At 43.1% G+C, this 279,539-nt stretch overlaps 4 protein-coding genes and 1 pseudogene across 9 annotated transcripts; all 5 read left to right on the top strand.

Annotated features, from left to right (window-relative positions):
* Positions 1–20,005: 20,005 nt before the first annotated feature.
* Positions 20,006–57,961, top strand: LOC141117097 (Fc receptor-like protein 5). The gene is made up of 11 exons (XM_073609712.1): positions 20,006–20,072; positions 22,111–22,131; positions 28,258–28,515; positions 32,643–32,903; positions 39,720–39,995; positions 42,577–42,858; positions 43,008–43,283; positions 45,837–45,971; positions 50,145–50,231; positions 51,954–51,988; positions 53,845–57,961. Exons 1-11 carry the CDS (start codon positions 20,042–20,044, stop codon positions 53,923–53,925), a joined length of 1,743 nt encoding a protein of 580 aa, XP_073465813.1. The 5' UTR covers positions 20,006–20,041; the 3' UTR covers positions 53,926–57,961.
* Positions 57,962–82,422: 24,461 nt separating this feature from the next.
* On the top strand, positions 82,423–152,971 carry LOC141116636 (Fc receptor-like protein 5). Its single transcript, XM_073609028.1, has 12 exons — positions 82,423–82,462; positions 85,534–85,785; positions 88,652–88,927; positions 89,924–90,015; positions 90,160–90,406; positions 121,266–121,286; positions 125,575–125,832; positions 128,356–128,604; positions 131,484–131,759; positions 143,343–143,624; positions 143,774–144,049; positions 151,691–152,971. Exons 1-12 carry the CDS (start codon positions 82,423–82,425, stop codon positions 151,837–151,839), a joined length of 2,418 nt encoding a protein of 805 aa, XP_073465129.1. The 3' UTR covers positions 151,840–152,971.
* Positions 152,972–162,120: 9,149 nt separating this feature from the next.
* LOC141117096 (high affinity immunoglobulin gamma Fc receptor I-like) lies at positions 162,121–202,403 on the top strand. 4 transcript variants are annotated; one of them, XM_073609709.1, is made up of 11 exons: positions 162,121–162,249; positions 164,494–164,514; positions 169,770–170,027; positions 173,282–173,530; positions 176,398–176,673; positions 180,448–180,729; positions 180,879–181,154; positions 188,469–188,600; positions 189,918–189,995; positions 191,019–191,053; positions 197,971–202,403. In XM_073609709.1, exons 1-11 carry the CDS (start codon positions 162,219–162,221, stop codon positions 198,049–198,051), a joined length of 1,719 nt encoding a protein of 572 aa, XP_073465810.1. In that variant the 5' UTR covers positions 162,121–162,218; the 3' UTR covers positions 198,052–202,403. The 4 variants fall into 4 exon arrangements, with proteins under 4 accessions (XP_073465810.1, XP_073465812.1, XP_073465811.1 ...); XM_073609708.1 differs by having other exon boundaries at positions 162,130–162,249; positions 189,915–189,995; positions 197,971–202,402; XM_073609711.1 differs by lacking the exon at positions 176,398–176,673 and having other exon boundaries at positions 162,125–162,249; positions 189,915–189,995.
* A 12,765-nt stretch (positions 202,404–215,168) lies between these two features.
* On the top strand, positions 215,169–215,273 carry LOC141120769 (U2 spliceosomal RNA; annotated as a pseudogene).
* Positions 215,274–231,033: 15,760 nt separating this feature from the next.
* Positions 231,034–261,650, top strand: LOC141117095 (high affinity immunoglobulin gamma Fc receptor I-like). 3 transcript variants are annotated; one of them, XM_073609705.1, is made up of 8 exons: positions 231,034–231,135; positions 243,878–243,898; positions 246,615–246,872; positions 251,925–252,185; positions 255,182–255,466; positions 256,301–256,582; positions 256,732–257,007; positions 259,819–261,650. In XM_073609705.1, the coding sequence occupies exons 1-8, from the start codon at positions 231,105–231,107 to the stop codon at positions 259,968–259,970; spliced, it is 1,566 nt and encodes a 521-aa protein (XP_073465806.1). In that variant the 5' UTR covers positions 231,034–231,104; the 3' UTR covers positions 259,971–261,650. The 3 variants fall into 3 exon arrangements, with proteins under 3 accessions (XP_073465806.1, XP_073465807.1, XP_073465808.1); XM_073609706.1 differs by lacking the exon at positions 259,819–261,650 and adding an exon at positions 257,997–258,234; XM_073609707.1 differs by lacking the exon at positions 243,878–243,898 and having other exon boundaries at positions 231,062–231,135.
* Positions 261,651–279,539: the final 17,889 nt, after the last annotated feature.

Genomic DNA, 279,539 nt, shown 5'->3' with positions numbered 1-279,539 from the left:
AAGGAATCCCCCTTACGGCTTGGCATGATGATTCCAACCAAGCATGCATGAAGCAGCCCTGGGACAGGACTAGTTTATTCCAACTTTGGCTGTGGTTTATGCAGGACTAGTGGGTAAGTAATAACTAATTATAATTCTTGGAAAAGTAGTATTACCTTTTAAGGAAGATAGCACACATTCCTGAAGGGGCATGATCATTACATTCCTATAGTATGTTAAGGGGAGCACAACTCTTTGGGCACACCTCCATGGAAAAGTGGCTGCTATCCCCCTCTATTAATTTGCAGTGAGTGCATGGTCCTTTAAGAATTTTAGTGGTATCCCAGGTGGGCTATAAAAGCCAATGGGAACACCTGGGATTATTATGGGATGCTGGCCCAAAAGTATTTAAGGCAGCTGGATCCAGTTATGGTCCTCTTTGGACCTTCAAGCAAAAGGAGTACTTTTACATTATCTTATATTGCAATGAGGGATTTTTCTAGAACCAAGGATTGATGGCACAGTAAACACAACAATACATAATTGCTAAAAAAATATATCCCTTCTTTGTGTGAAAGTGAACCTGTATAATGCAAATCTAAAGTTAAAATGTAAAATATGATTAATTTCCACATTATATTTCAATAATTTCTAGTCTAGTTCTGTTATTCTGAATGATCCTGAAGCTTGCAGACCTACTTTGTGAAGTTCCCACACATTTACTTCTTTGAATTCTGTGGCATGCATTTACTATCCTTTCAGTAGGGACTGCTGTGTCACACATTTCACAGAGCCTGCCTTCTGAACTAGGTGCTGAGAGGAGGAGTTACAGGAGGCCGAGTCAGTACATGAATCACTGCTTGCAGGCAGCAATGTACCATGGGATCAGTGGTGGCCCGTGCATTGTGGGCGCACAGGTGCTGCCCCCCTATCCCTGCTGCCGCCCCCATTCATGCGCCCGGCCCCTTTCAGGACCCTGTGTGCATGGATTCCTATGGCGGGGGTATTTTTTTTTTAAGCAGCTGATTAGAGCCAGATGCCCTAATAGGCTTCAAAAAAGGGAGGGCTTGGGGCGCAGAAAGTGCGCCCTGATCCCACCCAATCGTGTGACCATAGCGAATTAATTTTCACTATTTTCACACTACAATGCCTCCCCCTCAATCAGGAAGGCAGGTCGTAAGACCTGTTTCCCAATTGGCCAAAGTGCCAGGTGATTCTATTGGATGCCTAGCGCTTTGGCAGAAGAGGAGACACAGAGCGGAAGAAGCATGAGGAGCGGACACCGGAGCCGCCGCTGCTGTCCACACTGTGGAGGAGAGTGGAGACACAGTAGTATCCTCTCCACAGCCCGGTAAGTGCCGGACCTCCCGCGGGGGGGTAGGTGCTGTCAGTGCTGTGAGCCCCAAGACAGGGGAGTGCTCTATATACCCTATCTGTAATGCTCACCTATATACCCTATCTGTAATGCTCACCTATACACCCTATCTGTAATGCTCATCTATATTATTATTATTATTATATTATACAGGATTTATATATAGACATTACAGTTACATTACAATTTGGTACAAGAGGAATCAGAGGGCCCTGCTCACTAGAGCTTACAATCTAGGAGTTAACCTATCTGTAATGCTAAGCTATATACCCTATCTGTAATGCTCACCTATATACTGTACCCTAGCTGTAATGCAGAGTTATATACCCTATCTGTAATGCTGACCTATATACCCTATCTGTAATGCTGACCTATATACCCTATCTGTAATGCTCACCTATATACCCTATCTGTAATGCTCACACATATACCCTATCTGTAATGCTGAGTTATATACCCTATCTGTAATGCTTACACATATACCCTATCTGTAATGCTGAGTTATATACCCTATCTGTAATGCTTACCTATATACCCTGTCTGTAATGCTGAGTCATATATCCTATATGTAATGCTCACTTATATACCCTATCTGTAATGCTCACCTATATACCCTGATCTGTAGTGATCACCTATATACCCTGATCTGTGAGGCTGAGCTGTATACTCTGTCCTGTGATGCTGAGCTGTATTCTCCTGATACTATGGGTGGAAGCAAGTGGAATACAGGGGACAAAGTAGGTGGATTAAGGGGTGGGGCTTATGAGAAGAGGGAGGGGTTAAAAAGGAAGGGCGGGGTCTGGCGACCCCCATCCTAAAACTTCACCAGCTGCCACTGCATGGGATATGTAGTCTTTAGGAATTGAGGAGACGCAGCAAAGCATGCAGGAAATCCAGAAAGTTCTGGAAAGAGACAGCCAGCAAACAGGCAGCGCTCACAACATGAAAGGAGATTTTTCAAGTAACTCAAGTATTGGATTGTCAAATATAACTCTTGTTTGTATTGTGATTACAATTCTGATATTATAAAGTGAAAGTGTATATATGCTGTGATCATAGATCTCCTTTAACCTCCCAAGTGGCACACTCCTTCGTTTTGCACTCCTGATGCTTCTTTAGTTTGCCGGAAGCAAAGACTTGACCACGGGAGGACCCTTTGAATGTTGCACTTATTTCTTCTGGGAACCTTAAATGTGCTTTTATGCCCGTGAATGTCTATTATAGTGCTCATTTTGTACTGATTAAAGAAATAAATATATTTTAAAACACACAAAGTGGTCAGTTAGTGCAAATTTAATTTCTGTTTTGCCTTCTGCAGCCTTGAAGTCGTCCCAGCTCACCAATGCACACCTGTTCTAGGCACAAAGTAATCAGTTTGTATGACCAGACACAATCCCTAATAAATGTATGTCTGTGTGCACACTGGGCTGAACACATCACGGTGCTTCTTGGAGCCTTTCAACAGTTTATTTTCTTGCTACTTTTTCGTAATCCTCATCATCAGTATTGCATAGAGCTCTCATGGTGGTTTATCGTTTTCATATTTCCTCATTGTTATCCTCAGTACATCTGCAGTGTATTGCAACATTGCTGCTCTGAATCACACAGTGTCATAGTTCCCACTCATTATCCATAGTATTGCAATGTATCACTGCAGCAGACTTTTTAAAAACTTTTTAGCACTCTCCAAGTTAGGTTGCTACAGATAAAGTAAATTTAGTTTTTGGGTATCCATGTAGCAGGGGAGCAGTGTTCAACTACTTTGGTTGTGCTAGAACATAGTGGATGGGGGGAGGCAGACTCTGACCTGAATATTCATACAGTCTCAGCCAATTCCCATTTGGGAGAGTGACCAGCAGGGGGTTGAGTGGCGTATAAATGGTCTGGGGTCTAGAGCGGCAGGGTCCTTGTTCTTCTGGAAGAAGGGCAAGCCTGAGGGCTGAGGCCCTCTGTGCTGCTAGCTACAAAACAGAAGAAATCCTCTTTGAGGTCCCAGCTACAGCTAGAGCTCTGGGACCTTTGTCCAGAGCCCCCTGAAGCAGTGCAGGAAGTGTTGCAGAAGATCCAGGTTGGAGGCATCCAGTACAGAGGCTGGCTGCTGAGCTGTATACTCCTGACACTATGGGTGGAAGCAAGTGGAATACAGGGGACAAAGTAGGTGGATTAAGGGGTGGGGCTTATGAGAAGAGGGAGGGGTCAAAAAGGAAGGGCGGGGTTAAGGGGTGGGGTTGAGCATAGCTCCCAACTGTCTCCGATCTCGAGGAACTGTTCCTGATTTAGAACAAAGTCCCTCTTTCCCTCTTTCCTCCTCATTTGTCCCTCATTTTGATCTGATCACTATAGTTGTATATACAATGCACTTTTTAACCTTCAAAAAAGTGTTTTCCAGTGCTAAATCTTTCGACCAATGTCTACATTGCTGCATCTGTAAATTTCAAAAGATATTATAAAGTAATTTTACTGGTAAAAAAAAAAAGTTGACATGTGCAGAATGAAAAAAAATTAGTTTAGTTTTGATTTGTTTATTTACATACATTTGTTTAGTTAAATTTGGTAAATTCATTTAATTCATTTTGTGGAATTCATTTCATTTATTTGGATTTGAATTTGATTCAAGTTTTCCGAATCAGGTCGAATTAAACTCAATTCGACCAAATTTGGAAAACTCTAATTTGAATTGGATTTCATTTGAATTCCAATCGATTTTGAATGTACTCTATTCGAAATGTAAATTTTGTAAGATACTTATATTCATTCCATTCTATTCTATTCTATCGTTTTACTGTTCTGCTCTATTCTTTTCTGTTCTATTCTATTATTTTCTATTTAAATGCAATTTTATTCTATTCGTAATTCAAATTTCCACAGATGGTTATATTCTTTTTATTTTATTATATTATATTGTTTTTGCTTTTTTGTTTTTCTATTCTATTCTAATCTATTCTTTTCTATTTAATTTCCTTTTTATTCTATTCAAATTATGGGAAATGATTATGTATTTTATTTTATTCTATTCTATTCCATTGTTTTTTCTACTCTTTTCTTTTTTTTTCTATTCTATTCTTTTCTATTCTATTCCAATTCGAATTTATTCCATTTGAATTTGAATTTATTCTATTTGAAATTCAAATTTTGGAAAATGGTAATATTCTTTCTATTTTTGTTCTATTCAAGTATATTGTTTTTTTCTATTCCAATTTGAATTTATTCTGTTTGAAATTCAAATTTTAGAAGATGGTTATATTCTTTCTATTTTATTCTATCCTGTTGTTTTTTTTTCTATTCTATTCTTTTCTTTTCTATTCTATTTTTTTACTTTCTATTCTATTCCTTTAATTTATATTCTTTTCTGTGCTATTACTGTATATTATTTTCTATTCCTTTATTTTATATTCTATCTTATTCTATTCGAAAATTTGAATTTATATCGAATTTGAAAACATTTAGCAGTTGATTTAAATTTGATTCTATTTTGAATTTCGTTTGAAATTTCCTTTCATTATTTTATATTCGTTTTAATGTGTTACTATTGTAATTCAGAAATTCAGATACACTGAAAAATTTGTCAGAATTTTGATTCGGAACTAAACGAACTGCACATGTCTAAAAAAAAGCACTTGTGGGTTTAACTAATTATTAAAATATTATTAAAAATTATTAATATATTATTAAAATTAATAAAAATATTTTTTTTAATAATTCTCCTGTAAGGCGGCCAAGGCAGGGGGTGTGTCCTATGCCTACATACTTTTTCTAATAGGTGTCTCCTGGTCCAATATCATAAAGTTGGGAGGTATGTTACAGTACCCAGGGCACAATGAGGACTAGCCCTAAGGATTCTAGAGTCTGTCCTTGTCACCTTTGGGAGAGCTCATTACAGTTGTTGACTCACATTTTACCTCTGCCAAGTTCTGAGTTCAAGAGGGTGGTTGCACGCTTAAGAAGCAGAGTAGTTACAAGTGTCCTCCTTTGTATGTTTGCTAGCTCTGGAGTATCCCAAAGCTCACCCACACCCCACCCAAGGTAAACCACCAAATAAACTGCAGAAAAACATGCATGTTTTCTGACTTGGGTGACTGTGGTCTACTGTGTAACATAAAAATAAAAAACACACAAAGCTAGTGTGAAACTCCAGGCTAAAAATAACCTAAAAGTTGCAAAAGTGGTGAAAAAATACACGCTCTTGAGTCTGGTTAGCGATATAAAAAATACATCAAAATGATGTGAATGAAAGCTATCAATGAAAGAAAGTTCATCTTTATAGAATGTTCTGGGGAATGAACCCCCTTAAGTGAGTCTGCAGTGTAAATGCTACAGATAGTAACGAGGCTGCTTCAGGCGCCAGCTAGGATCCCGAAGACTATGAGATAAAAGAGCAGGAAAAAGAAAGCGTCAGGCCAATCCCAGTGCAGCACTATTTTGTTTTATTATATAAAAGTTATAACAGTATAAAATGCACTCACATAGTGCTCAGTAGGTGGGGGCTTTCCACGTCCAGCATGGGAACAGAACTGCCGGTAAATCCCTTGGATGTAGAGCCAAGAGCGTCGTGTATCAGCAGGGAGCTGAAGCCTCGAGGGACCTCGGGAGGACGCCGGCTGGGTTACTCAGCGTGGATGTGATGCGGAGCTGTCAAACTGGGGAGCCACCTACCGCTACTCTGTGCCAATCAGAACGTGTTTCGGAGGCAAGGCCACACCTCCTTCATGAAGGCGAGGCCTTGCCTCCGAAGCGCGTTCTGATTGGCCTAACACAGTGGTAGGCGGCTCCCCAGTTTGACAGCTCCGGATCACCTCCACACCGAGTAACCCAGCCGGCATCCTCCCAAGGTCCCTCAAGGCTTCAGCTCGCCGCTGATACACGGCACTCTTGGCTTTACATCCAAGAGATTTACTGGCGGTTCTGTTCCCATGCTTGACGTGGCAAGCCCCTACCCACTGAGCACTATGTGAGTGCATTTTATACTGTTATAACTTTGCCTTTTTATAATAAAACAAAAATATGCTGCACTAGGATTGGCCTGGCGCTTCTCTTTCTTTTTCCTGCTCTTTTATCTGTGATCTGCTGTGTGCCTGGCTGTCATGTGCTATACAGGGGATGAACCCTGGGATCAAACAGCCAGACCGGTCTGGGGTCTGTGCTCTGTGCTACACCTTTTTTTACTACACAGCTAGTAATGTACCATTTTTAGAATAATTGGCAATGCTGTGGTTTGCAAGTAATCAATTCAATATTTTGTAACTTGGTGAGCACTTATAATAATGATATTGTAATATATATATATATATATATATATATATATATATATATATGCACGCATGTTAAAAATTAAATTATACTAATGTTATTTCTTTTTTTTTTTGTTTTCAACAAAGTTTATTCAAACTTATATCATTACAGTTGTACAAACATGGCAAAAGTCCAATAAAGTAGACAGTACAAAATGTATAACACTGATACAACAATGAGACTAAACCATGTGAGAGGTTGATGCTAAAGCATAAAGAGAACCAATAAGCTTAAAAATAAAAACAAAAAAAAATTCGGACTGTATGTAGAGGGGTTGATTGAAGGTGAGAGTAAGTAGGGAATAGGGATGAGCTTCGAGTTTGAGTCGAACTCATGTTCGACTCGAACATCGGCTGTTCGCCAGTTCTCCGAACAGCAAACAATTTGGGGTGTTTGCGGCAAATTCGAAAGCCGTGAAACACCCTTTAAAAGTCTATGGGAGAAATCAAAAGTGCTAATTTTAAAGGCTTATATGCATGGTATTGTCATAAAAAGTGTTTGGGGACCTGGGTCCTGCCCCAGGGGACATGGATCAATGCAAAAAAAGTTTTAAAAACGGACGTTTTTTTAGGAGCAGTGATTTTAATAATGCTTAAAGTGAAACAATAAAAGTGTAATATCCCTTTAAATTTCGTACCTGGGGGGTGTCTATAGTATGCCTGTAAAGTGGCGCATGTTTCCCATGCATGTTTAGAACAGTCTGACAGCAAAATGACATTTCAAAGGAAAAAAAGTCATTTAAAACTACTCGACAATACACATAAAAGTTCATTGAGAAAAAGGGCATGGGAATTCCCCACAGGGGAACCCCAAACCAAAATTTAAAAAAAAAAAATGACGTGGGGGGTCCCCCTAAATTACATACCAGGCCCTTCAGGTCTGGTATGGATATTAAGGGGAACCCCAGACAAATTTTTTTAAAAAAATGGTGTGGGGCCCCCCTCAAAATCTATACCAGACCCTTCAGGTCTGGTATGGATTTTAAGGGGAACCCCGCGCCAAAATGTAAAAAATATTGCGCCCCCTCTGACGCACGGGGACTTGACGGGGTCTTCCCTGTGGCATTCCCCGTGACGTCAGAGGGGGCAGGGTCACCGGGTGGCCCTACCCTCCATTATTTAAGAACCGTCAGAAGAGGAGAAGCGTCACACAGTGGGAGCCTCCCATCATGCTGGATGCGGAGCGACCCAGAAGACGAAGGGAAGAAGATGCCGGCGCCGTGGAGGAAGATGCCGGACGAGAACACCGGAGGAAGAACCAGAAGAACCAGAAGAAGAAGAAGATGGAGGAAGAAACTGAAGGAAGATAGAAGATAGAAGATAGAAGAAGCATTTAAATAAAGGAGTTATCAAAAACTGTCTCTTGTCATTTTTAACATCTTTGACACTTTTTTTGTGAAATGGTAGGGGTACTTTTGTACCCCCTTACCATTTCACACAGGGGGGAGGGCCAGGATCTGGGGGTCCCCTTGTTAAAGGGGGCTTCCAGATTCCGATAAGCCCCCCGCCCGCAGACCCCCACAACCACCGGACAAGGGTTGTGGGGATGAGGCCCTTGTCCCCATCAAAATGGGGACAAGGTGCACCCTCCCAATGTTGAGGGCATGTGGCCTGGTACGGTTCAGGAGGGGGGGGCGCTCTCTCGTCCCCCCTCTTTTCCTGCGGCCTGCCAGGTTGCGTGCTCAGATAAGTGTCTGGTATGGATTTTTGAGGGGACCCCATGCCATTTTTTAAAAAAATTTTGGCGCGGGGTTCCCCTTAAAATTCATACCAGACGTGAAGGGTCTGGTATAGATTTTGAGGGGGACCCCACGCCATTTTTTTTATTTTGGCCGGGGTTCCCCTTAATATCCATACCAGTGACATTATTACAGTGATCAGTTATGTGTTCTTTACATTCATTGAGCTGTGTTTGGGGAAGCTCAGAACCAATCACTGAGGCGCCAGCGGTCAATCATTGACCAGGACCCGGCAATCGGCATGTGCCGTGAGGAATCACAGCACGGCCGGGCCGTCGGGCGTGTGCCCGCTTGCCCTCTGCGCAAGCATGCAGATCATACTAGGTACGTGATCCAGTGCAGGGAGTCCGTTTTGTCGGCGTACATCCTCATGATGCGGTTGGCACGTGGTTAAAGCATTCTATTCCACCACAATATTTTGCTCTGATAAAAAAAGTGCAGTCAGCCAACACATACAGTATCTCACAAAAGTGAGTACACCCCTAAGTGAAAATGTCCAAATTGGGCACAATTAGCCATTTTCCCTACCCGTTGTCATGTAACTCATTAGTGTTACAAGGTCTCAGGTGTGAATGGGGAGCAGGTGTGTTAAATTTGGTGTTATCGCTCTCACTCTCTCATACTGGTCACTGGAAGTTTAACGTGGCACCTCATGGCCAAGAACTCTCTGAGGATCTCAAAAAAAAAAGGTTGCTCTACATAAAGATGGCCTAGGCTATAAGAAGATTGCCAAGACCCTGAATCTGAGCTGCAGCATGAGGACCAAGACCATACAGTGGTTTAACAGGACAGGTTCCACCTCGCCATGGTCGACCAAAGAAGTTGAGTGCACGTGCTCAGCCTCATATCCAGAGGTTGTCTTTGGGTAATAGACTTATGAGTGCTGCCAGCATTGCTGTAGAGGTTGAAGGGCTGGGGGGTCAGCCTGTCAGTGCTCAGACCATACGCCGCACACTGCATCAAATTGGTCTGCATGGCTGTCGTCCCAGAAGGAAGCCTCTTCTAAAGATGATGCATAAGAAAGCCTGCAAACAGTTTGCTGAAGACAAGCAGACTAAGGACATGGATTACTGGAATCATGTCCTGTAGTCTGATGAGACCAAGATAAACTTATTTGGTTCAGATGGTTCCAAGTGTGTATGGCGGCAACCAAGTGAGGAGTGCTAAGACAAGAGTGTCTTGCCTACAGTCAAGCATGGTGGTGGGAGTGTCATGGTCTGGGGCTGCATGAGTGCTGCCGTCACTGGGGAGCTACAGTTCATTGAGGGAACCATGAATGCCAACATGTACTGTGACATACTGAAGCAGAGCATGATCCCCTCCCTTCGTGGGCTGGGCCGCAGTTCAGTATTCCAACATAACGACCCCAAACACGCCTCCAAGGCAACCACACTCTTGTCTTAGGAGTGCTAAGACAAGAGTGTCTTGCCTACAGTCAAGCATGGTGGTGGGAGTGTCATGGTCTGGGGCTGCATGAGTGCTGCCGTCACTGGGGAGCTACAGTTCATTGAGGAGTGCTAAGACAAGAGTGTCTTGCCTACAGTCAAGCATGGTGGTGGGAGTGTCATGGTCTGGGGCTGCATGAGTGCTGCCGTCACTGGGGAGCTACAGTTCATTGAGGGAACCATGAATGCCAACATGTACTGTGACATACTGAAGCAGAGCATGATCCCCTCCCTTCGTGGGCTGGGCCGCAGTTCAGTATTCCAACATAACGACCCCAAACACGCCTCCAAGGCAACCACTACCTTGCTAAAGAAGCTGAGGGTAAAGGTGATGGACTGGCCAAGCATGTCTCCAGACCTAAACCCTATTGAGCATCTATCCTCAAATGGAAGGTGGAGGAGCGCAAGGTCTCTAACATCCACCAGCTCCGTGATGTCTTCATGGAGGAGTGGAAGAGGACTCCAGTGGCAACCTGTGAAGCTCTGATGAACTCCATGCCCAAGAGGGTTAAGGCAGTGCTGGAAAATAATGGTGGCCACACAAAATATTGACACTTTGGGCCAAATGTGGACACTTATACTTAGGGGTGTACTCACTTTTGTTGCCAGCGGTTTAGACATTAATGGCTGTGTGTTGAGTTATTTTGAGGGGACAGCAAATTTACACTGTTATACAAGCTGTACACTCACTACTTTACATTGTAGAAAAGTATTATTTCTTCAGTGTTGTCACATGAAAAGATAGAATAAAATATTTACAAAAATGTGAGGGGTGCACTCAGTTTTGTGAGATACTGTATTTCTATACTGCTCTGCAGGGCTGGCATATCCAACTTACTGCTCATCTAAGACCATGGGTTCTCCATGCTCCCTGCTGGTCTGCTCACTGGTATCCTCTTGTCCATACTAGGCATGCAGGAGTCCTCTTTGCTTTATACAATATTTATCTTCTTGCAAGTCTACTTCAGCTACACTAAAAGCTTTATCAGTACCAGAACAAAAGTTCCTTTAAGGTTCTTGTCAGCTTCTGGGAGCAAGTATTGTGCTCAGTCATCATTACTGACCCCAGCTTGTCCCTAGATATCCTTGTTATATGTCTACTACCTCCTCTGACCTCCCCCCCTGTTCTTGACTAAATTTGCATGCCTCCTACCCTACTTCTTCCTGGTTCCTTCCTCTACTTATCTACTTCAAGTACTAACTTTCATTTGTATATTCACTTTAAGTATGTGTTGCAGGCCCTAACCTTCTTTTTGGTTTGAACCAAACCTTACAAAATGGTGTTTCATTTGCTTTCTTACCTGTCAGCTGTCACAAATGAGGCAACCCCGAGGGCTCTAACCTAGAAACTGACAAGCAACAATGAGGGGCATGCATTTCTTGGTGAAAGCCTCTGTCTATTTAGAACTATAGGCAAAATTTTTTTTTCAAATCTTGGATAGAGCAAGGGAGTGTTAAAACCCCTGATACATTTTTTCCACCATCTGTGTTCCATTGCAGAGGTTTCCCTTCACTTCCTGTTCCATAGCCAAACAGGTAGTGAGAGGAAGTCCCTGCAAATTAGGGGAGTTCCTTGGGGACCCCAGGTCACCAGAAATATTGTCCCCTTTGGAAGATTCCCCATCTATTAAGGGAATTCCTTGGGAACCCCCAGGTCACCAGAAATATTGTCCCCTTCGGAAGATTCCCCATCTATTAAGGGAATTCCTTGGGGATCCCCAGGTCACCAGAAATGTTATCCCCATTGGAAGATTGCCCCTCTACTAAGGGAATTCCTTGGGGACCCCCAGGTCACCAGAAATGTTATCCCCATTGGAAGATTGCCCCTCTACTAAAGGAATTCATTGGGGACCCCCAGGTCACCAGAAATATTATCCCCATTGGAAGTTTGTCCCTCTATTAAGGGAATTCCTTGGGGACCCCCAGGTCACCAGAAATATTGCCCCATTAGAAGATTTTTCCTCTGTTAAGGGAATTCCTTGGGGACCCCCAGGTCACCAGAAATATTATCGCCATTGGAAGATTGCCCCTCTATTAAGGGAATTCCTTGGGAACCCCCAGGTCACCAGAAATATTGCCCCATTGGAAGATTTTACCTCTGTTAAGGGAATTCCATGGAAAAACCCAGGTCACCAGAACTAGTGTCTCCATTGGAAGATTCCCCCTCTATTATTTTTCTGGGGCAACCCAAAATGTGTGATTTTTCTTTACTTTCACTTTCATTGATAATGGTAAACAGCACAAATAGGGTGGGTGACTCTCCTTAACGGGGCATAGACCACAATAAAAACTGACAGGAGTTCTAAACCCTCTCCACTCTATCCAAAACTGAAAAAAAAATGTGCCAATAGTTATACTTTGACAAAAGGCGATACACCAAAACCCATGACAACCACCACTAAGGAATAGAAAACATGGGATAATGAAGAATAATTACTCTTCTTTTATTGCTGTTCCATGAACACCCAGAAAACAACTCTACGGTAGTGAGGAGATTTATGTGGTCAAATAATATAGAGAGCTTTACCAGCAGGAATATAGCTATCAGCAGAGCCACCAAAGGTCTGAAATGATGATTAGAACTAAAATGGGTACCCTGGTTCCTCAGGATGGTGGTTGAACACTGGGGGGCTAACAATCCCATCCTGATATAAAATATTAAAAATTGTTAAATAAAGAGACCAAATCCTTTTATGGGCCGTAGCATTATGTTAGAATTGCACGTATGTGCACAACACAGTGAGAATACTAAGGTTCAAACAGTGTCATAGTCAAATTACAAGGTGGCATGATATGCCATATATTAGTCCGCATTGACTAAAATATTATTCTTACAAAGTTTCAAGCATTGACAATTTTCAAACATATCCTTGTCTTTTATAGTAAAAAAAAAAAATTGTTGTTGTGGGGTTCCTCGTTGACAGCTGCATGTAAAGAAAGAAAATTTTAAAAAATAGCGTGGGATTCCCCCCAATCTATACCAGGCCCTTTGGATCTTGTATTGATTTTGAGGGAAACCCCCACACCAAAATTTGAAAACATATGGTGTGGGGTCCCCCCAAAATCCATTCCAGACCCATATTCAAGCATGCACCCTGGCAGGTTAGGAGAGCGCCCCCCCCCGAACCATATCAGGCCACATGCCCTCAACATGGGGGCGTGCTTTGGTGCATTGGGCTACCACCAAAGCACCTGAAGGGCCTGGTATGGATTGGGGGGGCAACCCACGCTGTTTTTTTTCTTAATTCATCATTGCCGGCAATACTTTTGTTACATTCAGCTGTCGGTGGGGAACCCCGCTGACAAATGATGACTCGTCAGTTGGTAAGGATGCATCGGCTGTCTGCTCCTTAACAACCATTACAGCTACTGGTTGTTAATCCCTTCATGACTAAGGGTAAAACAAATTTTAATGCCCAAGCACAATTTTGCAACTTTGACAAGTATTAGTAAACCTATACATATCATCACAACTACTTTGTGCATCCAGGTGTATTATACCTTGTATTTTACAGAAAAAAAAGGACTTTCTTTTGGTGGTAAATGTTAATGGGTATCACCTGATTTTTTTATCAAAGGAAAACTGGCCCAAAATAGTGAAAAAAAAAATTAAATTAAGCTGCATATTTCTTGTTATTATCATAATTTACCACCAAAAAATAACCCAAGATGAATTCTCCTGCTCCTGACGATTGCAGCAACCCCTCATATATACCCGTAGTACAGCCCAGAAACAATGGTGCGAATTTTGCATTTTTTGCCCGCGCGCTCCCAGCACAAAGGGAAATTTGCATATATGAGGCCCCCACAGAAAAAAAAGCCCACTTCCGTGAGGCCGCTTATATGTGTGCGGTTGATAGGAATTGGTTAAAGTGGTGTTCTGGCTGCAAAAAAAAAAAAATTAAAGTCAAAAGCTACAAACACTGTAGCTGCTGACTTTTAACAAGGACACTTACCTGTCCAGGGAGCCCGCGATCTAGGCCCCCCCGAGGCCGATCCGTCCATCGGCTCAGGTGCAGGCGCCTCCATTCTAACTAAGGGAAACTGGCAGTGGAACCTTCAGCCTTCAGTGCCGGTTTCCACCTGCGTATGCGCAAGTCACGCGGTGCTTTCTGAATGGCCCCATCGTCTTCTGGGACACACACAGGTCCCAGAAGGCAGCAGGGGAGAAGAGGAAATGATGCCCTGGGCCGTGGCCGAGCTAGGACAGAGCTAGGACAGAGCTAGGACAGACAGTACTTCAGAAAAGGTAAGTAAGAAAACATAATAATAGTTATCCAAAATCGAGTGGTGGAGGGTTGGTCTTTCCTTTAAGACAAAGTAGTAAAAGTGGGTCGAACTCCGCTTTAAGGATGCCGGCGGCCGCCTGTTTCTTCACAGCCAGCTATTTACATTCTGTGTTACGGATGCCGGCTACTTCCACCGGTAAATTTCCGCAGCTTTTCAATACTAAAATGCAGCATAACTTCATAAAATAACTCATGCAGTATTTTAAAAGCATTTTTTTTGTGAATGCCAAAAAACTTTTTGAAAAACGCTATGTGGATGCGGTAAAATACCACTTTGTGAGTGCAGCCCATAGTTCTGTGGACATTTTATTAAATCATTTGGAAATTCCCCAGAACTCCATCCAGCCAGTGAGCAGCAGATATGCTTATTAAATAGTTTCAACATTGTGGTTAGAGGATTTGTTTAATACATTTGCCAATACATATGAAGCCACACTGCTGTGTTACGGCACCTCTGCAAAGTGCGTTTACCTAACTGTCAACTTTCCGAGCTTCCTAGCTGGAAAGTAGTGCCAATCCTGCCTAAAAGTACCAAAACACACCAAAAACCCAAATTGACAGAAGGTAGCTAAAGAACCCCCATGTGTGTTTACAAGATATCCAACAGTGCTTACAGAATTGCCATACCCAGGTAAGCCTGTCCTTTGATGATTATAAATTGAGAACCTGACATTTTTGCAATACTAAAGTAGATGTAATGCCTTAGTTTTCTAAAGAACTGTGCATCATTTTACAATAAAATATTTACAGTATTTTCACCTTTTTTCATTCTCTGTTGCATCTTAGTATATTCATTTCCTGCAGCCATTTCTTGTCTTCATACTCTCCAGCAATGGCTGCTTGGCATTTCCTAGGATGGGTTTCATGACCTTGACAACAGCAGACCATGCCAGTGTAACGATGCTGACATAAGCACTTGTAGTCTCCATCAGAAGCCTATGTTAAAGAGTGACAGCACAGAAGAGCAATTGCAAAACAATAGCAGAGCGTTGTCACACTATTACAAGAAGTGCTTGAACAAGGATCTTCATGGCAGGGACACAAGGTATTATTTTAATAAAAATTGCAGATACAGTGCCATGCAAAAGTATTCACCCCCTTGAGATTTTTCGTGTTTTGTTGCCTCACAACCTGGAATTAACATGGATTGTTGGAGGATTTGCATCATTTAATTTACAGAACATGCCTACAACTTTGAAGATTTTTTTTTTATTGTGAAGCAAACAACAAATAGGTAAAAATAACAGAAAAAGTAAATGTGCATAACTATTCACCCCCCTAAAGTCAATACTTTGCAGAGCCATCTTTTGCGGCTATCACAGCTCCAAGTCGCTTTGGATAAGTCTCTATGAGCTTGCCACATCTTACCACTGGAGTTTGTGCCCATTCCTCCTTGCAAAACTGCTCCAGCTCCTTCAAGTTGGATGGTTTGCTCTTGCGAACAGCAAATTTTAAGTCTGAAACAGATTTTCTATTGGATTGAGGTCTGGGCTTTGACTAGGCCATTCCAACCCATTTACATGTTTCCCCTTAAACCACTCAAGTGTTGCTTTAGCAGTGTGTTTGGGGTCATTGTCCTGCTGGAAGGTGAACCTCCGTCCTAGACTCAAATCACACACAGAGTGTTGCAGGTTTTGCTCAAGAATATCCCTGTATTTAGCACCATCCATCTTTCCCTCAACTCTGACCAGTTTCCCAGTCCCGACTGCTGAAAGACATCCCCACAGCATGATGCTGCCACCACCATGTTTCACTGTGGGGATGGTGTTCTTTGGGTGATGTGATGTGTTGGGTTTGCGACAGACATAGTGTTTTCTTTGATGGCCAAAAAGTTGAATTTTAGTCTCATCAGACCAGAGCACCTTCTTCCATACATTTTGGGAGTCTCCCACATGCCTTTTTGTAAACTCAAAACGTGCCATTTTGTTCTTTGCTGAAAGTAATGGCTTTCTTCTGGTCACTCTGCCATAAAGCTCAACTCTATGGAGCGTACGGCATATTGTCGTCCTATGTACAGATACTCCAGTCTCTGCTGTGGAACTCTGCAGCTCCTCCAGGGTTACCTTAGGTCTCTGTGCTGCCTCTCTGATTAATGCCCTCCTTGCCCGGTCCGTGAGTTTTGGTGTGCGGCCGTCTTTTGACAGGTTTGCTGTTGTGCCATGTTCTTTCCATTTGGTTATGAAAGGTTTGATGGTGCTCCTAGGGATCATCAAAGATTTGGGTTTTTTTTTATAACCTAACCCTGACTTGTACTTCTCAACAACATTGTCCCTCACATGTTTGGAGAGTTCCTTGGTCTTCATGGCAGTGTTTGGTTAGTGGTGCCTCTTGCTTAGGTGTTGCAGCCTCTGGGGCCTTTCAAAAAGGTGTGTATATGTAATAACAGATCATGTGACACTTAGATTGCACACAGGTGGACATCATTTCACTAAGACCTCTTTCACACTGGGGCGGTTTGCAGGCGCTATTGCGCTAAAAATAGCGCCTGCAAACCGACCCAAAACAGCCGCTGCTGTGTCTCCAGTGTGAAAGCCCGGGGGCTTTCACACTGGAGCAATGCACTAGCAGGACAGGAAAAAAGTCCTGCTAGCAGTATCTTCGGAGAGGTGTATACACCGCTCCTTCACCGCTCCTGCCCATTGAAATCAATGGGGCGGCGCGGCTATACTGCCGGCAAAGCGCCTCTGCAGAGGCTCTCTGCGGTGGTTTTTAACCCTTTCTCGGCCATTAGCGGGGAGTGAATACCGCCGCTAAAATGCAGACGCACCTCCCACCCCAGTGTGAAAGGGGCCTAAGTAGGTGACTTCTGAAGGTAATTGGTTGCACCAGAGCTTTTTATGGGCTTCATAACAAAGGGGGTGAATACATTCGCACATGCCAATTATCAGTTTTTTATTTCTGAAAAATAGTTTAATATACTTTAAACAAACAAAAAAAAATGCCATTCACATATTTTAGTAAAACAAAATATAATTTTTGATATTTTTGCTGGGCAACAAACTGTTCTTAAACCCTTTGAGCCTAATTATAAAACAAATCTTAATGCCTAAGAACAATTTTGCAACTTTGACATTAGTTAAACTGTACATGTCATCACAACTACTTTGTGCAGCCAGGTGGATTATGCCTTTTTTTTTTTTAGGGCAAATTGGGCTTTCATTTTTTGGTAAATGATTATGGATATCTCTTGATTTTTTTCATTATCCAAAGAAAACTGGCCCAAAATAGTAAAAGAAAAATATTTTTTAAATGTAGCTGTATATTTCTTGTTACTACCATAACCTACCACCAAAGAACAACCCAAAAGATACAAGTCTATCCACTTCAACCGATAGAAAAAGTTAATAAATAAATATAATAAATAAAATTAGTTGTAGTGATTAATAATAATAGAAAACCTTCTTATACAGAATCCTATACCCACGGCTGTTCCAGAAGAAGACAACAAAACTCTATAAAGCATGATCCAATTTGTTCCAGCGGGGAAAATAAAAATCCCTCCTAATTCCCCAAAGGCAATTCTACTGAACCCTCATCTTCCACTTATGCTAACTACTAAAAAATATGATGAAGTCAACCCCGGGCAGAGTTCTGCATGCTGGAGCATGATCTGTCTGCTTTCTCCTCTCCGTCCTCCGGAACATGGACTACTAATCTCCACCGCCTGCCCTTCCGAGCAGGTGCCAATATCTACCTATGACCATCATGATTGGGGCAGATTTTCATTGGACCCTTCTATGAATTGTCATAGGCAACGTCCAAGCCTGAATGACCCCTGGACTGAAAAGCTAGGGGTCCATTCCTTTTGGTGAGTGGGGACACAGGAAGGGTGTGTGATGCACCTTGAAGTTTGAAGCACAACTGCACTTTATTGATTGGAGCACATTTGCACAATATATATGGACGGTTTTTTTTTTCAGATTTTTTTGATTTGTTGTGATGTTTACATTATTGTGAGCACTGTAATCATTTATCATTTTTTCATTTTGTCAAGTGTATAGCACTTTGTGTACAGCAGATGCAATCACTTGTTTATTAACCACTTGCCGACCGCCGCACACAGGTGTACCTCGGCAGAATGGCACAGGTAGGCAAATAGGCTTACCTGTACGTCCCTTTAAATTTGCAGCGTACCGGGCCCGCGCGCGCGGCATGCCGCAGTTCCTGAGAACTTGATGTTCGCCAGGGGCCGGCGATTGCAGTGTGGAGAGGTAGAACGGAGAGAATTTCCCCGTTCTGCCTTGTGATATGACAGATCACTGCTTCCTGTCATCGGGAGCAGTGATCGCTGTCATGCCAGTGGAAGCCCATCCCCCCCACAGTTAGAATCACTCCCTAGGACACACTTAACCCCTTGATCGCCCCCTGGTGTTTAACCCCTTCCCTGCCAGTGTCATTAATGCCGCGTACACACACGCGGACTTTTCGACCGGACTGGTCCGACGGACCAAGTCCGGGGGACAATTCGACCGTGTGTGGGCTTCAGCGGACCTGCAGCTGACTTTTTCAGTCGAAAATCTGACGGACTTTAGATTTGGAACATGTTTCAAATCTTTACACCGGAACTCCGCCGGACCCAGTTCCCAGGTCCGACGGACCAAAACCGACGCTAGGGCAGCTATTGGCTTACAACTTCCTTATTTTAGTACGGTCGTATGTCATCGCATACGAATCCGTTGGACTTTGGCGTGATCATGTCTAGGCAAGTCCGTTTGTTTGGAAAGTCCGTGAGAAGTCCGCCCAAAGTTTGTCGGATAGACCGTCGGACCAGTCCGGTCGAAAAGTCCGCTCGTATGTACGTGGCATTACACGGTAATCAGTGCATTTTTATAGCACTGATCGCTGTGTAAATGACAACGGTCCCAAAATGGTGTCTAAAGTGTCCGATATGTCCGCCATAATGTCGCAGTCACGACAAAAATCCCAGATCGCCACCATTACTAATAAGAAAAAAAATTATAATAAAAATGCTATAAATCTATTTCCGATTTTGTAGACGCTATAACGTTTGCGCAAACCAATCAATATGTGCTTATTGCGATTTTTTTTTACCAAAAATATGTAAAAGAATACGTATCGGCCTAAACTGAGAAAAAAATTCATTTTTTATATATTTTTGGGGGATATTTATTATAGCAAAAAGTAAAAAATATTGCTTTTTTTTTCAAAATTGTCGTTTTTTTTGTTTTGTTTATAGCACAAAAAATAAAAACCGCAGAGGTGATCAAATACCACCAAAAGAAAGCTCTATTTGTGGGGGAAAAAAAAAGGACGTCAATTTTGTTTGGGTGCAACGTCACACGACCGCGCAATTGTCAGTTAAAGCGATGCAGTGCCGAATCACAAAAAGTGCTCTGGTCAGGAAGGGGGGAAATCTTCCGGGGCTGAATTTCACTTCTAGCACGGGTCTAATATATATATATATATATATATATATATATATATACACATATACATATATATATATATACCTATATATATATATACACACATACATACATATACATACATACATACATACATACATATATATATATATATATATATATATATATATATATATACACACATATATATATATATATATATATATACATATATATATACATATATATATATATATACATATATACACACATATATATATATATATATATATATATATATTTTTTTTTTTTTTTTTTTTTTTTTTTTCACTACTAAAAAATATATTTCTCTATGTGACCTAACATTAGAGAGCAGCTAACCAGTTTTGCCATTTGTAAATATTCTTTTTTGATAATCAATCTACAGATTGCAATCGTTTCTAAAAAAGAAGTTTCCACATATCTGCTTCCTTCTTGTTAAATACAGGAAGAAAGAAGGACTTTTTTTCTTCTCCTTTTAAATAGTTCAGCATTACTTGTATCCACGTTTCCTAGTCAACATGAGTCCAAAATTCTCCGTTCTGTTGGTTTGTAAGTAAATCAATCTTTAATTATTTTCTTATTACATCTTATATATCATCTTTTAGTAGCAATAGTTTAATTATTAAGGAAAAAGACAAAGGGCAATGTATCCTAACCTATAGTCCTATACCAATCAACATTCATCATTGTGAAAGGTATCAATCTAATAGGGTGTTATGGGTTATTATGTATCATCGCTTTTTTTTTATATTGCATGATGGAATCGGGTTTAGTTAAAAGATATTTAACAAAATCAGTTTGAATGGGATTTTTAAAGCACATATATCTGTATACAGATTATAAAAATTATACAAATTTTATTTAACAAATCTCATTAAAATCATACAAAACCAAGAGAACAGGTATAATACTGACCATGATGCAATTTGGGTGCAAATTCCCATTCTAAACCGATTTTGTTAAATGCTTCCAATTGGGGAAATGGCATGGTTTATCTTGTGGGGTCAAAATACTGAACGCAATTGTACATTAGTTTAAAGACGCAAAAGGAACTACCTTAAAGTTTATCTAAAGCCCAAACTTTTTTTTTTTTTTTTGGATAGACATGGACAGGATTTAAATGACAGTCATGTTTTTATTGTTATCTGTGTCCCCACAGAATCACCTTCTTTTTTTTTTTTATCTTGCCACTATTATTACCAAGGCAGATAGGCATTTCAAATCCATTGGGGCCACCTCTTCAGATTATTATTATTATACAGGATTTATATAGCGCTAACAGTTTGTGCAGCACTTTACACTGTGAGGGCAGACAATACAATACAGGAGGAATCAGAGGGCCCTGCTTGTTAGAAGTTACAATCAAGGAGGGAGGGTCAAGTGATACAAAAGTTAATGGAGAACCGATGGTGGGGGCCGGATAGGTTTCTCTGAAGAGAAGTGTTTTCAGGGAACGTCTAAAAGTGAGCAGAGTAGGAGATAGTCAGACAGATTGGGGTAGGGAGTTCCATAGGATAGGAGAGGCTCGGGAAAAGTCCGGAAGGTGAGCATTGGAGGAGGTGACAAGGGACCTAGAGAGCAGGAGGTCTTGGGAGGAATGAGGGGAACGAGTAGGTTGGTATTTTGAGACTAGATGGCTTTGTAAGTTGTAGTTAGAATTTTGAATTTAATTTGTTGGGTGAGTGGAAGCCAGTGGAGGGATTGACAGAGAGGTGTAGCAGATACAGAGCGGTTGGTAAGGTGGATGGCAGCAGCATGATGGACTGAAGGGGGGATAGACTCTGTAAAGGTAATCCTTTACCATGAGAAGGGAGTTGCAGTAGTCAAGGCGGAAGATGACCAGGGAGTGAACTAGGAACTTTGTGGTGTCATTGGTTAGGAAGGGACGTATTTTGGAGATGTTGCGGAGGTTGAGAAGGCAAGATTTGGAAAGCGTTTGGACAATTGACAATTTTCTAAAGGAGGATCTCTTTATTTTACTCGCTGTTGTGTCTTACAGGAGAAGTACAACCAGAGCTCGTTAGGCTGTACTTCTCCTGTGGATCACAAGAGTGCAGTTTGTTCTGAACCTCCTGTGACCCAGAGCCAATCCAGGCTCGGGCAAGATCGGGCAAGATCACGACATTGATAATATAATATCTCCTCCCCAAAATAAATTTTACATTCAGGACCATAAAGACAACTACATTCACTGCTTAGTGTGTGGTTGATGGTCCAATACATTTAGTGCTATATTAGTTAATTTGTGTCATCCGGATAGACAACCATAAAAATCAGACAAAATTTCCAACACTAAAATAAAGTTTGGTCTAGAACTGGACTTTAAATAGGCATGATACTGTAATAACATACTATAGTTATGATTTCATTTACCTTTATAGGGTTTACTTTATGCTTTTTTTTTTGTATCCATGAATATAACAGGTAAAATGCAAAATCCTGAATGAATGAAGTAACAGTCTAGGGCTTTTTGATCCTTGGGTCATTTAGACAGAAGATGAGCAGAAAAAAAAAATGCACGTAAAAATTTGTAATATAAAAAGAAAATTTTATATTAACTTTCTCTTTTATTTTTTAATTTTTTTAGTGATTATTTTGAAAAGAGCAGGTAAGTGATCCTTCTTGATAATGAAAGCTGTAATGACATAAACAACTTTAATAATGACAAAACGATCGTTTTCAGTTTGTGGTTTGCAGATGCATTTAGGTTCCACCAGTGGCGGCTGGTGGTTTTTTCTTGGGGGGGCGGCGCCAAACAATGTACCCACAGAAGCACCACTAACCCCCCCTCCCCGGTCGGTTGGTCAAGTTACCAGCCCCGCACTAACCCCATTGATGGCATGGACAGCGCTTCATGCGTCTCTTCCCTCCTCCTCGGCCAATAGGATCGCTTCTCCTTTCGGCCAATCAGGAAATGGGTCTCAAGACCCGCTCCCTGATTGGCCGCGAGGAGAATGAGTGTGACAATAGCAGATAGTCACAACTGGGTGGTCTCGGGGTGCTTTAATTTTTTTTTTTTTTTTAATGAATATGATTTGTGTTATTAAAAAAAATGTACACTGTCCCCTAATTTTTATTTTTTTTATCAACTTTATTGCTATCACAAAGGATGAACAACATTCCTTGTGATAGCATGGACAGTGGCAAGATCCTCTTTACTGAAACATCTAGGGTCTATTAGACCCCAGGCCTCTCCAATGCCCTTTAAAGGATCTGATCAAACCGAGATTGGTTTGATCACATGCTTTCACAGGCTGGTAACAGCCTGTAGATATAAGACCGAAACCGGAAGTCGCTTCCGGTTTCTTAGACCATAGAGATGATCGGGGAAGTTTTGGTCCCTGGTCATCGCTATGGTAAGCCGGCAGAACTGCAGGCTTCAATCCCGGGCTTCGCTAGGATTGCTTTTACATTATTCTAAATTGAAAACAAAGATACCTGGGTCATGAATGCAGCTGCAGTCATGGCCCCAGTATAACCCCTTCAACCCAAGAACATACTGGTATGTCCTATGGGCGGGAAGCAGTTACATTTGGTGAAGTCTAATTAGAAAAATAGAGTTTAGTTGGATAGTTACAAAATTACTGGCCAAAGGACAACTTATCCTAAAGTTTTTTTTCTACAAAGGTAAGGGGTGAAAGCAAAGGATGAAAATAGTGAGAAAGTGGCCAAACCTTCATCCCATTCTCATGTTCGAACAGGGCTGCTGTTAGAAACCAAGGGGCCCCATACAGCCAACCTAAAAATAAACACAGTTTACTATGCTTCAGGTATGAATGAACACAGTGAGTGATTGGTACCGATCATTCATTGTGTTCATTCAGGAAAGGAATAGGCTGGTAATTTCTCCTACTGAAGGATCCTATTGTGAGCTTGCTTCTTCCGGCAGGAAGGAGAGGAGGAAATCCGGAGGCACAAAGGGGGTATGGGGGGCACACAGGGGGACCTGGGCAGCAGGGGAAACTTATGGTGCAGAGTGAGGGTGATTGGTGCGGCGGGGGGTGGGGACAATTACTAGAACCGATCCTCTGTATGGCTCTCTCTGCAGTAGCTGGAAGCTGGCATGAGGGAGAGGAGAAGAAGCCAGATTCCAGCTGCCGATCCCCCTCTCTGCCCACATATGATTTACCCTGCTGGCATGAGCCCCATACAGGAGGACTGGTGGTACCCCCTTATCCACGGCCCTGTGTCTGAATCACAAGCTGTTGTGACAGGCAGTGATTCAGCTCTTGCTAAAGTTTTCACATTCTGTATTGCCTCCAGCATGTTCCTATTGGCCAGTGAGGCTGCCTATCACATTGATGAGCCAATACCATTATTTGGATGTATCTGAATTTCCAAATTACAATAGTAACGAATTTAAATGAATCGGAAATAACTAAACAAAATTTCAGACACAATTTGAATTCAAATAGTTTTCAAATTCGAATCGTTTTTGAATTCAAATCATTTTCAAATAGAATTTAAATTAGAATTTCTAAAGAAAAAAAAATAGAATAAAAAATAAAGGAATAGAATTGAAAAGAATAGAATAAAATAGAATAGAATAGAATAGAATAGAAAAGATTAGAATAGAAAAGAATAAACTAAAATGGAACAAAATACAAAATAAAAGAATAGAAAAAAATAGAATAGAAAAAAAGGCATGGAATAGAAAATAAAAGATTAGAATAGAAAAGAATAGAGTAAAACAGAACAAAATAGAATAGAAAATAAAAGAACAAAATAAAATAGAATAGAAAATAAAGGAATGGAATAGAATAGATGAGAATAAATAATAGAATAAATATATAAAGAATATAAACATCTGGTGAAATTCAAATTTCAAATAGAATAAATTCAAATTTTAATAGAATAGAAAAGAATAGAATAGAATAGAAAATAAAAGAATGGAATATAAGAGAGCAAAATGGAACACAATACAAATTAATAGAATAGAAAAAAATAGAATAGAAAATAAAGGTGTAGAATAGAAAATAAACAAATATAATAGAAAAGAATAGAGTAAAACAAAACAAAATAGAATAGAATATAAAAGAACAAAATAAAATAGAATAGAAAATAAAGGAATAGAATAGATGAGATTAAATAATAGAATAAAATATAAAGAATATAAACATCTTGTGAAATTCAAATTTCAAATAGAATGAATTTAAATTGTAATAGAATAGAAAAGAATACAATAGAAAAAAAAGAATAGAATCGAATAGACGCAATTCAATTTCAAATAGTTTTCAAATTCGAATAGTTTTTTAATTTAAATAGTTTTCAAATAGAATTTAAATTAGAATTTCCGAAGAGAAAAAAAGGAATAGAAAATAAAGGAATACAATTGAAAAGAAAAGAATAGAAAATAAAAGAATAGAATATAAAGGCAAAGAATATAAAATAAAAGATTAAAGAGTAAAAGAGTAAAACGGAACAAAATACAAAATAAAAGAATAGAAAAAAATAGAAAATAAAGGCATAGAATAGAAATTAATAGAGTAAAACAGAACAAAATAGAATAGAAAATAAAAGAACAAAATAAATAGAATAAAAAAATAAAGGAATAGACTAGAATAGAATAGATGAGAATAAATAATTGAATAAATATATAAAGAATATAAACATCTGGTGAAATTCAAATTTCAAATAGAATAAATTCAGATTTTAATAGAATAGAAAAGAATAGAATAGCAAAAAATGAATAGAATTGAATAGAAAAGAATAGAATAGAAAAAAAGAATAGAATCGAATAAAATAGAAAGACTATAACCTGCTTTTGAAATTTGAATTTCAAATAGAATAAATTCAAATTTGAATAGAATATAAAATAATCAAATAGAAAAGAAAAGAATACAATATAAAGTAGAATAGAATGAATATAACTGTTTTCTGAAATTTTAATTTTGAATAGAATACATTCGAATTTGAATAGAATAGAAAAGAATAGAACAGAAAATAAAAGAATATAATTGATAAGAAAAAAACAATAGAATATAATGAAATAGAAAGAATATAACCATCTTGCAACAAAAAAAGAGAACGGTAATCCTGGGAACTCTGCTCCATCAAACAAGAAAAGGAAAGAGGTACTCCCCTATAAAGTATGTTAGGAAGGTGTAATCAAAAATCATATTGCAGAAAAAAAGAAAAAAAAAAGGAAAGAAAGGATAAATACACCGTATTGAGTTACCTCAATGCAAATTTATTGACATGTGTAATGCAAAAAAATGATCAGCATCGGAACCCAAAAAACCCAAAGATCCCCCTGAGAGCCCCCCACACACCCACACACAACCCTCCACATGTATATGCCACCCAAGGATATGATTGATCCTATAGTGGGATCTGATGTAACTCTCCCCTGCTATGAGCTCTCTGTCCATCTGCCTGCACAGCACAAAAATAAAAAAAACAAAAAACGTGACCTGCCTGTACCCTGGAGAACCAGCACCCCACCTTAGATCCACAATGGGTGAATGAGGTGCAAATCTCTACAGGGTAAAGCTAGAATCACGGGTCTAGCTAAATAGCCAGATATGTCTATTGCCCAGTAGAAACCATGGGCATCAATATCAGTGGTTGGTACCAAAGCAAAAGAAAAAAATGTCTTAAGCTGGTATTGCCATATGCAACCACATGGAGCAGTGAAGATGGTCCAAAAAGAAAAGAAAAAATGAATGTTCATATCCTGGGGTAAGATAGCATCTCCATCGGCTATAATATAGCTATGTAAGAGTCTGTGGCCACATGGTATGGAAGTCCACTATGAGTATCGCTGGTTACCATGATCAGAACTGTGGGAACCAAAATAGGCCGTAATATAGATAGCAAGAGCAAAAGTAATCCCTCCAATCCAGCTGAGTATTAAAGATAGTATAGACTCAATGAGTTGTATGAGGTCCAGCCTGCGGGGCTCAGGTGGTTCCATGTAGTGGGTGACCAATCCACATATGCCAGTGGGCAGCCGATAAGACCGTTTACAGAAACACCTAGGGTCTATGAGGTCTATTGTACTCACGGACCTTGGAAATGTCCGATTGGCCACTCACTCAGCTGTGGTATTTCTCTCTTGCTCTCCTAGGGATGCATGTCCTCTGATGTTTGTTCCCGCTGCAGTCTTTCGCTGTGTAGCCATCTAGTAGAATGACGATGACACTCACGATGTAGCAGCTCTCAGTATGCACTAATCGGCCTCGGATGATCCAGGCTGGTTCACATAAACCAAACAAAACTCCAAAGAAACAACACGTGCAGCAGTGCAGGGGGCCCGTCCCTCTTTCTACATGTTTCGTTCCCCCACCGGAACTTCGTCAGGACGTACAAGACCGTGATCTGGCTCCAGGTTAAATCAGGGCTTGGTCCCACTGCTTGTGATCTTAAAGTGACCCAGGATTCAGGTCCATGTCAGCTCACAAAGGGTATTACTATACACACTAACTGAGTTATACCAAGTGAATCTATTAGGTGTATGAAATAATACAAAAAAAAAAATCACCCCATATATTGAACAGAGCATTGAAACAAAAAAGGTTTAAAAACTAGATGCACCGAACAGTAACCGCACCATCTACATAAATATATATCCACAGACGCTACCAACCCATGTTGGTTCAATATAGACAGCTAGAGGGATGGAGGCACCATTCAAAACATACCATTAGTACCAGGAGATCACCAGGAGTATGAGGAACAGAGAAATCCATCTAATAGTAGTCCGAGGGACACAGAAGGCGGAAATATGACCAATTTGTATGAAAAGTCCTACGGATTATGAAGAGACTGATGGGAATCAAGGCAAGGCCATACTGTCATTGATCACAGACAGCAATGAAGTGAAAAATCGCTATTCAACCCCTTCAGTGACAATGAATCTAACAAAAAGATCCATTTGGCTTCCCTTTGTAGTAAAACCTTGTCCTAATCTCCTCTTCTTTCAGATAATCCTAACTTGTTGATTACCATACATTTAAAGCCTTTAGTTGATGCACCAAGTACATCCCTAAAGCATATTGCCACCGGTGGCTCATCATCTTTGGTGGTTATACTTGTCAGGTGCTCCCCTATCCTTTCACGGAATTTGCGTCTAGTTTTTCCTACATATAACTTGCCACATGGGCAAATTAGTTGGAGGAAGAGCAATTGGCAAAAAGATTGGATCTTATATGTCCGTTTTCCTTCAGGGCCTCTGAATGTTTTTACCTTCATCACATACTTACAAATGCTACAATGTCCACAGGGGTACATGCCCAAAGTGGGGGAGCAAATGAAAAAATTGGATTAAGTTCACTAGATTGAGTGTATTCGCTGTGGACCATATATAACCGTCTTCCAAAATTCGAATTTCGAATAGAATAAATTTGATTTTAAATGGAATTCGATTCAAATTCAAATAAACAAAACAAATTCCAAAATCTAATTAAACAAATTAAACCAAATTTAACTACCGGTAAACAAATTTATGCAAATACTGAATGGAAACTAAACAAAACTGTTTTTTTTTTTTTCGATTTGCACATATCTAATTGGGATGGTGCTGCAGAAACGTGCACCTCTAGGTGTCTGCTGTTTTCTTCTTTTTTTCGAGTCCCTGTAAAGAAGGGATGTAGCATGGAAGAAACGAATGGAACCAAGGATTACCCATGCAGAAAATTAAACAATTAATAGCCGAAAAGATTTAATTTATCTGCTGAAAAATAATTCTTAAGGTCTGACTAATAATTGTCATGTACAATGTTCTATCTTGTAGGATCTTCAGTAAGACCTGTGGTGACCTTCAACCCAAACTGGGACAAGATCTTCACAAAAGAGTCTCTAACAATGACCTGTAATGTGAGGTCACCTATTCCAGCAGATATTAGCTACACCTGGTACAAGGATAATATATGGATACACACAGGACAAAGCTTTGTAATAGAAGGTGCAACAACATACAACAGTGGGAATTACCAGTGTAAAGGCACCAATACTGACATAAGTGGCCCTGTCAGACTGGATATCAGTAATGGTAAGTAAATACAGAGCTTTATCCTCCTTAGGATTATCCATAGGAACATAAAATATTAATAAAAGTCCTTCCATTTAGTTCTTTAGTGGTTCACTTAACTTCTTTCTACTACACACAGAATCAGGCCCAGAGCGTTACAACCCTGGCAGATATATAATACCAGAAGCCTCAAAAAACAGAGCCACACTCTTGGGTGTCTGTGGCATAAGACTAGTGCCGCGTACACACACTTTCCGACAGAAAAGGCCTGTCGGAACTAGTCTGTCGGACGTTCCGATCACGTGTGGGCTTCATCCGACCTTTTTTTTTAAAAAATCTGATGGACCTAGAAATAGAACAAATTTCAAATCTTACCTGCTGACTCAGTTCCTATCGGGAAAACCACTCCTCTGTATGCTAGTCCGATGTACCAAGAACGACGCAAGGGCAGCTATTGGCTACTGGCTATTGAACTTCCTTTTTCTAGTCCCGTCGTACGTCATCACGTTCTAAACAAACTGACTTTGGTGTGATCCTGTGTAGGCAAGTCCGTTTCAGCGTATGTCCATCGGAACTCCATCGGAAAGACCGACAGACTTTGGTCCGACGGAAAGTCCGTTCGTGTGTGCGCTGCATAAGTCAAAGCAATATTTTAGCCAATATAAACCTTCCCTCCAAAAATACCATTCCTGCCCCAACACTGCCAAACAGACTTACTTTATTACTCTCATTAACACCCTCTCACGCAGTCCCGGTCAACTCTTTTCTACCTTTAACACTCTACTTAGTCCTCCATTACCTCCACCCACTAACTTACTCACTGCCCAGGAGATTGCTAATCACTTCAAAAATAAGATTCATACAATTTGTCTCGAGATCTCCGCTCTACAGGTATCTCCCTCACTTTACACTCTTTGACCTCTTGCACAATCAATACTCTCGTTTAACCCAGCTACTATAGAGGAAGTCACTAAACTTTTTTCTAACTCCCACCTAACCTCCTACCCCATGGACCCGGTTCCTTCTCAAATATTACGGTCAGCCTCTGACTCTATCCTACACTCTTTAAGTCATATCTTCAACCTCTCCCTCTCTACTGGCATCTTCCCGAACACTCTAAAACATGCACTAGTCCCTCCCATACCAAACAAGGCCTCACTGGACCCCACCAATCTTAACAACCTAAGACCCATCTCCTTACTCCCTTTTGCCTCCAAACTCCTTGAACGTTTAGTCTACAACCCACTGAGTGACCACCTCATTAAGAATAACCTTCTTGATCCCCTTCAGTCTGTATTTCGTCCACAGCACTCCACAGAAACTGCTCTCCTAAAACTCAAAAACGACAAACTAACAGCTAAAACCAAAGGTCATACTCTTACTCTTGGACCTCTCCGCTGCCTTTGATATAGTTGACCACCCCCTCCTCCTCAAAAAACTCAATTTGCTTGGTCTCCATGGCTGCGCTCTCCGTTGGCTCGAATTTCACCGCACCTTCAGTGTCACTTACAACTCCACTTTCTCCTCTCCAATTCCTCTTAGGCCTCATGTACATGAGACGCTGGTGCAAACTCTGCTGAACACAGGTTTTTAAAAGCTGAAACCGGCGTTTAGAAACGCCCGTTTTGCCGAGTTTGCATGCCGCGTTTAGCCGCATTTAGCCGCGTTTGCGTCTAGAAGCATCTGCAGAGCAGAGAATTACATTTTGCGACCCGAATTTGGGGCCCCATATCTCTGGGCCACTTGGTGCTAGGAACCCCAAATTTGGTACGCAAACAAAGTGGAACTATAACATATACAAATATGGGGTTCCTAGCATTAAGTGGCCCCGAGATATGGGGCCCCAAAGTCGGGTCGCAAAATGTTAAGCACTTCTGCAGCAGAGAATGACATTTTGTGGCCCGAATTTGGGGCCCGATATCTTGGGGCCACTTGGTGCTAGGAACAAATTTGAATATGTTGTAGTGCTAGTTCCACTGTATTTGCATACCAAATTTGGGGTTCCTAGCACCAAGGGCCCCAAAGTCAGGTTGTAAAAAACACTTATAAACGCAAACACAGCTAAACGGGGTACCGGCGTTTAGCCGCGTTTAGCCGCATTTGGCGTCTGAAACGTGGAAAACTTTTGCGTCTGAACCCATTTTTTGCTTCTGGAAAAACGAGGTTAAACGCAACTGCCTAAAAACGCCAAAAAATTAGATTGTGTACATGGACACATAGGATAACATTGAATGGGTTCAGGGGCAGTTGAAAAAAGTGTCCAACTGCCTCTGAACACGAGTTTAACAGCGTCTCGTGTGCATGAGGCCTTACCGTTGGGGTCCCCCAAGGTTCTGTCCTTGGACCTCTACTATTCTCGATCTACACGTCCTACCTGGGTCAGATGATAGCCTCCCATGGCTTCCACTACCATTTATATGCCGATGGCACCCAAATTTATCTCTCTACCCTCTCAGCTCACCCCATCAGTCTCCTCACACTGATTTACTAACTGACATATCAGCCTGGATGTCACACCACTTCTTCAAACTGAATCTATCTAAAACCGAGCTCATGATATTTCCTCCCCCACGTGCCCCATCCCCTGACTCCTCTGTCAAGATCAATGGCACAACGATCAGTCCGTACCATGTGCCAGGGTGCTAGGGGTAACCCTAGACTCTGAACTGTCCTTTCAGGCCCACATCCAATCCCTGTCCAAATCATGCCGCCTTAGCCTCCGCAACATCTCTAGAATATGCACCTTTTTAACCAATGACACCACCAAGCTTCTAATTCGCTACCTGGTTATCTCTCACCTCGACTACTGCAACTCCCTCCTCATTGGATTACCTTTACACACATTATCCCCCCTTCGGTCCATAATGAATGCTGCTGCAAAACTCATTCACCTTACCAACCATTCAGTGTCCTCCAACCCTTTCTGCCAATCCCTCCACTGGCTGCCACTCAAATTCAAAGTACTAACAATAATTTACAAAGCCATCCACAACTTAGCCCCCAGCTACATCACTGACCTAGTCTCAAAATACTAACCAAGACGCTCTCTTCGATCCTCCCAAGACCTCCTGCTCTCTAGCTCCCTTGTCACCTCCTCCCATGCTCACCTCCAGGATTTCTCCAGAGCTTCTCCCATCCTTTGGAACTCCCTACCCCAATCTGTGCCACTGCCCCCTAATCTAACCATCTTTAGACAATCCATGAAAACCCTTCTCTTTAAAGAAGCCTATCCTGCTTCTAACTAATACACAGTTTTACTTCCTCCATCAGCTTATCCCCCCACAGCTATTACCTTTTGTATCAACTGACCCTCAGTCTTAGATTGTAAGCTCTAACGAGCAGGGCCCTCTGATCCCTCTTGTACCAAATTTTAATGTAACTGCACTGTAACTGCAAAAATTCATTTTGTTAAGCACTGCGCAATCCTGTATAATAATAATAATAATAATAATAATAATAATAATAAATAATATGTATGCCTTTGGATATACACTATATTACCAAAAGTATTGTGACACCTGCCTTTACACACACATGAACTTTAATGGCATCCCAGTCTTAGTCCATAGGGTTCAGTATAGAGTTGGCCCACCCTTTGCAGCTATAACAGCTTCAACTCTTCTAGACAGGTTGTCCACAAGGTTTAGGAGTGTGTCTATGGGAATATTTGACCATTCTTCCAGAAGCGCATTTGTGAGGTCAGGCACTGATGTTGGACGAGAAGGCCTGGCTCGAAGTCTCTGCTCTAATTTATCCCAGAGGTGTTCTATTGGGTTGAGGTCAGGACTCTGTGCAGGCAAGTCAAGTTCCTCCACCGCAGACTAGCTCATCCATGTCTTTATGGACCTTGCCATTGACGTTTATGTGAGTGTAAAGACAGGCATCTCAATACTCACGGCAATATAGTGTATGTGGAGCTTCCACTCCCTCCATGTTACATCTGAAGATTTTACCCTTGGTCTAGCAATGCCTATGCATAGCAATATACCAAGTCATGGACAAGACTGGTACAATGTGCCGGTCTGAGGGTGTGACACAATAATAAAAATGGGAGGTGGTGATTTATATAAAGGATGGGAGCTGCATGAAGAGGTAGAACACTGTTTAGTTATCTTTGTTCTAATGTTCCCTATGGTTCTGTTTTTCAGGCTGGGTGATCCTGCAGGCTCCTCTCTATATTCACGAAGGTGACGATGTGACTCTGAGATGTCACCATTATCCCGGTTATGATGGAGGACAGAGTATATTTTACAAGGATAATGATATCAAAAGAAAATGGGAATCTGTTTCTACGTGGCTTATTAATAAGATAAATGTGAGAGAATCTGGTGGATATAAATGTCAAAAACAGGTTTATCACCATGCCTGGAATTATAGGGAAAATGGAGGAACTTCTATATCTATAAAAGGTAAGTTTCTGGAAATTAATTGGGGTGGAGTGGTGTAGGTTTGACTTCCTAAAGTGTTAGTTATTCCCAGAGATATCTTCTACTCCTTCAGCTTTGAATCCAGTTAGTGCCTGACTTTGATTCTCCACGTAGTGCTCAGGAAAAGTCAGAAAATAATTACCTAGGGGGTGCATGCATTAAGCCAACCAGGTAAGACATGCCTGACTGAGGCTTACTCGCCACTTCATAACATTCAGGCAAAAGATGGTTATTGTGAAAAAAAAAACAAATAGAGAGAGATGGTGTACAGCAACGCCCGGCAGAATCCCAAGCCAAAATCTATCCGCAAGGTATTCGCTCTGGCCTCCTCCAAGATGGTGGCTACCCCATCTTCACAGCCACACTCTCCACTGTCCTCCAAACAGACACAGCTGTTGCAGATGGTTAGTCAGACACAGATCTGGAAATTATTCCCCCCCTTTTCACCCAGACTCACAACCTGATCTGCTGAAACAAATTGAGCAGATGCTCATTAAGGCCCTAAAGCAAACCTCTGATCATATAACTGACAGACTGACAGACTGTCCAGTGGAATCAGTGAATTAGGCCAACGCATGGCGGAACTTGAACAATGGATCTTGATACTCATACCCAAAACCATTCCGATGAGCTGGGAACTCTCAGCAAAGAGAACCTTCACATTTCACCAGTCACATTTCAAGGATTTTGACAACAGTGCCCGAAGCTTGAATCTTTGCATACGCAGGATCTCGGAAACCATTATAGATCTGCATTCAATCATGACTGTTATTTTGTAAGAACTGACGCCCCCCATCCCAATAGAATGCCTGGAAATGGATAGATTCCATAGGTCCTAGACCCTATGTCAAACTGATGGCCCCAAAGATATTATTGCAAAGTTTAATTTTTTTTGCAACCAGGGAACAGCTTCTATACGTAGCATGTGGGTAAGGAATCACTCTTTCCACACTTATCAGCACTTTCCAAATCTCCTACTCACTGTAGCAAAGAGACAAACCCTGAAACCCCATCTGCAAGTTCTGCAGCAACACCATATTACCTTATTAGTGTTTGGTGAGTGGTGCGGACCGAGCTTTAGTTTGGGAAACACCTGAATTTGGGGGACATCCCGAATTTGGCGAACATCTTCAGTGCATTCTAAGCCCTGCATAGTGAATAGCTGGTTGTTAAGGAGCGGGCCGGGAAGCCAGCCACCGCGTACTTGACAAAGGATGAGTCACCAGCTGTCAACGGGCTTCCCCACTGACAGCTGAATGAAAAAAAAAAAAACATTGCTGGCAATAGAAAAAAGGCCCTTTGGGTCTGGTATGGATTTTAAGGGTAATCCCATGCCAATTTAAAAAAAAAAAAAAAAAAAAATGGCGCAGGGTCTGCCCAAAATCCACACCAGACCCATACCAGACCCTTATCCGAGCATGCAGGAGGGGGGGGGGTGAGTGAGCACCACCCCCTCCTGAACCATACCAGGCCACATGCCCTCAACATGTCCCCCCCACCCCAAAGCTCCTTGTCCCCATGTTGATGGAGACAAGGGCCTCTTCCCCACAACCCTGGGCTGTGCTCGTGGGTGTCTGGGGGCGGGTGGCTTTTTGGAATCTGGAAGCTCCCGTTAATAAATCCCCCCCCCTATGAGAATGAAAACAATGCACCCCTACCCATTCACCAAAAAAGTGTAAAAAAGAAATAAAAACACACACACAGTTTTTGACAACTCCTTTATTAAAAAATAAAAAAACAATGTCACCTGAAGTAGATCAATCGTCAATCACGACGCCCACCGCCACTGCTGGACCCGAAGAAAAAAAAAGCTCTGCCCACAACAAAGGCTAACCGCCATCTGCCTGCTCCACTGTTTGACAGTTCTTATATAGTTAAGGGGCGGGGGCCACCTGGTGACACCGCCCCGAATAACATCAGCAATCAGTGCATGCTGGGTCGGTGATGTCACATGGGGGTGGTGCCATGAATTTTAGGGGCTCCACCTCTTGTTCTACTTCCCATTTTGGACTCCCACTTTGAGGGTACCTTTTTGCTGTTTTTCCTCCCCCTTCCTCTTTGGTTTATTATACTATGTATGAGACAGCATATGACAAGTATGACACTATGTATGTTTGCCATTTTTTTTTTTAAGAACATCGACCCTGCTCCCTAACAACCAGCTTACACTGAGCCCTGATTGGGAAAAGCTTTGCCCAGTCAGGGAACAGAATGCACAGTGCAGCGCTCAGTGCATTGCAGGGTGTTCGTCAGGGCGAACACTCGGCGAACACCCTGCAAATTTGGGTGTTCAGGCGAACGTCCGAACAGGCAAATGTTCGGCCCAAACTCATGCTCAGGCAGAACCGTTCGCCCATCCCTATGTTTAGCTAACTGGCTCCTGTATTGAGTGCCCTATTCTGGATTACTTCCATTTGTCTGACCTCCACTGACTGGATAACAGTTTACACTACTGATTGCCACCTACCTTGACCCTTACCTGGATAACAGAGTATGTTACTGGCTGCTGCCTGCCCTGGTCCCTGCCTGGATAAAATATTATGCTACTAATTGCTGCCTGCCCTGACCCTTACCTGGATATTGGATTACACTATTGTCTGCTGTCAGCTCAGACCACTGCTAGCTCGAGATCCAGCCAGCCACTAGCTCTGATAATTACTACACAGTGAACACAGCACCTGCCTTGAACTTTTACCCTTTGAAGCCATCTGACATGATACATGTGTAGCACACCCCACGTAGGAGCTGCTGAGTTGGGATTCCCCACTGATACACGGCCAGGCACACAGCATTCCTTCCTGAATCCCAACACAGAAAACAGTCTTTGGTTTGTTTTTGTTGTTGTTTTATTAGGGGTTGATAACTTGGATGGGGTAGGAAATTATGGGAAGCCCAACTTGAAAAATGTCCAAAACTATGAACAAAGGGGTCAACTCCCTCTTTATTTACACAAAGTCCTCTTTTTCCTTCCTGCTGCACAAACTTGGTTCATATGTACAGCTCCTGCTGATCACTCCAGGGGAACTAACAGTCTTTAGTGTTAATTTAAGAACTGCCCATTACAGGCTAGGAACATCCTGTCCTTTTGTGGAAAAAAAGGTAGCACAATACGGAGTGAACAGCATCTCCTTCTGCCTTCTTGTAGACCCTGAGCCCAGATCTACTGCTGCAAAAGATCCCAGCCCACCTGGCTGCCTGTTTCCCCAGTCCTCCTAACTGGCATATTTCCCAGTCTTTTCTGACTGGCAAACTTCCATGGAGATTCCCCAGTTCAAGGATGAAGACTTAAGCACAATGCTGTCTTCAGTGAGCACTGTTACAGTCTCTCCCCTTGTGTTGTCCCTGCACCGTGCCGATCTACTGTCTCGCACTTGCTCTTTCCCGCTGCCTCTTCCGGCATGATTCCCGCCAATTGTTTCCTATGGTGGGATCCTTCCAGGCCAGCTATCCCGAGCTCCAGCCCAAAGTAAAACCACTCCCCACCAGGGGTCCCTCAAGGGCCACTGAAAGTCTCTCCTCAGCACTCCATCTCCATCTTCCACCCGGCTCACCTGCTGGCATGGCCTATGCCTATATATGGGATTTTCTCAGCCCCCTGCCAGCCCACCTCTAGGGATTGGCTGAGGTCTAATAAATCATCATGGCAGCTCTTCCTCACCTTCACCCTCTAGTTCTAGAACATTCTCCAATATTCCAGACACCAGGGGGAGGCACCAGAGAGCTGCCAGGATGAGTCATCCAGTTCTGGCCTCTAGTAACCCTGACCCAGATTCAGTGGTTTTAATCCTAGAGTCAGCCAAATGCTTTTACCTACACTACTCTTCTAGAAGCACACTAGAGGGTGCTACACATGAACTCTCTCTGTCTTCTAGGGTTGGTGGTGATTGTCCTGGATTTGTAAATAAATCACTGTGCCTTAAGTCCTGTGGCATCCAAGTACCGATAGTTCTACTTGCCTTAGGACAAGGGTGTCCATTCTTTTGCCCTTCCTGGGCCACACTGGAAAAAGAGGAATTATCTTGGGCCACACAAAAGTACACTAACACTAAAGCTTGGTACACATGATCCAAATATTTGGTACATGATTACAGCTGCCTGTCTGACAGAAGCTGGTCTCACAACCTGCTTCTGTCGAACGGGGATGCTGGAAAACCAGCATCCAATCTGCATCCGAGCAGCGCTGGCAAGCAATGGAGCTAGAGAGGAGGCTGTGGGCAGGAGGCTCTGGGGAACCACAACTGAATCCAGATCCTAGATCCAGCGGCATTTACTTGCCTAGCTAGCCAGAAGTCCCCGCATTCATTGCTGCCAGTGCTATTGCAAACAGAGTAACCCTGGCATCTCTACAGAGAGTGTCTGGCTTGTTGTCAGTGCCTGCCTCCACCGTGGCTATTGCAAACAAGCACCCTAGGCATCCTTCCAGACATGAATGGACCTGGCTTGTCTGTTCTGGACACCGCGGCTGTTATACTTGCATGGCACGTTGGCACCCCTCCAGGCGTTCCCTGGGACGCACTCTTGGGTCACATGCGGCCCGCGGCTTGGACACCCCTGCTTTAAGGGCAGATGCTATAGGTGAAACCATGCTAAAGTCTTGCCTTACATCATGAACTCATGTGATTGGAGCAAAGACCACTTAAAAAAAAGGTATGTATATAGCAATTTAAAATAAAAGCTAGGGGGTTGGGGTTGTCCAGGACAGTAGGCATAACTGGGGGGGCACCGTTATTTGAAATCGGGCTTTAAGAACTGATATTACTTATTACTGATTATTACCCCTTGGCAAATAATGAATCTGAAGACTGTGGGAAATAAGCGCTGTTCTTACTAAGAACATATTAGCACTCCAGGCCAGCTGTTGTAAAGAAATACTTAATGCCCTTGATAAGCACCATGGCTGTGAGCAAAAATGTGTTCACCACCTATAAAGTAAAATCCAATTTAAAAAATGCAGAGAAAGTTAAATTAACTTGTTGCCATCCAGAGCACGACGATATATGTCGGCAGAATGACGCGGCTGCGCAAAAGGGCGTACCCATATGTCCCCCTTCTAAATCGCGTGCGCCGTGGGAGTGTGCCCACGGGTCCCACGGACTCGATGTCCGCTGGTGGCCTGCGATCGTGACACGAAAAGGCAGAACGGGGAGATGCCTATGTAAACAATACATTTCCCTGTTCTGCCTAGCAACATTACAGGGATCTACTGCTTCCAGTGATCGAGAGCAGTGATCTCTGTCATGTTCTAGTGAGCCCATCCCCCCTACAGTTAGAACACACTTGAGGGAACACACTTTGATCGCCCCCTAGCGTTTAACCCCTTCCCTGCCAGTGACATTTACACAGTAATCAGTGCATTTTTAAAGCACTGATCGCTGTATAAATGTCAATGGTCCCAAAATAGTGTCAAAAGTGTCCGATCTGTCCGCCGTAATGTCGCAGTCACGATAAAAATCGCTGGTCGCCGCCATTACTAACAAAAAAAAAAAAATAATAAAAATGCCATAAATCTATCCCCTATTTTGTAGACACCATAACTTTTGCGCAAACCAATCAATATACGCTTATTGCGATTTTTTTTTTTACCAAAAATATGTAGAAGAATACTTATGGACCTAAACTGAGGAAAAAAATATTTTTTTTTTATATTTTTTTGAGGATATTTATTATAGCAAAACGTAAAATATATTGAGGGTTATTTACGAAAGGCAAATCCACTTTGCACTACAAGTGCAAACTGAAAGTGCACTTGGAAGTGCAGTCGCTGTAGATCCAAGGGGGACATGCAAGCAGAATAAAAAACAGCATTTTAGCTTGCGCACAATTGGATGATAAAATCAGCAGAGCTTCCCCTCATTTCATATCTACCCCTCAGATTTACAGCGCCTGCACTTCCAATTGCACTTACAGTGCAATTTCAAGTGCACTTTGCACTTGTAGCTTGCACTTGTAGTGCATAGTGAATTTGCCTTTCGTAAATAACCCCCCCTGTTTTTCTTTTTCAAAATTGTCGCTCTTTTTTTTGTTTATAGCGCAAAAAATAAAAACTGCAGAGGTGATCAAATACCATCAAAAGAAAGCTCTATTTGTGGGGAAAAAAGGACGTCAATTTTGTTTGGGTGCAACGTCGCACGACCGCACAATTGTCAGTTAAAGCGATGCAGTGCCGAATCGCAAAAAATGCTCTGGTCAGGAAGGGGGTAAATCCTTCCGGGGCTCAAGTGGCTAAACAACTATGCAACTTTTGGAAACTCTTAAAACTAAGTCTAATGCCCCGTACACACGGTCGGACTTTGATCGGACATTCCAACAACAAAATCCTAGGATTTTTTCCGACGGATGTTGGCTCAAACTTGTCTTGCATACACACGGTCACACAAAGTCTTCGGAAAATCTGATCATTCTGAACGCGGTGACGTAAAACACGTACGTCGGGACTATAAACGGGGCAGTAGCCAATAGCTTTCATCTCTTTATTTATTCTGAGCATGCGTGGCACTTTGTGCGTCGGATTTGTGTACACACGATCGGAATTTCCGACAACGGATTTTGTTGTCGGAAAATTTTATATCCTGCTCTCAAACTTTGTGTGTCGGAAAATCCGATGGAAAATGTGTGATGGAGCCTACCCACGGTCGGAATTTCCCACAACAAGGTCCTATCACACATTTTCCGACGGAAAATCCGACCGTGCGTACGGGGCATAAGTCTAATTCACAGATGAACATTGTAGAACCCAAAAGTTCCTTCCTGTGCTGGTAAAATAATGGAGGTTTACTGTTTGATGTTTGTATTTTATAGAACTCTTCACAACTCCAAAAATAAAAGTCACACCATTTCCGGTAAAAGAAGGAGATAATATAACGGCAACATGCTACACAAATGTGTCTCTATACAGACCAGAGACAGAACTGCAGTTTGCTTTCTACAAAGATGGACGGAATGTTCAGAAATTTGGTTCCTTTGACCAATATGGATTCCATTCCGCCAAGCCTGAGAATTCTGGGGAATATTACTGTGAAGTTTCTGACAAATCGATTAGGAAGAAAAGTAAAGAGTTGAACATTGAAATAAATGGTAAGTATACAATTGACAGATATGGAAGAATATCAGACGCTTTGTATGGTGGACTAGGGAGAAATACTTTCTGAGAGCGGCATATAAACAGTATGGACATATAAGGTAAATATCTAAGGAACTGACCACTGGACACAAGTTATGAAATTAAATAAAATGTAAAAAAATCTAAAAGGAAATACTGTATGTGGGCTTCTGTTGTTGACCTCCTTCTTAAAATGTTAGTCACCTGGTATCATACCAAGTATGCACCAAGTGAAGCCAGAACTCCCATCCTCTATGATTGCTTTGGGTCAGTGACCTTGAGCTGATTAAATAAAAAGGATTAACGTGAAAACAAGCCAATATTTCCAAAAGAAGGTTACAGTGGCAGATACATCTTTGGTTTCCTTGAAACTAGAGATGGACTGATCTGCCCTGGGTTCAGTTCAAGCAGGGTTTGGCAAACTTCCAGTGACAGCAGAAAGTTGTCATATACAGTATACAAGTGGCAAAAATACAGCCAAAGTTTGGATCAAACTGTCGGCTCATCCCTACTTGAAACTAAACTGGATATACAGTAGGCATATGATGACAGATCTGGATATTTTTTCATGTCCACGGTTACAGAAGAGGCCAGTTTTTGTCCACTTTCAAAAAACGGTCAATTCACTAAAAAAAAAACTTTGCCCACTCACCATTGGTCCTATAGCTCCATGAGCATCTGATCACTCTTCCTCATCCCTCTCTACTAATGTAAACGTGTGCTTGGCCAGATTGAGCACACATAATTCTGAAGAACTTTCATCAGACTTTCACCAGGAAGTCAGACTATCATCTGAAGTCCAATATGCACTATGCCATTTAAAAAAAAAAAAGTATCTATTTTTTTCCCAGTGGAAAAGTAGACTTTATTTTATGTCCGCCACAAAACAATATGAAACCAAGTATTTCTTCCAAATGTATAGCAGTTATTTTTATTATCTACACATTAGAAACATATTCAAGAGAATAGTTTAGATTTTGAGAAAGGGCCGCGCTGTGTTGCTATAACTCACAATTGCGCGGTCTTGCAACGCTGTACCCAAAACAATGTTTATGTCCTTTTTTTCCCAAAAATTGAGCTTTCTTTTGGTGGTATTTGATCACCTCTGCATTTTTTATTTTTTGCGCTATATACAAAAAAAGACTGACAATTTTGTAAAAAAACAAACAATATTTTTTACTTTCTGCTATAAAACATATCCAGTAAAAAAATGTAAAAAATCTAATTTCTTCATCAATTTAAGCCAATATGTATTCTGCTACATCGCAAAAGTTGAAATAACACTCCTAAAGCCACATCCGTATAAACTTGATCTGTTTGATATGACTTATTGTTAATAAAATATATTTTTGCACTATATCATTGTCCATCTTGCCTGTAAAGTCCGAATTAGGGCCCTGTGGCCCTTTAACCCTTCTCTCCTCCAATCAAGTATTCTGCTACATGTTTTTGTTAAAAAAAATCCCAATAAGTGTATATTGATTGGTTTGCGCAAAAGTTATAGCTTCTACAAACTATGGGAAATTTTTATGGCATTTTCATTTTTCATTTTTACTAGTAATGGCGGCGATCAGTGATCACTGCTAAAAAAATGACTCTCACTGTACTAATGACACTGGCAGGGAAGGGGTTAACATCAGGGGCGATCAACGGGTTAAGTGTGCTCCTAGGGAGTGCTTACTAACTGTGTGGGGGATGGCTTAACTGGAGGAAGACAGAGATCCGTGTTTCTGCTTAGCAGATACACAATATTTCCATCTTCCTCTCTGACAGAACGGTGGTCTGCCTTGTTTACATGGGCAGACCGCCATTCTGCCCCTCCTGTCAATGATTGGAGGGGTCCTGGCGGACATCACGTCCGCCGGACCTGCCGTTTGGCTCCTGCAGTGCCTAATCACAGCTGAAACGGGTAGCCAGCGACGCGTGAGCACGCCCGAGACCCTGAAGAAGCCACCAGATACAAGTACGTTGTTTCAGCCGGGCCACCCTGCCACAGTAAATGTGCAGTGGGTGGTCGGGAACTGGTGAAAGGATCCTTTATGTATGGATTGACAATAGTTACATAGTTACATAGTAGGTGAGGTCGAAAAAAGACACAAGTCTATCAAGTCCAACCTATGTGTCTAATTAGCACAAGAGCTAAAATACCAATGCCTGCAGGGACAGTCAACACAGATTCTTTGTGCCAGCCATTTTTTTTAAGAACGTTCCAATTTTGAAATATTCTAGACACAGACAGCAATAAAGAAAAAAAAATTATATTCTAACCACTCACCACTCCAAAAAAAAAAGGAAGCAAAAGTTTTGGCTCAGATATATTTTAATGCAACATATGTGTTTTAAAATAGGAGTCAAGCAACATCATGATGTTGATTTTCTCTGGCAAGAAGCAAAGCATGCCCAAGTAATAAGTATACTGTATTGGGGTGTCCATGTACATAAGATATTTGCAATAAAAACATTTTTTTAAAGCCTTAAAACGTATGTAGGAGAGGTTATCACATTAATTTAAGTCGCATTTTACCACTGATGCCTTTTTTTTACTATTATTTTCAGCATTCTTCACTCATCCAAAAATCATAATGACTTCAAATCAAATGACAGAAGGAGACAATATGACCCTGACCTGTTACACAGAACGTAGTGAACTAATTCCTGATACAGGTCTGGAATTTGCTTTTTACAGAGATGGAAAAAATGTTCAGAAATTCAGTTTATCTAATCAATATGAAGTCCAGTCCGCTGAGCCAAATCATTCTGGGATCTATTCCTGTGAAGTGAGAAGTTCAACCAATGATTTAACAAAGAGCAGTGAGGAGTTATACATCCAGATTCAAGGTGAACAGAACAGGTGCCATGGTCTTCTCATATAAGAGGAAAAATAGGTTTACTATTTACTATACTGTCCATTTGTGAATTGTACTATATATAATTCTGTATATTGATTTTGTCTGATATGCTTACAGATATATTACTTTCCTATACAGAGCTCTTCTCACATCCAGGAATTGAGATGATCCCAGATGTGGTCAAAGAAGGCAACCAAATGATCCTAACATGTAATACAAGTATAATGAGAAATGACGTTGAATTGCAGTTTGCTTTCTACAAGAATGGACAGAATATTCAGGAATTCAGTTCTTTTCATCAGTATGAAGTCCCATCAGCTCAGCTGGGGGATTCTGGGAATTATTACTGTGAAGTAACAACTTCAATCAACAATGTAAACAAGAAGAGTAAGGAATTAAATGTGGACATACAAGGTGATCATAACGTATTTTCAAATTGAGGCCTCAATATTGCCCCGTACACACGATCGGACTTTCCGACAACAAAACCGTGGATTTTTGTTCGAAGGATGTTGGCTCCAACTTGTCTTGCATACACACGGCCACACAAATGTTGGCCAACAATTATGAACGTAGTGACGTACAAGACGTACGTGATATCTCCATTACGAACACTAGTTGTACAAGCTAGTACTTGATTCCCAGCATGCGTGGACTTTTATCCAACGGACTTGGGTACACACGATCGGAAAGTCCGACAACAACGTTTTGTTAGCGGAAAATTTGAGAACCTGCTAGCCAATATTTTTTGGCGGAAAGTCCGACAACAAATGTTCGATGGAGCATACACACCACGGTCGGACTTACAGCCAACAAGCTCACATCCAACATTTCCCGTCGGAAAATCCAACCGTGTGTACGTGGCATAACAGTTGACTATGTACATGTTGTGCTTACCATTCAGAAAGCAAATCAGGATTGGAGGTCCTAACTCTAATTAATTATCTGTTGAGGGGAGAAGGAGGTATGAGCCTGTCTCTAAAGCAGCTCAGAAAGCTGCATTTATGACAAGGCTCTTTATCTGATGCAGTACATTAAAGAAAAATTAAAAATACACATCTCCTGGGGTGTAATAATATCCCCCAAACACAAGTCTCCTCCATGGAAAAAAGTGTAGATCTTAATATCCTAACAGATAAGCAGTAATCTGTTAAGACACAGGAGGAGACAGAGTCTTGTTGGAAGGTGCAAATCTTGCTCTAGAATACCTGTTTTCTTGAGAAGTCTTATGTGAGTGGGTAATTGGTTCAATTGGACAACTGTTGTAGGTAGGACTTTCTAGTTCCACAGAACTAGAGATGAGAGCATGAAGGATTAATACAAATAAACATAATACCATTGGTGATACTGAGCGGAAGACCTTCCACTGTCAGCGAGTACTTGATCCATTGTGGTAAATGTAGCTCCTTGAGACCACTAAGGGTGGCTCATAGTAGATACATTTTTGGATCCCATTTTTTGGTGTCATTTTCCATGTGTCTTCATTCAGATTGGCTGAATGGTGCACAGAAATGGAGAGTGAAGAAGAGTAACCTACAGGAGGAAAACAGCTTGTGGAGGAGCCCCATAAAACTGCAACAAGGGCCATTGAATTGTTAAGGAGCTGAGTCTACCAGGCCTTGAACTTGGGTTTCCCATGGACTTGAGCATAACTTATTTTTTCTGCCACTACAGCCTTTGCTTTGACAATTGGAATTGTCAAAATTTTGTAGAACTGCATAGCAGTTGCAGTGACTCTCACCTTCACCTGATCATGTGGCCATTCTAGGTGATTGGCCAGCTATTTAAGTCTTCCCTGTTTCATGTGTCCGTGCCAGATTACTGTGCTCTACACAGAATCCTGCCTGCTGTCCTATGATACTGCTATTGCTACTTGTTACTAACTTTGGCTTGTTACCTTGATGCTTATTCTCTGGCGTGGAACTGACTCTGGCTCATAACCCAATGCTGATTCTGTGCCTTGTAACCTGGACTACATGATTTCCCTTTCACTAAGTCTCCATGCTTTACAGTAGGAGTTTCCAAACTCTCTAAAAAAAGGGCCAGTTTACTGTTCTTCAAACTTTAGGGGGGCTGGACTGTGACCAGAGGGAGTAGTAAATGCCACTGCATCAGAGGAACTAAACAATGTGTCAGGCTTGGCGGTCAGTGGGAGTAAATAAATTACATAGTGCCTGTGGTCAGTAGGAAGAATAGTGCCCCATCATTGGTTTCAGCAGAATATAGTGTCCCACAATTGGTGTCAGTGGGAGGAATAGTGCACCATTGCATTGGTGTCAGTAAAAGGAACAGTGCCCCATCATTGGTATCAGTGTAAAGAATAGTGCCCCATCATTGGTATCAGTGGAAGGAATAGTGCCCCATCATTGGTATCTGTGAATAGTGCCTCATTGTTGGTGTCAGTGAGAAGAATAGTGCCCAATCGTTTACATCTCTGGGAGGAATTATGCCCCATCGTTGGTGTCAGTGGGAGAAATGCAGCCCCGCTGATGGTGTCAGTGGAAACAATGGTGCCTTTTTATTGATGTCAGTGGGAGGAATAGTGCCCCGCATTAGTGGGAGGAATAGTACCCCAAGAGATGGATAAAAGCAAACAAGGGGCCTCATCTGGTCCATTGGTCACAGTTTGGAGACCACCGCCCTATGGGTACATTGTTGACAGTGTCTTTCAAGTTTTCTATTCAAAGAGTATACATATCTCAAGGAAGACATTCAGAAATGTTTTGAAATTGTCCAAACTGCCAGTTGATACCACTACCTGGGAAAGGAAATTCCATGATTTTGCTGCTCTGATCTTAAAAATCTCCCTCCACAATCTCAAACGAAACCTCCTTACTTCCAAATATGTGTCTATGTGTCCTCTTCTATGACCTAAGAGTAAACAAGTTGTTACCACCTTTAATATTGGTTGGTTGAATAGCTACTGCTACCCTAAATTTACCAGTGATAAGTATTTTCTCCCTACAGGCAACAGTAGCACAGAGCTCCTCACAATTCTTCTTCCGCTGGCTCTAGGAATGTTACTCATTCTTGCTGCTATCCTGGTGACCCTCTTTATTTGCAGCAAACGTTCTTTTGTTAAAACCCAAGAACCAACAACAGGTAACTCTACTTTTTTCTGCCTAATTCTTGTGTAATTAATGAAACTTAAGGATGACATTGTGACCTTCTTCTGAAAAAAGTTGTTGCCTGGTTGTCTTTATACTGTACAGGACACTGGGAATGTGTCCTGAACGGTAGGTATATTTCCTCGATATTTGAGTTGTGGTCCTTTTAAGAGGGGCAGTTGGAAGACTTGGTTAAGCACAAAGGATTTCTCACACATGCAGGGTGAGGGGTTTCCAGGGTAGTCTGGTTGGAAAGAGAGGACTGGTTGTCAGCACTCTCTGACTTGGTAAGTTCTTATCAGGGACTGGAACTCTAGAGGTTTCGAAGGGTTTTGGGAGGGCAGAGCCTTCAAACCCTGACTACAAGGACTGTGGTCCTGAAGGGGTTAAGCCTCAGCAAAGGGAGCCTTAAAAGGCATCAGGATGGGATCAGCGCCTTTGTCAATGAGGCAGAGGGAAGTGGTACACAGGTTGTGAGCAACATGAACCCTCTGGAAACTGAGACGCTAGTTACTGAATCCCCATAGCCTGCCTAACACCCTGAAATGAGGAGGAACCCTAACCCCAGTGTGGGAGCCAAGAGATTGGCGGTGAGCCTGTGGGGTGAACCCCTTATTACCTGAACTACAAATTGTCATTGCTTTATTTTTGGCTAAAGAACGTTCTTTGTGTTTACTTGTTCTGAAGATACCAATAAAGGGACTTTTGCTTTTACCAAACTCGGCTGGCTGATGTTCCCAGGCTATCTCCGGTCACAATATTCAAGACTTATAGGGCGTACACACGGTCGGACTTTGTTCGGACATTCCGACAACAAAATCCTAGGATTTTTTCCGACGGATGTTGGCTCAAACTTGTCTTGCATACACACGGTCACACAAAGTTGTCGGAAAATCCAATCGTTCTAAACGCGGTGACGTAAAACACATACGTTGGGACTATAAACGGGGCAGTGGCCAATAGCTTTCATCTCTTTATTTATTCTGAGCATGCGTGGCACTTTGTCCGTCAGATTTGTGTACACACGATCGGAATTTCCGACAACGGATTTTGTTGTCGGAAAATTTTATCTCCTGCTCTCCAACTTTGTGTGTCAGAAAATCCGATGGAAAATGTCCGATAGAGCCCACACACGGTCGGAATTTCCGACAACACGCTCCGATCGGACATTTTCCATCGGAAAATCCGACCGTGTGTACGGGGCATTAATGTGACACTGATCTGAAACAAGTCGGCAGCCAGTGAACACAAAGTGAAGACAGAGCCAGGGGTGTTTGTGAATTGATTCTCAGTTTATCATATCCAGTTTAACACCAGGATTTACAAAACGAGTGGTGAGGAGGGATCAGCAAACTGGGCCAGGTTTGGTTTGAAGGTGGTTCAGCAAACCCAGTGGGAATTCTACAAACCTCAAACTTAGAGGCCCAATAGTGACTATTGAGAATGAACCCAGATATCTTATGGCCTTTTTCAAGGCTAATAGGCAAGCTATTGCAAAAAAAAAAAAAGTGTACAGTGTCTGGGCACTGCCTTTTGGGAATGTACACATGTGCAAAAACTTTTTTTTTAAAATACCATGCAGCTTAAAGGGCAACATAAAAATACAAAAATCTTTAACATAATATGCTTGGGGATTCCCTAAAGCTGTATGTGGTCAAACAGAACAGCACAATATAGTACTTTAACCACTTCAGCCCCAGAAGATTTGGCTTCTCAATGGCCAGGCCATTTTCTGCAATACAGCACTGCGTCGTTTAACTGACAATTGCGCGGTCGTGCGACGCTGTACCCAAACAAAATTGACATCCTTTTTTACCACAAATAGAGTTTTCTTTTGGTGTTATTTGATCACCTCTGCGGTTTTTATTTTTTGCGCTATAAATAAAAGAAGGGCGACTATTTTGAAAAAAAAACACATCTTTTACTTTTTGCTATAATGAATATCCCCATTTTTTTAAAAAAAGCTCATTTTTTTCTCAGTTTAGGCCAATATGTATTCTTCTACATATTTTTGGTAAAAAAAAATCGCAATAAGCCTATATTGATTGGTTTGCACAAAAGTTATAGCGTCTAAAAAATAGGGGATAGATTCATGGCATTTTCATTATTATTTTATTTTTTACTAGTAATGGCAGCGATCAGCGATTTTTATCGGGACTGCGATATTGCGGCGGACAAATCGGACACTTTTGACACATTTTTGGGACCGGTGACATTTATTCAGCGATCAGTGCTATAAAAATGCACTGATTACTGTATGAATGACACTGGCAGGGAAGGGGTTAGCACTAGGGGGCACTCAAGGGGTTAACTGTGTTCCCTGTTGTGTGTTCTAACTGTAGGGGGGATGAGACTGACTAGGGAAAGAGAGAGATCGGTGTTCATATTTCGTATGAACACATGATCTGTCTCCTCTCCCCTGAGAGAACCAGAATTTGTGTGTTAACACACACACATCCCTGTTCTCGTTCTGCAACGAGCAATCGTGGGTGCCCGGAGGTCATCACGCCTACCGGGCACTCGCATGGGCTCCGGTGACACGCTTCGGGCATGTGCGTGCGCCGTCGGAGGCGTCTTAAAGAGCCGACGTACAGCTATGACGGCTCGCGCAGGGGGGCCAACCTGCCACAATATAACTGCGGCGGCTGGTCCGGAAGCAGTTAAAATAGTGTTGGGTTCCCTTAATATGCTAATCAGACCCTTATTCAGGCATGCAGCCTGGGTGACCAAGAAAGGGAGAACAGATCTTGCCGTCCCCCTTTTCCTCTGCCATACAAGGCCATATGCATATCAACATCGTCAGCAGAGTACTGTGACCTCTGTCAGAGGTAGTAATACACTTGCACTTAACTTAGCATGCATACACTCAAGTGAATGTAATCCCAAACTGATTGATATTTAACTTGTAAAAGCAGTGTTTCTCATAAATAATTGCCAGTTTTAAAAATAAATTATTTGTTTTCACATTTTCTAATTCTTTGTTACATCTCAATGGTGCTGATCTTGTGCCGACATTTTGCCACTGCTTACTGTCTGCATGTACTTCAGTGATGGCTGCGTGGTATTTTTCTGGGTGGGTTTGCTGATGGTGACACCAGTCAAGTAATATGTGTTGAAACAGGCATTGTAGTCTCCATTGGGAGCTCATGTGATAGGGGGACAACACAGAAAATCATCTGGGACACAGGGACAGAAGGTTGGCACCCTATTACATGAAATACCTGAAATGAAAGCTGCAGATTTTAATATTGACTTTTGAAAAGAAAATTAGCCATGAAATGCTAAGGTTTAACTGACATTTTAGTAATTGGGTTTATATATGCTTTACATCAAAAATATATCTTATACTAGACCTGCTGTAAGCAGTGGTCAACAATTTCTGTTGTTTCCTGTTAGAAGACACCCTAAAGCAGGGCTTCTCATCCAGGGTTCCATGGAATCCTACGATTCCTCCAAAGGTTGCTTGGGGTTCCTTGAACATTTTTTTGGCCTTTTTAGATAAGTTCCCACTGACACCAATTATATTTTTACCTATCTAAAAGGGGGTAATTCTTCCCAATGACCACAACAGTAAGGAGCCCTCTTCCCAATGACCATCACACTAATGTATCATGAGTTGTAGATATATTGATTTTTAGTGGTGTTCCCTGATACTGGAAAGTTATTTCAAGGGTTCCTCCTTGTTGAAAAGGTTGAGAAAGTCTGCCTTAAAGGTTTATTTACAGCATATGTTTTTGTAACATTTGTTGATAGGACCTTCCCATTTTAACTTGCTGTTCCATATCTTGATCAGGGTATTTCAAAATACAGAGCTGTAAATGGACAGTGTGGTGGGGTAATCGCTTTGAATGTTCTTTTTTTACAAACAAGTTTGCATTATAGTGATTGTAAAGGTTCAGATTTTTTTATTTTAAAATAACAAACATGTCATACTTACCTGCTCTGCAGAGCAGACCCAATCCTCCTCTTCTCGGGTCCCTGGCCAGCGCTCCTGGCTCCTCCATTCTGCTCCATTCTGCACCCATGCGTCCTCGCTCCCCACCCACTGCTCCCTCCTCACTGGCTGTGATTGACAGCAGCGGAAGTCAATGGCATAGAATGCATGAAGGTCTAAAGCCTTCAGCCCTCTTAACCACTTTAAGTGATACCTTCTCATTTTGTATCATAGAAGAACCTACTTCATCTAGTAACTTTAATGGTGATGTACAACCCGAAGTTGCATACTCCGTTCTCGCCAGGTTCCCTATGTCACAAAGTAAGTAATTTATATTTGTACAGTACATGTTTTCATATTTCCATCATTTTATTAAAACTGTCAGTTTTATGTCACAGCTTTAATTTGTCATTGAAAGGAAAAAGTTGCAGGCAGTGGATCTGTTGCTAATAACTTGGCTAATATGTTCACTCTACCCTGCTCTTATGGATTCACTTTTCTTGAACTGAATGGCCCCAGGCACACTGGATGTTAAGCCCTGGTGCTTGGGGCTCTGGTGTTCAGCTGTGGACTAATTGCACAAATGGCCCATTAAGTTCTGAAGCCGGCAGGCTATCAAACTCTGAGAGTCTTGACAGCTGCTCCAGCTAGATGGAGCACCCAGCGGTATGTACCTTTAGTGCAATATGCGCCCAGGGACAAATGTCCAGAGTGCAAGAAGCCTGCATTCTGGACATTCATCCCTGGGCACACACTGCCCGAAATGGAAGTACTGCTAGGTACACTGTTCAGCCCCTCCCAGCCACAGCAGCTGTGAGAGTCTTATAGGTTTGCCAGCAATGGGGCTGGATGAGACATCTGTGCCCTCCACCTACAGCTAAACCCCGGAGCCCCATGTACCTGGGCTAAACGTCCAGTGTGTATGGGGCCCAGGGAGTCTATTACCCTCCAGTTCATTTGCTACATAGTGGATAGTTGCATTGTTGGACATGATTATTCACCAGCTGATGGAAGAGGCAAATTAAAGCCCAATCTCTATGGTGCTTTTCATCTATTTCGTTCTAATCACTTGTTAGCAAGCATCACATAGTCTAATCCAGCCACAATCGCCTATTACTTACTTTTTTTAAACTTTGAAACATGTTGTCTTTCAGGATAAGGTGGCGCCAACTTCAGTACTGTTTTCTGAGTCCGCTTAGCATATCATTTCGCCCTTTTATGTTTCCCTTCGCTGTAATCTCACACATGCATCGTGTAATAGCCAAGCCTCATCCTCGATCCGACATTACTATGGCAACTGAGTGCCACCGCTCATAGCCAACCTGTTTGCTGAATTACATAATCGTGCTTTATATTTACTTAGCCGTTCTGGGTATGTGTGCCTTTAAGTCCTACTGCAGCTGATTGCTGCTCTAGGATGCAGTACAATTACTCCCCATGTGATGTCACACAGTCACATGAGGAGTAACGGTAAGCTAGGGAACTCTCTGCAGTCTCTCATTCCCATTCCCAATGGATCCCATTCACGGCATCCAGGCTGCCAATGGATGGACAACACACAGAGCATGCCGTGAATCAAGGGACGGGAAGCGTATGCGCCGGTGATGTAATTAAACAAAACAGGACCGATTACAACAAAATAAGTAAGGAGTTACAAGCAGCGATTATTAGTGTTTTTATGAGGATTACAATACGATATACGATAGTTGTGTGTGGGATTTTACTACCACTTTAAGGACGGAAAAAAACGTTAAGGTCTCCATATGACCCTAGGCACTGGTCCTTGATTTCCAATATCAAGTACAGCACAGTTCTGTCCAATGTCAGTCCTGAGATTCAGAGCATTATAACGTGGGTGCCTGTAGACTGTACTGAATCGATACAATCTAAAACAGCCCAATAATGACCTTACACAAACCAGCCTTTGAAGCCAACACTAAAATTACAAATTTCCCAATCTAGGCACCAGTCCCCACCTGTATCTGTCAGTCTTCTGTATATATTACAATCTTTATACATTGCGTAATAATTTCAATCTTTCAGATGCTCCAGAGACAACAAAGGAAAACCATGAAAATGTGAGTATTGGAAAAGGTGGTTGCTATCTTAGATGGTGGACATAGCAGACTTGAATCTTAAAACAAAAAAGTGCTTGAGCCATAACAAAACATTTTGTCTCAACCTTCTAAGAATCAAAAATAAGTCTGATTGCAGGTTGGGGGAGGGGAAATAGAAACCGGGGTAACTAGCATAATACGTTATCTGATGTCTCCAAATTAAAACACTAGTAGTGTTCTTATAAGCATTGGTGTTGGATGAGGCAGAAGAGTAGACAGCAAAAATGGTTAGACAGAATGTAGACATGTCTCCAGGGAGTCTCAGTTTTTGATTCATCTATACTGTATAGGGCCACTGAGGGCCTGGCAGAAGCTGATATCTCTAAGCTGTAGGTTTCCTGCTTATGTTTCTGGCAATGAGAGATATGTTAGGGAGAGAGTGATGTTCTACCCAAAGGTCCTGTTTACTGTAACCCTCATACTAACCCTTCCTATATACTGAAGCTATGCTTTGCTGATGAAACGCAAATAAACAGGTCCCCATAAGTGGTGGCCCCACCAGCTGTGCATACCTGCCTTTCCTTTGTTCCCGGTTCTCTCCATTAGGCGATCAATGGTGAGTAGAAAAGCCCTTTGAAAGAAGCAAGCTATGACCTGAAGCTTACACACGGCTGAGGATCAACCTCCTACCCTAAAGGGAGAGCCTGCAAGAGCTTGGCCAAGCACAAATAACATGTGTGGAAGGGTGTGAGTCACCTTTCTACCTCATACCCCAAAGTATTTGGTGGTTTTCTTCTTCTGGGCAGCTAAACAGAGTGGCAGAAGAGTGATGGTAAGTATGTGCAACTAGTGGGGCCGTCAAATAAAGAATTTAAAGGGTTAGTTCACATTTAATGACCTTTAATGGCCATTTTTAATTCCCTTTGCATTTCAGAATCCCCACCACATTACATAACACTTTTCTGCTGTTCAAATAGTCGCTCCTGTACCCTTCAATACATGTAGGCCATGCACAGACTGTCAGATAAAACTAACTACTAAGTAGCTGACTCATCTTATAGCTGGGCTGGATGTTAGAAGTGTACCCCCATTGTCTGGCCCACACTACCTTTAAGGTAGGATGAGTTCCCAAGGAGATTTATTTTGAACAGGCTGCACACAGCATACATGTATGGAGGGGGCAGGAGCAACCACTTGAACAGCAGAGGAGTGGTGTGTACTGTGCTGGGGATGCTGGAATGCATGGGGGATTTTTTGAAAAATGGCCATTAAAGATGAACTAACCCTTAAAGGAGAAGTTTGGGGTTCTAAAAAAAATCAAACATACTCCCATTAAACTGATGCTGCAGCTGTCCCCCATCATCTCTAAGCCCAAGAACTGAACTGGACTGTTTATCCCTCAGTTCTTGGTCAGCTTTGAGTGTAGAGCAGTGACTGACAGCGCTCACTGGAGCACGGGACAGGCACAGTTGGCTTCAGTTCTCAGCCACGTCGGAGCCAGCTGTCAATGAGGCAGCTGGGTGGATCCCGACAATATGGATAATATCCAGTCAGACCCTGGAGCAGCTCTGTGACATTAGCTCACAGTGGGCTAAAGCTCAATTCTGGGTGACAGGAGAGCAAAAGTAAGGGCACTCCTAAGACCTAGAAGAGAAGCATGACCAAAAAGCTTTGGCCATACTTCTCTTTTAAAAGTGAACCAGCTGCTTTGCTTTGCATGGGTTGACTTTGAGAAAACCTTACCATTTGTTTTCATCATCTGTGCCAGGATCCTATCTAGTAGAAACAAACTTTTTTATTTTTATTTTTCATGTCTTTAGCGGATGTCTAATCCTTGTTTGATTTTTCTATTAATTGGTGTTTTTTTATTTTGTCAGAATGTCGTCTACGCTGCGGTGAAGCACAGATCAAGAAGGCAACCTGCTACTGACCTTGATAGCATTTATCAGAACATCTAATACTGCAGAACTCTCCTCTGGGGTCCCATATATTAAAGCTGAACCCCAGGTATTGCATATTTATCTTATTATACAGTATGTAGGGATGCATATTCAATACCTGTCCTATCACTGTGGAAGTGGAGAATGGCTGTAGTAGCTATCTCTGCAGTGTCCCGAGTGGCTTCCCTGCTGCACAATAATCACAGGAGGATGCTTGCACACTATAACTGCTTCACAAGTAATTTAATGCATTCACTAATTGGTCCAGGTGGAGATCATGAAAACACGGCCTTGCCTCTCCACCGCATCCAATCAGAGAACATTTTCCATTTATTGAGAACAATGCAAGGTGTTCTGTGAATGGTGCCCATGCTGAGCAAGCAAATCTGTCAATGCGGCAGGGCAGTCACACTGCATCTGAGTCAGAAGACTTTGGCAATCACTGTAGTAGTGGTGACTACTACAGTGATTCTGAGCTTCTACAGCATTCCCACAGGTATGGAATATGTATACTTACATTAGTCCACGCTTGTTCAATGCAGCCATGCAACATAAACCATACCTGGGGTTCAGCTTTAGACTATTCCATTGAGTTGATGGATCAATGTCCTTTGTTCCAATTACCGGATACTGTGCAATACTGAGCAGCTGTCTTCACAATTCTGGGGCGGCTCTGGATCACATAACCTCTAAATGTTACATTGTTGCGAGTTGCTAGAGACCGTTTTACTTTCTGTCTTCTGCTCCTGTTGTAGAGACAGTTGTGTCCCTGTTGAAAAGTTTCTAAAGCGTTTCTCTTTAAACCAAAAGCGGCCATACAGTAGTAGACTTTCGATGGAACATACATATGAAGAATTCTCAGTACATTCGATAGCTTAAATCAATGGTGTGAACCTCTGTGCTTGTAAATGGGATAAAGTGATGTGAAATAGAATTACGAACGTGTAAGCTATAAATCGGTCTGTGAAATGTAGATGTTCAGTGTATTGGTTGCTGCAACCCCTGGTTTGTTCCCACAATATAAGTGATAATGAATTGTGATGTGGGGTTGCACAGTGAAAAATCCCAAAAAATTGTGCAAATGCTAATAAAAAAATTCAGTGAGTTCATGAAAATAAGCTGAAAAAAGTCCAAGCTTCAAACATGATAAATGTCAACTACCTTCTTCTACTTGGGTAGAATCTATGTGTGTTCTCAGATATTCAAAACAGTGCACTTTCACCTCTGTGCAAACATTCCACGCTCGCAGAACTCTCACCTCATTTAGAACAAATGTAAGACTTTTTATAATAAGCTTAATGGGCTTCCAAGGCACTCCAGTATTCTCCACTTCCAGTAGGTGAATGCCTAGGGTAATCTGGCACTGGTCCCTTTAAGATGCCTATGGTCCCTTTAAACGTCCAATGCATCCGCTCAGCAACATGTTAGAATAAGACTCTTGCTTCATATAAAGTCCCAAAAAGTCCCAAACAGTCCCAAAAAACCCTTTTCTTTCGCTACAATGTTAGAACAAAGCCCAGCATGCCACCCATAGTGTAAAATCGTAAATAACAACACTTTATTGCATTAAGAAAGACTCTTACATTTAAAACACAATCAAACAGCGCATATATAGGTCTGTATACTCATATAGGTCTGTATAGGTCTGCATACTCAGCATTGTATGGTATCTCGCATCACTTCCGGTCACGGGGGCCCTACGCATTGGGTCACGTCACGTCACTTCATCAGGGAAACCGGATTGTTTATATTGATCTATATTTATACATCATGGACAGGAAATTTGTCGGCGGCCAATTTGTTTAAGCCGTGATGATGTAGTCTATCAGCCATTTTTTATGTGACCACTGGCTATGATTTGTTCACTAGAGGACTGAAATGATAGTTTTGGTGGCCATTTTATTGCAGATTGCATTATATCAATGTATTTAGAAATCGATTCGGAAAAAGATGTTGTCCAAATAATATAGATCACTAATAAATGGGAGAATCAATGCATCAGCCTACCATTGCGGGAGTGATGCTCTACATTTTCATGAACTCCCTAAATTTATTATTAGTATTTGGACAATTCATTCTTTTTTTTTTTTCATTCTTTTTATTAATTTCAAAGTTAAGAGATATGAAATTGTACAAAGAGTACAAAAGTAAATACAACATGTATACAGAAAGTGAAAAAAGAAAGTACAAAAAGGTCAGGTCTAAAGTGTAAGGCTGTCATGTATCCTGAAGTCAGAGAAAGGGGAGCATTACATCTCTTTAGCTCACTGAGACTCTATCAGATAAGAACAGTACAACACTTTCATTTGCTGTAAATCTATCAGTCCATAATTGCCAATGTGAGTCAAAACTCTTTCCAGTACCTTGCTTGGTAGCAAGCATAGCTTCATACTTGTAGTGCAGACAGATAATCTCAATGCCCCTGAGAGGTTTGGAGCTTTGTCTGATTTCCACCTCCTTGCTCTAAGTAATCTAGCAGCCAAAAGGACATGTGTAACTATGGAGCGGCACAAGGGGGGAAAATCTGTCTATACTTAAATTGAGTATCGCCAGACTTGGTTTTGGTGATGTAAGGATACCGGTGATGTCAGAAATGAAGCGGAAGATATTCTTCCAGAAGCCGGTGAGATTTTTGCAGGTTCAGAACATATACAAGAGTTGTCCAACATCTCCACATCTCCTCCAGAAAAGAGGCGAGGAGGATGGGAGAAACTTGGATGTACGCAGGGGGGGTAAGATATGATCTCAATGCATATTTTTGGGACAATTCCCAATGATTAATGCAATGTGAGGCCTTATATATGGATTTGAAAGCAGATTGTCATTGTTCCTAAGTATATGATATACATAGGTCTGTTTCCCATTTTAAATATGGTGCGGATTTAATGTAAGTGAGTTTGTCCTGGAATAAGTTGTAAAATATAGAAATTCCCTTAGGGATAGGTGAGGGAGTACCGGGGAACCTCCAAGCCATAGTAGGGAGAGAGAATTCATGGGATTGTTGATATCTCAAGAGGTGGGAAATTTAGAGGTTTACATAGTGATCTAGGGGTGAGAGGTCAAACTCTGTAGAGAGTTCCTCAAATGTTTTAATTCTCTTGGCTGAAAGGAGATCTGTGATTGAGTTAATACATTTCCATTGCCAGTGAGTAAGGTTTAAGATTGGAATTAGGCTTTCTAAGATTGTGAGAGGCAGGGATATAGTAGTTCAGGAAGTTGGAGAAGGTTGGATGTTCCTCAACGCTCTCCAGGCCATCGGGGAAGCTTGGGTCGTGGGAGGGAATTGTTGTAAAGGATATGGTTTACACATATGAGTCAATATGAAGGAGCGAAGCTTCCCTTCAGGGCTGAGGGTCATTTATATTTAAGGCCAAAGAATATCAGAGGAAGGGGAAAACCAATGTCTGAGTTGGGTAAGAAGAGATGAATGGTAAAAATTAATTAGATTTTTCATATGTGGAAGTTATGGAATTATTTTTACACCACTGAATTGTTATAATACCTTTTATTCACTTTAATCGTTTAAACTTGTTTTTGTCCTAATACTGTGAGGCTGTGCAACCCCACATCACATTTCATTATCACATTTGATGGCATGACAAATGTCGTTTGAAAGTATTTCAAAGTTTTGTTACCTTTTAACATTCAATTCTGAAATAAATGGACTTTCCCAAACCAAACCAAATATGCACTAGTAGAAATTAGTTAGAGAAAAATTTACCATCCTGCGCCTTTGAATTCTCTCATCACTGTGGTCAAAAATGAAGGCTAATTTGGCCACGCCAACGATTAGAAAATGAAACAAACATTCTTAAAGTGAAAAATTTCCAATAAAATTCTACAAGTTTATACCCAGCTCTAGTTCCATCCTCATATTGCATTGATAACCAAATTTCCAGAGATTTTGACTTATCTGTTAAGAGGTACTTGAAATGGTCTACAACTGTTTAAAGTAGAACAAATAGTCTCTTTGAGATAACATGAGCAAAAAGCGCATGGCAGCTCTGAATTTCTAATAGTAATGAAATATTTAACAGACCAAAATTAAGTAAATAAGAAAATAAGAAAGGTTCTTTGTTAGTGTTCACATATACTTTAAGTAGTATGTGTATATGTGTATAAGTGTTTATATATATATATATATATATATATATATATATATATATATATATTGTATTTATAATGAGTTCTTGCATACTGCTATTGCCTTGTATTTTATTTAAAAAAAATGTTTTTAAATTAAAAAAATCAGTTTTTGTAAAATGTCTGCCTACATTCTCATTCTGGTCCAGAATTTTTGGATTACTTCAAAACATTATATCATCTTAGAGACCCCAAGTATGCAAAATTAGCTCTCTTACATCAACCTATCCCAGGCCTCTTCTCACATCAGCAGGGACTGGCCAGGCACCTGTTTATAGCTGCTAAGCAGATGTAGCAAACTCCTAGTATAGTGAAGTCTGCTAGGCAAGTTTAGTTAGCTCCACTGTAATGAGAAGAGCAGGGGTTGACTATTTAGGACTGCTCAGTGTTTCACAGGCTGCTGCTCTGTTACTTCACCTGTCTTCTAAATGATTCTAAAATCATAGTAGGAGGAATGGCAGGGTATTCGGACTGAATATTTATTGGACTCCAGCAGGGCTGGACTGGGATAAAAATTTGGCCCTGGACTTCATCCAGACCGGCCCACTTTATTTGTGCAAACAAGCACAAAAACAGTATATAAACTATACGCAATTGTGCAAAAAAACATAAGTAGCATAACATAAGGAGTCCTCACTAACCTCTTTTACTATTTCACTTATTCTCCTCTGTATTTTTCTCATCTTTCTCACATCACTGTGTGAAGTTGAGGGCGAACCAAGAAAGCCATTACTTTGACAGTCTGTCACTGAAACCAGCCCACTGAGCCATCGGCCCACCGGGAAACTCCCTGTAGTCCTGATGGCCAGTACAGGCCTGGACTCCAGCCAATCCCTATGCAGGTGTACCCAGAAGGTGATGAAAGAGCGCATAAATAACCTGAGGCCTGAGCAGAAGGAGCAGAGTTATTGGGTCCAGTCCAGTTGGAGGAGACTCCTGTGCATGGGCTTTGCTCCTGGAGCAGATTTCTAGAAGAATCCATCAGTAAGACACAGAGGTCCTACCTAGGCTTATCTGGGGGGACCAATTCACAAGCTGGAGTCCAGGGATTAAGTTGGGTCTGGAGAAGCTCACTGGAGAGAATCAGGAAGAAGTTGATGGGAAGCAGTCCAGCTGTCCTATGGTGGTGTGAGTCTACATCTCCCTCACTATGAAGAGCCTGGCGAATATTGGCATGAGGCAACCGGTGATCCTATGGCTAAGTAAGTAAATGACCCCAGCGCTGAAGAGTAGTGACTGTGTATAGCTTTAACTCTGAAAGGAGTGCAGGTCACCTTCAGCATAGAGATCCTGTGCGACATTATTTTTTTTTGTACAGTGCATCCAGAAGTGAAGGGTCCTAAAGTTGTTTAGCTCTACAGCTTACCGGGGTATCCCATGCCCCCTATACCCATCCAAGTTTATTGTTCCCAATAAAAACCTAAAAAGAGTCCCCTAGACTCTTCTTTGGAGCCAGTGGAAGAATGCAGGAAATACTGTGTGCCTGGCTGTGTGTGCTCTAAGGACCCTAATTCACCAGCAACAATAGCTAAAGCCTGAAAGAAACCTTCTGTCTTCTTCCAAGCAGTCAAAGACCACATGAACATGTTGTTAATCAATGAAAAAATGACCAGTATCCTTAAGGACATCCAACCTAATTTTCTTAAAATGTGGGAGCCTTGGTTTCATTACGCCTTACCAACTTAAACCTGACATAGCTCTACTCCCTCTCTCTGATTTGAGCCTGTGGGGATTACATCCCATGTTTATTTATTTTCCCTTCCTTCTTTTGTTTTTCCCTGTCTTCTCTTTCACAAAGATTTCTGTTTTTCCCAGCTCCTCCTTTCATCCCACCTGACTTGTGAAAAGAGTGCCTAGAAATATTATGTAGATGTGAGAAAGAGGGTACCTTCGTCCTGTCAATTTAGGTATGAGGTTTAGAGTGAGGCTATAATGGACCGTAATGGTACCATACAGACGTTTGAGATACAAAATTAGTACAATTAAAAATAAGCTCTGTATGTTCAAAAACAGTAAGGGTGTGGTTAAAAAAACTGGTGTTATCAATTCACCCTATAGCAACTGTACATTAGCATGTTCGACATGTTTCGTGGAAATGTTCACCGCTTCTTCAGGAGCTTTTTGCAAACATATGGTGTTTCTTGAACAGAAATTATATATCATACTATAGAAAAAGAAAAGCATTAGTCATGATAACACAAAGACATAAAGAATAAATGATAACAACAATATAACAATATAGTTACATGTATGATGTCACCACCCAAGGAGCCACCCTCACCCAGAGCCAAATCGTGCGCAGCAGTCCAAAAGAGGAATAGGTCTGCCCCGGCAGATATGGGAACCCACACAGACAGCAGGGAAGATTGTGTATCTTGTAATCTGGCAAGAGGATTTAATGGATAGATAATATTCCCCGCATCTATTACCTTTTGTACCACCACCCCCTCCCTTTAGAATGTAAGCTCTATGAGCAGGGCCCTCCTGTCCCTTCTGTATTGAACTGTACTGTAATTGTGCTGTCCCCCCTCTACACTGTAAAGCGATGTGTAAACTGTTGGCGCTATATAAATCGTGTATAATAATAATATAATAATGCAATTATAGCGGATTATATTTGAAAAACACAAACCACCAAAATACATATACAGTATCTCACAAAAGTGAGTACACCCCTCAAATTTTTGTAAATATTTTATTATATCTTTTCATGTGACAACACTGAAGAAATGACACTTTGCTACAATGTAAAGTAGTGAGTGTACAGCTTGTATAACAGTAAATTTGTTGACCCCTCAAAATAACTAAACACACAGCCATTAATGTCTAAACCGCTGGCAACAAAAGTCAGTACACCCCTATGTGAAAATGTCCAAATTGGGCCCAATTAGCCATTTTCCCTCCCTGGTGTCATGTGACTCGTTAGTGTTACAAGGTCTCAGGTGTGAATGGGGAGCAGGTGTGTTAAATTTGGTGTTATCGCTCTCACTCTCTCATACTGGTCATTAAAAGTTCAACATGGCACCTCATGGCAAAGAACTCTCTGAGGATCTGAAAAAAAGAATTGTTGCTCTACATAAAGATGGCCTAGGCTATATGAAGATTGCCAAGACCCTGAAACTGAGCTGCAGCACAGTGACCAAGACCATACAGCAATTTAACAGGACAGGTTCCACTCAGAACAGGCCTCGCCATGGTCGACCAAAGAAGTTGAGTGTACGTGCTCAGCGTCATATCCAGAGGTTGTCTTTGGGAAATAGACATATGAGTGCTGCCAGCATTGCTGCAGAGGTTGAAGGGGTGGGGGGTCAGCCTGTCAGTGCTCAGACTATACACCGCACACTGAATTAAATTGATCTGCATGGCTGTCGTCCCAGAAGGAAGCCTCTTCTAAAGATGATGCATAAGAAAGCCCGCAAACAGTTTGCTGAAGACAAGCAGACTAAGGACATGGATTACTGGAACCATGTCCTGTGGTCTGATGAGACCAAGATAAACTTATTTGGTTCAGATGGTGTCAAGTGTGTGTGGCGGTAACCAGGTGAGGAGTACAAAGACAAGTGTGTCTTGCCTACAGTCAAGCATGGTAGTGGGAGTGCCATGGTCTGGGGCTGCATGAGTGCTGCCGGCACTGGGGAGCTACAGTTCATTGAGAGAACCATGAAAGCCAACATGTACTGTGACATACTGAAGCAGAGCATGATACCCTCCCTTCCGAAACTGGGCCACAGGGCAGTATTGCAACAATATAATGACCCCAAACACACCTCCAAGATGACCACTGCCTTGCTAAAGAGGCTGAGGGTAAAAGTGATGGACTGGCCAAGCATGTCTCCAGACCTAAACCCTATTAAGCATATAGGGGGGCATCCTCAAACGGAAGGTGGAGGAGCGCAAGGTCTCTAACATCCACCAGCTCCGTTTTATCATCATGGAGGAGTGGAAGAGGACACAGTGGCAACCTGTGAAGCTCTGGTGAACTCCATGCCAAGAGGGCAAATTGACACTGTTAAACAAGCTGTACACTCACTACTTTACATTGTAGCAAAGTGTAATTTCTTTAGTGTTGTCACATGAAAAGATATAATAAAATATTTACAAAAATGTGAGGGGTGTACTTACTTTTGTGAGATACTGTATAAGGCGGTATGATTTTCCATACATTAGTCTGCATTGACAAAAAAATATTATTCTTACAATGTTTTAAACAATACACATTTTCAAGTTCTCAGATACAGCTACATCAAATGAAGACTTTAATATACAGGCGACTTAATTAGTTCCCCTCCTCAATTGTGTAGATGGAACATGGAATATTTATGTAGTTTGCTTCCTCAGGGGCCAAACTGTGAAGCTCCTAATCCAATACCCCAATATTAGCACAATTTGGAATCCACTTATGTAACATCCTCTGCTACTGAATGGGACTTATATAAACTGCCTTGCTTTGAGATCTTCATGTCTAACTGGTGAAGAGAACCCCCTAATATCTCCTGAAATTTGGCCTCCAGGCTTCTCAATGATACTGCCTTGCACATTGCATAAAGTCTTGTCCGATAAATATGTTTAGGACTGGAGCACGACAGTTTTTTTGGATATCACCAGTAAGTGTAATCTTGATCTACACAATCTTGGCATTTATTTAAAAAATTTAATAAAAAAAAAAAAAATAAGAAAAAATTGTTGTTACTCGATAAAACATAATACCTAACGTAGGACGTAAGGACGTAGTATTAAATTATTTGAAAATCCCCCAGCAATCCATCCAGACAACCTAAAGAAAAAAATTTAAAATTCAGGTTAGGGGATTTGTTTCATACATTTCCCAATATACATGAAGCCACATTACGGTGTCATGGCACCTCTGCAAAGTGTGTTCCTGGACTGTAAACTATGTGAGCTCCCAAGCTGAAGTGTAGCGCCCTCCTTCCTAAAGGTAAAGCAACTCAACAGAACCCGAGACTGATTGAAGACAGCCGAAGAACCCCTATGTGTGTCTACAAGATAACAACACAAAACAAACAGTGTCTAGGGCAGGAATATGCCATTTAGCGGACCTTCAGCTGTTGCAGAACTACAAGTCCCATGAGGTATAGCAAGACTCTGACAGCCACAAGCATGACACCCAGAGGCAGAGGCATGATGGGACTTGTAGTTTTGCAACAGCTAGAGGTTCCCCATTGCATATCCCTGGTCTAGGGTATTCCCATACCTATGTAAGCCTGTCCTTTAGAGGTTAGAAATTGAAAACCTGACATTTTTTCCTTGTAATACTAAAGTAGATGTCATGACTTATAGTTTTCTAAAGCATTATGCATCATTTTGAAATACAATACTTGTTTTCACCTCTTTTCATCCTTTGTCTCCTCTCATTTTCTGCAGCCTCTACTCGCTGGTGTTTCTAAATCCACTATTAATCAATTTCAATATGTTCAAAATTCTGCAGTCAGAATCCTGACTAGGTCTGGTACAAGTGATCTTGTTACCCCTATCCTGGAGTCCTTACACTGGCTTCCTGTCAGGTTTCACATAGACTATAAGATCCTTTTGCTCACCTATAGGCTCTTCATGGCTTGGCACCCCATTATCTCTCTGAACTTTTATCAACTTACTCCTCCCCTCGTAACCTCCACTCTTCAAATTATGGTCTTCTGTGTGTTCCCTCTACTCACCTACACTCGATGGGAGACAGAGCCTTCTGCTGCTATGCGCTCCAAAATCCTGGAATTCACTTCCAAAGAACATCGGAGAGTCATCTTCTCTAAACTCATTCAAATAATATCAGAAAACTTTTTTTTTAGACAAGCTTTCACTTAAAGTGGAAGTAAACCCTGTTTTTGAGCTTGTACCTATAGGTCAGCCTATAATAAGGCTTATAGAAAAATTGATCTGCACTCCGGTTGTTGCTCTTAAAATTTCTTCATTTTATTGAATAGCCACAGTGAACAAACGCTAATTAATCAGTTGACGCGTTTCAGCCTATAAGGCCTTAGTCATATAATAAGGATTACTTGTAGGTACAGTGAATATCTCCAAAACCTGCACCTTTTAGGAGATATTCACACTGCATGCAGCCGTTGCCCTCACAGACACATGCTCTCTGAAGGGACTGCATACCGTGTCGTTCAGGAGTGACGTTATCACGGTGCAGCCAATCAGAAGGCCGGAGGACGCAAACCCGGAAGAAAGACCAGGTGAAGATGGAAGCCCCAACAGCAGTGACAGTGCAGCGCTGGAGAGCTTCATTTTAAGGTAAGCATTTCATAATGTGCTAGTATGTGATGCATACTAGCACATTATGCCTTTACCTTGCAGGTTAAAAAAAAAAATTGTCCCTTTTTTCCTTTATGTTATCCTGTGTATTTCTTGTGTTTTCCTTGTTAAGTTCTTTGAGAAGCTACCTTTAAAGGCGCTATATAAAATAAAGTTTATTATTATTATTATTACTTGTCTTCATAATCTCCAGCTATGGCTGCTTGGCATTTCTCAGGGCGGGTTTTTTGATGTTGACAACAGTAGACAATGTCTGTGTAATGTATGTTGAAATAAGCACTTGTAGTCTCCATCCCAAGCCCATGTCAATGCAGGAGAACATATACAAAACAGTAGCAGAGCATTGTCACACTATTACAGGAAGTGCCAGAACAAGAATCTTCATGGCAGGGACACAAAGTATTATTTTTATAAAAGCTGAAGATTCAAAAATTTCAAAAATGAGGATTGAAATTGCATTAACATGTTAAAGCTTGTAAGAGATTTTAGTGATTGGCTTTTTATAAAAGTTTAAACACAAAATTTGCCTTTTCACACACTTTGGTAAAACATAATATAATGATTGTTAGTTTTGCTGGGCAACAAACTTTTTTTAATGCCATTTTAACTGAGATAAGTTGTATCGTGAATGTATTTAGACCATTATGGAAAATACGTTTTTTCATTCAGTCAATCAGAATTATTATTTTAGTTACATAATTAGGTTGAAAAAAAATGCAAATCCATTCAGTTCAACCAATAGAATAAATAAATAGAAAACCTCCATATACATAACCCTATACTATACTGTTGGTCTGTAAGTAAATTACATTTATTATTTTCTTATTACAAAGTAAATCTATGATCTTATAGTAGTGATGTTTTCATTTTAAAGGCATAAGCCATAGGGCAATGTATCATAACCCATAACCAATCATTAATCATCATTATTAATGCACTAAATGTATCAAAGGAAAATCGAATTGGGTGTTATGGGTAATTACGTACCTTTGCTAGTTTTTGAACTGCATGATGGAAGCAGGCTTAGCTAAAAGACACCAACATGATAAATTATCTTAAAGTTTATCTAAAGCCAAAATGTTTTTTTTCTAGTTTTGGATAGACATGGGAAGGGTTAGAAGCCATCTGGCTGTGTTGTTACTGGAGAGATTTAGATGAAGTCAAATCTTTTTTTTTTTTTTTATTATTATTAATAGACATGGGAAGGGTTACAACCCTTCTGTATGTGTCCCTGTTAGAGAGATTCACCTTCTCTATTTAATCTGTTGGCTATTGTCACAAACGCAGAAAGGGATTTAAAATACAAAATATTAAAGTTTCACCAGAACAGTGAACAACCTGTAAGGGGACCTCTGCGCTACTATAGTGTGATAAGTACCGTGTAATAAAATCCCAGGTGTAATGCTGCAAAATCTATAGTGTACATATAACCACCACAAATTAATCAATAAATAAAGAAATGATTTCGCGCAGAACTCTGGAATGAAAAAATTATGAATATAAATAGAGTTTGTTCACAAATGTGTCATGTGTGATACACTAAATCACTTCTGTGAAAATGATACCATATGATGCATGCATACCAGGTGAAGTACGGTATATCCAATATTAAAATACCAAAAAAGTGCATGTGCAAATCAAAGCATAATAATGCTGATGGTGAAGGACATAAATTCATAGACGGAAATAAAGCATCAGTAGTGGTGATAATGTTCATAGGTGTTCATCCATGCTTGTAATGGAACAAGTGAACATGCGTGGTCTTTGTGCCCGTGTGCTCACAGTGCCCTTACCTTATGGGGCTTTGTTAAAAGCCTTAATTGTAGAACGTGCTGTATGGTGGTGAAGATGGCTGTCCTAGATGCTGTTGGGTGATGATGGCTGACATCAGGTGGATGGGAGTCCGTGGTTAATCCCCATCAGGCTTGCTTCTAAATTCCCCACATAGTGCCAAAAAGACAGAAGAAAAAAATAGGGGGGCCTCCAATAGTGTAGTATAAAAAGCAGAAATTTATTGGGATAAAAAACGCACTGTACAACAAGTGCATATGGTGACACACTGCAAGGCGGCGTGCCGCCGTCACCTAGTGCGAGACTTTCAGTCCGCTGTGTCAACAACCGGGTCAGCGAGTGCTGTCTCCCGGGGTCGTCGGCTAGCTACAGTTCCTACACGTTACGTCACGTGACCTCGTGACTTCCTCGCGATTTCAGCCAATCAGATTCCCTGAGGAAGTCATGAAGTCACGTGACGTAACGCGTAGGAACTGTAGCTAGCCGACGAACCCGGGAGCCAGCACTCGCTGACCCGGTTGTTGACACAGCGGACCGGAAGTCTCGCACTAGGTGACGGCGGCTCGCCGCCTTGCAGTGTGTCACCATATGCACTTGTTGTACAGTGCGTTTTTTATCCCAATAAATTTCTACTTTTTATACTACACTATTGGAGGCCCCCCTATTTTTTCTTCTGTCTTTTTGGCACTATGTCAAGAATTTTGAAGCAAGCCTGATGGGGATTAACCACGGACTCCCATCCACCTGATGTCAGCCATCATCACCCAACAGAATCTAGGACAGCCATCTTCACCACCATACAGCACGTTCTACAATTAAGGCTTTTAACAAAGCCCCTTAAGGTAAGGGCACTGTGAGCACACGGGCACAAAGACCACACATGTTCACTTGTTCCATTACAAACATGGATGAACACCTATGAACACTACTGATGCTTTATTTCCGTCTATGAACTTATGTCCTTCACCATCAGCATTATTATGCTTTGATTTGCACATGTCACTTTTTTGGTATTTTAATATTGGATATACCGTACTTCACCTGGTATGCATGCATCATATGGTATCATTTTCACAGAAGTGATTTAGTGTATCACACATGACACATTTGTGAACAAACTCTATTTATATTCATCATTTTTTCATTCCAGAGTTCTGCGCGAAATCATTTGTTTATCTATTGATTCACCAGAACAGTAATACCAGGTCAACTGTGACAAATAGGAAAAACAAAAGGAAAACACCGCGCTGTGAGGGGATATTAGTGAATAATACTTGTGCAAGGACAAATTAAAATTATGAAACCATAAAACAATCAATGATCAAAAACAATATACAAAAGCAGCTGCTAAAAGTAAGATACACGTTACTTATATAAATGGTTATAAAGGAGCAGCGCTGTGACAAACCATGTAATACGAAGGCATACAATAAATATTCTCAAAAGTTCATTATTTGTATAATAAACAAAGTGTAAATAAGTATAGAAAGTCCCATTCAAAGGATCCTAGACAGCAGATACGTGGGTAGGTAGATGGCAGTTAATTCTTAGTCCTTCACCGCACCACTGTGATAATAATACAAATGCGCGCTTACCAAACAGCAAGCTTAGGAAGCTTGTGACCTTAACCCGGTCGGGGCCTTTCCAGGAGGGACCATCAAAGGAGAAACAGACCACCTTCGCTTGGGATAAGCACGCTGTTCAGCAGTTAACACTAATAGGAGAAATACCCCTGGCTAGGGATAAGCCTCAGGAGAAGTATGGCAAGAAAAGAAGGAGGGCAACATAGCGTGATCCTGCTTTCAATGTTTAATAAAATCAAATGGAAATACACTTACATTTGGATGATAAAAACAAGCACATAAGCCGGCCGGCTAGAAACGATCGCCCGTCCTACAGACGGTAATGCAGCACGTCAGCACGTCAGCACGCCCACGTGGGCGTGCTGACGTGCTGACGTGCTGCATTACCGTCTGTAGGACGGGCGATCGTTTCTAGCCGGCCGGCTTATGTGCTTGTTTTTATCATCCAAATGTAAGTGTATTTCCATTTGATTTTATTAAACATTGAAAGCAGGATCACGCTATGTTGCCCTCCTTCTTTTCTTGCCATACTTCTCCTGAGGCTTATCCCTAGCCAGGGGTATTTCTCCTATTAGTGTTAACTGCTGAACAGCGTGCTTATCCCAAGCGAAGGTGGTCTGTTTCTCCTTTGATGGTCCCTCCTGGAAAGGCCCCGACCGGGTTAAGGTCACAAGCTTCCTAAGCTTGCTGTTTGGTAAGCGCGCATTTGTATTATTATCACAGTGGTGCGGTGAAGGACTAAGAATTAACTGCCATCTACCTACCCACGTATCTGCTGTCTAGGATCCTTTGAATGGGACTTTCTATACTTATTTACACTTTGTTTATTATACAAATAATGAACTTTTGAGAATATTTATTGTATGCCTTCGTATTACATGGTTTGTCACAGCGCTGCTCCTTTATAACCAACTGTGACAAATGTTCAGATGCTGCCTATCTAGAAAAGGATCACTTTGGAGAGATTTTATCTTATTTGCTGTTTTTTCTCCAGCACAGAAAATGAAGGGAAATGTTGCCAACCAGACATAGACAGCAACCCTTTGGCAGGGCTCTAAACCATCTCTACTCTACTGAAAACTGAAAATTAAAAAAACAGTAGGGTAAAGGGTCTCCTAGCTATTCTGAGTAAAGCTTTTGGGCATGTGCCCCTAACTGAATTGGTTCTCAGCACAGGAGGTGCCTTTAAACCTCACCTGTGTCTTTGTGTTTGTGATAGTGTTTGTACCTGGCTCCCTGTCTGTTTGTTTCTCTGATCCAGCTCTGCTATGATCTTGGGTTCTCTTCTTACTAACCTTTTCCTTACCTGGTTTATTCTTTGGATTGCGGCCTGAACTTGGTTGTTAACTGAGCTAAATCAGTCCTGATCTTGGAAATGATTTTGGACTATGCTTGATTTCTACCAGCCCTGCCCTCGGAACTGTTTTTGGACTAATCTTGCTTTCTACCAGCTCAGATCTCGGAAGTGTTTTTCGGACGATGCTTGCTTTCCACCAGTCCTGGCCTTGATACTGTTTTTGGACTATGCTTGCTTTCTACCAGCTCGGACTTTGGAACTGTTTTCGGTCTAGGCTTGCTCACTCCCTGTCCTAACCTTGGCTCATCCCAGGATTTTGCTACAAGCTGCTGTCTACTACTTGATTGCCCTCAGGACTACAGGTCCCCATTCCCTGTCTTTTATTTAGTGGCATCTGTGCAGGAGCTACAGCATCATGGTCTAAGACCTGGGGGCAATCAATTACCCATGCCTAAAGCAAACAGGGGCTGCTACAGGCATATGAAACACCAGCTAACTATAGTCTGTAGTTCCTCACCTAGGTATCAAGCTGTGCAGTACATCAAGTTTAGAATCCATTAATATGTCTACAGTCATTCCTGGCTAGGAATGAGCTGAACACCCCCTGGTTCGGTTCACACCAGAACCTGCGAACGGACCGAAAATTCGCACAAACGTTAGAACCCCATTGACGTCTATGGGACTCGAACGTTCAAAATCAAAAGTGCTCATTTTAAAGGCTAATTTGCATGGTATTGTCCTAAAAAGGGTTTGGGGACCCGGGTCCTGCCCCAGGGGACATGTATCAATGCAAAAAAAACTTTTAAAAACGGACGTTTTTTCGGGAGCAGTGATTTTAATGATGCTGAAAGTAAAAAAAAAAAAAAGTGAAATATTCCTTTAAAAATCGTACCTGGGGGTGTCTATAGTATGCCTGTAAAGTGGCGCGTGTTTCCCGTGCCTAGAATAGTCCCTGCACAAAATGTCATTTTTAAAGGAAAAAAAGTCATTTAAAACTGCTTGCGGCTTTAATGTAATGTCGGGTCCTGGCAATATGGATGAAAATCAGTGAGACAAACGGCATGGGTACCCCCCAGTCCATTACCAGGCCCTTTGGGTCTTGTATGGGTATTAAGGGGAACCCCGCACCCAAATTTAAAAAAGGAAAGGTATGGGGCCACCAGGCCCTATATACTCTGAACAGCAGTATACAGGCGGTGCAAACATGACAGGGACTGTAGGTTTGTTGTTAAGTAGAATCTGTTTGTAATTTTGAACTGGTACATTTTTAACGTGTTTAGCTCCAGCCAAAAAATCTTTTTTAAGCTTTTTGGAAAACATAGGGAAGGGTTATCACCTCTGTGACATTTTCTTTTGCTGTCTGTGCTCCTCTTCAGAAGATTTCACCTCACTTTTTGCCCCAATGACAAATGTTTTTTTTTAATTTGTTGTCTCCTTCCGTTTGCAAGTAGGAGTCATTTATAAGTTGGATGTTTGAAAGTAGGGGCCCGCCCTATATACTCCCTATAGCAGAAATTTGGGCCTTAGGCCTTAGGTGTTGTGGCCACAACACTGTAAGCCCTCACAGGGCCCTGCTGTGAAATATTAGATCAAGAATTGTAATTACATGCCCCTGTTGAACAGGGGCAGAAAAATTGGGCCTTTGGTGGTGGTGGTGGTGGTGCTGGTGCCACCACACTGTAAGTCCTCACTTGCTCTTGGTGGGCGCAGAAATGGGCCCTGCTGTGAAATATTAGATCAAGAATTGTAATTACATGCCCCTGTTGAACAGGGGCTGAAAAATTGGGCCTTAGGCACTGGTGCTGGTGCCACAACACTGCAACCCCTCACAGATACTCTAGTTGGAACGCAGGAACGAGCCCTGCTGCAAAGTATTGCATCAAAAATTGTAATTACACGCCCCTGTTAAACAGGGGCTGAAAAATTGGGCCTTAGGCACTGGTGCCACAACACTGCAACTTCTCACAGAAACTCTAGTTGTAACGCAGGAACGAGCCCTGCTGCAAAGTATTGCATCAAAAATTGTAATTACATGCCCCCGTGTTAAACAGGGGCTGAAAAATTGGGCCTTAGGCACTGGTGGCGGTGCCCAGAACCAAAAATGTTCTTACAAGCTATCAGCGTGATCATTGAGGAGGAAGAGGATAATTACTCAGGATAGTCACTCAGCATCAGCATAGGCAGTCTTTGAAGGGATCTTAGCTTTCAAAAATCGAAATTATCGGTTACATCAGCATCAGGTGCTTGGTAGCTGGTGGTGATCCAAGACTGATTCATTTTTATGAAGGTCAGTCGATCGACCGAGTCAGTGGACAGATGCACCCTGTGATCGGTTACAAAGCCGCCAGCAGCACCGAATGTGCGTTCCGAAAGAACACTGGATGTAGGACAGGCCAGTAGCTCAATTGTATACTGTGCAAGCTCTGGACAGTGATCCATCCTCAAGACCCAGTAACCCAGAGAATTTTAGGTAGGAAAGGTGTCCAAGTCAGATCTTGCCCCTAGGTATTCCTGCATCATGTAAAACAGACGCTGGCGATGGTTGCTGGAACCGATCATACCTTGGGGCTGCGGACTAAAAAATTGTCTGAACGCCTCGGTCAGGCAGCAACCTTCTCCACGGTTCCTTTTTTGACTGACCGAAGCCTCAGCAACACGTTGTCCAGAAACAGGAGTTTGTAACCTCCCAGTCTCTGGGAACGCGTTGCACAGACCTTTCTGCAAGGCCTCCTGAAGATATTTCATCCTCTGCTCCCTCTGCGACGGCAAGATAAGGTCTGCAACCTTACCCTTGTAACGTGGATCAAGGAGGGTTGCCAGCCAGTATTGGTCCTTCTCCTTGATACCACGAATACGAAGATCCTTACGCAGGCTTTGCAGGATCAGGGAGGCCATGCAGCGTAGGTTTGCTGAGGCGTTCGGTCCGGAGTCCTCTGGGTCACAGGTGGACAAGGGGGACAGTGTCACTGATGCATGCACTGTCACTGCTCACGATCCTTGTGGCCTCCTCAAATGGTGACAGGACAGTGCATGCATCCCTGATGATGGCCCACTGGCATGGGGAAAAAAAAACAAGCTCCCCTGACCCTGTCCTGGTGCCATAGTCACACAGGTACTCATTGATGGCCCTCTGCTGCGTGTGCAGCCACTGCAGCATGGCCAACGTTGAGTTCCACCTGGTGGGCATGTCACAGATTAGGCGGTTCTTGGGCAGGTTAAACTCCTTTTGGAGGTCCGCCAGCCCAGCACTGGCATTATATGACCGGCGGAAATGCACACAGACTTTCCTGGCCTGCCTCAGGACTTCCTGTAAGCCCAGGTACCTGCCCAAGAACCGCTGCACCACCAAGTTAAGGACATGAGCCAAACAGGGCACATGGGTCATTTGTCCCTGTCGGAGGGCAGAGAGGAGGTTGGTGCCATTGTCGCAAACCACCATTCCTGCCTTAAGTTGGCGTGGCTTCAACCACCTCTGAACCTGCCCCTGCAGAGCTGACAGAACCTCTGCCCCAGTGTGGCTCCTGTCCCCCAAGCACACCAGCTCAAGCACCACATGGCATCTTTTGGCCTGCGTACTTGCGTAGCCCCTTAAACGCCTTTGGAGCACCACTGGTTCCGAGGACAAAGCACAGGAAGAGGCCATGGAGGAAGAAGAAGAGGAGGGGGTGGAGGAGAGAGGTGTGTCACACACATTAGTAGTGGCATTTTGGAGGCGTGGTGGCGGAACAACCTCCAACACTACTGCACCTTGTCCTGCATCATTCCCAGCTGCCAGCAGAGTCACCCAATGCGCGGTGAAACTTAGGTAACGTCCCTGTCCATGCCTGCTGGACCATGAGTCAGTGGTAATATGCACCTTACCACTGACCGCCCTGTCCAGCGAGGCATGGACATTGCCTTCCACATGCCAGTAGAGAGCCGGAATCACCTTCCATGAGAAAAAGTGGCGTTTGGGTACCTACCACTGAGGAACCACACATTCCACAAACTCACGGAAGGGGGCAGAGTCTACCAACTGAAAAGGCAGCAGTTGAAGTGCTAGCAATTTTGCCAAGCTAGCATTCAACCGCTGGGCATGTGGATGGCTGGGAGCGAACTTCTTTCGGCGGTGCAGCAGCTGGGGCAGGGAAATTTGCCTGGTACAATCTGACGTCGGAGTACCGAAAGCAGATTGCCCACAAGTACTTGGCTGTGACACACCTAATTCTACACCTTCATTCCTCTCAGTGCATGTGGTGCCCAAGCGGGAGATGTTTTGGCCACGCGAGATACGCTTGAGACATATGTTGCAAATAGCAGCGGTGCGATCTGATGCACTCGTCTCAAAAAAGGCCCACACCAAAGAACTTTTTGAATAACGCGCAGAGACTGCAGCGCCCTGCACATGCGGTGCTTTGGGGTGTGATGCAGTCAGTGTGCTGCCCTTAGGCTGGCCCCTGGAGGGCATCCTGCCTTGTTGGTGATGTGCCTCCTCCTTCTCTTCCTCTCTCCTATCAGGCACCCACGTTGAGTCAGTGACCTCATCATCCCCTCCCTCCTCATCACTGGAGCAAACATGGCAGTATGCTGCAGCAGGGGGAGCATGACTGCCAGATTGCTGTCCTTCTTGGGCACCCCCTCTGTCCGTGCTCACGTTACTGCCTTCATCGAGCTCAGTATCATCATCAGAGCCTTCCAAACGCTGGGCATCCTCCTGGAGCATGTACCCAACACTGTGGTCAAACAGTTCGAGGAACTCCTCAGGAGGACATGGTGGGGCTAGGGAAGGAGTCACTGATGACATTGAGCCAAGGGAAGAGGCCGCGTTGGCAGCTGCTTTGCGAGACAAAGTACCCTGAGCATGGGTGAGAGAGGATGAGGAGGATTAGGACGGCTTGGTCATCCACTCGACCAAGTCTTCTGCATGTTGCGGCTCAACACGGCCAGCTGCCGAAAAAAAGGCCAAGCGTGTCCCACGGCCATGTGCTGATGAGGATGCATCGTCTCCACGACCAGCACTGTTGCCTCTAGACACAGAGCCCGCTTGCCCTCTTTTATTGGCTTGTGACTGTCTGCCTCTCCTTGTTGGCCTTCCAGACATACTAATGGCCTGTAGCTGCACTAAGCTAGGATATATATATATACATGTACTGATACTGCAGCTAGCAAAATCAACTGCCTGCCTGTAGTATGAGAACACCACCAACCTTCTACAGGTAGCTTTAGCTGAACACTGTGCAGAGCTCGCCAAAAAATAACTTGTAGCTTATTTAGCTTCCTGCGGTAGTGAAAGGATCAGGAAAACACCACCAACCTTCTACATGTAGCTTTAGGTGAATACTGTGCAGAGCTCGCACTACACTAACTTGTAGCTTATTTACAGTAGCTGCCTGCGGTAGTGATAGGATCAGGAAAACACCACCAACCTTCTACAGGTAGCTTTAGCTGAACACTGTGCAGAGCTCACAAAAAAATAACTTGTATGTTTAGTGAAACACTGTGAGGAGGATGCACTACACTAACTTGTAGCTTTAGCTGAACACTGTGCAGAGGTCACACTAGACTAACTTGTAGCTTTAGCTAAAGACTGTGAGGAGGACGCACTACACTAACTTGTAGCTTTAGCTGAACACTGTTCAGAGGTCGCACTACACTAACTTGTAGTTTTATCTGAACACTGTGAGGAGGACGCACTACACTAACTTGTAGCTTTAGCTGAACACTGTGCAGAGGTCGCACTACACTAACTTGTAGTTTTCGCTGAACACTGTGAGGAGGACAAAAGTTCTATAATAAGGGAATTGGCGCTGTTCTATTGCATATACACTGGATAATTAATCGTGTTGATAAGAATTATATAAATTGTATATACATGAATACCACAAATCTATGTGTAAAAATTGTAGTGAAATAAGTAGTCAAATATGAGTGAAATACTCCTACACCAATACACTCTAAGATAAAGTGCAAAGTGCTAGAACAAACATAATCAAATATGAAGACGTTCCAAAAAAGTGAAAACATTTTTTGCAAAATATCAAAACATTCTGAACCACTCCAATGTGCAAAACCAATAAATAAGCAGAGTATTTTTATATAAATAAAAATATGCAAACATTCCAAAATGGTGATTAAAAATTGTGCAAGATATCAAAACATTGTAAACCACTCCGATGTACAAAACCTATAAAATAAGCAGAGTGTTGAGAAAGTATTAAGGAGTGCTAAAAAGTTGGTGAAAGAAACTGTTTAGAAATGAAAACAAGTGAAATAAAGTCCCCAAAAAAAATTATAATATGTCCTTTCGATCGGTGGCAAGATCCTTATTGTGGTAAGTGCTCCCCATCTTCCACTGCACCCCCACTAGTGCCCTCACTCACCAGAGTGCCCAACCCCTGCAGGGGTAAAAGACATGTAGACCAAATCCAGCAATGATGTCCTTTTGTGACGATCTTCAGTCCAGTGGCCATCCTCCCCTTCTCTGGTATCACGGTTCCCCCAGCATTAAACATCCATTTGTGACAGAGAAAAAATAGCTCTCATAGCGTGAATCCGAAAAATAATATAGTTTATTGTTAAAAAAGTATATGAATTAAAAAAGGAAGGAGCTGACAGCGCTCCGCTAACAAGTTCAGAGCCTATGGCTGAATAGGCAGCGTGTTACAGCGTGCGCTCCACCGTCCGCCTATGCCCGGAAGAATCGTAACACAAGAGGTAGACGTATGCGTATCACGTGGCCACGCCTTACGCGTTTCATCATCAAGACGTCATCTGAGGGCGCACTACACCAACTTGTAGCTTTAGCTGAACACTGTGAGGAGGACGCACTACCCTAACTTGTAGCTTTAGCTGAACACTGTGCAGAGGTCACACTAAACTAACTTGTAGCTTTAGCTAAAGACTGTGAGGAGGACGCACTACACTAACTTGTAGCTTTAGCTGAACACTGTGCAGAGGTCTCACTACACTAACTTGTAGTTTTAGCTGAACACTGTGAGGAGGACGCACTACACTAACTTGTAGCTTTAGCTGAACACTGTGCAGAGGTTGCACTACACTAACTTGTAGTTTTAGCTGAACACTGTAAGGAGGACGCACTACCCTAACTTGTGTAGCTTTAGTTGAACACTGTGCAGAGGTCACAGTAAACTAACTTGTAGCTTTAGCTGAACACTGTGAGGAGGACGCACTACCCTAACTTGTAGCTTTAGCTGAACACTGTGCAGAGGTCGCACTAAACTAACTTGTAGTTTTATCTGAACACTGTGCAGAGGTCACACTAAACTAACTTGTAGCTTTAACTGAACACTGTGAGGAGGACGCACTACACTAACTGTAAATAGTCTAGCTGCCTGACTGTGGTACTAATAGGATCAAAAAAACACCAGCAATTTTCTTCAGGTAGCTGTAAATACTGTAACAAGACAAGCATGCCTGTCAGTAGGAAGATAACATTAACGGATCTAGCTAAACTGAATACAGTGTATATATCTCTCTCTCTAAGCACGCCGGAACACACTACACAGGGCCGCCCTGCAGGCGGCCTTATATAGTGTGGGGCGTGTTCTAAACCCCTTGAGCCATAATTGGCCAAAGCCACCCTGGCTTTGGCCAATTACAGCTCTCTCTACTGACGGCGCTGTGATTGGCCAAGCATGCGGGTCATAGTGCATGCTTGGCCAATCATCAGCCAGCAATGCACTGCGATGCCGCAGTGAATTATGGGCCGTGACGCGCCACACGAATTTGGCGTGAACGGCCCATATCGTTCTCAATTCCATGAACGATCGAACAGCCGATGTTCAAGTCGAACATGGGTTCGACTTAAACACGAAGCTCATCCCTATTCCTGGCAATTGTGACCACGCAGGAAGAAATTTCAAAGATTAACCGGAATCTCAAATGATCCTCCATCAAAGAAAAGGAACAAACTCCCTGTACTCCTTCACCGGTTTCCACAGAACGGAAAATTTTACGTTCAGAGCTTTAAAGACAACTCTGTTTATAGATTAGTTTGTGGTTGAGGGTATACGTATGGGGCCATTTATTTAATCAATGTTTTTTCCTAATATTTTTTCTAATACACAAGTTTGTATCAACCTCATAAAAAGCTTTTGATAATTATTTTAAAGAATAACCCAAATAAGAGAGATTTAATTGGAATGATAGATAATTAATTGCTGGTGATGTGGTATCTGGATAATTCACTAGTCCAATGCATTTAGTGCTATATTACTGTATGTGTGTTACCGGGACAGACAGCAATAAAAATCTGACAAAATTGCCAAAACTAAAAATTTGTTCTAGAATTGGACTTTAAACAAGCATGATAATAACATACTATATTTACCATTAATTCATATTTATAGTATTTACTTTATGCTTTCTTGTATCCATTATTATAAAAATAAAAAATGCAGAATCTTAATATAAAAGGCTTTTGTAATTTTGGGGATGGTGAACTGATTTAGACAGAAGATAAACAAAAAAAAGAAAAAAAAACTTGTATTAATTTATAATATAAACATAAAATGTTATATTAACTTCCTCGTTTGTCTATTTTAGTGATTATTTTGGAAAAAGCAGGTAAGTGACCCTTCTTTGCAAGACAATCAAAGCTGTAAAATATTTAAATAATTAAATAACTGATAAACATATTTAAAATATTGCAACTATTTTTGATCACTCTTCGGTAGGTTTATTTAGTCTGTAAAAGTTTTCGGGTGTTATGTATGTATGTTTGTGACTGGTTATTGATTTTAACAAATCTTAGGCTTGGTTTTGGGTATAGTAGATTATAATTAGAGTTGGGCAAACAGTTTGAGCCGGGCAAAAGTTCAGCCCGAACAATGCCTGTTCACCCAGGGTGCTTGGCGGACTGTTTGGTCGGTGACGTCACAAGGGAGCCCTTACCTATTTAAGAACTGTCAAATGGCGGAGCAGGCATTCCGGGGTTAGCCTTCGTCGCGGGCGGAGCATTTTTTGGGGGGGTATGGCGGGCGTCATGATTGACGATGAATCTTCATCGGAGGACATTTTTTTTTATCTTTTAAATAAAGGAATTGTCAAAAAATGCTTGTCTTTATTTATCTTTGACACTTTTTTTGGTGAATGGGTAGGAGTACAATGTACCCCATACTCATTCACATAGTGAGGGAGCCGGGATCTAATGGCCCCCTTGTTAAAGGGTTCCAGATTCCGATAAGCTCCCTGCCTGCAGACCCCCAGAACCACAACCCTGGGTTGTTGGGAAGAGGCCCTTGCATTGATACATATCCCCCAGGGCCGTACCCGGGCCCCCATGCCCTTTTTATGGCTAATAACTTGCATGAAAGCTTTCAAAATGGGCACTTTTGATTTTGCACGTTTTAGGGTTTGCGGTTCGGGTCCGAGTTGTTGCGATGTTCGAGGTTTTTGGCATGAACCAAACTGGGAGGGGGGCAACTCTAATTATATTATAACTATGTATCACTCTGACTAATAACACAGAGGAAACCACGCACACAATTCGGGATCGAGGGGATAGGCATATGCACTAACACCATAGGCCTAGACTGGAGCTTTATTTTTGTTTGGGGGTTTTGTTATAAATTGCATCAATCCATTGTAGTACTACAATAGCGACATCTATCTGTGTCCCTACTTTTGCAATGTTTGCATCAAATAAACAAAGCATTCCCTTCTATGAAAAAATATATGAATATGTAGAAAGCCTGTTAGCTAAAAGTTGACTTTATCTAAATATATTTATGGAGTTGTAACTCAAAAATTCAAAAATCAGTTCAATTAATCAATTGATAGTAATTGTCAAAGCCTCAGTTTCTTCTTTGGAATCAATGTAGTTATTTAGAATGATTGGAAATGACTAGGTGTGCAAGGGGTAATCAAAACAAATAAAGTTTTAATTTTATTCGGACTCTTATATGAGGAAAAGCCAATGGTTTTGGGGGTTCCAAATGGTTCCCCTTTTTTAGGGCTTGTAAAACCTCCATCTGAAGCGATCATACTAATTACCCCTCAGGATTCCTCCAATATTATCAGTCCAGTAAATACTTTGTTCAACATTGCCAAGCCCTGAAGAAGGAGGACCCTTTGAAAACCTTGGCTTTTTATGATATATGAATCTGAATATTGGAGAAGGGAATTTGTGACTTTAAATGAGGTTCTAGACACGGTGGGGGTATATTTAAAAGAATCAAGTGTTTATTCACATGGAGGATATGTGAATGTAAATATCGGGGTCATAGGATTGCACATGAAAATACATATATGTCACATGACCATCAGAGACATACAATCATATCAACTTGGAAACTAATGACAATATGGCAAATACATATATGTAACATGGTTCATCAAGGATACAAAATAATATCAACTTAGAAACACATGACAATAACAAAATTAGGTGAGCAGTTCCCATGAGTCCACATATGTTCTTGCAATAAAGTGGCATGGTGTGGATGGATAAGGTCACGAAAGCTCGTGGGGCAGTAGACTTTTTTTTTTTGGGTACTTACATGTCAAAAGTAGATGATGGGGGTGTGTTGTATGTGGGACCAGGGCCAACAAGAGGTGTCCGTCCCAGAAGCTGAGGTATGGTGGAGCCACGTACTGCTGGGGTGCACTGCACATAGCTTCCTAAATGGAGAGTGGTTACTCTAAATCAAGTGCCACAATAGTGGAGGGATAGTAAAACCTGTCATAAGATCTATAATAAATAGATAAAATCTGTGGTCACACTAAGAAAATCTGATGGCATTTAGGCTGGCAGTGGATTTACCTTGATGGCGTACATGGAAAAGTGGAAGGTCCCCATGTAGTGTGGCGTGTTCCATACTAACAAAATAGTAGCAGTGTATAAGCGGCGTGTTAAATACACGCCAACACAGCCACACGCTGGCTCCTACCAACGTCACGCTGACTCGACGCGTGCAGGGAGGGGCTCCGGCCTGAACGGTAAACACCGCCCCCGACAGGAGCTAACCTTCCCAACTGTGGCGGCTAAGATGGCAATGATCGCGCCCCACGTCATGACGCAATTAATGACGTCACACGTGAGGCACGAAGCGTGGCGTCGATGCGCTGTGGATCCCGCTCAGTCCCCCAAACCCCCCATCTGCAAAGGGCGGAAGGGAGGGGGAAAGGGAGAACATACAGAGCGCATCGCAGCTACCAGGATGGGACAACAGAAAGAGGCCCATGCACCCCCCAAGTGACAACTACCCACCCCACATGGAAAAAAAATTAATCTGAATAAAGCTGTAACATCTGTGAGTAGAGGAGATAGAAGGGACCCCTTCAGTCTCTTCATGAAGCCTCTGGTTGACAGCACTGAGGATAGTGAGGAGCCGTCTCTCCAGTCCTTTTGCAGTGGTGATGTGGATGGTGCAGCTGTAGACTGATTCCCAGATGTGATGGCTTTGGGCTCAGGCTTCCTCATTTGGTAGGATCCCGAAAAGCTGGCAGCACTACTACTGAGGTCCTCTATCTCTCTATCGTCCCAAAGCCAAGCACCCCATGCTTTCCTGGGCGGTCTGGTAAAAATCACCCGCCACTTCCCCTGAGTCTCATAGCTCCCTGGGAACTGTAGTCTTTCTTCTTGCTCCATACAGCACAGCAGCTGCTCGCAGGACTACATATCCCAAAATGCAACTTGTGGCTGCGCCTTTCTATGGCCACTGTTGTGTTTAGCTGATGTATGGGAAGAAGGAGAGAAGGAGAGGAGCAGAGAGAGAGTGAGTGGGAACACATGGAGACCTACAGCTATTTGTTGTTGAGCTGCTCAGAAACTGAACAGGGACCCTTCTGCCAGCACCTGGCTAGAACTTTAAAATGATTCTAAAGGTTTGTCTTTTGTTTGTTTTTTTAAATAACAAACATGTCATACTTGCCTGTTCTGTGCAATAGTTGTGCACAGAGCAGCCCCATCTGCTTTATCTCGGGTCTCCTATCCGCGCTCCTGGCTCCTCCCCCTTGACCAGTGCCCCCAAATATCAAGCTGATTGCTATGGGGCGTTGTGGAAAATTTTATGTTAATGTATTGTCATAAGAGTCTTCCAGTGTCTGTTCTCTCGCAGCCCGCTCTAAAGAGCTGACTGGGGCAGACTGAAGCTGGTTGAGACCTGTTAGGTAGTGGAAAACTTCCTGGTGTTTGAACAGAGGTGTTTGCGGAGAGAAGATATGTCCGCCAGCAAAGGGCCCCTGTGCAATGCACAGAACGATCATCTGGTGGGGGTGTGTTCACTCTGCAAAGACATTATCGGTTTAGCGGTTGTTTGCTCTTGTCACTCCAGTATGCCTGATCAACATAATTGGGGTGCAATGAGGTACACCTGCAGATAATCTCCCATCAGCAGAAACGGTAGTCATTGGTTGTTGTATTTTCCTGTGTTGAAAGTCATGTCTTTATTTGGTCATGTCCTTATGTGTTCATTTCCTGTGAGGTCACAAGCTTTGTAAGAGGTGTTTGGCTGTTGGAAGCACAACCCTCGAGTTTTGGGACTTCCTGTTATGTTAATAAAGGGACTCACTCACAGCTGAGGGCGGGCTTGCTGGCAGAGTGATGCTGAGCTGAGAACGTAAGGATGTGTTGATGACTGATTACTTGGAATGCGTGTGTTTTAGGTAAGATGCATTTATTTCATTAGACGAAATTGGTCTTATATCATAAGATGGAAATGGGTGCTTATTAGCACTAGAGATATGGCTGTGTGCATAGCTTACAGCCAAATTTCCATAACAGGGGGCACTGGTGTGTGCTTTTTCCCAAGCCTAGCTCTATTTGTTCATAAGACATATAGAGCTCAGACACGTACCCAGGTCTCTTTTCATTGGCTCTCGCTCTGTAATTGACAGCAGTGGAATCCAAGGACTCCTGCTGCTGTGTCTCAGCCAACAAGGAGAGAGACCCAGGACAGCTGAGGCTCCCATACACATCACTGGATTACTGGATAAGGGAGGGCCTGTGGGGGAGCAACACACAGAAGGTTGTTTTGACCTTTCTGCATGGAATAGATGAAGGTAAAAAACCTTCAGCCTTTAGAACCACTTTAATGACCGAGTCTCTTTAAGGAAAAAATGTAGCACGAGGGGAAACTAATAGAACCAAGGGTTACCAGTGCAGAAAATTTGACAAGTCATAGGCTAAAAAGAGAATTTATCCTCTGAAAATGAAATCTTTTTTTCAGTTGTGACTAATAATTCTCATGTACAATGTTCTATCTTTTAGAATCTTCGGTGAGACCTGTGGTGACCTTCAACCCAAACTGGGACAAGATCTTCACAACTGAGTCTCTAACAATGACCTGCAATGTGAGGTCACCTATTCCAGCAGATATGAGCTACACCTGGTAAAAGAATAATAATCTGATACACACGGGACAAAGTTTTGTAATTATAAATGCGGGAACATATAACAGTGGGAATTACAAGTGTAAAAGCACCAAAATGGAAATAAGTGACCCTGTCAGACTGGATGTCATTTATGGTAAGTAATTACAGGGTTTTACCCGCCATAAGATTACATATAGATACATAAAATATTAATAACGGTCCCTCCATTTAGTGGTTTACTTAGGCAGGCCACAGATTATTCAATTTTCTTTCCTGCAACCACAAAAGATCGCTCAGTTTCTCCGTTGACACAATAGTCATTGTTGATGGTGGAATCCCTCCCATGGCGCTATTGTGTTATGCCGGCAGGGAACCTTCCTGGCAAAACATGATGATTACTGGCTGCTAGCGGTTACAGCCGCCAGCAATAATCACATCCGAAAAATCTGACAGGCCGGTTGTACTGCAGTAGATCAATGTGGTGCACTGGAGTTGGCATGTTTGGAGTTGTGATCTGCGCATGAAGTTTTTCACAGGATACATGCTTATTTGTCTTTTTCCTTGTAATAGGAATAAAAGTGACACAATTTTGTATTTTTTTTTAAAACAGTGTAAAAATAAAAAATAAAAGGTAAAAGAAAAAAGAAAAAATACTTTTTTTTTTTAAACGCGCCCCGTCCCACCGAGCTTGCGTGCCCAATCAAACGCATACGTGAGTAGCGCCCGCATATGAAAACAGTATTCAAACCACACATGTGAGGTATCGCCACGATCAGTAGAGCGAGAGCAATAATTATAGCACTAGACCTCTTCTGTAACTCAAAACATGCAACCTGTAGAATTTTTTAAATGTCGCCTATGGAGGTTTTTAAGGGTAAAAGTTTGTCGCCATTCCACGAGCGAGTGCAATTTTGAAGCGTGACATGTTGGGTATCAATTTTACTCGGCGTAACATCATCTTTCACAATATAAAAAAAAAAAATGGGCTAACTTTACTGTTGTCTTATTTTTTAATTTAAAAAAGTGTATTTTTTCCAAAAAAAGTGTGTTTGTAAGACCACTGCACAAAGACAATGTGAGAGAAAGTATTGCTTTTTATTAGTATTAGTATTTTATTCTCTAGGGTGTTAGAAAAAAAATGTATAAAGCTTGGGGGTTCTAAGTAACTTTCTAACAAAAAAACCCTGTTTTTAACTTGTAAACAACACATCTAAAAAAGAGGCTTGGTCCTTAAGTGGTTAATTTGCTAATGTCACGCAACTGGGTGGGCCCACTCTTTTTTTAAGCCAATTAGAGCCTCAGGCTCTAATCATGTGCTTCAAAAAAAAAAAAAAAACCTTTGTAAAACATGTGTCCGGCGCCTTGCATGTTAATTTTCGAAAAAATAGTAATAAATTACACTTACAAAGTTGCAACTTGATCGGAGTACATAACCAGGAAACCAAACCTCCACTGGATGTTTGGTCACCATGAAGTTGCAACAACTACCTCTTCTGGAAATCCAGAAAAGGAAGAGATAGAATGTACATGGAAAATCGCAGCAAATGACACTGAGCACACCAGGGACTAAAACTGTTAAAACTCCTCAAAAATGGTGGATATTGCTAAGGGCAGGGCTTTTTTTCTCAGAGAATAGGTACAGGTACTCCCCCTCTTCCAAATCACCTCTTCTTTCTGCCCCCTACCCACCTCTGAGCACCGTCCCTTGGTTCCACCCCCTACCCACCTCCCAATACCACACTTTTTAGAGAAAACAAAAGCAAGTGTATTTTGTGGTGCTAAGTTATTTGTATGGAATTTGTTAACGATAATATAAAAAGCAGTAAATTAGGTCCCCTGTAGCAAACAACAATAGATCCCTCTGGCAACAATAGACTCCCTGCAACAAAATACCCCCTAACAACAGATCCAGCTAAGGACCAATAAACCACCACCAGCAACAATAGGTCTTCCAGCAGCCAGCATTAATAGACCCTCCAGCAGCCAGCAACAATAGACCCCTCCCTAAACAGTAGTTCCCTCCTAGCAACATGAGATCTCCCGAGCAACAATAGACCCCTCCCTCAACAATACATCCCCCCAAGCAACAATAGGTCTTCCAGCAGCCAGCATCAATGGACCCTCTAGCACATCCCAGCACCCCTTGTCATTAGATACATTCAGCGCTGGAGGTGTCGGAACTGCATTTCCCCGCGTTCCCTGCCTAAGGGACTGAGTTTTCAGCCTGAACTGGTGTTGAAACATTTCCTATTTTGGGGCCCTGCCCCTTTATCAAAGAAGAAGAAGAAGAAGTACATATGGTGCTTACATTGGGGTCCAGGAACTGGTCACCAAAAATGGAGATCAAGGAGGGGGAGGGGGAAGGAGAATGAAGCTTTGCAAAATTAAGGCTGGACCAGGCAATGCTTTTGGAAGATAACAGTGGCGCTGCCAATTTAGCTCACAATCTCCTGCCATTGTCATCTCCTGGCAGCACTGATCAGTGAGGACCTGACATCCAACGGAGGTTTTTGCATAGTTACATGCTCTGATTACGTTTACTACTTTGTAAGTACAATTTATATTTATTTTTTTCTGTTCCAATTCTACCCCAGTTACATACTGTATGTCTTCTGATGTATATGTGGAGCTTCCATTGAGTTGCCCTACATCCAAAGATTCTACCCTTGGTCTTGCAATGCCTTTGCAGAGCATTATGCCATGTCATGGGCAAGGCTGGTACAACGTGATGTCCTGCCTGGTACACACAATGAGATTATCAGGCGAATGATCGTCTGTTTTTTTGGGGGGTTTTTTGCATGCTGGTCTCATATCGAAAATAAAGAGGTTACTAAAGTTACAAAAATTCTCGTATGACAGAATAACAATTTGAAAGTGATGTAATGTATAGTATTGTATTTTCAGAAGAAAACTGTTCAGATTAAACGAAAATCATATGATCTGGTATCAATAAAAATGTCCGTGCTTGTCCCATCCGATAATTTCGCATGACCTGTCCTGATCGGCTCTCAAAAGCTATGTACTAATGATCAGACTATCGTATGATCACTTCGAAAGTGGTATTTTTCGTACGATTTTCTGATTGTGTGTACGGGCCTTAAGGGTGTAGGACAAGAATCCCCTGGGAGGTGGTGATTTATATAACGGTGTGGGAGGTGCATGAAGGGGTAGAATATTCTTTAGTTATCTTTGCTCTAATAGGTTGTCTGTGGTTCTGTTTTTCAGACTATGTGATCCTCCTGCAAGCTCCTCTCTATGTTCATGAAGATGACAATGTAACTCTGAAATGTCACCATTATCCCAGAAGTTCTGGAGGACAGACTAAATTTTACAAGGACAATACTGTCATAAGAGATTGGGGATCAGATCCTGAGTTACATATTTATAACATAAACCTAGCAGGATCCAAAGGATATAAATGTACAAAAAAGGTCTCGTATTCTGAGTACAGTGGAGAAGCTTCTATACCTATGAAAGGTAAGTCCTGCAACATGATTTGGGTGGAGTGGTGCAGATTTGACCTCCTCAAGTGTTAATTATTCCTAGAGATCTCCTCTACTCTTCTAGCTTTGAATTTGGTTAGCTCCTTACTTTTTCATATACTCCTGAGGAGAAGTCAGGAAAATGAAGGTGACACAGAAATGTTTATAATATAGAAATGAAAATAGACATTGCAGCATCTAGAGACAGACTAAAGTTTTTGATCAAACCTCTTGTTGTGTGCTCACACCATCTGTATCATTTATTACTATAATTTAGTATTGTAGTATACAGGGTGGGAGGACTGCCGAGGACAGGGGAGCACTGAGGACCTGGGGAGGTATAGGGGGGCAAGCACAACTAAGTGGTCCATTTATATTACTGACAGATTTTTGTGGGATAAAGAAAATGTACCATACAAAGTGTGCCATGGTGAATCAGGTGGCTTTGTGACTCTCGCCATTCAGTCACTTGACATCTCAAAACAGCAAAGGAAGTCAAAGGTGGAAGACTTTCCTTTCTTACAATATTATCACAGGTATGAACAGGGATCATATAGCAATTTAATGCCCAGAAACTGTCACTGACTGCAGGTTCCCAATCTGATCGATGTTTGAGGCGGGGTTCACACTATTGCGAATTGGATGATGTTTTTTAATAATCCTAAAAGGAAACACAGCTGTATCTTTGATCCTCTGTAGTTCTCATCAAGTGCACTGGAAACTGCTCTTCTGAAGTTGCTCAGAGCAAAAAGGAAACATTCATCTTTCAAAATTGCTTAAATAGATGCGTTTTTATTAAACATCAAAAGTGAATAGACCTCCATTCCCTTTTAGAAGTCACGTGACCAGTGACGCAACACGTCGGGCGGAGCCATTGACATCACTTCAGGTGTCTCAGTAAACCCAGAAGAAGTGGGTTTACTCTTGGTATATGAGTATCTTAGGCATTTCACAACATGACTGCTATTTGAGTGGGCATTTTTATGTTTAATAAACACACATCTATTTAGGTAATTTTGCACGATGAATGTTTCCTTTTCGCTCTGAGCAACTTCAGAGGAGCAGTTTCCAGCGCACTTGATGAGAACTACATGAGGATCAAAGATACAGTGGTGTTTCCTTTCAGGATTATTAAAGACCACTAAACCAGAGGCGTGATTTGACCCAATGGGTCCTCTCCTAAGATGAGCAGGCAACTCGCCTAGAGTTGGCGGTGGTGGTTTATATCACTAAAATTTTATTGGTGTGTGGCACATCCTGGAGCAAGGTTATCCAAGGAAGGATCCCAGATTTTTTATTATTTTGTGGGACGTTATCACTTGAACTGTTTATCACCAGTTTGCGTTGTTTATTACACTATTGTGTGTTATTTATTATTCACGCTTTATAGTAATTTTTTCCAGCTGCTGTAGTATCAGGGATTCATGCACAGGTTGAATTAGCTCACCATTCTCTTGAGTGTTTTATCTGCTTACAAACAATTTTGTGAATTTTGCTCAAAATTGGCAAACTTTAAGTCTATGGGGGTGGATTTTGTAGTTGAAAGTACACAAATCCCTTAAATTACAGACTTGGGAGATGCCTCAAAGCTGTATGTGGATTAACAGAACAGCAGAATTTTCAGGAACAGCCTCAAAAACAGCATACTCTGGTATACTTGGCTTTGAAATTGAATATTTTTCTGGTCAATGAACTTGGCTTACATACCACAACAGCACTCCAATTTATTTCAGTTTTAAAAAAAAGGATTTTTTTCAGGTTTATTAGTGGCACTTGCTTTTAATTATGCGGTACTAAATCTGTATTGACTGGGAAGTAGAAGCAGCAACAAATCTAAAAGCAATAAGAAGGTGTCTTCTTCATAATTACAGCGAAAGCAGGTATAGCTTGGTGAAAATTGGCCATTGCCACAATAGTCTGAAAGTTTCATTTCCTTTTAATTGCAACACCAAACTGCATCATACTAAATGGAAAACCTTCTTTGGATATGTGAACAGTAGAGTAGCAACTGAATATCACAGATTTACTATGGTGACTATGGCGGCATTTGCATAATTGCTTGTAGTCCAACTTAAACAGCCCATAGATTATGCAATTTTTTTCCCCCCACAGTCAGTGTTGATGGGGGAATCCCTCCCACACGCTATTGTGTTCTGCTGGCAGGGAGCCTTCCTGGCCGGTCAGAACACAATGATTACTGCTAGCAGCTATAGACACCAGCAGTAATTGCATGTAATAAATCCAACAGGCTGGTTGTTGTTTCCCCCTTGAAGCCATCTGACGTAATACATGAACTCTCTTTGTCTTGAAGGTTTGCTGGGGAGAGTTCTGGTTCTCTGAATATAGCTAAGTGTCTTGAGTTCTGGAGACATCTAAGTGGCATTATGTCCACTTGTCTTAAGGGAAAGGTGGCAGCTATAGGTGAAACTCTTATTATGTTCACAGAACCGGTAAACCTTACACCATTAATCTACCTTACTGGACCAAAGACCCCATGGGGGGTGGGGCTCCCGGTGGAAGTATGTTTAATTGGCTTTAAGATCTAATTTTATTGCCCCTCAACAAATAATTAATCTGTAGATTGCAGGAAATAATTGCTGTTCTTACCAAGAACATATTAGCACTCCAGGCCTGTTGTTAGGAACTGCACAATGTTGTTGATAGACACCATGGCTATGAGCAAAAATGTGTTCACCACCTTTAAAGCAACATCACATTTTAAAAATGCAGAGGAAATTAAACTAAATAAGTACAGACTATCGTGATCTATTACAGATGAACCTTGTAAAACCTACAGTAGTGATCCCTTTGTGTGCTGCTAAAATAATGGAGGTTTACTGTTTGATATTTGTAATTTACAGAACTCTTCACAACTCCAGAAATAAAGGTGACCCCATTTCCAGTAATGGAAGGAGATAATGTAACTGTGACATGTCACACGAATGTGTCTACATACAGACCAGAGACAGAACTGCAGTTTTCTTTCCACAAAGCTGAACAGAATGTTCAGAGATTTGGATCCTCTGACCAATATGGATTCCAGTCTGCTAAACTGGAGAATTCTGGGGAATATTACTGTGAAGTGTCTGGCAGAATGATAGTGAAGAGGAGTAAAGAGCTTAACATTGAAATAATTGGTAAGTATAAATCAAGAATATATATATATATATATATATATATATATATATATATATATATATGTAGCGCACTACTCCCTTGGGAGCTGCTGGTAGTTCATTCTTTTCTGTAGTGTGACTCTGTTACCCTCTTCCCTTCATAGATTGACACAGCAGACAGTCCAGAACATTTAAACATTGCGGTACTGCATTACAGAGTCACTCTGAATAACTCTTACAGATTTGGCATTAAGTGAAGCAAATCCTGTGAATACATAGTCCAGATCATGTAGAGCCACTGTAAAAAATTCTTAACCTGCACTTGCTTCCAGTTGTACTGTGCAGCTTTCCTTCCTCCTGTTTATTGCTACTTCCTGACCGTACAGCACTTCCAAGTATTCCCAAAGAACGTTACTCTGAATAAAGTTCTTTGGGCTGACTGATTGGATTTCTCCGAGGTATTAAAGTGGAGTTCCACCCTTCAGCATCCCTCACTAATCTGTGCACTGTAAACGAATTGGATATTTTTAAAAAAATTTTCTCAGCACCTACTGTATATCTGCTGTATTCATTTTTTACTTCCTCCTCCCTGGCCGTGGCCCATCGCATCATTTCCTGTTTGCAATTCCTTCTGGGAAGGGGCGACAACTTCCTCTGACACTGCCGTTGCTATGGAAACCTGACCTGAAACCTATTACACTGATTGTGCTGCACTGAGCATGTGCAAGATCTGCAAGGATGAGATCCAGGAAGAAATACAGTCTGGCTTCAGATGCTCAGACTTAAGATGGCCACGGCCTGCTGTAAGTTTATAAAATAAAAAACTACTGCTATAAACTAACAAAACAGACCTTAGTTTACAGACTAACTTTACTAGAATACATTAAGCTTGTGTATTATAGGGGTATTTTTATTTAAAAAGTATAATTTTGGCCGGAACACCACTTTAATTCTTTAAGGCCCAACTCTCTTTGCACAGACTTCTGTATTGACCCGCACACCAACCCTTCTTTTTAGGCATTGATTCTCTAAGGCCGAAGATCTGTACCTCCTCCTCCAAGACCCGCACTTTAACACCTTTAAGTCTCTTAGAAGCACTGTTTCCTTGGGTTTCCACTCACTTGTACTCCTGAGCAACCGTCCATACTTGCCACAGAGGGTCCTCTCCCAGTCTTTGTTTCTGGTAGTAGTAGCAACTTCCTCCTGATGTCTCCTCCATTTCTCCTCTCCGCATGGCACGTTCCTCTCCCCAGAGGGGAGAGCACCCGAGCTGCACCAATCAAATGATCCTAACATGTAATACAATTATAATGAGAAATGACACTGAACTGCAGTTTGCTTTCTACAAGAATGGACAGAAAATTCAGGAATTTGGTTCTTCGCATCAGTATGTAATCCCATCAGCTCAGCTGGAGGATTCTGGAAATTATTATTGTGAAGTAAGAACTTCAAGGAACAGTGTGAAAAAAAGGAGTGAGGAATTTACTGTGGGCCAACAAGGTAATTATAACATATTTTCAAAGGAAGGCCTCAATAAAAGTTGACTATAAACATGCTATGCTTATATATCTGATTAACCAAGTTTGTTGAGGGACAAATGAGATATGAGCCATTCTTTGAAGCAGTACAGCAATCTGCATTTCTGGCAAAGCTCATCATCTAATGGGATACATTGGTGAATATAGGATATCTGGATGTAATAATATCCCCCAAACCCAAGTCTCCTCCATGGAAATAAGGATAGAAAAGGTTGAGCACCCCCCCACACTCCCCACACACCCCCAAAAAAGTGGGGCTTTAAATTGGCAAAACACTGACTGAATTTCTTAAAAGATTATTTACTATACAAAAAAAATAAACTAAAAAATCATTACATGATGATTACTAAAACATACACTGACATATAACATAGTTACACATAACATAATATCTTGCAAATAGAATGTGAAGAGATATATACATACACAGAAGTTTCTCTCCAATATCCGTTAATACTTTCCGGTAACCAACATCTGGGATAAGCTTAACGGTACCCAATGCGTTTCAGGTTCAAAGTCCTTTCATCAGGGGTAATTATATAGGAGGGTTTATATTCAAGAGATGGTGAATGGCACTGTAATCAAACACATAAAGTATTGAAGCAAGAGTAGAATTGGCGTTGTCAATGGGTGGCGTGTGTGGAGCTTTTGGTTTAACCTACAGACTTGGAATATTGTAGCCCAATGGGGGAAAATCATAAACCTGGTCCCTCCGATGGAAGGATATACAGCTAGAAGCTTAAAGTCTCAAATGGGGGTCTTGCAGTATAAATAAATTAGGGATTCTGGTCAGAGTCCTGCATCAGTGGTAAAACTGCATTGAAATGGTCACTATCGTTCATTCAAGCTGTATTTGGGGGGTCCATGGGGCACGACATCCACGCTGACAAGGTCTGGAAATTATTTATCTGTAAATAAGGATAGGTCTTAAAGTGGTGTTCTGGCCGAAATTATACTTTTTAAATAAAAATACCCCTATAATACACAAGCTTAATGTATTCTAGTAAAGTTAGTTTGTAAACTAAGGTCTGTTTTGTCAGTTTATAGCAGTAGTTTGTTATTTTATAAACTTACAGCAGGCTGTGGCCATCTTAAGTCTCATCCTTGCAGATCTCACACATGCTCAGTGCAGCACAAGCAGTGTAATAGGTTTCAGGTCAGGTTTCCAAAGCAACGGCAGTGTCAGAGGAAGTTGCCGCCCCTTCCCAGAAGGCATTGCAAACAGGAAATGATGCGATGGGCCGCGGCCAGGGAGGAGGAAGTGAAAAATGAATACAGCAGCTATACAGTAAGCGCTGAGAAAAAAAATAAAAAAATATCCAATTCGTTTACAGTGCACAGTTTAGTGAGGGATGCTGAAGAGTTGTAAAAGTGGGTGGAACTCCACTTTAATACCCTAACAGATAAACTATAATGTGATAAGACAGGGGAGGAGACAGAGTCTTGCTGGAAAGAATGGATTTTGCTCTAGGATACGTAGGTTCTTGGGAATTTTTATTTCAGTTTGTAAACTTGTTTTAGTAAACTTACCTTTTAAAGTGGCTGTCGCCGCTTGTTCAGGGCCTGTGCCGTGACCGGCGGCTCCTGCGCGCATGCCAATCACAGCGCTGGAGCCCGCGAAGTAACTCCGGTGAAAGATGTCAGTCGTGTACTTGGTGTGCCGGTGCCGATTCAGGGCATCGTTCTAAGTTAAGTATTTCATAATGAACTAGCTCATTATGCCTTTGTCTTGCAGGGTTTTTTTTGTTTTTTTGGAGGTTTACAACCTCTTTAAATATTTGTATGGTTAGTACCTTTGTAAAGCACATGAATAGAAATAGATTTGTAATACTAGGACATTAGCACAGCCATAGCAGCACATGTAGCTGTTATGGGGATTAAGTCAGATGTGTCTCCTTTTGCTGCTGTTTTCTCTAGGTGATGTCTATTTTGTTTATTTGTGTTTTGTTTTTTTTGGGGGGGGGGGGGCAGCAGTTGTATTCATGGCTTTCTGGGTCAACAGAATTTAACCACTTAAGGACTGCCGCATGCCGATATACGTCCTAACTTTGAAGAGGAATATCGTTATTATGGCAGCAGCTAGCTGCCATAACCCCGGTATCCTCTTCTTCGTCCACTTTCCGATAAGAGTGGTCTCTGTGGCAGATTTTAATTGCGCCCTGTTCCCTGTCCCGCCAAGCGCGCAGAAGCGAACGCATACTTGAGTAGCGCCCGCATATGAAAACGGTGTTCAAACCACGCATGTGAGGTATCACCACGATCGGCAGAGCAAGAGCAATAAATCTAGCCCTAGACCTCCTCTGTTACTCAAAACATGCAACCTGAAGAATTATTTAAACATCACCTATGGAGATTTTGAAGGGTAATCGTTTGACACCATTCCACGAGCGGGCGCAATTTTGAAGCGTGACATTGTGGGTATCAATTTACTCGGCATAACATTATCTTTCACAATATAAAAAAAAACTGGGCTAACTTTACTGTTGTCTTATTTTTTATTTCAAAAAAGTGTATTTTTTCCCAAAAAAGTGCGCTTGTAAGACCACTGCGCAAATACAGTGTGACAGAAAGTATTGCAACAACCGCCATTTTATTCTCTAGGGTGTCAGAAAAAAAAATGTATACTGTTTGGGGGTTCTAACTAATTTTCTAGCAAAAAAAACTGTTTTTATCTTGTAAACAACAAATCTCAAAAAGAGGCTCATCCTTAAGTGGTTAAGATGGCAGCATGAAGGGTGAGTACAAATGAACATGATACCATTGGTGATACAGAAGGGAAGACCTTCCACTGTCAGTGAAACACTTGATCCAGTCTAGTAAATAGCTCCTTGAGACCAGTTAGGAGAACTCATAGTAGATACATTTTGGCACCCATTTTCCACATGTCTTCATCCTGAATGGCTGAGTGGTGAACAGAAATCAAAGGTTGAGAAAAGGAACCCACTGGAGGACTCCAGCTAGTGGAAGAGCTCCATCAAATTGCTATGGGGGCTACTGATTTATCATAATAACCCAATTGCGATGCAAACATGACAACATATATCCCCCCTTACTTACATAGTTGATAAGGTTGGAAAAAGACACAGATCCATCCAGCCCATTTTACAGTATGTGTGTCTGGCAGTTCTTCAACTTGGGTTTCCCATGGAATGGAGCATGACTTATTTCCCACAGAACATAGAAATGCAATTATTTTAGTAACTATAAACTGCTAAATACCTTTTCTCATCAGCAGTATGTAGAAGTCTTGTGAATTCTATAAGTGTCCGGTCAAGCACTGGTTAAAGCTTGTAGGAGGTTTTCATTCACCTCCGACTGCATGATCCCTGACCCTCTGTCTGGACAGTGCTGATTGACCCTGTGCTGATCACATGCATCCTCCCAAAAAAAAAAAACTCTAGCAATACACTCCAAATTGAGCATGTGCAGAGTGCCCCCAAGGTTCTGTACTATCAGGAGTAGGGATGAGCCGAACACCCCCCTGTTCGGTTCGCACCAGAACATGCGAACAGGAAAAAAGTTTGTTCGAACACCGTTAAAGTCTATGGGACACGAACATGAATAATTAAAAGTGCTAATTTTAAAGGCTTATATGCAAGTTATTGTCATAAAAAGTGTTTGGGGACCTGGGTCCTGCCCCAGGGGACATGGATTAATGCAAAAAAAGTTTTAAAAAGGGCCGTTTTTCAGGAGCAGTGATTTTAATAATGCTTAAAGTCAAACAATAAAAGTGTAATATCCCTTTAAATTTCGTAGCTGGGGGGTGTCTATAGTATGCCTGTAAAGGGGCGCATGTTTCCCGTGTTTAGAACAGTCTGACAGCAAAATGACATTTCGAAGGAAAAAACCCATTTAAAACTACTCGTGGCTATTGCATTGCCGACAATACACATAGAAGTTCATTGATAAAAACGGCATGGGAATTCCCCACAGGGGAACCAAAATTTTTAAAAAAAATGACGTGGGAGTCCCCCTAAATTCCATACCAGGCCCTTCAGGTCTGGTATGGATATTAAGGGGAACCAAAATTTAAAAAAAAAATTACGTGGGGTTCCCCCTAAATTCCATACCAGACCCTTCAGGTCTGGTATGGATTTTAAGGGGAACCCCGCGCCAAAAAAAAAAAACAGCGTGGGGTCCCCCCAAAAATCCATACCAGACCCTTATCCGAGCACGCAACCTGGCAGGCCGCAGGAAAAGAGGGGGGGACGAGAGTACGGCCCCCCCCTCCTGAACCGTATCAGGCCACATGCCCTCAACATTGGGAGGGTGCTTTGGGGTAGCCCCCCAAAACACCTTGTCCCCATGTTGATGAGGACAAGGGCCTCATCCCCACAACCCTGGCCGGTGGTTGTGGGGGTCTTTAACAAGGGGACCCCCAGATCCCCGGCCCCCCCTGTGTGAAATGGTAAGGGGGTACTTACCCCTACCATTTCACTAAAAAACTGTCAAAAATGTTAAAAATGACAAGAGACAGTTTTTGACAATTCCTTTATTTAAATGCTTCTTCTTTCTTCTATCTTCCTTCATCTTCTTCTTCTGGTTCTTCTGGCTCTTCTGGTTCTTTCTTCGGGGTTCTCGTCCAGCATCTCCTCTGCGGCGTCTTCTATCTTCTTCTCCTCGGGCCGCTCCGCACCCATGGCATGGGGGGAGGCTCCCGCTCTTCTCTTCATCTTCTTCATCTTCTTTTTTTCTTCTCTTCTTCTCTTCTTCTCTTCTTCATTTTCTTCTCTGGGCCGCTCCGCACCCATGCTGGCATGGAGGGAGGCTCCCGCTGTGTGACGGCGTCTCCTCGTCTGACGGTTCTTAAATAACAGGGGCGGGGCCACCCGGAGAAGAAAATGAAGAAGAGAAGAAGAGAAGAAGGAAGAAGAGAAGAAGATGAAGAAGACGATGAAGTGAAGAGTGGGAGCCTCCCCCCATGCCATGGGTGCGGAGCGGCCCGAGGAGAAGAAGATAGAAGACGCCGCGGAGGAGATGCTGGACGAGAACGCCGGAGGAAGAACCAGAAGAACCAGAAGATGAAGGAAGATAGAAGAAAGAAGAAGCATTTAAATAAAGGAATTGTCAAAAACTGTCTCTTGTCATTTTTAACATTTTTGACAGTTTTTTAGTGAAATGGTAGGGGTAAGTACCCCCTTACCATTTCACACAGGGGGGGGCCGGGATCTGGGGGTCCCCTTGTTAAAGGGGGCTTCCAGATTCCAATAAGCCCCCCGCCCGCAGACCCCCACAACCACCGGCCAGGGTTGTGGGGATGAGGCCCTTGTCCTCATCAACACAGGGACAAAGTGTTTTGGGGGGCTACCCCAAAGCACCCTCCCAATGTTGAGGGCATGTGGCCTGGTACGGTTCAGGAGGGGGGGCGCACTCTCATCCCCCCTCTTTTCCTGCGGCCTGCCAGGTTGCGTGCTCGGATAAGGGTCTGGTATGGATTTTTGGGGGGACCCCACAACGTTTTTTTTTTTTTTTGGCGCGAGGTTCCCCTTAAAATCCATACCAGACCTGAAGGGTCTGGTATGGAATTTAGGGGGAACCCCATGTCATTTTTTTTTTAAATTTTGGCCGGGGTTCCCCTTAATATCCATACCAGACCTGAAGGGCCTGGTATGGAATTTAGGGGGACTCCCACGTCATTTTTTTTTTAAATTTTGGTTCGGGATTCCCCTGTGGGGAATTCCCATGCCGTTTTTATCAATGAACGTCTATGTGTATTGTCGGCAATGCAATAGCCGCGAGTAGTTTTAAATGGGTTTTTTCCTTCGAAATATCATTTTGCTGTCAGACTGTTCTAAACACGGGAAACATGTGCCCCTTTACAGGCATACTATAGACACCCCCCCCCCAGCTACGAAATTTAAAGGGATATTACACTTTTATTGTTTGACTTTAAGCATTATTAAAATCACTGCTCCTGAAAAAACGGCCATTTTTAAAACTTTTTTTTGCATTGATCCATGTCCCCTGGGGCAGGACCCGGGTCCCCAAACACTTTTTATGACAATAACTTGCATATAAGCCTTTAAAATTAGCACTTTTGATTTCTCCCATAGACTTTTAAAGGGTGTTCCGCGGCATTCGAATTTGCCGCGAACACCCCAAATTGTTCGCTGTTCGGCGAACTTGCGAACAGCCAATGTTCGAGTCGAACATGAGTTCGACTCGAACTCGAAGCTCATCCCTAATCAGGAGATGTATTGGGGACAGTAAAAGAAGGGGCGAATCAGAGAAGACAGGGTCAAACAGCCATTTTACACAATGCTGAGGATTAACCCCTTAGGTTCCACAGTCAGTATAACAGGCATGCTTTACTGCATATAAAGGCTGATTTTACTGTTGTGGGTTTAGTAGCTCTATGTGGTGTTATGGAACAGTAGCATCAGTGACATCATATTCTGGCAGCACATAGGCTTGACTTAAGCAGAATCCCAATCTGGTTCATTTCATCTTAAACAGGGGCTTTTTAGATTTAGTTTTGGATGCAACATCCCATTTTTTTTTTTATCAAGCAGTGATATCCCTTCATTGACTGGTAGAAGTAGCAGCCACAACAGATCTAAAAGCTGTAAGAAAGTTTACCCTTAAAAAAATAAAGATAAAACCCTCAACGTCATACAAATTGGCTTGTGGCATAACAGTAAAATGGTATTGTTTGTGAGATTTTTTTTTTTTTTTTTGCAACACCAGACTTAATTTTCCTAAAAGATTCATAAAATGTCAAAAGTAAAAATAAAATGTCACGAAACACACTTTAAAACCACAACCCCACAGATTCCCATACCCCCACAATATTCTAAATTTGGACTTCTAGCATGTATTTGATAGAAGTTGTATAGCATCAGGACAGTATGTTAGCAACAAATACAAGAGACATGGGGTTGATTTACTGAAAGCATATTGACTGTGCTCTTTGCAAGTGCAGTTGCATTCATTTTGCCCTAGATGTGGTAAAGCTCTGCTGATTTCCATCATCCAATCATGTGCAAGAAAATTGCTTTTTTTTTTTTTTCCTTGGACCTGATTGGGTATTCTTTACAAAGTGAAGCTTTACCACATTGACATTTACTAGGAAAAAGAGTGCAATTGCAGTTGCAAAGTACATCGGATATTTTCCTTTAGTACACCAATCTCTTGGCAGGTTTCTTTTTTATGTTTTCTTTTTATTTGTAAACACTATTTATACTTTTAGTTGTTTAAAGGTTGCCTATTTGGGAGATTTCCCCCTCAATTCCTGTCACACAAAAACAACACGTTCACACAAATTGCAAGTTATTACTTGGTATTTTTTGGTTGCAAATTTTTGGAGAGCTCAAAATGTTTTTCTTTTTCTAATGCCGCGTACACACGGTCGGACTTTTCGTCTACAAAAGTCCAACGGACGCTGACGGACTAAAGCTGGCTGGTAATCCGATCGTGTGTGGGCTTCTCCGGACTTTCAACTGACTTTTTTAGCCTCAAATCCGACGGACTTTAGATTTGAAACATGCTTCAAATCTTTACGTCGTAACTACGACGGACCCCGAAGTCCGCTCGTCTGTATGCTAGTCCGACGGACAAAAAAACGACGCATGCTCATAAGCAAAAACTAAACGGAAGCACTCGGTCTAGTAAAACTAGTGTTCGTATTGTAGGTAGCACATTCATCACATTCATCACGCTGCCAAATCTGTGATCGTTGAATGCAGCGCATTTTATTTCTTCTTTACGAATGCTCTAAAGAACGAAGGTGTTTTGCTGTTCATAATCAGAGTTCTCCTGAACTGATTTCTGGATTCTTTTTCTCTTTGATCTCATGAATGATATAGTATGCATTTTCAAAACAATGTTTCCATACTAATAATACTTTTTCCCCTTTTTTTTTTAGGTTTGTAAAGTTACCACAAAGAACCCATTATTCTAGTTTTTTTTTATAGTGATTCTTTTTTAGTTTTTAGATAAAGTTAACCCAAAGCACCGTTTTTGGTTATGTAAATTTTTTTATTTTCAAGACTTACCACTTGAACATTATTAACATTAGTAATGTATTTTTGGTGTGTTTTTTTCAAACTCAATGAGATTGTTGTCCCTTGTTAATTTAACATTGTGTGTAAAATCAATGATTTAAAAGAAAACACATAAAGTCTTTTGCTAAACTCAAAAAAGATCCATTTATTCATGGACAAAATAAAATAAAGAGGAAGTCAACGCTGGCAAAAGTCGGTGTACAAGAAAATTGGGATCTTGCGGAGTCCATATAAGAGGGAGCACAATCTGGTTCAAGAATCCCAGAGATCAACAGCACCAGCAGATGATCTAGATGTCCCCAGACTGTGGTCCTACAACAGCCTGCGTCTTCTGTCAGACCAGACTGAACCCAGGTCATCACTTTCTTCTCTTCCCTGCAGCCTTTCCTCCACGCTGCCCTGCAGCCTTCCCTGTAGCCTTCTTTGGAGGCTGTGGCTGTGGTGTTTCAGTTGTGGCAGGAGGAGGAGGAGGAGGAGGAGGAGGAGGAGGAGGAGGGGGGCTGCCTCATGTAGTTGGGTGTTTTGTGTTAGCGTGCCCTGCAGCCCCTTATGGATTGTTTCCCCAAATAGGCGCTCACAAATGAGGCGCTGCTCCCAATCCATCTGAAGAAGCCTGCTGGCTAAGTAGCAGCCATAGGATTCTTCCGCTTCGGGGGGGCTCCTTAAAAAACGGGTGGCCTCTTGCATGAGGCGCAGGGATGCGTCCTGTGTGACCATCCCCTTCCTGGCCCTTTTTTTGGGAAGGTGGAGGGGAGGCACTTGGGATTCGGTCAGGCTCCTACTGGGCCCAGCCACCTCACTTGGCCCAGCCACCTCACTTGGCCCAGCCACCTCACTGGGAGCAGCCACCTCACTGGGAGCAGCCACCTCCTGCCTGACACTGGGCCCAGCCTCCTCCAGGATGATGGTGAATCCGGCCTCCTCCAGGCTGTCCATGGGCCCGGTCTCCTCCTGCCTGCCACTTTCCCCACATTCCTCCTGGATGGACTCATCCTGTGTATAAAAAAAGGACAATAGTTTTAGTATATTTTTTTGGGTTCATCAATGACACACAGTTTGCTTCTCATGAATAGCAAATTCAATGTGAATACATCTCTTTAATAAAAGAGTCTAATCAGACACCCTAATTATTTCAAGCAGGTGCCAAACATATTTAGCCACTACTGTCAATTGATATGTATACACAATTTTGAGTGCAAAATTATTTTAGACAATTATAACATCCAGTTAACATCATTAATATTAGTACAGTAAATATTTGTTAAAATAATTTACCTGACTCCAGATGGTCATATCTGGTTCATCCAGGATGGAAGACCCAGCTTGCTCCTCATCAGCCTTTGCTGGGGTGGAGGGAAGGGTGGAGGGAAGGGTGGAGGGAAGGGTTGAAAGTGATGGCCTGGCTTCATTCTGGTCATCAAGAAAACGGAGTTGATTGTAGTACCACAGCCTGGGTACATAAACATCATCTGCTGATGCTCCTGATCTCCTTGATTCCTGGATCTTCTTATGCTCCCTCTTATACATGTTCCTCAAGACCCCAATTTTCTTGAGCAATGTCTCCATTGTTGCTTCCGGGATGGTCGCCTGGACAAAGGACAGAAGTCTCTCCAGCGTTGACTTCCTCACATGCTTTGCATAATACTGAGGGTGTTTCACCTCCCACAAATTCCTCATCTCTCGATATTTAGAAATAAAAGCTGTAAGGAACTCTGGATCCTTAAATAGGGGATTCATTATATCTGGAAAAGATGAAGTCACAAGACAAAAAACACTTTTATTATAGGTTTCTGCTAACCCCTCATCATCTTCTCCCTATGTAGGCCTCATCAATCTATCAAGCCATATAGGCCGCTTGCTACAAAGTCATGACCATAAAACCCAAAAAAAAATATATCTAAAATTACCTTCGTTTTGTAACGTCCTGGTCCACTATCACCTACGCACAGAACGTACGTACGACACGTACGCAAGGGCCCTCTTTACATACTACGCATGTGTGAAACTCCGCCTGCGTCGCCCGCCCCTGACGTTCGAAATTAACTCATGTTCTCCGCCCCCTAATTCGACGCACAGAACGTACGTACGACACGTGCGCAAGGGCCCTCTTTACACACTACGCATGTGTGAAACTCCGCCTGCGTCGCCCGCCCCTGACGTTCGAAATTAACTCATGTTCTCCGCCCCCTAATTCGACGCACAGAATGTACGTACGACACGTGCGCAAGGGCCCTCTTTACATACTACGCATGTGTGAAACTCCGCCTGCGTCGCCCGCCCCTGACGTTCGATTTTAACTCATGTTCTCCGCCCATTTTTTGTTACGGCGCGTAGTGGAGTAAATAATGGCGGAGACACCTGACATGTTGACGACCTCAGGTAGTGGAGACAGCCCGGAGGCTGGAACGTCAACAAAATCTGTGAGGCCTAGATTTAAGGCCTCTAATATGAGTTTTAAAGAGATGGTGGAGATGGTGGCCATTCTTCACAAAGACGACTATGATGGGAAGTATGGGCCGTACGCACGGCCAAATTTGCGCAAGGCCAAAATAATGGCGAAGGTCGTGGACACTTTGCAGGCATCTTTTGGGGTCCAGCGCTCCAAGGATCAACTTCGAAAAAGATGGTCTGACCTGAAACTCAGGGAGCCGGATCAATACAGACGTATCCGGAAAGTTCTTAAAAAAAGTAAGTACTTGTCGTGTTTTTCTCTTGTGTTTATTACCTTGTATACTGCTCCATGTGCTTTTCCTTCCTATACGATTTTTTTGTTCATCGTTTTAAACGATCTTTTAATAAACTTTGTTACATATCTATAGATAGATCTATCTATCTATATATCTATATATATATATATCTATATATATATCTATTATATAGATATATAGATATAGATAGATAAAGATATATATATATATATATATATCTATATATATAGATATATATATATATATCTATATATATATAGATATATAGAGATATATATAGAGAGAGATATATAGAGAGAGAGAGAGAGAGAGAGAGAGAAATATATAGAGAGAGAGAAATATAGAGATAGGTAGATAGATAGATAGATAGATAGATATAGAAATGTAAAACATTCTTTTTGAATATTTTAAGTTATCTTTTTTTTTGGCTTTACATTTAGTTAGATATTTATAGATTTTGTTCCAGATATAGAGAGAGAGAGAGAGAGAGAGAGATCAAAAGATTATTAACTATATTTTGAGATATTGATATCTAGATATCTATCTATACGATATGTCTTTATAATTTTAAATATTGAGGTAAAATAGGAACTCTACACAAACCACTTCACTACAAATGTTGGAAAATTACTATGTACTAAAATATCTGTGTGCTAAGTAGATTAATAATTTTTTGTTTCACATAGGGGAAAAATCACTCAGCCAACAAGAAGACAGTCCACCCCAAGCCAAACATGATTGGGAAATCAGCCCAAGTCCCACTGAGGATGTGGAGGAAGGAGAGGTGGGCGACATGGGCACCCCACCAGGTGAGTGTCTGACACACCAGCTTACGGTAATCTATGCATGGCTGCCTTTTGTTTAATGTAATTTGTCTACTCTATTTTAGGGGATCTGGTTGTGCTTGATTCAAGCAACAGCGCCACCCCCGAGGATGTGGAGGAATTATGCTACATGGGCACCCCACCAGGTCAGTGTCTGAGACAACAGCTTTATTATGGTAAGGTAAACTATGTATGTGTGCATATTTCTAAAGACATTTTTTGGTTTCATTCCACTTTAGGTTCAACAAGAAGTGACTATTTCACCTCAGAAAGTGCCCAAAGGCTAATTGGTCAAATAATGGCCTGGAATAAGGACATCGATGAAATGCGTAATCGGCTGGATCGTATGCAGCAGGAAATGAAGGACATGATTGATGTTTTGGGTCGAATCTAAATGCCCTTTTTGAAACCCCAAAACATCAATCATGTCCTTCATTTCCTGTTTTGCTGACCCCATTCTGGGCCTTCTCTTTATTTTTTTGGCTGAACAGAAATGGCTGTTTAACCTAATTGAAAAAAGGAGGGCTGTTTCTCGTAAATACCTAAAAAATCCACAAAAAAAAAAAACTTGATTTTCTCAAAAACCACAAAAAAAAAAAAAAACTTGATTTTAAAAAAACCAAAAAAATAAAAAAACTTGATTTTCAAAAAAACAAAAAAAAAAAACTAAACTTGATTTTAAAAAAACAAAAAACAAAAAAAAAGCCTGTTTGCGAAAATCAAAAAGCCAAAAATATTTTTTTGTGGATTAGGTAGAAATATTTAAATATAATTATATTTTTCTACATTATTAAGATATCATTATATTTTTGTCTATGAAAATTTTATACTAAATGCAGAACTGAATGCATAACAACCATTAATAAAAACATCTCCTTATAGGAATTAAATAAATGTGTGGTTTGTTATTTCAAGGCTCAGTATCAGTTTGGTTATAATTGTAAAAAAGTTGTTTACAGTGGCAATGGAGCTTATTTAGACATTTAAAATTAAAATACAGTTGGCACTACAACTGCTCGACCATAACCTAGGAGACAGCCCAAAAGAAAGGCAAGCAATAAATATAATGCAAGATTTCATCAATATTTTTTTTATTGTAAAAAATTAAATATCCTGGCCCATTGCAATGGCCCCCCTACCCATAAAATAATTAACATATTGCTGTCTAACTTGACGGGCACTTTGGGGGGCCAAGCCAGTACGGACAGTATCCAGGCCCGTAAGGTTGGCATCTATTTGTCTGGCCTCAGGCCCAACTGTGCCTATATAATTCTGAGAATGTTTGTTTAAAAAGTTGTGCAGAATGCAGCACGATAAAATGATAAAATTAAGTTTGTATTCCGCCAAATTAATGGCTGTTTGAAACAGGCGGAACCGGCTGGCTAGAATTCCAAACGCATTCTCAACCACTCTTCTAGCTCTGGCCAGCCGGAAATTAAAAACCCTCCTCTCCGGGGTGAGGGTTCTTTGGGGGAATGGCCTCATGAGGTGCTTGCTGAGAGCGAAGGCTTCATCGGCAATGAAGACAAAGGGGAGTCCTTCCACGTTATCCGCATCAGGTGGCAATCCCAGGCCACCACTCTGGAGACGCTGGCAGAACTCCGTCTGGGCAAATACTCCTCCATCCGACATCCGGCCATTCTTCCCCACGTCCACATATAAAAAATCATAGTGTGCCGACACCACCGCCATTAAAACAATACTGTGGAACCCCTTATAATTAAAATAGTATGACCCCGAATGGGGTGGTGGCACAATGTGGACATGTTTCCCATCTATAGCCCCTCCACAATTGGGAAAGTCCCAACGGCTGGCAAAATGGGATGCCACAGTCTGCCATTCCTGTGGCGTTGAAGGAAACTGGGGAATCAAACAAGAAAACCAAAATCAATTAATTTGGAAGCTAACATTGCAAGAAAATTAGACAATTAAAAACATTATTCCCCAGCATCAGTATAACATTCAATAATTTAATTCTTCTGGAATAACTAATATGGAAAGGCACACTTATCAGATTGCTCACCCCCTCTGATGGAACATTGATTACATTTTAGGGGGTTGTGAAATCCCTAAAAAAGATTACTTTTAGGACACGCAGGAATTTAGGGACTAAAAAGGCTACAAGACTGCAGTTGTCGCACTCTGCAGGTGCAGTTGCTAACCAGCTTACAGTAAATGAGGTAATGTAAAAAGGCATTCATGTTGCAAGGAGTACACAATCACATGCAAGGGCAATTAATGAAAACACTTTGAGGCTTGCATATGATTTGATGATGGAAATCAGCAGAGCTTCTGCTCATTTACTAAAGCACTGGAACAAATGCACCTGTAGAGTGCACATGCATTTTGCAAAGTGCAACATATATTTGCTTTAGACAAATCAACACCACAGAACATTCAAGCTAATTTTTACGAGGGTGGGGGGGGGTTGTGAAATCTAGATAATTGCTATTTAGCAGCACACTATTTGGAGTGAGTTTAGGTGGTGGTGGGGGGGGTTGGGAAATCTAGCTAATTGCTAATTATAAGCACACTAAATACACTCAAACAAAATACATTCAAAATGAGTAGACTAGGTGGATATGTTCCCATCACTTCATGCTGGGGAGGTTATTGAAGGAAAATATACATGCATGACAAAAAATAACAGGAAAAAAATCCAGCATGTGTGAGGATAAAAAGGGGACATTCACACTATATTGCAATGATGGTAAGTAGTGTTTGAAGCAAGAAATACATTACATTATCAAAGATTACATAAAAGAAAATGTGATGCTAATAAAAGAAAAATATCTTACCTTAATATAGTCCTTCTGCAGGACCTGGATGATGGCAGAACAGGTCTCTGGGATAATGATCCCCAGAGCCTGGGGGGAGATGCCTGTCGAGAACTTAAGGTCCTGCAGGCTTCTCCCTGTGGCCAAATACCGCAAGGTAGCGACCAGCCTCTGCTCCGGAGTGATGGCTTGCCTCATGCAGGTATCCTGCCTGCTGATATAGGGGGTCAGCAAAGCCAACAAACGGTCAAAAACGGGGTCCGTCATCCGGAGAAAGTTCCTGAAATCCTCAGGATTATTCTCACGGATCTCACGGAGCAAAGGCATGTGACAGAACTGGTCACGCTGAAGCAACCAATTCTTGGTCCATGAACTCCTCCTCGCCCTGTTCATGGACTGGTCTTGGGCTGAAGAATAAACTACAGCACCAAGCACATACAATGCACGAGCTCGACGACGAGTACGTACAGGTAACATGGCTTCAAAACGGTCGGCTGGTCAGAACGCACTAAACAGAACGCACTGAAGAACAGCAAGGCCTGTGAAGAACGACCTGAAAATCAGGAACGAGCGGCCAATAAAACAAAGTTTTCTCAATGCCAACTGACCAAACGCACTGAAAAGCAGATACAAACCTCACAAGCACAGACTGAACAACAGTTAAAACGAACTGAAAAATACGAGTCTCACAAGCGCGAATCGTCTCTCACCAAACTTCTACTAACACGAGATAAACACGAGATTAGCAGAAGGAGCCCAAAGGGTGTCGTACGGGCTATTGAACTTCCGTTTTATAGTCTCGTCGGACTTGGTGTACGTCACCGCGTACTAGGCTGTCGTACTTTTGTGTGGTCGTGTGTAGGCAAGTCCGTTCGTAAGAAAGTCTGCCGCAAGTCCGCCGAAGGTACGTCGGAAGTATGTCGGACAGGCTGTCGGACTTTTGTAGACGAAAAGTCCGACCGTGTGTACGCGGCATTAGGTGTTTTTCAAGGAGGGATACAGAACATGATCCGGCTAATACTTTCTGGATTTCTCTTGATAACGTGTTTTCTATCTTTTATCACATAAAATTTATCAAATCTCTTGAACCTGCAAGTAAAGGACCCAGGTCTCCATGATTGTGATACCAATAACGGCTTACTACCTACTGGACTGTCAGATTACGTCTACATACAATAACGACATCCTCTTGGATCACCAGTCTAATCAAAGAACAATGTTGAGCTAAATTTGAAACGGGCAATGTCTGTACCTAATACAAAATAAGGGGAGAGGAGTCAAAGCATGAACAATTTACAAAAGTTATGGCAATCTTTGTGTGAATTTCATTGTGTCTGATGGCTTTGGCAGTCTCAGTTTCAGGAACATAGAGGATAGGGAAATACGCAGCCAACAAGTTAGGTTCAAGCAGATATCAATTATTAAAGCTGAAATCCATATTTCTTCATACTTACATTGGTCCAACTTTGACCAACACATTGCTTTTTCTTTATTTGGTCTTAAAGCAGAATTTTGCCCTCAAGAACTTAATGAAAAATAATGTTTTTTAACAAGTGTAGCACGTGGATGTCACCAGTAAGTGTAATCTTGATCTATACAATCTTGGCATTTATTGAAAGAATTGAATTTAAAAAAAAAAAAAAATTGTTGTTACTGGATAAAACATAATACCTTACAGGGCTGTTGTGTGTTATTATTTTCCAAATATACAGAAAAAGTCTTATTATTATTATTATTATACAGGATTTATATAGCGCCAACAGTTTACTCAGCACTTTACAACATGAGGGCAGACAGTACACTTACAATGCAAATCAATACAGGAGGGATCAGAGGGCCCTGCTCGTTAGAGCTTACAATCTACAAGGGAGGGTCAAGTGGAAACAAAAGGTAATGACTGTGGGGGATGAGCTGATGGAGAAAATGAAAAAACAGTTGTAGTTAGGTGTGGGTAGGGTAGGCTTCTCTGAAGAGAAGGGTTTTCAGGGATCATCTAAAAGCTAATAGAGTAGGAGATAAGTGGACAGATTGGGGTAGGGCATTCCATAGGATTGGAGAGGCTTTGGAAAAGTCCTGGAGGTGAGCATTGGGAGGAGGTGATGAGGGAGCTAGAGAGCAGAAGGTCTTGAGAGGAACGAAGAGGACGAGTAGGTTGGTATTTAGAGACTAGGCTAGTGATGTAGCTGGGGGCTAAATTGTGGATGGCTTTGTACGTAGCTGTTAGTATTTTGAATTTACTTCTTTGGCCGACCGGAAGCCAGTGGAGGGATTGGCAGAGAGGGGTAGCTGAGACAGAGCGATTGGTAAGTTGGATGAGTCTGGCAGCAGCATTCATGATGGATTGAAGAGTTGATAGACTATGTAGAGCTAAGCCAATGAGAAGGGAGTTGCAGTAGTCGAGGCGAGAGATGACCAGCGAGTGAATTAAGAGCTTTGTTGTGTCATTGGTTAGAAAGGGGCGTATTTTGGAGATGTTGCGGGGGTTGAGGCGGCAAGATTTGGACAGTGATTGGACGTGGTGCTTAAAGGAGAGTTCAGAGTCCAGGACTACACCTAGAACCTTGGCATGTGGGGATGGGCTTATAGTTGTGCCATCAATTTTGACAGAGAGATCAGGGGAAGGGGCATATGGGGGAGGAAAAATTATAAGTTAGGTTTTGGATAGATTGAGTTTGAGGAAGTGGTGTGACATCCAGACTGATATATCTGATAGTAAGTTAGTGATAGGTGAGGAGGCAGAGGGAGTGAGCTGAGGGGTAGAGAAATAGATTTGGGTGTCGTCAGCATAGAGATCGTATTGGAAGCCATGGGAGGCTATCAGTTGACCCAGGGAGGAGGTGTAGATTGAAAATAGGAGAGGTTCAAGAACAGAACCTTGGGGGACCCCAACTGAGAAAGGAAGAGGAGAAGAGGAAGTAGAGTTGTAGGAAACGCTAAAGGTGCGATTGGATAAGTAGGAAGAGAACAAGCGAAGAGTACAGTCACGGAGACCAAAGGCATGGAGTTTTTTGAGGAGGAGGGGGTGGTCAACTGTATCAAAGGCAGCAGAGAGGTCCAGGAGTAGGAGTACAGAATAGTGTCGATTGGTTTTGGCTGTTATTAGATTGTTTGTTAGTTTTAGGAGAGCAGTTTCTGTGAAGTGTTGAGGACGAAATCCAGACTGAAGGGGATCAAGAAGGCTATTATCAGCGAGGTGGATGCTCAGTCGATTGTAGACCAGATGTTCGAGGAGTTTGGATAAGAAGGGGAGCAAGGAGATGGGGCGTAGATTGTTAAGATTGGATGTGTCCAGTGAGGGCTTTTTAAGTATGGGTCTGACAAGTGCATGTTTTAGAGAGTTGGGGAAGATGCCAGAAGAGAGGGAGAAATTGAAGATGTGGGTTAGAGAATGTAGCATAGAGCCAGAGGGTGAACGTAGCATTTGTGAGGGAACAGGATCCAGAGGGCAGGTGGTAAGGTGGATAATAACAAGTAGTTTAGCAACTTCGTCTATAGTGGTGATGTTGAAAGAGCGAAGTAATGATTTAGGACTTATATAAGCTGCCTTGCTTTGAGATCTTCATGTCTAACTGGTGAAGGGAACCCCCTAATATCTCCTGAAATTTGGCCTCCAGGCTTCTCAATGATACTGCCTTGCACATTGCATAAAGACTTGTCCGATAAATATGTTTAGGAGTGGAGCACAACAGTTTTTTTGGATGTCACCAGTGAGTGTAATCTCGATCTACACAATCTTGGCATTTATTAAAAGAATTAAATTTAAAAAAAATAAGAAAAAATTGTTGTTACTGGATAAAACATAATACCTAACAGGGCTGTTGTGTGTTATTATTTTCCAAACATACAGAAAAAGTCTTATATCCCAAAGGTATAAGAGCACTACAAAACATGTATTATTTTTCTATGGACATAGTATTAAGTCATTTGAAAATCCCCCAGCAATCCATCTAGAAAAACCTAAATAAATTAATTAAAAATTCAGGTTAGGGGGTTTGTTTCATACATTTGCCAATATACATGAAGCCACACCATTGTGTCATGGCACCTCTGCAAAGTGTGTTCCCGGACTGTAAACTATCTGAGCTCCCAAGCTGAAGTGTAGCGACCTCCTTCCTAAGGATAAAGCAACACAACAGAACCCGAGACTGATTGAAAACAGCTGAAGAGCCCCTTTGTGTGTCTACAAGATAACAACACAAACAGTGTTTAGGGTATTCCCATACCTATGTAAGCCTGTCCTTTAGAGGTTAGAAATTGAAAACCTGACATTTTTTCTTTGTAATACTAAAGTAGATGTCTCTACTTTAGAAGCTCTAGAGTTGAAGAAATCGTGTCAGTCCCGACTGCATTTTCAAGGGCATGGCAGCCCATTTTTATTCAAAAGAAACAAAGTTCAAAAATGAACATCAGATTCCCTCGCAGGGGTATTCAGCATTACAGTCCTGTTTCAGAACCAGCATTCACTCTTCCTGGCTAAAACGCAGCACTCCTGCTCAGGCCTTACACCTTAGGCGTTGGTCTGTCTTCCCCAGACCTGACGTTCATCACCTCTGTGTTTGCAGCTTCGTGCTGCACTGACTCCCTCCTGACTCCCAGGCCAGAACTCCTGTCTGCCGGGCAGAGCTGTCTCTAAGGATGAGCACTGACCTAATTTCCTGGGATGATTATGAAGCCAGCGCACAGGTGTGCAATTAGCAAGCCTACCAAAATAAGGGATACACTGCTCATATGCATCTGTGACACGGGGTCGCATCTCCACAACCTCTTTTCATCCTTTGTCTCCTCTCTTTTCCTGCAGCCTCTACTCGCTGGTGTACCTAAATCCACTATTAATCAACTTCAATATGTTTAAAATTCTGCAGCCAGGTCTGGTACAAGTGATCTTGTTACCCCTATCCTGGAGTCCTTGCACTGGCTTACTGTCAGGTTTCACATAGACTTTAAGATCCTCTTGCTCACCTATAGGCTCTTCATGGCTTGGCACCCCATTATCTCTCTGAACTTTTATCAACTTACTCCTCCCCTCGAAACCTCCACTCCTCAAATTATGGTCTTTTGTGTGTTCCCTCTACTCACCTACACTCGATGGGAGACAGAGCCTTCTGCTGCTATGCTCCAAAACCCTGGAATTCACTTGCAAAGAAGATCGGAGAGTCATCTTCTCTAAACTCATTCAAATAAAATCAGAAAACTTTTTATTTAGACAAGCTTTCACTTAAAGTGGAAGTAAACCCTGTTTTTGAACTTGTACCTATAGGTCAGCCTATAATGAGGCTTACCTGTAGGTACAGTGAATATCTACGAAACCTGCATGGTTTAGGAGATATTCATGCTGCATGCAGTCCGTGCCCTCACCGGCGCATGCTCTCTGAAGGGGCTGCATACCGTGCCGTGCAGGAGAGGCGTTATCCTGGTGCGGCCAATCAGAAGGAGGACGCAAACCCAGAAGAAAGACCAGGTGAAGATGGAAGCCCTGTCAGTAGTGACAGTTCAGCGCTGGAGGGCTTTGTTTTAAGGTAAGCATTTCATAATGTGCTAGTAATCTCTTGCTTATTGGGCACTTAAACCCCCCTCCTGCCCAGACCAATTTTTAGCTTTCAGCGCTGTCACACTTTGACTGACAATTGCGTGGTCATGCTACATTGTACTCAAATGAAATTTTTATCATTTTTTTCACACAAATATAGCTTTCTTTTGGTGGTATTTAATCACCACTTGGGTTTTTATTTCTTGCTAAACAAACAAAAAAAGACAGAAATTAAAAAAGAATTTAAAACAACATGTTTCATAGCTTGTTATATTTTGCAAACGGGTAATTTTTCTCCTTCATTGAGATTCACTGATGAGGCTGTACTGATAGGCACTGATGGTCTGTACTGATGGGCACTGATGGGCTGCACTGATGGGCACAGATAAGGCAACACTGATAGGCACAGATAAGGAGACACTGATAGGCACTGATAAGACGGCACTGATGGGCACTGATAAGACGGCACTGATGGGCACTGCCGGGGCCCTGATGGGTGGCACTGATGAGTGGCACTGATAAGTGGCACTGATGGGTGGCACTGATAGATGTCACTGATGGGCACTGATAGGTGGCACTGATGGGCACTGGTAGGTGGTATTGGTAGGCAGCACTGGTGATGAGGCACTTTGGTGGTGACTTTTATAGGTGGCACTGTGGGCACTGATAGGTGACACTGTGGGCACTGATAGGTGGTACTGTGGGCACCGGTAGGTGGCGCTGGTGGGCACTGGTAGGTGGCGCTGGTGGGCACTGGTAGGTGGCACAGAAGCCTCTGCAGAGGCTCTCCACAATCAGAACTGATGTCCCTCTGACAGCACGCTACCAGCGTGAGGAGAAAAAATAGCCGATTACCGACTCTGTTTACATCATATGATCAGCTGTCATTGGCTGACAGCTGATCACGTGGTAAGGGGTCGGGATCAACCCCTTACTCAGATCTGTGTTTAGCCGAGTCTCATAGCACCGATATTTAAAAAGGGCCCAAAATACATCCCTGGGAATTACAGACCAGTTAGCCTAATATCAATAGTATGTAAACTCTTGGAGGGGATGATAAGGGACTATATACAAGATTTTAGTAATGTGAACGGTATTATTAGCAGTAATCAGTATGGATTCACGAAGAATCGTTCTTGCCAAACCAATCTATTAACCTTCTATGAGGAGATGAGTTGCCATCTAGATAAAGGAAGGCCAGCAGACGTGGTGTATCTGGATTTTGCAAAAGCATTTGACACAGTTCCCCACAAACATCTACTGTACAAAATAGGGTCCGTTGGCATGGACCATAGGGTGAGTACATGGATTGAAAACTGGCTACAAGGGCGAGTTCAGAGGGTGGTGATAAATGGGGAGTACGCGGATTGGTCAGGGGTGGGTAGTGGGGTCCCCCAGGGTTCTGTGCTGGGACCAATCCTGTTTAATTTGTTCATAAATGACCTGGAGGATGGGATAAACAGTTCAATCTCTGTATTTGCGGACAACACTAAGCTATTTAGGTCCACGCTACAGCGGCTATAGCGCAGACGGGAAGTGGTTAAAGGCGCTATATAACATAAAGTTTATTATTATTATTATTACTTTTCTTCATAATCTCCAGCTATGGCTGCTTGGCCTTTCTTTTGTACAGTCTTTGGTATAGTCTCCACTCCCCACACTATTACAGGAAGTGCCAGAACAAGAATCTTCATGACAGGGACACAAAGTATTATTTTTATAGAAGCTGAAGATTCAAAAATTTCAAAAATGAGGTTTGAAATTTTAGTGATGGACTTTTTATAAAAGTTTAAACACAAAATTTGCCTTTTCACACACTTTGGTAAAACAAAATACAATGATTGTTAGTTTTGCTGGGCAACAAACTTTTTTTAATGCTATTTTAACTGAGAACATAAGTTGTATCCTGAATGTATTTAGACCATTATGGAAAATACTTTTTTCATTCAGTCAATCTGAGTTAATATTTTAGTTACATAATTAGGTTGAAAAAAGATGCAAATCCACTCAGTTCAACCAATAAAATAAATAAATAAATAGAAAATCTCCACATACAGAACCCTATACCTACAGTTAATTCAGAGGAAGGCAAAAAAAAGAAAAAAACAAAAAGAAAACTCTATGCATGATCCAATATGTTCCAGTGAGGGGAAATACAAATTCCTTCCTGATCCCACGAAGACAATAATACTGAAAATGTATCTTCTACTTAAGCCAACTGGTAAAAAAAAATGATTCATCTATATGATCTGACATTAAGAAACAGCTTTTTTATAATAAGTCCGTAGATTGAAAACCATATAAAAAGACATTTCAACATGCTTGCTTCACCCTTCCTGTCAAATACAGGATGAACGTAAGATTTTTTTTTTCTTCTTTTAAAACATTCGGCATTTCTTGTATCAACATTTTCTAGTCAACATGAGTCCAAAATTCTCTGCACTGTTGGTCTGTAAGTAAATTACATTTATTATTTTCTTATTACCAAGTAACTCTATGATCTTATAATAGTGATGTTTTAATTTTTAAGGCAAAAACCATAGGACAATGTATCATAACCCATAACCAATCGTCAATCATTATGAATGCACTAAATGTATCAAAGGAACTTCGAATTGGGTGCTATGGGTAATTACATATCTTTGCTAGTTTTTGAACTGCATGATGGAAGCAGGCTTAGCTAAAAGACACCAACACGATGAATTATCTTAAAATTTATCTAAAGCTGAAATGTTTTTTGTTCTAGTTTTGGATAGACATGGGAAAGATTAGAAGCCATCTGTCTGTGTTTTTACTGGAGAGATTTAGATGAAGTCAAATCTTTTTTTTTTATTATTATGGATAGACATGGGGAGGGTTAGAATCCTTCTGTCTGTGTTCCTGTTGGAGAGATTCACCTTCTCTATTTAATCTGGTGGCGACTGTCACAAACGCAGAAAGGGATTTAAAATACATAATATTAAAGTTCCACCAGAACAGTAATACCAGGTCAACGGTGACAAATGTTCAGATGCTGCCTATCTAGAAAGGGATCACTTTGGAGAGATTTTATCTTATTTGCTGTTTTTTCTCCAGCACAGAAAATTAAGGGAAATGTTGCCAACCAGACATAGACAGCAACCCTTTGGCAGGGCTCTAAACCATCTTTACTCTATTGAAAACAAAAAATAAAAAAACAGCAGGGTAAAGGGTCTTTTTAGTCTCCTAGCTATTCTAGGTAAAGTGTTTGGCCATGTGCCCCCTTACTGAATTGGTTCTCAGCACAGGAGGTGCCTTTAAACCTCACCTGTGTCTTTGTGTTTGTGATAGTGTTTGTACCTGGCTCCCCGTCTATTTGTTTCTCTGATCCAGCTCTGCTATGATCTTGGGTTCTCTTGTTACTAACCTTTTCCTTACCTGGTTTATTCTTTGGATTGCGGCCTGAGCTTGGTTGTTAACTGAGCTAAATCAGCCCTGATCTTGGAGTATGCTTCTACCAGCCCTGGCCTCGGAACTGTTTTTAGACTAATCTTGCTTTCTACCAGCTCAGATCTTGGAAGTGTTTTTCAGACGATGCTTGCTTTCTACCAGTCCTGGCCTTGATACTGTTTTTGGACTATGCCTGCTTTCTACCAGCTCGGACTTTGGAACTGTTTTCGGTCTAGGCTTGCTCACTCTCTGCCCTAACCTTGGCTCATCCCAGGATTTTGCTACAAGCTGCTGTCTACTACTTGATTGCCCTCAGGGCTACAGGTCCCCATTCCCCGTCTTTTATTTAGTGACATCTGTGCAGGAGCTATAGCATCATGGTCTAAGACCTGGGGGCAATCAATTACCCATGCCTAAAGCAAACAGGGGCTGCTACAGGCATAGGAAACACCAGCTAGCTATAGTTCCTCACCTAGGTAACAAGCTGTGCATTACATCAAGTTTAGAATCTATGTTAACATGTCTACAGTCATTTCCTGGCAATTTTGACCACACAGGAAGAAATTTCAAAGATTAACCAGAATCTCAAGTGATCCTCCATCAAAAAATAGGAACAAACTCCCTGTACTCCTTCACCGGTATCCACAGAATGGAAAATTTTACATTCAGAGCTGTAAAGACTAGGGATGAGCCGAACACCCCCCGGTTCGGTTCGCACCAGAACCCGCGAACGGACCGAAAGTTCGCACGAACGTTAGAACCCCATTGACGTCTATGGGACTCGAACGTTCGAAATCAAAAGTGCTCATTTTAAAGGCTAATTTGCATGGTATTGTCCTAAAAAGGGTTTGGGGACCCGGGTCCTACCCCAGGGGACATGTATCAATGCAAAAAAAACTTTTAAAAACGGCCGTTTTTTCGGGAGCAGTGATTTTAATGATGCTTAAAGTAAAAAAAAAAAAGTGAAATATTCCTTTAAATATCGTACCTGGGGGGTGTCTATAGTATGCCTGTAAAGTGACGCGTGTTTCCCATGTTTAGAACAGTCCCTGCACCAAATGTCATTTTTAAAGGAAAAAATCTCATTTAAAACTGCTTGCGGGTTTAATGTCATGTCGGGTCATGGCAATATGGATGAAAATCAGTGAGACAAACGGCATGGGTACCCCCCAGTCCATTACCAGTCCCTTTGGGTCTTGTATGGATATTAAGGGGAACCCCGCACCCAAATTAAAATAAGGAAAGGTGTGGGGCCACCAGGCCCTATATACTCTGAACAGCAGTATACAGGCGGTGCAAACAAGACAGGGACTGTAGGTTTGTTGTTAAGTAGAATCTGTTTGTAATTTTGAACATTTTTAACGTGTTTAGCTCCAGCCAAAAAATCTTTTCTAAGCTTTTTGGAAAACATAGGGAAGGGTTATCACCCCTGTGACATTTGTTTTGCTGTCTTTCCTCCTCTTCAGAAGATTTCACCTCACTTTTTTGTCCCAATGAAAAATGTTTTTTGAAAATTTGGGTTTTTTTGTGGAACAAGGATTGGAAAGCATCAGTGGAAAGGAGAACTTGTTTTCCCATATTAACTCTTACAGGAGAGAATTTCCCTTCCTAGGGGTAGATTTCATCTCACTTCCTGTTGTCTCCTTCCGTTTGCAAGTAGGAGTCGTTTGTAAGTTAGATGTTTGAAAGTAGGGTCCTGCCCTATATACTCAGCAGAAATTTGGGCCTTAGGTGTTGCTGTGGCCACAACACTGTAAGCCCTCACAGGGCCCTGCTGTGAAATATTAGATCAAGAATTGTAATTACATGCCCCTGTTGAACAGGAGCTGAAAAATTAGGCCTTAGGCACTGGTGCTGGTGCCACAACACTGCAACCCCTCACAGACACTCTAGTTGGAACGCAGGAACGAGCCCTGCTGCAAATTATTGCTTCAAAAATTGTAATTACACGCCCCTGTTAGACAGGGGCAGAAAAATTGGGCCTTAGGCACTGGTGCTGGTGCCACAACACTGCAACCCCTCACAGACACTCTAGTTGGAACGCAGGAACGAGCCCTGCTGCAAAGTATTGCATCAAAAATTGTAATTACACGCCCCTGTTAGACAGGGGCAGAAAAATTGGGCCTTAGGCACTGGTGCTGGTGCCACAACACTGCAACAAGCTATCAGCGTGATGATTGAGGAGGAAGAGGATAATTACTCAGGGATAGTCACTCAGCATCAGCATAGGCAGTCTTTGAAGGGATCTGAGATTTCAAAAAAAATTATTCGGTTACATCAGCATCAGGTGCTTGGTAGCTGGTGGTGATCCAAGACTCATTCATTTTTATGAAGGTCAGCCGATCGACCGAGTCGGTGGACAGACGCACCCTGTGATCGGTTACCACGCCTCCAGCAGCACTGAATGTGCGTTCCGAAAGAACGCTGGATGCAGGACAGGCCAGTAGCTCAATTGCATACTGTGCAAGCTCTGGCCAGTGATCCATCCTCAAGACCCAGTAACCCAGAGGATTTTCGGTGGGAAAGGTGTCCAAGTCTGATCTTGCCCCTAGGTATTCCTGCACCATGTAAAACAGACGCTGGCGATGGTTGCTGGAACCGATCATACCTTGGGGCTGCGGACCAAAAAATTGTCTGAACGCATCGGTCAGACGGCCACCTTCTCCACCGCTCCTTCTTTGACTGACCGAAGCCTCAGCAACACGTTGTCCAGAAACAGGAGTTTGTAACCTCCCAGTCTCTGGGAACGCGTTGCACAGACCTTTCTGCAAGGCCTCCCGAAGATGTTTCATCCTCTGCTCCCTCTGCGATGGCAAGATAAGGTCCGCAACCTTACCCTTGTAACGTGGATCAAGGAGGGTTGCCAGCCAGTATTGGTCCTTCTCCTTGATACCACGAATACGAGGATCCTTACGCAGGCTTTGCAGGATCAGGGAGGCCATGCAGCGTAGGTTTGCTGAGGCATTCGGTCCGGAGTCCTCTGGGTCACTAAGAACGACATGGTCCGCAGCCACCTCCTCCCAGCCACGTACAAGTCCATGTGTTTCTTGGGACTGATCCCTTAAAGACTGCTGCTGATGCTGAGTGCCAGGCTCCACCTCCATACTGACACAATCTTCCTCCTCCTCCTCTTCCTCCTCGTCCTCTTCCTGTGTGATCGGCGGGCACGCAGGAACACTGTCTGGATAAAGGGGGCCTTGAGAGCTAAGGAAGTCCTCCTCTTCCTGCCTCTGTTCTGCCTCAAGTGCCCTGTCCATTATTCCACGCAGCGTGTGCTCCAACAGGTGGACAAGGGGGACAGTGTCACTGATGCATGCACTGTCACTGCTCACCATCCTCGTGGCCTCCTCGAATGGTGACAGGACAGTGCATGCATCCCTGATCATGGCCCACTGGCGTGGGGAAAAAAAACCAAGCTCCCCTGACCCTGTCCTGGTGCCATAGTCGCACAGGTACTCATTGATGGCCCTCTGCTGCGTGTGCAGCCGCTGCAGCATGGCCAACGTTGAGTTCCACCTGGTGGGCATGTCACAGATTAGGCGGTTCTTGGGCAGGTTAAACTCCTTTTGGAGGTCCGTCAGCCGAGCACTGGCATTATATGACCGGCGGAAATGCACACAGACTTTCCTGGCCTGCCTCAGGACATCCTGTAAGCCCGGGTACCTGCCCAAGAACCGCTGCACCACCAAGTTAAGGACGTGAGCCAAACAGGGCACATGGGTCATTTGTCCCTGTCGGAGGGCAGAGAGGAGGTTGGTGCCATTGTCGCAAACCACCATTCCTGCCTTAAGTTGGCGTGGCGTCAACCACCTCTGAACCTGCCCCTGCAGAGCTGACAGAACCTCTGCCCCAGTGTGGCTCCTGTCCCCCAAGCACACCAGCTCAAGCACCGCATGGCATCTTTTGGCCTGCGTACTTGCGTAGCCCCTTGAACGCCTACGGAGCACCGCTGGTTCCGAGGAAGAGGCCATGGAGGAAGAAGAAGAGGAGGGGGTGGAGGAGAGAGGTGTGTCACAATCAGCATTTTGGAGGCGTGGTGGCGGAACAACCTCCAACACTACTGCACCTTGTCCTGCATCCTTCCCAGCTGCCAGCAGAGTCACCCAATGCGCCGTGAAACTTAGGTAACGTCCCTGTCCATGCCTGCTGGACCATGAGTCAGCGGTAATATGCACCTTACCGCTGACCGCCCTGTCCAGCGAGGCATGGACATTGCCTTCCACATGCCGGTAGAGAGCCGGAATCGCCTTCCGTGAGAAAAAGTGGCGTTTGGGTACCTGCCACTGAGGAACCGCACATTCCACAAACTCACGGAAGGGGGCAGAGTCTACCAACTGAAAAGGCAGCAGTTGAAGTGCTAGCAATTTTGCCAAGCTAGCATTCAACCGCTGGGCATGTGGATGGCTGGGAGCAAACTTCTTTCGGCGGTGCAGCAGCTGGGGCAGGGAAATTTGCCTGGTACAATCTGACGTCGGTGTACCAAAAGCAGATTGCCCACAAGTACTTGGCTGTGACACACCTAATTCTACACCTTCATTCCTCTCACTGCAGGTCTCAGAGAGGACTGAAGGTCTAGTGGGGTTGGAAATCTCAGCTGATGAGGAGCAAGGAGAGATCCTCTTTGTTCTTTGGTGTGGGTCTTTTAGATACGCTTGCCAACGAACTGCATGGCAGGTCAACATATGTCTGGTCAAGCATGTGGTACCCAAGCGGGAGATATTTTGGCCACGCGAGATACGCTTGAGACATATGTTGCAAATAGCAGCGGTGCGATCTGATGCACTCGTCTCAAAAAAGGCCCACACCAAAGAACTTTTTGAATAACGCGCAGAGACTGCAGCGCCCTGCACATGTGGAGCTTTGGGGTGTGATGCAGTCAATGTGCTGCCCTTAGGCTGGCCCCTGGAGGGCATCCTGCCTCGTTGGTGATGTGCTGCCGCCTCCTCCTCCTCCTCCTCCTCCTCCTCTCTCCTATCAGGCACCCACGTTGAGTCAGTGGCCTCATCATCCCCTCCCTCCTCATCACTGGAGCAAACCTGGCAGTATGCTGCAGCAGGGGGAGCATGACTGCCAGATTGCTGTCCTTCTTGGGCACCCCCTCTGTCCGCGCTCATGTTACTGCCTTCATCGAGCTCAGTATCGTCATCAGAGCCTTCCAAACGCTGGGCATCCTCCTGGAGCATGTACCCAACACTGTGGTCAAACAGTTCGAGGGAATCCTCATGAGGACATGGTGGAGCTAGGGAAGGAGTCACTGATGACATTGAGCTGAGGGAAGAGGCCGCTGCTTTGCCAGACAAAGCACCCTGGGCATGGGTGAGAGAGGATGAGGAGGATGAGGACGGCTTGGTCATCCACTCGACCAAGTCTTCCGCATGTTGCGGCTCAACATGGCCAGCTGCCGAAAAAAAGGCCAAGCGTGTCCCATGGCCACGTGCTGATGAGGATGCACCGTCTCCACGACCAGCACTAGACACAGAGCCTGCTTGCCCTCTCTTATTGGCTTGTGACTGTCTGCCTCTCCTTCTTGGCCTTCCAGACATACTAATGGCCTGTAGCTGCACTAAGCTGGGATAGAACACCTGTAATTTTCTTCAAGTAGCTTTATATACTGTAACCAGACAAGCCTGCCTGTCAGTAGGAAGATAAGAGGAACGGATCTAGCTGAACACTGTGAGCAGGACGCACTGTACTAAATGTAAATAGTCTAGCTGCCTGACCGTGGTACTAATAGGATCAAATAGAACACCTGTAATTTTCTTCAGGTAGCTTTATATACTGTAACCAGACAAGCCTGCCTGTCAGTAGGAAGATAACAGGAACGGATCTAGCTGTACACTGTGAGCAGGACGCACTGTACTAAATGTAAATAGTCTACCTGCCTGACCGTGGTACTAATAGGATCAAATAGAACACCTGTAATTTTCTTCAGGTAGCTTTATATACTGTAACCAGACAAGCCTGCCTGTCAGTAGGAAGATAACAGGAACGGATCTAGCTGTACACTGTGAGCAGGACGCACTGTACTAAATGTAAATAGTCTAGCTGCCTGACCGTGGTACTAATAGGATCAAATAGAACACCTGTAATTTTCTTCAGGTAGCTTTATATACTGTAACCAGACAAGCCTGCCTGTCAGTAGGAAGATAACAGGAACGGATCTAGCTGAACACTGTGAGCAGGACGCACTGTACTAAATGTAAATAGTCTAGCTGCCTGACCGTGGTACTAATAGGATCAAATAGAACACCTGTAATTTTCTTCAGGTAGCTTTATATACTGTAACCAGACAAGCCTGCCGGTCAGTAGGAATTTAACAGGAACGGATCTAGCTGAACACTGTGAGCAGGACGCACTGCACTAAATGTAAATAGCAGGAACGGATCTAGCTGAACACTGTGAGCAGGACGCACTGCATTAAATGTAAATAGTCTAGATAGAAGATAACAGGAACAGATCTAGCTAAACTGAATACAGTGTATATATATATATGCAACACCTGGGATGCATATATATACACAATACACTGTAAGTGCAGCTAACTGACTGACTGTTCTGCCTAATCTATCTAACTCAAATCAAATGACACTGTCTCTCTCTCTCTCTATCTCTCAGCACACCGGAACACACACTACACAGGGCCGCCGTGCAGGCGGCCTTATATAGTGTGGGGTGTGTACTAAATCCCCTGAGCCATAATTGGCCAAAGCCACCCTGGCTTTGGCCAATTACAGCTCTCTCTACTGACAGCGCTGTGATTGGCCAAGCATGCGGGTCATAGTGCATGCTTGGCCAATCATCAGCCAGCAATGCACTGCGATGCCGCAGTGAATTATGGGCCGTGACGCGCCACACGAATTTAGCGCGAACGGCCCATAACGTTCGCAATTCGGCGAACGATCGAACAGCCGATGTTCGAGTCGAACATGGGTTCGACTCGAACACGAAGCTCATCCCTAGTAAAGACAACTCTGTTTACAGATTCGTTTGTGGTTGAGGGTATAAGTATGGGGCCACTTATGTAATGTATGTTTTTCCTAATATTTTTCTTAATACACAAGTTTGTTTCAACCTCATAAAAAGCTTTTGATAATTATTTTAAAGAATAACCCAAATAAGAGAGATTTAATTGGAAATAAATGTAAATTAATGTCTGTCTGATAGATAATTAATTGCTGATGATGTGGTATCTGGATAATTCACTAGTCCAATGCATTTAGTGCTAAATTACTGTATGTGTGTTACCGGGACAGACAACAATAAAAATCTGACAAAATTGCCAAAACTAAAATAAAATTTGTTCTAGAATCAGACTTTAAACAAGCATGATAATAACATACTATATTTACCATTAATTCATATTTATAGTATTTACTTCATGATTTCTTGTAGCCATTATTATAAAAATATCAAATGCAGAATCTTAAATGGGGTGACATTCAAAGGCTTTTGTAATTTTGGGGATGGTGAACTGATTTAGACAGAAGATGAAAAAAAAAAAAAAAACTTTACATGTATTCATTTATAATATAAACATAAAATGTTATATTAACGTTCTCGTTTGTCTTTTTTAGTGATTATTTTGGAAAAAGCAGGTAAGTGACCCTTCTTTGCAAGACAATCAAAGCTGTAATCACTTAAAATATTTCAATAATTAAATAACTGATAAACATATTTAAAATATTGCAACTGTATGATCGCTCTTCAGTAGGTTTATTTAGTCTGTAAATGTAAGTTTTCAGGCGTTACACTTTCAAATGGAATTTGAGCTTAATATTTGTTTGTCGTATGTCATGTTAGTGACTGGATATTGATTTTAACAAATCTTAGGCTTGGTTTTGGGTATAGTAGATTATAATTAGAGTTGGGCAAATAGTTTGAGCCGAGCAAAAGTTCAGCCCGAACATTGCCTGTTCGCCCAGGGTGCTCGGCGGAATGTTTGGTCGGTGACGTCACAAAGGAGCCCTTACCTATTTAAGAACTGTCAAATGGCGGAGCAGGCATTCGGGGGGGTATGGCGGGCGTCATGATTAACGATGAATCTACATTGAAGGACACTTTTTTTATCTTTTAAATAAAGGAATTGTCAAAAACTGCCTGTCTTTATTTATCTTTTACACTTTTTTTGGTGAATGGGTAGGAGTACAATGTACCCCATACTCATTCACATAGTGAGGGAGCCGGGATCTGGTGGCCCCCTTGTTAAAGGGGGCTTCCAGGTTTCGATAAGCTCCCTGCCTGCAGACCCCCACAACCACAGCCCCAGGTTGTTGGGCAGAGGCCCTTGCATTGATACATGTCCCCCAGGGCAGTACCCGGGCGCCCATGCCCTTTTTATGGCCAATAACTTGCATGTAAGCTTTCAAAATGGCCACTTTTGATTTTTCACATTTCAGGGTTTGCGGATTTGCGATGTTCGAGAGTTCTGGCGTGAACCGAACCGAGGGGGGGGTGTGTTTGGCCCAGCTCCAATTTTAATATAACTGTGTAACACTCTGAATAATAAAACAGGAGGAAAACACACACACCATTCAGGAATGAAGTGATAGGCGTTATCACTAATACCATAGGCCTAGACTGGATTTTTGTTTGGGGTCTTTGCTATAAATTGCATCAATCCATTGTAGTACTACAATAGCGACATCTATCTGTGTCCCTACTTTTGCAATGTTTGCATCAAATAAACAAAGCATTCCCTTCTATGAAAAAATATGTGAATATGTAGAAAGCCTGTTAGCCAAAAGTTTACTTTATCTGAATATTTATGGAGTTGTAATACAAAAATTAAAAAATCAGTTCAATTAATCAATTAATAGTAATTGGAAAACCCTCAGTTTCTTCTTTGGAATCAATGTAGTTATTTAGAATGATTGGAAATGATTAGTGGTGCAAGGGGTAATCAAAGCCAATTAAGTTCAGATTTCATTTTATTCAGACACTTATATCAGGAAAAGCCAACGGTTTTGGCGGTTCAAATGGTCCCCCTTTATTAGGGGTAAAACCTCCATCTGAAGCGATCATACTAATTACCCCTCAGGATTCCTCCAATATTATCAGTCCAGTATATACTTTGTCCAACATTGCCAAGCCCTGAAGAAGGAGGACCCTTGGAAAACCTTGGCTTTTTATGATATATGAATCTGAATAAAGCAGTAACATCTGTGAGTAGAGGAGGTAGAAGGGACCCCTTCAGTCTCTTCATGAAGCCTCTGGTTGACAGCACTGAGGATAGTGAGGAGCGGTCCTTTTGCAGTGGTGATGTGGATGGTGCAGCTGTAGACTGATTCCCAGATGTGATGGCTTTGGGCTCAGGCTTCCTCAAGTGGTAGGATCCCCTGAGTCTCATAGCTCCCTGGGAACTGTAGTCTTTCTTTTTGCTCCATACAGCACAGCAGCTGCTCACAGTACTACATATCCCAGAATGCAACTTTGTGGCTGCGCCTTTCTACGGCCGCTCTTGTGTTTAGCTGATGGATGGGAAGAAGGAAAGAAGGAGAGGAGCAGAGAGAGAGTGAGTGGGAACACATGTGCAATGGACAGAGCAGCCCCATCTGCTTTATCTCGGGTCTCCCGCCAGCGCTCCTGGCTCCTCCCCCTTGACCAGTGCCCCCAATAGCAAGCCGCTTGCTATGGGGGCACTGGTGCGTGCTTGCTCCCGAGCCCTGCTTTATTTCTCCATAAGACATATAGAGCCGCGGCTCAGACATGTCCCCCGCTCTCTTTTTATTGTCTCACTCTCTGTAATTGACAGCAGTGGAATCCAAAGGCTCCTGCTGCTGTGTCTCAGCCAACAAGGAGAGAGACCCAGGACAGCCGAGGCTCTCATACACATCACTGGATTGTGAGGGGCAGGGGTGTTGCTAGGTCTGCAAAAGATCTGGGGCTAGAGCCCATAGCAGTGGTCACCAACCGGGAGGGGATGCCGGTGGTAAGCAATTTTTCGCGAGCAAAGGAAGGCTGGTGTTGGCATTTCAATCATCATGGCACCATGGTTGTTATGGTGTCAGGGTGATCGAAGTGCATTGTTTCTTTTGTTACATTGTAATATATAATGAAGTGGTTCAACTCACCATAATGCAGAATCAGTGGGAGCCCTGGACGTGTCACTTGCCACGTCACCTGCCGCTAAATGTGGATTGTCACTTGCCACGTCACCTGCCACCATTTGCAGATTGTCACTTGCCACCATTTGCAGATTGTCACTTGCCACGTCACTTGCCATCATTTGCAGATTGTCACTTGCCATGTCACCTGCCACCATTTGCAGATTGTCTCTTGCCACCATTTGCAGATTGTCACTTGCCACATCACTTGCCACCATTTGCAGATTGTCACTTGCCACATCACCTGCCACCATTTGCAGATTGTCCCTTGTCACGTCACTTGCCACCATTTGCAGATTGTCACTTGCCACATCACTTGCCACCATTTGCAGATTGTCACTTGCCACCATTTGCAGATTGTCACTTGCCACCATTTGCAGATTGTCACTTGCCATGCTAGCCAGTGCCACCAAATGTGTATTGCCACTGCATTGGTAGCAGGCTGGCAGCACTGGCCCATTTATTGAGGGCAGGAGAGCAGAGATGCAGGGCGGGCAGTGAGAGATGATGTAATCTTTCTGCTCCCCGCCGTACCTCTGACATGCAAAAGGCCCGCGCTGTGAGGGCGGAAGAGCGCTGATGTGTGGCGGGCAGTGAGAGATGATGTCATCTCTCTGCTCCCTGCCGCACATCGCTCCCACGTTGAAGTGGCCCGGCTGTGAGGGCGGAGGAGTGGTGACGGGCGGGCAGAGAGAGATGATGTCATCTCTGCTCATCCACCCGCTCGTCTCTCCTCCACATCCGATGCCGCCCACCGCAGATGCGACCCACTGAGACTCGGGTCTATGGGCTCCACATTCAGGGCTCCAGCCCCGATACCCACACCCTGGCGACGCCTATGGTGAGGGGGCTTAGGTGGGTATAAGGGAGGGCCTGTGGAGGAGCAGCAAACAGAAGGTTTTTTCTAGGGCTGTGGAAATTAAAGATTAATTCCTCGATTAATCGTTAATTTTTTTGATCGGTAGACTGCCTGCCCTGGGGCCACTTTGGGCTTAGCTGTGGCTGCAGCGCAGCGCTCCGCTCCCTCCTCCTCCTCTATATGTCATACACAGTCTGCGGGCATCTCCCGCTGTGTGTCTTGGAGATGAGTGTGAAAACTTTGGCCGCCCTGTGAGAAAAGTCCCGCCTTCCTCCTAGATCAGCTCGTGTGATAGACGCAGTGTTCTGTCTATCACACAAGCTGATCTAGGAGGAGGGCGGGACTTTTCTCACAGGGCGGCCAAAGTTTTCACACTCAGCTCCGAGACACACAGCGGGAGATGCCCGCAGACTGTGTAATCCAGGCACAAGCACTGACTACAGTGAGGCTGCGATTATGGACACGGTGAGACTGCATTATGGGCACGGTGAGGCTGAGATTATGACGTATGACGTCCTAGCCATTCCCCGCTATGTCCGGCTTTGCCCGTTGCCATAACAACGGTGCTAAATCAGCTAAAAGTAGTTGGATCTGTATGTGTGTTATAATTAATCGAAATTAGTTGATTAATCGATTAAAAAATAATAGATTAATCGAACAGGAAAATTTTAATCAGTAACAGCCCTAGTTTTTTTACCTTTCTGCATAGAATAGATGAAGGTAAAAAACCTTCAGCCTTTAGAACCACTTTAATGACCGGGTCTCTTTAAGGAAAAAATGTAGCAGGAGGGGAAACTAATAGAACCAAGGGTTATCAGTGCAGAAAATTTGACAAGTCATAGGCAATAAAGAGATTTTATCCTCTGAAAATGAAATCTTTTTTTCAGTTGTGACTAATAATTCTTGTGTTCTATCTTATAGAATCTTCAGTGAGATCTGTGGTGACCTTCAACCCAAACTGGGACAAGATCTTCACAACTGAGTCTCTAACAATGACCTGTAATGTGAGGTCACCTATTCCAACAGATATGAGCTACACCTGGTACAAGGATAATAATCTGATAAACACAGGACAAAGCTTTGTAATTATAAATGCAAGAACAGGTGACAGTGGGAATTACCAGTGTAAAGGCACCAAAACGGAAATAAGTGACCCTGTCAGACTGGATGTCATTTATGGTAAGTAATTACAGGGTTTTACCCACCATAAGATTACATATAGGTACATAAAATATTAATAAAGGTCCCTCCATTTAGTAGTTTACTTAGACAGGACATAGATTATTCAATTTTATTTCCTGCAACCACAAAAAATTGCTCAGTTTCCCCGTTGACACAATAGTCATTGTTGATGGTGGAATCCCTCCCATGGCGCTATTGTGTTATGCCAGTAGGGAGCCTTCCTGGCAAAACATGATGATTACTGGCTGCTAGCGGTTACAGCTTCCAGCAATAATCACATCCGAAAAATCTGACAGGCCGGTTGTACTGAAGTAGATCAATGTGGTGCACTGGAGTTGCCATGTTTGGAGTTGTGATCTGCGCATTAAGTTTTTCACAGGATACATGCTTATTTGTCTTTTTTCCACATGATTTTATTTTATTGTCTTTGCATTATTGATGGTGATGTTTATTTGAGAGCACAAGGTGTTTGCCTGAGGCTGAAAATTTTTAACTTTACTGTTGCAACGACCGCCATTTTATTCTCTAGGGTGTTAGGAAAAAAAATTATAATGTTTGAGGTTTCTAAGTAACTTTCTAGCAAAAAAAAACTGTTTTTAACTTGTAAACAACACATCTAAAAAAGAGGCCTGGTCCTTAAGAGGTTAATATGCTAATGTCACGCAACTGGGTGGGCCCACTCTTTTTTTTAAGCAAATTAGAGTCTCAGGTTCTAATCATGTGCTTCAAAAAAAAAAAAAAACCTTTGTAATCCATGTGTCCGGCGCCTTGCATGTTAATTTTCGATAAAATAGTGATAAATTACATTTACAAAGTTGCAACTTGATCAGAGTACATAACCAGGAAACCAAACCTGCACTGGATGTTTGGTTACCATGAAGTTGAAAACAACTACCTCTTCTGGAAATCCAGAAAAGGAAGAGATAGAATGTACATGGAAAATCACAGCGAATGACACTGAGCACACCAGGGACTAAAACTGCTAAAACTCCTCAAAAATGGTGGATTTTGCTAAGGGCAGGGCTTTTTTTTCTCAGAGAATAGGTACAGGTACTCTCCCTCTTCCAAATCACCCCTTCTCTCTGCCCCCTACCCACCTCTGAGCACCGTCCCTTGGTTCCACCCCCTACCCACCTCCCGATGCCACACTTTTTAGAGAAAACAAAAGCAGGTATATTTTGTGGTGCTACGTAATTTGTATGGAATTTGTTAACGATAATATAAAAAGCAGTAAAATAGGTCCCCTGTAGCAAGCAACAATAGATCCCGCTGGCAACAACATACCCCCTCCCAAGCAACAATATCCAACGATCCAGCTCAAGAACAATAGACCCCCCACCAGCAGCAATAGATCTTCCAACAGCCAACATTACTAGACCCCTCCCTTAACAGTAGATCCCTCCCAGCAACATAAGATCGCCCAGCAACAATAGACCCCTCCCTCAACAATATATCCCCCCTAACAACAATAGATCCTCCAGCAGCCAGCATCAGTGGACCCTTTAGCACATCCCAGCACCCCTTGTCATTAGATACATTCAGTCCTGGAGGTGTCGGAACCGCGTTCCCCCGTGTTCCTGCTGAAAAAAAGCCCTGGCTAAGGGACTGAGTTTGCAGCCTGAACTGTGTTGAAACATTTCATATTTTGGGGCCCCACCCCTTTATCAAAGAAGAAAAGAAGAAGAAGAAGTACATATGGTACATAAGTACATATGGTGCTTACATTGGGGTCCAGAAACTGGTCACCAAAAATGGAGATCAAGGAGGGGGAGGGGGGAATGAGAAGGAAGCTTGGCAAAATTAAGGCCTAGTTACATACTCTGATTATGTTGATACTTTGTAAGTACAATATATCTTTATTTTATGAATTAAAGGCTCTTTTGTTCAAATTCTACCCCAGTTATATACTGTATGTCTTCTGACATACGTGAAGCTTCCATTGAGGTGTGCTACATCCAAAGATTCTACCCTTGGTCTAGCAATGCCTATGCACAGCATTATGCCATGTCATGGGCAAGACTGGTACAACGTGTCCTGCCTGGTACACACAATGAGATTATTGGACCAATGATTGTCTGTGTTTTTTTTTGGGGGGGGGGGGTTGCATGCTAGTCTCATATCGAAAATAAAGAGGTTACTAGTGTTACAAAAATTCTCGTATGACAGAATAAAAATTTAGAAGTGATTGTATTTTCGGACGAAAACTGTACAGATTAAACGAAAATCATACGATCTGGTATCATACAAGAAAAATGTCCGTGCTTGTCCCATCCGATAATTTCGCATGACCTGTCCTGATCGGCTCTCAAAAGCTATGTACTAATGATCAGACTATCGTTGATCACTTCAAAAGTGGTATTTTTCGTACGATTTTCGATTGTGTGTACGGGCCTTAAGGGTGTAGGACAAGAATCCCCTGGGAGGTGGTGATTTATATAACGGGGTGGGAGCTGCATGAATTGGTAGAACATTCTTTAGTTATCTTTGCTATAATAGGTTGTCTGTGGTTCTGTTTTTCAGGCTATGTGATCCTGCAGGCTCCTATCTATGTACATGAAGGTGACAATGTGACTTTGAAATGTCACCATTATCCTGGATATTCTGGAGGACAGACTATATTTTACAAGGACAATACTGTCACAAGAGATTGGGGATCAGATCCTGAGTTACATATTTATAACATAAACCTAGCAGAATCTAAAGTATATAAATGTACAAAAAAGGTCTTGAATTATGAGACAAGCAGCGAAGCTTCTATACCTATGAAAGGTAAGTCCTGCAACATGATTTGGGTGGAGTGGTGCAGATTTGACCTCCTCAAGTGTTAATTATTCCCAGAGATCTCCTCTACTCTTCTAGCTTTGAATTTGGTTAGCTCCTTACTTTGATTTTTCATATACTCCTGAGGAGAAGTCAGGAAAATGAAGGTGACACAGAAATGTTTATAATATAGAAATGAAAATAGACATTGCAGCATCTAGAGACAGACTAAAGTTTTTGAATAAACCTCTTGTTGTGTGCTCACACCATCTGTATCATTTATTACTATAATTTATTATTGTAGTATACAGGGTGGGAGGACTGCCGAGGACAGGGGAGCACTGAGGACCTGGGGAGGTATAGGGGGGCAAGCACAACTAAGTGGTCCTTTTATATTACTGACAGATTTTTGTGGGCTAAAGAAAATGTACCATACAAAGTGTGCCATGGTGAATCAGGTGGCTTTGTGACTCTCGCCATTCAGTCACTTGACATCTCAGAGCAGCAAAGGAAGTCAAAGGTGGAAGACTTTCATGCCCAGAAAGTGGAAGACAATTTAATGCCCAGAAAGTGTCACTGACAGCAGGTTTCCAATCTGATCGATGTTTGAGGCGGGGTTCACACTACTGTGAATTGGATGATGTTTTTAATAATCCTGAAAGGAAACACAGCTGTATCTTTGATCCTCTGTAGTTCTCATCAAGTGCACTGGAAACTGCTCCTCTGAAGTTGCTCAGAGCAAAAAGGAAACATTCATCGTTCAAAATTGCTTAAATAGATGCGTTTTTATTAAACATCAAAAGTGAATAGACCTCCATTCCCTTGTAGAAGTCACATGACCAGTGACGCAACACGTCGGGCGGAGCCATTGACGTCACTTTTGGTGTCTCAGTAACCCAGAAGAAGTGGGTTTACTCTTGGTATATGAGTATCTTAGGCATTTCACAACATGACTGCTATTTGAGTGGGCATTTTTATGTTTAATAAACACACATCTATTTAAGCAATTTTGTGCGATGAATGTTTCCTTTTCGCTCTGAGCAACTTCAGAGGAGCAGTTTCCAGCGCACTTGATGAGAACTACAGAGGATCAAAGATACAGAGGTGTTTCCTTTCAGGATTAATAAAGACCACTAAACCAGAGGCGTGATTTGACCCAATGGGTCCTCTCCTAAGATGAGCAGGCAACTCACCTAGAGGTGGCGGTGGTGGTTTATATCACTGAATTTTTATTGGTGGCACATCCTGGAGCAAGGTTATCCAAGGAAGGATCCCAGATTTTTTATTATTTTGTGGGACGTTATCACTTGAACTGTTTATCACCAGTTTGCGTTGTTTATTACACTATTGTGTGTTATTTATTATTCACGCTTTATAGTAATTTTTTCCAGCTGCTGTAGTATCAGCAGTGATAGGTTTTATAGGTGATCAGATAATCACTAGTTTTTGGGATTCATGCACAGGTTGAATTAGCGCACCATTCTCTTGAGTGTTTTATCTGCTTACAAACAATTTTGTGAATTTTGCTCAAAATTGGTAAACTTTAAGTCTATGGGGGTGGATTTTGTAGGTGAAAGTACACAAATCCCTTAAATTACAGACTTGGGAGATGCCTCAAAGCTGTATGTGGAGTAACAGAACAGCAGAATTTTCAGGAACAACCTCAAAAACAGCATACTCTGGTATACTTGGCTTTGAAATTGAATATTTTTCTGGTCAATGAACTTGGCTTACATACCACAACAGCACTCCAATTAACTTCAGTTTTTTTAAAAAAAGGCTGTTTTTCAGGTTTATTAGTGGCACATGCTTTTAATTAGTAATAAATCTGTATTGACTGGGAAGTAGAAGCAGCAACAAATCTATAAGCCATACGAAGGTGTCTTCTTCATAAATACAGCAAAAGCAGGTATAGCTTGGTGAAAATTGGCCATTGCCATAATAGTCTGAAAGTTTAATTTCCTTTTAATTGCAGCACCAAACTGCATCATACTAAATGGAAAACCTTCTTTGGATATGTGAACAGTACAGTAGCAACTGAATATCACAGATTTACTATGGTAACTATGGCGGCATTTGCATAATTGCTTGTAGTCCAACTTAAGCAGCCCATAGATTATGCGATTTTTTCCCCCACAGTCACTGTTGATAGGGGAATCCCTCCCACAGCGCTATTGTGTTCTGCTGGCAGGGAGCCTTCCTGGCCGGTCAGAACACAATGATTACTGCTAGCAGCTATAGACACCAGCTGTAATTGCATGTAATAAATCCAACAGGCTGGTTGTTGTTTCCCCCTTGAAGCCATCTGATGTAATACATGAACTCTCTTTGTCTTGAAGGTTTGCTGGGGAGAGTTCTGGTTCTCTGAATATAGCTAAGTGTCTTGAGTTCTGGAGACATCCAAATGCCATTATGTCCACTTGTCTTAAGGGAAAGGTGGCAGCTATAGGTGAAACTCTTATTATGTTCACAGAACCGGTAAACCTTACACCATTAATCTACCTTACTGGACCAAAGACCCCTGGGGTGTGGGGCTCCCGGTGGAAGTATGTTTAATTGGCTTTAAGATCTAATTTTATTGCCCCTCAACAAATAATTAATCTGTAGATTGCAGGAAATAATTGCTGTTCTTACCAAGAACATATTAGCACTCTAGGCCTGTTGTAAGGAACTGCACAATGTTGTTGATAGACATCATGGCTATGAGCAAAAACGTGTTTACCACCTTTAAAGCAACATCACATTTTAAAAATGCAGAGGAAATTAAACTAATTAAGTACAGACTATCGTGACCATTTACAGATGAACCTTGTAAAACCTACAGTAGTGATCCCTTTGTGTGCTGCTAAAATAATGGAGGTTTACTGTTTGATATTTATAATTTACAGAACTCTTCACAACTCCAGAAATAAAGGTGACCCCATTTCCAGTACTGGAAGGAGATAATGTAACTGTGACATGTCACACGAATGTGTCTCCATACAGACCAGAGACAGAACTGCAGTTTGCGTTCCACAAAGCTGAACAGAATGTTCAGAGATTTGGATCCTCTGACCAATATGGATTCCAGTCTGCTAAACTGGAGAATTCTGGGGAATATTACTGTGAAGTTTCTGGCAGAATGAGAGTGAAGAGGAGTAAAGAGCTTAACATTGAAATAAATGGTAAGTATAAATCAAGAATTGATAGATATGGTGAAATATTTGGTAAGGGTGACCAGAGAGAAATACTTTCTAAGAGCGGCATATAGAGATCTTGGAAGTATATGATAAATGTGTAGGAAACTGACCACTGGGCAACAACACATGTTATAGAAATTAAAGCAAATTTTTTTGTAAGGAATATCATCTATTAAAAAGACACCTACCAAAATGAACATATGTGGGATTCAGATGCTGATGGCCTTCTGACAATACTAGTCACCTGTAGGGATGAGCTTCGTGTTCGAGTCAAACCCATGTTCGACTCGAACCCATGTTCGACTCGAACATCGTCTGTTCGCCCGTTCGCCGAATTGCGAACGATATGGGCCGTTCGCGCCAAATTCGTGTGGCGCGTCACGGCCCATAATTCACTGCGGCATTGCAGTGCATTGCTGGCTGATGATTGGCCAAGCATGCACTATGACCCGCATGCTTGGCCAATCACAGCGCCGTCTGAACAGAGAGCCGTAATTGGCCAAAGCCAAGGAGGCTTTGGCCAATTATGGCTCAGGGGATTTAGTACACGCCCCACACTATATAAGGCCGCCTGCACGGCGGCCCTGTGTAGTGTGTGTTCCGGCGTTGAAAGAGATAGACAGAGATACAGTGTCATTTGATTTGAGTTAGATAGATTAGGCAGAACAGTCAGTAGGTTAGCTGCACTTACAGTGTATTGTGTATATATATGCATCCCAGGTGTTGCATATATATATATACACTGTATTCAGTTTCGCTAGATCCGTTCCTGTTATCTTCCTACTGACAGGCAGGCTTGTCTTGTTACAGTATATACAGCTACCTGAAGAAAATTACTGGTGTTCTTTTGATCCAATTAGTACCACAGTCAGGCAGCTAGACTATTTGCAGTTAGTGCAGTGCGTCCTGCTCACAGTGTTCAGCTAAAACTACAAGTTAGTGGGGTGCGTCCTGCTCACAGTGTTCAGCTAAACCTACAAGTTAGTGGGGTGCGTCCTGCTCACAGTGTTCAGCTAAACCTACAAGTTAGTGTAGTGAGACCTCTGCACAGTGTTCATCTAAATCTACAAGTTAGTGCAGTGCGTCCTGCTCACAGTGTTCAGCTAGATCCGTTCCTGTTATCTTCTTACTGACAGGAAGGCTTGTCTTGTTACAGTATTTACAGCTACCTGAAGAAAATTGCTGGTGTTCTTTTGATCCTATTAGTACCACAGTCAGGCAGCTAGACTATTTACAGTTAGTGCAGTGCGTCTTGCTTACAGTGTTCAGCTAAACCTACAAGTTAGTGGGGTGCGTCCTGCTCACAGTGTTCAGCTAAAACTACAAGTTAGTGTGGTGCGTCCACCTCACAGTGTTCAGCTAAAACTACAAGTTAGTGTGGTGCGTCCACCTCACAGTGTTCAGCTAAACCTACAAGTTATTTTTTTGTGAGCTCTGCACAGTGTTCACCTAAAGCTACCTGTAGAAGGTTGGTGGTGTTTTCCTGATCCTATCACTACCGCAGGCAGCTAAAAAAGCTACAAGTTAGTTTTTTGCAAGCTCTGCACAGTGTTCAGCTAAAGCTACATGTAGAAGGTTGGTGGTGTTCTCATACTACAGGCAGGCAATTGATTTTGCTAGCTGCAGTATCAGTACACACATATATATATATATATATATATATATATATATATATATATATATATATATATATATATATATATATATCCCAGCTTAGTGCAGCTACAGGCCATTAGTATGTCTGGAAGGCCAAGAAGGAGAGGCAGACAGTCACAAGCCAATAAGAGAGGACAAGCAGGCTCTGTGTCTAGTGCTGGTCGTGGAGACGGTGCATCCTCATCAGCACGTGGCCGTGGGACACGCTTGGCCTTTTTTTCGGCAGCTGGCCATGTTGAGCCGCAACATGCGGAAGACTTGGTCGAGTGGATGACCAAGCCGTCCTCATCCTCCTCATCCTCTCTCACCCATGCCCAGGGTACTTTGTCTGGCAAAGCAGCGGCCTCTTCCCTCGGCTCAATGTCATCAGTGACTCCTTCCCTAGCCCCACCATGTCCTCCTGAGGAGTCCCTCGAACTGTTTGACCACAGTGTTGGGTACATGCTCCAGGAGGATGCCCAGCGTTTGGAAGGCTCTGATGAGGATACTGAGCTCGATGAAGGCAGTAACATGAGCACGGACAGAGGGGGTGCCCAAGAAGGACAGCAATCTGGCAGTCATGCTCCCCCTGCTGCAGCATACTGCCAGGTTTGTTCCAGTGATGAGGAGGGAGGGGATGATGAGGTCACTGACTCAACGTGGGTGCCTGATAGGAGAGAGGAGGAGGAGGAGGAGGAGGAGGCGGCACATCACCAACGAGGCAGGATGCCCTCCAGGGGCCAGCCTAAGGGCAGCACATTGACTGCATCACACCCCAAAGCTCCACATGTGCAGGGCGCTGCAGTCTCTGCGCGTTATTCAAAAAGTTCTTTGGTGTGGGCCTTTTTTGAGACGAGTGCATCAGATCGCACCGCTGCTATTTGCAACATATGTCTCAAGCGTATCTCGCGTGGCCAAAACATCTCCCGCTTGGGTACCACATGCTTGACCAGACATATGTTGACCTGCCATGCAGTTCATTGGCAAGCGTATCTAAAAGACCCACACCAAAGAACAAAGAGGACCTCTCCTTGCTCCTCATCAGCTGAGAACTCCAACCCCACTATACCTTCAGTCCTCTCTGAGACCTGCACTGAGAGGATTGAAGGTGTAGAATTAGGTGTGTTACAGCCAAGTACTTGTGGGCAATCTGTTTTTGGTACACCGACGTCAGATTGTACCAGGCAAATTTCCCTGCCCCAGCTGCTGCACTGCCGAAAGAAGTTTGCTCCCAGCCATCCACATGCCCAGCGGTTGAATGCTAGCTTGGCAAAATTGCTAGCACTTCAACTGCTGCCTTTTCAGTTGGTAGACTCTGCCCCCTTCCGTGAGTTTGTGGAATGAGCGGTTCCTCAGTGGCAGGTACCCAAACGCCACTTTTTCTCACGGAAGGCGATTCCGGCTCTCTACCGGCATGTGGAAGGCAATGTCCATGCCTCGCTGGACAGGGCGGTCAGCGGTAAGGTGCATATTACCGCTGACTCATGGTCCAGCAGGCATGGACAGGGACGTTACCTAAGTTTCACCGTGCATTGGGTGACTCTGCTGGCAGCTGGGAAGGATGCAGGACAAGGTGCAGTAGTGTTGGAGGTTGTTCCGCGACCACGCCTCCAAAATGCTAATGATTGTGACACACCTCTCTCCTCCACCCCCTCCTCTTCTTCTTCCTCCATGGCCTCTTCCTGTGCTTTGTCCTCGGAACCAGCAGTGCTCCGTAGCCATTCAAGGGGCTACGCAAGTACGCAGGCCAAAAGATGCCATGCGGTACTTGAGCTGGTGTGCTTGGGTGACAGGAGCCACACTGGGGCAGAGGTTCTGTCAGCTCTGCAGGGGCAGGTGTTGACGCCACGCCAACTTAAGGCAGGAATGGTGGTTTGCGACAATGGCACCAACCTCCTCTCTGCTCTCTGACAGGGACAAATGACCCATGTGCCCTGTTTGGCTCACGTCCTTAACTTGGTGGTGCAGCAGTCCTTGGGCAGGTACCCGGGCTTACAGGATGTCCTGAAGCAGGCCAGGAAAGTCTGTGTGCATTTCCGCCGGTCATATAATGCCAGTGCTCGGCTGACGGACCTCCAAAAGGAGTTTAACCTGCCCAAGAACCGCCTAATCTGTGACATGCCCACCAGGTGGAACTCAACGTTGGCCATGCTGCAGCGGCTGCACACGCAGCAGAGGGCCATCAATGAGTACCTGTGCGACTATGGCACCAGGACAGGGTCAGGTGAGCTTGGTTTTTTTTCCCCACGCCAGTGGGCCATGATCAGGGATGCATGTACTGTCCTGTCACCATTTGAGGAGGCCACGAGGATGGTGAGCAGTGACAGTGCATGCATCAGTGACACTGTCCCCCTTGTCCACCTGTTGGAGCACACGCTGCGTGGAATAATAGACAGGGCACTTGAGGCAGAACAGAGGCAGGAAGAGGAGGACTTCCTTAGATCTCAAGGCCCCCTTTATCCAGACAGTGTTCCTGCGTGCCCGCCAATCACACAGGAAGAGGACGATGAGGAGGAGGAGGAGGAGGAAGATTGTGTCAGTATGGAGGTGGAGCCTGGCACTCAGCATCAGCAGCAGTTTTTAAGGGATCAGTCCCAAGAAACACATGGACTTGTACGTGGCTGGGAGGAGGTGGCTGCGGACCATGTCGTCCTTAGTGACTTGGAGGACTCCAGACCGAATGCCTCAGAAAACCTACGCTGCATGGCCTCCCTGGTCCTGCAAAGCCTGCGTAAGGATCCTCGTATTCATGGTATCAAGGAGAAGGACCAATACTGGCTGGCAACCCTCCTTGATCCACGTTACAAGGGTAAGGTTGCGAACTTTATCTTGCCATCGCAGAGGGAGCAGAGGATGAAACATCTTCGGGAGGCCTTGCAGAAAGGTCTGTGCAACGCGTTCCCAGAGACTGGGAGGTTACAAACTCCTGTTTCTGGACAACGTGTTGCTGAGGCTTCGGTCAGTCAAAGAAAGAGCGGTGGAGAAGGTGGCCGTCTGACCGATGCGTTCAGACAATTTTTTGGTCCGCAGCCCCAAGGTATGATCGGTTCCAGCAACCATCGCCAGCGTCTGTTTTACATGGTGCAGGAATACCTAGGGGCAAGATCAGACTTGGACACCTTTCCCACCGAAAATCCTCTGGGTTACTGGGTCTTGAGGATGGATCACTGGCCAGAGCTTGCACAGTATGCAATTGAGCTATTGGCCTGTCCTGCATCCAGCGTTCTTTCGGAACGCACATTCAGTGCTGCTGGAGGCGTGGTAACCGATCACAGGGTGCGTCTGTCCACCGACTCGGACGATCGACTGACCTTCATAAAAATGAATCAGTCTTGGATCACCACCAGCTACCAAGCACCTGATGCTGATGTAACAGAATAATTTTTTTTGAAATCTCAGATCCCTTCAAAGACTGCCTATGCTGATGCTGAGTGACTATCCCTGAGTAATTATCCTCTTCCTCTTCAATGATCACGCTGATAGCTTGTAAGAACATTTCCGGTTCTGGGTGCCACCACCAGTGCCTAAGGCCCAATTTTTCTGCCCCTGTTTAACAGGGGCGTGTAATTACAATTTTTGATGCAATACTTTGCAGCAGGGCTCGTTCCTGCGTTCCAACTAGAGTGTCTGTGAGGGGTTGCAGTGTTGTGGCACCAGCACCAGTGCCTAAGGCCCAATTTTTCAGCCCTTGTTTAACAGGGGCGTGTAATTACAATTTTTGATGCAATACTTTGCAGCAGGGCTCGTTCCTGCGTTCCATCTAGAGTGTCTGTGAGGGGTTGCATTGTTGTGGCACCAGCACCAGTGCCTAAGGCCTAATTTTTCAGCCCCTGTTCGACAGGGGCATGTAATTACAATTCTTGATCTAATATTTCACAGCAGGGCCCATTTCTGCACCCACCAAGAGCGAGTGAGGACTTACAGTGTTGTGGCACCAGCACCACCACCACCACCATTAAAAGGCCCAATTTTTCTGCCCTTGTTCAACAGGGGCATGTAATTACAATTCTTGATCTAATATTTCACAGCAGGGCCCATTTCTGCACCCACCAAGAGCGAGTGAGGACTTACAGTGTTGTGGCACCAGCACCACCACCACCACCATTAAAAGGCCCAATTTTTCTGCCCTTGTTCAACAGGGGCATGTAATTACAATTCTTGATCTAATATTTCACAGCAGGGCCCATTTCTGCACCCACCAAGAGCGAGTGAGGACTTACAGTGTTGTGGCACCAGCACCACCACCACCAAAGGCCCAGTTTTTCTGCCCCTGTTCAACAGGGGCATGTAATTACAATTCTTGATCTAATATTTCACAGCAGGGCCCTGTGAGGGCTTACAGTGTTGTGGCCACAACAACACCTAAGGCCCAAATTTCTGCTGAGTATATAGGGCAGGCCCCTACTTTCAAACATCTAACTTACAAACGACTCCTACTTGCAAACGGAAGGAGACAACAGGAAGTGAGATGAAATCTACCCCTAGGAAGGGAAATTCTCTCCTGTAAGAGTTAATATGGGAAAAACATTTCTCCTTTCCACTGATGCTTTCCAATCCTTGTTCCACAAAAAAAACCCAAATTTTCAAAAAACATTTGTCATTGGGACAAAAAGTGAGGTGAAATCTTCTGAAGAGGAGGAAAGACAGCAAAACAAATGTCACAGGGGTGATAACCCTTCCCTATGTTTTCCAAAAAGCTTAAAAAAGATTTTTTGGCTGGAGCTAAACACATTAAAAATGTACCCATTCAAAATTACAAACAGATTCTACTTAACAACAAACCTACAGTCCCTGTCTTGTTTGCACCGCCTGTATACTGCTGTTCAGAGTATCTAGGGCCTGGTGGCCCCACATCTTTCCTTATTTTAATTTGGGTGCGGGGTTGCCCTTAATATCCATACAAGACCCAAAGGGCCTGGTAATGGACTGGGGGGTACCCATGCTGTTTGTCTCACTGATTTTCATCCATATTGCCAGGACCCGACATTACATTAAACCCGCAAGCAGTTTTAAATGAGATTTTTTCCTTTAAAAATGACATTTGGTGCAGGGACTGTTCTAAACACGGGAAACACGCGCCACTTTACAGGCATACTATAGACACCCCCCAGGTACGATATTTAAAGCAATATTTCACTTTTTTTTTTACTTTAAGCATCATTAAAATCACTGCTCCCGAAAAAACGTCCGTTTTTAAAAGTTTTTTTTGCATTGATACATGTCCCCTGGGGTAGGACCCGGGTCCCCAAACCCTTTTTAGGACAATACCATGCAAATTAGCCTTTAAAATGAGCACTTTTGATTTCGAACGTTCGAGTCCCATAGACGTCAATGGGGTTCTAACGTTCATGCAAATTTTCGGTCCGTTCGCAGGTTCTGGTGCGAACCGAACCGGGGGATGTTCGGCTCATCCCTAGTCACCTGGCTATTACACCACATATGCACCAAGTGAAGCCAAAACTCCAATTGTATACAATTGTTCTGGATCAATTACTTCCAACTGATTAAATGAAGAAGATCTACATAAAACCAGGCAACAAGGATTTCCCAAGAAAGATTACAATGGCAGCCACAATGGCTCTATCACATTTGGTTTTCTTAAGCTTAAAATTGATATAGGCATGTTTGTAGATCTGAATATTTTCTAATGTCTATGGTTGCAGAAGCTACCAATTTCTGGCCACTCTCAGGAAGAGAGTCATTTCTAAAAAAAACGTTGCCCAATCACTATTGACCCTCTGGGCACTCCTCTCCATCCCTCTCCACTTGTGTAAACATGTATGCTTGGCCAAGTTGAGCACATCTGTTTCTGGAGAACTTCATAGGATTTTCACTTGGATATCAAACCACCATCTGAAGTCTAATATGTACCCCCCAAGGCTACCTATCAAAGTGCCGTATATTTTTTCTCCATGGAAAAACAGACTTTATTTTATGTCAGCCATAACAAAATATAACCAAGTATTGATTCATATTATGCTTGGTGTGCTGGTTTTCTCTTTATCTCTGCATTCTGTACGGTACCATTGCAAAGCCACGCACGCACCTTTCACAAGGGTTACCTATGGATGTCTGTGCTACATGGTTTGAGGAATAGCAATTAAAAAATGACAGACGTTCCAACCATTTAACAGTTTAAACCAAAAATAAAAAGTTTTGGTTTAGATACACTTTGTACAAAAATGTACAAAGTACAAAGTACAAAGTACAAAGAGCTGAAATTAAGGCGCCGCACCATTGCTAAGAGGTCCAGATACAACTTAATTCCAACTTATTCCAAATTCAGGGGGACAATCCAAAAAGTATCTGTAACAAAACGTCCCACACTCCGCTTGAGTGCTTTCGTCATATTCCGCTTCCTCCCAGTCTGAATATAGATATCAGATATTCCAAATCGCTGACCACCACAAACTAGGCAGTACTCATTTGGTTGCTCAACATGAACTGTTTATTAGAACATAGAATACAGTCTTTTATACATTTGAAGAGGAGGTTCTCCCCTCCTGCTCATATTACTCTAACAATACACCTGTAACCAGAAACATAAATTAAAATGAGCTAATTAACTAATCATTTTCAGACTAAGTGACTCAGAGATATGACCTTTCAGGTCCTAGCCTTGTTGTTTCCTAGCTCCCTAACTACAATACAAATTATCATAAATATCAACACAGAACTCCTTCACACAATAGCAGAGGTAATTAACACAAATAACAATGGGTGAAAGATCCTATAGACTAGTAGACAACAAGAGACTCAGGGCTTTCCCGATCTCATTAATCAGCATTCCTTTCACATACATCTGCTATGAGTCCCACACTGGCAGAGACCATCATGGCCTCCTTAACCACTTGCCGCCCGCCATATAGCAGAATGACGGCGGCAAAGTGGTTTCAATACCCTGACTGGGCGTCATATGACGTCCTCAGGATATTGAGCCGCTGCGCGCCCCCGGGGGCGCGCATCGCAGTGGTCGTTGTTGCGGGGTGTCAGTCTGACACCCCGCAGCACCGATCTAGGTAAAGAGTCTCTGACGGAGACTCTTTACCACGTGATCAGCCGCGTCCAATCACGGCTGATCACTATGTAAATAGGAAGAGCCGGTGATCGGCTTTTCCTCACTCGCGTCTGATAGACGTGCGTAGAGGAGAGCCGATCGGCTGCTCTCCTGACAGGGGGGGTCTGTGCTGATTGTTTATCAGCACAGCCCCCCCTCAGATCCTACCCAGGACCACCAGGGAAGCCGCGCAGGACCACCAGGGAAGCCGCCCAGGACCACCAGGGAAACCAGCCACACTGGACCACCAGGTATGCCCCCTAGACCCCCAGGGAAATACTAATCAGTGCAAAGGCAGCTGCCAATCAATGCCCAGGCAGCTGCCAATCAGTGCCCACTCCAATTCCTACCACTGCCAGTGCCACCAGGGATGCCTATCAGTGCCGCGTATCAGTGCCCATCAGTGCCATGTATCAGTGCCCATCAGCGCCCATCAGTGCCGCCTATCAGTGCCCATCAGTGCCCAGCAGTGTCACCCATAAGAACCCATCTTTGCAGCCTTTCAGTGCCCATCAGTGTTGCCTATCAGTGCCCATCAGTGCCCACCAGTGCCACCCATGAGTGCCCATCAGTGCTGCCTATCAATGCTTATCAGTGCTGCATATCAGTGCCACCCATCAGTGCCGCCTACCAGTGCCCATCAGTGCTGCATATCAGTGCCCATCGTCAGTGCCCGTCAGTGCCCGCTCATTGGTGCCCGCTCATTGGTGCCGCCTTATCATTGCCTGTCAGTGCGGCCTTATCAGTGCCCATCAGTGAAAGAGAAAATTTACTTATTTACAAAATTTTTAAACAGAAACAAAAGCAAAACTTATTTTTTTCAAAATTTTCAGTCTTTTTTTATTTGTTTCGCAAAAAATAAAAACCCCAGAGGTGATCAAATACCACCAAAAGAAAGCTCTATTTGTGGAAACAAAATGATAAAAACTTAGTTTGGGTACAGTGTTGTATGACCGCGCAATTGTCATTCAAACGGCAACAGCATTGAAAGCTGAAAATTGGTCTGGGCAGGAAGGTGTCTAAGTGCCCTGTATTGAAGTGGTTAATAATGTTCTTTCACATTACATAACAGAATATCTTCCTCAATGCTTGTAGCTCCCTCAAATGCCAGGGCCCATAGTCGGTAGGCAAGAGGCTAGCATTCAGTCCCTTCCAAAAGCCTCTGTGCTGGATGAGTCTATCACATTTCTCCCCCACCAAAGTCGACTAACAAGGTCTCAGACCCCCACCTGGTCTGGACATGCATTAGTCGGGCAGAGTGAACTCACATAGTCAGTCCGCATGATCTCCATTCTTGGCTGCAAGGAATCAGTAGGTGTGGGGCAGAGGTCATTGACTCTCTGTCCAGCGGCCAGCGCTTCAGCTGGGTGGTTTTTAACATTCCGAGGCTCGCCCTGCTGCTGGTCAGAGGGGCAGACTGCCCCAGCTCCCTGAAGCTGTGGAAACACTGTAGGTGCTGGGCAGAGGGCAGCGGCACTCTGTCCTGTTGCCAGCAGTTCAACTGGGAGTAGAAGCTTCACTACATCAGCTTGTCACTGGGCAGGAAGGCTGACCGCCCCGGCTCCCTGGAACTCCGCAGTTGTTGTTGGAGCTGGGCAGAGGTTGGTAGCCCTCTGCCCTGTTGCCAGAACTTCTGCTGGATTCCTGTTAGTGGAGACAGCAGGCCCATCCATTGACACCAGCTCAAGCTGCAGTTGTAAGAGGACGATTGCATTCCCCCCCTTGGATTCTGATCTGCTGCTCGGGAGTGACTGCTACCTCCTCACCCTGGGCCTGCAGAACTGCCGCAGGTGTGGAACAGAGGTCTTGGACCCTCTGCCTGGTTGCCAGCGCTTCAGCTAGAGAAGTTTCTTGTAACTTCACAGATGCTGCTGGCAGGAAATCCCATGTCCCTGTTGTGGGAGAAAGGCCAGCTGCCTCTTCTCTCAGGAAGCCTAAAGCTGCCGTTGGTGCTCGGCAGAGGTTAGCAAAGCTCAGCCCTGTTGTTATCACTGTTTTGGGGATGGCAATCTCTGGAGTTTTCACTGCCGATTCTCTGGCATGCTGCTGAATGTGTTCTAGCAGTTTCCTGTATTCCCTTTCCAGATGCTGTTCCTTCCTTAGCAAATATTCCAGGTCCAGTTTAAGCTCTGTATAATCTCAAAGGTCCTCCAGGTAGGTTCTCCTTCATCGCCAAACACAAAACCATCAGTAAGGCTCTCACACAGCAATCCAGGGCCAAGTCATATCCCTTTGCAGAGAATTGTGTTGTCTCCCCTAAATATTCCTACTCTGCGTGCCATTGAAGAGCCCGATAACGATTGTCCAGTTCTATCTCCTGCTGGACCAGCCTGTCCAACTCAGACACCCATTGCTCCTGGGGCTGCCCTCCCAGGAATGCCATCGGCAAAGCCCGCTGGTCACTGACCCGGTGCTCTGGGGTTGGAAAACACTTGCCCTGTTGCATACCAGCGACCAGGAGGACTCCAATCCAGAGTCCTACCCGAATCTGCAGCCTGAGCTCCGGGTATTCCTCAGACACAGTCCTGGAGAATGCTGAAAGGACGATCTGCAGCAGCCCCGGGAACTCTGATGCCAGGTCCAGATCAACATAAATATTTACAGATAACAATACCAGTGAGATAACCATTTGGGTCTAGTGCTATTTTTCCACGTTCCTCAAATGTTTAAAATAGAAGGAGTCAAGCACCATCATGACATTTTCCTAGACAAGAAGCACAGTATACCCCAGTAACAACCAAATCTGATTGCCCCATACACAAGACAAGTTAAAATTTTGTTTTTGAAACCCTAAAACATGTAAGTGAGCTTTTCACATTCACACGGGTCATATTTTACAACTATTTTATTTTTGTTTCTTTTATTCTCTCCTTCAGAGCCCTTCACTCAATCAGAAATCATAATGACCCCAAATCAGATAACAGAAGGAGACAATATGACCCTGACCTGTCACACCATACGTAGCGAACTCATTCCTGATACAGGTCTGGAATTTGCTTTTTACAGAGATGGACAAAATGTTCAGGAATTCAGTTTATTTAATCAATATGAAGTCCAGTCCGCTGAGACAAAGCATTCTGGGAGTTATTCCTGTAAAGTGACGTTTTCAACAAACAAATTAACAAGGAGCAGTAAAGAGTTATACATCCAGATTCAAGGTGAGCAGAACAGGTGCCATGGTCTTATCATATAAGAGGAAAAATAGGTTTACTATTTACTATACTGTCCATTTGTGAAATATATCAGACATAATTCTGTATACTGATCTTGTCTGATATGCTTACTGTTGCATTACTTTCCTATGCAGAGCTCTTCTCTACGCCGGAAATTGAGATGATCCCAGTTTTGGTCAGTGAAGGCAATCAAATGATCCTAAAATGCAATGCAATTGTAATAAGAAACAGCACTGAACTTCAATTCGCATTCTACAAGAATATACAGAAAATTCAGGAATTCAATTCATCTCATCAGTATGTAGTCCCATCGGCTCATCTGGAGGATTCTGGAAATTATTACTGTGAAGTAAGAACTTTAACAAGCAATGTGAAAAAGAAGAGTGAGGAATTAAATGTAGACCTACAAGGTGAGCATAAGTTATATTTTAAACAGAGGCCTCAATAACAGTTGATGATGTACATTCTGTGCTTACCATCCAGAAAGCAAAATATGCGTAGAGGTGCTAACACTTATCTATAATCTGATTGGCCAAATCTGTTAAGGGGGAAAAGGAGGCATGAGCCATTCTTTGAAACAACACGCTGATCATCCAATGGGGTACGTTGGTGCATATGGGATATCTATAAATAATATTACATACTTTCAAGTAAAAATAGAAATATACTGGGAAGTAATGCTGTCCTTCAAACCCAACTCTCCTCCTCGGAAATAAGCATAGGTCTAAATACCCTAACAGATGACACACAATGTGTTAAGATGGTGGTGGAGACAGAGATTTGTTGGAAGGAGCAGATCTTGCTCTAGGATACCTACCCTCTTGAGAAGTCTTATGTGAGTGTGTAATTGGTTTAATTGGACTTACCTTTTAAGATATTTGTATGATAATATTGTGGTTTCCCTCCCACTTGGTTGGAGAGTAGGGTTTCCCTTCTCCCTCCCTTATTTTGCTCCCTCTACTTGCCTTTTTAATATTGAATGTATGTTTCTTTTTTAGTCTGGGATAACAAAAAATCCTACGTAAATACAGAATACAGGATGCAAAAAGAAAAATATTTTTATGATTAGTACCTTTGTGAAGCACGTAAAGAGAAATAGATTTGTAATGTCAAGACACTAGCATAGCCATAGCAGCACATGTAGCTGCTATGGGGATTGAAGTCAGGCTTGTGTGTCCTGTTGCTGCTGTTTTCTCTAGATGGTATTTATATTAGGGTGGGGCAGATGTTGAAGGTATGGCTATTTGGTTCAACAAAACTTAAAGGATAACTAAAGGTTTGTGTTTTTTTAAACCAAACATGTCATACTTACCTTCTCTGTGCAGTTGGTTTTGCACAGAGTGGCCCCGATCCCCCTTCTTCTGGGGTCCCTCAGAAGCGTGGCTCCTCCTCTTCTCAAGTGCCCCATTGGAGAGCCGCTCTCCCTCGGGGCACTCGTGCGGGCGCACTCCCATGTCCTGCTGCTGCGTCCATTGACACAGACCGCAGGACCCTCCCCCGGCTCCCGTGACATTGGATTTGATTGACAGCAGCGCTGCTATCAATCTATCCAATCAAGACCCGAGACACCAGCTGGAGCTTGTGTGCTTGTCCCCGTCGCTGGAAAGACCGGGTTCAGGTAAATAAAAGGGGGGCTCTGGGGGGCAGCTGCATCACAGGAGGTTTTTCACCCTAATGCATAGAATGCATTAGGGTCAAAAACCCTGGGGGTTTACAACCCCTTTAAGATGACAGCATGAAAGTTTACTACAAATGCACATGATACCATTAATGACACAGAGGAGAAAACTTTTCACTGTCAGTGCAACACTTGCTCCGGTCTAGTGAACCTTACTCCTCGAGACCATTAAGGGGAACTCATAGTAGATACATTTTCAGTCTGTCTTCATCATAATTGGTTGACTGGTGCACAGGAAAGGAGTGTGAAGAGGAGGAAGCAAGAGGAGCACACCAGCTAGAGGAGAAGCACCATCAGACTGTTTTGGGGCCACTGATTTGATTATTTACATAGTTGATAAGGTTAGAAAAAGACACAAGTCCACCCTATCTGTATGTCTGTCGTGGCTTGAACTTGGGTTTCCCATGAACTAGAGCAGTGGTTCTCAACCCTGTCCTCAAGTACCCCCAACAGGCCATATTTTGGGAATTTCTCTTAGATAAAATAGCTGTCCAAAATACCAAGCCATTGACTCTGATTTAACCGCTTCAGCCCCGGAAGATTTTACCCTCTTCCTGACCAGAGCACTTTTTGCGATTTGGCACTGCGTCGCTTTAACTGACAATTGCGCGGTCGTGCGACGTTGCACCCAAACAAAATTGATGTCCTTTTTTTCCCACAAATAGACTTTTCTTTTGGTGGTATTTGATCACCTCTGCGTTTTTTATTTTTTGTGCTATAAACAAAAAAAGAGCGACAATTTTGGAAAAAAAAAAGCAATATTTTACTTCCGGTGTCTCAGTAAACACAGAAGAAGCGATGAGGCGAGCTCTTGGTATATGAGTATCTTAGGCATTTCACAAGATGACTGCTATTTGAGTGGGCATTTTTAGGTTTAATAAAAACACATCTATTTAAGCAATTTTGTGCTATGAATGTTTTCTTTTCACTCTGAGCAACTTCAGAGGAGCAGTTTCCAGCGCACTTGATGAGAACTACAGAAGATCAAAGATACAGAGGTGTTTCCTTTCAGGTTTATTAAAGACCACTAAACCAGAGGCGTGATTTGATCCAATGGGTCTTCTCCTAAGATAAGCAGGCAACTCACCTAGAGGTGGTGATGGTGGTTTATACCACTGAATATTTATTGCTGTATGGCACATCTTGGAGCAAGGTCATCCAAGGAAGAATCCCAGACTTTTTATTATTTTGTGGGGCGTTATCACTTGAACTGTTTATCACCAGTTTGGGTTGTTTATTACACTATTGTGTGTTATTTATTATTCACGTTTTATAGTAATTTTTTTCATGCTGCTGTAGTATCAGCAGTGATAGGTTTTATAGGTGATCAGATTAACAGAACAGCAGAATTTTCAGGAACAGCCTCAAAAACAGCATACTCTGGTATACTTGGCTTTGAAATTGAATATTTTTCTGGTCAATGAACTTGGCTCCCATACCACAACAGCACTCCAATTAATTTCAGTTTTTTAAAAAAAGGCTTTTTTTCATGTTTATTAGCAGCACATGCTTTTAATTTTGCTGTACTAAATCTGTATTGACTGGGAAGTAGAAGCAGCAACAAATCTGAAAGCCATAGGAAGGTGTCTTCTTCATAATTACAGCGAAAGCAGGTATAGCTTGGTGAAAATTGGCCATTGCCACAATAGTCTGAAAGTTTCATTTCCTTTTAATTGCAGCACCAAACTGCATCATACTAAATGGAAAACCTTCTTTGGATATGTGAACAGTACAGTATCCAACTCATTGTGTGGGTCCAAGAGCACCCCCTTCATCAAGGCTTTACTGGTAACAGTGTGAATAGATTATAAGTGAACTGAACCTATAACAGTATTTCTTGCAGTGTGATTACAAGCACAGGTCTTGCCAGCAGCTGGTTTAAAAAACCAGCAAGGCCCATGCTTGTAATCACATTGGAAGAAATACCATTATAGGTCCAGTTCCCTTCCAGTTTATTCACATTGTTTCTAGTAAAGCCTTGATGGAGGGGGTGCTCTTGGACCCACAAAATGAGTTGGATACATTTTGGATTGTCCCCCTAACTTTTGTTTGAATAAAGCTGTATGCTAGCAGTGGTATGGCGCTTCAATTTCCATTTTTGTAACATTGCACTGCAAGCCAAGGAGGTTGTGGAGATCCTCTGGGGTGTAGGAGCTGCCTAATCCAGATCAACATAAATATTTGAAGATAACAATACCAGTGAGATAACCATTTGGGTCCAGCGCTTTTTTTTCTACTTTCCTCAACTGTTTAAAATAGGAGGAGTCAGGCACCATCATGACATTTTCCTAGACAAGAAGCACAGCATACCCAAGTAACAACCAAATCTGGCTGCCCCATACACAAGACATTTACAGTTAAAATTTTGTTTTTGAAACCCTAAAGCATGTAAGTGAGCTTTTCACATTCACACCGGTCATATTTTACAACTATTTTATTTTTGTTTCTTTTATTTTCTCCTTCGGAGCCATTCACTCAATCAGAAATTATAATGACCCCAAATCTATGAGTCTAGAAGGAGACAATATGACCCTGACCTGTCACACAGTACGTAGTGAACTCATTCCTGATACAGGTCTGGAATTTGCTTTTTACAGAGATGGACAAAATGTTCAGGAATTCAGTTTATCTAATCAACATGAAGTCCAGTCCGCTGAGACAAAGCATTCTGGGAGTTATTCCTGTAATGTAAGGTCTTCAACCAAAACAAATGCATGATCCCTGACCCTCTGTCTGGACAGTGCTGATTGACCCTGTGCCGATCACACCCATCCTCCCAAAAAAAACCTCTAGGAATACACACCAAATTGAGCATGTGCGGAGTGCCCCCAAGGTTCTGTACTATCAGGAGATTTATTGGGGACAGTAAAAGAAGGGGCTAATCAGAGAAGACAGGGTCAAACGGCCATTTTACACAATGAGCAGGATTGACCCCTTAGGTTCCACAGTCAGTATAACAAACATGCTTTACTGCATATACAGACTGATTTTACTGTTGTGGGTTTAGTAGCTCTATGTCTGGGGTGTCAAACTCAAATTCATCGGGGGCCGCATCAGCAGTATGGTTGCCCTCAAAGGGCCGGTTGTATCTGCAGGACTATGTATATACTCAGAGTGCAGGGGTCAGGAGTGCGCTAAGTACAGAGTGCAGGGGTCAGGATTGTGATACGTACAGAGTGGAGGGGTCAGGATTGCGCTACGTACAGAGTGGAGGCGTCAGGAATGCGCTATGTACACAGTGCAGGGGTCAGGATTGCGCCCCAAGTTTCCTCACATCTGTTCTCTCTCCTACCTTCCTACCTGGCCCAGCTCTGGTACCTCCCCGTATAGGCGGCTCCCTCCCTTTGTATTGGGCTATAGTTAGTAGTCTCCTGTTTATTGGGCTATATACAGTACCTCCCTCTGTGGGCGGATCTCTGTGTTTAGTATCAGTACTCAGTTTTGCTATGTTTTTTTCACCATCACTTCAAAATAAGCAGCACACACTTCATCAACACAAGTGCTTAAAAAGCCCTCAGGACGCAGCTCGCTGGATGGGGGGGGAAGAGCTGTCAGCAATCTCTGCCACTATGCAAAAAATGCCACTATGCACAAAAAATGTCACTATGCACGAAAAATGTCACTATGCGCGAAAAATGCCACTATGCAAAGAATGTCACTATGCACAAAAAATGCCACTATGCAAAAAGCCGGCGTCGCTGGAGGGACTGAGGAGGCGAGAGCAGAGGCAGGGTGGAGGCGGAGACAGGGCAGAGGCGGAGGCGGAGACAGAGTGGCATCATTGGCTGAGGGAAAGCTGAAGGAGGCGGGGGTGGAGGCGGAGACAGGGCGGAGGCGGAGACAGAGCGGCATCGTTGGCTGAGGCAAAGCTGAGGGAGGCGGGGGTGGAGGCGGAGACAGCACGGAGGGGGAGATGTTTACTCGTTCTCATGGAGACTGACCGGCCGCGCCGCTCTCGAGGGGGGGGGGATGTTTTCTTGTTTAAAAACAGGAACAGTCAGCGCAAACTAAAATACAAATAGGTGCAAGCTGAACACTATAGGAATTCACCAAGCCTATATATCCAAATAAAAAACAATGTTAGTGCAGCGCATAAAATAATTGATTATAAAAACAGTCCATAATATGAAGAGAGGAAAAAAAGATCCCTCGTGGTAAAACGGGAAACAAATTCTTCTGTGTAAGATACCGATAATCTCCACCCCAGACACATAAATGTGCTTACCAGATAAGGTGGACCTCTTGTTACAGGAGGTCATAAATGCATATGTATAATAAGGGCTGGATGGAAACTGCACGGCCACTCTGGATATCCTCTGTGATCCCGCAGGACAGCTCTCCAGTGTAGTAGTAAAGAAGATATCTTCTTTATTTTTCTTTACTACTACACTGGATAGCTGTCCTGCGGGATCACAGAGAATATCCAGAGTGGCCGTGCAGTTTCCATCCAGCCCTTATTGAACATATGCGTTTATGACCTCCTGTAACAAGAGGTCCACCTTATCTGGTAAGCACATTTATGTTTTCTTGTTGACTGGGATACCTGGCAGAGGGCCACATGACAAGGCCTGGTGGCCGGATTCGGCCCGCGGGCCTTGTGTTTGCCACCTGTGCTCTATGTGGTGTTATGGAACAGTAGCATCATTGACATCATATTCTGGCATCACATAGGCTTGACTTAAGCAGAATCCCAATCTGGTTCATTTCATCTTAAACAGGGGCTTTTTAGATTTAGTTTTGGATGCAAGATCCCTTTTTTTTTTTATCAAGCAGTGATATCCCTTCATTGACTGGTGGAAGTAGCAGCCACAACAGATCTAAAAGCTATAAGAAAGTTTACCCCTAAAAAAATAAAGATAAAACCCTCAACGTCATACAAATTGGCTTGTGGCATAACAGTATAATAGTACTATTTTTTTTTTTGCAACACCAGACTTCATTTTCCTAAAAGATTCATAAAAAATGTCAGAAGTCAAAATAAAATGTGACAGTGCACAAAACAAACTTTAAAACCACAACCCCACAGATTCCCATACCCCCACAATATTCTAAATTTGGACTTCAGGCATGTATTTGATAGAAGTTGTATAGCATCGGGAATATGCAAGGAAAATAAAAAAAACAGCATTTTAGCTTGCACATAATTGGATGATAAAATCAGCAGAGCTTCCCCTCATTTTAGATGTACCCCTAAGATTTACAACGACTGCACTTCCAAGTGCACTTGTAGTGCAAAGTGGATTTGCCTTTCGTAAATAACCCCTACGGGGTTTATTTACGAAAGGCATATTGACTGTGGTCTTTGCAAGTGCAGTTGCATTCATTTTCATTTTGGTAAAGCTCTGCTGATTTCCATCATTCAATCATGTGCAAGCAAAATGCTTTTTTTTTTTTTTTTTTATTTCCTTGGACCAGATTTTGTATTCTTTACAAAGTGAAGCTTTACCACATTGACATTTACTAGGAAAAAAGAGTGCGGGCTGTCTGAGTGCAACCGCTCTCTGAACCATCACAATGGAAACAAACAGACACTACAATCTGGCATGACAATCGGCATAACATTACTTTGGAAATAATGTACAAAATGGGGCCTCCAAAGGAAGCACTCACCGATCCTCGCAGCAGGGCCTGATATAGGCCCAATCTTCCCCCATCACAGCGGGTAACGCCACTGAGGACCTTCAGGGACCGGGTCCCTTTTTGTTTAGGGTCCACACCCCTGGACCTGTAAAGCACCCTTTAAGTTACCTTGGGCAAATAAAAGACCAGGAATACCATATCACAAGGGTCCAGCTCCATAAGGAAACATTACAGGCAAGACCCTGTTCTTGAACCAGGGCTCGGGTACCATCCACTTTAGCATGATATGCCATCCGAATGGATCCGATTATAACATCCTCACTGGGACATTATCTGAAGAAAGAGCTTTCACAGCCGTGACCATCACCTTCAAGACACTGACAAAAAACTAAGGTACTTCCTGTATGGGAGGGGTTATATGGGAGGAACCGTCTTACTATTGGTTGCCAGTGTCCAATCACCTAAAGGTAGCATATAAATCCAGATAGTCATTACTATGGTGCTCTGTGTCCCGTGATGTACGATAAAGAAAAGAGTGCAATTGCAGTTGCAAAGTACATCGGGTATTTTCCTTTAGTAAACCAACCTCTTGGCAGGTTTCTTTTTTATGTTTTCTTTTTATTTGTAATCACTATTTATACGTTTAGTTGTTTAAAGGTTGCCAATTTGGGAGATTTCCCCCTCACTTCCTGTCACACAAAAACAACAACACGTTCACACAAATTGCAAGTTATTACTTGGTATTTTTGGTTGCAAATTGTTGGAGAGCTAAAAATGTTTTTCTTTTTCTTAGGTGTTTTTCAAGGAGGGATACAGAACATGATCCGGCTAATACTTTCTGGACTTCTCTTGATAACGTGTTTTCTATTCATCTTTTATCACATAAAATTTATCAAATCTCTTGAACCTGCAAGTAAAGGACCCAGGTCTCCACGATTGTGATACCAGTAACGGCTTACTACCTACTGGACTGTCAGATTACGTCTACATACAATAAGGACATCCTCTTGGATCACCAATCTAATCAAAGAACAATATTGATCTAAATTTGAAACTGGCAATGTCTGTACTTAATGCTAAATAAGGGGAGAGGAGTCAAAGCATGAACAAATTACAAAAGTTATGGCAATCTTTGTGTAAATTTCATTGTGTCTGATGGCCTGCAATGTATGTCATTTGTAGCTCTGGCAGTCTCAGTTTCAGGAACAGAGAGGATAGGGAAGTACACAGCCAACAAGTTGGGTTGGGTTGAGCTTGTTGACTGAAAGTCCGACCGTGAGTATGCTCCATCGAACCTTTGTTGTCGGACTTTCCGCCAACAAATGTTGGCTAGCAGGTTCTCAAATTTTCCACCAACAAATTGTTGTTGTCGGAATTTCCAATCGTGTGTACACAAGTCCGACGCACAAAAGTTCACGCATGCTCGGAATCAAGCTGAAGAAGCCGCACTGGCTATTGAACTTCCTTTTTCTCGGCTCGTCATACGTCTTGTACATCACCACGTTCCCACGTTCGTAATTGTTGGCCAACATTTGTGTGACCGTGTGTATGCAGGATAAGTTGGAGCCAACAACCTTCGAACAAAAATCCACGGTTTTGTTGTCGGAAAGTCCGATCGTGTGTACTGGGCATTAGAGTACACACAGCAAGGAACACGGCATTCTTCCTCTTGCTCAAAGATCAGTCTAGGGGTTTCTTTTTGTGATTTTATTTGGAAACTATGAACAGCAGCAGTCCAAAAGAGGAATAGGTCCGCCCCGGCGGATGTGGGAACCCACACAGACAGCAGAGGGAAGATGGTATATCTTGTAATCTGGCAAGAGGATTTAATGGATAGATAATATTCCCTGCATCTATGACCTTTTGTACCACCACCCCCTCCCTTTAGAATGTAAGCTCTACGAGCAATGCCCTCCTGTCCCTTTGGTATTGAACTGTACTGTAATTGTGCTGTCCCCCCTCTACATTGTACAGCGCTGCATAAACTGTTGGCGTTATGTAAATCGTGTATAATAATAATATAATAATATTGCAATTATTGAAAAATACAAACCACCAAAATACATATACAGTATAGGCATACCCCACTTTTAAGTACACAATGGGGTTTATTTACTAAAGCTAGAAAGTGCAAAATCAGGCTCACTTCTGCATAGAAACCAATGAGCTTCCAGGTTTTATTACCAAAGCTTAACTGAACAAGCCGAGGTTACAAGCTCGTTGGTTTCTATGCAGAAGTGAGCCTGATTTTGCACTTTCTAGCTTTAGTAAATAAACTCCATTGCATACTTAAAAGTGGGGTATGCCTGTATCTCACAAAAGTGAGTACACCCCTCACATTTTTGTAATTATTTTATTCTCTCTTTTCATGTGACAACACTGAAGAAATGACACTTGTCTACAATGTAAAGTAGTGAGTGTACAGCTTGTATAACAATGTAAATTTGTTGTACCCCTCAAAATAACTCAACACACAGCCATTAATGTCTAAACCGCTGGCAACAAAAGTGAATACACCCCTAAGTGAAAATGTCCAAATTGGGCCCATTTAGCCATTTTCCCTCCCCGGTGTCATGTGACTCATTAGTGTTACAAGGTCTCAAGTGTGAATGGGGAGCAGGTGTGTTAAATTTGGTGTTATCGCTCTCACTTTCTCATACTGGTCACTGGAAGTTCAACATTGCACCTCATGGCAAAGAACTCTCTGAGGATCTGAAAAATAGAATTGTTGCTCTACATAAAGACGGTCTAGGCTATAAGAAGATTGCCAAGACCCTGAAACTGAGCTGCAGCACAGTGGCCAAGACCATACAGCGGTTTAACAGGACAGGTTCCACTCAGAACAGGCTTCGCCATGGTCGACCAAAGAAGTTGAGTACACGTGCTCAGCGTCATATCCAGAGGTTGTCTTTGGGAAATAGACGTATGAGTGCTGCCAGCATTGCTGCAGAGGTTGAAGGGGTGGGGGGGTCAGCCTGTCAGTGCTCAGACCATACACCGCACACTGCATCAAATTGGTCTGCATGGCTGTCGTCCCAGAAGGAAGCCTCTTCTTAAGATGATGCACAAGAAAACCTGCAAACAGTTTGCTGAAGACAAGCAGACTAAGGTCATGGATTACTGGAACCATGTCCTCTGGTCTGATGAGACCAAGATAAACTTATTTGGTTCAGATGGTGTCAAGCGTGTGTGGCAGTAACCAGGTGAGGAGTACAAAGACAAGTGTGTCTTGCCTACAGTCCAGCATGGTGGTGGGAGTGTCATGGTCTGGGGCTGCTTAAGTGCTGCCGTCACTATTAAGCATCTGTGGGGCATCCTCAAACGGAAGGTGGAGGAGCGCAAGGTCTCTAACATCCACCAGCTCCGTGATGTCGTCATGGAGGAGTGGAAGAGGACTCCAGTGCCAACCTGTGAAGCTCTGGTGAACTCCATGCCCAAGAAGGCAAATTGACACTGTTAAACAAGCTGTACACTCACTACTTTACATTGTAGCATAGTGTAATTTCTTCAGTGCTGTCACATGAAAAGATATAATAAAATATTTACAAAAATGTGAGGGTGTACTTACTTTTGTGAGATACTGTATAAGGCGGTATGATTTTCCATACATTAGTCTGCATTGACAAAAAATATTATTTTTACAATGTTTTAAACAATAAACATTTTCAAGTTCTCAGATACAGCTACATCAAATGTAGACTTTAATATACAAGCGACTTAATTAGTTCCCCTCCTCAATTGTGTAGATGGAACATGGAAAATGTATGTAGTTTGCTTCCCCAGGGGCCAAACCGTGAAGCTCCTCCTCCAATACCCCAATATTAGCACAATTTGGAATCCACTTATGTAACATCCTCTGTTGCTGAATAGGACTTATATAAACTGCCTTGCTTTGAGATCTTCATGTCTAACTGGTGAAGAGAACCCCCTACTATCTCCTGAAATTTGGCCTCCAGGCTTCTCAATGATACTGCCTTGCACATTGCTTAAAGACTTGTCCGATAAATATGTTTAGGAGTGGAGCATAACAGTTTTTTTGGATGTCACCAGTAAGTGTAATCTTGATCTACACAATCTTCGCATTTATTAAAAGAATTAAATAAAAAATAAGAAAAAATTGTTGTTACTGGATAAAACATAATACCTAACATGGCTGTTGTGTGTTATTATTTTCCAAACATACAGAAAAAGCCTTATATCCCAAAGGTATAAGAGCACTACAAAACATGTATGATTGTTCTATGGACATAGTATTAAATCATTTGAAAATCCCCCAGGAATCCATCTAGACAACCTAAATAAATAAATTAAAAATTCAGGTTAGGGGGTTTGTTTCATACATTTGACAATATACATGAAGCCACACCATTGTGTCATGGCACCTCTGCAAAGTGTGTTCCCGGACTGTAAACTATCTGAGCTCCCAAGCTGAAGTGTAGCGACCTCCTTCCTAAGGATAAAGCAACTCAACAGAACCCAAGACTGATTGAAAACAGCTGAAGAGCCCCTGTGTGTGTCTACAAGATAACAACACAACACAAACCGTGTTTAGGGTATTCCCATACCTATGTAAGCCTGTTCTTTAGAGGTTAGAAATTGAAAACCTGACATTTTTTCTTTGTAATACTAAAGTAGAATTCATGACTTATAATGTTCTAAAGCGTTGTGCATCATTTTGAAATACAATACTTTTTTTCACACTGTAACGATCCGGGGTGATTAAGCTCTAGTGGTGCATCCGAGTTGAAGAAATCGTGTCAATCCCGACTGCATTTTCAAGGGCATGGCAGCCCATTTTTATTCAAAAGAAACAAAGTTCAAAAATTAAAATCAGATTCCCTCGCAGGGGTATTCAACATTACAGTCCTGCTTCAGAACCAGCATTCACCCTTCCTGGCTAAAACGCAGCACTCCTGCTCAGGCCTTACACCTTAGGCGTTGGTCTGTCTTCCCCAGACCTGACGTTTATCACCTCTGTGCTTGCAGCTTCATGCTGCACTGACTCCCTCCTGACTCCTAGGCCAGAACTCCTGTCTGCCGGGCAGAGCTGTCTCTAAGGATGAGCACTGACCTCATTTCCTAGGATGATTATGAAGCCAACGCACAGGTGTGCAATTAGCAAGCCTACCAAAATAAGCGATACACTGCTCATATGCACCTGTGACACGGGGTCGCATCTCCACAATCTCTTTTCATCCTTTGTCTCCTCTCATCTCCTACAGCCTCTACTCGCTGGTGTACCTAAATCCACTATTAATCAACTTCAATATGTTCAAAATTTTGCAGCCAGGTCTGGTACAAGTGATCTTGTTACCCCAATACTGAAGTCCTTGCACTGGCTTCCTGTCAGGTTTCACATAGACTTTAAGATCCTCTTGCTCACCTATAGGCTCTTCATGGCTTGGCACCCCATTATCTCTCTGAACTTTTATCAACTTACTCCTCCCCTCGAAACCTCCATTCCTCAAATTATGGTCTTCTGTGTGTTCCCTCTACTCACCTACACTCTGCTGCTATGCGCTCCAAAACCCTGGAATTCACTTGCAAAGATGATCGGAGAGTCATCTTCTCTAAACTAATTCAAATAAAATCAGATAACTTTTTTTTTAGACAAGCTTTCACTTAAAGTGGAAGTAAACCCTGTTTTTGAACTTGTACCTATAGGTCAGCCTATAATGAGGCTTACCTGTAGGTACAGTGAATATCTACGAAACCTGCATGGGTTAGGAGATATTCATGCTGCATGCAGTCCGTGCCCTCACCGGCGCATGCTCACTGAAGGGACTGCATACCGTGCCTCGCAGGAGAGGCGTTATCACGGTGCGGCCAATCAGAAGGCCGGAGGACGCAAACCCGGAAGAAAGACTAGGTGAAGATGGAAGCCCTGTCAGTAGTGACAGTTTAGCGCTGGAGGGCTTTGTTTTAAGGTAAGCATTTCATAATGTGCTAGTATGCGATGCATACTAGCACATTATGCCTTTACCTTGCAGGTTAAAAAAAAACTGTCCCTTTTTTCCTTTATGTTATCCTGTGTAATTCTTGTGTTTTCCTTGTTAAGTTCTTTGAGAAGTTACCTTTAACCTCTTGCTTACTGGGCACTTAAACCCCCCCAGACCAATTTTTAGCTTTCAGCGCTGTCACATTTTGACTGACAATTGCGCGGTCATGCTACATTGTACTCAAATTACATTTTTATCATTTTTTTCACACAAATATAGCTTTCTTTTGGTAAAAACTTGGGTTTTTATTTCCTGCTAAACAAACAAAAAAAGACAGAAATTAAAAAAAATTTAAAACAACATGTTTCATAGTTTGTTATAAAATTTTGCAAACGGGTAATTTTTCTCCTTCATTGATATTCGCTGATGAGGCTGCACTGATAGGCACTGATGGGCTGTACTGATGGGCACTGATGGACACTGATGGGCTGCACTGATGGGCACTGATGAGCTGCACTGATAGGCACAGATAAGGTGACACTGATAGGCACTGATAAGGTGACACTGATAGGCACTGATAAGACGGCACTGATGGACACTGATAAGACGGCACTGATGGGCACTGCCAGGGCCCTGATGGGTGGCACTGATGAGTGGCACTGATGGGTGGCACTGATAGATGGGCGCTGATAGGTGGCACTGATGGGCACTGGTATGTGGTACTGATGGGCACTGGTAGCCACTGCGCGTCAGCGTCACGCACTCCCCTTCGGGCGCTTACACGCTCGATTGGATGGTGTCCTTCTCGCGCACTACGGGGGTGGGGCGTTGGCGCTGATTGACTGGGCGCTTGGTGTCCGGTCGGCAGTGCCGTTCGCCCCTCCTTTGTGTGTGCGGCATGACGCTGGTGGGCGGTCTCCATGGTGGCGCCCATTTAAGCGTTGCCTCGGCTGTGCTGGCTCTCGAGGCACTGAACGCTATTGGGTGTCACGTTTGTTTGGGGATTGTTTGCTCCCTGCTTCCTTCTTTCACAATGGTTCATCCTTCTCATCAGGTACTAATCACAGCCGCTGGGTTCACTTGTTGTTTTTTCCTTCATTTCACCTTTACTGGGGTATTTGGTTTTCTTTTCCCAGCACTTGCTCTCAGGTATCATTTTCTCTTTCCTATTTCTTTTAAATGGCTCTACTCCATTTTTTCTCCATCATTCCCACTTTCACTTGTTCACCTGCTCACTTTTCTGTTTTCTCTACATTCTTAATTTTCCATTTTCACTCCTCACTTCAGGCCTCGTGGGTCCATGCCGGCCTTGGATGGAACCTTTTGCCTGGCCCTTCGCCGATCCGCCCACCTCAGCTCCTGGGAGGCATTGTTCCCAAGTGGCCGGCGGTGCACGGCCTCCAGCCACCATCACATGAACCACGATGTGTAAGCATGTACTTTGTGTGGGGCTTACTCCATTACCCCACCTCTGTTTCATGTCTGCATTTACTAGATCTTTTTTATCTTTTATCCCAGATAAGACACGCGCTTGCTCCTGACGAGTGGCAGTCCAGCCACAAAGCGCGTAGAGCTACCAATGTCGCGTCTTTCATCAGTGTTATGCATAATAATATATTTTTTGAGGCTTTGGAGGCTTTTTTGTAGGAAATACCCTATATTATATGGCAACATTTACCTTATTGGTGCACTATGGAAAATTGCTGTATTCATACTATCATGTATAATTTTTGCTATTTATGCCAATATTTCTTTCTAATTGTGATTGAGATAAAATATTTTATGCATGTTTTATTGTTATGAACCAAATAAATTTTCCTAATTGTTCACCAATTTCATTTCTTTGCAATCACGCATTTCATTCAAAGTCCCACCTTTATTGTTCCTTTCTCTAGAATTGCATGGGGATGGAAACACATGACCCCATCCGGTCATGGTTTCATTTAAAGTCCCTAACCCCTCTTCTTATAACCAATCTATTAACCTTCTATGAGGAGGTGAGTTGGCATCTAGATAAAGGAAGGCCCGTAGACGTGGTGTATCTGGATTTTGCAAAAGCATTTGACACAGTTCCCCATAAACGTTTACTGTACAAAATAAGGTCCGTTGGCATGGACCATAGGGTGAGTACATGGATTGAAAACTGACTACAAGGGCGAGTTCAGAGGGTGGTGATAAATGGGGAATACTTGGAATGGTCAGGGGTGGGAAGTGGGGTCCCCCAGGGTTCTGTGCTGGGACCAATCCTATTTAATTTGTTCATAAACGACCTGGAGGATGGGATAAACAGTTCAATCTCTGTATTTGCGGACAACACTAAGCTAAGCAGGGCAATAACTTCTCCGCAAGATGTGGAAACCTTGCAAAAAGATCTGAACAAATTATTGGGGTGGGCAACTACATGGCAAATGAGGTTCAATGTAGAAAAATTTAAAATAATGCATTTGGGTGGCAAAAATATGAATGCAATCTATACACTGGGGGGAGAACCTCTGGGGGAATCTAGGATGGAAAAGGACCTGGGGGTCCTAGTAGATGATAGGCTCAGCAATGGCATGCAATGCCAAGCTGCTGCTAACAAAGCAAACAGAATTTTGACATGCATTAAAAAGGGGATCAACTCCATAGATAAAACGATAATTCTCCCGCTCTACAAGACTCTGGTCCGGCCGCACCTAGAGTATGCTGTCCAGTTCTGGGCACCAGTCCTCAGGAAGGATGTACTGGAAATGGAGCGAGTACAAAGAAGGGCAACAAAGCTAATAAAGGGTCTGGAGGACATTAGTTATGAGGAAAGGTTGCGAGCGCTGAACTTATTCTCTCTGGAGAAGAGACGCTTGAGAGGGGATATGATTTTAATGTACAAATACAGTACTGGTGACCCCACAATAGGGATAAAACTTTTTCACAGAAGAGAGTTTAACAAGACTCGTGGCCACTCATTAAAATTAGAAGAAAAGAGATTTAACCTTAAACTACGTAGAGGGTTTCAAGAAACTATTAGATAAGCACCTGAATGACCACAACATACAGGGATATACAATGCAATACTGACACATAATCACACACATAGGTTGGACTTGATGGACTTGTGTCTTTTTTCAACCTCACCTACTATGTAACTATGTAACTATAGACTCGCTGATCACAGAGCGCTCCGCGCGCGCCCTGCAGGGGGGCACACAGGCCGCTCAAGCACGGGAGGACGTCTATGGACGCCCTCCCATCAAATTAGGTCCGCGCTGCAGCCGTCTTTCGGCTATAGCGCGGACAGGAAGTGGTTAAAGGCGCTATATAAAATAAAGTTTATTATTATTACTTGTCTTCATAATCTCCAACTATGGCTGCCTGGCATTTCTCAGGGTGGGTTTTTTGATATTGACAACAATAGACAATGTCTGTGTAATGTATGTTGAAATAAGCAAAACATTTACTGTACAAAATAAGGTCCGTTGGCATGGACCATAGGGTGAGTACATGGATTGAAAACTGGCTACAAGGACGAGTTCAGAGGGTGGTGATAAATGGGGAGTACTCAGAATGGTCAGGGGTGGGTAGTGGGGTTCCCCAGGGTTCTGTGCTGGGACCAATCCTATTTAATTTGTTCATAAACGACCTGGAGGATGGGATAAACAGTTCAATCTCTGTATTTGCGGACAACACTAAGCTATTTAGGTCCGCGCTGCAGCCGTCTTTTGGCTATAGCGCGGACGGGAAGTGGTTAAAGGCTCTATATAACATAAAGTTTATTATTATTACTTGTCTTCATAATCTCCAGCTATGGCTGCTTGGCATTTCTTTTGTACAGTCTTTGGTATAGTCTCCACTCCCCAGACTATTACAGGAAGTGCCAGAACAAGAATCTTCATGGCAGGGACACAAAGTATTATTTTTATAGAAGCTGAAGATTCAAAAATTTCACAAATTAGGTTTGAAATTTTAGTGATCGACTTTTTATAAAAGTTTAAACACAAAATTTGCCTTTTCACACACTTTGGTAAAACAAAATAAAATGATTGTGATGCCGCGTACACACGGTCGGACTTTACGGCAGACTTTGCCCGGCGGACCGGATTTCGTCGGACAATTCGATCGTGTGTGGGCACAAGCGGACTTTGTTTTCTCAAAAGTTGGACGGACTTATGTTGCGTACACATGAGTGGACTTTACGGCAGACTTTGCCCGGCGGACTTTTCGGCCGACTTTATGACGGACTTAACGAATGAACGGACTTGCCTACACACAATCCACCAAAGTCCGTCGAATTCGTACGTGATGACGTACGACCGGACTAAAACAAGGAAGTTCATAGCCAGTAGCCAATAGCTGCCCTAGCGTGGCTTTTTGTCCGTCGAACTAGCATACAGACGAGAGGACTTTTCGACCGGACTCGAGTTCGACGGATAGATTTAAAACATGTTTCAAATCTAAGTCCGTCCAACTTTTGAGAAAACAAAGTCCGCTGGAGCCCACACACGATCGAATTGTCTGACGAAATCCTGTCCGCCGGGCAAAGTCTGCAGTAAAGTCCGCTCGTGTGTACGCGGCATTAGATTTGAAACATGTTTTAAATCTATCCGTCGAACTCGAGTCCGGTCAAAAAGTCCGCTCGTCTGTATGCTAGTTAGATGGACAAAAAGCCACGCTAGGGCAGCTATTGGCTACTGGCTATGAACTTCCTTGTTTTAGTCCAGTCGTACGTCATCACGTACAAATTCGACGGACTTTGGTGGATTCTGTGTAGGCAAGTCCGTTCATTCGAAAAGTCCGTCATAAAGTCCGTCGAAAAGTCCGCCGGGCAAAGTCTGCCGTAAAGTCTGCTCGTGTGTACGCGGCATTAGTTTTGCTGGGCAACAAACTTTTTTTAATGCTATTTTAACTGAGAACATAAGTTGTATCCTGGATGTATTTAGACCAGGACAGTCAATCTGAGTTAATATTTTAGTTACATAATTAGGTTGAAAAAAAGATGCAAATCCATTCAGTTCAACCAATAGAATAAATAAATAAATAGAAAATCTCCATATACAGAACCCTATACCTACAGTTAATCCAGATGAAGGCAAAAAAAAGAAAACTCTATGCATGATTCAATATGTTCCAGTGAGGGGAAATACAAATTCCTTCCTGATCCCACGAAGACAATAATACTGAAAATGTATCTTCTACTTAAGCCAACCGGTAAAAAAAAATTATTTATCTATATGATCTGACATTAAGAAACAGCTATTTTATAATAAGTCTGTAGATTGCAAAACCATATAAAAAGACGTTTCAACATGCTTGCTTCACCCTTCTTGTCAAATACAGGAAGAACGTTAGATTTTTTTTTTCTTCTTTTAAAACATTAGGCATTTCTTGTATCAACATTTTCTAGTCAACATGAGTCCAAAATTCTCTGCACTGTTGGTCTGTAAGTAAATTACATTTATTATTTTCTTATTACAAAATAAATCTATGATCTTATAATAGTGATGTTTTAGTTTTTAAGGCAAAAACCATAGGGCAATGTATCATAACCCATAACCAGTCGTCAATCATTATGAATGCACTAAATGTATCAAAGGAAAATCGCATTGAGTGTTATGGGTAATTATGTATCTTTGCTAGTTTTTGAACTGCATGATGGAAGCAGGCTTAGCTAAAAGACACCAACACGATGAATTATCTTAAAGTTTATCTAAAGCCGAAATGTTTTTTTTTCTAGTTTTGGATAGACATGGGAAGGGTTAGAAACAATCTGGCTGTGTTGTTACTGGAGAGATTTAGATAAAGTCAAATCTTTTTTTTTATTACTATGGATAGACATGGGAAGGGTTAGAACCTTCTGTCTGTGTCCCTGTTGGAGAGATTCACCTTCTCTATTTAAAGGCAGAAAGGGATTTAAAATACATAATATTAAAGTTCCACAAGAACAGTAATAACAGGTCAACGGTGACAAATGTTCAGATGCTGCCTATCTAGAAAAGGATCACTTTGGAGAGATTTTATCTTATTTGCTGCTTGTTCTCCAGCACAGAAAATTAAGGGAAATGTTGCCAACCAGACATAGACAGCAACCCTTTGGCAGGGCTCTAAACCATCTTTACTCTACTGAAAACAAAAAATTAAAAAACAGCAGGGTAAAGGGTCTTTTTAGTCTCCTAGCTATTCTTGGTAAAGTGTTTGGCCATGTGCCCCCTTACTGAATTGGTTCTCAGCACAGGAGGTGCCTTTAAACCTCACCTGTGTCTTTGTGTTTGTGATAGTGTTTGTACCTGGCTCCCTGTCTGTTTGTTTCTCTGATCCAGCTCTGCAATGATCTTGGGTTCTCTTGTTACTAACCTTTTCCTTACCTGGTTTATTCTTTGGATTGCTGCCTGAACTTGATTGTTAACTGAGCTAAATCAGCTCTGATCTTGGAAAGGATTTTGGACTATGCTTGATTTCTACCAGCCCTGGCCTCAGAACTGTTTTTGGACTAATCTTGCTTTCTACCAGCTCAGATCTTGGAAGTGTTTTTCGGACGATGCTTGCTTTCTACCAGTCCTGGCCTTGATACTGTTTTTGGACTATGCCTGCTTTCTACCAGCTCGGACTTTGGAACTGTTTTCGGTCTGAGCTTGCTCACTTCCTGCCCTAACCTTGGCTCATCCCAGGATTTTGCTACAAGCTGTTGTCTACTACTTGATCGCCCTCAGGGCTACAGGTCGCCTTCCCCGTCTTTTGTTTAGTGACATCTGTGCAGGAGCTACAGCATCATGGTCTAAGACCTGGGGACAATCAATTACCCATGCCTAAAGCAAACAGGGGCAGCTACAGGCATAGGAAACACCAGCTAACTATAATTCCTCACCTAGATATCAAGCTGTGCATTACATCAAGTTTAGAATCTACGTTAATATGTCTAAAGTCATTTCCTGGCAATTGTGAACACACAAGAAGAAATTTCAAAGATTAACCAGAATCTCAAGTGATCCTCCATCAAAAAAAGGAACAATCTCCCTGTACTCCTTCACCGGTATCCACAGAACGGAAAATTTTACCTTCAGAGCTGTAAAGACAACTCTGTTTACAGATTAGTTTGTGGTTGAGGGTATACGTATGGGGCCATTTATGTAATGTATGTTTTTCCTAATATTTTTCCTAATACACAAGTTTGTATCAACCTCATAAAAAGCTTTTGAAAATTATTTTAAAGAATAACCCAAATAAGAGAGATTTAATTGGAAATAAATGTAAATTAATGCCTGTCTGATAGATAATTAATTACTGGTGACGTGGTATCTGGATAATTCACTAGTCCAATGCATTTAGTGCTAAATTACTGTATGTGTGTTATCGGGACAGACAACAATAAAAATCTGACAAAATTGCCAAAACTAAAATAAAATTTGTTCTAGTATTGGACTTTAAACAAGCATGATAATAACATACTATATTTACCATTAATTCATATTTATAGTATTTACTTTATGATTTCTTGTCTTGTATCCATTATTATAAAAATATAAAATGCAGAATCTTAAATGGGGTGACATTCAAAGGCTTTTGTAATTTTGGGGATTTAGACAGAAGATGATTTAGACAGAAGATGAACAAAAAAAAAAATTTACATGTATTAATTTATAATATAAACATAAAATGTTATATTAACTTTCTCGTTTGTCTTTTTTAGTGATTATTTTGGAAAAAGCAGGTAAGTGACCCTTCTTTGCAAGACAATCAAAGCTGTAATCACTTTCATTTCAATAATTAAATAACTGATAAATATATTTAAAATATTGCAGCTATATGATCGCTCTTCGGTAGGTTTATTTCGTTTGTAAATGTACGTTTTTGTGTGTTTCATTTTCAAATGGAATTTGAACTTAATGTATGTTTGTCGTATGTCATGTTACATGCGACTGGATATTGATTTTAACACATCTTAAGCTTGGTTTTGGGTATAGTAGATTATAATTAGAGTTGGACAAATAGTTTGAGCCAAGCAAAAGATCAGCCCGAACAATGCCTGTTCGCCCAGGGTGTTTGGAGGAATGTTTGGTCGGTGACATCGCAAGGGAGCCCTTACCTATTTAAGAACTGTCAAATGGCGGAGCAGACATTCGGGGGTTAGCCTTCGTCGCAGGAGGAGCATTTTTTTGGGGGGGTATGGCGGGCGTCATAATTGACGATGAATCTACATCGGAGGACATTTTTTTTTATTTTTTAAATAAAGGAATTGTCAAAAAATGCCTGTCTTTATTTATCTTTGACACTTTTTTTGGTGAATGGGTAGGAGTACAATATAACCCATACTCATTCACATAATGAGGGAGCCGGGACCTGGTGGCCTCCTTGTTAAAGGGGGCTTCCAGATTACGATAAGCTCCCTGCCTGCAGACCCCCAGAACCACAGCCCCGGGTTGTTGGGCAGAGGCCCTTGCATTGATACATGTCCCCCAGGGCAGTACCCGGGCCCCCATGCCCTTTTTATGGCTAATAACTTGCATGTAAGCTTTCAAAATGGGCACTTTTGATTTTTCACGTTTCACGGTTTGTGGTTTGGGTCCGAGTTGTTGCGATGTTCGAGGTTTCTGGCGTGGACTGGATTTTTGTTTGGGGTCTTCGGCAAAAAAATTGCATCAATCCATTGTAGTACTACAATAGCGGCATCTATCTGTGTCCATACTTTTGCAATGTTTGCATCAAATAAACAAAGCATTCCCCTCTATGAAAAAATATGTGAATATGTAGAAAGCCTGTTAGCTAAAAGTTGACTTTATCTGAATATTTATGGAGTTGTAATTCAAAAATTCAAAAATCAGTTCAATTAATCAATTAATAGTAATTGGAAAACCCTCAGTTTCTTCTTTGGAATCAATGTAGTTATTTAGAATGATTGGAAATGACTAGGTGTGCAAGGGGTAATCAAAACAAATTAAGTTTTAAATTTATTCAGACTCTTACATCAGGAAAAGCCAATGGTTTTGGGGGGTTCAAATGGTCCCCCCTTTTTAGGGCTTGTAAAACCTCCATCTGAAGCGATCATACTAAGTACCCCTCAGGATTCCTCCAATATAATAAGTCCAGTATATACTTTGTTCAACATTGCCAAGCCCTGAAGAAGGAGGACCCTTTGAAAACCTTGCCTTTTTATTATATATGAATCTGAATAAAGCAGTAACATCTGTGAGTAGAGGAGGTAGAAGGGGCCCCTTCAGTCTCTTCATGAAGCCTCTGGTTGACAGCACTGAGAATAGTGAGGAGCGGTCTCTCCAGTCCTTTTGCAGTGGTGATGTGGATGGTGCAGCTGTAGACTGATTCCCAGATGTGATGCTTTGGTAGGATCCCAAAAAGCTGGGGGCACTGCTACTGAGGTCCTCTATCTCTCTACCGTCCCAAAGCCAAGCACCCCATGATTTCCTGGGCGGTCTGGTAAAAATCACCCCACCACTTCCCCTGAGTCTCATAGCTCCCCGGGAACTGTAGTCTTTCTTCTTGCTCCATACAGCACAGCAGCTGCTCACAGTACTACATATCCCAGAATGAAACTTGTGGCTGCGCCTTTCTACGGCCGCTCTTGTGTTTAGCTGATGGATGGGAAGAAGGAAAGAAGGAGAGGAGCAGAGAGAGAGTGAGTGGGAACACATGGAGACCTACAGCTATTTGTGGTTGAGCTGCTCAGAAACTGAACAGAGACCCTTCTGCCAGCACTTGGCTACAACAATTAAACTCAGTTCTGCTCCTTTAACTCAAACAGATATGGTATTACGCAAACCTATATCAACACATACAATATCATGATATAGCTTACCAACATGATATAAAGTGCTCAGTGCAAATATAAAGTGCAAAAAATATATAAAATATATTATATATAAAGTGCAATCATATAAAGTCCATCAAATATAGTGTGCTGAATAGGGATGAGCCCGATGTTCGAGTCGAACTTAAGTTCAACTCGAACATCGGGTGTTCGCCTGTTCGCTGAATAGCGAACAATTTGGGGTGTTCACGGCAAATTCAAAAGCCACAGAACACCCTTTAGAAGTCTATGGGAGAAATCAAAAGTGCTAATTTTAAAGGCTTATATGCATGGTATTGTCAAAAAAAGTGTTTGTGTAACCGAGTGACCCCGCCCCCTCTGACGCTATGGGAAAGCCATAGGGATGTCCCCGTGCGTCAGAGGGGGGCGGGGTCACCCGGCAACGTCATCATGTGGGCCCGCCCTCAGTTGTAAAAGAGCTGTCACCTGAGAGACCGGTCATTACGGCGGGTGCCTCACATGGAGGCAGATCGTAGGTGGTGTGCGGCTTTTTTTTTTCGGTCCGTCAGAGTGAGAGAAGAAGAAGACTTCGTGGGACAGTTTTATTTTTTTATTTTTTTAATAAAGCACTTGTCCCAAGGCGTTAATTGTCTTTTTTTACCATTTTCTAACATTTTTTGTGAAATGGTAGGGGTACATTTGTACCCCGTTGCCATTTCACACTGGGGGGGCGGGATCTGGGGGTCCCCTTGTTAAAGGGGCCTTCCAGATTCTGATAAGGCCCCTGCCCGTAGACCCCCACAACCACCGGTCAAGGGTTGTGGGGATGAGGCCCTTCTCCCCATCAACATGGGAACAAGGTGCTTTGGGGGGGCTACCCCAAAGCACCCTCCCAATGTTGAGGGCATGTGGCCTGGTACGGTTCAGGAGGGGGGCCCGCTCTCTCGTCCCCCCCTCTTTTCCTGCGGCCTGCCAGGTTGCATGCTCGGATAAGGGTCTGGTATGGATTTTTGGGGGACCCCACGCCATTTTTTTTATTTTGACGTGGGGTTCCCCTTAAAACCCATACCAGACCCGTCTGGTATGGATTTTGAGAGGGACCCCCACGCCATTTAAAAAAAAAAAATTGGTGGGTCTGCTATGGATTTTGTGGGGGACCCCCACGCCATTTTTTACAAAAAAATTGGTGCGGGGTTCCCCTTAATACCCATACCAGACCTGAAGGGCCTGGTATGGAATTTGGGGGGGCCCACATGCATTTTTTTATTAATTTTGGTTCGGGGTTCCCCTGTGGGGGAATCCCATGCCGTTTTTATCAATGAACTTTTTATGTGTATTGCCGGGACCAACAATTCATTATAGCCGCGAGTACTTTTAAATGACTTTTTTTCCTTTAGAAATGTCATTTTGCTCTCGGACTGTTCTAAACACGGGAAACATGCGCCCTTTTACAGGCATACTATAGACACCCCCCAGGTACAAAATTTAAAGGAATATTTCACTTTTATTGTTTCACTTTAAGCATTATTAAAATCACTGCTCCCGAAAAAACGGCCGTTTTTAAAACTTCTTTTTGCATTGATACATGTCCCCTGGGGCAGGACCCAGGTCCCCAAACACTTTTTAAGACAATAACTTGCATATAAGCCTTTAAAATGAGCACTTTTTATTTTTAATGCTCGTATCCCATAGACTTTAACGGTGTTCGCATGTTTGAACAAATTTTTTGCCTGTTCGCATGTTTTGCTGCGAACCGAACCGGGGGGTGTTCGGTTCATCCCTAGTGCTGAACTTGTAAACAGTTGCAGTGATTGTTCTTAGGTGACTATTCGTGCTCCCCTCCTTGGTCCCCACTCACCAGAAAAAGGCAGTAGGGGCACCTGTTAGTATCTCCAGATCAGCATGTCCCGTCAATGGTAACTGTATTGTATGGACACTACATAGGGATAACGCCTATCTTCCACCGGTATGATTAAAACATATGGACATCCTGGATCCTTCCCATCTTACTCAGTGATCAGGCACCCGTAAGGATGTGTAGCAATGAAGGAAAAAGAGTGTATATAGTATAATACTACAAGGTTTATTCAGAAGCTAAGGAGACCTAGTGACCATTGTTTGCACGCCAAGGCAGCATTTCTCTGCACGTTTTAAAGTTTTTTGATGTAAGTCTAACATTTTTGGATTTTTTGAATAAACCTCATTCAGCACACTATATTGGATGGACTTTATATGATTGCACTTTATATATATATATTATATTTGATATATTTTTTGCACTTTATATATGCACTGAGCACTTTATATCATGTTGGTAAGCTGCATCATGATATTTTATGTGTTGATATAGGTTTGCTTAATACCATATCTGTTTGAGTTAAAGGAGCAGCACTGAGTTTAATTTTTACTTTTGTTGTATTTATCGGGGTCTTTCACCTTTCACTTTAGCAGCAGCCCTATTATATTATAACATATTCCTTATTTACATAGCGCAGGTTCTTTCTTTCTTTGCTTCACAACTTTAAAGTGATTCTAAAAGTTCGTCTTTTGTTTTTTTTTTAAATAACAAACATGTCATACTTGCCTGTTCTGTGCAATGGTTTTGCACAGAGCAGCCCCATCTGCTTTATCTCAGGTCTCCTGCCAGCACTCCTGGCTCCTCCCCCTTGACCAGTGCCCCCAATAGCAAGCCGCTTGCTATGGGGGCACTGGTGCGTGCTTGCTCCCGAGCCTGGCTCTATTTGTCCATAAGACATATAGATCCGCGGCTCAGACACGTCCCCCGCTCTCTTTTCATTGGCTCACTCTCTGCAATTGACAGCAGTGGAATCCAAAGACTCCTGCTGCTGTGGCTCAGCCAACAAGGAGAGAGACCCAGGACAGCCGAGGCTCCCATGCACATCACTGGATTGTGAGGGGGCTTAGGTGGGTATAAGGGAGGGCCTGTGGAGGAGCAGCACACAGAAGGTTGTTTTTACCTTTCTGCATAGAATACATGAAGATAAAAAACCTTCAACCTGTAGAACCACTTTATTGACCGAGTCTCTTTAAGGAAGCAATGTAGGGGAATCTAATAGAACCAAGGGTTACCTGTGCAGAAAATTTGATAAGTCATAGGCAATAAAGAGATTTTATCCTCTGAAAATGAAATCTTTTTTTCAGTTGTGACTAACAATTCTCATGTACAACGTTCTATCTTATAGAATCTGCGCTGAGACCTGTGGTGACCTTCAACCCAAACTGGGACAAGATCTTCTCAACTGAGTCTCTAACAATGACCTGTAATGTGAGGTCATCTATTCCAGCAGATATGATCTACACCTGGTACAAGGATAATAAATGGAAAAACACAGAACAAAGCATTGTAATTATAAATGCAAAAACAGGTGACAGTGGGAATTACCGGTGTAAAGGCACCAAAACGGATATAAGTGACCCTGTCAGACTGGATGTCAGTAATGGTAAGTAATCACAGGGTTTTACCCACCATAAGATTACACATAGATACATAACATATTAATAAAGGTCCCTCCATTTAGTAGTTTACTTAGGCAGGCCATAGATTATTCAATTTTCCTTCCTGCAAACACAAAAAAATCGCTCAGTTTCCCCGTCGACACAATAGTCATTGTTGATGGTGGAATCCCTCCCATGGCGCTATTGTGTTATGCCGGCAGGGAGCCTTCCTGGCAAAACATGATGATTACTGGCTGCTAGCGGTTACAGCCTCCAGCAATAATAACATCCGAAAAATCTGACAGGCCGGTTGTACTGAAGTAGATCAATGTGGTGCACTGGAGTTGCCATGTTTGGAGTTGTGATCTGCGCATGAAGTTTTTCACAGGATACATGCTTATTTGTCTTTTTTCCCACATGATTTTATTTTATTGTCTTTGCATTATTGATATTGATGTTTATTTGAGAGCACAAGGTGTTTGCCTCGGGTTGAAAATTTTTAGGGGGAACAAAATACAGATTTTATTTTTCAATTCTATACAGTGTAGTGGTCAGGACTGTGCAATTTACAGCATAGAATTTATCATGTAGGGGTCAGAACTATATAATGTACAACCCAGTGTATGAAGAGCAGCAGTCAGGACTCTGTAATGTACAAAGTAACAATAGAGTGCCATGATCAGGGCTATGTAACAGACAACACAGCAGTGGCAGCTGGTGCTGTATATTTTTTTGGGGGGGGGCGGCAAACAAGACATCCCGCCGCCACTCCAGAATCCAGAAAACAGGCTGTCTCATATCCAAAATGACATCAGCAACAAAAAGGGGCGGCCTCTATAGGTACTCACACTGTTCACCCCCCCCCCCGTTCTCCGCACCGGCTCCCGTTCGTCCGATCGAGCTCCTGCTCTCTCCGCACCGGCTTCTGCTCATCTGATTGGGCTCCCCGCTCTCCGCACCAACACCCGCTCTCTCCGCGCTGGCTCCCGCTCGTCTGCACCGGCTCCCCGCACTCCGCACCAACGCCCGCTCTCTCCATGCTGGCTCCCGCTCATCTGCACCAGCTCTCCGCACCGGCTCCCGCTCATCCACTCCATCTCTTCCCTCCGACTACAGGCATTGCTTCTCCTCCCAGCCGAACAGGAGGCGGGTCCTGAGACCCGCTCTAAGACTCACTGGCCAATCGGGTCTCAGGAACCGCTTCCTGATTGGCCGGGAGGAGAATCAGGAAGACATAAACCTGGTATCCCCATGTTTGGCCAGCGGTCAGCTACAAGATAAAAGTGGTCCCTGCGGCAGGTTTGCCGCAAGATCACTTTTATCGGCGGCGGGAGAGAGACCCCCCTCCCGCCGCGCTCCAGTGCCCTCTGCCGCTTACCGGAGCCATCGGCAACGGTGCAGGCGATCCGGTCCTCTTCGTGCCTGTGCATGGAGACAAGTGAGGGGAAGATGGCCCCCACCCGTCTCCATAACACTGCAGGGTGGAAACTGCGTTTAGGTATATTTATATATATTTTTTAAATATTTTTTGCACTCTTGCATCTTTATTTCAGAGCTAATGGACCATATCACTATTATCTTATTATATGGCATTGATTATCTCATTAGTCATATACTGAGAATAGCCTATCATTTACCCTATATATAGAATTTGTTATTGCACTGTGTTTACGTATATTTATGTATACTTTTATATTTCAGAGCTAATGGACTATCATTATCATCTGATTATATGGCATTGATTATCTCATTATTTATATACTGAGAATAGCCTATCATTTACCTTATATATAGGATTTGTTATTGCACTGCTTTTACGTATATTTATATACACTTTTTTGATCCTTTGTTGCACATAAGCACTGTTTGCACTCTTGCACCTTTATTTCAGAGTTAATGGACTATTATATCGTTATTATCACCTGATTATATGGAATTGATTATTTCATTACTCATATACTGAGAATAGCAATTATTAACCTTATATATAGGATTTGTTATTGCATGCATTTACGCATATTTACTCATACAGGATTATTAGTATATCATTGTTTAGTGAAGTTGCATATACAATAGATCCTCCAGCAGCCAGCATCAATGGACCCTTTAGCACATCCCAGCACCCCTTGCCATTAGATACATTCAGTCCTGGAGGTGTCGGAACCTCATTCCCCCATGTTCCCGCTGAAAAAAAGCCCTGGCTAAGGGACTGAGTTTGCAGCCTGAACTGTGTTGAAACATTTCATATTTTGGGGCCCTACCCCTTTATCAAAGAAGAAGAAGAAGTGCATATGGTACAAAAGTACATATGGTGCTTACAATGAGGTCCAGGAACTGGACACCAAAAATGGAGATCAAGGATGGGGGAGGGGGGACTGAGAACAAAGCTTTGCAAAATTAAGGCTGGACCAGGCAGTGCTTTTGGAAGATAACAGCGGTGCTGCCAATTCAGCTCACAATCTCCTGCCATTGTCATCTCCTGGCAGCACTGACCAGTGGTGACCTGACATCCAATGGAGGTTATTTGCCTAGTTACGTACTCTGATTATGTCGATACTTTGTAAGTACAATTTATCTTTATTTTATTAATTAAAGGCTCTTTTGTTCCAATTCTACCCCAGTTATATACTGTATGTCTTCTGATATACATGAAGCTTCCATTGAGTTGCGCTACAACCAAAGATTCTACCCTTGGTCTAGCAATGCCTTTGCACAGCATTATGCCATGTCATTGGCAAGACTGGTACAACGTGATGTCCTGCCTGGTACACACAATGGGATTATCGGGCGAATGATCGTCTGGTTTTTATTTTTTGGGTTTTTTTTGCATGCTGGTCTCATATCGAAAATAAACAGGTTACTAAAGTTACAAAAATTCTCATATGACAGAATAAAAATTTGGAAGTAATGTAATGTATTGTATTGTATTTTTGGAAGAAAACTGTACAGATTAAATGAAAATCATACGATCTGGTATCACACAAGAAAAATGTTTGTGCTTGTCCCATCCGATAATTTCACATGACCTGTCCTGATCGGCTCTCAAAAGCTATGTACTAACGATCAGACTATCGTATGATCACTTTGAAAGTGGTATTTTTCGTACGATTTTCTGATTGTGTGTACGGGTCTTAAGGGTGTAGGACAAGAATCCCCTGGGAGGTGGTGATTTATATAAAGGGGTGGGAGCTGCATGAAGGAGTAGAACATTCTTTAGTTATCTTTGCTCTAATAGGTTGTCTGTGGTTCTGTTTTTCAGACTATGTGATCCTGCAGGCTCCTCTCTATGTTCATGAAGGTGACAATGTGACTCTGAAATGTCACCATTATCCCACATATTCTGGAGGACAGACTATATTTTACAAGGACAATACTGTCATAAGAGATTGGGGATCAGATCCTGAGTTACATATTTATAACATAAACCTAGCAGGATCCAAAGGATATAAATGTACAAAAAAGGTCCCGTATTCTGAGTACAGTGGAGAAGCTTCTATACCTATGAAAGGTAAGTCCTGCAACATGATTTGGGTGGAGTGGTGCAGATTTGACCTCCTCAAGTGTTAATTATTCCCAGAGATCTCCTCTACTCTTCTAGATTTTAATTCGGTTAGCTCCTTACTTTGATTTTTCATATACTCCTGAGGAGAAGTCAGGAAGATGAAGGTGACACAGAAATGTTTATAATATAGGATTGAAAATAGACATTGCAGCATCTAGAGACAGACTAAAGTTTTTTATTAAACCTCTTGTTGTGTGCTCACACCATCTGTATCATTTATTACTATAATTTAGTATTGTAGTATACAGGGTGGGAGGACTGCCAAGGACAGGGGAGTACTGAGGACCTGGGGAGGTATAGGGGGGCAAGCACAACTAAGTGGTCCTTTTATTACTGACAGATTTTTGTGGGCTAAAGAAAATGTACCATACAAAGTGTGCCATGGTGAATCAGGTGGCTTTGTAACTCTCGCCATTCAGTCACTTGACATCTCAGAGCAGCAAAGGAAGTCAAAGGTGGAAGACTTTCCTTTCTTATGATGTTATCACAGGTATGAACAGGGATCATATAGCAATTTAATGCCCATAAAGTGTCACTGACAGCAGGTTCCCAATCTGATCGATGTTTGAGGCGGGGTTCACACTACTGTGAATTGGATGATGTTTTTAATAACCCTGAAAGGAAACACAGCTGTATCTTTGATCCTCTGTAGTTCTCATCAAGTGCACTGGAAACTGCTCCTCTGAAGTTGCTCAGAGCAAAAAGGAAACATTCATCGTTCAAAATTGCTTAAATAGATGCGTTTTTATTAAACATCAAAAGTGAATAGACCTCCATTCCCTTGTAGAAGTCACGTGACCAGTGACGCAACACGTCGGTCGGAGCCATTGACGTCACTTTCGGTGTCTCAGTAAACCCAGAAGAAGTGGGTTTACTCTTGGTATATGAGTATCTTAGGCATTTCACAACATGACTGCTATTTGAGTGGGCATTTTTATGTTTAATAAAAACACATCTATTTAAGCGATTTTGCGTGATGAACGTTTCATTTTCGCTCTGAGCAACTTCAGAGGAGCAGTTTCCAGCGCACTTGATGAGAACTACAGAGGATCAAAGATACAGAGGTGTTTCCTTTCAGGATTATTAAAGACCACTAAACCAGAGGCGTGATTTGACCCAATGGGTCCTCTCCTAAGATGAGCAGGCAACTCACCTAGAGGTGGCGGTGGGGGTTTATATCACTGAATTTTTATTGCTACATGGTACATCCTGGAGCAAGGTTATCCAAGGAAGGATCCGAGATTTTTTATTATTTTGTGGGACGTTATCACTTGAACTGTTTATCACCAGTTTGCGTTGTTTATTACACTATTGTGTGTTATTTATTATTCACGTTTTATAGTAATTTTTTCCAGCTGCTGTAGTATCAGGGATTCATGCACAGGTTGAATTAGCGCACCATTCTCTTTAGTGTTTTATCTGCTTACAAACAATTTTGTGAATTTTGCTCAAAATTGCCAAACTTTAAGTCTATGGGGGTGGATTTTGTAGTTGAAAGTACACAAATCCCTTAAATTACAGACTTGGGAGATGCCTCAAAGCTGTATGTGGATTAACAGAACAGCAGAATTTTCGGGAACAGCCTCAAAAACAGCATACTCTGGAATACTTGGCTTTGAAATTGAATATTTTTCTGGTCAATGAACTTGGCTTACATACCACAACAGCACTCCAATTAATTTCAGTTTAAAAAAAAAAGGCTTTTTTTCAGGTTTATTAGTGGCACATGCTTTTAATTATGCGGTACTAAATCTGTATTGACTGGGAAGTAGAAGCAGCAACAAATCTGAAAGCCATAGGAAGGTGTCTTCTTCATAATTATAGTGAAAGCAGGTATAGCTTGGTGAAAATTGGCCATTGCCACAATAGTCTGAAAGTTTAATTTCCTTTTAATTGCAGCACCAAACTGCATCATACTAAATGGAAAACCTTCTTTGGATATGTGAACAGTACAGTAGCAACTGAATATCACAGATTTACTATGGTGACTATGGTGGCATTTGCATAATTGCTTGTAGTCCAACTTAAGCAGCCCATAGATTATGCGATTTCTTTCCCCCACAGTCAGTGTTGATGGGAGAATCCCTCCCACAGCACTATTGTGTTCTGCTGGCAGAGAGCCTTCCTGGCAGGTCAGAACACAATGATTACTGCTAGCAGCTATAGACACCAGCAGTAATTGCATGTAATAAATCCAACAGACTGGTTGTTGTTTCCCCCTTGAAGCCATCTGACGTAATACATGATCTCTCTTTGTCTTGAAGGTTTGCTGGGGAGAGTTCTGGTTCTCTGAATATAGCTAAGTGTCTTGAGTTCTGGAGACATCCAAGTGCCATTATGTCCACTTGTCTTAAGGGAAAGGTGGCAGCTATAGGTGAAAATCTTATTATGTTCACAGAACCGGTAAACCTTACACCATTAATCTACGTTACTGAACCAAAGACCCCTGGGGGGTGGGGCTCCCGGTGGGAGTATGTTTAATTGGCTTTAAGATTTAATTTTATTGCCCCTCAACAAATAATTAATCTGTAGAATGCAGGAAATAATTGCTGTTCTTACCAAGAACATATTAGTACTCCAGGCCTGTTGTAAGGAACTGCACAATGTTGTTGATAGACACCATGGCTATGAGCAAAAACTGGTTTACCACCTTTAAAGCCACATCACATTTTAAAAATGCAGAGGAAATTAAACTAATTAAGTACAGACTATCGTGATCTATTACAGATGAACCTTGTAAAACCTACAGTATTGATCCCTTCGTTTGCTGCTAAAATAATGGAGGTTTACTGTTTGAAATTTATAATTTACAGAACTCTTCACAACTCCAGAAATAAAGGTGACCCCATTTCCAGTAATGGAAGGAGATAATGTAACTGTGACATGTCACACGAATGTGTCTCCATACAGACCAGAGACAGAACTGCAGTTTGCTTTCCACAAAGCTGAACAGAATGTTCAGAAATTTGGATCCTCTGACCAATATGGATTCCAGTTTGCTAAACTGGAGAATTCTGGGGAATATTACTGTGAAGTTTCTGGCAGAATGATAGTGAAGAGGAGTAAAGAGCTTAACATTGAAATAAATGGTAAGAGTAAAAAAAAAAGAATTGATAGATATGGTGAAATATTTGGTAAGGGTGACCAGAGAGAAACACTTTCTAAGAGCGACATATAGAGATCTTGGAAGTATATGGTACATGTGTAGGAAACTGACCACTGGGCAACAACACATGTTATAGAAATGAAAGCAAATGTTTTTGTAAGGAATATCATCTATTAAAAAGACATCTACCAAAATGAACATATGTGGGATTCAGATGCTGATGGCCTTCTGACAATGCTAGTCACCTGGCTATCACACCACATATGCACCAAGTGAAGCCAAAACTCCAATTGTATACAATTGTTCCGCATCAATGACTTCCAACTGATTAAATGAAGACGATCAACATAAAACTAGGCAACAAGGATTTCCCAAGAAAGATTACAATGGCAGCCACAGTGGCTCTATCACATTTGGTTTTCTTAAGCTTAAAATTGATATAGGCATATTTGTAGATCTGAATATTTTTTAATGTCTATGGTTGCAGAAGCTACCAATTTCTGACCACAGGAAGAGAGGCAAATCTAAAAAAAAACGTTGCCCACTCACTATTGACACTCCGGTACTCCTTTTCATCCCTCTCGACTAGTGTAAACATGTATGCTTGGCCAAGTTGAGCACATCTGTTTCTGAAGAACTTCATAGGATTTTCACTGGGATGTCAAACCACCATCTGAAGTCTAATAGGTACCCCACAAGGCTATCTATCAAAGTGCCGTATATTTTTTCTCCATGGAAAAACAGACTTTATTTTATGTCAGCCATAACAAAATATAACCAAGTATTGATTTAGATTATGCTTGGTGTGCTGGTTTTCTCTTCATCACTGGATTCTGTACGGTACCATTGCAAAGCCACGCACCAACCTTTCACAAGGGTTACCTATGGATGTCTGTGCTATATGGTTTGAGGAACAGCAATTAAAACACGACAGACGTTCTAACCATCTAACGGTTTAAACTAAAAATAAAAAGTTTTGGTTTAGATATACCTTGTACAAAAATGTACATTGTAACAAAAAACTGAAATTAAGGTGCCACACCATTGCTAAGAGGTCCAGATTGTCCAAATTCAGGGGGACAATCCAAAAAGTATCTGTAACGAAACGTCCCACACACCTTGAGTGCTTTCGTCATATACCGCTTCCTCCCAGTCTGAATATAGATATCAGATATTCCAAATCGCTGACCACCACAAATTAGGCAGTACTCATTTGGTTGCTCAACATGAACTGTTTATTAGAACATAGAATACAGTCTTTTATACATTTGAAAAGGAGCTTCCCCCCTCCTGCTCATATTACTCTAACAATACACCTGTAACCAGAAACATAAATTAACATGAGCTAATTAACTAATCATTTCCAGACTAGGTGACTCAGAGATATGATCTTTCAGGTCCTAGCCTTGTTGTCTCCTAGCTCCCTAAGTACAATACAAATTATCATAAATATCAACACAGAACTCCCTCACACAATAGCAGAGTTAATTAACACAAATAACAAAGGGTGAGAGACTCTTCAGACTAGTAGACAACAGGAGACTCAGGGCTTTCCCGATTTCATTAATCAGCATTCCTTTCACATATATCTGCTATGAGTCCCACACTGGCAGAGACCATCATGGCCTCCTTAATAATGTCCTTTCGCATTACATAACAGAATATCTTCCTAAATGCTTGTAGCTCCCTCAAATGTCAGGGCCCATAGTCGGTAGGCAAGAGGCTAGCATTCAGTCCCCTCCAAAAGCCTCTGTTGCTGGTGAGTCTATCACAATTCTCCCCCATCAAAAGTCGACTAACAAGGTCTCAGACCCCCACCTGGTCTGGACATGCGTTAGTCGGGCAGAGTGAACTCACATAGTCAGCCCACATGATCTCCATTCTTGGCTGCAAGGAATCAGTAGGTGTGGGGCAGAGGTCTCTGTCCAGCGGCCAGCGCTTCAGCTGGGTGGTTTTTAACGTTCCGAGGCTCGGCACTCTGTCCTGTTGCCAGCGGTTCAGCTGAGAGTAGAAACTTCACTACATCAGCTTGTCGCTGGGCAGGAAGGCTGACTGCCCTGGCTCCCTGGAACTCCGCAGTTGTTGTTGGTGCTGGGCAGAGGTTGGTAGCACTGCTTGCTGTTAGTGGAGACTACAGGCCCATTGCATTCTCCCCCTGGATTCTGATCTTCTGCTCGGGAGTGACTGCCACCTCCTCACCCTGGGCCTGCAGAACTGCCGCAGGTGTTGAACAGTAGTCTTGGACCCTCTGCCTGGTTGCCAGCGCTTCAGCTAGAGAAGTTTCTTGTAACTCCACAGATGCTGCTGGCAGGAAATCCCATGTCCCTGTTGTGGGAGAAAGGCCAGCTGCCTGAAGCTGCTGTTGGTGCTCGGCAGAGGTTAGCAGAGCTCAGCCCTGTTGTTAGCATTTCAGTTTTGGGGATGGCAATCTCTGGAGTTTTCACTGCCGATTCTCTGGCATGCTGCTGAACGTGTTCTAGCAGTTTCCTGTACAGGGGGTCCCCTAGTTACAAACATCCCACTTACAAACGACTCCTACTTACAAAGGAAGGCAGACAACAGGAAGTGAGATGAAATCTACCCCTAGGAAGGGAAATTCTCTCCTGTAAGAGCTATTTTGGGGAAAAGGTACCTCCACTGATGCTTTATCACTAAGGCCTGTTTCCACAACAACCCAAAATTTTCAAAATCCAATTGTCATTGGGACAGAAAGTGAGGTGAAATCTTCTGAACAGAGGCACACACAGCAAAACAAATGTTACAGGGGTGTTAACCATTCCCTATGCTATCCAAAAAGCTTAAAAATAGTTTTTTTGGCTGGAGCTACACTTAAAAAAATGTACCTGTTCCGACTTACAAACAGATTCAACTTAAGAACAAACCTATAGTCCCTAACTTGTTTGTAACCCGGGGACCCCCTGTATTCCCTTTCCAGATGCTGTTCCTTCCTTAGCAAATATTCCAGATCCAGTTTAAGCTCTGAGACCCCTGCAAGACCGAGCATAGCCTCTCTATAATCTCAAAGGTCCTCCAGGGTAGGTTCTCCTTCATTGCCAATCACAAAACCATCAGTAAGGCTCTCACACAGCAATCCAGGGCCACCAAAGTCATATCCCTCCGCAGAGCATTCTGTTGTCTCCCCTAAATATTCCTGCTCTGCATGCCATTGAAGAGCCCGATAATGATTGTCCAGCTCTATCTCCTACTGGACCAGCCTGTCCAACTCAGACACCCATTGCTCCTGGGGCCGCTCTCCCAGGAATTCCATCGGCAAAGCCCGCTGGTCACTGACCCGGTGCTCTGGGGTTGGAAAGCACTTTCCCTGTTGCATACCAGCGACCTGGAGGGCTCCAATCCAGAGTCCTACCCGAATCTGCAGCCTGAGCTCCGGGTATTCCTCAGATACAGTCCTGAAGAATGCTGAAAGGACGATCCGCAGAAGCCCCGGGAACTCTGATGCCAGGTCCAGATCAACATAAATATTTAAAGATAACAATACCAGTGAGATAACCATTTGGGTCTAGTGCTATTTTTCCACGTTCCTCAAATGTTTAAAATCAAAGGAGTCAAGCACCATCATGACATTTTCCTAGACAAGGAGCACATCATACCCCAGTAACAACCAAATCTGGTTGCCCCATACACAAGACAAGTTAAAATTTTGTTTTTGAAACCCTAAAACATGTAAGTGAGCTTTTCACACAGGTCATATTTTACAACTATTTTATTTTTGTTTTTATTTTATTCTCTCCTTCAGAGCCCTTCACTCAATCAGAAATCATAATGACCCCAAATCAAATGACAGAAGGAGACAATATGACCCTGAACTGTCACACAGTACGTAGCGAACTCATTCCTGATACAGGTCTGGAATTTGCTTTTTACAGAGATGGACAAAATGTTCAGGAATTCAGTTTATTTAATCAATATGAAGTCCAGTCCGCTGAGACAAAGCATTCTGGGACTTATTCCTGTAAAGTGACGTTTTCAACAAACAAATTAACAAGGAGCAGTAAAGAGTTATACATCCAGATACAAGGTGAGCAGAACAGGTGCCATGGTCTTATCATATAAGAGGAAAAATAGGTTTACTATTTACTATACTGTCCATTTGTAAAATATATCAGACATAATTCTGTATACTGATCTTGTCTGATATGCTTACTGTTGCATTACTTTCCTATGCAGAGCTCTTCTCTAAGCCAAAAATTGAGATGATCCCAGTTTTGGTCAGTGAAGGCAATCAAATGATCCTAAAATGCAATACAATTGTAATAAGAAACAACACTGAACTTCAATTCGCATTCTACAAGAATATACAGAAAATTCAGGAATTCAATTCATCTCATCAGTATGTAGTCCCATCGCCTCATCTGGAGGATTCTGGGAATTATTATTGTGAAGTAAGAAGTTTAAAAAGCAATGTGAAAAAGAAGAGTGAGGAATTAAAAGTAGACCTACAAGGTGATCATAACTTATATTTTAAATGGAGGCCTCAATAACAGTTGATGATGTACATGCTGTGCTTACCATCCAGAAAGCAAAATATGTGTAGAGGTGCTAACACTTATATATAATCTGATTGGCCAAATCTGTTGAGGGGAAAAGGAAGTATGAGACATTCTTTGAAGCAACACGCTGATCATCCACTGGGGTACGTTGGTCCATATGGGATATCTATAAATAATATTATATACTTTCAAGTAAAAATAGAAATATACTGGGAAGTAATGCTGTCCTTCAATTCCAACTCTCCTCCTCGGAAATAAGCATAGGTCTAAATACCCTAACAGATGACCCACAATGTGTTAAGATGGTGGTGGAGACAGAGTTTTGTTGGAAGGCGCAGATCTTGCTCTAGGATACCTACGCTCTTGAGAAGTCTTATGTGAGTGTGTAATTGGTTAAAGTGGACTTACCTTTTAAGATATTTGTATGGTATATTGTGGTTTCCCTCCCACTTGGTTGGAGAGTAGGGTGTCCCTTCTCCCTCCCTTATGTTGCTCCCTCTACTTGCCTTTCTAATATTGAATGTATGTTTCTTTTTGTCTTGGTTAACAAAAAAATCATACATAAATAGCAGAAAAAAGGATGCAAAAAGAAAAATATTTTTATGAATAGTACCTTTGTGAAGCACGTAAAGAGAAATAGATTTGTAATGTCAAGACACTAGCATAGCCATAGCAGCACATGTACAGTGCCTTGCAAAAGTATTCACCCCCTTGGCTTTTTACCCACTGTATTTTGTTACATTACAGCCTTTAGTTCAATGTTTTTTTAATCTAAATTATATGTGATGGATCAGAACACAATAGTCTAAGTTAGTGAAGTAAAATTAGAAAAATATATACATAAAACTATTCTTCATAAATAAAAAACTGATAATTGGCATGTGCGTATGTATTCACCCCCTTTGTTACATAGTTACATAGTTACATAGTAGGTGAGGTTGAAAAAAGACACAAGTCCATTAAGTCGAACCTATGTGTGATTATGTGTCAGTATTATATTTTATATCCCTGTATGTTGCGATCATTCAGGTGCTTATCTAATAGTTTCTTGAAGCTATCGATGCTCCCCGCTGAGACCACCGCCTGTGGAAGGGAATTCCACATCCTTGCCCCTCTTACAGTAAAGGACCCTCTACGTAGTTTAAGGTTAAACCTCTTTTCTTCTAATTTTAATGAGTGGCCACGAGTCTTGTTAAACTCTCTTCTGCGAAAAAGTTTTATTTCTATTGTGGGGTCACCAGTATGGTATTTGTATATTGAAATCATATCCCCTCTCAAGCGTCTCTTCTCCAGAGAGAATAAGTTCAGTGCTTGCAACCTTTCCTCATAACTAACATCCTCCAAACCCTTTATTAGCTTTGTTGCCCCTCCATTTCCAGTACATCCTTCCTGAGGACTGGTTCCCAGAACTGGACAGCATACTCTAGGTGCGGCTGGACCAGAGTCTTGTAGAGCGGGAGAATTATCGTTTTATCTCTGGAGTTGATCCCCTTTTTAATGCATGACAATATTCTGTTTGCTTTGTTAGCAGCAGCTTGGCATTGCATGCCATTGCTGAGCCTATCATCTACTAGGACCCCCAGGTCCTTTTCCATCCTAGATTCCCCCAGAGGTTCTCCCCCCAGTGTATAGATTGCATTCATATTTTTGCCACCCAAATGCATTATTTTACATTTTTCTACATTAAACCTCAGTTGCCCACCCCATTCATTTGTTCAGATCTTTTTGCAAGGTTTCCACATCCTGCAGAGAAGTTATTGTCCTGCTTAGCTTAGTATTGTCTGCAAATACAGAGATTGAACTGTTTATCCCATCCTCCAGGTCGTTTATGAACAAATTAAATAGGATTGGTCCCAGCACAGAACCCTGGGGAACCCCACTACCCACCCCTGACCATTCCGAGTACTCCCCATTTATCACCACCCTCTGAACTCGCCCTTGTAGCCAGTTTTCAATCCATGTACTCACCCTAAGGTCCATGCCAACAGACCTTATTTTGTACAGTAAACGTTTATGGGGAACTGTGTCAAATGCTTTTGCAAAATCCAGATACACCACGTCTACGGGACTTCCTTTATCTAGATGGCAACTCACCTCCTCATAGAAGGTTAGTAGATTGGTTTGGCAAGATCGATTCTTCATGAATCCATGCTGATTACTGCTAAAGATACCGTTCTCATTACTAAAATCCTGTATATAGTCCCTTATCATCCCCTCCAAGAGTTTACATACTATTGATGTTAGGCTAACTGGTCTGTAATTCCCAGGGATGTATTTTGGGCCCTTTTTAAACATTGGTGCTACATTGGCTTTTCTCCAATCAGCTGGTACCATTCCAGTCAGTAGACTGTAAAAATTAGGAACAATGGTCTGGCAATCACCTGACTGAGTTCCCTAAGTACCCTCGGATGCAAGCCATCTGGTCCCGGTGATTTATTAATGTTAAGTTTCTCAAGTCTAATTTTAATTCTGTCCTCTGTTAACCATGGAGGTGCTTCCTGTGTTGTGTTATGAGGATAAACACTGCAGTTTTGGTTACTGAAGCCCCCCGATTCACTCGTGAAGACTGAGGAGAAGAATAAATTCAATACCTTCGCCATCTCCCCATCCTTTGTAACCAGATGTCCTTCCTCATTCTTTATGGGGCCAATATGGTCTGTCCTCTCTTTTTTACTATTTACATACTTTCTTGGGATTTTTTTTGCTCTCCTCCGCTATGTGTCTTTCATGTTCTATCTTAGCCGTCCTAATTGCACCCTTACATTTCTTGTTGCATTCTTTATAAAGTCTAAATGCTGAGGATGATCCCTCAACCTTATATTTTTTGAAGGCCTTCTCCTTTGCTTTTATATGCATTTTTACATTGGAGTTAAGCCATCCAGGACTTTTGTTCGCTCTTTTAAATTTAATACCCAATGGGATGCATTGGCTAATGCCCTTATTTAATATGCTCTTAAAGCAAACCCATCTCTCCTCCGTGTTGTTTTTTCCTAATATTTTATCCCAATTTATGCCTTTTAGCAAGGTTTGTAGTTTAGGAAAGTTGGCTCTTTTGAAATTCAGTGTCTTTGTATTTCCTTTATGTTTCCTATTTGTGTGATTTATACTGAAACTAATTGACCTGTGATCGCTGTTACCTAAATTGCCCCGTATATCCACATCCGTGATCAGGTCTGTATTGTTGGTAATCAGTAGATCCAGTAATGCTTTATTTCTAGTTGGTGGGTCTACCATCTGACCCATAAAATTGTCCTGCAAGACATTAAGGAACTGGCAAGCCTTAAATTGTCTGGATAATTAAAATCCCCCATTATGATAACACTTCCCATCCTTGCTGCTAATCCAAATTGTGATAGGAGATCTGTCTCCACTTCCTCCCTCAGGTTAGGGGGTCTATAGCATACTCCCAGTATTATTTTCCCCTTAGCTTCATCCCTTTGGAGCTCTACCCATAAGGATTCCACCTCTTCCCTAGCTCCCTCAGTGATGTCATCTATCACATTCACTTGTACATTATTCTTGATATATATAGTCATACCCCTGCCCCTTGTTATGAAGCCCATAAAAATCTCTGGTACAACCAATTACCTTCAGAAGTCACATAATTAGCGAAATGATGTCCACCTGTGTGCAATCTAAGTGTCACGTGATCTGTCATTACATATACACACCTTTTTGAAAGGCCCCAGAGGCCGCAACACCTAAGCAAGAGGCACCACTAACCAAAGACTGCAATGAAGACAAAGGAACTCTCCAAACAAGTAAGGGACAATGTTGTTGAAAAGTACAAGTCAGGGTTAGGTTATGAAAAAACATCCAAATCTTTGATGATCCCTAGGAGCACCATCAAATCTATCATAACCAAATGGAAAGAACATGGCACAACAGCAAACCTGCCAAGAGACGGCTGCACACCAAAACTCACGGACCGGGCAAGGAGGGCATTAATCAGAGAGGCAGCACAGAGACCTAAGGTAACCCTGGAGGAGTTGCAGATTTCCATAGCAGAGACTGGAGTATCTGTACATAGGACGACAATAAGCCGTACGCTCCATAGAGTTGGACTTTATGGCAGAGTGCCCAGAAGAAAGCCATTACTTTCAGCAAAACACAAAATGGCACATTTTGAGTTTGCGAAAAGGCATGTGCGAGCTTCCGAAAATTTATGGAGGAAGGTGCTCTGGTCTGATGAGACTAAAATTGAACTTTTTGGCCATCAAAGAAAACGCTATGTCTGGTGCAAACCCAACACATCACATCACCCAAAGAACACCATCACCACAGTGAAACATGGTGGTGGCAGCATCATGCTGTGGGGATGTTTTTCAGCAGTCGGGACTGGGAAATTGGTCAGAGTTGAGGGAAAGATGGATGCTGCTAAATACAGGGACATTCTTGAGCAAAACCTGTACCACTCTGTGTGTGATTCGAGGCTCGGGCAGAGGTTTACCTTCCAGCAGGACAATGACCCCAAACACACTGCTAAAGCAACACTTGAGTGGTTTAAGGGGAAACATGTAAATGGGTTGGAATGGCCTAGTCAAAGCCCAGACCTCAATACAATAGAAAATCTGTGGTCAGACTTAAAGATTGCTGTTCACAAGTGCAAACCATCCAACTTGAAGGAGCTGGAACAGTTTTGCAAGGAAGAATGGGCAAAATTCTCAGTGGTAAAATGTGGCAAGCTCATAGAGACTTATCCAAAATGACTTGGAGCTGAGATAGCCGAAAAAGGTGGCTCTACAAAATATTGACATTAGGGGGGTGAATAGTTATGCACATTGACTTTTTCTGTTATTTTGTCCTATTTGTTGTTTGCTTCACAATAAAAAAAAAAAAATCTTCAAAGTTGTGGGCATGTTCTGTAAATGAAATGATGCAAATCCTCAAACACTCCATGTTAATTCCAGGTTGTGAGGCAACAAAACACGAAAAATGCCAAGGGGGGTGAATACTTTTGCAAGGCACTGTAGCTTCTATGGGGATTGAAGTCAGGCTTGTGTGTCCTGTTGCTGCTGTTTTCTCTAATTGGTATTTATATTAGGGTGGGGCAGATGTTGAAGGTATGGCTATCTGGTTCAACAAAACCTAAAGGATAACTAAATTTGTGGGTTTTTTTTAAACCAAACATGTCATACGTACCTCCTCTGTGCAGTTGGTTTTGCACAGAGTGGCCCCGATCCCCCTTCTTCTGGGATCCCTCAGCGCTCCTGGCTTCTCCTCTTCTCGAGTGCCTCATTGGAGAGCCGCTCTCCCTCAGGGCACTCACGCGGGAGCGCTCCTGTGTCCTGCTGCTGTGTCCATTGACACAGACCGCAGGACTCGGCCCCCGCCCCCGGCTTCCGTGTCATTGGATTTGATTGACAGCAGCGCTGCTATCAATCAATCCAATCAGGATCCGAGACACCATCTGGAGCTGGTGTGCTCGTCCCCGTCGCTGGAAAGACCGGGTTCAGGTAAGTAAAAGGGGGGCTCTGGGGGGCAGCTGCATCACAGGAGTTTTTTCACCTTAATGCATAGAATGCATTAGGGTGAAAAACCCTGGGGGTTTACAACCCCTTTAAGATGACAGCATGAAAGGTTACTACAAATGCACATGATACCATTAATGACACAGAGGAGAAAACTTTTCACTGTCAGTGCAACACTTGCTCCAGTCTAGTGAACCTTACTCCTCGAGACCATTAAGGGGAACTCATAGTAGATACATTTTCAGTCTGTTTTCATCATAATTGGCTGATTGGTGCACAGGAAAGGAGTGTGAAGAGGAGGAAGCAACAGGAGCACACCAGCTAGAGGAGAAGCACCATCAGACTGTTTTGGGGCCACTGATTTGATTATTTACATAGTTGAAAAGGTTAGAAAAAGACACAAGTCCACCCTATCTGTATGTCTTTCATGGCTTAAACTTCGGTTTCCCATGGACTAGAGCAGTCGTTCTCAACCCTGTCCTCAAGTACCCCCAACAGGCCATGTTTTGGGAATTTCTTTTAGATAAAATAGCTGTCCAAAATACCAAGCCATTGACTCTGATTTAAAGCACCTGTGCAAAATAAAGGAAAACCTGCAAATATGGCTTGTTGGGGGTACTTGAGGAAAGGGTTGAGAACAACTGGACTAGAGCATGACTTACCCGATCTACCACTCCAGCCTTTGCTTCATAGTTCTGCAGAACTGCATTGTAGTGAGTCTCAGCTGATCATGTGGCGAATCAGGGGGATTGGCCAGCTATTTAAGTTCTCCCTATTTCCTTGCCAGATTATTGTGCTCCACAAATGATCCTGCCTGCTGTCCTATGATACCTCAATTGTTACTTACTAAGAACTGCGTCTAACTTGAAGTTCCTGACCACTGGTCTCCACTCTCTACAGCATTCTACAGCAGGGGTCTCAGTTTACTGTCTTCAGTCTTTAGGGGGGCAGATTGTGGCCACTGGGAGTAGAAAATGCCCAAGCATCAGTGGAAGTAGACAATGTATATTAGGCTTGGTGGTCAGTGGGAGTAAATAAATGATATAGCGCCTGTGGTCAGTAGGAGGAGGAATAGTGCCCTATCACTGGTATCAGTGGGAGGAATATTGCCCCATCATTGATATTAGTGGGGGGGAATATTGCCCCATCATTGACATTAGTGGGAGGAATATTGCTCCATTATTGGCATCAGTGGGAAGAATAGTGATTAATTGTTTATTAATCGTGAAAGGAATTATGCCACATTCTTGGTATCAGTGGAAAGAATTCTGCCCCACTGTTGGTGATATGTCAGTGGAAGCCTTATTGTTGATGTCCAAGGGAGGAATAGTGCCCCATATTAGTGGGCGGAATAGTGCCCCAAGGGATGAATAAAGGCAAGCAAAGGGCCTCATCTGGTCTGGAGTTTGAAGCCCACTGCACAACAGGTACATTGCTAACAGTGTCCTTTCAAGTTTTTTATTCTACGAGTATGCATATCTCTGTATATGGAGCTCATTGATGAAGAGATCTAGAATTTGTTTTCATTTGTCAGCCCAGTTGATTCCACTACCCGTTATAGGGGGTTCCATGTATTTGCTGCTCTGATTATAACCCCCCCCCCCCCCCCCAACACACACACACAATTTAATATTAAACCTTCTTTTCCTCCAACCTTAGATTGTGTCCAAATGTCTTATTCAGGAACCTAAGAATTTTCAAGTTGTTGCCACCTTTACAGGCACTGTTGGTTGCATAGCTGCAGCTACCTTAATTTACCTATGATGAAGACAATGATGAGCATTGTTTCCCTACAGGTAACACAAAGTTCTTCATAATTCTTATTCCGCTGGCTCTAGGAATTTTACTCCTCCTTGTTGCTATCCTAGTGACCCTCTTCATTTGCAGCAAGCGCCGTTCATCTGTAAAACCCCAAGAACCAACAACAGGTAATTCTACTTCCTAATTATTGTGCAATTATAAAATGAAACCTGTGCTGAGCAAATACAGAGGATGCCATTGCTGACCTTCTTCTAAAAAAGCCAGTTGATTGGTTTTCTTTATAAACTAGGAAGCTAGGAGAGAAGCTAGGAATTACAAAAATGGACTTTATAGACACACCAATTAAGATAAAAGTTTAGAATTTTAATTGGATAAAGTTAAAAAGTTTAAAATAAATAAAAGAAATCACTCATCATACAATTGATGACATAGAAGGTTTGACCCTGAGGACTCAAATATCACCTCCAATTATAATATTTTAGATCTACAGAGTGATAGGTGTAATGAAGTATAACCAGTAGCATTATCCACAAAAGGTAAGGTGCATGGAGTGGTTGAGTCACAGTCAGGAGTCGCAAAGAGATTTTCGCTCTACATGTTGCTCGCACAATTGCGCTTCTTCGGGAACTTACAGATATGTTCTGTAGATTTGTAAAATAATAAATTGTGGGGGTCATATGTGTGACTGAAATCAGACAGGTAGTCCCCACTGTTAAGATAAAAATTCAATAGCTGAAAGGGCCTATGAAAAGTGATGGCTGGTAACCATAGACATCGGGGATTGATGTATGTAAACACAAGAGGGAAAGGAAGAGGGTAATCTGCCACCACAGTCTAAGCTAACGATTAACGCTGTATCATTAATCAATAGGGTAATCTGTCCAATAGTTGACAAGCAACTCAAACAGGTACTGCCTTGTAATTGACAGAGAACCTGTGTAGGGAGAGACCAAAGACAAGTGTGTAGTTGTCATAAAGCCTTGTCTTTATGTTCAAGACTTTCTGAATCACTGATCTCCAACAAGTAGGCCGCCATATAAGGTAATATGAATATAAGGTAAAGACAGAGCCAGTGGTTTATTGCAAATCCAGCTTCACACCAAGGTTCACAGGATGAGTGATAAATAGGGATAGGCAGACTGGGAGGGGTTTGGTTAGCAGGAGGTTCAGCAAATTTAGCAGGAACCCCATTAAAGTTTATTGAGGGTAAAACTAGTTATTATTTAAGCAGTGGTCAACAATTTCTTTAGGTTCTTGTTAGAAGATACCTTAAAGGTTCATTTACAGTGTATGTTGTAACATTTTTACATATTTTTGATATGCCTTTCCTATTTTCACTTGCTGTTCCATATTTGGATTACTGTATTTCCAATACAGTACTGTAAATGGACAGTGTCTAGCACCGGGTGGGCAAAATAGTTAGGATTTTTAGGTTTATGATATGTTTATTTTAAGTGACGCCTTCTCCTTATGTATCCCAGAAGGATTTAACACATCCAGTGATTGTGATGTACAACCTGAGATCACATACTCCATTCTTGCCATGTACCCTATGCCACAAGGTAAGTACTTTGTATATGTATGCATTTTCATATTTCTATCATTTCATCAAAACTGTCAGTTTTATGTCACAATTTTTATTTGTCATTAAAAGGAAGAAGTTACAGGGAATGGAACTGTTGCTAAAACATGACCAAAATATTAACTCTTCTCTACCCTCCATCCACCATCCATCATTCATGTTTCTTGAACTGAATGGCCCCATATATACTGGACGTTTAGCCCCGGTACATGGGGCTCCAGTGTTTAGCCAAACACTGAGAGTCATGACAGCTGCTCCAGCTAGTTGGGGCACTTAGTGGTATGTATGTTTAGTGCAATATGCGCCCAGGGATGAATGTTTGGAATGCAAGAAGTCTGCATTCTGGGTATTCGTCCCTGGGCACACAATGCTCTAAACAGAAGTACTACTTGGTGCACTTTTCAGCCCCATCCAGCCACAGCAGCTCTCAAACTCTCAAAGGTTTGCCAGCAATGGGGCTTTATGAGACACCTGTGCCCTCCCCCTGCAGCTAAACCCCAAAGCCCCATGTCCCGGGGCTAAACGCCCAATGTGTATAGGCCCTAGGGAGTCTAGGGGGTCTGACTCTTCTCAACAACCCTCCAGTTCATTTGCTACATAGTGGATAGTTGCATTGTTAGCCATAATTTTTCACCAGCTGATAGAAGAGGCAAACTAAGGGGAAAAAACTTTAAAAATGGTAAGGTTTCCATATGAGCTTAGGCACTGGTGCTTGATTTCCATTATGGTAAGTACAGTTCTGTCCATTGTCAGTCCTGGGATTCAGAGCATTCAAATGTGGGTACCTACAGACTGTATGGAACCAACGCATTCTAAAAAAGCCCACTAATGACCTTACACAAACCAACCTTTGAAACCTACACCAAAATTACAAAGTTCCCAATCTAGGCACCAGTCCTTACCTGTATCTGTCACTATATACTGGTTAGCATATCAGTGTAAGCCTTCTGTATATATTACATTCTTTATACATTGGATAACAATTTCAATTTCAATCTTTCAGATGCTCCAGTGACGACAAAGGAAAACCATGAAAATGTGAGTTTTAGAAAAGGTGGTTGCTGTCTTGGATGGTGGACGCAGCAGACATGACTCTTTAAATAAAGAACTGCTTGACCTTGATTGCAGGTTGGGGTGGGGAGGGAAATAGAAACCAGGGTTGACTAGCACAATACATTAATTGATGTCACCAACTTAAATCACCAAGTAGTGTTCTTACAAGCATTGGCGTTGGCTGAGGCAGGTGGATAGACAGAAAAACAGGTTAGACAGAATGTAGACATGTGTCACCAGGGAGTCTCAGTTTTAGATCCAACTATACCAGTGGTTCTCAACTCCGGTCCTCAGGACCCACTAACAGGCCAGGTTTGCAAGATAACTGAAATACATCACAGGTGATATCATTTGCTGCTCAGTGATTGCAGTATTATAGTCTGCATCTCCCCAAGGTAATACTTAAAATCTGGCCTGTTGGTGGGTCCTGAGGACTGGAGTTGAGAACCACTGAACTATACAGTGTAGGGCAACCGGGGGCCTGGCAGAAACTGATATCTCTAATCTGTGGGTTTCCTGAACTAAAGATATGGCCTACTTATGTTTTTGGCCCTGTGAGATGATATGTTAGAGAGAGAGAGATGTTCTAATCTACTCTAACTTCCTGCTCACAGTAACCCTCACACTAACACTTCCTATATACCGAAGCTGTGCTTTGCTGATAAAAGGCAAACTAACAGGTCCCTTTAAGTGATGGCCCCACCAGCTGTACCTACCTACTTTTTTTTGTTCCCTCTCCTTTCTGTTAGGTCATCAAAAGTGAGAAGAACATATAGATACTAGGAGAACTAAGGAGTGGACTTTATAGGCACACAGATAAACATTCTAAAAATGATAAGGTTGATTTATTGAGTACAAAATTTTTATAATACAAACAACAAATACAGGTAAAGGCATATAAATTCTATAAGATTAGTATTGTATATCCCACACAAAACCTTTACCCCACTTCGTACAATAAGTGGAGCTGGTAGTGTAACCAGCAGTATGGAAATTAAAATTCCCGTAGTGGTGATTCTGTTGAAGGTGTAGGCAAGCAGACTTGTGGGTCAGGTTGTGAGTCCGGGTAGACATAATCTTTTAGTTGCTCGAGATGTTAACGTCTCTAATGAGCTATCAAGCCGAACACACGGAGTTCACGGTCTAGTTTATTGCAGAGGGTTTACCTTCCCAAGGGGTTGCTTTTTGCTCTGCCTTTATGCTACTTAAGCAGACCACCAAACTACACTTATACTAGGTTACTAACCAGTATTCCTCACCTGCCAGTACCGTGTTGCTATATAATCTGTGGTCTTTGGATAAGACCCAATAAACCATGCTTGCTAGCTATTTTTGACATCTCCTATCTTGTGTTCAACACATGAATTTCATGTGCTCTTAAGGAAGTGTGCTTCTATGCGCAACATGTCAAGCAACTAAAAGATTATGTATACCCGGACTCACAATCTGACCCAAAGTCTGCTTGCCTACACCTTCAACAGAATCACCACTACGGGAATTTGAATTTCCATACTGCTGGTTACACTACCAGCTCCACGTATTGTATGAAGTGGGGTTAAGGTTTTGTGTGGGATATACAATACTAATCTTATAGAATTTTATATGCCTTTACCTGTATTTGTTGTTTGTATTATATGAATTTTGTACTCAATAAATCAACCTTATCATTTTTAGAAAGTTTATCTGTGTGCCTATAAAGTCCACTCCTTAGTTCTCCTAGTATCTATATGCCCTTCTAGGACGTTGGCACACTGCTACCTGCGTACCCACAGTGTCACCCCGTGGTAGTACACATCCATTTGGAAATATTTTTTTCAAAAAGTGAGAAGAAGCCCCCTGTAAGAACAAAGTCATGACTTGAAGCTTACACAGGGATGAGGACCCACTTCTTAACCCGATGGGTCAGCCTGCAAGAACTTGGACAACCACCAAGAAGCAGCCATGTCACATGGGAGGAAGGGTGTCAATTACATGCTACCTCATATCTTAAAGTATTTAGTGCTTTTGTTTTTCTGAGCAGCTAAACAGAGTGGCAGAAAAGTGAAGGGAAGGGAAGTATGTGCAATATGTGAAATGACCCATTTTCAAAAAAAAAATTCCCATGCATTTTAGCACTCCCATCACATTACACATCACTTATCTGCAGTTCTAATCTTTTCTCCTTTCCCCCTCCAAACATGTAGGCCATGTGCAGACTGTCAGAAAAAAAACTACTTAGTAGCTGAATCCCCTTAGTAGCTGGGCTGGATGTTAGAAGTGTATCCCCAGTGGCTGCGCTGACTTGTTCAAACAGTTTGCTCCTTCTGTAGCTGCAGAGCCCAGCCACTGTGCATGAATTGTGTTGGAATGAGCCTGAGCGGACATAGGGGGTGTACTTGTAGGATCCCATCCATACTGTTTTTAAGGTAGGACAGATGGGGATCAGTTATTTTGGACAGAATGTGTACAACATATAGTATATGTATGGAGGGGGGAACAACTACTGAAAAAAAGCTGAGGAAAAAAAAAGCTGGGGAAAAGCTGATGTCGTGAATAATCAGTCAGAATAAGTTGTGCCTTTTTAAGGACAGGTTTCCCGCACAATAATTATCATTGAGTAATTTTTAACGAAGATATTTTTAAGATACAAAATCAATCTATATGACACAGTCTATGCTTGTGAAACGTATTCACAGAGACGTGTGGGCATACGAAATAGAAATTTATTGGTAAACAAACACAAATAGTCACATGAAATTAAGATACCGATTGCGTTACATGAACGTCTTGAAAATCAATAAAAACACTTGCAAAAATGGGCGTACCGTCCCTTTGACATAATACCACCATGATAACTTCTCGGTAGAATCAATAACCTTGTGAACTTGACAATTAAACAGAACGTCTGTATTTCACACGTACAACCGTTACTATACTGCAGGTAAGTAAGTGGTTAAAAAATGTGAAATAAATTAGACGCTTGTATTGTCAATAAATGAGGCAACTATGCAAAAAGAAAAATATGATGAAAAATATGAATCTTTAGAAAAAAATCTACAAGGCGGTTATTGATTCGGGAGAATGATTATCAACTGTATAATATTCAATACATCAATATTTGAGAGAACATATCAATATTTGAGAGAACATACAAGATAAAATCAACATGACATAATTACCCATTCCAGGATGGCTACAGTTCCTATTGGCTGGTTACCAGAGTTAGGATGGCTGCCGTAGTTTCAAAATGGATACTCCTAAAGAGGATTTACTTCTTGTGACCTCCGAGTTCTAAGTATTAGGTGTTGAGGAATCTTCATGAATGTAAAGATATGTATTCATGCATGGTGCATGAGTGTCAGTCTGGGAGTGTGTGTATCTCCCAGTGTCCCCCCCTCAGGGTGGATCCCTGAGCTCTCCCCCTGAGCTCTTTTTTTTTTTCCTGGCATCTTACTTGCCTCTAAATACCATTTCAGATAATAAGACCATAAAAATTAGAATGGCTCTGGCCAAAAGGACGTGGCTCACTTTCCATTGGGTTAGGAGACTTAATTATTAACCTTCTCTGGAAATTTAGTGAGTTCAAATAATACCACCTTCAACCACCAGGTGCCTCACATGTGTTTTGAGTCCATCCTTTTAAGTTAATACATTCTATTTTCATAATGTGTATAATGGTAAGGATGGTATATACTTTTAAATATTCTGGTAATCGGTCTAATATAAAATACACTCAGTATAATCTTGATTAATCACTATTACATAAACTGGTTACATATATATGTGTCTCTATAAATGTATGTCTATAAAGACTGGTCTATCTAGGAAATACACACGTTGTTATATATTTCATCAATACTACATAAAAATGATTATCTATATGAATACCTGTATGACTTCTGGTATCTCCACTGAATATTTGTTTATCTAAGTATAGGCTACAGTCTTATATAATTATAATCATAATTATATGTTTTTCCTAATACTAATTCGTTTCTTAAAACACTTCTACTTATAAAATCACACTTTCATATACATTTTCTTCATAGCAAAGTTGTTGGGTCCGCAGATGACAAAATTATAATACGTCTCTGTGACCTACAATGTCATAGATAGTTTGAAATGACTTATAATAACCTTATAGATACTTTTAAAATATTTTTGACTGGCACAAGATTCAACTCTCTCTAACGTGTTAAGATGGACCTTGAACATTCCCACTGGGTGTTTAGAAAAGACTTGTTTGTCTAAACCATCCTAAAAGTTCATACAATGAGTTTTGTTAGCCAAGGTGTTAGCTATTTAAACAGTCCCTCACTTGAACACAATAGGTTTAGGCCAGGTGAGGTTATTTCTTTGTGAGAATAGTCTGTATAATCTTGTATCCTATGGCTATAAGGGTAGCGTCCGTTTATTCACTATGAGCCCTTGCACACTGGGGCGGGGGGCAGCGTCGGCGGTAAAACGCCGCTATTATTAGCGGCGTTTTACCGTCGGTATGCGGCCGCTAGCGGGGCGGTTTTACCCCCCGCTAGCGGCCGAGAAAGGGTTAAATACCACCGCAAAGCGCCTCTACAGAGGCGCTTTGCCGGCGGTATAGCCGCGCCGTCCCATTGATTTCAATGGGCAGGAGCGGTAAAGGAGCGGTATACACATCGCTCCTTTACCGCTCCGAAGATGCTGCTGGCAGGACTTTTTTTACCGTCCTGCCAGCGCATTGCTCCAGTGTGCAAGCCCTCAGGGCTTTCACACTGATATACAAGCAGCGGCACTTTCGGGGCGGTTTGCAGGCGCTATTATTAGCGTAATAGCGCCTGCAAACCGCCCCAGTGTGCAAGGGCTCTAATACCATGTAAATATCTCCTTGTTTTGTGACGAGAGTAGTTATTGTTCCATGAGTTTCCTCACAATACATGCTTGTAAAAGTCTTCAATATTTGAAGTAGTAGAAAAACTTGGAAAACATGAGAACGTCAATTTTGTCCTAAAGGTCTCCAAAAGGGCAACAGTTCAATTCTTGTAGCATCACAGTTCATCTGCTTTTTGAGGCCTAAGCATCTCTCATGTTTCTGCCAGTAAATATAAAATATATTTCTTCATGAATTCACAGCACTGAGAAGTAGTGTGTACTGTGCTGGGGATGCTGGAATGCATAGGGGATTATTTTGAAAAATGGCTATTAAAGGTAAACACTTAAAGGAGAAGTTTGGGGTTCTATAAAAAAAACAAACATGCATACTCACCTCTTTGCTGCAGCATCAGTGGGATGCTGTAGCTGTCCCCTGCTGACTCTAAGTCCAAGAACTAAGCGATCACATGACCACTGATCTCTCAGTTTTCGGTCAGCTTGGAGGGGAGAGCAGTGGCTGTCAGTCACTGTTCTCTGCTCTGACCCTCCAGTGCTCACTGGAGCATTTAGCATGAGAGGGGGTGGGCACAGCTGGCTCAGCTCTCATCCACGGCAGAGCCAGTTGGATGGATTCAGACAGTGGTGGCTGGTGCTAAATAACACTCCCCCCCCACAGAGAAGACAGACGGGAAGGCAGCGATCGGTGCAAGCACAGCAGGAGATGGAAAGTGGATGAGAAGGCAGTGATTGATGGAAGCAACCCCCTCGGCAACGAGAAGGTGACAGCCCCCTGAGGGAGACGGACCTTACCTTAGGAGGCAGGGGGAAGGAAGAGCCAGTCTGTTGCTTTTCCTCCCGACTGAATAGGAAGTGTGTCCTGGGACCCGATTGGCCAGGGAGTCCTAAGACTCCTTGGCCAATCGGGTCTCAGGACCTGCTTCCTGATTGGCCAGGAGGAGAATCAGGAAGACAATAGCGAATATTAATTTGCTATTGTCATACAATGGGGTGGGCTCAGGGCGCAGTGCTCTGTGGTCCGAGTCCACCCTTTTTTGAAGCCAATTAGAGCCTCAGGCTCTAATCATGCGCTTTATAAAAAAAAAACAACAATGAAATCCATGCGTCCAGCACCCTGCATGGAGATTAGGGGCCAGGCGCACGGATTGAGGGGGCAGTGCCCCAGCGCCCTTTATCGACGGGCCGCCACTGGATCCAGACCAAATGGCTGGGATCCTCCTAGAGCCTGAATCAGCTCTGTGACATCGGCTGACAGTGGGCTTTGGCCCGCTTCCAGCTGATCCTGGGTCACAGCACTGCACTGCAAAAGTAAGGGCACTCCTGTGACCCAGAATAGAAGTATGCCCAAAAAACTTTGGCCATACTTCTGTTTTAAAAGTGAACCAGCTGCTTTGCTTTGCATGGGCAAAGTATGGGTTGATTTTAAGAAAACCTAATGATTTGTTTTCATCCTCTGTGCTAGGTTCCTATATTGGGGAAACTCTCCTTCCTCTGATGGAAAACCTGGGCATCAAAGTCCCAATGCTGGAATCTCATGTTTTGTTAGTAAACCAGAGAATGGCTGTGCAAAAACAGAATGAAATATTAGGGTGAAACATGCATAGCAACTGCCTGAAACATTTTATTGAAGTGTCTTAAGCCTGGTACACATGATGAGATTATCGGACGAATGATCATCCATCTTTTTTTTTGCATGCTAGTCTCCATATCGTAAATGAAGAGGTTACTAAAGCTACGAAAATTCAGAATAAAAATTCAGAAGTGATGTACTGTACTGTATTTGTATTGTATTTTCGGATGAAAACTGTACTGTACTGATTAAATGTATGATGTGGTATCGCACGAGAAAAAATTTCATGTTTGTCCCATCAAATATCTTCATATGACCTGTCGAGATCGGCTCTCGAAAGCTGTGCACTAATGATCAGATTATGGTATGATCGCTTCGAAAGCAGTATTTTTCGTACAATTTTCTGATAGTGTGAACAGGCCTTAAAGCTGATGTGTAATCCTTGTCAGATTTTTGTATTAAGTGTTTCTGTTTTTTATTTTGTCAGAATGTCATCTACGCAGTGATGAATCCCAAATCAAGAAGGCAACCCGCTCCTGACCCTGATTGCATTTATCAGAACATCTAATCCTGAAGAACTCTCCACTGGGGTCCCATATATTAAAGCCAGGGCCGGTGCTACCACTAATCAAACAAGGCAGCCGCCTAGGGCGCACTGCCGCCTAAGTCGCCGGCCACTGGTGTTCCTACTCTCTTCTCTCTGCAGCAAGCAACTAAGTCTCAGCATCAGCAGACAGCTGCCGCTTCATTCACACATAGTGTCAGAGGCGTAACAGCGGCGGAAGCTTGTGTCTGTGACCCGACTCCCGAATGAATGGAAGCAAGTAAACATTCATTGATGGGCACTGGTAGGCTGCATTTGATGGGTGCTGGTGAAACTGCATTGATGGGCGCTGGTGAGGCTGCATTTGATGGGCACTGGTGAGGCTGCATTTGATGGGCACTGGTGAGGCTGCATTGATGGGCGCTGGTGAGGCTGCATTTGATGGGCGCTGGTGAGGCTGCATTTGATGGGCGCTGGTGAGGCTGCATTTGATGGGCACTGGTGAGGCTGCATTGATGGGCGCTGGTGAGGCTGCATTTGATGGGCACTGGTGAGGCTGCATTGATGGGCGCTGCTGAGGCTGCATTTGATGGGCGCTGGTGGGCTACATTTTAGGGGGCGCTTCATGAAAAAGGTGGGGTATACATGGGCAGGGCAAAGGAGGTGGAGTCAGGGGTAGAGCCAAGGGGGGCAGCAAAATTAGGTCTCGCCTAGGGTGTCAAAAAACCTTGCACCAGCCCTGATTAAAGCTGAACTCCAGGTATGGTTCGTGTTGCATAGTTATATTATTATTTGTAGGTATGCATATTCCATACCTTTGGGATCACTGTGGAAATGGAGAATCGCTATAGCAGCTACCTCTAATACAGTGATTGCTGCGATCTATCTGCTTCACAGTAACCACTGCTATTCACAGAACACCTTGTATTTTTGCAATGAATGCACAGCATTCTCTTAGGGTCCATGTGGACAGTGGCAGCCCGTCCATACAGGATGCAGGGGCGCCGCCCCCTAATCCATGCGTCTGGTCCCTAATCTACATGCAGGGCATCGGTCGCATGGATTTCAATGTTTTTGTTTTTTTTAAGCACATGATTAGAGCCTGAGGTTCTAATTGGCTTCAAAAAAGGGTGGGCTCGGGCGCAGAGCACTGCGCCCTGAGCCCGCCCAGTTGTGTCACAATAGCGAATTAATATTCGCTAATGTCTTCCTGTTTCTCCTCCCGGGCCAATCAGGAAGCAGGTCCTGAGACCCAATTGGCTGGGAGTCCTAAGACTCCACTGGCCGGAAGTCCGAAGACCCGATTGGCCGGGAGGAGAAGCAGCGACTGCCCGGGACATGGAGAAGACAGAGGTGGAAAGCTGCAGTCGCGATCTGGATGGAGTAAGTGGCGATTGATCGGCGAGTGAGTCAGCGACGGGGGGGGGGTTGTTGTTCATGCTGGGTGGCAGGCTGGAGCGACCGGGGGGATAGATGTCTCAGGTTTGTTTGCCGCCCCCGACCGATGGAGCACCAGCCTCCACTGCAGGTGGAAATCATGACATCACAGCCCTGCCTCTCTACCACATCTAATTAGAGAACACTTTGCATTCATCAAGAAAAATGCAAGCTGTTCTGTGAATGGTGCCCATTCTGAGGAAGCGAATCTCTGTCTTTACTATGCAGCAGGGCAGCCGCTCAGCATGAGAGTCAGAAGAGTTTGGTGATCACTGCAGTAGTTGTGACTACTACAGTGATTCTCCATGTCCACAGTGCTCCCACGGGTATGGAATATGCATACTTACATTGGTCCAAGCTTGTTCAATGCAGCCATACAATATATGAAATTCATGGAGATCAGCTTTAGACTATTTCATTGAGTTGATGGATAAATATCTTGTTCCAATTACAGGATACTGTGCAATACTGAGCTGCTGTCTTCACAATTCCGGGGCGGTTACAGATCACATGACCTCTAAGTCCTGTCCTGTCCAACCGCATGCCAAATCGGGAGCAATTGCAGTAGTTTCTGTGCTACTTTAGGCGATTTTGGGATGAATTCCATTGACATCTGTACAGAAACCCGCAGATATCTCTGAAATCGTTCCCAAAATCAGGACTGATATGCGGGAATGAAATCGCGCGAGTTCAGCTGAACTCACACGATTTAATTCCCGCGCTCAGTGTGAACCTGGGCTAAATGTTACATTGTTGCAAGTTGTTAGAGACAGTTTTACTTTCTGTCTTGTGCTCCTGTTGTACAGTTTTGTCCCTTTTGAAAAGTTTTTCAAACCAAAAGCTGGTCATACACTAGTAGTTTTTCGAATGAGCGTACGTATGAACATTCATAAACACTCTCAGTACATTCGATGACTTGACAAATGTCATACGAAAATACTTCAAAACGTTGTTTCCTTTTAACATTCAATTTCGAAATGAATGGATTTTCCCGATCCAAAGACACATACACTGGTAGAAATTAGTTCGTTCATGAAAAAAATTTTAATCCTGCTCCTTCAAATTTTCTCACCGCCGTGGTCGAAAACTAATGCAGATTTGACCACACTAAACTAAACGTTCAGAAAACTAAAAATTTGAAAACAAAATTCTATAGTTCAATTCTCCAGTTCCATTGATAACCAAATTTCCATGGATTTCAACTAATCTGTAAAGAGGTGCTTGGAATGGTCTACAACTGTTTAAAGTAGAACAAGTAGACTCTATGAGGTTAATTTACCAAAACTGGAGAGTGCAAAATCTGGTGCAGCTGTGCATGGTAGCCAATCAGCTTCTAACTTCAGCTTGTTCAATTAAGCTTTGACAATAAAGCCTTGAAGCTGATTGGTTTCTATGCACAGCTGCACCAGATTTTGCACTCTACAGTTTTAGTAAATCAACCCCTGTGAGATAACACAGACAAAGAGCACAGAACAGCTCTAAATTTCTAACAAGATCAAAGGGTTAATTGTTGGACAGATATATCAAAAAATGCTTTCAACTGAATACTTAGAAGCAAAATGGAGCAAATAAGAAAATTCTTTGTTAGTGTTTACATACACTTTAACCACCTCCCATCTGCGCTATAGCCGAAACATGGCTGCAGCGGGGACCTAATTTGCCGTGACGGCGTCCATAGACGTCCTCCCGTGCTCGGGCACACGCGGCGCGCTCTGTGATCAGCGAGTCTATGAGATCTGGCTGATCACAGATCAGAGTAAGGGGTCCATCCCGACCCCTTACCACGTGATCAGCTGTCAGCCACTGACAGCTGATCATGTGATGTAAACAGAGCCGGTATTCGGCTGGTAGCGTGAGGAGAAGAAAAAAAGACAATCACCGGCGGCTGTGAGAGGGACATCAGTCCTGATCGTGGAGAGCCTCTGCAGAGGCTTCTGTGCCACCTACCAGAGCCCACCAGCGCCACCTACCAGTGCCCACAGTACCACCCATCAGTTCCCACAGTGTCACCTATCAGTGCCCACAGTGCCACCTATAAAGTCACTACCAAAGTGCCTCATCACCAGTGCTGCCTATCAATACCACCTACCTGTGCCCATTAGTGCCACCTACCAGTGCCCATCAGTGATATCTATCAGTGCCACCCATCAGTGCCACCCATCAGGGCCCATCAGTGCCGTCTTATCAGTGCCCATGAGTGTCGCCTTATCTGTGCCTATCAGTGTCGCCTTATCTGTGCCTATCAGTGTCGCCTTATCTGTGCCTATCAGTGCAGCCTCATCAGTGCAGCCTCATCAGTGCAGCCTCATCAGTGCAGCCTCATCAGCGAATATCAATGAAGGAGAAAAATTACCTGTTTGCAAAATTTTATAACAAACTATAAAACGTGTTTTTTTTTTCAAAAATGTCTGTCTTTTTTTTGTTTGTTTAGCAAAAAATAAAAACCCAAGTAGTGATTAAATACCACCAAAAGAAAGCTCCATTTGTGTGAAAAAAAAATTATAAAAATGTAATTTGAGTACAGTTTAGCACAACCATGCAATTGTCATTCAAAGTATGACAGCGCTGAAAGCTAAAAATTGGTCTGGGCAGGAGGGGGTATACTTGTATAAGTGTACCATATGTATATACTGTATTTATAAGGGTTATTTGTTTACTGATATTTTATTGTATTTAATAAAAAATGTTTTTAAATTCAAAAATGTCTTTGCTTGATTAATATGGCAGAGTAATCAATTTATCATAGTTAAAGAGGACCTTCCACTTCCCTTTAAAAAAAAAAAAAAAATCCAATAATATGTAAAAAGGTGTACCTAAACAAGTAACCTTATGTATATCCAATCTTCTTTTTTCATGTTTAGTCCTTTTCAAAAGGCCTCTGTGTTGCCTTTGCCCCCGATCCTTTGCCATGAAAATAATGTCATGTCTCCACTCCCAATATTGTTAGTGCCGAGTGAGATGGAGCTCATGGCCTTATATGCCGTGCCTTGTCAATGCAGCATAAGACATTACATTTATCTGTTTATTAAAAAAAACCTAACCCCAAAATCCAGGGGGATATTTTATCCAACAAATGAGTGTAATGTTATACGGTGCATGAATGAGATGAGACATATGGAAGTCATGTGCTTCATCTCGTGCATGCACAGTATGACAATACTGCAAGACCTCCCAGCTTTATTACAAGATCTCTGTAAAAGCAATGGTAATGTTGCCTTCCCAGGAGATATCTGTGAGGCCAGGACTACATCCCCGTTATAGAGGTTCACCTTCTCTATTTGTCCTGCTAACCATTAGCTATCAAAGTAAAAGTAAAAGAAAATCCCAAATTTTGGGTTCTGACGGAACCATCCCAGCACCCAGCTTTGGTGCTTCCGTCAGTATACCGCTTCCAGTCTGAACATAGATATCAGATATTATAGCCGCATATTGCAACCAAGCACTAGATGGGACTAGCTGCAAAACTGGAACTGATTATTTAACAAGAATACAGGCTTATTATACACTTGAGTAGTAGGTCTGTCACCTGATGAACAATGACCCAAATATTTACCCAAAACATCACACAATAGTTTAGATTAGGGGTTTCCAAACTATGGCCCTCCAGTTGTTTAGAAACTACATTTCCCATCATGTCTAGTCATATTTGTAAATATCAGAGGTTTACAATGCCTCATGGGACGTGTAGTTCCTCAACAGCTGGGGGGCCGTAGTTTGGAGATCCCTGGTTTAGATAGATAACGAGGTACAGCTGACTCATGGCTAATCCCATCATAGATGATCCTTAAGAGTTTAGTCAAATTAGCCAACATATACTAGAAACATTAAGTTGATTAAACAACTAGCCACCTGGACATTCAGAGGTGTCATTCCAGATCATACTTGCTGGCATCGAGCTCACAAAGTACAATACACATTATTACAAGTATAGACACATCCCCACAGTAGTTTGTTAGCAGACAATAGGTGTGTTATTTGCACAATTAACAATGGGTGAAAGACAGTTGGCTTGAGCTGTTGAGATTAACATCTGCTATGAGTTTCCCAGTGTTGAGCAGTCATAGCTGGTAATGTGCCATCTAGGCCTTTAACATGGATCCCTGGCCTAGACTCCTAGAGTCTGTGTGTTCTGGGGAGACATGAACCCGAATCAGAAACAACACCACTCCAAAGGTCCCCCAGGCACCCACCTCCAAAAGAGTAGCGTTCCCTTTAAAGCCAGGGCCCATAGTCAGTAGGCAAGAGGCTAGCCTGCAGTCCCCTTCAAAAGCCTCTGTCCCGGGTGAGTCTGGCACATGAGTTGTCACCAGAAAAGTATTAGAGGGGGAATCTGGTGACTTGGGGGTCCCCAAAGAATTCTCTTAATTTGCAGGGATTTTTTCTCACTTCCTGTTTGGCTATGGGACAGAAAGTGAAGGGAAATCTCTGCAACGGGATATGGATGGCGGAAAAAAAATCTGACCGGGGTTATAACCCTCCCTTACTCTATCCAAAATGAAAAAAAAAAAGTTTTGACTATAGTTCTACAAAAACCAAGAAGTTGACACAATAAAGGTAAGCAAATCAAAACAGTGTTTTAAAGAAACCATTGAAAGATCCATACTGAAGACAATTTTAGTGAAATTTGGTGAGGAGGTTCGCCTTAAGTGCATTAAAAATAGTTGTCATTGTAGTTTGTTGCTATGAGTAGTTTGTTATGGTGTGACTTAAGCCTAGTACACACGAGCCGAATGCTGGGCAGCAAAAGAAACTGGTTCAATAGAAACCGGCTGACATTCAGCCTATCTGTACTGGAGTTAGCCTGATAGAAGCCAGCCTGCTTCTGTCCAAGGGGCATGCCCAGAAAAGGTCTACTGGTGTGTACGTGGCTTTAGTTTGTTGCTCCACAATCATTATGGGATGGCCTGCAGGTGCTGTGGATCACACTCAACATTCTAGAGAGGAAGAGAAATCTATGGGTAGTCTCTAAAGTCAGCTAGGAGGGCAGGTGACTATCACTGTAGGGAGACAATTTGGAGTAGTGTCCTGCTCAACCAAAGGATCTTGAACAGGTAATAACCTGCTCACATCAATTAATCCTTTGGCCTATAGGTTACTGGTCCTGATAGGATTAGATAGACTGGAGCTAAACTTTGACTTGGTCGGTGGCTTACTTATTTTCACATACTGGCCAGGAATGATTGTAAAAATCAAAATCAAAGTGTTGCGCTGTTATTTATATATAGTGTGCACAAAAGTCCATCTATTAAAAACTCGTGAAAAAAGGGACAGATAAGCCCAAAATTCGAACTAAGAGTCCATATAGTGAACTTAAAAAGAAGTGTCAATCCAATTTCAATCGGCGTAGACACCCGGTGCTCCCCACAGGTTAAGTATGGCAAATATATCTGCTTACCAGATATTAAGACCTCCCAAGGTCTATAAGCGCTTCAGTGAGCATTCACCCCTCACTACATGTATAACCACCTTAGCTGTCCAGCCAACTTGATTGGATTCCAGAGAGATATCCCTCGCCGTGATTACCCTTCAAAGGAACTCCAGAGTCTGACCATACAGCAATGCATAAGAAAAGATCCACTTAATATGGTCTGTTGTTTTCTTAACCACTTCAGGCCCGGGAGGATTTGCCCCCTTCCTGACCAGGCCATTTTTTGCAATACAGCGCTGTGTCGCATTAACTGACAATCGCGCAGTCGTGCAATGTTGTAACCAAACAAAATTTATGTCCTTGTTTCTCCAAAAATAGAGCTTTCTTTTGCCCTTTTTTCACAACTTTTTAATAGATGGACTTTTGTGTACACTATATATAGATAACAGCGCAACACTTTGATTTAGATTATTCTGTTATGATGTGTACATATGTGTGAGTGCTGCTGTTTTCATTTGTTTATTTATTTGGAATCATCATTTATTTACACATAGCACAGATTTTTTCTTTTACAGGAATGATTGTAGTTGTCTTGGCATTTCTTTATGCATCATTGTGAGTTTTTGCTTTGACCTTGTACAGTATCTCTCCACTCTAGCTTGCAGGTTTTGGGGTTCTGCTACTTTTATTTGGTGGTTTCAAACTTGTTCCTAGATCATGACTTATCATCAATTGTGCAGATGATTCCCCAGTAGGGCTATGAGGAGAGGACCTGTAGTGTTGTACAGGAGTAGTTATAGCTTTGTTTACCAGGTGAAGGTCAACACACAGTCAAATTTGTCCACCTTTCTTGTTGGCTATGACTAGGTTGGAAACTCATGAGGTGGAGTTGATGGGTTCTATAATATCCTGCTGCAGGAGTTTTTGCAGTTTTTTATCAACTGCTAAAGGGGGACCTGTACAAGGGTTGCATCTCTAGAGATATTTGGAAATTTGGCCTAGTCCAGTAAAGGCATCCAATGTAGGTAAACGTGACAAATTGATAAATAAATCACCCAGGTGCACCTCCACCGAAAGGTAAAAATTGCCTCCTTAAAAGAAACAGTGGACTCTTAATTATATGAGTCGAAAGCGCTGTATATAAACCCAAAATCCAGTACTTCTTCCCTCTTATGATTGTAAAGGTAGTACCATGGCTTATAATAGGGATCACTCCATCATGGTGAACATAGAAGATAAATGGAAAATACCCACATAGTGTAAAACTGTAAACATGTTTATTAAAACAGGGTAATGCTATTAACTCTGGCATGTATGCAGAAATGTTTTTTTCCCGGGAACCTATCCAACCACCTTGTGGATTCAGGGTGCATGGTGACGTCACAAGCGTGGACTCCACCCTGCACATTTCATCAGAGTTGAAGTCATGGGGGGCATGGAGGTGTCGCCCGAGTCCAAATGAAAAGAGTCAGCTGCCAAAATCAAGCCTCATTGGTGATTCAAAAATAGCCACCATGCCTATAGGGTAGATGGCCAAGCCTTGGTTTCAAAGTAAAATGGCCACCATATTTGCAACAAAGATAGCCAAGCCTCATTCCTGCTGCTGCAGCCATGTTTAACTTAGACTGTCAGAATAGAAGAAGACCACTTTGTGAGGTATGAGTTACTAGCTGTAACAAGTAGACAAACCATGAAATGAAAGCTCGCTATGGTCTACAGATAGGAACATTGATATACATAAATGTAGCCAAACCACATGATTAGATTGAGGTGGCCTAATAGGTTAGTTCCACGCTCAGTTATATAGAATGCAACACTGCCCGTTTGCTTATTTTGGTGTCTGACAGGTAATGTTGCCTTATTCAACACTGAAATGTGGGTATTACTGTAGTCTGTTAGGGTAGTCAGTGTCTCCTTGAGTGGGTAATGATGAAAATGGGCATCTTAAGTTGTTGCATTCAAAATGGAAACCTTTCCTTTGGATTCTAACAGGAGCGGATAATTACACAGTTTAAAATTTGTCTATATTCTGATTGCATAAATCTGCAGGTCATCAGGCTCCTGCTTTAACCAGGTGCCTACTGGGCACTTTTACCCCCTTCCTGCCCAGGCCAATTTTCAGCATTCAGAGCTGTCACATATAGAATTGAAATTGCGTGGTCATGCAACACTGTACCCATATGATATTTTTATCCTTTTTTTTTCATACAAATAGAGCTTTCTTTTGGTGGTATTTGATCACCACTGGGTTTTTTTATTCTTTGCTAAATAAGCGTAAAAAGACTGAAATTTAAAAAAAAAACTAAACTTTTTAATAGTTTATTATAAAATTTTGGAAACAGGTAGTTTCTCCTTCACTGATGTGCGGTGATGAGGCTGCACTGATGAGGCTGCATTGATGAAGCAGCACTGATGGACATTGATGGGCACTGATAGGCTGCACTAATGGGCATTGATGAGGAGGCACTGTTGAGGAGGTACTGATGGGCACTAATGAGGTGGCACTGGTGGGCACCGATGAGGAGGCACTGATGGGCACCGATGAGGAGACACTAATGAGGAGGCGCTGGTGGGCACTGATGAGGAGGCATTTATGAGGAGGCACTGGTGGGCACTGATGAGGAGGCACTAATGAGAAGGCACTGGTGGGCACTGATGAGGAGGCACTGATGGGCACCGATGAGGAGACACTAATGAGGAGGCACTGGTGGGCACTGATGAGGAGGCACTGATGGGCACCGATGAGGAGACACTAATGAGGAGGCGCTGGTGGGGACTGATGAGGAGGCATTTATGAGGAGGCACTGGTGGGCACTGATGAGGAGGCACTAATGAGAAGGCACTGGTGGGCACTGATGAGGCTGCACTGATGGGCACTGATAGGTGGCACAGAGAGGAAGCACTAATAGGCGGCACTGATAGGCAGCACAGATAGGAAGCACTGATAGGCGGCACTGATGGGTACTGGTAGGTGGCACTGATGAGGATGCACTGATTGGCAGGACTGATGGGCACTAATTGGCAGTACTGATGGACACTGATTGGAAGCACTGGTGGGCACAAATTGGCAGCACTGGTGGGCACTGTTGGGACTGCACAGATAATCAGGACACTGATAATCAGTGCCTTGATTATCAGTGTGCATGTCCCTTTTAGAGACGCCGATGATCGTCTCTTTTCTCTTCTCCTCATGCTGTCAGCAAGAGGAAAGGAGTACTGATCATCGGCTTCTATTTACATTCGTAAACAGCTGTGGTTGGACACAGCCGATCATGTAATAAAGAGACGCTAATTGGCTCTTTACCTTAGTCTGTGATCAGCACTGCCCAGCAAGGATGTGTGGCGGGCGCTATCACGGGAGGCCGTCCGCACTGTATCCATTAATTGGCTATAGCGTGGTCGGCAAGCTGTTAAGTTATGAACAGATTTACTTGGGGTGAAACGCCAACAGTTCATAAATTTCTATTTATTACAGCACGTGCATTATTTGCCTTGTGCAGCAGACAGCTTCATGCCTCCCTTATTGCGGTTATCACCACAGTTAAAAGAATGGGGTTGATTTACCAAAACTGGAGCACTCAGAATCTGGTGTAGCTGTGCATGGTAGCCAACAGGGCTGGACTGGGACAAAAATGTGGCCCTGGACTTCATCCAGACCGGCCCAGGGCACAACACATCAGGGCACGGTACATCAGGCCACATCAGGGTACAGAGCCCAGCACATCAGGGCACAGGGCACAAGGCACATCAGGGCACAACACATCAGGCCACATCAGGGTACAGAGCCCAGCACATCAGGGCACAGCACATCAGGGTACAGCACACCAGGCCACATCAGGGTACAGGGCACAGCACATCAGGGTACAGAGCCCAGTACATCAGCGTACAGGGCACAACATATCAGGGTACAGTACCCAGTACATCAGCGTACAGGGCACAACATATCAGGGTAAAGTGCCCAGCACATCAGCGTACAGGGTACAACATATCAGGGTACAGTGCCCAGTACATCAGCGTACAGGGCACAACATATCAGGGTACAGTGCACAGCACATCAGGGTACAGAGCCCAGCACATCAGCTAATAGGGCACAACACATCAGGGCATGTCAGGGCACAGTACATCAGGGTACATCACATCAGGGTACAGGGCACAGCACATCAGGGTATAGCACATCAGGACACAGCACATCAGGGCACAGAACATCAGGGCACACGACATTGAGGCACAGCACACCGGGGCACATCAGGGCACAGGACATCGGGGCAAAGCACATCGGGGCACAAGGCACATCAGGGCATAGGACATCGGGGCACAGCACATCAGGGCACAGGGCACATCAGGGCACATAGCACATCAGGGCACATCAGGGCGCATCAGGGCACATAGCACATCAGGGCACGGGGCACATCAGGGCACAGGGCACATCAGGGCACGGGGCACATAAGGCCACATGGCACATCAGGGCACATCAGGGCACATGGCACATCAGGGCACGGGGCACATCAGGGCACATTATGGCACATCAGGGCACATGGTACATCAGGGCATGTGGCACATCAGGCCACATGGCACATCAGGGCACAGGGCACATCAGGGCACATGGCACATCAGGGCACGGGGCACATCAGGGCACATGATGGGGCACATGGCACATTATGGGGCACATCGCACATCAGGGCATGGGGCACATCAGGGCATGGGGCACATCAGGCCACGTGGCACATTAGGGCACGGGGCACATGGCACAGCAGGGCACATGATGGGGCACATCAGGGCACATAGCACATTAGGGCACATCAGGCTACATGGCACATTAGGGCACGTGGCACATGGCACATCAGGGCACGGGGGACATCAGGGCACATAGCACATTAGGGCACATCAGGCTACATGGCACATTAGGGCACATCAGGCTACATGGCACATTAGGGCACGTGGCACATGGCACATCAGGGCACGGGCACATCAGGGCACATGATGGGGCACATAGCACATCGGGGCACATGGCACATCAGGGCACATGATGGGGCACATCAGGGCACATCATCAGGGCACATTGTGGGATCTTACTAGCCAGCATGCAAAGCAGCGCAGGGAGCTTCTGTAGTAATAAGTTCTCTCTCTGGTGTCATCACGCTGTTCCCCGGCGGCCCCTTCTCTCTTCTTGTCTATACCAGATGATCTTACAAGCCAATTGGTATAGACGAGAAGAGAGGAGGGGCCAACGGGGAACAGCGTGATGACACGAGAGAGAGAAATTATTACTACAGAAGCTCCCTGCGCTACTCTGCATGCTGGCTAATCTCGATCTACCCGTCAGGCGCCAGCTGTCGGTGGTTGACGGGTAGATTGCCGCGCACCGCAGATGCGGCTGGAAGTGAAACTGGCCCAGACTGAGCCATCGGCCCACTGGGAATCTCCCGGTAGTCCCGATGGCCAGTCCATCCCTGGTAGCCAATCAGCTTCTAACTTCAGCTTGTTCAATTAAGCTTTGACAATAAAACCTGGAAGCTGATTTCTATGCAGAGCTGCGCCAGATTTTGAATGCTCCAGTTTTAGTAAATAACCCCCAGTGTGTGTTTGGTGTATTAACAGTCAGTTTTTGTACTTGAATAGGAGCTTTACCATCCATGGGGTACAGTGTTTTATTGGCTGCCCACACAGCCATTTCCATCTGGCACCCCAAATCCAAATCCACAGCTCTTAGCAAAGTAAGTTTATCTGGCTATCTTTATTTTGTCTTAATCATCAGCATCCTCAGACCTCGCTGCAGCATAGAGCTCCAGTGGCTACTATGGATATTTTTAATTGTCATACTTCCTCACTGTTATCCTCAGTACATCTGTGGTGTATTACAACATTGCTGCTCTGAATGCACACAGAATCACAAGGTCTCGTAGTTCCCACACATCATTCATAGTTTGGCAATGTATCACTGCAACAGACTTCACTATTTTTGTAACTTTTTAAAACTTTTTTTGCTATACGGCTAGTAATGTAGAATTTTGGAATAACTGGCAATGCTAGTTGTCATTATTTCCTTTTATTCTCCTTAAATATGGCTTGAATAGTGAAGTTTTAGGATCTGTTTGTTGCCAAAGGTCAAAATATTGATAACGTTGAGAGGGATGGATGGTGCTGGTCGGAGGTGGGGATATATTATGGAGAGGGATGGATGGTGCTGGGTCGGAGGTGGGGATATATTATGGAGAGGGATGGATGGTGCTGGGCAGAGGTGGGGATATATTGTGGAGAGGGATGGATGGTGCTGGGCAGAGGTGGGGATATATTGTGGAGAGGGATGGATGGTGCTGGTCGGAGGTGGGGATATATTATGGAGAGGGATGGATGGTGCTGGGTCGGAGGTGGGGATATATTATGGAGAGGGATGGATGGTGCTGGGCAGAGGTGGGGATATATTGTGGAGAGGGATGGATGGTGCTGGGCAGAGGTGGGGATATATTGTGGAGAGGGATGGATGGTGCTGGGCGGAGGTGGGGATATATTATGGAGAGGGATGGATGGTGCTGGTTGGAGGTGGGGATATATTATGGAGAGGGATGGATGGTGCTGGTCGGAGGTGGGGATATATTATGGAGAGGGATGGATGGTGCTGGGCAGAGGTGGGGATATATTGTGGAGAGGGATGGATGGTGCTGGGCGGAGGTGGGGATATATTATGGAGAGGGATGGATGGTGCTGGGTCGGAGGTGGGGATATATTATGGAGAGGGATGGATGATTATGGGCGGAGGTGGGGATATATTATGGAGAGGGATGGATGGTGCTGGTCGGAGGTGGGGATATATTATGGAGAGGGATGGATGGTGCTGGTCGGAGATGGGGATATATTGCGGAGAGGGATGAATGATGATGGGCAGAGAATGAGATATATTAAGGAGAGGGATGGATGGTGCTGGGTGGAGGTAGGGATATATTGTGGCGAGGGATGGATGGTGCTGGGCGGAGGTGGTGATATATTGTGGAGAAGAATGGATAGTGCTGGGTGGAGGTGGAGATATATTAAGGAGAGTGATGGATGGTGCCCGGCGGAGGTGGAGAGATATTATGGAGGGGGATAGATGGTGCTGGGCGGAAGTAGGGATATATTGTGGAGAGGGATGGATGATGCTGGGCGGAGGTGGGGATATATTATGGAGAGGGATGGATGGTGCTGGGTCGGAGGTGGGGATAGTGTTAAAATAAAAATGGGTGCACTGAAGGACTCAGGGGGACAGCCAGTGGGTGGGCCCTGGGGATTGTTGGTGGTCAGGCCCCATGGGCCCAGGCCCGAAGCTGTGCAAGTACCCCAAAATTTCTGATGGTTGCCCTGGCACTCAATACTTCAATGCAGCTCTGGAGGAGAACATAGACACCCTTGGAAATCAGCATTGTCAAACCCAAAGTCCACCTACAGACAACGCTATTATTTAGTCTGCAAGTATTACAGCTTCCAATTTGTTGCCTGTTTGGGAGATTTCCCCCTCACTTCCTGTCACTCAAAAACAACACCACATTCAAACAACCTGCAAGTTATTATTTGGAATTCTTTGGTTGCAAATTCTTGGAGAGCTTACTTTTGTATTTTGTTTTTCCTTAGGTGAATATGATCCAGCAGTGATACAGAACATGACCCAGGTAATACTATCAGGATTTCTGCTGATAATTTCTTTTCTTTTCATCTTTTATCACATAAAATTTACCAAATCTCTTGAACCTGTAAATAAAGGATCCAGGGCTCCAAGACTGTGATAAGAATGATGGCCTACTACCTACTGGACTGTTAGATTATGTCTACATACAATAGTAACATCCTCTTGGATCACTAGTCTAATCAAAGAACAATATTAAGCTAAATTTGAAACTGTGCTATAGGGAATGTCTGTACCTAAAATAAAATAAGGGGAGAGGGGTCAATACATGAACAAATGGCAAAAGCTATGACAACCTTTGTGTGAATTTCATTGTGTCTGATGGTCTGCAATGTATCTCATTTGTAGCTCTGGCAGTCTCGGTTTCGGGAACAGAGAGGATAGGGAAGTACACAGCTAACAAGTTGGGTTCAAGCACGTATCAATTATTAAAGCTGAATTCCAGGTATGCATATTTGTGCATAGTTACATTGGTCCAACTTTGGCCAACACATTGCTTTCTCGTTACTTTGTTTTAAAGCGGAACTTTACCCATAAGAACTCGATGAAAAAGAATGTTCTTTAGCAAGTGTAGCAGACACCCAAAAGAGCCGCTGGAGAATTGAGTCCTGTTTCTCCCTTAGAGCACACACAGCCAGGCACACGGCATTCTTCCTCTGGCTCAAAGATCAGTCTAGGGGTCTTTTGTTTGGAACCAACGAACTTGGATGGGGATAGGGAGTATGGGATACCCTGGAACTGTACAACTGGAGGACTCTTCAACTTCTGGCTGCATTTGCACGAAAAAATGTCCTACAGGACCTCTAGGCTTAAGCCTCGTACACAAGATCGGACTTTCCGACAGGAAATGTGTGATGACAGGCTGTTGGTGGAAAATCTCACCATGTGTACGCTGCATTGGACAATTGTTGTCGGACTTTCTGCGGACAAATGTTGGCTAGCAGGTTTTAATATTTTCCGCAGACAAATGTGAGTTGTCAGATTTTCTGAGCGTGCGTACACAGGTCCGTTGGACAAAAGTCCAATGTACATATAACGCATGCTCGGAAGCAAGGACGAGCCGGAAAAGGTCGGTCTTGTAAACTAGTGTCGTAATGGAGAATTAACATTTGTGATGTGGCAAATTCTGAAATCGCCAAATGCAGAGCACAATTCTCTTCTTTAATGGGATAATAATGAAGCTGCTTTGCTGGTGATACTGATGAAGTTATTGCAAACAAATTTTCAAAGGCTTTTTTTTTCTAGTGATATCAAGAATAATATTATTATGCTTTTTTTTTTTTTATTTGGGCAAGTTACCACAACACCATTATCCCGTAGTTTTTAAGATCAAAGATAAAATTATGTTGGTGTCCCTTGTCAATTTTACATTGTATTTTATAAAATGTAACTGCCTACTCCCAAACTGTCATTTGAAGTAAAACACATAGCCAAGTATTATTCTACACAATTTTTTTATTGTGCATTAAAAAAAGGAAATAAAATTAGACATGCTATCTGCCAATAGAACTTAACTAAAAAGTGCATTCTATGCATCCAAAAATATACCAAATCAAATCATTATTATTCAACCAAAAAAATAATACTAAAGCAATAACTCCAAGGCCAATAATAAATAACACGTTATCTCCTCAGATTCCGCAACATGTCTGGTTGACGAACGGCCGTTCAGAAACAAACTGAAATGCGCGAAATGAAAAGTGCGAAATGAAAAGCACGAGTCAACACTCACCAAACTTCTTTTACTAACACGAAATTAGCAGAAGGAACCCAAAGGGTGGTGCTAAAGAGCTGAAAAACAACGTAGTACGTCACTACGTTCATGTTTGTTGGCCAACAATTGTGTGGCCATGTGTATGCAAGACAAGTTTGGGCCAATGCCCTTCGGACAAAATTCCACGGTTTTGTTGGCCAACAATCCGATTGTGTGTACGAGGCTTTACTATGACCTGTATGCCTCCAAGATCCCTTGTTGGTGAATACAGCTTTGTATTGTTTACAATGACAGAACTGTTTTCAGTGACGATTACCGACTCCCGCCGGTCAATCATTGGCCAGGACTTGGTGATCAGTAAGTGCTATAATAAATTACAGCACGCGCCCCCTCCCAGAGTGCGTGGATCACATACTAGGTACCAGGAACGTGCAGTGAGGTCAGTGGCTGGTGAGGCACTGGCTAGTATCAAAACCAAATACACACAGGTTACATACGCCGTGAACGTTAGAGCGACAACAATAATTCTAGCACTTGACCTCCTTTGTAACTCTAAACTTGTAACCTGTAAAAATGTTTAAAGTGAGATTTTTATGGAAATTTTTAAGTACTGAAGTTTGGCGCTTCTATCTATCTATCTATCTATCTATCTATCTATCTATCTATCTATCTATCTATCTATCTATCTATCTATCTATCTATCTATCTGCAGAAAAGAGGGGCGGGCTTTAGTGCCTACACCAAGCACATATACACCTATAAGCAACTGAGGATTCAAAGACAGAAATGTGACCAGCTCCCAATCATGTGACTACTGTGACAGCCAATCACAGTGGTCATGTGATTGGGCAGTCCTTCCCACCCACCAGCTGTAAAGACTATGTTAAAGAGACACATCGACTGGACAGGAAGAGGTTATTGAAAGTTTACTTCCCTACATAAAGCATTCTGTTCCATCACACCTCTTTATCGCTTCTTGGCCTTTTGACTAAGATCAAATGTAGTATCTGTTCTCATCGGTTTCCAGAGGAGGCGCTGTGCTACTCTCAAAGGGAAGAGCCAGCAAATCCAATGGTGTTATAGTGCCTGGAAAAGCGGTTTCAGCAGGGACTATGCCAAGCTGCCCGACAGATACTGGGGGCTGTCCGATGGTTGAGTCTGAGCCGTCCGGAAGGGTGCTCCTGGTGAAGATGGGTGCTGCATCTGGGTCTGGTCCCTGGCCTTCTGGCCTAGATTGTGGTAGCTCTAGCTATGGACAGTTTTTCGGGAGAGAACACCAGCTCCTCTTTTGATGGGGGGGAGGAGTAGTTAGTATTTCCCGAATGTAATTAGGAAGGAGTGATTGGAACGACAGTGGGGCATGATGGTAAAGGGCTCTCACCAAGCTCCCTGAACTTCATGCCTTTCTGCCTGGGGGGGGGGCTGCTGTGGTCTGGGTCGTTGGTCAGGGTTGGTCCTGAAAGCCTATGGAGTACGTGCCCCTGGAGTGGCAGTCCAGGGGTGCCAAAAAATCACTGTGAGTAAGGGTCACTTTGATTTGAGGCACCACGGTCACTGCCTCATATGACATGCTTTTTAGCACCTGCCTCTTGGGCCGGGTCTTTTGGCTAGGACCAGAGGAGTTTTTTATTCCTGGCCGGAGGGCCTGGTCATTGTTTTACACAATGGCCACCTTTTCACTCTCCTCTCCACTTATCCTTCCCCACTTTATTTTATTTATTAGCCTATGTTTGTCACTTTTTGTAATTTTGTGTTGTACATGGTTTGTTGCACTGTGTGTTGAGTAGGGTTGCAGGTCCTCAGGCCTGCCCTGAAAGTCTTGGGAGGGGGTGGACATGGCCTTTTGGCTTGGTTCGCCTTCTCTCATGGGGTCTCCCTTCAGGGGAGCCCCACCTAGTACTTGGGTGGGTCTGTTTCGGCAGGAGTGACAACAAGGGAGGGAAATTACAAAGCTGAAGCAAGAGCATTGTCACACTATTACAGGAAGCGCCTGAACAAGGATCCTCATGGCAGAGTATTATTTTTATTATATAGAAGTTACAGAATTACAAATATTAAAAGTAACTTTTGAAATTGCATCAACATATTAAAGCTTGCATGAGATTTTAGTGATTGACTTTAAGTATAATTTAAACACAAAATTTGCCATTCATACATTTTGATAAAACAAATTATCATTTTTCAATGTTTTTCCTATCAGAAAACTTGTCTTAAGGCTATTGTAACTGAGAATATAAGTCGTATCCTGATTGTATTTAGACCACTATGAAAAATACAGTTTTCATTCTTTCAAAAAATTTGAGTCAATTTTATAGTTCCATAATCAAGGGAATCAAGGGAATTTTATAGTTACATAATCTCAAGGGAGTATCAAAAAAGCTTCCCTGAACATAGGAAGAACCAGACCCACTGACGCCTAAAGATGGAATCATTAATGTAGAGGCTAGGTAGAAAATGGACCTGCTCCTGATAGTTGGTATTACCGGGTGTTAGGGCTGGGCTCAGCCCTTCCTTCTCTGAGCTGGCCGCTCAGCTGTCGGCTAATTGACAGCTCCCATCTCTCCCCACAGTTACTCAGCTGTTGATGATATCCTGCTTGTCAGTCCTGCCTACTTAAGCCGTCCAGTCCAGAGGATCTCTGCCTTCGCCTTGGTCAACATCACAAGAAACATCTCCTGTGTTCCTGTTTAAAGACTGGCTTTGCTGACATCCCTTCTGGCTCCTGATCCTGCTTGCTGTTCAACTACTTTGATTCATGACTTCTGGCTTGGCTGACTATCCTTTCCAGTTACTGAACTTTGGCTATGTTTGGACTACGTTTGTTCTTTTTACTTTTATTATTAAACAAGTGTGATTTAACTGTACTTCTGTCTCGGTCTGATTTCATGGTTTCTGACACCGGGGTACAGAAGGTCAACGAAATACAGCATGCCCACACGAGGCCAGGACCTTATGTGAACACCATTTTTTGACTGGGTGTACCCCGGTAATACCAACTATCATGAGCAGGTCCATTTTCTACCTAGCCTCTACATTAAGGGTCCCATCTATAGGCCTCAGTGGGTCTGGTTCTTCCTATGTTCAGGGAAGCCTTTTTGATTCTCCCTTGATCTACCTGCAAAGTGTCTTTTGGTTTTACTCTAAACTATAATGCAACATACCTGGCGCTTGGCGAAGATGAAGGAGGCAGCAGTATTCTGGGGCAGTGTGTTTTGCTTTTAACCTACATGGAATGTGTGCTTATGGACAACTAAAGTGACTAGAGCTGATATCTTCCCTATCCCTGAGGAAGGAGATAAAATAGACTGAAATGCATCGGGTGAATGATATCTCTTCTGTACCATCAATTATGTCACAGTTGGTGCATTTTCAGTTGCGTATTGCTATGTACATTCCATGTTACCATTTTTAATTATGTGTCCAATAAATGATTTTTCTATTTGAATTTACGTTTAATACATGAGTTCAAGTGCCTTTAACCACTTGCTGACCAGCCGCCGTCATTATACTGTGGCAGGTCGGCACGTTCCCATGAATCGCCGTAGCTATACGTCGGCCCTGTAGCCACCCTGGCAGTATGATTATGTCAGATTTTTGCGTCTCAAAGCGGTACATTGTTTTGCATAGAAATTTGCCATTTTATATTATAGGCCTGTAATTTTTAGCAATAACACACTTAAATCTGTCCAAACAAGAGTCTAGTAGACATCCTGGGTATGCTAAAGTTTGAAACACAAAATCATAAATTATAATATAATAAATAACTATAAATAATTATAAAAAAGAATAATATATTAATAATAAAATGAATTTCCTCACGATTTACTATAGCTCAATTCTGCACGGGTTCTAATTTACTATCGTCTAAAGCTGCTTTTGACGTAAAGGGACACTTTTTGGTTGCCATGGACAATCTCAAGTCTCCAGGCAAAAAGAACTGCATATATAATATAAAAGTGCAGGCAGGGCACTCGACAAAGCACTAGGGACAAAAGGGATGTGAAATGATTTAATACAGTCTTACAGATTATAGTGTACTGTATGTGTTATGAATTTTGTACTTTTTGAATTTGCCGCCGGACTCCGCCCCCATGTATTGCGACGCTCACAGGGAACGGAGCCTGGCACACAGAGGCATCGGGCGGAGGACACAGCCCGCGGAAACAGCGGGGGGACAACGCAGGATCCTGGGGACAAGGTAAGTATACTGCACCAGGATCCTGAGATGCAATCCTGAAACTTAACCCCGAGCCACACTCAGGAATACCGCCAGGGAAGTTAAGCAGCCCTAGCAGGTGCCCGCGTGCCGGCTGCACTCCGACGGCTGCGATTGGAGGCACGAGAGCCAGAACAGGGATGTGTGTGTGTAAACACACACATCCCCATTCTGTCAGGAGACGAGTAACAGATCGTCTGTTCCTACTAAGTCTCCTCATCTAGTAAGTCACATCCCCATTAGGGATGAGCTTCGAGTTGGAGTTGAACCCATGTTCGACTCGAACATCGTGTGTTCGAGCGTTCGCCGAATTGCGAACGTTATTGCGAACATTCACGCCAAATTCGAGTGGTGCGTCACTGCCCATAATTCACTGCGGCATCGCAGTGCATTGCTGGCTGATGATTGGCCAAGCATGCACTATGACCCGCATGCTTGGCCAATCACAGCGCTGTCTGAACAGAGAGCTGTAATTGGCCAAAGCCAGGGTGGCTTTGGCCAATTATGGCTCAGGGGGTTTAGTACACACCCCACATTATATAAGACCACCTGCGTGGCGACCTTGTGTAGTGTGTTGCGGCGGCGGAGAGAATTAGACAGAGAGAGAGACAGTGTCATTTGATTTACATTAGATAGAGTAGGCAGGCGAGTAAGTTAGCTGCACTTACAGTGTATTGTGTATATATATGCATCCCAGGTGTTGTGTGTGTATGTATATATATATATATATATATATATATATATACACTGTATTCATTTAAGCTAGATCCGTTCCTGCTATTCTCTTTCTAATATACTGACAGGCAGGCAGGTGTTTTTACAGTATTTACAGTTAGTGTACTGTGTACCCTGCACAGTTGCACCTATAGCTACCTGAAGACAAGTGCTGTTATTCTTCTTCTGATCCTATTAATACCAAAGCCAGGCAGCTTGAAGTATTTACAGTTAGTGTACTGTGTACCCCTGCACAGTTGCACCTATAGCTACCTGAAGACAAGTGCTGGTGTTCTTCTTCTGATCCTATTAATACCACAGCCAGGCAGCTTGAAGTATTTACAGTTAGTGTACTGTGTACAGTTGCACCTATAGCTACCTGAAGACAAGTGTGGTTGTTCTTCTTCTGATCCTATTAATACCATAGGCAGGCAGCTTGAAGTATTTACAGTTAGTGTACTGTGTACCCTGCTCAGTTGCACCTATAGCTACATGAAGCCAAGTGCTGGTGTGCTTCTTCGGATCCTATTGATACCACAGGCAGGCATTCTGCTAGCTGCAGTATAATCAGCATATATATATATATATATATATATATATATATATATATATATATAGAGGCAGACAGTCACAAGCCAATAAAAGAGGGCAAGCAGGCACTGTGTCTAGAGGCAACAGTGCTGGTCATGGACATGGTGCATCCTCATCAGCACATGGCCGTGGGACACGCTTGTCCTTTTTTTCGGCAACTGGCCTTGTTGAGCCTCAACATGCGGAAGACTTGGTAGAGTGGATGACCAAGCCGTCCTCATCCTCCTCATCCTCTCTCACCCAGGCTCAGGGTACTTTGTCTAGCAAAGCAGCTGCCAATGTGGCCTCTTCCCTAGGCTCAATGGCATCAGTCACTCCTTCCCTAGCCCCACCATGTCCTCCTGAGGAGTCCCCCAAACTGTTTGACCACAGTGTTGGGTACATGCTCCAGGAGGATGCCCAGCGTTTTGAAGGCTCTGATGATGGTACTCAGCTAGAGGAAGGCAGTAACGTGAGTCCAGACAGAGGGGGTGCCCAAGAAGGACAGCAATCTGGCAGTCATGTTCCCCCAGCTACAGCATACTGCCAGGTTTGCTCCAGTGATGAGGAGGGAGGGGATGATGAGGTCACTGACTCCACGTGGGAGCCTGATAGGAGAGTGGAGGAGGAGGCAGATCACCATCGAGGCAGGATGCCCTCCAGGGGCCAGCTTAAGGGCAGCACACCGACTGCATCACACCACAGGGCTCCGCATGTGCAGGGCGCTGCTGTCTCTGCGCGTTATTCCAAAAGTTGTTTGGTGTGGGCCTTTTTTGAGACGAGTGCATCAAATTGCACCACTGCTATTTGCAACATATGTCTTAAGCATATCTCGCGTGGCCAAAACATCACCCGCTTGGGAACCACATGCTTGACCATACATATGTTGACCTGCCATGCAGTTCGTTGGCAAGTTTACCTAAAAGACCCACACCAAAGAACAAAGGGGACCTCTCCTTGCTCCTCATCAGCTGGGATCTCCAACCCCACTATACCTTCAGTCCTCTCTGAGACCTGCACTGAGAGGAATGAAGGTGTAGAATTAGGTGTGTCACAGCCAAGTACTTGTGGGCAATCTGCTATTGGTACACCGACGTCAGATTGTACCAGGCAAATTTCCCTGCCCCAGCTGCTGCACCGTTGAAAGAAGTTCTCTCCCAGCCATCCACATGCCCAGCGGTTGAATGCTAGCTTGGCTAAATTGCTAGCACTTCAACTGCTGCCTTTTCAGTTGGTAGACTCTGCCCCCTACCGTGAGTTTGTGGAATGTGCGGTTCCTCAGTGGCAGGTTCCCAAACGCCACTTTTTCTCACAAAATGCGATTCCGGCTCTCTACCAGCATGTGGAAGGCAATGTCTTGGCCTCGCTGGACAGGGCGGTCAGCGGTAAGCTGCATATTACCACTGACTCATGGTCCAGCAGGCATGGATAGGGACATTACCTATCTTTCATGGCGCATTGGGTGACTCTGCTGGCAGCTGGGAAGCATGCAGGACAAGGTGCAGTAGTGTTGGAGGTTGTTCCGCCACCACACCTCCAAAATGGTACTACTGGTGATTCTGACACACCTCTCTCCTCCACCCCCTCCTCTTCTTATTCCTCCATGGCCTCTTCCTGTGCTTTGTCCTCGGAATCAGCGGTGCTCCGTAGGCGTTCATGGGGCTACGCATGTACGCAGGCCAAAAGATGTCATGCGGTGCTTTAGCTGGTGTGCTTGGGGGACAGGAGCCACACTGGGGCAGAGATTCTGTCAGCTCTGCAGGGGTAGGCACAGAGGTGGTTGAAGCCACGCCAGCTTAAGGCAGGAATGGTGGTTTGTGACAATGGCACCAACCTCCTCTCCGCCCTCCGACAGGGACAACTGACCCATGTGCCCTGTTTGGCTCACGTCCTTAACTTGGTGGTGCAGCAGTTCTTGGGCAGGTACCCAGGCTTACAAGATGTCCTGAGGCAGGCCAGGAAAGTCTGTGTGCATTTCCGCCGGTCATATAATGCCAGTGCTCGGCTGGCTGACCTCCAAAAGGAATTTAACCTGCCCAAGAACCGCCTAATCTGTGACATGCCCACCAGGTGGAATTCAACGTTGGTCATGCTGCAGTGGCTGCACAGGCAGCAGAGGGCCATCAATGAGTACCTGTGCAACTATGGCACCAGGACAGGGTCAGGGGAGCTTGTTTTTTTTTTTCCCACGTCAGTGGGCCATGATCACAGATGCATGCACTGTCCTGTCACCATTTGAGGAGGTCACAAGGATGGTGAGCAGTGACAGTGCATGCATCAGTGACACTGTCCCCCTTGTCCACCTGTTGGAGCACACGCTGCGTGGAATAATGGACAGGGCACTTGAGGCAGAACAAAGGCAGGAAGAGGAGGACTTACTTAGCTCTCAAGGCCCCCTTTATCCAGACAGTGTTCCTGCGTGCCCACCGATCACACAGGAAGAGGATGAGGAGGGGGAGGAGGAGGAGGATTGTGTCAGCATGGAGGTGGAGCCTGGCACTCAGCATCAGCAGCAGTCTTTAAGGGATCATTTACAGTCCCAAGAAACCAATGGACTTGTACATGGCTGGGAGGAGGTGGCTGCCGATCATGTCGTCCTTAGTGACCCAGAGGACTCCGGACCGAATACCTCAGCAAACCTACGCTGCATGGCCTCCCTGATCCTGCAAAGCCTGCGGAAGGATCCTCGTATTCGTGGTATCAAGGAGGGGGATCGTTACTGGCTGGCAACCCTCCTTGATCCATGTTACAAGGGTAAGGTTGCAGAAAAACATCTTTGGGAGGCCTTGCAGAGAGGTCTGTGCAATGCGTTCCCAGAGACTGGGAGGTTACAAACTCCTGTTCCTGGACAACATGTTGCTGAGGCTTCGGTCAGTCAAAGAAGGAGTGTGGAGAAGGTGGCCGTCTGGCCGATGCGTTCAGACAATTTTTTAGTCTGCAGCCCCAAGGTATGATCGGTTCCAGCAACCATTGCCAGCGTCTGTTTTACATGGTGCATTAATACCTAGGGGCAAGATCTGACTTGGACACCTTTCCCACTGAAAATCCTCTGGGTTACTGGGTCTTGAGGATGGATCACTTGCCAGAGCTTGTACAGTATACAATTGAGCTACTGGCCTGTCCTGCATCCAGCGTTCTTTTGAAATGCACATTCAGTGCTGCGGTAGCTTTGTAACCGATCACAGGGTGCGCCTGTCCAGCGACTCGGTCGATCGACTGACCTTCATAAAAATGAATCTTGGATCACCATCAGATACCAAGCACCTGATGCTGATAATTTTATATATATATAATTTTTTTTGAAATGTCAGATCCCTTCAAGACTGCCTATGCTGTTATGCTGAGTGACTATCCTCTTCCTCCTCAATGATCATGCTGATAGCTTGGAAGAATATTTTTGGTTCTGGGCACTGCCACCAGTGGCTAAGGCCCAATTTTTCAGCCCTTGTTTAACAGGGGTGTGTAATAACATTTTTTGATGCAATACTTTGCAGCAGGGCTCATTCCTGCACTCCAACGAGAGTATCTGGGAGGGGTTGCAGTGTTGTGGCACCAGCACCAGTGCCCAAGGCCCAATTTTTCAGCCCCTGTTTAACAGGGGTGTGTAATTACAATTTTTGATGCAATATTTTGCAAGAGGGCTCATTCCTGCGCTCCAACTAGAGTATCTGTGAGGGGTTGCAGTGTTGTGGCACCAGTGCCTAAGGCCCAATTTTTCTGCCCCTGTTCAACAATTCTTGATCTAATATTTCACAGCAGGGCCCATTCCAGCGCCCACCAAGAGTAACTGTGAGGACTTACAGTGTTGTGGCAACACCACCACCACCACCAAAGGCCAAATTTTTCTGCCCCTGTTCAACAGGTGCATGTAATTACAATTCTTGATCTAATATTTCACAGCAGGGCCCGTTCCTGCGCCCACCAAGAGTAACTGTGAGGGCTTACAGTGTTGTGGCAATACCAACATCTAAGGCCCAAATTTCTGCAGAGTATATAGGGCAGGACCCTACTTTCAAACATCCAACTTACAAACAACTCCTACTTGCAAACGGATGGAGACAACAGGAAGTGGGATGAAATCTACCCCTAGGAAGGGAAATTCTCTCCTGTAAAAGTTAATATGGGAAAAACGTGTCTCCTCTCCACTGATGCTTTATCACCAATCCTTGTTTCACTAAAAACCCCACATTTTCAAAAAGCATTTGTCATTGGGTAAGAAAGTGAGGTGAAATCTTCTGAAGAGGAGCACAGACAGCAAAACAAATGTTACAGGGGTGATACCCGTTCCCTATGTTTTCAAAAAAGCTTAAAAATAGATTTTTTGGCTGGAGCTACACTTTAAAAATGTACCAGTTCAAAATTACAAATAGATTCTACTTAACAACAAACCTACAGTCCCTGTCTTGTTTGTACCCCCTGTATACTGCTGTTCAGAGTATATAGGGCCTGGGGGCCCCACACCTTTCCTTTTTTTAATTTGGGTGCGGGGTTCCCCTTAAGATCCATACAAGACCTAAAGGGCCTGGTAATAGGCTGGGGGGTGGGGGGTACCCATGCCATTTGTCTCACTGATTTTCATCAATATTGCCAGGACCCGACATTACATTAAAGCCGCAAGCAGTTTTAAATGACTTTTATTACTTTAAAAATGACATTTTGTGCAGGGACTGTTCTAAGCATGGGAAACACGCGCCACTTTACAGGCATACTATAGACACACCCCAGGTACGATATTTAAAAGAATATTTCACTTTTTTTTTTCACTTTAAGCATCATTAAAATCACTGCTCCCGAAAAAAACGGCCGTGTTTAAAAAATTTTTTTGCATTGATTGATACATGTCCCCTGGGGCAGGACCCGGGTCCCCAAATCCTTTTTAGGACAATACCATGCAAATTAGCCTTTAAAATTAGCACTTTTGATTTCGAACGTTTGAGTCCCATAGACTTCAATTCGCAGGCTCTGGTGCGAACCGAACCGGGGTGTTCGGCTCATCCTTAATCCCCATACAGTTAGAAACACCTAGCAGGGAACACATGTAACCCTTTGATTGCCCCCTAGTGTTAACCCCTTCCTGCCAGTGACATTTATACAGTAATCAATGCATTTTTATAGCACTGATCGCTGTATAAATGTCAATGTCCCAAAAATGTGTCAAAGGTGTCTGATCTGTCCGCCACAATGTCGCAAGTCCCGTTAAAAATCGCATATCACCGCCATTACTAGTAACAAGGAAATACATATAATAAAAAGGCTATAAATCTATCTATCTATCTTGTAGACGATATAACTTTTGCGCGAACCAATCAATATACGCTTATTGCAATTTTGTTTTTTACCAAAAATATGTGGAAGAATACATATCGGCCTAAACTGATGAAGAAATTTATTTTTTTTACATTTTTTTGGGGATATTTATAATAGCAAATAGTATGAAATATTGTTTTGCTTTTTTTTTCAAAATTGTCACTCTTTTTTTTGTTTGTAAATCTATTCCCTATTTTGTAGACTCTATGAATTTTGCGCAAGCCAAGCAATATACGCTTATTGCAATTTTTTTTAACCTAAAATATGTAGAAGAATACATATCAGCCTAAACTGATGAAGAAATTAATTTTTTTACATTTTTTAGGGGGATATTTATTATAGCAAATAGTATAAAATATTGGGGTTTTTTTTTTCAAAATTGTCGCTCTTTTTTTGTTTATAGCGCAAAAAATAAAAACCGCAGAGGTGATCAAATACCATCAAAATTAAGCTCTATTTATGGGGGGGAAAAAAACGTCAATTTTGTTTGGGTACAGCGTTGCACGACCGTGCGATTGTCAGTTAAAGCAACGCAGTTCCGTATCGTTACAAAAAATGGCCTGGTCATTAAGGGGGAAATCCTTCTGGTCCTTAAGTGGTTAAAGTCCATTTCCAAGGGGAATGTTAAAAGCGGGCAAAAGTATTGGGGCCTGCTTTCTTGGGACTGGGGCCACCTGGCCCCCTTTTAGGTAGTAAGGTGATATGGGTAAGAGTAGGCGGTTCTGTCCTTCTAATTAGCTCAGGTACAGGTGAGGGATGTCCAGTGGATATCCAGGGAAGTTTCTGGTTCCCCGGGAAAGTTTATTTAAGGGCTGCAGAGGGTCTAGGGCTTCCTCTGCAGCGATCTAGGAAAAAAGAAGAAGAGCTCCACTTGCCTGTGATGGAAGCCCTGATCTGTGGCTTCATGGAGAGAGCAGAGAGCCGAGGGGGTGAGGCCTGGCTGCAGTGCTGCCTGGAGATGCCAGTGGAGGAGGAAGATGAGCTGCGCGGGGCGGTCGTGGAAGAGGATGGACAGCAGCATGACGGGCACGGAGCAGAGCAGCCTTCCCCTAGATGGCCCACATGCCAGAGTGTGCCCCCGGAACGACAGGGAAACGAGGGTGTATCTGCTACCAGTGCGGAAGTAGTCAGCGGGGCGGTGGAGCCTGGTCGGCGGTCTGGGCAGAAGAGGAGGCTCCAGTCACAATCCCCTGCGAAGAGGAGGGGCGGGAACTCACAACCTCGGAGAGGAGGAATTGGAAGAATGGCGCCGCCTGTCTCTGTGGGCGCCGGACATCAAGCGGCAGCTTCCTCTCAGCTGCTGGCTATGCAGAGCGGCCTGATTCCAGGCACACTACTCAGCATGGTGCAGACATATCCTGCGGCATCAGCACATGCTGCAGCACCAGCTTGGGGTCCAGCATCAGTTCCTGTCACAGCGCCAGCACCAGCTTCAGTGCCAGGTCCAGTATTGGTTACAATACCAGCGCCAGTTCCAGGTCCGGTGCCAGCTCCAGTACCAGCTCCAGTGTCAGCTCTAGTTCCAGGTCCAGTATCGGCTTCAGCGCCAGCCCCGGTGGGGCAGGGTGAGTCTTTAATGCATAATGTGTTGCCTGATGTAATGGTTTACCTGTCTGCTATTTCTGCTGCACTTTCTTCTGCTGGTATTCCTATTACGGTGGGTTTACCTGCTTCTGCTGTTGCATCCTCCCTGGGCTCTACCTCCTGTTCTTCTCATGCTGCTAATGCTCCTGTTTCTAATGTCGCTGCTCTCGTGTCACACAGTTTGTTAGATAGCACTGTGCGCAGCCCTGGTTTGCGCTCACCTAGGGAGACAGCGAGATTATCAGTCCCTGAGGTGAGTATGAAGGAAGTGTTGCCATGTGAGATGTCCCCTTTAGGTTATCATCTACCGGGGTCAGTGAAGGAAGATAGGCAGGAGGAAGATAGGCGCAGGCCTATTGCTCGATCGTTTAATAATTGGCTGCAGGCATTTTTTGTTTTTTCCAGCGTACTGGTTGAAAAACAGCCTGAGCTGAGCGGAGGCCTTTTTCAGCATATGGATCATGTGCTAGAGGACTATAAAAGTTTTGGCGGATTGAGCTGGTATTTTTATGACGAGTCCTTTCGCCAGAAACTGGCGGTGCATCTGTCACTAAGGTGGGGGATGAAGGATATGGGCCTATGGCTGATTGTTCCTCAGAGACCGATTGTTCCTCAGAGCTTGATTGTTCCTCAGAGACCGACCATAGGTAAGTTGGGCCTGGCTAACCCTGTTAACGCAGGGTACCGCAGGGGTTGTTGTTTTGCATTTAATGAGAGTTCCTGTCGGTTTAATGCAACATGCAAGTAGAGGCACGAATGCTCAGTTTGTGCGGGGCCCCATCGGATGGTAAAATGCTTCCGGAAGATGGCTCTGCAGTCTTTGCGGGATATTTTTCCAAAAAGCCTGCACGCCAGTGAGGCTGGGAAGCATGCGCCCCTGGTTGGACCTGTACCCAAACAGGGAGAGGGCGCTTTTATTAACTGAAGGTTTTACGTGCGGTTTTCCCCTTCCGGAATTTAAAATCTGTGCAGCGTTTTCCGGAGGAAAGGAAATAGCGGAAGGGCGAATGGCAGGCCCTTTTTCTTTGCATCCTTTCCACAATTTCCATATTTCACCGATTGGGGTGGTGCCTAAAAAGGAACCAAACACCTTCCAGTTGATTCAGCACCTCTCTTTCACCAAGGGGGGTTTGTTGAATGACGACATTGATGGTGCTTCCTGTTCAGTGGTTTATGCCACCTTTGAGGAAGCTATCGTAAAGGTGAAGGCACATGGCCGTGGGGCTCTTTTGGCTAAAGCCGACATCAAGTCGGCCTTCCTGCTTTTGCCCATTGCCCCAGCAGTATTCAGTTCATTGGGTTTCTGTTTTGAAGGTGCTTATTTTTTCAACAAATGCCTCCCAATGGGGTGTTCCTTGTCTTGTACTTATTTTGAGACTTTTTCCACTTTCCTACATTGGGTCATGTTTTTCGAGTCTGGACAGGATGCGGAATTATTTAGACGATTTTTTGTTTGTCGGCCCCGCGAATTCAGATCTCTGTTCCCGTTTGTTGCATTTGTTTACATTAATTGCAGGACATTTTGGTGTTCCCCTGGCGGGGAAAAGACTTGTCTGCCTACAACGCAGATGGAATTTTTGGGAATTCACATGGACACTGAGGCCATGGAGTTTAGTTTGCCTTTGGCCAAGGTTGCGAGGAAGCGGAACCTTATCGCTTTCTTTTTAAGGAGGCGGAATGTTCTTTTGAAGGAAATGCAGTCATTGTTGGGCCTTCTGGCTTTTGCATGTAAAATCGTGCCGGTAGGAAGAATCTTTTCGCGACGTTTATATCTCGCCACTTCCGGTTTGAAATCCCCGTTTGCGCACATCCATTTGACGAAGGCTTTAAAGGACGATCTGGTGGTATGGGCCGATTTTTTGGCAGAGTTCAATGGTAGGTCCTTTTTTCAGTCAGACTTTATTTTTGCACCAGATTTTCGCCTATTCACGGATGCAGCTGGTTCCAAAGGTTTTGGGGCTATTTGGGGGTCACATTGGAGCTGTGGTGCCTGGCCGGTGGCTTGGGTCCACAAGAAAGCGACGAGGAATATTGTGCTCCTCGAGCTTTTTCCAATACTGGTGGCTGTCGCACTGTGGGGACGGTTCTTCCCCAATAAGCGGATTTTGGTGGAGACTGACAATAAAGAGGTCCTTTTCGCCCTCAACTGTCTCTCTTCAGGTTCGTTATTTGTGGTTAAAATCCTGCGACATTTGGTTTTTTTTATGCCTGAAGTTTAACATATGGATTAGGGCACAATATACGCCAGGAAAGTTGAATGTGTTGGCTGACTCTCTCTCTCGTTTCCAGATGCAGCGTTTCCATCGGTTGCTTCCGGAGGCGGACGAGGAGGGCACACGGTGCCCAGACTACCTGTGGGAGTTGATCTAACACCGGTTTGGGATGTTATCAGACAATCAGTGGCTCCTCATACATGGGTGGATTATTCTACCGCTTGGAGGAGGTGAGTGTCGTTTACTGGTAGTGCCAGTTTTGCTTGGGATGCGCCATCTGAATCTGCTATTTTGACATTTCTGGTTACCTTGATGGATCGGCAGTTTTCCTACAGCTACATTGCAAAGACGCTAGCGGGGGTATCCTTTATCTTTCGACTACGGCAGCTCCCGCCTTGCTCCAGTTTTTTCTCAGTCAAGCAGGCACTGAAGGGATACAGGATTAAAGTGTTAAATTACTAAGGCGGATTTGTGAGGCTACGTCGGTAATATGCTTCACAGGTTATGAGGCCTTGCTTTTTCAAACAGCCTTTGTATTGGCATATTTTGGAGCATTTCGGGTCTCGGAATTGCTTCCGGGTTCCAAGAGGTGTTCTCGGGGGATGTTGGCTGAGCATGTTTTAGTGGAGCAAGGGAGGGTATACCTTTTCCTGCGTCAATCAAAAAGGGACCAACTGGGTCGTGGGGAATGGGTTACTTTGGTAGCAGGTGAGGATAGCTCGCTGTGCCCAGTGGTGGTGGTCAGCAGTTTCGTGGCGATTCGTCCGGGGGGTGGTCATTTTTTATTGCATTTAGATCTGTCCCCGGTCACCAAGTATCAGTTTTCTTATGTACTAAAGCGATGTGTGGCACATTTAGGGCTAGACAATTTGAAGTTTTCCTCTCATTCCTTTAGGATAGGGGCGGCATCTGACGCAGCCGCTCAGGGTCTCCCGGCTTCGGTCATTATGGGTTTGGGTAGATGGAAGTCCGATTGTTTCAAACGTTATGTTAGACCTAACCTCTCTTTTTGATTTTATAGGTTTTCATCATTTTGTTTGGATTCTGGGCCATTCCTACATATACTGGGCACGGAAGCGTGCGGCTTAACGTGGGTATTCGACTAATCTGTCGTTACAGCCGGAATCCTTCACTGTTTATTGGAAAGGTGTGCGAGGCATGAAGTGGCACCAGCTTTATTTTCAATTATCACAGTTGTGCCAGGTTTGGCCACTTCCCTCGATACTGTTAGTGCATTTAGGTGGGAATGATTTAGGTAAGACCCATACGCTAGACTTGTTGTCCTCGATTAAGAGGGATTTGTCCCGTTTTCATTTAACCTCCCTGGATACAATCATTGTATTTTCGGAGATAGTGCCACGATTGAGTTGGCTGTCGTTTCCGTTGCACAGGGTGATGGAAAATATGAGGAAGAGGGTGAATCGGGGGATGGCTAAATTTATGCCGTCCTTGGGGGGTTTTGCGTATCGGCACGTGGATCTGGAAGGTGGATTTGCAGGGTTGTATAGACAGGAAGGGGTCCACCTTTTGGATGTAGGTGCTGATATCTTTAACTGGGGCTGCAAAACAGCATTGAGATGGCCGCGTATGTGGGGTAGGCCGGGCTTGTTTCTCAAGTCCGGCTGGTGGGGACATATTTGATGTTGATACAGTGAAGCTGCCCGAGTTCCAAAAACTGGGCAGGGATTATGTGATTTATGGTATTAGTATTAAAGTGTTTCAGTTATATTTGGTTATATAAATATGTTGTTAAACCAATAAAGTGCCGCAGCCATTTCTGCCAAATAAACTGGTTTGGGTGTTTGTTTTATATGGTTGTATCTGGGGAATAGGTGGGGGCAGGTGTGGCCTACAGTCCTATTATGTTTCTTGTTTCTGTTTGAAAGCATTTTGGAGTATCCTGCATCACTCTTAGATCTCTTCCTCAAGTTCTACTAGCAAGAAATTCATAAAGGACCCTCCAAGACTGTTTATTGAGACAGACTGGATGCCTTGTGCCTTGGCTGCTTTGCACTAACTTGGGAAAGAACCTAAATCTAAATCCCTATGGGGGACGAGCACTACACTAGTAAAAAATATATTTGTCTACGTGACCTGACGTTAGGGAACAGCTGACCAGTTTCTCAATTTTTTTACATTTTCTTTTTCTAAAATTAGTCCGCAGATTGCAAACGTTTCTGAAAAAGAAGTTTCTATATTTTTGCTTAACCCTCCTTGTTACATACAGGAAGAACATTGGGCTTATTTTCTTCTCCTTTTAAAATGTTCAGCATTACTTGTATCTACTTAATCTTGTCAACATGAGTCCAAAATTCTCTGCGCTGTTGATCTGTAAGTAAATTCTATTAATTTTTTTTCTTATTATTGAGTAAATCTAGGATCTTATAGCAGTGAAGATTTAATTATTAAGGAAATTATTATTATTATTTTTTCCCCACAAATAGAGTTTTCTTTTGGTGGTATTTAAACACCACTGCATTTTTTTTTCACTATAAACAAAAAAGGCTGACAGTTTTAAAAAAAAAAAAAAAACAATATTTTTAACTTTCTGCTATAAACGTATCCAATAAATAAAAATAAAAAATCTAATTTTTTCATAGGCCAGTATGTATTCTGCTACATATTTTTGATTTAAAAAAATCCCAATAAGCCTATATTGATTGGTTTGCGCAAAAGGTATAGCTTCTACAAACTATGGGATATATATTGGAATTTTTTATTTTACTTTATACTAGTAATCGTGGCAATCAGCGTCTTATAGCGTGACTGCGATGTTGTGGCGGAGATTCTGACACTAACTGACACCTTTGACACTTTGTGGGAACCAGTGACACCAATAGAGTCATCAGTGCTGAAAAAAACACTATATTACCAAAAGTATTGGGGCAAATTGAAGGATAGAGAAAAATTGAGTTTATAGACACATATAAAATAATTATAACACATTTTTAATAGTTCACATCTATTAACTACATATAGTAATATGTACATATTAGTACTATTAAAAATTTGTTATAATTATTTTATATGTGCCTATAAAGTCCATTTTCATTATCATTCAATTTATCACTACTAGGATGTGGCACTTTTTATCTAGGGTGTTTTGATTGCCACCCCAGGGCATGGCAATCAATCTCTTTTCCAAAAGTATTGGGACACCTGCCTTTAAACGCACATGAACTTTAAAGGCACCCCAGTCTTATGCCCCGTACACACGGTCGGACATTGATCAGACATTCCAACAACAAAATCCTAGGATTTTTTCCCACAGATGTTGGCTCAAACTTGTCTTGCATACACATGGTCACACAAAGTTGTCGGAAAATCTGATCATTGTGAACGTGGTGACGTAAAACACGTACATCGGGACTATAAACGGGGCAGTAGCCAATTGCTTTCATCTCTTTATTTATTCTGAGCATGTGTGCCACTTTGTGCGTCGGATTTGTGTACACACGATCGGAAATTCCGACAACGGATTTTGTTGTCGGAAAATTTTATAGCCTGCTCTCAAACTTTGTGTGTCGGAAAATCCGATGGAAAAAGTCCGATGGAGCCCACACACGGTCGGAATTTCCGACAACATGCTCCGATCGCACATTTTCCGTCGGAAAATCCGACCATGTGTATGGGGCATTAGTCTGTAGGGTTCAATATTGAGTTGGCCCACCCTTTGCAGGTATAACAGCTTCAACTCTTCTTGGAAGGATGTCCGCAAGGTTTAGGAGTGTGTCTATGGGAATGTTTGATCATTTTTCCAGAAGCGCATTTGTGAGGTCAGGAACTCATTCATCCCAAAGATGTTCTATCAGGTTGAGCTCAGGACTCTGGACAGGCACTGATTCACAGTCATGTTGGAACAAGAAGGGGCCATCCCCAAACTGTTCCCACAAAGTTTGGAGCATGAAATTGTCCAAAATGTCTTGGTATGCTGACACCTTAAGAATTCCCTTCACTGGAACTAAGGGGCCAAGCCCAACCCCTAAAAGACAACCCTACACCATAATCCCCCCTCCACCAAATGATAATTTGGACCAGTGCACAAAGCAAGGTCCATAAAGACATGGATGAGTGAGTTTGAGGTGGAGTAACTTGACTGGTCTGCACAGAGTTCTGACCTCAACCTGATACAACACCTTTGGGATAAATTAGAGCGAAGACTGCGAGCCAGGTCTTCTTGTCCAACATCCATGCCTGACCTCACAAATGCGCTTCTGGAAGAATGGTCAAAGATTTCCATAGACACACTCCTAAACCTTGTGGACAGCCTTCCCAGAAGAGTTGAAGCTGTTATAGCTGCAAAGGGTGGGCCAACTCAATATTGAACCCTATGTACTAAGACTAGGATGCCATTAAAGTTCATGTGCGTGTAAAGGCAGACGTCCCAATACTTTCGACAATATAGTGTATGCACTGTCCCTGTACTAATGACACTGACTAGGAAAGGGTTAAACATCAAGGCGGTCAAGGGGTTAAATGTGTGCCTAGTCAGTGTTTGTGTACACTATGTGTGCTGCTCTCACTAAAGGAAGTAATAGCTTTCATTCCCTGCTTTGCAGGGAAAAAGAAATCCATTACTTCCCGCTAACAGGACAGGACTCTGCCTTATTTATAGAGACCCGACTTTTGTGTTTTCTGGGTGATCAGCGGGGACCGGTGGTGATCTTGTCAGAAACCATGAAATCAGACCGAGACAGAAGTACAGTTAAATCACACTTGTTTAATAATAAAAGTAAAAAGAACAAGCGTAGTCAAAACATAGCCAGAGTTCAGTAACCCGAAAGGATAGTCAGCCAAGCCAGAAGTCAGGGATCAATGTAGTGGAACAGCAAGCAGGATCTGGAGCCAGAAGGGATGTCAGCAAAGCAAGTCTTTAAACAGGAACGCAGGAGATGTTTCTTGTGATGTTGACCAAGGTGAAGGCAGAGATCCACTGGACTGGACGGCTTAAGTAGGCAGGACTGACGAGCAGGATATCATCAACACGTGAGTTACTGTGGAGAGAGATGGGAGCTGGCAATTAGCCGACAGTTGAGCGGCCAGCTCAGACAAGGAAGGGCTGAGCCCAGCCCTGACAGATCTCTTGGCCGGCACCTGTTGATTGACATATGCCGTGTTTAATCACAGCTTGGCCGGGTCGCCGGCAGCACGCGCAAGTGCCACCTACCTGGAAGTCCCGACTTGCATACTAGCTATGTGATCTGGCGCAGCGGGGCCACCTTGCTATCGAATATCTAAGTTAATAGGACACCAGCAAAATAAATTATCTTAAAGGTTATTTTTAGCTTTTTAGTTTTGGATAGACATGGGAAGGGTTAGAACCCATCTGTGCTGCTACTGGAGATATTAACCTTCTCTATTTTAAGGTTTAGTTCACAATTTCAGAAGGAATGAAAAGGCGATCTAACACCCTTCACCCTTCCTACCCCCCTCCTCGGTCCCCGCTGTACCAGGACCAGGATATGGGAAAGGTGTGGGGTTTCACTCCACACTTTTATTTTTTCTAAAAGGGCAAATTTACACTTTGACTTGTCTATAAGGTAAAAGGCAGTGGCGGCCTCGTCCATAAAGGGCACACAGGCGCCGCCTCCCCTATCCATGCGCCCAGCCCTCTGATCTACATATCAGTGGCGCCGCACCATGGATTCCAATGTGGGGTGGGTGTTTTTTTGAAGCACTTGATTAGAGCCAGAGGCTCTAATAGTTTGCAATAAAGGGTGAGCCCACCCAGTTTTGTGACCATAGCGAATGGATTTTTGCTATTATCACACTAAAGTCCCTCCCCGCCAATCAGGAGGCAGGTCTGTGAGACCTGTTTTCCCGAATGGCCAACGCATCAGGCGATCCTGTTGGATGCCTAGCACTTTGGCAGAAGACACACGACGTCGGAAGCTGGAGGAGCGGACACCAGAGCTGTCCAGGAGAGGACACCACAGCCCCGCCACACAACACGAGCGGGTAGGTGCCGGAACGCCCGTGGCAGGGGGGTGCTGTTTTGGTGCCATACCACGCCTCCGGTGGGGGGTGTTGTTTGTTTGCTGCCCCCCCAAAAGAAGAACCCAACAATCGCCACTTGTAAAGGGGGATATAAAATCCACCACAACAGAAATTATAGAAAAATGTTCGAATGGGGATGCCTGTTCAGATGACAATTGTCTAGAAGAGGATCACGTTGGGGATGTTTTATCTTATTTCCTTTTTTTATGTCTCCAGGACAGAAATTGAAGGGAAATTTTCCCAACCTGAAAATTTTGGCTCTAAATACAGGGGAAAACTTTCCTTCCTTGTTATTAACTTCCCCAAACATACACTTTATTTTTATTTCCGAAAAATAAGATTGTGCAAACTATGCTGTCTGACCTTGTACTATGAGTGTGGAGTAGGGTTCTCTCATTTTCTCAACAATTATTTGGTCACTTGATCTTTGTTGAAAGGGGAGATTGGAGTTTAGGCTAATACTAGACTTTATAAAGGATCACGTGGCCAATGCCTAGGCTCCAATAGAATCCCGGAACAGGAATCTGACTTAGATAAGGCTTGTGTGGTTTCCACTAATGCTTATGGGTTGAAATGTTGAGCAGGCGATTATTTTAATAGGACTGTCATAAAGCTTGTTTTGTTCAGTTTTGGATAACATGAGGAAATGCTAAAACTAATCAAGTTTTATTTCTGTCTATGACCCCATAGGGGAGGTTTCTTCTCACTTCCTGTGTGACCAACAGTACAGTAATTAATGGGAATCTCTCCTGAACACAGACAGTAGTTAAATCATAAACGTAAAAAAAGAAAGAAAAACTGCTGCGCCAACCAATCAAACCAATAAAAGTGAAAATTAGATATAGTGAGAAAATAAGCAGCCAACACCACCAATTAGACTAATTGTGACAATAAATAAAGAGACAAAAAGTGTAGCGCTAAACTGTATCTGTTAGCAACATCAAAATGAGCTAAGGTGACAAACAGTGTGTATCAGGAATTGTATTAAATTAGACCTCATATATAAGTACAGAAAACCCGTGATAAATCCAATATTCCAAAGAAAACATCTATTCACATATCTACTGTACTTTGTCAGTCAACACAATCAAACTGTGCTGGGATGACAAACAGTGTATCAAAAGGTGAGTTTGTATTTAGGATAGTACATCAATGAGGAATCCAATATTCCAACGGGAACCTCTATTGGCATATCCTCTATAATGAAACAATGTAAAACAAATGTGCATCACACAAACTAAGCCTAAAACCTAAAAAACCAACATAGGCATGTATGTATAAGGGTAAATGGTAAGTCTCTGAGGTGAGGACAGTTCATATAATCAGATGGAGACTTCTTAGAGCATAGGTATCTATCTCAAAATGACATTTGCTGGATTCCTCCAGTGATCAGCCTGGTGTAAGAATAATATAGAATGCCCTTACCGGACGCGGTGGACTCACAGGCCGTACAGCGGTGAGTCATACGAGCTTGGACCGTGTACCACGGTAGGGTTATAGTTGTTCTTGATCCACCATCAGATGATCTTGATAGAAAACTCTAACCATAAGCGGTCTCCCGGGTTCATCCTCCAGCACTCACTTGGGACTCAGACGATTTCAGACAGGGACAATAGGATAAGAAAGGCTCCACATAGTGTGAATTCCGATTTCTCTTTCAAGTACTGGGGATGTCCTCAGACTCTGCTGTCTTGCTGTTTGGCATGGAGCGGCTCACAGTCAGTTCAGAGCAACATTCAGTGTGTCATTCAACATTCACACTGAATGTTGCTCTGAACTGACTGTGAGCCGCTCCATGCCAAACAGCAAGACAGCAGAGTCTGAGGACATCCCCAGTACTTGAAAGAGAAATCGGAATTCACACTATGTGGAGCCTTTCTTATCCTATTGTCCCTGTCTGAAATCGTCTGAGTCCCAAGTGAGTGCTGGAGGATGAACCCGGGAGACCGCTTATGGTTAGAGTTTTCTATCAAGATCATCTGATGGTGGATCAAGAACAACTATAACCCTACCGTGGTACACGGTCCAAGCTCGTATAACTCACCGCTGTACGGCCTGTGAGTCCACCGCGTCCGGTAAGGGCATTCTATATTATTCTTACACCAGGCTGATCACTGGAGGAATCCAGCAAATGTCATTTTGAGATAGATACCTATGCTCTAAGAAGTCTCCATCTGATTATATGAACTGTCCTCACCTCAGAGACTTACCATTTACCCTTATACATACATGCCTATGTTGGTTTTTTAGGTTTTAGGCTTAATTTGTGTGATGCACATTTGTTTTACATTGTTTCATTATAGAGGATATGCCAATAGAGGTTCCCGTTGGAATATTGGATTCCTCATTGATGTACTATCCTAAATACAAACTCACCTTTTGATACACTGTTTGTCATCCCAGCACAGTTTGATTGTGTTGACTGACAAAGTACAGTAGATATGTGAATAGATGTTTTCTTTGGAATATTGGATTCATCACGGGTTTTCTGTACTTATATATGAGGTCTAATTTAATACAATTCCTGATACACACTGTTTGTCACCTTAGCTCATTTTGATGTTGCTAACAGATACAGTTTAGCGCTACACTTTTTGTCTCTTTAGTAGTTAAATCATGTTAGATGTGGGGACCGGTTATGATTTTATGATACAGTATCTCACAAAAGTGAGTACACCCCTCACATTTTTGTAAATATTTTATTATATCTTTTCATGTGACAACACTGAAGAAATGACACTTTGCTACAATGTAAAGTAGGGAGTGTACAGCTTGTATAAGTCCCGGTTCACACTACAGCGACTTGGGATCCGACTTGTAAGTCCTCAAGTCACCCCAAGTCGCTGGACATAAGAAATGCCATAGAAGTGAATGAGAGCCGTCTTAATGTACACTTTACAGGAAAAAGAAACATTTACCCATGTACTCTCTACATTTACCCAGGCAACCCCCTCCCTCCCACAGAGCTGATTATTCTGTGATTGGCCACAGCCAAAGTCGCCTGTCCTGGAGGCGACTTTAAGTCGCGTTGTAAATTGCTCAAAGTCACACTGAAGTCGCCTCCAAATCGCCTTGCAAAGTCGCGCTGTAAGTCGGGTTGCCCCTGTGTGCACTAACAGTGTAAATTTGCTGTCCCCTCAAAATAACTCAAAACACAGCCATTAATGTCTAAACCGCTGGCAACAAAAGTGAGTACACCCCTAAGTGAAAATGTCCAAATTGGGCCCAATTAGCCATTTTCCCTCTCCGGTGTCACGTGACTCGTTAGTGTTACAAGGTTTCACGTGTGAATAGGGAGCAGGTGTGTTAAATTTGGTGTTATCGCTCTCACTCTCTCATACTGGTCACTGGAAGTCCAGCATGGCACCTCACGGCAAAGAACTCTCTGAGGATCTGAAAAAAAGAATTGCTCTACATAAAGATGGCCTAGGCTATAAGAAGATTGCCAAGACCCTGAAACTGAGCTGCAGCATGGTGGCTAAGACAATACAGCAGTTTAACAGGACAGGTTCCACTTAGAACAGGCCTTACCATGGTCAACCAAAGGAGTTGAGTGGATGAGCTCAGCGTCATATCCAGAGGTTGTCTTTGGGAAATAGACGTATGAGTGCTGCCAGCCTTGCTGCAGAGGTTGAAGGGGTGGGGGGTCAGCCTGTCAGTGCTCAGACCATTCGCCGCACACTACATCAAATTGGTCTGCATGGCTGTCATCCCAGAAGGAAGTCTCTTCTAAAGATGATGCACAAGAAAGCATGCAAACAGTTTGCTGAAGACAAGCAGACTAAGGACAGGGATTACTGGAACCATGTCCTGTGGTCTGATGAGACCAAGATAAACTTATTTGGTTCAGATGGTGTCAAGCATGTGTGGCGGCAACCAGGTGAGGAGTACAAAGACAAGTGTGTCTTGCCTACAGTCAAGCATGGTGGTGGGAGTGTCACGGTCTGGGGCTGCATAAGTGCTGCCATAACTGGAGAGCTACAGTTTATTGAGGGAACCATGAATGCCAACATGTACTGTGACATACTGAAGCAGAGCATGATCCCCTCCCTTCAGAGACTGGGCCGAAGCTGAGGGTAAAGGTGATGGACTGGCCAAGCATACCTCCAGACCTAAACCCTATTTAGCATAGGAGGTTCTAGGAGCGCAAGGTCTCTAACATCCACCAGCTCCGTGATGTCGTCATGGAGGAGTGGAAGAGGACTCCAGTGGCAACCTGTGAAGCTCTGGTGAACTCCATGCCCAAGGGGGTTAGGGCAGTGCTGGAAAATAATGGTGGCCACACAAAATATTGACACTTTGGGCCCAATTTGGACATTTTCACTTAGGGGTGTACTCACTTTTGTTGCCAGCGGTTTAGACATTAATGGCTGTGTGTTGAGTTATTTTGAGGGGACAGCAAATTTACACTGTTATACAAGCTGTACACTCACTACTTTACATTGTAGCAAAGTGTCATTTCTTCAGTGTTGTCACATGAAAAGATAAAATAAAATATTTACACAAATGTGAGGGGTGTACTCACTTTTGTGAGATACTGTATTTTCATGAATGTTTTTGTCCTGTTTAGTGATTTCCCCACACTCGTGTAGTAGTAAAACATTTTCTATTTACACTGGGGACTTCAAGCATGTCGTGTTAACATACAGAAAATGATTTGTATATTATTATTTGTTTGAATTTATTTGAATATTATTTGTTTAAAACCAAGTTACAGTGAGGGAAAAAAGTATTTGATCCTCTGCTGATTTTGTTCTTTTGCCCACTGACAAAGAAATGATCAGTCTATAATTTTAATGGTCGGTTTATTTTAACAGTGAGAGACAGAATAAAAATAAAAATATCCAGAAAAAAGCATTTAAAAAAAGTTATAAATTGATTTGCATTATAATGAGTGAAATAAGTATTTGATCCCCTATCAATCAAGATTTCTGGCTCCCAGGTGTCTTCTATACAGGTAACGAGCTGAGATTAGAAGCACACTCTTAAAGGGAGTGCTCCTAATCTCAGCTTGTTACCTGTATAAAAGACACCTGTCCACAGAAGCAATCAATCAGATTCCAATCTCTCCACCATAGCCAAGACCAAAGAGCTGTCCAAGGATGTCAGGGACAAGATTGTAGACCTACACAAGGCTGGAATGGGCTACAAGACCATTGCCAAGCAGCTTGGTAAGAAGGTGACAACAGTTGATGCCATTATTCGCAAATGGAAGAAACAGAAAATAACTGTCAAACTCCCTCGGTCTGGGGCTCCATGCAAGATCTCACCTCATGGAGTTTCAATTATTATGAGAATAGTGAGGAACCAGCCTAGAACTACACAGGAGAATCTTATCAATGATCTCAAGGCAGCTGGGACCATAGTCATAGAAAACAATTGGTAACACACTACACCATGAAGGACTGAAATTCTGCAGCACCCGCAAGGTCCCCCTACTCAAGAAAGCACATGTACAGGCCCGTCTGAAGTTTGCTAATGAACATCTGAATGATTCAGAGGAGAACTGGGTGAAAGTGTTGTGGTCAGATGAAACCAACATCGAGCTATTTGGCATCAACTCAACTTGCCGTGTTTGGAGGAGGAGGAATGCTGCCTATGACCCCAAGAACACCATCCACACCATCAAACATGGAAGTGGAACTATGCTTTGGGGGTGTTTTTTTTGCTAAGAGGACAGAACAACTTCACCGCATCAAAGGGACGATGGATGGGGCCATGCACCGTCAAATCTTCAGTGAGAACCTCCTTCCCTCAGCCAGCGCATTCAAAATGGGTCGTGGATGGGTATTCCAACATGACAATGACCCAAAACACAAGGCCAAGGCAACAAAGGAGTGACTCAAGAAGAAGCACATTAAGGTCCTGGAGTGGCCTAGCCAATCTCCAGGCCTTAATCCCATAGAAAATATGTGGAGGGAGCTGAAGGCGTCAGCCTGGAAACCTTAATGACTTGGAGAGAATCTGCAAAGAGAAGTGGGACAAAATCCCTCCTGAGATGTGTGCAAACCTGGTGGCCAACTACAAGTAACGTCTGACCTCTGTAATTGCCAACAAGGGTTTTGCCACCAAGTACTAAGTCATGTTTTGCAAAGGGGTCAAATACTTATTTCACTCATTAAAATGGAAATCCATTTATAACTTTTTTGAAATGCGTTTTTTTGGATGTTTTAGTTGTTATTCTGTCTCTTATTGTTAAAATAAACCTACCATTAAAATTATAGACTGATCATTTTTTTGCCAGTGGGCAAACGTACAAAATCAGCAGGGGGTCAAATAAATTTTTTCCCTCACTTTAACAACTTTTTTGAGGTTTCTACAAACACATGCATTAGTAAAACACATATAATAAATAAATGCCTGTGTATATATACCCTCATACATATAATTAACAAATATTAACAAATATAAATAAAAATGTGTTGCGCTATCAAGATAATTCAATAATTCCTCAATAATTCAAAAAATGCCAACCAATTAAATGATAAAACAAATACAGCGCTTAAACAAATATGTTTACCATAAACATGTGCAAATAAATGAATTAATTCATAAACATCCAAGGAAAGTTGTTTATAAAGAGAAAAGCACACAGTGCAAACAGTCCATCAATAATTGCATGTATCGCCAATATCCAGTAATCCAATATGAATATACACCACTCCACACCCGAGTGAGCACCCCACTCACAAGCCGTTTACCAACAGGTAAGACCTCATGAATGGAAGTCTGGCTGCACTTTTTGGGAGATAACCCACTGGGATGGATGGCGTAATCCAGGACTGGGGAAAGGAGTTTCCAAATAGCCAGGGTAGTCCACAGATGAAGGTCAAGAAGGGATGAAGGCAAAGGAGGAACTCATAGTGTAGTACAGGGGCCCAAACTTTTAATTCCAAGAGCCATATTGTAAATTTTACACATACATACGGGCTGAAAAAAATAATTTTGAAATAAATACGCAGCAGTGGAATAGAATACAATTTGCCAGACTGCTGGAAGCGGGGCTAGATGGTCCACCTGTATCCTACTCCTGCAGCTAAATGCTGTAGCTTCAGGCAGCGGGTTAAACTTCCAGTGTGCATTAGGGCCTTACATCTGTGTCCCCATCAGAGTCTCCTCGCACATTTGTGTCCACATCACTCATCAGTGTTTCCCTGTAAATTTGAAGTCACAATCATAGCCCCCACACATTTGTGTCCTCATCACCCATCAGAGGATCCCTGCAAACTGGTGTCTCCATCTGAGCCCCTCCATATATTTGTGTGCCCATCTGAGTCCCTCTGCACATTTGTGTGCCCATCGGAGCCCCACACACACTCACTTGTGTGCCCATCAGCATCTCCCTGCTAATTTGTGTCACCCTCAGAGCCATCACATCCCTTATCACAGCCATCAAACCCACCCCCATAATTGTGTCCCTTTCAGTGACAACCCCACACACACACACACACAACTGCGTCCCTTTCAGTGCCATAACTCCCCCCCCAAACACACACACACAACTGTGCCCCCTGCAGTGCCATCAACCCCCACCCCCCCCACAAACTGTCTCCTTCAGAGCCATCAGCCCCAACACAAACGTGTCCCCTTCAGACCCATAACTCTCCACAACTGTGCCCCTTTCAGACCCATAACCCTCCACAACAGTGTCCCCTTCAGACCCATAACCCTCCACAACTGTGTCCCCTTCAGACCCATAACCCTCCACAACTGCGTCCCCTTCAGTGCTATAAACCCCCCCCCCACACACACACACACACACACACAACTGTGTCCCTTTCAGTGCCATAAACAAATGTTGAGATTAATTTGAAGAAGGGTGGGCCCACATCCCAATTACATGGAACAAGTGAAAGCCTTCCCCCTTGTGTCCCAACTATGGCCCAACTGGTAATTTCGAACAGTCACAGCATGAAAAAGCAGAAAAGCAAGAAATATTGAACAATATATATAAAAAAATATAAATTTTATTTAAACAATGGATAAAAGGTATATATATATTCACAACAAAGGTGGCTGGTGAACATGTAGGGCAACATAACATAACAATTGAGATGTAATACTCATAGGTCCAGGACTATTTTGATGTTGCCACCAGAGCAGATATCCAAGGACAATACTTTCAGTGACATAACCCCCCCCTACACACACACACACACAACTGTGTCCCCTGCAGTGCCATCAAACCCCCCCCAAAACTGTATCCCCTTCAGAGCCATAACCCTCCACAACTGTGTCCCTTTCAGTTTCATCAAGCCCCCCTAACTGTGTCCCCTACAGAGCCATCGCAACAATACAACTGTGTCCCCTTCAGAACAATCAACTCCAATCCCCCCCCCCCCAACAAACTTTATTTCCTCCCCATCAGTCTCTCTGTACTTTACTGCTGTACAGCGGGCCTAAAGTGCAGACTTTCTGCACCTCCCGATCTCAGCTCCTGTGCCCTGTTACACAGACACGCTGTATGCAAAATTACAGCACTAAAGTACACTGAATGAACCAGCGGGGCGGGAGCAGCCTAGGAGGTGCAGTCGCTCTACACTAAAATACCTCATTGGTTGAGGGCGGGTGCCAGGAGTGGTTGCGGGACTTGTGCTGCATACTGCTGGGGGTGAGTATACATCACAGGTTTCGCAAAGCTTTGGCAGAGAGACTGTCCCTGCGGTTCAGTAAAAACGTCCTAGCGGGCCGGATGTGGCCCGCGGGCTGTACTTTGGAGACCTCTGGTGCAGTAGTATGAAAATTATAGGACATCATCCAGGGGTATAGCTGGTCATACCAAGTCCTATACCCCTAGATGACGTCCTACTGGATGAAACGCAAGTCTTCTCAGTCTCCTAGCTCTTCCCATTAGCTGCAGGATAAGGAGTCTCCTCAGTCTCAGGCTCTTCCCATCAGCTGCAGGGTAACAAGTCTCCTAGCTATTCCCATTAGCTGTGGGGTAACAAGTCTGATCACACACACCCTAGCTTGACTGGTCCTCAGCGCCAGAGACACCTTATTTAAACCTCATCTGCCTATGCCTCTGTAAGATAAAAATACAATTTTGCATTGACTTTCTCTTTTATTTTTTTAGTGATCATTTTGGACGAAGCAGGTAAGTGATGCTCCTTGACTTAAAATACGTCAATAATGACATAACTGACAGACATATTTTAAAACATGGCAACTGTATAATTTTATCCAGTCTTTTATATTATAAAATTCACTGTGTTTCAGGAGTTCAAAGGGTCCCGTTTATTGGGCTTGCTCAGCAGCACCTGGAGCAATCATACTAACTACCCCTTTAGGATCCTACCAATGTTATCAGTCCAGTGCCTGTTTTGTTCATTAGTACTAAGCTCTGATGAGAGATTACACATTGGCTTTTGATGACATAGGAGTCTGAATAAAATTTAATCTCAACTTTATATGTTCTGTTTTTTACCCTTGCCTCTTTGCACACCCAGTTCCCTACTCAAGCTTAGTAGAGGCCAGTTCTGGCCACCACTCCTTGGAGATCTGCTTAAGGAAAATCATATTCTTTACACTGATTAAGACCTGACTGAGAACCACTTCTGCTTTAGAAGATCCAGCTCCCCACACCATCTTCTACTTCCCAAGTGTTGGAAATGAAGCATGGGAATCTTCCAGAATCTCCAGCTGCAGATATTTACTAAATCTCAGTGGAGGTGGTATTTCTAGAGTACAGTATAGATATAGGGACTCTATTCCCAGACAGAGCTTTTTTTTTGCAAATTCTTTATTTAAGAAGTATAGTATCCAATGGACTGTACAAAAAAAGTGTCATTAGAAAATATACAAACACTTGCACCACAACCAAATGTAGAAGGCATCAATTCCATAAAGGCAATGAGGCTAAGTAGATTGCTGCAGGAACAGGCAAGTAAAGAAGTTGGCTAAAAAAAATTACATAAACACAGAACAGTAGTCATAATGTTGAGCATACGAAGAGCTCTGTAACTTAAGCGCCTCCAGCACATGGCCGTAAGCATGATATGGGCAGGATACTACTTTTTTAATTTTACTTGGAATATAGCAGAAGTATGACGTAAGAATTAGAGGCAGTAGACAGGGTTGCAGTAGGGTAAGGGAGGGGGAGAAAAAAGAAGGGGGGGGATTGGGAGATAGGGGGGTAATGGGGTTGGGACAGGGGGTAAAGGGAGGAGGGGAAGTCTCATGTTGGCACAATAGGATGGAAATGGAAAAGCAGTGAGTGGGTGTTGAGAAGAGTGGAAGTCATGTCTTGGCAGGGATGTCCCAAAGATGTAGAAGAAAGAAGGAAGAATGCGCAGGGACCAGATACTCTGTGGCCACAGGGAAGCATGTATGCAATACTGATAGCGCATGACACCATCAGGTCAAGATCTTACAATTATTTTTCTGTATACGTGTACAGATAGATGATTTCAGCGCAAAGTGGACAATGGTTCTGCTTTGATCTTCTGTAAATGTTCTACCTAATTTGTTCTCACGCTTTTATAAATAAAGCAATTTAAAGTCATCTAGTGGTAGAACCCGGAGGAAATACATTTTAGAGAGAGTGCGTGGAAGATTGCCGTGATTAGAGCCAAATTTTTCCTAAGTAGTTAATAAATGTTAAGAGCAGTTCAGAGAATCCAAACAACTGAAGAAGTGTTGAAGCTGTATTAAGGCCCCTTTCACACGGACGTGTCCGTGTATGGGCTCCGCTTTGCTCAGCGGGGGATCGCTCCGTCGATCCCTGCTGAGCAGGCAGATGACAGGTCTGTCTCTGCACACTGTGCAGGGACCGACCGGTCAGAGCGTCGCTCTCCTCTAAGGGGGATCGGATGAAGACGGACCGTAGAGTCCGTTTTCATCCAATCCGATCCGCAGACGGATGGAAAAGTAGGGCTTTCCTCCGTCATCAGAAACGGAGCATAACAGAGACTGATGTCATCAGATGTTCATCCGCTGACATCCGCTATCCCATAGGGATACATGTATGTCCGTTTTTCATCTGAAAACAGATGGATGAAAAACAGACATACGGTCCACCCGTGTGAAAGGGGCCTAGGCTTTCCAGATGTCCAGGCCATAGCATCCCCTCGAGGGCATTAATGTCTGTATCGTAGGCCATGTAGCCACGGAACCAGGTGGAGCTTTTAAATGAAGAGAAGACCTGGGAATGTAAAAGACCCTTAAATGTATTTTTAACCCCTTTTTTTAAAAGGTAAACGCAAATAGCTTTTTGTTTAAATTTGAGAGGAAGAAACATTGTACCCACCCCAACTGCATTTCTATCTGCCCATTATGGGAACTAGTGGTGTGCAAGTGCACTGTGTCTCTCAGGACCAGAGTGATGTTTTGAGAGGGGGCCCCATTTATTTTTTTCCCAAAGCAGTGCCAGAAAAAGGACCTCTGGTGCCCAGAGAGAGGATTCCAAGGTGAGACCGAGGGGTGAAAACAAATGAGAAAATAGGGAACAAGTGGCCACATTTTAATTTGTTCCCATTCTCATGCCCAAATCCCATGCAGTTGTGACAAGCAATGATTCCTGGAGCTGGCATATTCTCTCTGCCTCCAGCACATTCCGATTGGCCAATACGGCTGCCCATTACATTGATGAGCCAATAGCAATGTGTAGAGGCAGGCTTTAATGGCAAGGTTGGGAGTGTACTGCAAGTCTCTTTAAAGGAGCAATGTAACATAAGGAGGAAACTTAATAAAACCAAGGGTTGCCCAAGCAGAAAATGAAAGAACCCATAGGCATAAAGACTTCATTTTATCTGCTGAAAAATAATTCTTAAGTTCTAACTAATAATTGTCATGTACAATGTTCTATCTTGTAGGATCTTCGGTGAGATCTGTGGTGACTTTCAACCCAAACTGGGACAAGATCTTCACAACTGAGTCTCTAACAATGACCTGTAATGTGAGGTCACCTATTCCAGCAGATATGAGCTACACCTGGTACAAGAATGATACTTTTATACGCAGAGGACAAAGCTATGAAATCAGAGATGCAAAACAAGATAACAGTGGAAATTACCAGTGTAAAGGCACCAACACAATCCTAAGTGACCCTGTCAGACTAGATGTCAGTAATGGTAAGTAAATACAGAGTTTTACCCTCTGAAGGATTACCCATAGGAACATAAAATTTTAATTAAGGTCCTTCTAATTAGTGATTTTTGGTTTCACTTAGGTGTGAACATTGCCTGTAATAAGTAGATATAAATACTTCTCGGATTCTCCACCCACAGTCTTCCTTAGATGAGTTCATTGCTCAACCATCCTGTAGACATGGTGGCATCAGAGTTGAAAATTGTTCCCAATATATGCCTCCTAGATTTGGCTTTTCTTCAGAGAATCATAGAATTTACCAATCCAGTTAGTCATAACTTTGGGAAATCTTTGATTCCCTGCAGACAGTACAAATCTTAATTAATTTATTCAGAACAAATAAACAAATCAGAATTAGTTGATTAGTCTGAGCTCATACTTTGTCTAAGTCAAAGTTAAAGAAGAACTTCATTAAAACAGTTATTGGCTATTTAGCAAACCCTCAAGTCAATTAACTTATTGATCAGAATTCTGCAATATACAAACTTGTATAGAGTGCAGGGGTCAGGAGTATGTAGTGCACAACACAATATTTACAACATGGCAAATGGAGTACAGTGGTCAGGACATAAATGGTCAGTGGTCAGAAACATACAATTTAGGATATAGGGTATGAGGGTTTGGACAATGCAACATCCACTATATTGTATACAGTGCAGTGGTAAGGACTATGGAATGCGGTGGTGCAGGCTCCAGAAGGCGGGACCTGCTATGTGACTCGGCCGCACTCGGCGGCGCTCGGGTGAGCAGTAAGTGCTCCCTTACACTGTTGTTTAGTGGTCTTTGATCTATATATCATATTGTTGCTAAGTGATCTTGACCCCTTTAATTGGTGACCGGTGGTTTGGGCCCCTTTTGTTGCAGGTCACTGCCCCTTGTGTTGGTGATCAGTGGTCTTTGCTGCTTGCATTGATGGACGAAGCACCCTTAATAATGCTGATAAAACACCTTTTTAACCACTTCAGGATTTGCCCCCTTAATGACCGGGCCATTTTTTGCGATACAGCACTGCGTCGTTTTTACTGACAATTGCACGGTCCTGCAACGCTGTACCCAAACACAATTTACGTCCTTTTTTACGCACAAATAGAGCTTTCTTTTGGTGGTATTTGATCACCTCTGCGGGTTTTATTTTTTGCGCTATAAACAAAAAAGACCAACAATTTTTAAAAAAAAAACAAACAATTTTTTTTACTATCTGCTATAATACATAACCAAAAAAAATATATAAAAAAAAAATATTCATCAGTTTAGGCAGATATGTATTCTTCTACATATTATTGGTAAAAAAAAATTGCAATAGGTGTATACTGATTGGTTTGCGCAAAAGTTATCGCGTCTACAAACTACGGGATAGATTTGGGACTTTTAATTTTTTTAATTGTTACGGTAATGGCGCCGATCTGCAACATTGCGGTGGACAAATCTGACCCCAAATTACACTTTTTTGGGGAACAGTGACATTATTACATTGATCAGCGCTATAAAAATGCACCGATTAATGTAAAAATGACACTAGCAGAAAAGAGGAAGGGGTTAAGTGTGTTTCCTAGGTGTGTTTTAACTGTAGGGGGGATGGGCTTACTGGGAAATGACAGAGATCGCTGTTCCCGATCACGCCCGCTATCCTCCTTGCACCGACCGAGGTACAGGTATGGTTTGCGCATGAGAGCGGACCTGCCACAGTATATCTGCATGAGCTGGATATGATAGTTTCCAGATAGTTTGAGGCAGTGGCGTCGGCGGGGGGGCTGACAGAAGCTGAAGCCCCAAGTGGGACCCCAAAAAGACCCGGGTCTCGAGTGGGCACTGTTCTATTATTAGCTCTGAGCGCCACCGCCTGCCGCCGATCGGGTACTGATCTGATCCCGAGCGTCGCCAAGTGCGGCCGAGTCACATAGCAGGTTTCGCCTTTTGGAGCCTGCATCGCCTATGATGGACATCCCACTGGTCCAATGGCGGGACCGCGGGATGTGTGACGCCCATCATAGGCACTGCAGACTCCAGAAGGCGGGAATTACAATGTTGCCGCCGCGCCACATCAATCCCCGCTCGGCGCTTGGGCGGGTGGCTCTCCTCCTCTCCTCTGGCTGCCTTGCACACCATGGCTGAGCTGAGCTGCAGAACATGTGAAGTCTGTCTCCTGGTCAGGTAGGTCAGTGTGTGTATGTCAGGTAGGTAGGTCAGTGCATGCCAGGTAGGTAGGTCAGTGCATGTGTCAGGTAGGTCAGTGCATGTCAGGTAGGTTGGTCAGTGTATGTGTCAGGTAGGTAGGTCAGTGTATGGGTCAGGTAGGTAGATCAGTGTATGTGTCAGGTAGGTAGGTCAGTGTATGTGTCAGGTAGGTAGGTCAGTGTGTGTAAGGGCACTGGTAAGCCAGGCAGCAACCAGCAAGTGAGCTTACTGTAGGTAGGTCAATGTATGTGTCAGGTAGGTCAGTATATGTGTCAGGTAGGTCAGTGTATGTCAGGTAGGTAGGTCAGTGCATGCCAGATAGATCAGTGTATGTCAGTGCATGTCAGGTAGGTAGGTCAGTGCATGTCAGGTAGGTCAGTGCATGTGTCAGGTAGGTCAGTGCATGTCAGGTAGGTCAGTGCATGTCAGGTAGTTAGGTCAGTGTATGTGTCAGGTAGGTAGATCAGTGTATGTGTCAGGTAGGTAGGTCAGTGCATGTGTCAGGTAGGTCAGTGCAAGTCAGGTAGGTCAGTGCATGTCAGGTAGTTAGGTCAGTGTATGTGTCAGGTAGGTAGATCAGTGTATGTGTCAGGTAGGTAGGTCAGTGCATGTGTCAGGTAGGTCAGTGCATGTCAGGTAGGTCAGTGCATGTCAGGTAGTTAGGTCAGTGTATGTGTCAGGTAGGTAGATCAGTGTATGTGTCAGATAGGTAGATCAGTGTATGTGTCAGGTAGGTAGGTCAGTGTATGTCAGGTAGGTAGGTCAGTGTATGTCAGGTAAGTAGATCAGTGTATGTGTCAGGTAGGTAGATCAGTGTATGTCAGGTAGGTAGATCAGTGTATGTGTCAGGTAGGTAGGTCAGTGTATGTATCAGGTAGGTAGGTCAGTGTATGTCAGGTAGGTAGATCAGTGTATCTGTCAGGTAGGTAGGTCAGTGTGTGTCAGGTAGGTAGATCAGTGTATATATCAGGTAGGTAGATCAGTGTATGTGTCAGGTAGGTAGGTCAGTGTATGTGTCAGGTAGGTAGGTCAGTGCATGTGTCAGGTAGGTAGGTCAGTGTATGTCAGGTAGGTAGGTCAGTGTATGTCAGGTAGGTAGATCAGTGTATCTGTCAGGTAGGTAGGTCAGTGTGTGTCAGGTAGGTAGATCAGTGTATATGTCAGGTAGGTAGATCAGTGTATGTGTCAGGTAGGTAGGTCAGTGTATGTGTCAGGTAGGTAGGTCAGTGCATGTGTCAGGTAGGTCAGTGCATGTCAGGTAGGTCAGTGCATGTCAGGTAGTTAGGTCAGTGTATGTGTCAGGTAGGTAGATCAGTGTATGTGTCAGATAGGTAGATCAGTGTATGTGTCAGGTAGGTAGGTCAGTGTATGTCAGGTAGGTAGGTCAGTGTATGTCAGGTAAGTAGATCAGTGTATGTGTCAGGTAGGTAGATCAGTGTATGTCAGGTAGGTAGATCAGTGTATGTGTCAGGTAGGTAGGTCAGTGTATGTATCAGGTAGGTAGGTCAGTGTATGTCAGGTAGGTAGATCAGTGTATCTGTCAGGTAGGTAGGTCATTGTGTGTCAGGTAGGTAGGTCAGTGTATGTGTCAGGTAGGTAGGTCAGTGTGTGTGTCAGGTAGGTAGGTCAGTGTATGTGTCAGGTAGGTAGGTCAGTGTGTGTGTCAGATAGGTAGGTCAGTGTATGTGTCAGGTAGGTAGGTCAGTGTATGTGTCAGGTAGGTGGGTCAGTGTGTGTGTCAGGTAGGTGGGTCAGTGTGTGTGTCAGGTAGGTAGATCAGTGTATGTGTCAGGTAGGTGGGTCAGTGTGTGTGTCAGGTAGGTAGATCAGTGTATGTGTCAGGTAGGTGGGTCAGTGTGTGTGTCAGGTAGGTAGATCAGTGTATGTGTCAGGTAGGTAGGTTAGTGTGTGTCAGGTAGGTAGACCAGTGTATGTGTCAGGTAGGTAGGTCAGTGTGTGTGTCAGATAGGTAGGTCAGTGTATGTGTCAGGTAGGTGGGTCAGTGTGTGTGTCAGGTAGGTAGATCAGTGTATGTGTCAGGTAGGTAGGTTAGTGTGTGTCAGGTAGGTAGACCAGTGTATGTGTCAGGTAGGTAGGTCAGTGTATGTCAGGTAGGTAGGTCAGTGTATGTCAGGTAAGTAGATCAGTGTATGTGTCAGGTAGGTAGATCAGTGTATGTCAGGTAGGTAGATCAGTGTATGTGTCAGGTAGGTAGGTCAGTGTATGTGTCAGGTAGGTAGGTCAGTGTGTGTCAGGTAGGTAGATCAGTGTATATGTCAGGTAGGTAGATCAGTGTATGTGTCAGGTAGGTGGGTCAGTGTATGTGTCAGGTAGGTAGATCAGTGTATGTGTCAGGTAGGTAAATCAGTGTATGTGTCAGGTAGGTAAATCAGTGTATGTGTCAGGTAGGTAAATCAGTGTATGTGTCAGGTAGGTAGATCAGTGTATGTCAGGTAGGTAGATCAGTGTATGTCAGGTAGGTAGATCAGTGTATGTCAGGTAGGTAGATCAGTGTATGTGTCAGGTAGGTAGGTCAGTGTATGTGTCAGGTAGGTAGGTCAGTGTGTGTAAGGGCACTGGTAAGCCAGGTAGCAACCAGCAAGTGAGCTTACCCCCCCCACCACACAACTACACAACCCCACCGCCCAGCCAAAAACCCTACGCCACTACCCCATGCCGGCCTTGGACTTCTGGCTGAAGCCCCTGGTCTTTTTGCCACCTAGCAACTCCCCTGGTCTGAGGGTGTAGCACAAGAATCCCCTGGGAGGTGGTGATTTATATAAAGGGTGGGATCTTCATGAAGGTGTAGAACACTCTTTAGTTATCTAATAATACAGGTTGTCTGTGGTTCTGTTTTTCAGACTATGTGATCCTGCAGGCTCCTCTCTATGTTCATGAAGGTGACGATGTGACTCTGAGATGTCACCATTATCCCGGATATCCTGGAAGACAGACTATATTTTACAAGGATAATGGCATCATAAGGAATTGGGGATCTTATCCTCAGTTACGTATTAATAACATAAATCTGGGAGGATCCCGTGGATATAAATGTACAAAAGAGGTTTATCACAACCTCATATATTATCAGCACAGTGGAGGAACTTCTATACCTATGAAAGGTAAGTCCTGAATATTGATTTGGGTGGAGTGGAGCAGATTTGACCTCCTCAAGTATTCAGTATTCCCAGAGATCTTCTCTACTCCTCCAGTTTTGATTCCTAACACAGTCCTGAGGAAAAGTGAGAAAAATGAAGGTGACACAACAATGTTTATAATATATGGATATTTAACAATATATGAGCCTTTTCCTGCTAGTGCCCCGTATTGGGACAGCTATATCCATACCTCCCAACTTTTTGAGATGGGAATGAGGGACACCTATTAGGCATAGGACACACCCCCTGCCACGCCCCTTAAAGGAGACTTATACAAAAAAAATAATTCGTTAAACCCAAAAGTGCTTTTTTTGCCACTACTATATCTTTATACTGGCTTTTACATCTCCAAATGCTGCAATTTAGAAACTGGGTAAAAGATTTAGCACTGGGAAACACTTTATAAAAGATAAACAGTGCATTTTATATAAAACTATATAGATCAGACCAATATGAGGAACAAATGAGGAAGAAAGAGGGACAGAGGGACTTTATTACAAATCAGGGACAGTTCCTCAAAATCAGGGACAGTTGCAAGTTATGGCTACATCACTTCCTGTTAGCCGACTAGAGCCAATCCTCCTGGACAGCAGAGGATCTTGGGACATGTAGTCCTACAGTCAATGCATACTGTATTCCTGAGTGCTGACTGAACTACAAATACCAGAGAGCCGGCAAACAAGAAGAATTCTGGGAGAGCAGATATATTCAACTGCAAGTGTCGGGTTCGCTCTCCTGGCACAGGACTCTGAGCTGGACGCTGGTAGACTGCGATTCTCCCTGAGAGAGACAGCGGGTTTGCGGCCTGGCCTGAGGCTGCGGTACCTTCGACAGGGGATCTGCCTTGCTGGGACGCTGGTCATCACACCTGGATCGCATCGGTTCTTCTCTGCACTGGGACTGCCACTGTCCACCTCCATGCAGCCATCACTGTTCACCACGCTTACAGGCTGTCAGGTGGTTACTCTACACATCTCTGCAGACATTCAAGAGCCTGTGCAAGAACTCATTGTTTCTAGGAGGCCGTGCTATCATCAGGATTGGTGAGCGGGTGGATGCCCAACCTCTTTCTGTCATCTATCTAGGGACACTGTGTGCAGACATCTTTATACCTTAGTTACCAGGAGACCTTTTCTTTGAGCAGTACAACAGCTTATCTGTTTAACCTCATTGACTTACCAGTACTCAATAATATTTATGGCCCCACCATTCCTAGCAGAAGACAACGGATACCACCATACTAGGAACCTTCAGCATAACAGGATTCAAGCTGCAGTTTCTAGTTAAAGGGAACTCTTCCTTTAGAAGGCCATTATTAAGCAAACAAGGGTATCTACATATAATTATATATCAGTATACATCTATATAGGATTTTCTGCATGCTAGCTTGATGTCCAGTCAGTGATTAGCCATGGTCACTTCGGCACGCAGCACCTGCTTTGAACCTTTCCCCCTTGAAATCATCTGACATGGCACATGAACTCTCTCTGTTGTCAAGGATGGCTGGAGAGCATCCGTGTTCCACGAATAAAGCATCATACCTTAAGTCCTGGGGGCATCCAGGGACTGTTAGGTCTACTTGCCTTTAGGGAAGGATGGCTGCTATAGATTAAACTGTGCCTTGATATTTTCTCAGAACAGAATGCAAACTGGCAAGCCTTACATCATCACCTGACACGATTGGAGTGAAGATCCCTTGATAAAAGAGATATATATATATATATATATATATATATATATATATATATATATACATATATATCAGTTAACAAAAAGGGGGGTGTCCAGGACAGGGGGTGGAACGGGGGGGGGCACAGTTATGTGTTTTATTTCTTTTTTTTATTATTACAATTTATTTTATTTAAAGTTCAACATATCAGTTTATACAACTTTCTATTCAATAGTTCAAAAAAGGAACTACACGAATACCAAACAATCCTATACATTCTATGTCAAAAAACTGACATGCTTACCCCACCCACCTTAAGAGAAAAAAAAAAAAAAAAGGGAAAAAGAGAAAAAAAAAAAAAAAAGAGCACCCCCCCCATCAGCTCCCTCCCGCTTCAGCACCCACCCTACTTATAGTAAACTTCAGACTGTCCCGCCACCTCCCTTCCTGATGACCACCTCTTCTACTCCAAATCCTATTATCCTTAATTCTACCATACCCCCCTATATTCCCGTGAGAAAAAAAAAATTCTTTCCACTCTTATTCTTTACTCCGTGATCCCCATTTAGTGGCCACACTATCACACAACTCTTGTTGCATTATATATATATATATATATATAACCCCCCTAACCCAAAACATGTAGGAGGCCATTAGTGGCCATACTATCACCCATCTCTTGTATATAAAAAAAAAACCCTCCCTGGTCCCGAAACGTGTAAGGGGCTTATAAACGGCCACGTTCTCACCCAAGTTCTTTCGCAAAAAAAAAAAAAAGTTATTTGAAATGAGACTTTAAAAAAGGATTTTACTTCCCCTCAGCAAATAATGAATCTGAAGACTGTGGGGTATTAACTGCTGTTCTTACTAAGAATATATTAGCACTCCAGGCTCATTGGTGTAAGGAAATGTACAATGTCATTGATAGGTAGCATACTGCAGCTATGGGCAGTACCGGGACAGGGTCGTCCATCGCCCAGGGCAAAGATCCAGAATTGCACCCCTTCCCCCACTGTTAATACATGCGGTAGCAGGGTGTACCATCCTGCATTCATTTTTTGCACCTTTGCTTCACTGAGCCCAGGGCAGCTGTCCCTCCTGCCCACCCTGTGTCCCATCCCTGGCTATGGGCAATGTTTTTACACCTATAAAAGAAAATCAAATTTTAAAAATGCAGAAAAAGTTATATTAAGTAACGATACTCCTACTATTGAATCTGGTAAAACCTAATGATTCCTTCATGTCCTGGTGAAATAATGGAGGTTTACTGTTTAATATTTGTGTTTTATAGAAATCTTCACAACTCCAGAAATAAAAGTGACCCCATTTCCAGTACTGGAAGGAGATAATGTAACTGTGACATGTCACACGAATGTGTCTCCATACAGACCAGAGACAGGACTGCAGTTTGCTTTCCACAAAGATATGCAGAATATCCAGAGTTTTAATTCATCCAACCAATATGGATTCCAGTCCGATAAGATGGAGAATTCTGGGAGATATTACTGTGAAGCCAAAACAGTTTCTGGAAGAATAATAGTGAAAAGGAGTAAAATGTTGAACATTGAATTAAATGGTAAGTACAGATTAAGAATTGACAGATGTGGTGAAGTTTCAGACAACTGGTAAGGTTAACCAGAGAGAAATACTTTCTGAGAGCGGCATATAGACAGCTTGGAAGTACAGAATATAGTAAATATGTAGAAAATTGACCACTGGGCAGGAATCAAAGAAAAAACACAAATTATGGAAATAAATTTAATAAAAGAAAACCTAGTGAAAAAGGACATAAGTGAGTTACTATTGCTGACCTCCTTCTGACAATGCTAGTCACCTGGCTTTCATAATAAGTGAAGCCATATACCCCAACCTGTATAAATGTTCTGTATCAATGACTCCTAGCTAATTACATAAAGAAGATCTGCTGTACATGAAACGGCAATGTGTATTTCCCAAGAAGGTTACAATGGCAGCTGCACATCTCTATAACAACTTGTTATTTTGAAACCAGTGATGAGCTGATCTGCCCCAGGTTCAGTTTGAACAGAGTTCAGGAAACTTTCTTAGGAACCAGTGACAGTGGGAAGCTGTCATATATATGTAGCATACTCCTAGCGCAGAATGATCGGTAAATTTCGTTTTTCACTCCCTCCACAATCAAAGAAACAGCAATTGTTTGTTCTGGCCAGATCAGGGTTTCACAGGGTGGGAGATCGATTGTTTACCTAGACAAGAAGCACAGCATGTCCAAGTAATAAGCTAATCTGGTTGCCCCTTCTACTTAAGTTATTTACAAAAAAAAAAAAAAAAACAATGTTCATAAAACCTTAGTACGTATGTGAGTGAGGTTATCACATTCACTCAGGTCACATTTTACCACTAATGCATTCTCTTTTACTTTTCTTTTCAGCGATTTTCACACAACCAGAAATCATAATGACTGCAAATGAAATGACAGAAGGAGACAATATGACCCTGACCTGTCACACCATACGTAGTGGACTCATTACTGATACAGAACTGGAATTTGCTTTTTACAGAGATGGACAAAATGTTCAGGAATTCAGTTTATCTGACCGATATGAAGTCCAGTCCGCTGAGCTAAAGCATTCTGGGAATTATTCCTGTAAAGTGAGGGCTTCAACCAAAAACATCACAAGGAGCAGTGAAGAGGTATACATCCAGATACAAGGTGAGCAGAACAGGTGCCATGGTCTTATCATATAAGAGGAAAAATAGGTTTACTATTTACTATACTGTCCATTTGTAAATTGTACTATATACAATTCTGTATACTGATCTTTTGTAATATGCTTACAGTTATACTAATTTCCTATACAGAACTTTTCTCTAAGCCAGAAATTGAGATGATCCCAGACGTGGACATAGAACGCAATCAAATGATCCTAACATGTAATACAATTGTAATGAGAAATGACATTGAACTGCAGTTTGCTTTCTACAAGAATGGACAGAAAATTCAGGAATTCAATTCATCTCATCAGTATGTAATCCCATCAACTCAACTGGAGGATTCGGGAAATTATTATTGTGAAGTAAGAACTTCAAGGAACGGTGTGAAAAAGAGAAGTGAGGAATTAACTGTGGGCCAACAAGGTAATTATAATATATTTTGAAATAGAGGTCTCAATAACAGTTTAGTTGACTATATACATGCTATGCCAATATACACTATATTGTCTAAAGTATTGTGACACCTGTCTTTACACGCACATGAACTTTAATGGCATCCCAGTCTAATGCCCCGTACACACGATCGGACTTTCCAATGGAAGGACTTTGCGATTGGAGCTTGTTGTCAGAAATTCCGACCGTGTGTAGGCTCCATCAGACTTTTTCCATCGGAATTTCCAACACAAAGTTTGAGAGCTGGCTCTAAAATTTTCCGACAACAAAATCCATTTATGTAAATTCCGATTGTGTGTAGACAATTTCCGACACACAAAGTGCCACGTATGCTCAGAATCAAGCAGAAGAGCCGCACTGGCTATTGAACTTAATTTTTCTTGGCTTGTCGTACGTGTTGTACGTCACCGCGTTCTTGATGTTCGGAATTTCCGACCAAATTTGTGTGACCGTGTGTATGCAAGACAAGTTAATAAAACACATAAAAAAGGGGAATGTGGGACTTTAAATGAGGCAAATGACTTGTGGAGGTAGAAGTATATAGTAATCATTTTTTATTTGTAACAATAGTAAAAAAAGTATTTTCATATGTATACATGCACAATGGCATAAACATAATAGATACATATACATTAGCTAGGCAACACATAAAAGATAGTAAATGTTAATAAATATAATACAAGGTGTTTCATATTAGCAGGCATTGGTAAATCATATGCAAAAGAGCTGCTATGAGGTACACATACACATTGATAATTACATAGTACTCAATGAATCTTAGATGTATAAAAAGTATATATGGGTCAGTGAATAAGTAATGAGCCGGACTTGTCTGAGCACCCCATAGAAACTCGACGCGTTTCATGGCTATTTGCCATTCATCAGGAGTTGGGTACAGAAGTAAACTGTAAATATGAATAAATATGTAATATTAGTAAATATGTTTTACCCCTTTAAAGGGAGAAAAGACCTCATGGGGAGAGAGAGATCTGTACTCACAGGTCGGTATAGCACTGTGCTTGGCTGGCATCGAGGAGGATGGGACCCCAAATGATTGTCTGTACCGGAGCTGAGGCAAGGAAACCCCACCCCAGCCAAGAAAACCTCCACATAGCATGCCCGATTGCTGCAACACATTCCACATGTGTGGGGATGATTAAAAGTATGATGTTCTGAAAGAAAATGTATGAAAATTAGAAAAATATGTGTAAAAACAGAGAATGTCTCATTTAAAGTCCCAAATCCCCCCCTTCTTGGCTATATGCAAGACAAGTTTGAGCCAACATCCGTCTGAAAAATCCGATGGATTTTGTTGTCGGAATGTGTGATCGTGTGTACAGGGCATTAGGGTTCAATAGGGTTCGATAGGCCGTAGGGTTCAATATTGAGTTGGCCCACCCTTTGCAGCTATAACAGCTTCAACTCTTCAGGGAAGGCTGTCCACAAGGTTTAGGAGTGTGTCTATGGAAATGTTTGACCATTCTTCCAGAAACACATCTGTGAGGTCAGGTACTGATGTTGGACGAGAAGGCCTGGCTCACCGTCTCCGCTCTAATTTATCCCAAAGGTATGGAGAGGGATGGATGGTGCTGGGCGGAGGTGGGGATATATTGTGGAGAGGGATGCATGGTGCTGGGCAGAGGTGGGGATATATTATTGAGAGGGATGGATGGTGCTGGGCGGAGGTGGGGATATATTGTGGAGAGGGAAGGATGATGCTGGGCGGAGGTGGGAATATATTATGGAGAGGGATGGATGGTGCTGGGCGGAGGTGGGGATATATTGTGGATAGGGATGGATGGTGCTAGGCGGAGGTGGAGATATATTGTGGAGAGGGATGGATGGTGCTGGGCGGAGGTGGGAATATATTATGGAGAGGGATGGATGGTGCTGGGCGGAGGTGGAGATATATTGTGGAGAGGGATGGATGGTGCTGGGCGGAGGTGGGAATATATTATGGAGAGGGATGGATGGTGCTGGGCAGAGGTGGGGATATATTATGGAGAGGGACAGATGGTGCTGGGCAGAGGTGGGGATATATTGTGGAGAGGGATGGATGGTGCTGGGCGGAGGTGGGAATATATTATGGAGAGGGATGGATGGTGCTGGGCGGAGGTGGAGATATATTGTGGAGAGGGATGGATGGTGTTGGGCGGAGGTGGGAATATATTATGGAGAGGGATGGATGGTGCTGGGCAGAGGTGGGGATATATTATGGAGAGGGACAGATGGTGCTGGGCAGAGGTGGGGATATATTGTGGAGAGGGATGGATGGTGCTGGGCTGTGGTGGGGATATATTGTGGAGAGGGATGGATGTGCTGGGTGGAGGTGGGGATATATTGTGGAGAGGGATGGATGGTGCTGGGTCAGAGGTGGGAATAGTGTTAAAATAAAAACGGTGCACCGATGGACTCAGTGGGATGGCCAGTGGGTGGGCTCTGGGGAATATTGGTGGTCAGGCCCCGGGGGGCCCAGGCCTGAAGCTGTGTAAGAGGCCCCAAATTTCTCATGGCTGCCCTGGCTACACTCAATCCTTCAATGCAGCTCATAGAACATAGACACCCTTGGAAATCAGCATTGTCAAACCTAAAGTCCACTTACAGACAACGCTTTTATTTAGTCTGCAAGTATTACAGCTTCTGATTGGTTGCCTGTTTGGGAGATTTTCCCCTCACTTCCTGTCACTCAAAAACAACACCACATTCAAACAACCTGTAAGTTATTATTTGGTATTCTTTGGTTGCAAATTCTTGGAGAGCTTACATTTTTTTTTTCCTTAGGTGAATATGATCCAGCAGTGATACAGAACATGATTCGGGTAATACTATCAGGATTTCTGCTGATAATTTCTTTTCTTTTCATCTTTTATCACATAAAATTTATCAAATCTCTTGAACCTGTAAATAAAGGATCCAGGGCTCCAAGACTGTGATAAGAATGATGGCCTACTACCTACTGGACTGTCAGATTATGTCTACATAAAAGAGTAACATCCTAGGGAGAGGGGTCAATACATGAACAAATGGCAAAAGCTACGACAACCTTTGTTTGAATTTCATTGTGTCTGATGATCTGCAATGTATCTCATTTGTAGCTCTGGAAGTTTCAGTTTCAGGAACAGAGAGGATAGGGAAGTATACAGCTAACAAGTTGGGTTCACGCAGATATCAATTATTAAAGCTAAATTCCAGGTATGCATATTTGTGCATAGTTACATGGGTCCAACTTTGTCCAACACATTGCTTTCTTGTTACTTTGTTTTAAAGCGGAACTTTACTCATAAGAACTTGATGAAAAAGAATGTTCTTTAGAAAGTGTAACAGACACCCAAAAGAGCCGCTGGTGAATTGAGTCCTGTTTCCCCCTTAGAGCACACACAGCCAGGAACACGGCATTCTTCCTCTGGCTCAAAGATCAGTCTAGGGGTCTTTTGTTTGGAAACAATGAACTTGGATGAGGATAGGAAGTATGGGATACCCTGGAACTGTACAACTGGAGGACTCTTCAATTTCTGGCTGCATTTGCACAAAAAAAATGCCCTACAGGATCTCTAGGCTTACTATGACCTGCATGCCTACAAGATCCCTTGTTCGTGAACACAGCTCTGTATTGTTTACAATCACAGAACTGTTTTCAGCGCCGATCACCGGCTCCCGGCGGTCAATCATTGGCCAGGACTTGGTGATCGGCAAGTGCTATAACGAATCACAGCACGCACCCCCTCCGAGAGTGCGTGGATCACATACTATGTACCAGGGACATGCAGTGAGGTCAGTGGCTGGTGAGGCACTGGCTAGTATCAGAGTCAGATACACACAGGTTACATACGCCGTGAACGTTAGAGCGAGAACAATAATTCTAGCACTTGACCTCCTTTGTAAATCTAAACTGGTAACCTGTAAAAATGTTTAAAGTGACGCCTATTATATCAGGAATGCCTCAACTGGTGGTGGCAGAAACATTGAGATACCTGGGGATATTACTGACTAAAGATCCTAACCAGTACATTAGTAAAATCCTAATACCATTACTGACTAAATTTAAACAAAAAATTTAAATCTGGAATCGGCTTCCTTTGTCAGTAGCTGGTAGATGTAGTCTAATCAAAATGATATGGATGCCACAGCTAGTGTACTTATTACATAATTCTCCAGTGTGGATATGCAAGAAATGGTTTAAAAAAATTGAAACTCTCTTTAGAGAGTTAATTTGGAAAGGGGGACAAGCTAGGATCCGACTTCGAACTATGCAGCTCCTGACCGGGGAGGGGGGCTTGGCGGTGCCACATCCCGAGAGTTACTACCTGGCAGCACAATTGCAACATTTAATGGGATGTGAGATTCCGGGAGGTGGCACCCCTAATGGGAGAATAATGCTTTCAGGAACCTTGCACAATACAATTATTGACGCATTAGAGGTGGATTCTGTTTGTTATAGAAACTCGATAATAAAAATGATAACAAAAATATGGAAAACAGTTAAAAAATAAAGATGGGATATACCGGATTATCCAAATAAACTCCCCTCTGGAACAACAAGAATCTGCAGGAAGTGCTTCTGATAGGAAAAGTTAAACATTGGGAAATACAGGGTATGAATAGGCTGATACAGTTGTACGATGGTAATAATCTTAAAAAAGTTTTGGACTTGAAAAGGGAATTTGTCCCATATAGGACACAAGCATTAGAATGGAATAAAATCCCTCTTTTTCAAAATATACTCCAGGCAAGCACAACTAAAGGACTGATTTCCGAGTTATATGGACATCTATGTAAAGAAATAACTACGGGATCAGATTCCCATAAGGATAAAGAGAGATGGAAAGAGGATCTAGGGGAAATATCTCAGGAACAGTGGAGGAGGATTTTGGAGATGGGTCCGATGGTCTCAGTTTCGCCCTCACAGAAAGTATCTCATTTGAGCCTATTACACTCTTAAGAGTAAGTATGGTAGATGATAAATGCCCTAGATGCCGGGGGACTGGAGATCTCATCCATATGGTATGGAGATGACCAAAGATACTGGGAGGGGGGTTCTTAGTACCATAGGTCAGATCTATGGGATAACTTTGGAGATGGAAGCCGGACTTTGTATACTCAGACATAGGAAGGAACCTGGGGAGAGGAAAAATATCACAGTGGCAATACTGAGATGCTTATTCCAAGCTAGAAAATTCATTGCGACAAGATGTCAGTCGAGGAAACCCTCGGCAGTAAGGGACTGGATCACTGTTATAAATGAGACTATATGTAAAGAAAAAGTAGTTTATACAAAAAGAGGAAATCTTAGGGAATTCGAGAGGATGTGGAGGCCCTGGTTGGAAAAAACGGGATCCCCCCCTTAGAGGGGAGAGGATATTGCTAGACTGGTGAACCACTGAAAGTAAAGTGTTAAATATGGAATTAACATACCAGATAATACAGTATAGTATAGACATATTTTTCTTTTTAAACTCAAGATAGGGGAAGTTATGAGAATGGAATAAAATAATAGCGTAAAATAGCTAATAAATCTATATACATATAGAGACTAACTGCTTACTTAGGATGGGTTGGGAAGAGAAGGGTGGGATGGGGGTAGAGAGCATTTTATACATTGCAACACCATAACACGAAAATATAATTGATATACTTGTCCTTTTTACGATGAGTGTTGCCAATTTACTGGCAGGATGACCAAATTTACAAACGGCACCACTTTTTTACTGGCAAAAAACATGAAAATTACTGGCAGATCCGCATTTTTTACTGACACTGCAAAAAAGTAACTAAAATTACTATTTTCAGTGCTAAACAGTGCAAGGATACATATTTGAACTATAAACATATAGCTAGTGCTATTAGCAATGTGTTTAAGCTAAACAAAAGTCAAAAAACATATTTCTCCATTGACATGAATGTCAAGTTACTATAACCCAGCTAGCACTAGGTTCCCTCCTTACATCAGAGTCTGCAGGGATCCCCCTTACAGTGAAAGGGAACTCTTATGTAAAGGGGAACACTGCAGATCATGATCTAAGGGGGAACTCTGATGTAAGGGGAGGCTCTGGTGACCAGAGACCACCTTATATCAGAGTCCACTGTGTTCCCTTTACATCAGAGTTCCCAATTACATTAGGGTCTGCAGATTGAGTTCCCCTTTGCACTGTAAGGGGCAATCCTGCAGACTTTGATATAAAGGGGAATGCCAGGAACTCTGATGTGGTGGGCACTCTGGTGACCAGAGACCACCTTCCGCAGAGTGAATACACTAAGGTAAGGGGAGTTACTAATTTTGGGGGAAACCTTTATATCAGTGCCCCTTACATTATTGTATTCACGCCCCCTTACATCAGCAACCCCCCTAGACTGGCCTGGCGGTGCTGTCACTGACCTCCTCTCAGGTGCATCGTGCAAGGCTCAGTCAGATGGCTCCAGCTTGGTGGTTCTGGTTTTCCTATGGTCTCCTCTCCACAGTGCACACACGTCTGACTTCTCCGTGACCCCATGATCCCGGCGGCGATCCCACTCTTGACTCCTTTCCCGACTCCCCCTCAGAGACTGCAGACATGATGTAGGAATAGGTCAGAGGCTGCGGACAGGAGATGGTCAGAGGCTGCGGGCAGGAGATGGTCAGAGGCTGCTGGCAGGAGATGGTCAGAGGCTGCGGGCAGGAGATGGTCAGAGGCTGCGGGCAGGAGATGGTCAGAGGCTGCGGGCAGGGGATGGTCAGAGGCTGTGGGCAGGAGATGGTCAGAGGCTGCGGGCACAGGAGATGGTCAGAGGCTGCGGGCACAGGAGATGGTCAGAGGCTGCGGGCACAGGAGATGGTCAGGGGCTGTCACTCACTGTGACTTTGACCCTTTCATCTCTCCACCGGGCCGGCTTCACCCCCCCCCGTAATGTCCTGCCGTGGCTGGGCCCACCCGGTAACATGGCTCCTCCAGGTCCTCCTGCTCCCCCCGCTGAACCGCAGAGAACTGAAGAACGAGCGGCGGCCGGCGTCTTCTGATTAAAAATGGCGCCAGGCGGCGTCATTACATTACTGCGCATGCACCGGCCTGCCGAGCTTGTACGATCTTTCCCGAGTCCTGCAGGCTTCGGAACGGCGCATGCGCAGTTGCATGGCCGGCCCGCAGCCATCTTTTTTACGGGCACCGGCTGCCCGTAACGGGCATTCACGGGCGCCCAGAAAATGGGGTGATTTTTACGGGCTGTCCGTAAATTAACGGGCGGTTGGCAACACTGGATTGTAATGATTATTTTGCTACTGAATTTTGTATTGGAAAAAATTGAATAAAGAATACATTTTTAAAAAAGTGTCGCCTATGGAGATTTTTAAGTACTGAAGTTTGGCGCCATTCCACAAGTGTGCGCAATTTTAAAGTGTGACATATTAGGCATCTATCTACTCGGCGTAACATCATCTTTCACATTATACAAATAAATCGGACTAACTTTAATGGGTTTTTTTTTACTATTCCCAAAAAATGCATTTGAAAAATTGCTGCACAAATACCATGTGACATAAAAATTTGCAACGACCGCCATTTTATTCCCTAGGGTGTCTGCTAAAACAGTATATATAGTGTTTGGGGGTTCTGAGTAATTTTCTAGCAAAAAAATTATGTTTTTTTACATGTAGGAGCAAAGTGTCATAATTGGCTCGGGGTGGCAAGTGGTTAATTACCATAAGTAGGTAATATACAAATAATTATTATATATCGTTTTTAAGGCAATTTACTATATTTTCAAAAACTGTACTCAAGCAGGTGGCTTAACGAACAAATTACTGAAGTTTGAAGTTATAACTTCAAACCAGTAATTTCACAGTAAATAGATAAATAATAAATTATTACCTTATAACATATAGCATAATAATATATGATTTAGCTTGTACCTTTTCAGCAGCAGCAGATTCTCATCCTCCCTCTTAACTGTGTGAGAAAAACATGGGATTGTGGGTAAATCTTATACACATAAACACATGTTTTTCCTTCTAGTTAGGAGGGCTGGGCTGGAAGGGAGTATTTGTCTTTTAGAAACATGCCCCCTTCTATGACACTGCAGTGAGAGGCGTGCCTCCACTGCAGCATTTTTATTGGACAGCTTGGGCCAATGGTGCTTTACCATTGGTCCAAGACTCCAAGCTGTCCATTGAGCTCAGTGCCTCTGTCTAGAAGAGAGGCGAGGCACTGTGAGCTCATCCTCTTAGTCTGCTGCAAACAGAGTGTGCCAGCTTATATTTAAACTGGCCGGTCTGTATGTAGCTTCTGACAGGCAGAGCAAGTAGCCCCATATCTCCGAAACCATAGGTCATAGGAGCCCCAAATTTTGACCAGTGGTGGGGTAGGCCTTCAGCTACCTATTACCCAGGCCACTGAGCTATGACCCTCAAAGCCATTAATTTTATTTATTTCATGGCAGGTGAGGCTCTGCCTCACCTGCTTCTCCCTAGGTACGTGATCCAGCGCAGGAGAGCTGCTTTGCCACCATATATGTAAGTTATACAGTCGGCAAGCGATTAAGAGCAACATACTATCACACTTTGCACCCCTGGACCTTGTACTCAATTAGCCACAGGTTGCCCCCCCCTATTATCCACCAGGCTCTTCCTAGTAAGTGAGATGTAGACTCACACACCGCCTCTGGAAAACTTGGGCTTCCTCTCGGCTCTCTGCTGTGAGATTTCTCCTGACCCAACTGGATCCTTGGACTAGAACTAGGCTAAGCCTAGCTGGGACCTCAGTATCTCCTGGCTGTCTTTCTCCCAGACATTTTCCTCAGGGGGCAAAGCACTCTCAACAGGAGTCAACTCCTGAAGAACTGGATCCAGAAATACTGCCCTGCTGCTCAGGCCTCAGACTATTTATGAGCTCTCTCGTCACCATCTGGGCACAACTCCCCAGGGATTGGCTGGAGTCCCATAAATATTCAGGGTGCAGACTCTGTCCTTCCTCCCACAATGTTCTGGAAATCTCTAGAAGACAGGGAGAAGTCACAGAACAGCAGAACAGCAGTCTGTGAAACACTGAGCAGCCCTAAGTCATCAATCCCTGCTCCTCTGATTACAGGGGACCCAAACTACATTTTCCTAGCAGTCGACACTAGCTAGGAGAGTGCTACACAAGGCACAGTCCAGAAAAAATAGAGAGCAATTGAGCATGTGCAGAGCTGGGTGGAACAGTGTATTATTGGATTTTAAAAAGTATAGGTGCTTGTTTTTAATGTTTTACATAGCTATACCTGCAAAAGGGGCCAGCCTGAAGTGATCTAGCAGGACTACAGGGATCTTTCATTTTTATACTTCCTCATTGTTATCCTCAGTACATCTGTGGTGTATTACAACATTGCTGCTCTGTGTGCACACAGATTCACACGGTCTCGTAGTTCCCACTCATTATCTGTAGTGTTGCAATGTATCACTGCAGCAGACTTCACTTTTTGTACCTTTTTTTTTTTTTTGCTATACAGCGAGTAATGTACACTTTTGGAATAACTGGCAATGCTAGTTGTCACTATTTCAAATAATGCTCATTAAATGTGGCTTGATTATGCAGATAGGGAAAACTTGGCCATTGTCACACAGAGATGTAGGATGTTTTAAAGTGGAGAAGTTTTAGGGTCTGTTTGTTACCAAGGGCCACAATAATGATAAAGTGAAACTGATAACAGAAGAAAGCAGAATGGTGATAGATGCCTGCTTGGCATGTACACTATATTACCAAAAAGGTTTAGGAGTGTGTCTATGGGAATGTTTGATCATTCTTCCAGAAGCACATCTGTGAGGTCAGGCACTTACATGCTGGTCGGTTAATTGGCTTCTGTCCAAAATTGGCCCTAGTATATGAATGTGAGTTGGGGACCTTGGATTGTGGGCTCCTTGAGGGTAGGGACCGATGTGAGTGTGTGATGTATGTGTGGAGCGCTGCGTGAATTGACGGTGCTATATGGGTACCTTAAATAAATAATATATAATAGAGAAGCATCTTAATGAGACACAATGTACAGGGATAGGGACAATTGTAGACAGGCACCCACACTCACTCAGGTTGAACTGGATGGACTGAAAAGGCCTGGCTGGCAGTCCCCGCTCTAACTGATGCCAAAGGTGTTCTATCAGGTTGAGGTCTATGGTGTGGGGTTGTTTTTCAGGGGTTGGGCTTGGCCCCTTAGTTCCAGTGAACGGAACTCTTAAGGCAGGGGTAGGCAACTTCGCCCCTCCCATCATGTCTCTGCCTCTAGGAGTCATGCCTGTGATTGTTAGGGTGTTGCAATGTCTCATGGGACTTGTAGTTTCAAAACAGCTGGAGGGCCGAGGTTGCCTACCCCTGTCTTAAGGTGTCGGCATACCAAGACATTTTGGACAATTTCATGCTCCCAACTTTGTGGGAACAGTTTGGGGATGGCCTCTTCCTGTTCCAACATGACTGCACACCAGTGCACAAAGCAAGGTCCATAAAGACCTGAATGAGCCAGTTTGGAGTGGAGGAACCTAATTGGCCTGACCTCAACCCTTTGGGATGAATTTGAGTGGAGACTGCGAGCCAGGCCTTCTTGTCCAACATCAGTGCCTGACCTCACAAACGCGCTTCTGGAAGAACGGTCAAACATTCTCATAGACACTCCTAAACCTTGTGTACAGCCTTCCCAGAAGAGTTGAAGCTGTAATAGCTGCATAGGGTGGGCCAACTCAATAATGAACCCCACAAACTAAGACTGGAATGCCTTTAAAGTTTATGTGGGTGTAAAGGCAGGTGTCCGAATACTTTTGGTAATATAGTTTATTTGTTTGAAAAACCAAGAGCACTTAAAGCCAATAATTTTTCCTTCTGAAAACTAAAACTCCACAATTCTCTTGTTATTTTAAATTTTCTGCCACTGGCTCACAAATAATACCCATGTTGAGTCATTTGTAGAGTGCTACGGCTGCACTGTACTAGGAGACACTCACAAAACCTATTGTCCCTGCAGTGTCTTAGTGATAGAAAATAATACCAACTGCTCCACTACTGAAAAAAGCAACAAAAATATTCAAAGAAATAGTAAAAACATGCACAGTTTTTCCTTTTCTCGTTGATCATTTCTTAATCTTTCCGCCTACATAACGCAGCAGCAAAGAGGGGCGGGCTTTAATGCCTACACATGGCACATATGCACCTATAGGCAGCAGAGGATTCAAAGACAGTAATGATCTGGAGCCAGTGGGACCAGCTCCCAATCATGTGACTACTGTGACAGCCAATCACAGTGGTCATGTAACTGGGCAGTCCTTCCCACCCACCGGCAGTGGCGTCTCCAGCTTTCATATTTAGGGGGGGCACATGGGGGGGACAGGGACAAAAGTAGGGGGGGCAACTATAAAAATGTGTGTGTGTGTATATATATATATATATATATATATATATATATATATATATATGTATATATATATATATATATATATATATATATATATATATATACACATACATACAGTGCCTTGAAAAAGTATTCACAACCCTTGAAATTTTCCACATTTTGTCATGTTACAACAAAAAACGTAAATGTATTTATTGGAATTTTATGTGATAGACCAACACAAAGTGGCACATAATTGTGAAGTGGAAGGAAAATGATAAATGGTTTTCAAAATTGGCACCTGGGGCAGATCCTATATCTGCATCCCTCCCCCCAGGCGCACAGGCAGCACACCGTGCGTCAACGTCAAGTGATGTTACAGGTTAGGGTGATATACAATAGTGCCAGGTTAGGTGGTAGTGCCAAGTTAGGTGATATACAATAGTGCCAGGTTATGTGGTAGTGGCAGGCTAGGTGGTAGTGCCAGGTTAGGTGATATACAATAGTATCAGTGCCAGTTTAGGTAATAGTGCCAGGTTAGATGGTAGTGCCAGGTTAGGTAATAGTGCCAGGTTAGGGTGGTAGTGCCAGGTTAGGGTGGTAGTGCCAGGTTAGGTAATAGTGCCAGGTTAGGGTGGTAGTATCAGGTTAGGTGGTAGTGCCAGGTTAGGTAATAGTGCCAGGTTAGGTGGTAGTGCCAGGTTAGGGTGGTAGTGCCAGGTTAGGGGGTAGTGCCAGGTTAGGTAATAGTGCCAGGTTACTGTGGTAGTGCCAGGTTAGGTAATAGTGCCAGGTTAGGGTGGTAGTGCCAGGTTAGGTAATAGTGCCAGGTTAGGGTGGTAGTGCCAGGTTAGGTAATAGTGCCAGGTTAGGTAATAGTGCCAGAGTACATACATACCATGAATAGATAAGAGTCCTGTTCCCCTCTTCCTCCATCACCTGCACTAAAAGCATGAATCTACTATGACTGTCCTTGCTGCTGCTGCAGAACCTCCTTCTCCCCCTCCCTGAAGTAAACATAAAGAAAAAAAAAACCCACATGGGTGCCGGCAAGCTGAGGATTGATTCTGGCTTATTCCTGGAACTGTAGTCAAAATGTGGCGGGTGAGAGGGGAAGAGGGAGGGGCTGCAGCATGGACAAAAGCATTATTGGCTGACGAGATGAGATACAAATATCTCCCCTCCCTGTGTTGGTCGGGAGTCGGGACACTGACATCATGCAGCCCTGCATCTTACTGCTGTGTGCACTTCTCTACACATTACAGGTTGGAGATGTTGTTTTTCACAGACAGGGGCGGGCTTAGTGGTCAAAGCACTGCTGCTGGAGCTGGTTCTGTCTTCTTTCATTATGAAAAGCAGGAGACCCGGACAATAAAGTTTACACAATAGGACACAGAGCACGGCAGTTACATAGCAATGCCCTCTGTGTGTCTCTCCCTCCAGCAGCTGAGAGCCTACAGAGAATCGCTCTGTAATTGCCGTGCCGATCGTCTTAATTGGGGGGCACATGGGGGGGTCCAGTATGATGTTGGGGGGGTCAGGGCCCCCTGTGGCCCCACCCTGGTGACGCCTCTGCCCACCGGTTGTAAAGACTCTGTTAAAGAGACACATCGACTGGACAGGAAGAGGTTATTGAAAGTTTACTTTTTCTTCCCCACATAAAGCATTCTGTTCCATCACACCTCTTTATTTTCCCTGTTTAAAAATTGCATTCAGCCAAAGCATACCCCCATGAGTAATCTCCAGTGGACGGAGCAGAACATGTTTGAGGGCATGGAGTGGCCAGAACTCAGGCTGAGACTGCCACATACTCTTTCACAGCAGATTTCCAGCAATGTGTGGCTTTTGGGATACTTTCTTTGCTACATGTTGATGTCTGGTGCCGACAATAGGAAACATTAATAACTAAAAATAATTACTCTTCTATTATTGTTCATCCATGAAAGCCCAGAAGGTAACGCTACTTGATTTAGTGATGAGATGTGTGTGGTCAAATGATCTGGAGAGCTATACCAGAAAGAACAAAGCTATCAGCAGGACCACCAAAGCTCTGCAAGATGGTGGCTGAACATTGGGGGCTAACAAACCCATCCTGATACAATTCTTTAAAAAAAAAGGCCAAATCAAGAGGCCAAAACCCTTTATGGGTTGTAGCAGTATGAGTAAGATTGTTAGTATTGCACTTCAACACATATTACTTTGTAGTGATAAAACAAATACAGTGTCCTTGTCAAGTTATAGGGTGGTATGATATTCCATACATTATTCTGCATTGACAAAAAATATTATTTTTACAATGTTTTAAACAGTTACAATTTCCGAGTCCCCAGATACAGCTGTGTCATAAGATTTTAAGATACAAGAGATTTCATTGGTTCAATGGTGTGTAGATGGAACATGGAAAATTGATGTAGTGTGCTTTCCCAGAGGCCCAAAAGGAGAGATCCTCCTCTAATATTACCACATATTGATCCACTTAGGGAACATCTTCGCTGTTGGATAGGACTTTGCTTTGAAATATTCACGTCTAAATAACCATTGAAAGGAACCCTCTAATATATCCTGAAATGTGGCCACCAGGCTTCTCTATGATATCACTTTGCATGTATAGAGTCTTGTAAAAATATATGTATATGAGTAGAGCACAACAGATTTTTTTGGATGCCACAAATAAATGTAATGTTGATCTGTTGTTTTTTTGGTTTCTTTTTGCAGAACTGCAGCAAAAACCTTAATAAAAAAATGAAAATTTCCAAATACATTTTTGTCTTTTATTGTAACATTTTTTTTTTAATTGTTGTTGCTATACAAAAAATAATATCTAAGAGGGCAGTTGCATGTTATTATTACTTCATTGTTCCTGACTTTATTTTTAAACATACAAAAAAAGCATTATATCCTGTAAACCAAGTATTATTGTTCTATGGACTTACTATTAAATCATTAGAAAATCCCGCAGCACTCCATCCAGCCAGCCCAATGAAATAAATAAAGAATTCAGGGTAGAGGGTACAAAGTGCGTCCTCGAGCTGTACACTATCTGAGCTCCCAAGATGGAGGGCAGCGCCATCCTTCCAAAAGGTGTAATAATTCATTGGAAACCCAGATAGGTTGAAGGCAACTGAAGAACCCCCTGTGTGTGTCTGCAAGATGTTCCCCTACCCATGTAAGCCTGTCCTTTGATGGTTATAAATTGAGGACTTGCAATGATAAATTAGATGTAATGACGTATACTGTAGTCTTCTAAAGCACTGTGCATCATTTTAAAATACAATACTCATATTCACATTTTTTTTCATCCATTGCTTCATAGCAGTACCTTCTTGTCTTCATGCTCTCCAACAATGGTTGCATGGCATTTCCCAAGGTGGGTTTCTTGACACTGATAACAGTAGGCCATGCCTGTGTAATGTGTGTTGAAATAAGCACTTGTAGTCTCCATCACAAACTCATGTCAATGAGCGACCACAAGGGAGGGCAATTACAAAGCTGGAGCAAGAGCATTGTCACACTATTACAGGAAGCGCCTGAGCAAGGATCCACATGGCAGAGGATCCTTAATGTAGAGGCTAGGTAGAAAATGGACCTGCTCCTGATAGTTGGTATTACCCGGGTACACCCAGTCAAAAAAATGGTGTTCACATAAGGTCCTGGCCTCAGTGGGCATGCTGTATTTCCTTGTCCTTGTGTGCCCCGGTAATACCAACTATCAGGAGCAGGTCCATTTTCTACCTAGCCTCTACATTAAGAATCGCTGTATAAATGTCAACGGTCCCAAAAATGTGTCAAAGGTGTCCGATGTGTCCTCCGCAATGTCGCAGTCCCGCTAAAAATCGCAGATCCCCGCCATTACTAGTAACAAAAAAAATATATAATAAAAATGCCATAAAACTATCCCCTATTTTGTAGACGCCATAACTTTTGCGCAAACCAATCAATATATGCTTATTGCATTTTTTTTTAACCAAAAATATGTAGAATACATATCGGCCTAAACTGATGAAGAAATTTCTTTTTTTTACATTTTTTTGGGGGTATTCATTATAGCAAATAGTATAAAATATTGTTTGTTTGTTTTTTTCAAAATTGTCGCTCTTTTTTTGTTTATATCGCAAAAAATAAAAACCGCAGACGTGATCAAATACCAACATAATTAAGCTCTATTTGTGGGGAAAAGAAGGACGCCAATTTTGTTTGGGTACAGCGTTGCAGTTGTCAGTTAAATTGACACAGTGCCAAATCGTGGAAAAAAAAAAATGGCCCGGTCATTAAGGGAGGAAATACTTCTGGTCCTTAAGTGGTTAAAGTCCATTTCCAAGGGGAATTATGTTTCTTGTTTCTGTTAGCAATCTGTTCCATTTTTGGAGTATCCTGCATCACTCTTATGCCCCGTACACACGGTCGGACTTTGTTCGGAAAATCCGACAACAAAATCCTCGGATTTTTTCCGACGAATGTTGGCTCAAACTTGTTTTGCCTACACACGGTCGCACAAAGTTGTCGGAATTTCCGATCGACAACCATGCGGTCACGTACACCACGTACAACGAGACTAGAAAAGGCCGGTTCAGAACCAAGCGCGGCACCCTTTGGGCTCCTTTTGCTAATCTCGTGTTAGTAAAAGTTTGGTGAGAGACGATTCGCGCTTTTTCAGACTCGTGGCTTTCAGATCGTTTTTCTGCCGTTCAGTTTGTGCTTGTGGGTTTGTATCTGCTCTTCAGTGCGTGCAGTCAGTTCGTATCGGAGTTTTCTGTGCGATCTTGCCTGCTCGTTGCTGTTTTTCAGGTTGCTCTTCACAGGCCTTGCTGTTCTTCAGTGCGTTCTGTTACTTCGTTCTGAGCAGCCGACCGTTTTCTAGCCATGTTTCGTATGCGTACTCCTCGTAGAGTTCGTGCTGCGCGGGGGCTTGGTGTTGGGGTCCTGACCTTGGCACAAGTCCAGTCCATGAACAGGGTGGGGAGGAGTTCATGGACCAAGAATTGGTTGCTTCAGCGTGACCAGTTCTGTCATATGCCTTTGCTCCGTGAGATCCGTGAGAATAATCCTGATGATTTCAGGAACTTTCTCAGGATGACGGACCCCGTATTTCACCGTTTGTTGGCTTCGCTGACCCCCTATATCAGCAGGCAGGATACCTGCATGAGGCAAGCCATCACTCCGGAGCAGAGGTTGGTCGCTACCCTGCGGTATTTGGCCACAGGGAGAAGTCTGCAGGACTTGAAGTTCTCGACAGGCATCTCCCCCCAGGCTCTGGGGATCATTATCCCAGAGACCTGTTCTGCCATCATCCAGGTCCTGCAGAAGGAGTATATGAAGGTAAGATTTTTATCCTTTTATATCCCATTTTATTGTATTTAATGTTTGATAATATATTGTATTTCTTCCCTCATTCCCTAATTACCGTGATTGTAATATGCTGTGAATGTCCCCTTTGTTCTCATGCATGCAGGATTTTTATGTAATTATTATTTTAGGTCCTTCATACATATTTGCCCTTCAATAACCTCCCCAGCATGGTGTCTCCTGCCCTATATTCACCTCATGTAGTCACTTAACAATGTATTTTATCAGCTCCATAGTAGTGCTTTACCCCAAACACCCCCTAAAATGTTTGGAAATTTTATTTTTGATTTAAATTCAGGCAGAGTGGCAGAGGCTTTTTTTTGTGGTGTCCCCAAATTTTTAGTAACCCTCCCTCCCCCCAACTGCTAAGTCAGCTGATCCCAATTCTCTATCCTCAATCATCTATCTGCTGACTTTGCCAAACCCATACACACTATACCCACCTCTTTAGTGCTCAGATTTATGGATGAATTCCCCAAAGCATGTAGTGCAAGCGCCTGCCTGTATACTTTCCAATGGTACTGTTTAAAGTTTTTGTATCCTATTATTATCTTGATAGGTAATAGCAGAATGTCCAAATGTCCTGAAATGTGTACAGTGTGTATTTATATCTTTGTATTATGACACTTCTTACCTGTCCAGTGGTCTGCCAATAGTGTAACTAAGGAGGGGCTGTTCCAAGTAATACCCTGTATTTAGGCATTCATCTCTCAATGAAGTGAAGAGGGTTACCTGTCCAAGAGTCCCCCCCCCCCCTATAATGTTAGAAATGGCCCATGAGGGGGGGAGGGGGAATATGATAGGTGTACCTTATACTTTGTTGTTGTTAAATTCCCCTTAATAAATGCTATCTGGAGGTTGACCCATAATGTTTCTGTCTAATCTGCTTGCCAGGTTTCTGTGAAAAAATAGTAATGTTTATTGTTTTTTCCTCAACAGTTTCCTTCCACGCCACAGGAATGGCAGACTGTGGCCTCCCACTTTGCCCAGCGGCGGGAAACACGTCCACATCGTCCCACCACCCAACTCGGGGTCGTACTATTTCAACTATAAGGGGTTCAATAGTATAGCGATGTTGGCGGTGGTGTCGGCTAATTACGACTTCTTGTATGTGGACGTGGGGAAGAATGGCCGGATGTCCGATGGTGGAGTGATCGCCCAGACGGAGTTCTACAGGCGTCTCCAGAATGGCAGCTTGGACTTGCCACCTCCAGAGGACAATGTTGAAGGTCTCCCATTTGTGTTCGTCGCTGATGAAGCGTTTGCGCTGGGGGATCACCTGATGCGGCCATTCCCGATGAGGACCCTCACCCCGGAACAGAGGGTTTTTAATTACCGGCTGGCCAGAGCCCGAAGAGTGGTGGAGAACACATTTGGAATCCTGGCCAGCCGGTTCCGATTATTTATGACACCCATCCATATGGCGGAGTATAAACTGAACCATATTATACTTTCCTGCTGTGTTCTCCATAATTTTCTACAAAAACATTCAGTCAACTATGCTGGCTCAGTTGGGCCTGAGACCGGAATACCAAATACATCCACAATGACGGCACTTGAAAGCGGCCGTCCTGGCTTGCCCTCCCTGAATGCCCGTGATGTCCGGTTACGATACCTGGAGTTCTTTGCGGGTAGGGGGGCTATCAATATGCCAGACAATATGTGACACCTTTTTCAAATAAAAAACAACCCAAAGAAATTATTGGTGGACATTTACTGCTTGTGTTTGTTTTAGCTGACCCTGACAGAAATGTGTTGAGTGCAGAAAATGTCGTGATTGGGTAACCATATAAAGAATAGTGTTGGCTGGTACTTCCTAAATGCAAAAACACATTTCACTACAAGTGCACTTGCAACTGCACTGAACCTGCACTTGTAGTGCAAAGAGGATTTGCCCTTAGGAAATAACCCCCATTTGTGCATAAAACAACAATTACATCACCCCAAAAGTGTTGTAGTGTTGAGACAATAATCCACACATTCTTGAGTAAGGCACTTTTTTATACCTGCACAATCACATGCGCATTTACCAAAGGTTTTTAAAACAAACCAACATGTTTGTTGTATAACAATGTTTGCAGTAGCATTATCAAAAATCGAAATATCGATTTCAGATAAAACAGGCCTGTGTAAAACCAACAAGAAAGCCAAAAAACTTGAACTTACAAAGTTCACATATGGTAAAGCCTGAAGGCTAGATCAGACATCAGTATTTAGGAACTGGGTTTGATCTAGCGTTCAGATGGGGGAAATCACCCCTTGAAAAGCCAAATTTGGAAGATGCACACCAATTTACGAATGTCAACATGTGCTATCTGCCATCAGGGGGGATCAAGGGACGTGTTTTGGGGGAGCAAGTCTTTCCTCAATGCGACTTTATAATTGAGGAAGGTGTTGCACCCCCAAAACGCGTCCATTGATCTCCCGTGATGGCAGATAGCACATGTTGGCACACTGTGTGCATCCTCCAAATTTGGCTTTTCTAAACATTTTAAAAAATTTTGGAAGATTGGACCACATTAATAAAACAGGTGATTTTGTGGGGTTTAAATTCGCCCCAAAACATCAATGATGTTATTATTTTTTTTAATAACATCACTGATTTGGTTCTGGATGTTATGCAATTGGAGATTACACCCCATGATCTCCCCGATAAGTATCTGGGCACTTTCTGAAGTAAAGCGTTCAGGATCCCTCACATCACGATCACCTAAAAAGAGATAAAGAACAAAAAAAAGGTCTCAAAAATCTGCCACCATCCATCTCGTTTACCTGAGCCTGTGGTCGCAGACACTCACCTGTTGTGGTGCCCATCTCCACCACGTCTTCTTCTTCCTCCTGCTCTTCTTCTTCGTTTGGGGGTATTTCACCTTCTTCCATAGGTGGGGGGTCTGTGGTCTCCTCGGATGAGGGCTGTCCTCCGAGTCTTTTCTCCCCTATGTAAAACAAAAATGGTATAATTAGCACACAGATATTTGATGGCAGAACTAGAAATAGGAAACATTGCTTGGAAGTGGGGTACAATTGTCTATTTTAGCAGAGTTCCAAGATGTATATTTTTTTTATTGCCCTTTGTCAAGCTGCAATACTTTACATGTTTGGTACAAGCTTCACAGATGGAGACCCCCCTATAGTATACACTGGAGCACCTGTGTGGCCCCCTAATAAAAATGGTGTTCTTGTGTCCCACACTAGTGCTCCAGTGTCCAGATGTGAAAACAGCTGCTCAGTGTCCTCTCCTTACACACAATCTAGTTGTCATTTCATTCTAGTAACAAACCCATCTACACAAACTAATCTTTGGCATCCAAGTAGGCCCAAAAAAATGTGTGAAAATGCATATGGCCTAAACAATGGTGTTCTAGAGGCCGAAATAAAAATTTTGATACGAACGAATAATGGGCCCATGAACATTAAAGTTGCCCTTTTAAACGTTACAATTAATAAAAGCATATGGAGCAGAACGAACATAATAAAGACAGAAAGAATATGAACACAGCACAACTACTTACTTTTTTGCAGCACTCTCCGGATCTTTCGGTACTGCTCTGGCTCTCTCAACTTCAGGTCCGACCACCGCTTCCTGAGCTGATCTTTAGACCTTCGTACCCCGAAATTCCGCTCTAGACTCCTGACCACTTTACCAATGATTTTGGCCTTTCGGATGTTGGGGTTGGGGTAAGGCCCATATTTTCCGTCATAGTCGGACTTCCTCATGATGTGTACCATCTCCAACATCTCCCCAAACGACATATTTGTGGCCTTAAAACGTCTCCTTCTGGATCGGGACGTGCCTGGATCCGGGCTTTCCTCCTCCTCCTCCTCCTCCTCGTTGCTACAATTAGCCCGCACCTGTTGTAACTCCGCCATGTGCTCTTCACCCACTGCGCCGAACGAAAAGGGGCGGGGAATACACTAGAAAGAACGTCAGGGGCGGGCGGAGTTACACGCATGGGCAGTGTGTATAAAGCGTAACACGCGTGCGTATTACGTACGATCTGTGAGCGGAGGAAGGAGCATTGGACGCGCCGATCGTAAGAACGAAGGTAAGAGACAAACTTGTGCCTATACTGCTTTTAGATTGAGGCCTATATTGTAACAAGATTAGGAGAGTTTGGTCTGACATTAGGCTTTGTCTTGTGTTGTGTCTTGCAGTGAACATGGATATCTTAATGAGAGATACTGACTTCATGTCACTATTCATTGATATGCTAAGGGAGCTGCCCTGTCTGTGGGAGATTACCCACCCCCATTTCAAGAACCAAGCAAAGAGGAAGACAGCACTGGAGCAATTGTGTGAAATTGTGAAGCAGGTGATCCCCACGGCAGACATCACCTATTTAAAGATTTTCATTGGTGGCCTGAGGAGCACATATCTGAGGGAGCGCAAGAAAGTCCTGGATTCGCAGAGATCCGGAGCAGCAGGTGACATCTATGTCCCCAGGATGTTGTACTACGACAGGCTGCACTTTCTGGCAGGCCAGACTGAACCCAGGCCATCCCTCTCCAGTCTTCCTTCCACGCTTCCTTCCCCCCCCGGCTGAGGCTTCTGACGCCCAACCTGGCCCTTCCAGGCCACATGTGGAGGAGCCCAGATTGAGCCAGGTATAGCATTCCTCTAAATATTGCTGGTTGTCCAATCAATGATGTTAACTAGATGTTAGTTGGGAGTACTAATTTAGGATTGTGATTGATGATGCAAAAACTAAAACCATGTCCCTTTTTCATACACAGGGAAGTCTCAGCCAGGAGGTGGCCGGGCCGAGCCGGCTGGCTGATCTGCAGGTCCCTCCACCCCCCCCTGAAAACAGAAAGTGGCAGTAGGACGAGTGCCCTGGAGGAGGCGGCTATCAGATTCTTTTGGAGGGCTACAGAGGTCCTGGGAGCACCACACACCAGGCAGGAGAACATTGCTGCCTTCATAGCATATAAAATGCAGAGGATGGAGGAGGGCCAAAAAGCCTTGTGTCAGGCCCTCATATCAGAGGCTCTGGAGAAAGGTGTGAGGGGCCAAATTACACCTCACACACAGCTTTGGGATGGTCCTCCTCCTCCTCCTGCAGGTCCTGCTCCTCCTCCTCCCTCTCCTCCAGGTCCTCCCAGTCCTCCTCCAGGTCCCCCCAGTCCTCCTCCTCCTCCTCCAGGTCCTACTCCTCCTCCTGCCACATCTCCAACTGCACAGCCACAGCCCGGAAGGAAGCGTGAAAGGAAGACCAGAGAGTGATTGCCCTGGATCCAGTCTGGTCGGCCAAAAGATGCAGCCTCTTGTGGTACCACAGCCTGGGGACACAGATGTCATCTGCTGCTATCCGAGTCTCTGTGAATCCCGGACCAGACTGCCCTCCCTTACATATGGACTCCTCAGGCCACCAATTTTGATGTTGAAGAATTGATGTCTGCCATGGGGGTCCCAGGCTTCGCTAATTTCTCCTGTTGATCCAGTGTTGCCTTCCTCTTTGTTTGGTTCTGATCCCTTAATAAAGGATTTTTGTTTTGAATTATACTCTCCTATGTGTTTTACTTCAAAAATGACAGTTGGTTTGTGAGGATTCAGGTACATTTCAAATATACAATGTGAAATGAACAAGGGACACCAACACCAAACAACCTCCTGGAGATTAAATAATAAAAGATATCAATGGTGTTGGGGTAACTTGACACACAAAACACAGACAAAAATATTCTGGAGTAAAAATAAAAATAACATTGAACAAAGATCAGCCTTGGAAAAAATCCAAACATTAAAAAAAAAAAAGGCTTAAAAACAAAAAACAAAAAACCTAAAAAATATAAAACTGTCAGATGTGACAACTAATAACAATATATTGAGGGAATCCCAC

The sequence above is a fragment of the Aquarana catesbeiana genome, linkage group LG13 (genome assembly GCF_042186555.1).
Source record: "Aquarana catesbeiana isolate 2022-GZ linkage group LG13, ASM4218655v1, whole genome shotgun sequence".
NCBI classification, from domain to species: Eukaryota; Metazoa; Chordata; class Amphibia; order Anura; family Ranidae; genus Aquarana; species Aquarana catesbeiana.
This window is presented reverse-complemented; position numbering and strand designations above follow the sequence as displayed.

Excerpts from the sequence above, each read along its gene's own strand:
- LOC141117097 (XM_073609712.1), top strand. The coding sequence starts at position 20,042 with ATGAGTCCAAAATTCTCCGTTCTGTTGGTTT. Across the intron at positions 22,132-28,257 it reads GATTATTTTGAAAAGAGCAG|GATCTTCAGTAAGACCTGTG; the intron begins GTAAGTGATCCT and ends TCTATCTTGTAG. Across the intron at positions 28,516-32,642 it reads CAGACTGGATATCAGTAATG|GCTGGGTGATCCTGCAGGCT; the intron begins GTAAGTAAATAC and ends TCTGTTTTTCAG.
- LOC141116636 (XM_073609028.1), top strand. The coding sequence starts at position 82,423 with ATGGAAATAAGTGACCCTGTCAGACTGGATGTCATTTATG. Across the intron at positions 85,786-88,651 it reads AGCTTCTATACCTATGAAAG|AACTCTTCACAACTCCAGAA; the intron begins GTAAGTCCTGCA and ends TGTAATTTACAG. Across the intron at positions 144,050-151,690 it reads ATTAAATGTAGACCTACAAG|GTGTTTTTCAAGGAGGGATA; the intron begins GTGAGCATAAGT and ends TCTTTTTCTTAG.
- LOC141117096 (XM_073609708.1), top strand. The coding sequence starts at position 162,219 with ATGAGTCCAAAATTCTCTGCACTGTTGGTCT. Across the intron at positions 162,250-164,493 it reads ATTCTCTGCACTGTTGGTCT|TGATTATTTTGGAAAAAGCA; the intron begins GTAAGTAAATTA and ends TGTCTTTTTTAG. Across the intron at positions 164,515-169,769 it reads GATTATTTTGGAAAAAGCAG|AATCTGCGCTGAGACCTGTG; the intron begins GTAAGTGACCCT and ends TCTATCTTATAG.
- LOC141117095 (XM_073609705.1), top strand. The coding sequence starts at position 231,105 with ATGAGTCCAAAATTCTCTGCGCTGTTGATCT. Across the intron at positions 252,186-255,181 it reads AACTTCTATACCTATGAAAG|AAATCTTCACAACTCCAGAA; the intron begins GTAAGTCCTGAA and ends TGTGTTTTATAG. Across the intron at positions 255,467-256,300 it reads GTTGAACATTGAATTAAATG|CGATTTTCACACAACCAGAA; the intron begins GTAAGTACAGAT and ends TTTTCTTTTCAG.